Raw genomic sequence first — 242,500 nt, forward strand, 5'->3', positions numbered from 1 at the left:
GAATGCTGAGCTATAGTCAATGAACAGCATTTTTACATAGGTATTCCTCTTGTCCAGATAGGATAGGGCAGTGTGCAGTGTGATGGTGATTGCATCGTCTGTAGACCTATTGGGGCGGTAAGCAAATTGAAGTCGGTCTAGTGTGACAGGTAAGACCGAGGTGATATGATCCTTGACTAGCCTCTCAAAGCACTTCATGATGACAGAGGTGAGTGCTACGGGGCGATAGTCATTTAGTTCAGTTACCTTAGCTTTCTTAGCAACAGGAACAATGGTGGCCATCTTGAAGATTGTGAGGACAGCAGACTGGGATAGGGAGAGATTGAATATGTCCGTAAACACACCAGCCAGCTGGTGTGCGCATGCTCTGAGGAAGCGGCTAGGGATGCCATCCGGGCCGGCAGCCTTGCGAGGGTTAACACATTTAAATGTCTGTCTCACGTCGGCCACGGAGAAGGAGAGCCCACAGTCCTTGGTAGCAGGCCGCATCAGTGGCACTATATTATCCTCAAATGGGGCAAAGAAGGTGTTTAATTTTTCATGGTAGCAAGACGTCGGTGTCTGGGATGTGGCTGGTTATCCTTTTGTAGTCCATGATTGTCTGTAGACTCTGCCACATACAGTATGTCTCGTGTCTGAGCCGTTGAATTTTGACTCCACTTTCTCTCTATACTGACATTTCACTTTTTTGATTGCCTTGCAGAGGGAATAACTACACTGTTTGTATTCGGCTATATTCCCAGTCACCTCTCCATGGTTAAATGCAGTGGTTTGTGCTTTCAGTTTTGCCACCATCTATCCACGGTTTCTGGTTAGGGCAGATTTTAATAGTCACAGTAGGTACAACATCTCCCATGCACTTCCTTATAAACTCACTCACCGAATCAGTGTATATGTCAATATTATTCTCTGAGGCTATCCGGAACATGTCCCAGTCCGCGTGATCAAAACAATCTTGAAGCGTGGATTCCGATTGGTCAGACCAGCATTGAAAAGTCCTTAGCAAGGGTACATCCTGTTTGAGTTTCTGCCTATAGGATGGGAAGAGCAAAATGGAGTCGTGGTCAGATTTGCCGAAAGGAGGGGGGGGGGGGGTGGACTTGTATGCATCGCAGAAGTTAGAGTAGCAGTGATCTAGTGATTTACCAGTGTGAGTGCTACAGTCGATATGCTGATTGAATTTAGGCAGTCTTGTTCTCAAATTTGCTTTGTTAGAATCCCCAGCTACAATAAATGCAGCCTCAACATATATGGTTTTCAGTTTGCATAAAGTCCAGTTAAGATCTTTGAGGGCCGTCATGGTATCGGCTTGAGGGGGATATACACGGCTATGACAATAATGAAAGCAGAATTCCCTTGGAATATAATACGGTAGGCATTTGATTGTGAGGAATTCTAGGTCAGGTGAACAAAAGGATTTGAGGTCCTGTATGTTGTTACAATTACACAATGAGTCGTTAATCATGAAACATACACCCTTCTTCTTCCCGGAGAGATGTTTATTCCTATCGGGCTCGATGTACAAAGAATCCAGGTGGCTAGAATCAGTTAAAATGCCCTGGATGGTTTGGAAAAAGGATCCACTTCGGGAAAGTCGTATTCCTGGTCGTAGTGCTGGTAAATTGACGTTGCTCTGATATCCAATAGTTCTTCCCGGCTGTATGTAATAACAACGTAAGAAATAATACATGAAAAAAGTAAATACTGCAAGTTTCCTAAGGACTAGAAGCGAGGCAGCCCTCCCTGTCGACGCCATCTTGTAAAGATCTTCTTTAGGGTTCTTGAATGTTTTCAATTCGAGACCCAAATGAGAAATTGACTGTCCTCCCGTGACCCAAATCGACCTCCAATGACCCTAAATAACAATAAATAGTGTGTGATTATAGATGTATTCTCATAACTAAGGACTTATAGTTTAAGAAACCCTGCACATTTTAAGGTTGGCTTTGTATTCTTGACATACTTTGCACATCTATCTGACTGGCACGGGTCTGGTGTTTACCGTCCAGATGAACAGATGACAAGAGGTGTGTAAAGAGCCCCCCCCACGCCCTCAAATCGCCAAGGCATTTACTCTTACACACAACTATTTTGCCCATTCAATCTTTAGGCAGGTTGACTGGAAATCTGATGAGACATACTGAGAGCGAGAGAGAGAGAGAGAGAGAGGGAGAGAGAGAGAGAGAGAGACGAGAGAGAGAGAGAGAGAGAGAGAGAGAGAGAGAGAGGAGAGAGAGAGAGAGAGAGAGAGAGAGAGAGAGAGAGAGAGATGAGAGAGAGAGAGAGAGAGAGAGAGAGAGAGAGAGAGAGAGAGAGAGAGAGAGAGAGAGAGAGAGAGAGAGAGAGAGAGAGAGAGAGAGAGAGAGAGAGAGAGAGAGAGAGAGAGAGAGAGAGGAGAGGGGAGAGAGAGAGAGAGAGAGAGAGAGAGAGAGAGAGAGAGGAGAGAGAGAACGAGAGGAGAGAGAGAGAGAGAGACAGAGAGAGAGAGAGGAGAGAGAGAGAGAGAGAGAGAGAGCATAAGGGACATTTCATCCCCCAGTGTTTGTCTATGAGAGACCCAGTGATGTTCACCTCAGCAGGTCTCACTCTACACTGAGCTACTCCTTCCTGTCACTCACACCACAGGAAGTGATGCGTACACTCACTTGCCCCTCCTCTACCTCAGACCCCAATCATATTCTCCTTATAAGGGGCTTCTCGGAATAGGGGGCTGTGACCAGTGCAAAGACAAGACAGGAAATACTAAGGGGGAATAACATCATGACAAAGGCAATTTTGGTTTAACTCTTTATTTGTCTTTAGAAGTGATCAGTATAATACAGTTGTCTACTGCTGGGTACTTTGGGTCACACTATAAAAAAATAACCAAATCACTAACACACACAACAGAGATCTAAGTTAATTAAGAGTGGCCAAAAGAGGCAACTACTCCTTTGGTGGGGCTCATAGAGGACCACAAGGCTACACACAACAGATGGATCATACAGTACCAGTCAAAGGTTTAGACATACCTATTCATTCACTGTTTTTTCTTTATTTTTGTACTATTTTCTACATTGTAGAATAGTAGAGAAGACATCAAAACTATGAAGCAAAACATTTGGAATAATGTAGTAACCAAAAAAGTGTTAAACAAATCAAAATATATTTTAATTGTTATTTTCTTCAAAGTAGCCACCATTTGCCTTGAAGACAGCTTTGCACACTCTTGACATTCTCTCAACCAGCTTCACCTGGAATACTTTTCCAGCAGTCTTGAAGGAGTTCCCACATATGCTGAGCACTTGTTGGCTGCTTTTCCTTTACTCTGCGGTCCAACTCATCCCAAACCATCTGAATTGGGTTGAGGTCGGGTGATTGTGGTGGCCAGGGTCATCTGATGCAGCACTCCGTCACTCTCATTCTTGGTCAAATAGCCAATACACAGCCTGGAGGTGTGTTGGGTCATTGTCCTGTTGAAAACAAATGTTAGTCCTGCTTAGCGCAAACCAGATGGGATGGCGTATCGCTGCACAATGCTGCGGTGCCATGCTGATTAAGTGTGCCTTGAATTCTAACTAAATCACAGACAGTGTCACCAGCAAAGCACCCCCACACCATCTCACTTCCTCTTCCATGCTTCACGGTGGGAACCACACATGTGGAGATCATCTGTTCAGCTACTCTGCGTCTCACAAAGACACGATGGTTGTCAGACAGATTTCCACCGGTGTAATATCCAGTGCTCGTATTTCTTGGCCCAAGCAAGACTGCTTCTTATTGGTGTTGTACGAATATCTTGAAAATAAATACACAACGCAGAGGATGAGAGATCACTAGAGTACTAACGATCAATGGAAATAGTGTTTTTTTTGTAATATCAATGGGTCAGAAACATGCCAGGAATTTCAGTCCAGGACTCATGGCTACATGGCAAGTTCATTAAAAGAAGAAAATAAATTCCACAAATGAACTTTTAACGTGGAACACCTCTTAATTGAAATGCATTCCAGGTGACAATCTCATGAAGCTGGTTGAGAGAATGCTAAGAGTGTGCAAAGCTGTCATCAAGGTGAAGGGTGGCTACTTTTAAGAATCTCAAATATGAAATATATTTTTACCACGTTTCAGGAGAAGACCCAGATGCAGACAGTGTTGAAGCTCTAACCTCAGCCCTAACCCTAGTCCTAGCCGTAACACTAGCCTAACCCTAGCCTGACTGTAGATACAGCTACAAAGGTAGTCAAGTCTTTTCAGAGACAGGCGTTATTGCGAGAAGGGTAGTTGCAGTCCAGTATGGTGACTGGAGAATGGCCGAGTGGGTGTGTCGAAAGGAAAGTAGTGTGCATGTGGAAAGGAGTTAGTGTGTCAAAAGCACTCTGATATAAGTTTGACTGTTTTGATTGAGCTGTGTTTTTTTTTCTTCAGTTCCTAACCACGCAGCTACGATACATTGAGCTACCATACCGCAAGAGTTTGTACATCTGTTTTGAAGCCCATGCAAGCCCGTCTGAGTCGTATTTCTCTGTTAGTTTTATACAAATAACTGTACATTTTGAATTATAAAACTGACAATTGTTATTTTTTATTAGAAATACTGGTGATGGGTGTACTGTTGCTTCATGTATTGTACGTGTGTGCTTACTGTGACTGTCACCCTGATACTGGCTACTACAGTAGATAGCTACTACAGTAGGTAGCTTGACAAATGAGAGCAAAGGGCACTGTGTTGTTGCTGTTCATGCCCTCCCCATTGAGTAGTAGACTGTGTGTACTTTTTTATTTTACCTCTATTTAACTAGGCAAGTGAGTTAAGAACAAATTCTTATTTTCAATGACGGCCTAGGGGGTTAACTGCCTTGTTCAGGGACAGAACGACAGATTTGTACCTTGTCAGCTCGGGGATTTGATCTCGTAACCTTTCAGTTACTAGTCCAATGCTCTAACCACTAGGCTACGCTACCGCCCCATACTGTATGTATTAAGGTCACATCTAGATGGTTTTCAATATTGGTTAATGTGTATGCTGCTATCCTACTTGAAAAAAAGATAATGGGATGGTAAAAAATTGCCACGTTAGCTACCGCTGGCGACACGGCCGTGATACAGCTCCACAGTAAGAAGCACCTCGGGTAGGCAGGCAGGTCAATACAACATCGGTGCACTGGTCGCCAGCTTATCGACTCATCATTCAGCCAAATCAGCTACGCAAAACGGACTTGAGAGGCAACAAATCTGCCAAACTAGCTGATTCACTTTCCATACACCCACTCCTTTCGACACACCCACTCGCCCATACTCCTGTCGCCATATAGGGCTGCAGCTACCCATACTTGTTTTCAGCTCATGATTATAGCATGAAGATCTGTCTGGGTGTCAGAGCTACTAACCCAGGGGTTCCCAAACTTTTTTACCCGCGACTCCATTTTGATATCAAACATTTTTCGCGACCCCACCATGTAAAAAAAGTTATGTAATCAATGACCAATGGAGCTATGACAGTCTTTTACAAATCAGTCTAACAGTACTTTTGACAGTTTTCAATCTCAAGGAAATATGATTTGACGTGACTGAAATGCATCAGAAAGGTATTGGGAAGTTCAGAAGATCACCAGGCAATAATTTTGATGACGTTCGTTTTCCCCCAGTCTGAGTTAGTGTCTGGTCTTGTCCAGTCTGTTCTGTTCTGGTTTCTGAGAATTGTAGAGGGAAACAGAAGATACATACGTGTTCCTGAGAGTATTATCCTTCAGTAATGGGGTCATAATAATTTGTAGTTGAAACCATTCCAAATATAGAGCCAAATCTGTAGATAGAAAACTGAAACAGCTCTATTTAGTAGAACCCCATCTTGCGGCTGCTGAAGGTTACTGACGTAACCCCGGTTCTTTGAACCAAGCACAATTGTTTTTATTTTATTTCAGTTTTTCTTTCCCCATTTTACAGTCATGCGATCCCAAATCAGGTGACCCCTATTTTGGGAAACGCTTTACTAACCAATAATATCAGTTAATCACTGGCTCCAGCGTTGTACAGTAGTTCCTATCACCTCACAATGTGGTTGATGCACTTGTCATCTTTCTAATGTCAGCTAGAAACAAACTGCAGGAAATGGGAATTAGCTGACACCTATAGATGTCTCTTTTCACGTTTGAGTCAAACTCTGATGCCGCACTATACTGCGGTTGAAGCGACCGATCACACATAGGCATGTAATAATTACTTTTCTATTTCAGTTAACTTGAAAAGATTGTTCATTAATGTAAAAAATATTTTAGATATAGTGTAAAAATCTCCAACATATAAGAATGTTAATCATCATCTGATTACTCAGGACTTTATTAACTTCAGAGTTCACTGTTAGAAGCAGGACTGATGATACAGTAGGCTGTCCTCTTCCTTCTCTCTGCTGGTCTCAGAACAGCCAATCAGGCCGAGGGACAATCATTCCAGGCATTTAAGACAGCCAGTCCCCTGCGTCTCACTCTAATCTGACAGACAGAACGACTAGTATATAACAGTGGCAGTCGGTGCAGTTTATTTATTTTTTTAAATACATGGCCTTCTTTCTATTACAGGATATTGGATGACTGTCATTCATATTCCATTCACCCAACTAAATGTAACATTGATAGGTTTAGGCTACTTACTACATGTTACTAAAATTTTCCCTGTACCCATCATGAGGTTGCTACAACCTAGCCTATGAATGAAAGTTTACAACGTAGGTGCACAGGTCGAGAGAATTTTGAGTAGTCATGGTGACAGACAGTGACACATTCAAAACCGACTTGCACACTCTTGCCTGCATCTAGCTGATCTAGGGTGTAATCATTAGTCCAACAGTTGCAAACGAGAGTTTCTATTGGACAAATTCAGGTATGTTTATCCCTGTTTAGTTCCGTTTGCTTCCATTTAAGAATGCAATCAATACACCCCTGATCGCACGCAAACACAGTTAGCTTTCATAGCAGCCACATACAAACAGCTTGTTGTATATATAATTCCTTCTCCTATCTACACACTCTCCTCCTCTCGTCTTTTCCCTTCTCTTGTGCACAACACATCAGCTGTCTGTGACCAGGAGAAAAAAGCTTTTTGATAAGCGGTTTAGCAAAGAAATACGTCCCATATTATCGATATATGGTCCCCAGTTTTTGGCCACCTTACTATTTAGATCAATTATAATACATATCCATTTAATTTTGTTTAAAAAAGAGACACCAACCTTGTGTCCGAAGTGTTTACTAGATAGTTGACTAGTTGGCTAGCCTCCCGGTTAAAAAAACTACTTACCTGAAGTCAGCTATATTTCAGAGGTAAAAAGTTGGATATTAAATGATGTGTGGTCTGTCGTGCAGTCAAATTTTACAATATATATACACTCTGGGACACTCTGGGACACAGAGTGTCCCAGAGTGTATATATATACATTTTTTGAAAACTCTCAAAAGTTAACTTACATAAATTGCAATGAAAATCAGTGGTCAGTTAGCTAGAAGGGTGTCTTTAGTTGCAAAACTTAACGTTATTTTCCAGGCTATTTAAATGTTGATCTCCAGGTGATTTAATCGTCAAACCGCTAGAGAGTGTCCGAAGCTAGATGTCCAATGTTAGGGGAAAATTAGCTACGATAATGTAGCACAGTGTGTACAATCAATAGCAAGTAGTTTAGCTGTTACACTGGGCCCCTGTGGTAAAACATTTATTGACTGGAAGAGTTCCAGTGTTGCATAAGAAAGAAATGAATTTGTTCAAAACTGTCTTTCTCTATCTTTGAGTCAACTACTGACCACATTGTAGGCACTGCAGTACTAGCTAACTGTAGGTTATGCTTTCAGTACTAGATTAAGTCTCTGATCCTTTCATTGGTTGGACAACATGTCATTTCATGATGCAAGAGCTCTGATAGGTTGGTGGGTGTCCTCCGGAAGTTGTCGTAATTACTGTGTAAGTCTATGGAAGGGGGTGAGAACCATGAGCCTCCAATGTACCCAGAAGAGGAGAGAAGCTAGGTGTCCTCCGGCTACAACATAGTGCTGCCCTATAGAGTGCTGCTGAGACTACTGTAGAACTTCTTTGCAAAACAGTGTGTTTTAATCAATTATTTGATGACATAAAATTATATTAAATATATTCTCATCTAAAAAGGATAACTTTTTTAATGTTTCACAATTACTATTATTTTTTATTCACTGAGTAGGAAGGTCCTCCCCTTCCTCCTCCAAAGAGCCTCAACTGGTATACACATGATGGGGATCTATCTACAGAGGACAGCGACAAAACTCTGTCTGGCCATTTCTCAGTTATTTGGAGCCGACAGAGCCCGCTGTAATAGCGCAAACTTACTATTGAAACGTAGGATCATGCCTATGTATTTAAGATGGAAATATATGTTTTCCGACACTTTATTTTGCAACTGTTTTCAGTATAGTACCTGAACATGCATGAACTAGATTGGGATTGAGGTCTTAGATTAATCAAAACATTTAGCTTTTTCAGCTTTATCTCTCGCTTTTGCTCAGTCTGATGTTTGAAGACCTTTATCCATGGAGACACAGTTAATTTGGAATCCTTCATCACTGGGACCTTGGCAACTACAACAACTGCTTCAAAGTGACAATGGGACCGTCTGAGTCAGTCCAGCCAGGAGACTGTGTGCTCTGAATTGGACAATACACACTGAGACCTGTGCAGGAGAACACAGTGTTTATTGGTTCAGACATGGCTCAGGAGAATCCAGTCCAGGATAGGCAATGCTATATTATATACAATGATACAAAAATTGGAAATATGAAAGATTTTCTTCTTTCAGGTGGGGACATTCAAGCGGCGACTGAAGCAGATATGAGGATCCTTGTCCTCCTCTCCATCATAAGAACTGAAATTCTCCTCTGCTGTCTGACCATCATCTTCATCATCTACACCACCAGGAAATAGATTCATTCAATGATTCATGTTCACAAACCTTCAGCTGTTACAAACACAAATGTGGTTTACTGTCTGTTCAAATGTTTCAGTGACCGTCAGCTTAGTTGACTTTGTCAAGGTAAAATGCCCACATGTTGATGATGCAGATTCATTTGTAATACTTTTTTGATATTTCTGTTTTGACTTTCAATAAATACATGAATCTTTATTTTGTATTCAATATTGACAGAATACACAGTAGATACAGTATGATATATTAACATATTGAAACAAGACTGATGGAAAGTATTTCACAGTTATTGCTATCTGGGAGCATACACAACTTCTCTACCCTGCACTCTCCCTCTTCCACGCTCTGATTTGTTTATTGAGAAGCTCAATCATTTTCTGGCAATGGTCAGAGTCTAAAATAAAGAAAGAGAGATAGGTACTTCATCCACAATTACTAAATTACCCCAGCGAACTATATGAAGCATGAGATTTTATTGAGAATGTGAAGCAGCATAACAGAAGAAATTACTCACTTGGACTGTGGGTGAAGTGTCCATTGTACCCCTAATTTAAAAAAAAAACATATATATTTTTTGTGTATTATTATTTGCCATTCATACATGATATTATATACATTGATTACATTAATAAATGGCATTCATATATAATATATTTTGTATAAAGTATAACAAAGTCAAACTTAATCACACTACTTACCTTTTTTTGCTAAGCTCTCTCCTCCACATGAGAATGTGTGTTGCTATCAAGATACTAACGATAAGAACCAAAACAAATGTTATGTAGTTTAGCAATCTGGCTTGATTCTCTTGACGGGAAAAATACATTTAAATGGAGAGAATTTTTCAGGTTGCTGACCAGAATCCCTGAACATGAAATGTATAATAACTGTACCTACATTTGGTGCCCTGTGTGAGGAATACTTTTCATACTTTTCATAATTTGTCAAAAATAAGACATTAATTATAATCAGCTCTTACAAGGTCTAACCCTCAATGTCCAGCCTGGTTGGTTTACTTGAGTTTATTTACTGGCTAAAAAGAACCACACAACATTTAGAAATTAAAACTGGAAACATAGTTTGCTACTAAACTTTCTGTTTCTTTACATACTTTGAATCATGAGATACACACCATCTCCAAAATACTATTCATTATACCAGAATATTCCAAAACGATATGATCCAACATCAGTATGGGCAACATACCATAGGGTCAAAATAAAACTCAAATCATCCATTGCAGCTCAAAACGAGACATCTTTGCAAAATCTCCCTGGAATTGCACTTTTCATAGTAGGCTGTGACATGGGTGCAAGTCCTTGTCCCGGTGTGTTTCAGCCGTATCCAGGATAACACTGAGTCTACAGTGGAGAAGCACTCCAGAGTCACAGATCCCACTAAAGGGGCACCGATTCTGTCCGCACAGACTGAGATACAATGGGATGCATGGTACCATCTAGAACACACAGGAGAGAGGACATAGTTGGAGATCGAAATATTTGCCCATGGTGTAAATCATTCAGAGGTAAAGGGCTCATGTTTGGCTAATTGATGTAAGTGTATCAACTCACATCCCAATTTGCATAAGAGTTACAGTAAAGCCAAGTCAATAAGTTGAGTCAAGGTAGAAGACATTATCGGTTATCTTACAGTAAATAGCTACCGAAACAGAGGTGAAATGGACTAGGAAGTCTAGATATGCACATACAGCACTTACAAGTGAGATGCAGAATCACCATACAGATAATAGTGGGGTCATCTTGCAGTCCATCCCGAGTGGTTACTCTCGCCTGCCCTGAATCAAATGGACTGGTGCAGTAGGGTGATCAGTAGGCTTCTTGCCTTACAGTTACAGAGAAAGGAGCCTTTTTTCTCTGATTGGTGGGGGATACATTAAATCACACCCTTCCTGGTAGCAGTGGTGTGTAGTCATGGATGCCAAGGAAGGTCGTACAGTGTCGCTCGCTCGGATGCTTTCTCCTGTGAGGTACATTCAGCCTCTTGCAAATTGAAGGGAAATGGTGAAACACAAAGAGACGAAAGATACTTTTTAATAGTCCATTTTTTGGGGAAGCCTGGCTGAAGCCAGCTTGGATTTGTCGTCACTTTTATCAAATCCCACTGATTGTTGCGTCTTGATGTGTTATTGTCCTCCGGTTGCTAGCTAGCTAGCTAGCTAAAATTGTCCCTTTCCGAAATTATCCATGGATGGAGATAGGGATTTGGACTTGTGGTTTTACTTAATTCTCCAAACTGGCTAATAATTATAACGGCGATTCTAATCCTACCATTAATTCATGCATTGTTATGCCCCTTACCTGAGAGGATGGACGTTCAATATGTAGCTAGATGTAGAAGGCTAATGCTAACTAGCTAATGTTGCCCATGAATTGAAGTTAGGCTAACGAGCAAGCATTTAGCCAGGTAACATAAGACAACACAAAATTCAAGGGTGTACTGTATGACAGAGTGATAGACGGTTTTCACCAACATGAAAGAGAGGAGGATGGCATTGGCGATTCTTTACAAGGTTAGTCAACTCACACACACACAAACGTACACAGAAATCAGAACCACGGACAGCCACATCATATTTAATGTAGCTTACGTTGATTGGACACAATAGTTTTGGTATCTTTTAGTTGCCGCTGTATTAGACTAACTAGAGGTGATTTGATCATGTTGAAATGTTGAAGTTGAAATGGTGCTGGAATAGTGAAGGGAGCTCCTGTTTTCTGTGCAACTTGCGGTAATTCTCCGTGGTTCTAAATCAATAGCTGTTTAGTGGTCCGTAAATGTCAGAAACATTAACTTGCTTGAGCATACTGTAGGTCATGTAACTGTCTGTTACTGAACATTCAATATTTTTTGTGGACTTCACTGGACAGAGGCTGCTATGCGGTTTTGTGATAAAACAAAGGTGAGGTTGACTTTATTCTGCCACTGTGTCTTCTTCTTGTCTCGGCTTTTAGGCCTATATATCACGGTCGCAAAGCATATGAATTAACAGGCTATAGAGAAAACAATGGAATTATCACAACACATAAGTTTTAATATGGCTTGGCTTCCCCAGTGATTGTACCCACACACCGCTACTGCCTGGTAGGTGTGTAAACCGGCATTATTGTAAATCATATACATGTATATCTGTGTCCGGTATGTGGAGTCAGAGCAATTCTCATGGTCTCTCCTGAAAAATGTATTTGTATCTCAGCAACTCTAAACTTGGTTAAATAACAGTTAAATAAAAAAGCACCTCTTCTGTGATAAGAAATAGATGTGTGTTGGTGTTTCTCCATTTCTAATGGTGTGATGGAGCCTGACACACATTCAGCTAAACTGATATTCCTTTTAATCATATTGTATATTTGTATATGTGGTGGCAGAGATGTTCTTTAGACAGAGAATAGAGATGTTTGGAGTGTATAAATGAATTGTTTATTATGTTAAAAACACACAGTCATACAGCAAAAATTGTATTCTCTATCAGATGATTTCTTACAATAAAAAGCTGTAAAACGTGATGGCTATTTAATGATCATTACAGGATCATTATATACATCTAGCATACAGACAATGTTAAAATAACAGTTTCTTTGTTACATTGAAAATTCCATATTCTTTTTTGGTACTAAAAGCAGTTATATTAGGCTACTAATAGTAAAATGGTTATTCTGGTGTCTTTGTGACAGTGATGATATCTTTCACTGTTGCTGAAGGTATCTGACATCAGAGTACACTGCATCCTCTCTGCTGGTCTTCTCTCTCACTCTTCTAGAGGAGGACTTCTTCTTGGGGGTGAAACTGACAGCTGCATAGTTCAACACGTCACTGTCTTGATTCTGAGGGGGGTGGAGCCATGAGGAAAATCATTATGATGACAGCATGATCTACTATATAATGTTTCTATTCTCCTGTGGAAGAAAACACTCTACAAAAGACATGACTGTTCAGACTGTACACCCACTACAACGACCTGACAGTCAGTGGAACAGTGACAGAAGTTCCATGGAAAAATTAACAAAGATAAGTAGGCTACATCTAGTACAGTGACCTATTACTTCCAAGAAAACTTAACATAAAAAGTACAAATAAGATGACTTCTAAGCTGTAAGAAAAGTTAAATGACAGTTTCTTGTTAAAACTGAAAGCATACTATATTTATAAATGTTGACAAATTTACCTGATTGCACTGGGACGTTGGGACATCAGTCCTCCCTTCAAAGAGATTGAAATAGAGGAAGGCCAGCTATTATTTTTTATGACAATCCATCTCTATTTAACCTCATGTAGTTAATTAACCATGCTTATATGTTGGACATTTAATTGATCTTTACAGAATGTACTTTGCATAGAGATGCATGTAACATTAGATACATCAGCTATAACATTAGATACATTAGATATAAAGTAAAACCTCTGCTATCTCTGTTCTGAGTCCTGCACAGCGCCCAGACAAGTAGAAGGGTCACTATCCCCAGAACGATGTTGGAGACGACCAACGACAGAACAGTAGGACTCAGATCAAATGGAGGATGATACTCAGGAACTGTGGAAAGGGTATCAGTGAATTCATATTGTATGAGCACTTAGGAAGATCATCAAACAGTAAAGTATGGCATCAAAAGCTGATGGTGATATTGTATAGCTTGTTGAGACAAGTTAATGAGATCATTTGGAGGTAGGCTGTTTGCATGAATATACAGTGTGGTTGGGGATATTTACAGATTAAACGGGATTTACCTTGAATGTCCAGTTTGGCCCCATTCCCAAACAGTATCTCCCCACATGAGGCCACAGCACAGTAGTAAGTCCCAGCATCAGAGAGGCTGAGGTTCCTCTTGGGGAGGTTGTAGACACAGCTCTGTGTAGGAGACCCAGCCTCAGGGCTCTTCTCACACTGATCACTCCTGTATCCATGGGTGTAAATGATTGCTGGACGGGATTCTCCTGAGCCATGTCTGAACCAATAGACACTGTGTTCTCCTACACAGGTCTCAGTGTGTATTGTACAGTTCAGAGTCACAGAGTCTCCTGGCTGGACTGACTCAGACACAGGCTGCTGGAGCACAGTCATGTTTCTGGACCCTGATCCTGATAAGAAGTTCAATAAACCCATTGAATCTCTGTAGACATTTTCCAACTCAACATCTCATCTGAATAAGATAATACCTCATATTTACACTGCATAAATCTACATTTAGGTTTACAAAAACATACCTTTTACTATGAGAATGGCTCCTTTTCCAAACTCCACCTTGTTGCCATAAGAGCTTCCACAGTAGTATGTGGCTGAATCAGAGAGCTGCATGTCTGAGATCTTTAGGTGATTCTTTTCTTGGCCATTTTCCACTGAGAATCGAGGGTTATCCTTAAACTGATCGTAAAATGTTGCGTTCCCGTCAAACTTAAAGGCGGTTGAGAAGAGTTGAAGCTTATCTCCCAAGGGTTGCTTGTACCAGGAGAAATGCATGTCCATGTGGCCTTTATAGAAGCAGTGCACAATCACTGTGTCTCCAACGTTGGCTAATATGAGACCACTGTCCTGAAGTATAGATGAGGATTCAGTACCAGCTACTACATCTATTAAGAAACATGAACAATACAGTATATTTGCTGTTACATACCCAAAATACAACTTAGAATATTCAAAGTGTCTGTAAAGTATTACATGTGATATCCCAAGCATCCAAATCGAGGGCAGACATCTCATAAACAGAGAAATATAGAAGTTGGACTTACCCATCTCTACAAGAAGTGGAAATATGAGACACAGTGTGATCCTCTTTGAAGGTGTCATCCTCCTCACAACTTGTCTTGAGTGGAAAAAGTCCACCAATGTAGACAACACTTCAACAATGGAGTTGCAGTTGATTGGTCGAACTGGACCCATCATTTTTGTTGACGCCTTATTCCGTTGCGACAATCTTCTTCACATTGTCCAGAGTCACGGAGTCTCCTGGCTGGACTGAATCAGACACACACAGATTTTATTATAGGTATATTCTTATCCTTAAATATTTAGGACAAATACAGTTATAATTATTCAAGTTTGGCGTTCCTTTTTCTTAATCACTACAGCTACTGTTGTCTACATCAAGAGACTCATAGTTGTGACCTTGTTGGGAACATGCATGCAATGACACTGTCATCCACTAGGGCTTCTATCACCACACAGTCACTTCACCTCACACAAAAAAAATCTATTGAAAAACAATCTAAGATTCAGCACTTATGTAGAATCCCTTCCTATGATTTTGTTATTGAGGAGGCAGATTCCTCTAGGCCTATAGGTGATGATAATACTTCACAGTTAAAACTGTGTTGTGTTTGACTAAGAAATACAGCTCCAGGTGAAATTACATAATAAATAGCTCATTGTGTTTTTTCACAGATTTCAGTCGACTATGTATAGATAAGATGCCTCATCAAAAGAGTTGGTTTAATATTGTTACAATGGTCAACTTGAAGAGCAAGTAGTAGAGCCTAGAGTATGAGATAGCTAAGAGTTCTGAGACATCCGGCTGAAAACCACAGAGAGAGAGAAACAGAGAGAGAGAGAGAGAGAGAAGAGGGTCCTGTGTACAAAGCCAGCAGTCTCTAACAAAGTGTAGGTACATCCTCATCTTGTGTTCATTCAAGACCGCAGAGTAACTGTAAATATGTTGCTGTTTGTTTGAGGGCTTGTTAGTGGCATAAGACGGTTTAGCACTGCAAAATAAAGCTGTAATACGTAACTTTTTAGCGAACTGACCAAATTCACATAGAAATGTGAGTTATATATCTGTCATTCTCATTGACAGCAAAATTAAGAAGCGATAGATCTGTTATAAGTGCGCTATATCTATGCTTCCTGCTCTTAAAGCAACAATGTGTAACTTTTTGTGTAAACCGACCAAATTCACATAGAAATGTGAGTTATAGATGTTTAATTCTCATTGAAAGCAAGTCTAGGAGGTGGTAGATCTGTTCTATGGTCTCTATTTCTAAGCTTCCCATTCTTAAGTTTAGGTTTTGCGTCTTTTACTTTGGTTTTGTACACCAGCTTTAAACATCTCAAAATACAATATTTTGGGTTATTGAAAATATATTTCACAGGGGTACAATGATGGTACAAGATGGTACAATGATTCTCTACACTATGCATTGCTTGTTTTGTCACATAAACTGAAATTAGGTGAACTATTAGAATTTTAGCAACCAGGAAATGGCGTAGCTGTAACGGCTGTCATATTCGTTCTCCTCCTCAGATGAGGAGGAGCATGGATCGGACCAACACGCAGCGAGGTATGTAGACATAATGATTTATCAAATGAAGACGAAACACGATGAACACTTGGATAACTACAAAACAACAAACGACGTAGACCGACCTGAACATAAGAACTTACATAATCACGAAGAACGCACGAAACAGGTACAGACTAGCACAAACGATACAGTCCCGTGTGGTAGCATACACAAACACGGAAGATAATCACCCACAAACAAACAGTGAGAACAGCCTACCTTAATATGGTTCTCAATCAGAGGAAACGTCAAACACCTGCCCCTAATTGAGAACCATATCAGGCAACACATTTAACCCAACATAGAAACACATAACATAGACTACCCATCCAGCTCACGTCCTGACCAACTAAACAAAGTTAAACAAAGGAAAATAAGGTCAGGACCGTGACAGTAGCGATTTCTGCATATTGCACTTTTAAAGATGCCTGAGTTTGGCCTAAATACATACATTCAACTTCCTTTGTCTTGACTGTTTTAAATGCTTTATTCATCTTATCACAAGCAAGTCCATTTAAAATGAGTTTGGCAGATAAGCAATGCACTTAATTCAAGTAAATTAAAATTTCTTAGTTACAGTAATACAGATAATAATGTTAATAAAGTGGGAGTAGATAAAAAGAGAATTCATTGGACTGTTTCATTCATCCAGTTCTACTGTCTGATCCCAGCGTACACCACTGTCTCCATGTGACCTCTGTCTTCTAGACCTGTTCTTCTTGTTGCTCAGATTCAGAGCTACGTAATGGAGATGGTTTGCATCTTGGTCCTGTGAGAAACAATTATAATTAGGGGAGGGGGAAACAATACCATATGTTATTATTTAACATAAACATTTTCATACATATTTTTATGGTAATACAAAATAAGGAATTCTACTTACCCCTGCATCCGTAGAAGAGACTGCTGGACATGCTGTCATAGAGACGGATCCTGAAACGAAACACACCAAAGATAAAGATGCAACTCCTTCTTCCACTGCAGAAACATCTGTAGATGGTGATATTAAAGAAGAGCAGCTTCTAAAAGGGTGTCACATACCTCTGCACTGCAGACACTTTCTCTGGTTCATCTTGTACATGATGCACGCAAGGACAATGATCAGGATAAACGAGAAAGCCAATCCTACATCCAGGCAGTACACCAAGAGAAGAAGGTCTGCCCTATGGCCTGTGGACATTCAAACATTGATAGAGGACGCACAGAATAGCAAGTAAACGTAAATTCTACACAGTAGATTTGTAAAATGTATACAAAGAAGCAAGCCACATCACCTATCTTGAATGTCCAGCTTGGTCCCATTCCCAAACAGTATCTCCCCATGAGGTCACAGCACAGTAGCAAATCCCGGCATCAGAGAGGCAAAGGTTCCTAGTGGGGATATTCTGTAAATGTTTCCTGGATGGGATTCTCCTGAGCCATGTCTGAACCAATAGACACTGTGTTCTCCTGCACAGGTCTCAGTGTGTATTGTACAGTTCAAAGTCACAGAGTTTCCTGGCTGGACGGATTCAGACACAGGCTGCTGGAGCACAGACATGCTGTTGGACTCTAAATCTGAAAAGAGTGAAAATTAATATTATGGTGTGTAAATGTTTTTGTCCTGCTAGATGTATCTATTGACCATTTCTAATGTATATTTGGAATTTCATGGTTACAAAATGAAAATCGAAAATAAAGAACTAAGTTAGTTTACCTTTGACAATCAAATCTGCTCCTCCAAATGTGACTTTGCCCACTTCAATAGCAACACAGTAGTATGTAGCTGAGTCCCCTAACTGTGTCTTGGATATGGTCAGGTTAAAGCTGTCAACTCCTCTCTTCACACTCAGACATTTAGTCCCAGTGAAGTCCTTGGTAAAGTTATATAACTTACCCATTTGTTTGAGAATTAGAAATATTGTAAACAGTGACACCATCTTTGAATATAACATATTGAGTGGACAAAGTCTACCCAAGTGTACAACACTTCAACAAAGGGCTAATGGGTGATTGGTTGAACTGGACCCAATCTTCTTTCTTGACGCCTCATTCAGACGACCATGGTCTTGTGGTCTATTGCACCCTACAGAGTCACACAGTCTACTGGCTGGACTCAGACACAAGATGCTGTAGAATGCAAGTAACTGTCTTAAAGGTTTTACTTGTTTGGTGGTTTGTGGTTTTCTCACCTCTTTGGAGAACCCTGGTTCAAAATATTAGACTGTTTGTTTTCTCACCTCTCTGGAGAACCCTGGGTCAACATAGTAGTCAATTTGTTTTCTCACCTCTCTGGACATCCCTGGGTCAAAATAGTAGTCAATTTGTTTTTTCACCTCTCTGGACATCCCTGGGTCAAAATAGTAGCCTTTGCTTTCTCACCTGCGTCAAAATAGTAGGCTATTTGTTTTCTCACCTCTCTGGAGATCCCTGGGTCAAAATAGTAGGCTGTTTGTTCCCTCACACTTTTCTGGACAGCTCTGGGTCAAAATAGTAGGCTATTTGTTTTCTCAAACTTATTTGAGTTACACTTGATTTATCTTGCCTCCATTGCAGAAGACAAGCAAAACCAAGTGTTTCTAAAGTATTTGAAAGAAAATTATTATTATTATCAACAGTTACAGTACTCCAGATGACCCATAGGAGGGCTGTAATACGTTGAACATGTCTTGTCTAGTGGTTAAAAGCATTGGGCCAGTAACCAAAAGGTCGCAGGTTCAAATCTCCGAGCCGACTAAGTGAAAAATCTGTGGATGTTTCCTAGAACAAGGCGCTTAACCCTACTTGCTCCGGTAAGTTGCTCTGCATAAGAGTGTCTTCTAAATTACTAACATGTAAATGTATAAGAGTGAACAGGGGTAGAGCAGTGAGAGTGTATATGTGATTATTTATTTCACCTTTATTTAATCAGGTAGGCTAGTTGAGAACAAGTTCTCATTTACAACTGCGACCTGGCCAAGAAAATGCAAAGCACTGCGACACAAACAACAACATAGAGTTACACATGGAATAAACAAACATACAGTCAATAATACAATAGAAAAAGTATATATACAGTGAGTGCAAATGAGGTAGGATAAGGGAGGTAAGGCAATAAATAGGCCATAGTGGCGAAGTAATTAGAATATAGCAGGTGATAAACACCTACAGAATAAAACAATTCAATTGTATGTCAGTCTCATTTCCTATCATTCACAGAAACATGCATTAACTGAATTGTAATGCCTGAGAGTGCATCACTGATTGGACTGTTATACATTGAACATGCATTGTAATATAACCAATACACATGACACACTTTATCCACTCTGTATCCCTGTCTGGTTAGTGTGGTTCTCATAGGAGGCAATCTATCAGAAGGAGTATCCTCCTCTATTGGTCTCCTTACAGAAAACACTGCAGTAGTCCTAGAACACTTGTCTGATTGTGAATGCACTAGTTCTCCCATGACGTCATCTTAAAATGGCCCCTCATCCTGAGCAGATAGATATAGAATAGATGGTTCCGTATTATGACATGAGATGCTTCACTTGGAGAGTTCAATAAAGTTCATTACCAGTTCATTGTGGTTTGAAACTGATTTCAGATAACTATATGTATCCAAGTAAGTTTATAAAGAACTGGTTTGCTGTGACTGCAAGCTGTCAGTAGAAACATGAACAACAGTAACAAATGCGAAAACAACAGACTGACACCAGATAGACATCCTGCTGAAAACCACAGAGACACAGAGAGCAGGTAGGAGGGTCCTGTGTGTACAAGGCCAACAGGCCTGACCAAAGAATAGATATAGCCACGTACTTAGAGTAGACCTCAAGTATCTGTGAAATTGTTAGCTGTGTGTGGGGGGATGTGAGTGTCATGCGATCGACACGTCTAAAACTAGTTCAAGACATTCCTGACTTATTCAAAAATTGGTTAAAAAACGACACACTCTAGCACATGAGTCATTGTCTTCATCATACAGTTCACTCTACTATCGGTTTCATTTTGAGTGATTGTTGCTCCTTGTTACTAAGCTACACTTTATTATAACTATGTTGAGGTTAGTAGTAATGATCCAGGGATGATGACTGTCTGGCCTGTTTGGTGGTTGCTATTTAAATACGCTGGAAATGATTTCTAACATGTTATAGATGTGTAATAAGCATGTAATAACTATATTACCTTGTTATAGATTCTTCATAGATACACATTGTCTTTTTTGGCATTTGTTTGACTGCTATTTCGGCTAGACATGAACTGTCACAGAAAGTGAAGTTGTAAATGATACTTCATCCAATTAGGAGACATTTTGAACATTTTGACAACTACAAGTTCCTGCCAACTCTACTGTTGAGGCAGTTATGGGGACTTCCATGTACATTGCTGCTCCCTGTTGAAAGACAAATGGATTGCAGTTCTGCAAAGTGCACTAATACATATTCACATGTTGTCAATAGTTTGTGAAAACTGCTCAGTTACAATGTGAACATTGTCAAATTGGAAATCAGTCTCTCAACCATATCAATTCGGTTCAAAGTATATTTAGCTAAGAAGTACATTTTTAGTTCAGTCTTTTCTTATGGAGAGAGAGAGAGTTGGGCTCTTAGTAACATGAATGTTGGTGGTTTTGATGGTGTGTGAAAAGAGAGTGTGGTGAGGACTGACGGTCATTGCTGGGGGTTAGAGTTGAGTTTACGTGAGTGGAAAATCTATTCAGGGCAGTCAGAACACCACAGAGACCTGTGATACAGGATACAGCTAAAAGAAGACAGTTTGAGAGGCTAAAACACCAGCAATAGATACATATTTACAGTTATTATGCAACCAACCATCTTTTTTACATTGAGCATGGGCTTGATATGGTTGTTGCATGCTGAATCTGTGGGTGAAAGTGTTGTACAAATTTAAGGAAAGAGAAAAATATTAATGAAAATCAAACAATAGCTTTATATGAAAGCAGTTGAATGTTTTATTTGATCAAAATTGAACATCAGTATCAATGTAAAATTGATCTGTAAGTAATTGAAACTTAACAATTAAAAATCCACAGTCAAACATACAGTGTAGAAAACACAGAATCAATGCAAATTAATAAAGAGTAAAAGTTGACATTTCAGTCCATGTTTTGGCGTCTCACACCAGAGTACACAGTGTCTGTCTCCATGGCGCTCCTCTGTCTACCGGCCTTTGGTTTCTTGTGGACAACGTTCAGAGCGGCGTAATGGAGAGTAACAGGCTCTTGATCCTAAAAGGAATAACAAAAATAAAAATCCAAATATTTGGTATTATACTAAATATAGTGAAACAATCCTCTAATAAAATGCATATTTTCATATTTTGATTGAAGGAAAAATACATTGATTCAGCAACAGCTAAACAAGTGTGAGGTCAGATTACCTGGTTATAATGACTGGGGACTGCAGGAGCACTTGGCTGAAGTTGGGTTCCTTTTAATCAAATACAAATAATCAATATAATCATTATCATAATACAATGAAGAGCGTTTATGACCAATTCTGACCAAAACATGTCAACTAATGTAACTGTACAAACAATTGATAAGCATACTGTATCTTGCACAATAATATTGCTTACCTATGCACTTGATCATCTTGTACAAAACACAAGTAAGGACAATGATGAGGATGACACACAGACCCAATGCTACGCCAAGGCAGTACATGAACAGAAGATGGTCCTCCTTACAACCATCTGTGAAACATCAAATAGGGATAGAGACACTGAGACACTGAGGGATAAAGCTATGACAATGTTAGAGACACCAACAAGACTCGGCCTGATCTGAGAGTCATACTTTCTTCTCTCATATACAAAGATATCTGAAGATATAGAAAAACAAAGATATCTGAATGATATAGAAAAACATCGATATCTGAACGATATAGAAAAACAAAGATATCTGAACGATGTAGAAATACAAAGATATCTGAATAATATAGAAATACAAAGATATCTGAATGATATAGAAATACAAAGAAATCTGAATGATATAGAAAAACAAAGATATCTGAATGATGTAGAAATACAAAGATATCTGACTGATATAGAAATACAAAGATATCTGAATGATATATAAATACAAAGATATCTGAATGATATAGAATACCTTGCCTGCAATCTAAAGAAATTTGATTACATAGATTATTATAAAACAGAATGTCAGAAGTATCACATACGGTCAATGTCCAGCTTGGTCCCGTTCCCGAACAAAATCTCCCCACATGAGGCCAGAGCACAGTAGTAAGTCCCATCATCAGAGAGGCTGAGGTTCCTCTTAGGGAGGTTGTAGACACAGCTCTGTGGAGAAGACTCAGCCTCAGAGATCTTCTCACACTGATCACTCCTGTCTCCATGGGTGTAAATGATTCCTGGACGAGATTCTCCTGAGCCATGTCTGAACCAATAGACACTGTGTCCTCCTGCACATGTCTCAGTGTGTATTGTACAGTTCAGAGTCACAGAGTCTCCTGGATGGACTGACTCAGACACAGGCTGCTGGAGCACAGACATGTTGTTGGACTCTGAGTCTGAAGAGAGTGAGTAACTAAAGTAAGACTAAGTGGGTGAAAATCATGAAAAGCCATGTATTCATTACTAGCATTTGATGAAGCAGTTGTACTAACATACCAACATACAAGGCCACACATTTTGAAATTGAAGAAGCAAATGTTTAGTTACCTTTGACAATTAAAACAGTTCCCTCTCCAAATGTGAGCTCATAGATGGCTGAAGTAAAACAATAGTATGTAGCTGAGTCCCCTGGCTCTGTCTTGGATATGGTCAAGTTATAGCTGGAGTCTCCTCTCATCACACCCAAACGTTTGGTCTCAGTAAAGTCCTTGATAAAAATGTTGGAATAATAACTAACTTGGCCAACATAAAGAGATGATGCCATGTGAAGGGGTTTCTGTCCAAAACTCTGCTTGAACCAATCAAACCTGGTCACCGACACATTAAAACAATAGCAAGTGAGAGTCACAGTGCCTCCCAGCTCAGTAACCATCACAGGGGTTGGTTGGATTACGTTTGGTTTGGTAAAAGCACAAACTGTCAAAGCAAACAAACAAAATGTATCAAAGACAAAAACATGGATAAACCATTTCTACCCATTACAGAGAGAACATCCACTTCACTTATCATATTCAAACTACATACTACAAGTGATTAAATAAGGAACTAAATTAAAATGTCTTACACTTACCCAAGTTGATGTAAAATATAAATACTTCTCTATTCATCTTTGTAACATTAGTCCCTTCTGCACTGTATAGTCTGTGGGTCTGACAGTGGGACACTTTATATGCACCTTATATATGATGGCACTTTACGTGTACTTTTCATGCAATAGGAGGGAACACTGAAATGAGAGATATTATTGGCTGACTGCAATCTTAGAAGTGTGTCCTCTGGCTTACCATAGTCTGAGCTTCTCAGGAATTACATTTTCAAGAAGACAACATAAAGATGTTCAGTTACTCGATCAAGCCAATCAAATATATGCTTGATACAGCTGCTTCTTTTTTGAGAGAAATTAAACATATACTGAAATTATTTCTCTTTTGATGTTTGGAAAGGAAACAGTGAATGATCTTTAGTGCTGCTAATACTACCAACCCCATCCCAGCGCAGCCTAAGGGTTAAAGTAATCCATAATGTAAATATACCCACCACTCCATAAAAGATGCATTTCTAGATCTTGACTTTCATCATAAGCCTCCGCAAATAAATACTCATATTAGTTGTAACCGCAATAGCATTGAATAATATATAATATAATAATAATAAATATATATTATATATTTGTTGGTGTCACACCCTGATTAGTTTCACCTGTCTTTGTGCTTGTTCCCACCCCCCTCCTGGTGTCGCCCATCTTCCCCATTATCCCCTGTGCATTTATACCTGTGTTCTCTGTTTGTCTGTTGCCAGTTTGTCTAGTCAGGTCTTACCAGTGTTCTTTCCCCTCTTCCTGTTTTCTCAAGTTTCTGTTTCCTAGTTTCCCTGGTTCTGACCATTCTGCCTACCCTGTCCCCAAGCCTGCCTGCCGTTCTGTACCTGCCCGACTCTGACCCGATTACAAACCTCTGCCTTCCCTGACCCCGAGCCTGTCTGCCGTTCTGTACCTTTCTGACTCTGCCCTGGATTACGGACCTCTGCCTGCCCTTGATCTGTCTTTTGCCTGCCCCCTGCTTGGGTCAATACACATCTGTGATTCTGGCTGTCTGCATCTGAGTCTTATCCTGACTTTTGATAGTTGGCTTAATTTCAAACCTTTGATTGTAACCAATACTTTCATTTTTTTCATGAAGGGAAAGTTGACAACTATTGAGACACCCAATCTTTATCTGCACTTTGTCCTCTTGTTGAATGCTTTAGGGCTCTTAAACTTTTTCAGTTCGAGACCCAAATGAGAAATTGACCGTCCTCCCGGGACCCAAATCAACCTCCAAAGACTCAAAATAAGAAGACAGTGTGATTATACAGTAGATGTATTCTCATAACTCAGGACCCATAGTTTAATAAACCCTGGACAGTTTAGAGTTTGGAAAATGCTTTTAGCTTGTAGTTTGTATTCTTGACATTGTACATCTAACTGACCAGCAGGGGTCTGGTGTTTACTGTCCAGATGAAGAGAAGTATGTAAAGAGCCCCCCCCCCCCCCCCCCCCCCTGCCCTCACCCAGGCATTTACTCTTACACACACATTTTCCCCCCATACTATCTGTTGGCAGGTGGACTGAAAATCTGGCGAGACATTGAAGAGCATAAGGGACATTTCATCCGCCAGTGTTAGTCTATGAGAGACCCAGTGATGTTCCCCTCAGCAGGTCTCACTCTACACTGAGCTGCTACTTCCTGTCACTCACACCACAGGAAGTGATGCGTACTCTCACTGGCCCCTCCTACTTCAGACCCCATCATATTCTCCTTATAAGGTGCTTCTCAGAATAGGGGGCTGTGATCAGTACAAAGCCAAGACAGGAAATACTAAGGGGAGAATTACATCATAACAAAGGCAATTTTGGTTTAACTCTTTATTTGTCTTCATAAGTGATCAGTATAATACAATTCTCTACTCCTGGGTACTTTGCCCCTCGGGGTCACCCTATAAAAAAATACCAAATCACTGACACACGCAACAAAGATCTAAGTTAAGAGAGGCCAAAAGATGCAACTGCTCTTCTGCGACCATTAAACAGTTGTGTTTTTACTTCTAACTCCCCCTCTCTAACCACACCCTGTACCACTGAGATGTGTGACCTAACTTGTTGGAGAGGGCTACAGTAGCACTGTTGTACAACTCGCAAACACTACAGAGATATTTACTGATTTACATTTCAATACATTTAATATAACTACAAAGATACAATATAGCAAGATTTCAACTTTTATTCAAAGATATGGACAACTAATTTTCCTCTTCCATCCCCCTCCACTTTATCATCTTGTAGCAGCATACACTGCATGGGGGTCCAGCTACTTCTCTCTTCTCCTCTCCATCTTCCTCTTCTTGGAGGTGAGATTCAGAGCAGCATAATTCAATGCATCTGGGTCTTGGTTCTGTAGATTTGCAAACATCATGAAGTAGGCTACAATTGTAATTTTCTCAGTTTCTGAATTGCTTATATTTCAGTATTTAATGATGCAGTATTTACCTGATCATTTAGTGGTTGTCTTTGAGAATCAGGTCCCGAATATGATATAAAAGAGAGACAAGAGAACAGATTAATGGATCATTCTGTCAATGGTGTATTGGAGGCGAAGTCAGGTGCAGGAGAGCAGAGTATATTGAACAGGCGCACTTTTATTAAAGTTCCAAAAACGAGAGCACTACATAAATCAAACGCGCTCAAAAAACGGAACATAAAAGTAAAGTGCGTAAACTAACACCACATAACATGAAACAATTACACACAAAACATGATGGGAAACAGAGGGTTAAATACAAGTAGATTGATTGGGGAAATGAAAACCAGGTGTGTATGGAAACAAGACAAGACAAATGGATATATGAAAAATGTGATGTGATGGCTAGAAAGCCGGTGACGTTGATCGCCGAACGCCGCCCGAACAAGGAGAGGAGCCGACTTCGGCGGAAGTCGTGACAGTACCCCCCCTTGACACGCGGCTCCAGCGACGCGCCGACACCGGCCTCGAGGACGACCCGGAGGACGAGACGCAGGGCGATCCGGCCGGCGACGGTGAAACTCCCGCAGAAGTTCAGGATCCAAAACATCTGCAACCGGAACCCAGCACCTCTCCTCCGGTCCGTACCCCTCCCACTCCACGAGGTACTGAAGGCCCCCATCCTCGAATCCAGGATGGAACGAACAATGTACGCCAGCGCCCCGTCGATGTCCAAAGGGGCGGAGGGACCTCCCGCACCTCAGATTCCTGGAGCGGACCAGCCACCACCAGCCTGAGGAGAGACACATGGAACGAGGGGTTAATACGATAATCAGAGGGAAGCTGTAATCTATTACATACCTCGGTCACCCTCCTCAGGACTTTAAATGGCCCCACAAACCGCGGACCCAGCTTCCGGCAGGGCAAGTGGAGGGGCAGGTTACGGGTCGAGAGCCAGACCCGGTCCCCCGGTGTTCGCACTGCGGTGACGGTCCACGCTGGATTTCTGGCGACACGCGGCTCACTGGAGTTGGACACGGGCGGCCTCCCATGTCTCCTCCGCGCGCCTAAACCAGTCGTCCACCGCAGGAGTCTCGGTCTGACCCTGATGCCACGGTGCCAGAACCGGCTGGTACCCCAATACGCACTGAAAGGGGGAGAGGTTAGTGGAGGAGTGGCGAAGCGAGTTCTGTGCCATCTCGGCCCAGGGCACTAACGCTGCCCACTCCCCCGGCCGGTCCTGGCAATAGGACCGCAGAAACCTGCCCACATCCTGGTTGACTCTCTCTACCTGCCCGTTACTCTCGGGGTGAAAACCTGAGGTAAGGCTAATCGAGACCCCCAGACGTTCCATAAACGCCTTCCAAACTCTCGACGTGAACTGGGGACCCCGATCCGACACTATATCCTCAGGCACCCCGTAGTGCCGGAAGACGTGTGTAACCAGGGCCTCCGCAGTCTGTAGGGCCGTAGGGAAACCAGGCAGAGGGAGACGACAGGACTTAGAAAAACGATCCACAATGACCAGGATCGTGGTATTTCCCTGTGAGGGAGGAAGATCCGTTAGGAAATCCACTGACAGATGTGACCAAGGTCGTTGTGGAACGGGTAAGGGATGTAACTTACCTCTGGGCAGGTGTCTCGGAGCCTTACACTGGGCACACACCGAGCAGGAGGAGACATAAACCCTCACATCCTTAGCCAAAGTGGGCCACCAGTACTTCCCAGTCAAACAGCGCACCGTCCGACCGATCCCCGGATGACCAGAGGAGGGAGACGTGTGGGCCCAAGAGATCAACTGGTGACGGACAGCAGACAGAACGTACATACGCCCAACGGTACACTGGAGGGGAGCGGGCTCTGTACGCAACGCCTGCTCAATGTCCACATCCAAATCCCACACGACCGGCGCTACCAGGTAGGAGGCCGGGAGTATGGAAGTTTGATCCATGGGCCACTCCTCTGTGTCATACAGCCAGGACAGTGCGTCTGCCTTCTTATTCTGGGAAACTGGTCTGTAGGATAAGGTAAACACAAAACGGGTAAAGAACATGGCCCACCTTGCCTGACGAGGATTCAGTCTCCTCGTTGCCCGGATGTACTCCAGGTTGCGGTGGTCAGTCCAGATGAGAAAAGGGTGTTTAGCCCCCTCAAGCGAATGTCTCCACGCTTTCAACGCTTTAACCACAGCCAACAACTCCCGGTCCCCCACATCATAGTTACGCTCCGCTGGGCTGAGCTTCTTCGACAAGAAAGCACAGGGGCAGAGTTTTGGTGGCGTGCCCGAGCGCTGTGAGAGCACGGCTCCTATCCCAGCCTCGGACGCGTCCACCTCCACTATGAATGCCAAAGAGAGATCCGGATGGGCCAGCACTGGAGCCGAAGTAAACAGAGCTCTTAGTTGCCCAAAAGCACTGTCCGCCTCAGCCGACCACCGCAACATTACAGGACCCCCCTTCAGCAGTGAGGTAATGGGCGCAGCAACCTGGCCAAAACCCCGGATAAATGTCTGGTAGTAGTTGGCAAACCCTAAAAATCGCTGCACCTCCTTTACCGTGGTGGGAGTCGGCCAATTACGCATGGCTGCAATGCGGTCACTCTCCATCTCCACCCCTGATGTGGAAATGCGATACCCTAGGTAGGAGAAATGCGATACCCTAGGTAGGAGACGGCCTGCTGAAAGAACAGGCATTTCTCAGCCTTGAGTACAGGTCATGCTCCAACAGTCGTCCAAGTACATTGCGCACCAAGGACACATGCTCGGCGCGTGTAGCGGAGTAAATTAGAATGTCATCGATATACACCACTACACCCTGCCCGTGCAGGTCCCTGAAAATCTCGTCTACAAAGGATTGGAAAACTGATGGATCATTCATCAACCCGTACGGCATGACGAGGTACTCATAATGGCCTGTGATCGCCGAACGAACAAGGAAGGGAGCCGACTTCGGCGGAAGTCGTGACACATTCCATTCTAGTGAACACACTGACTCTTCTGATCAATGTCATAGGTAAAACATCCCTATTTGAAGTGTAGTTCACAGGTCATATATTATTATGAAGTGGAATTCTACCTGTGTTGTGTATGTTTGTGTCTCATTTGATCTTGAGGACCAGGATGATGATGACTATCAGTAGAACAGCAGTCACAACACCCAGGATCACAACCAGGGGAAGGAGGTACATGGTTCCATCATCATCCTCTCCTACTAGACTGATAGTTCCATTACAATGTCCTATTAGATGCCATTTTATTAAATCACTTGGTGTGTCACGTTCGTCATAAGGAGTAGACCAAGATGCAGAGTGGTATGTTTCCATCCATTATTTTGGAATAGAAAACATTAAACAACAAAACGAACAAACGAAACATGACGCTAATATAATGCTCACAGGCAACTATACATAGACAAGATCCCACAAAGTATAAAGGGGAAATGGCGGCCTAAATATGATCCCCAATCAGAGACAACAATAAATAGCTGCCTCTGATTGGGAACCATAACAGGCCAACATAGACACATAAACACCTAGATGACCCACCCTAGTCACACCCCGACCTAACCAACATAGAGAATTAAAAGCTCTCTATGGTCAGGGCGTGACATGGTGGTCCTTTAATGACAGACTAAAAACTGTTGCTTTATTGTTTCTTAATTATTCTTTTTTTTTATCTACATGAGAAAGAAATATAAACTCACTCTCTTTAGATGACTCTGGTATTTCCTCAAATCCGTTGTGCACTTTAACATCGAGATTAGTAAAAATAAAGAAGTATTTTTTCTCAAAACTATAATGATAAAAAATATGTCCAGCAATGGTTTGCCTTAGTTTCATGACTAACTCCTAACAAGGTTGATAAGCATTTTCAAATGTGTCAAAAGCCGGATAAATAGTTGAAAACTAACCTTGCATTTTTGCGTTGACAAAGAACATGTGTCAATGTGGATACAATGCACAGAAATATAGGCCACAATCAGCTATTTCCACTTTTGTGATTTTGAGAAAGATAGTGGTGTGGTTGCTGAACATTTCAAAATGGCTCCTTTGAAAACAATTGTGGCATTCAGGTGTTGAATTAAAGCTGTCCATAGACGAGATACACACAGGCTCTGATCCGTTGACTTGCTTGAACCAGGCTGTGTGTCCCACAACCGTTGTAACATTGGAGCACTGCAAGGTGATGGTCTCCCCAGTACGGACCTCCATAGTCTGAGACAGAGAAACCAAAACAGAGACCAAACCTGAAACACAGAGAACAAAGTCCTACATTAATGATTATAATCATTGATATCACATTTACATGTTAGAAATCAGGAAGAAGTGCTGGACTGAACATTCTGGTTATACTTGATGGATGCAGGAAATCTTACTCTGTCTCCATGTTAGATTTAACAGTAGCTTACTTACTCAATCCATAGAGTATTAGAGCTGGTAGGAAGGTTCTCGCCATTCTGTGTGTAAATCTATTCTGCTCTGTCTGGTTGTGAATCAGAGAACACCTCTTCATTCAGAATGAGATCAAAGGTGATTTCATTGGTAGGGGGCATGGTAGTTGGTATTGGACCACAATGTCTATTTACAGACAGCAGAATTGACAAAGACTTTTTATGTGGAGTGTGAAAACAGAAATGCAGCATATTTGTGTTGAATCTAAATGGAAATAGGTGTTTGGATTCGGTTCGATTCATATAGATCTTAAGGTGGCGACCCCATGTAGTGTCTGTCCCCTGATTTAGAAATGGGGTCACGAGAAAAAAATCTAAAATAAAATGTGCAAAATCGCTCTTGGATCATAGAACCGGGGTTATGTCAGTAACCTCCGGGAGACGCAAGTTAAACAGAGCGGTTTCTGTTCCTTCCTACAAATGTGTCTCTATCTTTTGAACGGTTTAAGTAAAAAAAACTATTATGACCCCATCCCTGAAAGATAATACACTTAAGAACACTTATGTGTTGGGGGGGGGGGACATCATCCATGATGACATTCTTTTCTACACAAAAGATCATACAAATGTATTGCCTGGTGATCTTCTGAACTTCCCAATACATTTCTAATGCATTTCAGTCACTTCAAACCATACTTCCTTCAGATTAAAAAACTGTCAAAACTACTGTGAGACTGATTTTTAACAGACTGTCACCAATTAAAAAGTAAACATTGGACTTTGATTACATCACTCTTTTTACATGGTGGGTCTCAAAAAATGTTGGATATCAAAATGGGGTTGCAGGCCAAAAAAAGTTTGGGGACAACTGATATAGGTGTTTGGGTTTAGTGGGGTTCAGATACAGTACCCGTCAAAAGTTTGGACACACCTACTCATTCAAGGGTTTTTCTTTCTTTTTTACCATTTTCTACATTGTAGAAATTACATATGTGTTATTTCATAGTTTTGATGTCTTCACTATTATTCTACAATGTAGAAAACAGAAAAAAAATAAAAACCCTTGAATGAGTAGGTGTGTCCAAACTTTTGACTGGTACTGTAGGTGTTTGGATTTGGTGGGGTTCATAGAGGACCACAAGGCTTCACCCTACAGAAGGATTATACATGTTCATGCTAACTATCCACCAGCCCTCACCCTTAAGCCCTCGCCGAACTCTAACCCTTGCCCTAACCTCAGCCCCACAGACGCTGTCCGTGTTTTGTACTTGCTTCTCGTCTCCCAGCGTCTGTCCTCGCACTGTGGTTGATGCACTTGTCACCTTTCTAATGTCAGCTAGAAACAAACTGCAGGAAATGGGAATTAGCTGACACCTATAGACGTCACTTTTCACGTTTGAGTTAAACTCTGATGCCGCACAATACTGCGGTTGAAGCGACCGATCACACATAGGCATGTAATAATTACTGTTCAATTTCAGTTAACTTGAAAAGATTGTTCATTAATGTATAAAATATTGTAGATATAGTGTAAAAATCTCCAACATATAAGAATGTTAATCATCATCTGATTATTCAGGACTTTATTAACTTCAGAGTTCACTGTTAGAAGCAGGACTGATGATACAGTAGGCTGTCCTCTTCCTTCTCTCTGCTGGTCTCAGAACAGCCCATCAGCCCTGGGGACCATCATTCCAGGCATTTAAGACAGCCAATCCCCTGCCTCTCACTCTAACAGACAGAATGACTAGTATACACCAGTGGCAGTCGGTGCCGTTTAAAGGCGGATGATAATTTTTTTAATGAACATGGCCTTCTTTCTATTACAGCATTCACATTCCATTCACCCAGCTCAATGAAACATTGATAGGTTTAGGCTACTACTTATACTCAATGTTCCCTGTACCCATCATGAGGTTGCTACAACCTAGCCTATGAAGGAAAGATTACAGCGTAGGTGCACAGGTCGAGAGAATGTTTTGTAATCAAGGTGACAGACAGTGACACATTCAAAACCGACTTGCACACTCTTGCCTGCATCCAGCTGATCCAGGGTGTAATGATTAGTCCAACAGTTGCAAACGAGACGTTTTATTGGACAAATTCAGGTATGTTTATCCCCGTTTAGTTTCGTTTGCTTCCGTTTAGGAACGTTTTCCAACAGAATAAGCGCAATCAAATAACCCCTGATCGCACGCAAACATAGTTCACTTTCATTGCAGCCACATACAAACATAGTTCACTTTCATTGCAGCCACATACAAACATAGTTCACTTTCATTGCAGCCACATACAAACACCTTGTATATATAATTATTTCTCCTTTCAACACGCTCTCCTCCTCTCACCTTTTCTCTTTGCTTGTGGACATCAGTGCACAACACATCAGCTGTCTGTGACCAGGAGAAAAAATATGTCCAAGCCAAACCTTCATATCATGACCGCTAACCGTGCACACAGCCTACATCGTTGATATCGTTGTCACCATATCATCTAACTTCATAGTCAACATAACTACTAGAACAAACACGTTAACGCGGTATAAAAATGTAGTACACTCAGCAGCAAGCAGTTTAGCTGTTACACTGGTGGGCCCAGGTGGTAAAACCTTGACTGGAAGAGTTCCCATGTTGGATAACCATAGCCAGCTAGCTAGCATAGCATCCCTTTCCGTTTGAGCCGGGTGTTTGAGTAGGCTAAACTTGCTAGCTGCATTCGATGCTAACTAGGTAAGTGAAAGTGAAAGTGAAAAAATATATACTTTGAAATATAGCTAGCTCCCTCTCTCTCTCTCTCTCTCTTTCGTTGTTGTAATTACTGTGTAAGTCTATGGAAGGCGGTGAGAACCATGAGCCTCCAAGGTTTTGTATTCAAGTCAATGTATTCAAGCTGTCCTGCAGCTACACAATAGTGCTGCCTGACAGAGTGCTGCTGAGACTACTGTAGAACTTCATTGCAAAATAGTGTGTTTTAATCAATTATTTGGTGTCATAAGGAAATATTTAATATAGTTTTATCTAAAACGGATAGCTTTTAAAAATGTTTTACAGTTATTTATTTGTTTAATTCACTGAGTAGGATGGTCCTCCCCTTCCTCTTCTAAAGAGCCTCCACATGATGGGGATCAATCTACAAAGGACAATGACAAAACTCTGTGTGGCCATCTCTCAGTTATTTGGAGCAGTTAAGAGTCAGCTGTAATTGTCACGCCCTGACCTTAGAGATCCTTTTTATGTCTCTATTTTGGTTTGGTCAGGGCGTGAGTTGGGGTGGGTATTCTATGTTCTATGTTTTGTAGTTCTATGTTTTGGCCGGGTAGGGTTCTCAATCAGGGACAGCTGTCTATCGTTGTCTCTGATTGAGAACCATACTTAGGCTGCCCTTTTTCCCACCTGTGTTTGTGGGAAGTTGACTCTGTTTAGGGCACATGGCCTTTAGCTTCACGGTTTGTTTTTGTAGTGTTTATTGTTTTGTTCGGCGTCATTTTTATTCAATAAAGGAAAATGTACGCTCACTACGCTGCACCTTGGTCCTCTTCTTTTAACGGCCGTGACAGTAATAGTGCAAACTTACTATTGACACGGAGGATAATGCCTATGTATTTAAGATTTAAATATATGTTTTCAGACACTACACTTTGTAACAATTTTCAGTATAATACCTGAACATGCATGAACTAGATTGAGATTGAGGTCTTTGATTGAAATTATTTTCGCCTCAAGGGCCTATTTATTGCATACCTCCCTACTCTTCTACATTTTCACACACTGTACATAGATTTTTCAATTTTTCTTTTATTTTGTGTTATTGATTGTACGTTTGTTTATGTGCAACTCTGTGTTGTTGTTTTTGTCGCACTGCTTTGCTTCATCTTGGCCAGGTCGCAGTTGTAAATGAGAACTTGTTCTCAACTGACCTACTGGTAAATGAAGGTGAAATAAAAATTTATTTATTTATTTAAAATTAATCAAAACATTTATATTTTTCAGCTTTGTCGCTTACTTTTGCTCAGTCTGATGTTTGAAGACCTTTTCCCCTGGAGACACAGTTAATTTGGAATCCTTCATCACTGGGGACCATGGCAACTACGACAACTGCTTCAAAGTGACAATGGGACAGTTTGAGTCAGTCCAGCCAGGAGACTGGGTGCTCTGAACTGGACAATACACACTGAGACCTGTGCAGGAGAACACAGTGTCTATTGGTTCAGACATGGCTTATAATCAGCTCTTACAAGGTCTAACCCTCAATGTCCAGCCTGGTTGGTTTACTTGAGTTGATTAATTGGCTAAAAAGAACCACACAACATTGTAACGATTGTCGTCGGGAGAAGGAGAGGAGGACCAAAGTGCAGCGTGGTACATATCCATAATACCTTTAATCAAGATGAATACACAAACAAAAATGACCAACAAACAGTTCTAACAGGTACAACAAACACTAACCAGAAAATAATCACCCACAACTCAAAGTGGGAAAACAGGCTACCTAAATATGGTTCTCAATCAGAGACAACGATAGACAGCTGCCTCTAATTGAGAACCACACACGGCCAAACACAAAGAAATAGACAACATAGAACACCAGACATAGAATGCCCACCCAAACTCACGCAGTGACCAACCAAAATAGAGACATAAAAAGGATCTCTATCGTCAGGGCGTGACAAACATTTAGACATTTAGAAATTAAAACTGGAAACACAGTTTTCTACTAAACTTTCTGTTTCTTTACATACTTTGAATCATGAGATACACACCATCTCCAAAATAGTATTCATTATACCAGAATATTCCAAAATGATATGATCCAACATCAGTATGGGCAACATTCCATAGGGTCAAATTAAAACTCAAATCATCCATTCACAGTTCAATACGAGACATCTTTTGTGAAATCTCCCTGGAATTGGACTTTTTCATTGTAGGTTGTCACTTGGTTACAAGTCCTTGTCCCGGTGTGTTTCAGCCGTATCCAGGTTAACGCTGAGTCTACAGTGGAGAAGCACTCCAGAGTCACAGATCCCCCTAAAGGGGCACCGATTCTGTCAGCACAGACTGAGATACAATGGGATGCATGGTACCATCTAGAACACACAGGACAGAGTATATAGTTGGAGAGGAATATTTGCCCATGGTGTAAATCAATCAGAAGTAAAGGGCTCATGTTTGGCTAATTGGTGTGGGTGTACAATGTATCAATTCACATCCCAATTTGCATTAGAGTTACAGTAAAGCCATGTCAATAAGTTGAGTCAAAGTAGAAGACATTATCAGTTATCTTACAGTAAATAGCTACTGAAACACAGGAGAAATGGACTAGGCAGTCTAGATATTTACATACAGTACATACAGATGAATAGTGGGTTCACCTTGCAGTCCATCCTGAGTGGTTACTCTCGCCTGTCCTGAATCAAATGGATTGGTGCAGTACTGTGATCAGTAGGCTTCTTGCCTTACAGTTACAGAGAAAGGAGCCTTTTTTCTCTGATTGGTGGGATATACATAAAATAACCCCCTCCAGGTAGCAGTGGTGTGTAGTCATGGATACCAAGGAAAGCCAGGCTTCCCCATAAAATTGACTAGTAAAATGCATCTTTCATCGCTCTGCGTTTCATAATTTTCCTTCAATTCGCAAGAGGCTGAATGTATCTCACAGGAGAAAGCAGCCATTCAGCATTGAGCTAAACTGAGCGAGCTCAACTCTGTGTGTCCCCGGTGCACCAAAATAAAGTGTCAAGGGAAGCCACCTTGGATTTGTCGTCACTTCTATCAAATCCTATTGAGAGTATACGTGACTGACAGAAAAACTTGAATTGTTACATCTCGTTGTGTTGTTGTCCTCCTGTTGCTACCTAGCCAGCTAAAATTGTAATTTTCACGAAATTAGCCATGGATGGAGATAGGGATTTGGACTTGTGGTTTAACTTAATTCTCCGTACTGGCCAATGATTATAACAGAGATTCTGATTTCAACCATTAATTCATACATTGTTGTGCCCCTGGTCTGAGAGGATGAAAGTTCAATATGTAGCTAGATGTAGAAGGCTAATGTTAACAAGCTAACGTTGCCCATGAATGGAAGTTAGGCTAACGAGCAAGCATTTAAGCCAGGTAGCACACAGTAGGACAACAAAAAATTACAGCGTGTACTGTATGACAGAGTGAAAGACCGTTTCGCCAACATGAAAGAGAGGAGGATGGCATTTCTCTACAAGTAAGGTTAGTCAACATGTTTTTCGACTTGCACAAACGCGCACTCAAACACACATACACACACACACACACACAAACCATGGACAGCCACATCATATTTAATGTAGCTTATGTTGATTGGACAAAATCGTTTTTGGTATCTTTTAGTTGTCACTGTATTAGACTAAGTAGAGGTGATTTGATCATGTTGAAATGTTGAAGTTGAAATGGTGCTGGAATAATGGAGGCAGCTCCTGTTTTCTGTGCGACTTGAGGTAACTCTCTTTGTGGACTTCACTGGACAGAGGTTGCTATCCGGTTTAGTAAAAAAAAAAAGGTGTGGTTGAATTTATTCTGCCACTGTGTCTTCTTGTTGTCTCGGCCTTTAGGCCTATATATCACGGTCGCAAAGCATATGAATTATCAGGTTATAGAGAAAACAATGCAATTATCACAACACATAGGTTGTAATATGGCTTGGCTTCCCCAGTGATTTTACCCACACACCGCTACTGCCTGGTAGGTGTGTAAACCGACACTGTACTTCTTACAAAGAGAGCATTTATTGTAAATCATATATATGTATATCTGTGTCCGGTATGTGGAATCAGACCGATTCTCATGGTCTCTCCTGAAAAATGTATTTGTATCTCAGCAACTCTAAACTTGGTTAAATAACAGTTAAATAAAAAAGCACTTCTTCTGTGATAAGAAATAGATGTGTGTTGGTGTTCCTCCATTTCTAATGGTGTGATGGAGCCTGACACATATTCAGCTAAACTGCTATTCCTTTTAATCATATTGTATATTTGTATATGTGGTGGCAGAGACGTTCTGTAGACAGAGAATAGAGATGTTCGGAGTGTATAAATGTATGGTTTATTATGTTAAAAACACACAGTCATACAGCAAAAATGTGATTCTCTATCAGAAGATTTCTGACAAACTGTCTAAAAGTTATGGCTATTTAAGACATTACAGGATTATATAAATCTAACATATAGACAATGTTAAAATTACATTTTCTTTGTTCCATTGTAACTAATTTCAGTTACTAAAAGCAGTTCTATTAAGCTACAAATAGTAACATTTCTTCTTGGTGTCTTTGTGACAGTGGTGATATCACTCACTGCTGCTGAAGGTATCTGACATCAGAGTACACTGCATCCTCTCTGCTGGTCTTCTCTCTCACTCTTCTAGAGGAGGACTTCTTCTTGGGGGTGAAACTGACAGCTGCATAGTTCAACACATCACTGTCTTGATTCTGAGGGGGGTGGAGCCATGAGAAAATACATTATGATGACAGCATGATCTACTATATAATGTTTCTATTCTCCTGTGGAAGAAAACACTCTACAAAAGACATGACTGTTCAGACTGTACACCCACTACAACGACCTGACAGTCAGTGGAACAGTGACAGAAGTTCCATGGAAAAATGAACAAAGATAAGTAGGTTACATCTAGTACAGTGACCTATTACTTCCAAGAAATGTTTATAACATAAAAAGCACAAATAAGCTGAATACTAGCTGTAAGGAAAATGTAATTGCAGTTTCTTGTAAAAACTGAAAATTGACTGTATTTATAAATGTTGACAAATTTACCTGATTTCCCTGGGACGTTGGGACATCTATCCTCCCTTCAAAGAGATTTATGACAATCAATCTCTTTTTAACCTCATGTAGTTTATTAACAATGCTTATACTTTGATTATTTAACTGACATTTCAAGAAAGTACATTGCATAGAGATGCATGAAACTTTAGATACATCAGCTATAACATTAGATACATTATATATAAAGTAATACCTCTGCTATCTCTGTTCTGAGTCTTGCACAGCGCCCAGACAAGTAGAAGGGTCACTATCCCCAAAACGATGTTGGAGACGACCAATGACAGAACAGTAGGACTCATATCAAATGGAGAATCATGCCCTGGAACTGTGGAAAGGGTATCAGTGAATTCATATTGTATTCATGAGCACTTAGGGAGATCATCAAACAGTATGTAATCAAAAGCTGATGGTGATATTGTTTAGCTTGTTGAGGCAGATGTATGGGATCGTTTTGAGGTAGGCCGTTTGCATGAATATACAGTATTGCTGTGGCAATTTACAGATGAAACGGGATTTACCTTGAATGTCCAGCTTGGTCCCATTCCCAAACAGTATCTCCCCACATGAGGTCACAGCACAGTAATAAGTGCCAGCATCAGAAAAGCTGAGGTTCCTCTTGGGGAGGTTGTAGACACAGCTCTGTGTAGGAGACCCAGCCTCAGCGCTCTTCTCACACTGATCACTCCTGTATCCATGGGTGTAAATGATTCCTGGACGGGATTCTCCTGAGCCATGTCTGAACCAATAGACACTGTGTTCTCCTGCACAGGTCTCAGTGTGTATTGTACAGTTCAGAGTCACAGAATCTCCTGGCTGGGCTGACTCAGAAGCAGGCTGCTGGAGCACAGACATGCTGTTGGACTCTGAGTCTGAAGAGAGTGAGTAACTAAAGTAAGACTAAAGTAAGGTGTATGGGTGAAAAATATTACAAGCCATGTATTCACCAGCAGCATTTGATTAAACAGTTGTACGAGCATCAACATATCAACATACAGGGCCACAAAATTTGCAATGGTGGAAAAAGTCCTCAATGTCATACTTGAGTAAAAGTAACGATACCTTAATAGAAAATGTCTCAAGTAAAAGTGAAAGTCACCTAGTAAAATAATACTTGAGTAAAAGTCTAAAAGTATCTGGTTTTAAATGTACTTAAGTACAGTTGGGGGGAAAGTACTCAAATGTCAAGTGAATGCTATACATCAAATGCCTTCTATTAAGCAAACTAGACAGCACACTCTCACACTCCAACACTCAAGACATCATTTACAAATGCAGTATTTGTGTTTAGTGAGTCCGCCATATCAGAGGCAGTAGAGATGACAATGCGTTATATTGATAAATGTATGTGTGTCAATTGGACCATATTGCTGTCCTGCCTGAGCATTCGAAATGTATGAGTACTTTTGAGTGTCAGGGAAAATTTGTGGGAGTAAAAAGTAGATATTTTCTTTAGGAATGTAGTGGGTAAAAGTCAAAGTTGTCAAAATATAAATGGTAAAGTAAAGTACAGATACCCCAAAAAACAACTTAAGTAGTACTTTGAAGTATTTATACTTAAGTACTTTACACCACTGAACATTTTGAAATTGAAGAAACAAATGTTTAGTTACCTTTGACAATTAAAACAGTTCCCTCTCCAATAGTGAGCTCATAGATGACTCTAGTGGAACAATAGTATGTAGCCGAGTCCCCTGGCTCTGCCTTGGAAATGGTCAAATTACAGGTGTAGACTCCTCTCCTCACACCCAAACGCTTGGTCTCAGTAAAGTCCTTGATAAAATTGTTGGAATAATAACTCTCTTGGCCAACATATGGTGATGACGCCATGTGAAGGGGTTTCTGTCCAACATTCTGCTTGAACCAATCAAAACTGGTCACTGACACATTTGGATGAAAGCAAGTGAGAGTCACAGTGCCTCCCAGCTCAGTAACCATCACAGGGGTTGGTTGGATTACGTTTGGTTTGGTAAAAGCACAAACTGTCAAAGCAAACAAACAAAATGGATCAAAAACAAATACATGGATAAACCATTTCTACCCATTACAGACAGAACATCCACTTCACTTATCATATTAAAACAACATACTTCAAATTATTAAAAAAGGAACTCAATTAAAACGTCTTACACTTACCCAACTTGATGTAAAATATAAATAAGTGTCTGACCATCATTTTTACATCAGTCACTTCTGCACTGCATAATGTGTGGGTCTGACAGTGGGGCACCTTATATATGATGACACTTTACATGTAGCCGTCATACAGTAGGAGGGAACAGTGAAATGAGAGATTTTATTGGCTGACTACAAACTAAGAAATGTGTCCTCTGGCTTACCATAGTTTAAAAACGTTCAAAGAAGACATTGTAAAGTAAGTCAGAGTCACTGGATTCTGCCAATCAAATATTGGATTGATACGGCTGCTTCTTTGTTTTGAGAAATTAAACCTTAACTGAAATTAGTTCACTTTTGATGTTAGGACAGGAAACAGAGAAGGGTCTCATTCCGCTTTTCTCCAGCTAGTACCTCGGGTACTACTGTGTCCAGCAGAGGTTGAACTAACACTCAATAGGAATTTACCCACCATAGCATAAAAACTGCATATCCAGCATGCTCTTAGTTTTCATCCTAGGCCCCTAGGTGGCTAATAAACACATATGTAGTTACGATTATAATATGAGTGTACCCTATCTAAAAGTGTGCCTAGATCGAATAAATAGGGAGAATACCCATGACCCAATACCCAGACCTCTCGATTAGTGAGATCTCATAACTTACCCACACTTCACTGCTTGTTGCCCAGTGGCTGTTTAGGGCACTTTTTTTGGCAAATACATGGTTTGGGTGGGTAGGAACCTACTATACCCTGAGTAAGATTCATTATCTAGCAAAGTCAGCCCACAGATATAAATAGATGGATGATGACAAGGCTTAATGGAATCAGAATTTGGTTGTGGCCAGTGGTGGAAAAAAGTACACAATTGTCATACTTGAGTAAAAGTAAAAGATACCTTAATAGAAAATGACTCAAGTAAAAGAGAAAGTCACCCAGTAAAATACTACTTGAGTAAAAGTCTAAAAGTATTTGGTTTTAAATATATTTAAGTATCAAAAGAAAATGTTATTGCTAAAATATAGTTAAGTATCAAAAGTAAAAGTATAAATAATTTCAAATTCCTTGTACTAAGCAAACCAGACAGCACCATTTTCGTGTTATTTGAATGTATGGATAGCCAGAGGCACACTCCAACACTGGGACATAATTTACAAACGAAGCATGTGTGTTTAGTGAGTCTGCCAGATCAGAGGCAGTAGGATGACCAGGGATGTTCTCTTGATAAGTGCGTGAATTGGACCATTTTCCTGTCCTGTTAAGCATTCAAAATGTAACAAGTACTTTTGGGTATCAGGGAAAATATATGGAGTGAAAAGTACCTCATTTTTTGTTGTTGTAATGTACTGAAGTAAAAGTAAAAGTTGTCAAAAATATGAGTGGTAAAGTAAAGTACAGATACCCCAGAAAAACGACTTAAGTAGTACTTTAAAGTATTTTTACTTAAATACTTCACACCACTGGTTGTGGCTCACAAACTTCTCTGAATCATGTTATCCAGAAACAAACTGTTTGTGTACTGGTTTCCTTTATTTTAATGGTGGCTAATCTGACGCAGGCTAACCCAGAACAACAGGCCCTCTGTTCTGGAATCTAATCTGTTTACTGGATAGTAAGATATGTGGTTTGGCCCCTTATGACAATTGTATCATCATCATTATCATCATCATTATATTACATATAAACATTAACTATTATTTTTTAAATTCATGAGTGCAAATCATTGTAACTTTTTATTTATAATTTGGGGATATGAAAGAGAAAATTGAAATTGTTCAAATCCCTACAGAATTTGAACTTGATGACCTGCTGTGGTTCTCATCATTGTCCACTAGAGCGCGGTCTTCTCTCATATGTCACCTTTGGATAGGTATTGCTGACAACGTCACGAAATCGATGCGCACGCTGATGGGGCAGCAGTCTGTGTGTTGTTGTGATTCTGGATGGAAAGATAGCAACAATGACAAGAAACTGACATGTGGGGAATCGTAAGTCGTTCTTTGAAGTTAGTTGCATCTTGTTCTTGATACCATGTCTTGTTTTGAGGTGTTTTGACTGGTTTCATGTCAAATATGGCAAAAATGTGCTGTAAGGATGTATTTGAGAGACAACAAGTGCTCATTGTGCACATTTATTTATGTTTTCAATAAACATTGGAGACGAAATATAGATTACACGTTGTCAACAACCTAAGCCAACTCCATCTGTTTTCCCTATAGTTTGCTGCTAAACAACCAAACCATCTAATAAAAATTCACACCTATAATCTACCCAAAATACTGATAATCTCCAATTCATAGGAGACAAAACATAAATAAAAAATAAATAAATAAACGGTTCTATGAATTTATCCCAGGAATATTATTACAGGTCTTCATGCAATTTGTAGGTTACTATTTCTAACAGTGGTTGGGTCAGGTATTTGAGGCGTGTACCTGATCCCCTACCGAACGAGAGGGAACAGGCAGGAGGCGCGCGAGATGCTCGAGAATCCTGTTCGGTCCTCTTCACTAGCTCCAGCCCCGCCTCACTACGACAACGCTGCCTGCCTGGTCCATCCGCATCTGTCACAACTGTCTGCAGCTGCTAGAGCTCCGTGGCATGCCCTCAGTTATACCGGGATTTAGGTGGAGGTTTTCACGAGAAAGATAGCTATGTCGGAGGTACGGAAATTTACCAAAAGGTTGAGTAAACCAGGAACGGCAGCGGAACTCAGGCAAAGCGTCTCCGAGGCTGTGAGGACATCGGTGATTGTGGTTAGTATGATGATGGCTAATAATATCTTCTTTGGCTAGCTAACGGTAGCCTACCTTGCTGTCCAAACCCGCTCACGAAACCATAGCCCGAGGGTCCGGTCCATTTATTCTGTTTAATCCGGAAAAGCCTATGTGTACTTTTAGTTCATAACGTTACTTGAATGTCTGAATGTCGAAAGACATTTTTTTTCACAGTTATTATCGAAGAGGCATTTCAGCGTCTCACCATTTCCTCAACGTCACCCACGGAGAAGAGCTTGCTACATTTGATTAGGATACAAGCTACCTCTTTCAATTTAAAAAGGCGTATTACGTCGTAATTAGCTGGTAATTAAGCAGTGACGGTTAGCAGAAAATGACCGTATTGAAACGGGATAATGTCCATATAAAGGAAGTATCGTATTTGCAGTATTTGTTTCTTTTCCCTGTGGATAGTGGTGTGACATTGTTCAGGCAGATCAGAAGAGAGAACACATGGTATTCCATTTCTCTTGGCGTCAGCTCCAGCGGCGGCTTTTGTGTGCTTGAGCATTGAGCAGTGCCAGTTCTGAGGTTGAATGTGCAGCTAGACTGCATGGTTTGCCTAGCTATCCCTAATTCCCTGTCGTGTAGCCTGGTCCTTTCTTTTCCCAGTACTGAATATTTGATGTTCCGGGCATGTAAAGTATCATTATTGATCCTGGTGGTCTTTGATTATAGCTAGGCCTACAGTAAGAGTTCAGTCTCCATAGAAGCATTTCCTTTTTCTTTGTTGAAAGGACAATAGTAAGTGTTGTATCATGGATCATGATTTGTGCACTGGTCGGGGTTTGTGTTACAGTTGAACTGTGTGTAGTATTGGCCTGAAACACTTTGATGATGCAGGGTATGGCTTGAGATAAATTGCATATAATGCTGAAGAGGCACTGAGATTTAAACACTGACACAGGGCTCCTTTTGGTTCTCTGTGTGTGTGTGTGTGTGTGTGTGTGTGTGTGTGTGTGTGTGTGTGTGTGTGTGTGTGTGTGTGTGTGTGTGTGTGTGTGTGTGTGTGTGTGTGTGTTTGTGTGTGTACGACCTCTAGTGTTGTTTGACCTCATGCCCTCTTGATTTGTCATCATGATAGTTCTCCCCTGTAAACTCTCCCACACTGTCAATGTCATCTGATTCGCTAGACATTTCTCTCTTTCTCATATGATGCAACCAATGCAAAATCCCAGCCAAGAAAACATTCAGTGGACTTTTGCAGACCTCTTAGGCCGGATCTTTTTATTCACAAAAATCTCCAGTCAAGTGAAGTTAATCAGGCATAGTAATCTTGTGATGAGGTTTGACGCTGACTGACGTGTGCTAGGCAACACAGGTTCCCGAAGTGTGTTGTGTCTGGTTGAGCGGATGATCCTCGGGGTAATGGTCGCCGTGGTAATGGAGAACAAGTCCTGTTTTGTGGAGGTCGCAGGGCCGGCATTCTCACATGGGGATTCCCTGGAGGCATGCTCCAACCATACTTCCTGTGTGTGTGTGTGTGTGTGTGTGTGTGTGTGTGTGTGTGTGTGTGTGTGTGTGTGTGTGTGTGTGTGTGTGTGTGTGTGTGTGTGTGTGTCACTTAAGTCAATGGGGCTGCTTGTCTTATTCTCCTTCCTGGAATGAACAGTTTTCTGCTCTTTCCATAATCCTGTATCTCTCAGTTGGTGTGTGTAGAAATGACCTTTCCTACATTCAATTGGAGGGGTAGGTATTTCCTTTATCCTGGGCTCCATTCTCTGTGATCTGAAAGCTCAATTAAAAGCCTTAACCTCGTTTCAGCTCATAAGACATTGAGACGTTTTGAATGTTAGCTGAAAGGAACATACTGTAATTGACTAGGGTCGCTTAGATCATAAGGAAGCTCCTGAAGGGTCTCAAGAGGTGTTGTTTGGATCTAGTCTAGAGGAACGATATACATGTAAGATTGTGTATTTACTCAATTCAAGTCAGGTCAAGGGTTGTGGGACATGGGAAGTCTGTGTTCTCAGTAAACACACAGACTGAAGTACTTACTGGGGTCAGGTGGAGGACATTGGAACTGTTGGTGCGTGTGTGTGTGTGTGTGTGTGTGTGTGTGTGTGTGTGTGTGTGTGTGTGTGTGTGTGTGTGTGTGTGTGTGTGTGTGTGTGTGTGTGTGTGTGTGTGTGTGTGTGTGTGTGTGTGTGTGTGTGTGTTGGTCCGTGCATGCATATGTACACATAAACGCCAGTAGTAAAGCCCATCTGCTAGAGATAGACTTCTCCTCTGTCTTTCCACTGAACTGTATAAGACGGACAGCAATCTGGAAAAGTACTTCTCTCACTAACATAATAGCCAAAGCCAGTGATGGTGTTTGGAGTGTCCGGGGCCAGATTGATCTACCGAGTTGAAAAACCGGTGTGACGTACAGTAAAGTCCCATAAAGAGATGAGAAAGTGACTATATATGGGTGAATGTAGCAGGCAGGCAGACAGGCGGCTACGCCCCAACCAGAACTAACCCCTTCTTCCTCCTTTCTTCCTCTGTGTTTCTTCTTCTCTCTTTCGTTTTCTTTCTCTCCCAGGCTGTTCTTCTCTAAAGGAGCTGAGCCAGAACTCTCTCTCTTTCTCTCCCTCTCTCTCTATATGTCCCCCTTCTCTCTCTATCTCTCCTATGACTCTCTCTCTCTCTCCCACCTTCTCTCTCTATCTCTTCGCTTTCTCTCTCTCTCCCCCTTCTCTCTCTATCTCTCCTCTCTCTCTCTCTCTCTCTCTCTGTGTAACACGATCTGTCGCAATGGAACTGTATCTTCTGGTTCTGTGGTTCCACTGCTGCCCAACCTGTTGCACATGACAGGAAGCTGCTGCTCTCCTCTGAGCTGTTAGAAGTAATGAATTAGGCAGGCAGCAGAGCCTACCTACTGTAGCTGATGATTGTGAGGCCCAGCGACTATGTTGTTTACCATGTACAGTTGAAGTCGGAAGTTTATATACACCTTAGCCAAATACATTTAAACTAAGATTTTCACAATTCCTAACATTTAATCCTAGTAAAAATTCCCTGTCTTAGGTCAGTTAGGATCACCACTTTATTTTCAGAATGTGAAATGTCAGAATAATAGTAGAGAGAATGATTTATTTCAGCTTTAATTTCTTTCATCACATTCCCAGTGGGTCAGAAGTTTACATACACTCAGTTAGTATTTGGTAGCATTGCCTTTAAATTGTTTAACTTGGGTCAAACGTTTTGGGTAGCATTCCACAAGCTTACCACGATAAGTTGGGTGAATTTTGGCCCCTTCCTCCTGACAGAGCTGGTGTAACTGAGTCAGGTTTGTTGGCCTCCTTGCTCACACACACTTTTTCAGTTCTGCCCACAAATGTTCTATATGATTGAAGTCAGGGCTTTGTGATGGCCACTCCAATACCTTGACTTTGTTGTCCTTAAGCCATTTTACCACAACTTTGGAAGTATGCTTGGGGTCATTGTCCATTTAGAAGAACCATTTGCGACCAAGCTTTAACTTCCTGACTGATGTCTTGAGATGTTGCTTCAATATATCCACATAATTTTCCTACCTCATGATGCCATCTATTTTGTGAAGTGCACCAGTCCCTCCTGCAGCAAAGCACCCCCACAACATGATGCTGCCGGTTGGGATGGTGTTCTTTGGCTTGCAAGCCTCCCCCTTTTTCCTCCAAACATAACAATGGTCATTATGGCCAAACAGTTCTATTTTTGTTTCATCAGACCAGAGGACATTTCTCTAAAAAGTACGATCTTTGTCCCCATGTGCAGTTGCAAACCGGAGTCTGGCTTTTTTATGGTGGTTTTGGAGCAGTCTTCCTTGCTGAGCGGCTTTTCAGGTTATGTTTATATAGGACTTGTTTTACTGTGGATATAAATACTTTTGTACCTGTTTTCTCCAGCATCTTCACAAGGTCCTTTGCCGTTGTTCTTGGAATGATTTTCACTTTTGCACCAAAGTACCTTAATCTCTAGGAGACAGAACGCGTCTGCTTCCTGAGTGGGATAACGGCTGTGTGGTCCCATGGTGTTTATACTTGCGAATTATTGTTTGTACAGATGAACGTGGTACCTTCAGGCGTTTAGAAATTGCTCCCAAGGATGAACCAGACTTGTGGAGGTCTACAATTTTTTTTCTGAGGTCTTGGCTGATTTCTTTTGATTTTCCCATGATGTCAAGCAAAGAGCCACTGAATTTGGACGTAGGCCTTGAAATGCATCCACAGGTACACCTCCAATTGACTCAAATGATGTCAATTAGCCTATCAGAGGCTTCTAAAGCCATGACATAATTTTCTGGAATTTTCAAGCTGTTTAAAGGCACAGTCAACTTAGTGTATGTAAACTTCTGACCCACTGAAATGGTGATACAGTGAGTTTTAAGTGAAATAATCTGTCTGTAAACAATTGTTGGAAAAATTACTTGTGTCATGTACAAAGTAGAAGTCCTAACCGACTTGCCGAAACTATAGTTTGTTAACAAGACATTTGTTGAGTGGTTGAAAAACGAGTTTTAATGACTCCAACCTAAGTGTATGTAAACTTCCGACTTCAACTGTACATGAATACACATGCGTGTGCGTGTGTGTGTGAGAGACAGAGAACAATGACTGGGGGAGGGGAGGAGTGCGAAAGAGAGGGAGAATCACTGTGCACCAGCTGAAAGGGAAATAGTTGATCTATAGTCCAGCATGTCCTCTCCCTTACACTCCCTAATTCCCTGGACAGCAGTACAGCAGACCCTCTGCGTACCAGGTGGGACACACTTACAGCTGTGCACTGAACTGTGGCAGGGTGTTTGAGCCGGGAGTCCTAGAGAGGGGCCTGGTGGTTCTCTGACATGTTAGCTGATTGTGTCTCTCTCTCTCTCCCTTGAGTCTTTTCCCAATGTCCTTGGCCACTGGTCAGTGGCCACTGCAGAACAGTCTCCTCTAGTATGGATAGAGCTCTACCACATTCTGGGCTGCATGAAACTGCCCTCAGGCCCAGGAGTCTATTACCTTACATAGAAAAGATTACATTGTGTTCAAGCGAGGCTTATCCTATGTCATATTTTCGCCTGCTTCTGCTGAGCCTTGCATTATTGTTAGAATTAATAATTATTGACTTTTCCTAGTTGCGTCTCCTTGGCTGACTTGCTTTGTCCTGGACTGATTCACATGACTTAGCCTAGCGTATGTTTGTTTTCTCTGAACATGTCTTTGCATATAGGATATGAAATCATTCACTTCTCTATGAAACTCTCAACAGGATGCAGTGATATCACACCAGAGATGTGGTGGAGCAGCCATCTTTGTTTTGTGATTGTGTTGCCTTGGGAACATGTCAGACTGAGCCACTCTCCAATGGCTGAGGAAGTTAGAACTCCTGCAATAACTTGTGCCCTGCTACGCTAATTTTCACTCACTGCAGCAAGCGACCCCCCTCTGAACTCCCTGGCGTCAAAAAAAGAAACAGTAGCTAGGAACTAAGACCCTAAGGTCAAAGGTTATAAGGCATTTCTAGAACCCTGTGCAGTGCCTAACCCGTCTGTAGAGTACTTCAGTAAGGACCATGTAACACAGTCAACCTCTGGTGTCAGAGTGTTGGACTCTAACCCCGCAAAAGGCATTCTGTTGAACTAGACTACTGTTCCGTGTGTTCACAATCCTCTCAATGTTTTGAGTGATCCTCCAGCTGCTCTAAAGGTCTCCTCCAGTCCAGCAGTCACCCTAATATTTTTCACAGCTGCCTTTCCCCTCTCTCTCTCTCTCTCTCTCTCTCTCTCTCTCTCTCTCTCTCTCTCTCTCTCTCTCTCTCTCTCTCTCTCTCTCTCTCTCTCTCTCTCTCTCTCTCTCTCTCTCTTTCTCTCTCTCTCCTCTCTCTCTCTCTCTCTCTCTCTCTCTCTCTCTGTCTCTCTCGCTCTCTCTCTCTCTCTCTCTTTTTTTCTCTCTCAATTCAGTTCAATTCAAGTCAAAGGGCTTAATCGGCATGGGAAACACATGTTTATATTGCCAAAGCAGGTGAAATAGATAATAAACAAAAGTGAAATAAACAATCAGAAATGAACAGTAAACGTTACACTCACAAAAGTTTCAAAGGAATAGAGACATTTCAAATGTCAAATTATAGCTATGTGCAGTGTTGTAACGTTGGGCAAATAGTTAAAGTCCAAAAGGGAAAGTAAATACACATAAATATGGTTTGTATTTACGATGGTGTTTGTGCTTCATTGGTTGCCCTTTTCTTGTGGCAACAGGTCACACATCTTGCTGCTTTGATGGCACACTGTGATATTTCACCTAATAGATATGGGAGTTTATTAGAATTGGATTTGTTTTCAAATTATTTGTGGGTCTGTAATCTAAACTCAGTTTCCACGTAATTGTCTGCCTACAGCGGCCTCTCTCAATAGCAAGGTTAAGCTCACTGTCTGTACATAGTCAAAGCTTTCCTTCATTTTGGGTCAGTCACAGTGGTCAGATATTCTGGTCAGGTATTCTGCCACTGTGTGCTCAATTTTGCTCAGTTTTTTGGTTAATAATTTCCAATGTGTCAAGTGATTATGTTTTTGTTTTCTGGTGATATGGTTGGGTCTAATCGTGTTGCTGTCCTGGGGTTCTGTGGGGTCTAACAGAGCCACAGGACCAGCTTGCTTAGGGGACTCTTCAATAGGTTAATCTCTCTGTAGGTGATGGCTTTGTTATGAACGGTTTGGGAATTGCTTCCTTTTATGTTGTTGTAGAATTGAACGCCTCTTTTCTGGATTCTGATAATATAATTAGCGAGTCTCTCACTTTTCATGCTCTGCAGCCGCCCTCTGAACTTTGTGTCTCTGTGATCTTTGCCCTCTAACCTCAGACATCTTTAGTTCAGGGAGAGTAGCTTCTCTCTGTCACATTGACAAATCTCTAGTCCAGCAGAGCAGAACAGATCAGGTGAGAAAAGAGCAGAGTGATGTTTTTCAGTCTCAGCTTCCAAACAACTGCCCAGACAGAGGAAAGCTGAAACACACTGTGCTTTTTCACAATTACACCATGCTGTTAGTGTGTTGTGTTACTCGCCTGGGACTCTGGTCTGTTTTGTACCCGGTCCACAGCCCCCTCTATGATACTCTGTCCCCTCTACAGATCATATTGAGGGGGAGAGATGAAACGCAGTGTGCTTTTTCACAATGACACCACCATGAGAGCTCAGGATTCAGTAGCTAGGAGGACTTTATTGGTCCGTCTTGGGCATCGTCCCAAATGCGTTTCTTTTTGTCGAGGCAAAACTTTTTGTGGAAGGTACTACTCAGCACACAGACCGTCTGGCGCACTCAACGTTGTTGATATATGTTGAGTTTCGCTCTAGGCCTATTTGGCAGGGAAACTGTGAAGCCAGCTGAATAGCCTATTGCCTGTTTCTCTTTTAGTCTTTTATTAAAGAATGTGAAACAGTGTTGTGTCTGTTTGCTGTATTTCATTAAATCATGAATAGCTGTTCTTTATATGGACTAAATAAATGTGTTCATATGGGCAGAATATTATCTATAGGCTATAGCATACCAAATGTCGATCAGTTATGAAAATGAAACATTTAATGTGGAAAAAGGCGAAAATGTGTACGTTTTAATTAACAAATAAAGTCTTTGTCACATGACTATAGAATTGGAAACATAGTGATTTTAGAGACACAAGGTAACAATAGCCCATGATTAAAGGGTTAGGCTATACTGGGTTCTCACCATCATTATTATTATTCCCATCACTCCAATTCAATCAAGTCACAATTATCAGCTTTGGTATTGACATCAGTGAGCAGGCTTTCTGAGTCAGGAGAGACACATGGGTAGCCCTACCAACGGAAAACGTCTGAAAACAAAATTGATTCTGAAATTCAGACCACAGAAATCCAATGTTTGTATACTGAACAAAAATATAAACGCAACATGCAACAATTTCAACAGTTTTATTGAGTTACAGTTCATACAAGGAAATCAGTCAATTGCCCATATGCCCACCCAATTGGGAGCCAGGCCCAGCCAATCAGAATGCGATTTACCCCACGTAGGGGCTTTATTACAGACACCTGTGTAATGATCATGCTGTTTAATCAGCTTCTTGATATGCTTTTGAACGGGGTATGGTAGTAGGTGCCAGGCGCACCGATTTGAGTGTGTCAAGAACTGCAACGCTGCTGGGTTTTTCACACTCAACAGTTTCCTGTGTGTATCAAGAATGGTCCACTACCCAAAGGAAATCACGCCAAATTGACACAACTGTGTCAACATGGGCCAGTATCCCTGTGGAACGCTTTCGACACCTTGCAGAGTCCACGCCCCGATGAATTTGGGCTGTTCTTTTGGCAAAAGGGGGTACAACTCAATATTAGGAAGGTGGTCTTAATGTTTTGTACACTCAGGCTTACTTTAGCTTACTGCTTACAAAAGAGCTAACAAATATTGTCACAATAAACAACATAGTGCTTTAAGAAAGACATGGCAAATACATATGGGAAATAAATAGCATAAATGACAAAGCAAAATGTATTCCAACGCATCCCCCTGTTTATGTGAAGGGGTGGGTGAGGGTGTGTGCCTTTGTGTTTATGTGTCTGTCTGCATTTGCATTGTCTTTTCTTGTTATCACTGATTTAGCTGATAGCTGCTTCATTGAACAAAGGTTTTTACTTGCAGTGACTGTAATTGGCCTACCTTCCTGCACTCATTGTAAGTTGCTCTGGATAAAAGCGTCTGCTAAATGACCGAAATGTAATGTAAATTTAATGTAAATGTGTGGTAGCTTGTCTGTGCGTCTCTTGGTAACTTGACTGTCTATGTTTCTCTACAGGAGCAGCCTAAGATCATCGAGCCGTTGGACTATGAGAACGTGGTGTTTCAGAGGAAAGCCCAGATCCACAGTGACCCTCACAGAGACCTGCTGCAGTGTCCTGTCGACGACATCTCGGTACACGCACACGCACACGAGACATTTGTTTAGTTTGTTCAAATTCAATGTTTTATTTGAGGATATTTATAAAAGTGACATACTCTTTCAAATATGCTCCTAGAAACACTGGATAACCAGGCCCACATTTTGTAGGGTAGCTAGCGACAGCATTGCAACATATATCCCCACAGTAGCATATCATATGAATACCAGAAAATACTGCAGGAACAGTGGTTTATTTTATACCAAGATCAGCAAATTCTGGGAGAATTGACTCAGGGAGGGCGTTCATATAGATTTCTGTTTCTACGAATAAGTGTCTTTTCCCATTATCCACCAGTTCACAGCCTTGTTCTCCCCTGCAAGGAGGGACATATTTATTAGTTCAAACCAAGCGACCCAGCCAGTCCAGTTTAACTCAGTCACTGACAGATTATTGGGACTCTTTCAAATACACATTATTCAAACACACGTGGTTCTGATCAGGAGACACAAAGCAGTAAAAGCCTAAACGACTGTTCACCCTCATCTCTTTCCAAACCCCCCCCCCCCCCCCCCCCCCCCCTCCTCTCCCTCTCTGTGTAGGAGTCTCAGATCTCTCGTCAGAGGAGGACCGTGGTTCCCTCCGTGCCCCAGAATGCAGAGAGGGACGCCAAGAGCCTGTTTGCCAAAGAGGTTCTCATTCAGTCAACACTAGTACACAACAAATAAATGCCTGTAGACAAAACTTGACAAGCCTATATCGTAATAGCAATCAATAGGAACTTCGATGCCTGACCAGAAACAAACTACTGGTTGGTCCCAATAGAGAGATGTTGACCAGTTAATATTCCCAGTTAAGAAGTTTTAGGTTGTAGTTATTATAGGAATTATAGGACTATTTCTCTCTATACCATTTGTATTTCGTATATCTTTGACTATTGGACGTTCTTATACGCACTATAGTATTGCCAGCCTAATCTCGGGAGTTGATAGGCTTGAAGTCATAAAGTGAAGAGCTGCTAGAAAGTGCTGTTTTGAATGAATGCTTGTAAGCCTGCTGCTGCCTACCACCGCTCAGTCAGACTGCTCTATCAAATATCAAATTAAAGACTTAATTATAATATAATAAACACACAGAAATATGAGCCTTAGGTCATTAATATGGTCAATTCCGGAAACTATAATTTAGAAAACAAAACTTTTATTCTTTCAGTGAAATACGGAACCGTTCCCTATTTCATTGAACGGGTGGTATCCCTAAGTCTAAATATTGCTGTAACATTGCACAACCTTCAATGCTATGTCATAATTATGTAAAATTCAGGCAAATTAATTATGGTCTTTGTTAGTAAGAAATGGTCTTCACACAGTTCGCAACGAGCCAGGAGGCCCAAACTGCTGCATATACCCTGACTCTGCATGCACAGAACGCAAGAGAAGTGACACAATTTCCCTAGTTTGTCAGGACCCGGTTACGAACTCAGGTCTCCGGTGAGAGAAACAGTCACTTAGCAAACTGAGCCACTAATAGTTGGCAGAACCCAGAAGATGAGGCAGACACAGCAGTACTTGAGACGGAAAGTACTTCAGGCAAAAATATAAATCCACAACGTCAAAAGTAATTCCAAGAGAAAAAAGGTATATCCTACAAGTCACAAGGTAAATCCACAAAAGTGGTAAGTACAGCAGGGAAAAAACAAAAGTTCACAGCATGGCTGGGGCTGGGTGCTAACATTCAAACAAAGAGCAAAGAACTGAGGAAAACTAAGGGTTTAAATACATACAAGGGAAACGAGGCACAGGTGCAAATAATAACTGGAAATAAGGGAAAACAAAAGGGTCAAAAAAGCCCAATGGGGGCATCTAGTGACCAAAACCGGAACAATCCTGGCCAAATCCTGACATAGTTCAAATAAATTAATGTTAGCAGGCAATATTAACTAAATATGCGGGTGTAAAAAATAATAATTGTGTATTGATTTTAAGAAAAGCATTGATGTTTATGGTTAGGTACACATTGGTGCAATGACAGTGCTTTTTTCACGAATGCGCTTGTTAAATCATCACCCATTTGGCGAAGTAGGCTGTGATTCGATGATAAATTAACATGCACCGCATTGATTATATGCAACGCAGGACAAGCTAGATAAACTAGTAATATCATCAACCATGTGTAGTTAACTAGTGATTATGTTAAGATTGATTGTTTTTTATAAGATAAGTTTAATGCTAGCTAGGAACTTACCCTGGCTCATTGCTGCACTCGCGTAACAAGTGGTCAGCCTGCCACGCAGTCTCCACGTGGAGTGCAATATAATTGTCCATAATTGGCATCCAAAAATGCCAATTACAGATTTTTATGAAAATTTGAAATCGGCCTTAATTAATCGGCCATGCCGGTCGACCTCTAAACTTGACATACAATGACACTTTTCTGGTATGGTGTGAACTGTGAACTCTTTATTACCCTGGTCCCCTGGTGTTGTAATGTTACTAATTGAGCTCTAATGTTGACCTGTTTGGCAGTGCATCAAGACTTACAACACGGACTGGCATGTCATCAACTACAAATATGAAGCGTACTCGGGAGATTTCCGCATGCTCCCAACGTAAGTCTAGAATAGAAAAGCTATTGACACACGCATGCTTCCAAGGTGCTATAAATCTGGAAAAGAAAAGCCATTGATAGAAAGAAACAGCATAGAAATGACCAGATTGTAGATAGGAAGCAAGGCGTAGATGTATTGACGATATAGACTAGCTGTTGATCCATTGAGGATTTATACTAGCTGTTGTTCCTTTAAGGATTTAGACTAGCTGTTGATCCATTGAGGATATAGCCTAGCTGTTGATCCATTGAGGATATAGCCTAGCTGTTGATCCATTGAGGATATAGCCTAGCTGTTGATCCGTTGAGTATTTAGACTAGCTATTGATCCATTGAGGATATAGCCTAGCTGTTGATCCATTGAGGATATAGCCTAGCTGTTGATCCGTTAAAGATATAGCCTAGCTGTTGATCCATTGAGGATATAGCCTAGCTGTTGATCCATTGAGGATATAGCCTAGCTGTTGATCCATTGAGGATATAGCCTAGCTGTTGATCCATTGAGGATTTAGACTAGCTATTGATCCATTAAGGATTTAGACTAGCTATTGATCCATTGAGGATATAGCCTAGCTGTTGATCCATTGAGGATATAGCCTAGCTGTTGATCCATTGAGGATTTAGACTAGCTGTTGATCCATTGAGGTTATAGCCTAGCTTTTGATCCATTGAGGTTATAGCCTAGCTGTTGATCCATTGAGGTTATAGCCTAGCGTTTGATCCAATGAGGATACAGCTTAGCTTTTGATCCATTGAGGATATAGCCTAGCTGTTGATCCATTGAGGATATAGCCTAGCTGTTGATCCATTGAGGATATAGCCTAGCTGTTGATCCATTGAGGATATAGCCTAGCTGTAGATCCATTGAGGATATAGTCTAGCTGTAGATCCATTGAGGATATAGCCTAGCTGTTGATCCATTGAGGATATAGCCTAGCTGTTGATCCATTGAGGATATAGCCTAGCTGTTGATCCATTGAGGATATAGCCTAGCTGTAGATCCATTGAGGATATAGCCTAGCTGTAGATCCATTGAGGATATAGCCTAGCTTTTGATCCATTGAGGATTTAGACTAGCTTTTGATACTGTACAAAGACACACTCTTGAAATGACCAGAACCAAGATACAGTAGAAAGGAGTTGATGTATTGAGTATATAGTTCTGGGTTGCTGACACACAACAACCCTCTCTCTCACACAACAACCTTCTCTCTCAGACAACAACCCTCCCTCTCACACAACAACCCTCTCTCTCAGACAACAACCTTCTCTCTCAGACAACAACCCTCCCTCTCACACAACAACCTTCTCTCTCACACAACAACCCTCTCTCTCACACAACAACCCTCTCTCTCAGACAACAACCCTCTCTCTCACACAACAACCCTCTCTCTCACACAACAACCCTCTCTCTCACACAACAACCCTCTCTCTCACACAACAACCCTCTCTCTCACACAACAACCCTCTCTCTCACACAACAACCCTCTCTCCCACACAACAACCCTCTCTCTCACACAACAACCCTCTCTCTCACACAACAACCCTCTCTCTCAGACAACAACCCTCTCTCCCACACAACAACCCTCTCTCCCACACAACAACCCTCTCTCCCACACAACAACCCTCTCTCTCACACAACAACCCTCTCTCTCAGACAACAACCCTCTCTCCCACACAACAACCCTCTCTCCCACACAACAATCCTCTCTCTCACACAACAACCCTCTCTCTCACACAACAACCTTCTCTCTCACACAACAACCCTCTCTCCCACACAACAACCCTCTCTCCCACACAACAACCCTCTCTCTCACACAACAACCCTCTCTCTCAGACAACAACCTCCTCTCTCAGACAACAACCTTCTCTCTCAGACAACAACCTTCTCTCTCAGACAACAACCTTCTCTCTCACACAACAACCCTCTCTCTCACACAACAACCCTCTCTCTCAGACAACAACCTTCTCTCTCAGACAACAACCTTCTCTCTCAGACAACAACCTTCTCTCTCAGACAACAACCTTCTCTCTCAGACAACAACCCTCTCTCTCACACAACAACCCTCTCTCTCACACAACAACCCTCTCTCTCACACAACAACCCTCTCTCTCACTCGACATGTGTTTTCACAGTAAAGGCCTGAAGATGGACAAGCTGCCGGCTCACGTGTTTGAGATCGATGAAGACGCTAAAGATGAGGTGAGTGGAATGTTAGGCCTGGGGGTGATGGACCAGTCTGTGTGTGTGTGTATGTGTGTGTGCGCACCTACGTACATGTGTGCGAGAGAGAGAGACATTGATTATCAGACGATGGTGAGTGGTCTGGTATGCTCAAGGGTCTTTTGTGTGGCCAGTTCACTCACATCCTCTAGGTCTTGTTGGCTTGGTGGTGGTCATGTTTAAAATAACATTTTGACTTTGAGCATAACATCAACACATTGCTGCATCCCCCCCCAAAGCGTTTTAGAAAAGATGCTAACAATACAATACAATGCATCAAATAACAGTAATTCAACAGAGATACCGTAGCTTACATCCAGAAATCCTAACCGCCACTGTGCCACTATGATGTGGTTTTGTGGCGGGAGAGCATTTGCAGCTGTACTCAGTAGGGTCTACAGCCACAGCCTGTTTCCAGATGTGTTTGTGCTATCTTGCCTACGCCTATGGTCATTGTCACATTAGGAGTACGCAAGACAGCACAAACAGATCTGGGACCAGGCTACTGCAGCCAGCCGGTAGCTCGCTCGCCTAATGAGCCTAAGTCCTCCTCAATCCTCTTTAGCAGTGAAACCAGAGCTGCACTTTTCTAAAAATAGTTCTCATCGACCCCTCATTGGCCTGGCCGGATGTGGATAAACTTAACATTAAAAGGGTTGTAATTGAACGATTGAAGGAAAATAAACAGCTGCCAGACATATTGCTGAGAGCACAGAGCAGACAGCAGAGGCTATCACTGAATCACTCCAGGGCTGCGGCTACAATGGAACCCTATTCCCTATATAGTGCACTACCTTTGACCAGAGCCCTATGGGTCCTGGGCCCAAATGTAGTGCACTATACAGGGAAATAGGCTGCCATTTTAGCAAAGTACTAAAGAGAGAGGGAGAAAGAGAGCAGAGCAGAGGCCATCTATCAATCCAGGCAGCACAAAAAGATGCTGGCTAATGTTACATGACTTACAATGTCCTTTACTGCTACACCCCAGACATCTTGTGTCAGAGGCAGAGAGCAGTAATAGTGTATTAAATCAAATAGTTTTGGCACATGCGCCGAATACAACCGGTGTAGACCTTACAGTGAAAGCCCTTAACCAACAATGCAGTTTTAAGAAAAATAAGGGTTAAGAAAGTATTTACTCAAATAAACTGAAGTTTTAAAAAAATACAAAAAAATGAAATACAAAAATTAAAATTAAAATGAAAAATAGAAAAATAACAAAAAATTACAGAGCAACAATAAAATAACAATAGCGAGGCTATATACAGGGGGTACCGCTACAGAGTCAATGTGCGGGGGCACCGGTTAGTTGAGGTAATTGAGGTCATATGTACATATAGGTAGATGTAAACTGACTATGCATGGATAATAAACAGAGAGTAGCAGCAGCATACAAATGTGTGGGGGGGGCAATCAAATAGTCCGGGTAGCCATTTCATTAGCTGTTCAGGAGTCTTATGGCTTGGGGGTAGAAGCTGTTAAGAAGCCTTTTGGTCCAAGACTTGGTGCTCCGGTACTGCTTGCCGTGCGGTAGCAGAGAGAACAGTCTATGACTAGGGTGGCTGGAGTCTTTGGCAATTTTTAGGGCCTTCCTCTGACACCGCCTGGTACAGAGGTCCTGGATGGCAGGAAGCTTGGCCCCATTGATGTACTGGGCCGTACGAACTTCACTCTGTAGTGCTTTGCGGTTGGAGGCCGAGCAGTTCCAACGTACCAGGCGGTGATGTAGCCAGTCAGGATGCTCTCGATGCTGCAGCTGTAGAACTTTGTGAGGATCTGAGGACCCATGCCAAAGGTTTTCAGTCTCCTGAGGGGGAATAGGTGTTGTCATGCCCTCTTCACAACTGCCTTGGTGTGTTTGGACCATGATAGTTTGTTGGAGATGTGAACACCAAGGAACTTGAAGCTCTCAACCTGCTCCACTACAGCCCCGTTGATGAGAATGGGGGTATGCTCGGTCCTCCTTTTTCTGTAGTCCACAATCATCTCCTTTGTCTTGATCACGTTGAGGGAGAGGTTGTTATCCTTGCACCACACTGCCATGTCTCTGAGCTCCTCCCTATAGGCTGTCTCATTGTTGTCGGTGATCAGGCCTGCCACGTTGTGTCGTCGGCAAACTTAATGATGGTGTTGGAGTCATGCTCGGCCATGCAATCATGGGTGAACAGGGAGTACAGGAGGGGGCTGAGCACACACCCCTGAGGGGCCCCTGTGTTGAGGATCAGCGTGGCAGATGTGTTGTTACCTACCCTTACTACCTGGGGGCGGCCCGTCAGGAAGTTCAGGATCCAGCTGCAGAGGGAGGTCTTTAGTCCCACGGTCCTTAGCTTAGTGATGAGCTTTGACGGCACTATGGTGTTGAACACTGAGCTGCAGTCAATGAATAGCATTCTCACATAGGTGTTATTTTTGTCCAGGTGGGAAAGGGCAGTGTGGAGTGCAACAGAGATTGCGTCATATGTGGATCTGTTGGGGGCGGTATGCAAATTGGAGTGGGTCTAGGGTCAGGTTGAAAATGTCAGTGAAGACACTTGCCAGTTGGTCAGCGCATGCTCAGAGTACACATCCTGGTAATCCGTCTGGCCCTGCGGCCTTGTGAATGTTGACCTGTTTAAGGGTCTTACGCGCGTCGGTTACGGAGAGGGTGATCACATAGTCATCCGGATAGCTGATGATTTCATGCATGTTTCAGTGTTGCTTGCCTTGAACCGAGCATATAAGGTATTTAGCTCGTCTGGTAGGCTCGTGTCACTGGGCAGCTCGCGGCTGTGCTTCCCTTTGTGGTCCGTAGTAGTTTTCAAGCCCTGCCACATCCCGACAAGCAGAGCCGGTGTAGTCCTGTATTGACGCTTTGCCTGTTTGATGTTTCGTCAGAGGGCATAGCAGGATTTCTTATAAGTGTCAGGGTTAGAGCCCCGCTCCTTGAAAGAGGCAGCCCTACCCTTTAGCTAAGTGCAGATGTTGCCTGTAATCCATTGCTTCTGGTTGGAGTATGTACGTACAGTCACTGTGGGGACGACGTCATCGCTGCACTTATTGATGAACCCAGTGACTGATGTGATGTACTCCTCAATGTCATCAGTAGATTGCGTCATATGTGGATCTCCTCAATGCAACAGAGATTGCGTCATATGTGGATCTGTTGGGGGTGGTATGCAAATTGGAGTGGGTCTAGATTTTCTGGGATAATGGTGTTGATGTTAGCCACTTCATGGCTACAGACGTGAGTGCTACAGGTCGGTAGTCATTTAGGCAGGTTACCTTGGTGTTCTTGGGCACATGGACTATGGTTGTCTGCTTGAAACATGTTGGTATTACAGACTCGGTCAGGGACAGGTTGAAAATGTCAGTGAAGACACTTGCCAGTTGGTCAGCGCATGCTCAGAGTACACATCCTGGTAATCCGTCTGGCCCTGCGGCCTTGTGAATGTTGACCTGTTTAAGGGTCTTACGCACGTCGGTTACGGAGAGGGTGATCACATAGTCATCCGGATAGCTGATGATCTCATGCATGTTTCAGTGTTGCTTGCCTCGAACCGAGCATATAAGGTATTTAGCTCGTCTGGTAGGCTCATGTCCCTGGGCAGCTCGCGGCTGTGCTTCCCTTTGTGGTCCGTAGTAGTTTGCAAGCCCTGCCACATCCCGACAAGCAGAGCCGGTGTAGTCCTGTATTGACGCTTTGCCTGTTTGATGTTTTGTCAGAGGGCATAGCAGGATTTCTTATAAGTGTCAGGGTTAGAGTCCCGCTCCTTGAAAGAGCCAGCCCTACGCTTTAGCTAAGTGCAGATGTTGCCTGTAATCCATTGCTTCTGGTTGGAGTATGTACGTACAGTCACTGTGGGGACAACGTCATCGATGCACTTATTGATGAACCCAGTGACTGATGTGATGTACTCCTCAATGTCATCAGTAGAATCCCAGAACATATTCCAGTCTGTGCTAGCAAAACAGTCCTGAAGCTTAGCATCTGCGTCATCTGACCACTTCCTTATTGAGCAAGTCACTGGTAATTCCTGCTTTTTGTTTTGTTTGTCAGCAGGAATCAGGATACTGTAGCTCTATATGTAGCCTACTCCTTTTATCCCAGCCTACTTTTATAACCACTGGAGAGAGAGATATATATATATAATATATATATATATTGAGGGTGGGAGGGAGGGAAACAGAGCAATGGAGAGAGAGAGGAGAGGAGTGACCATAAGAATTAATCAATGATAATGCAATCAGGGAGATTGGTGAGGAATCCCACATGAAAAATACTATAGTATACTATGGTATAAATTTCAGAGTATTCAGAGTATTTTTTCGGACTGTAGTCCTCAAAAACATTACAGTGAATACTGTAGTGTTGCGGACATGACTGTAATTTACTCTATAGGATAAATCCCATAGTAATTGTTTTCGTAGTATATACTATAGTAATTACTGTAGTGTTTTTGCAGACTGTAGTATACAGTAGTATTTACTGTAGTGTTTTTGCGGACATTACTGTAACGGCTGTCTTCCTCCTCTTCCGAGGAGGAGTAGTTGGAAGGATCGGAGGACCAATGCGCAGCGTGGTACGTGTTCATGCTCTTTAATAAAACAATCGAACACTGAAACAAAACAATAAACGACACGTGAAATAACTAACCGAAACAGTTCCGTGTGGGACACACAGACACAGAAAATAAACACCCACCCAACACAGGTGGAAAAAGGCTACCTAAGTATGATTCTCAATCAGAGACAACTAACGACACATGCCTCTGATTGAGAATCATACCAGGCCAAACGAAAAAAACAACATAGAAAAACGAACATAGATAACCCACCCAACTGACGCCCTGACCATACTAAAACAAAGAAATAACAAAAGAACTAAGGTCAGAACGTGACAATTACTGTAGTTTTACTATCTTTGATATAACAGTAGGGGTTTCTCCTGGAGGAAACCTACTTGCGGACTATTGCGTTTTTTGAGTCATTATTGTAGTAATTACTGTAGTGTTTTTGCAGCCTGTAGGATACTGCAGTATTTACTATAGTATTCTACTGTATACTACAAAATTCTAAAGTCAGAATTACACATGGCAGAGGGATACTACAGTGTGTAGTATAGTATACTACAGTTTACTAGATAATTATATAGTAAGTACAGGAGTATTCTAGAGTAAACTGGAAAAAAAATTCATGTGGGATTGATAGAGTAGAGGGGTGGATAGAGGAATGAAGGGGGTTCTCAGAGCACCACTCAGAGCAAGAGAAGGGTGGGAGTGATGTGGGAGGACAGAGAAGAGAGCTCAGCCAATTGGATTACATGACAGAACTAGAGAGAGGCGTACTTACGATCGGACGAGCGCAAAGGATAGTGCCACTTCTCAATTTGTTAACTGAGCTGTGTGTGTGTGTGTGTGTGTGTGTGTGTGTGTGTGTGTGTGTGTGTGTGTGTGTGTGTGTGTGTGTGTGTGTGTGTGTGTGTGTGTGTGTGTGTGTGTGTGTGTGTGTGTCACCAGGACTCGTCATCTCTGTGCTCTCAGAGAGGGGGTATCATGAAGCAGGGCTGGCTGCAGAAAGCCAACATCAACAGCAGCCTGTCTGTCTCCATGAGGGTGAGTCAGAACAGCTCACCCACCATCCTTGTCTACTGACTATACAGTGCATTCGGAAAGTACTCAGACCCCTTGACTTTTTCTCCAAAAATGTACGTTACAGTCTTATTCTTAAATTGATTTTTTTTTTTAAACCAATTCTCATCCATCTACATACAATACCACATAATGACAAAGGGAAAACAGGTTTTTGAAATGTTTGCACATTTATTAAAAATTAAAAACAAAAACACCTTATTTATGTAAGTATTCCAACCCTTTGTTATGAGACTTGAAATTGAGCTCAGGTGCATCCTGTTTCCATTGATCATCCTTGAGATGTTTCTACAACTTGATTGGAGTACACCTATGGTAAATTCAATTGATTGGATATTTGTGTGCTTTTTTTATTTATTTAACCTTATTTAACCTATATGGGTTTTTGTCATTGAGATAAAATCTATTTTTCAAGAGAGACCTGGTGCAACAGCAGCAGGGAGAACAAAGTTTCAGACGAAACAATTTTTATACTCTAACACAATATTGAACAAAACTATAGACACACATACAGTACAACAATTACATATTACGTAAAGAAACACAAATGTCATAACTAAATGATTTGGAAAGGCACACACCTGTCTATATAAGGTCCCACAGTTGACAGTGCATGTCAGAGCAAAAACCAAGCCATGAGGTCGGAGGAATTGTCCGTAGAGCTCAAAGACAGTGTCCGGGCACAGATCTGGGGAAGGGGACCAAAACATTTCTGCAGCATTGAAGGTCCCCAAGAACAAAGTGGCCTCCATCATTCTTAAATTAAAGACGTTTGGAACCACCCAGACTTTCTAGAGCTGGCCGCCCAGCCAAACTGAGCAATCGGGGGAGAAGGGCCTTAGTCAGGTAGGTGACCAAGAACTGTCACTCTGACAGTTCCTCTGTGGAGATGGGAGAACCTTCCAGAAGGACAATCATCTCTGCAGCGCTCCACCAATCAGGCCTTTATGGTAGAGTGGCCGGAAGACGGAAGCCACTTCTCAGTAAAAGGCACATGACAGCCCGCTTGGAGTTTGCCAAAAGGCACCTAAAGGACTCACAGACCATGAGAAACAAGATTCTCTGGTCTGATGAAACCAAGACTGAACTCTTTGGCACCATCCCTACGGTGAAGCATGGTGATGGCAGCATCATGCTGTGGGGATGTTTTTCAGCGGCAGGGACTGGGAGACTAGTCAGGATCAAGGGAAAGATGAACAGAGCAAAGATCAGAGAGATCCTTGATGAAACCTTCTCCAGAGTGATCAGGACCTCAGACTGGGGAGAAGGTTCACCTTCCAACAGGAAAACGACCCTAAGCACACAGCCAAGACAACGCAGGAGTGGCTTCGGGACAAGTCTCTGAATGTCCTTGAGTGGCCCAGCCAGAGCCCGGACTTGAACCCGATTGAACATCTCTGAAGAGACCTGAAAATAGCTGTGCACTGACGCTCCCCATCCAACCTGACAGAGCTTGAGAGGATTTGCAGAGAGGGATGAATAGTGGGAGAATCACCCCTAATACAGGTGTGCCAAGCTTGTGGCATCATACCCAAGAAGACTCAAGGCTGTAATCGCTGCCAAAAATGGTTCAAAGGGTTTGAATACTTATGTAAATGTGATATATTTTATTTGCAAAAATTTCTAAAAACTTGTCTTGCTTTGACATTATGGGGTATGAGTAAAAAAATTACAAAAAAATTACATCAATTTTAGAATAAGGCTGTAACGAAATAAAATGTGGAAAAAGTCATGGGGTCTGAAGAAATGACGTAGATCATGTACCACAAAAGCACTGTGAAGGCTTTTGTTCAGCACTAACATACCTGATTAGGGCCCTATAAAATCAGTTATATATAAATATTCAATTTTTCCCGTTTTGTTTTCCCAGGTTTCAGTTTTTGCTCTCAAAATCTTTTATTTTATTTTATTAAAAACAACACAATTGGATGTTCTAAGTACACAACAACGCTTAAACCACATCAGGAGACCACTTGAGGACTTGGAAAAATCGAATACATTTTTATTTTGGGGTGTACATAACCTTTAATTCAGGTGTGCACCAGCAAGAGACGTGTTTGCTTAGCTCTGTTTCTGATTGTAGAGTTTGCTAATCACAAATCACCAAATAATCATAATATCATTATGCAGGTAGGCTACTTTGTTGTTAACATTTGTGTTTTTGGGGAAAGCCTTTCCATCTACCATAAGACGGTTATCATTAGCATCATCGCTAAAGGCTACACAAAGTGGTAGACCAACAAACACGCACACATGGACAGGGCCATTCCCGTTGCCTCTTCAGAAATAAAGGAAAATAAGAATCAGTGATGCATTTTGTTCATGTCTTATGATAATCCGGAGCCGTTTTACAATAATCCTGATCTAATTAATTTTCGAATAAATTAAATGCATTTTTAAATATTGTTCAATTCCGTTATAATGTCTGGATTCCGTGATTCCGTCCGCGTTCTCCGCATCGCGGATTTGATAGGGCGCTACCTGACTCAGCTAATCAAAAAAGGTATCTACAACTGTGTTTGAGTTCCACAACAATACATTTGATCACCAGCCGTATCTACCTTTGTACCCACACATCCACTAGACTGTACAGCAGATGGACACTATTAGAAATAAAAGCGGCGTGGCTATTGGATGATTTTGAATTGAAACCCTTCTTCTGATTATCAGGTGTTTAAGAGGAGGTATTTCTACCTGTCCCAGCTGCCAGACGGCTCCTACATCCTCAACTCCTACAAGGATGAGAAGAACTGCAAGGACACCAAAGGATCCATCTACCTGGACTCCTGTATAGACGTCATTCAGGTGACCTGGGCCCTTATTCACAAAGAGTCTCTGAGTAGGAGTGCTGATCTAGGATCAGTCTGGTCTTTTAGATTACAATTCCTTAGATTACATGGACGGGGGAACTGATCTTAGATCAGCTACTTTGAGATGCTCATTGAATACGGTCCCTTATTTCACCTTGACTTGGAAATCATTGACGTCGTATGGTTGTTGTGAATAATACAGTACAGTATATCTTTGTATATGGTTAATGTTTGTTCCTAATGTGTCCCGGGAATAGATTGACCATTTCCTTACAGAGACACACCATCCGCTCTGGGCTTTATGGAGAGAGACAAATCTAAATATATTGTCTTGTCTGTCCTAGACGGTAGACTTTCCTCCTGCCAGCCATGGAGGGAAGTCTGTGATAATCAAATAAATCATTCTATGCTAATACAATTAATAGGTAATACATCTCTGGACTCTAAAGAGGCAGAAATGGCAGCAGCACACTCAGATTTAGGCTTTTAACACAACAGCCCACTGGGGAAAAACTGGTTGAATCATCGTTGTTTCCACGTCATTTCAACAAAGAATTCAATGTGATGATGTTGGATCGACTTGGAAAACTGATTGGATTTGCAAAAGTCATCAACGTTAGGGAATTTAGTCTTTTTTTCACCCAACTTTTAACCAAATCCAATATGGTGACTTTTTTTTGTTGATTTCACGTTGAATTCACGTTAGTTGACAACTTCCAATTGTAAACCAAACTACACGTTGAAATGACGTCTGTGTCCAGTGGGATTAGTTGCTAATAAAGATTTAGGCCTAAATCGGTACCTAGCAGCATTTTAACCAAAGACTGTTATACTAGCTGTCTAGTCTGTGTTTTATAAATGTGCAATAAGCATAAAACACAATATAGGGAATTGGCAACTCGTTCTCATTCTGAGAAATAAGGTATTGATTGAACAAAGTGGACAGGCTAACATGCTGTTCAAACAGTTGGAGACAGACAGAAGGGTGTGTTCATAACAATTCTACTGTTCTACCTCGTTATCTAGCTAGCAATTAGATCCAAGTTTGCTAAACTTGAAATGTAAATATTAGCTGTCCACTCACAAGCACGTTTGAGCATTGAGCCGAGTGTTATTAGGTGATATGCTGATCCAACCAGACTTGTTCTCTTTTTCTCCTCCCCAGCGCCCTAAGATGCGCCGTAACACCTCTGAACTTTGAGCCACAATGTTTAAATGACTCCAACCAAACGTCTATATGTTCACCCCAGGTGCCCTAAGATTGGTTGGAACTGCTTTAAGATGATGTTACTAAATGACCAACCAACCCTCTGTTCCCGCCCCCCCCCCTTCAGTGTCCTAAGATGCGCCGTAACGGCTTTGAGCTGAAGATGCAGGAGCGCTACAGCCACCTCCTGTCTGCGGACAGCGAGGCGGAGATGGAGGAGTGGGTGGTCACCCTGAAACAGGCCCTGCAGAGCAGCACTGAGGGAGGAGACAGGAGGAATGGAGGAGACAGCCTAGACTGTGCCCTGGGTGAGGATGGACTGGACACACAAACACACACACACACACACACACACACACACACACACACACACACACACACACACACACACACACTGTATGTCGTACTCTCCTAGACCTCTACAGTTCAACATCTTACAATTTTTTACAATCACTTTGGCACTAATTTCAGAACCTTGTGGTCATTTTTCAAAACTCTAGACGCACAACTCAAAACAGACATCACTTGTAACACAGGCTGTCCAATGTTCAAAACATTACATTGTGCATTCATATCTTTAAAGAAACCTTGCACTTTCAGAATCATTGGTTAAAATAACTAATTTATCATGAAATACCATAGGAACATTAATTTAGGTCACCCACACACAAGATACTGTGTGGTTGTTCGTACAATCATTAAATATTGTAGTACAAAATTGTTTCATGATGGTACTACACGTAAATACATCACTGTAAAAGGACCAGTAGAGAGAATACTACAGACACAGTGGAATCATTGAACAACATCTGAAGTGTATTGATGAATTACAATAAAATCACAACATAGGTTTCTTTGAATCAAAGCAAAAATAATGAGCTACAAAAAAGAAAAAAACAACAGTAAAACGTCAAATGCAGTATTCTTCACCTGGCTTACTGTAAAAAGCAAAACAACGGATTGATTACTGTACTTCTATATTTCCATCAACCCTGTCTTGTGGATTTGGCCACAGGTTCTCAGCCACATCGCAATGGATGTTTTCATGAGCCAAACATCTTGGGAAGAATCTTCGGGCATGGCGAATCATTGCATGCGTCATCCATAGCCTGGAGAAGGGTGGCTTGTTCGTGAAGGCGCCTATCATATTCCTTCCACCTCCATGTGGAGAAAAAATCCTCAATCGTGTTAAGGAAAGGAGATTATGGGGGTAAGTACAGGGTGGAAAATTGTGGATGGGCCTGAAACCATGCTTGCACCATTTGAGCATGGTGGAACCTGACATTATCCCACACGCCATCAGCTCTACAGACCTGATTTAGCTCATCAAGGAAAGTTACACGGAGAGCTGCATTATATGATCCAATACGATGTCTGCGTCCCACCACACCATCTTCCAATATAGCCGCACACATGGTGATGTTGTCCAGGTGCTTGGATGGTTGCCCGTTGGCCAATGAAATTCCGACCTCTCCTCCTTGTTTTGGCCAGGTTGAAGCCTGCCTCATCCAAAAAGAGGAATTGTGATGGTTTTCATCAGCATCCAGCTCCATCACCTTCTAAAAATACGTTTTGGAAAGAGAATTACTGATTACAATGATGTAGAATTTTGGGGGAATTTTTCACAACAGCCATTGTGAAACTGAACATACCTGAACATACTCAGTCCTCAGTTGCTTCACTCTGTCTGCATTTCTTTCTAAAGGCACATGGTATAGCTGTTTTAGAGACCCCTGGTGCCTTATCAGCATGCGTGCAATAGCCGGCAAACTTATGGCTTCCACATTGTTGAACATGTCGTCATTGTCCAAGATGTGCTGCCGAATTTCTGTAAGGCAAATATCATTCCTGGCCCGATCCAAATTGACCACACCCGCTCTTGTCGGTCTGTCAGAATTTTGCCTCTGCCTCCCATATTTAGCCTATTCTCAATTCTGCAGGGAAAATTACAGTAAGAACACATTTAGTCACATCACCTACTCTGTGGTACACGTTGGCATGCAATATACAGTGGTTGCCCCACTAAAAGTTTTGCGATTATGCTGCGGTACTTAGAGGTAATTTAGTACGGTACCCTGCCTCACTACTTCATTGCTCCAGACCAGCACAAGGGGGAGTTAGAGCACTGATTATGCTTTTGGGTCCTACCATGTCTCTAGCTGACAATGAATGGGCGACATAAACCTAAATAGAAACTGATAATTGTGCACGACTTCAGTATTACTTACTAAAACTGTTGTTACACTAAGGTTTGTATTACTTATTTTGTTAGGATTATTTTGTCATGTAGCCCACTCCCGACCGGTCCTGTTGTACAGCGCTTGAGTAGTGCAACAGTCTAAGACACTGCATAGGAGCGCAAGCTGTGTTGCTACAGATGCTGGTTCAATACCCGTGCTGGGCTTTTGGCTGGGCGACCCATGAGATGACTAGGTTTTTGGTTTCTCTCCCTCTAAAAACAGAAATAAATGATTCTAAATAACAAACTGGCTTTATTTACAAATTAGTAACAATGTCTCACCCCATGTTCAAGAATGGCCTTTTTATTGCTCATTTGATGTTATTTGAAAACAAAATTATCTCCAAAATATTGTTATTTTTTTTAAACAAAGCGATTATTTTTATTATTCTTATTATTTTAGAATCATTATTATTAATTTAGATATTCTCACCCCACTGGGTAGCACAGAGCAACCCTTTAAGGGCCATTGCGCTAATAATGGCGCTGACTAGGGAAACGTTCCCGCTGTTCTTAGTGCCAGTCTGCACGTTCAAACTAAAACAATGTAACTAATAATGGCATCTTTATGCTTTCGTCAATAAAATAATGAGAAAAATACTCTTTCAAAATGCCAATATTTATTTTGTTAAGGCTCCATAACGAATTACTATGAGAATAAACTGAATTACATAAATATTGGAACAAAGTTGTCTAATGAAGGTAAACAAATTGTTGCTTCCTGTAAAATACTCTTTCAAACACACACGGTCACGTTGTACAGCGCCATTATGGCTATTAGCAGGTAGCTGGACAATAGACTTGCCTAGAAGGAGGGTAGGGGGAGAATTCTATCTTCAAATGTATTTCGAAGTTAGGTTGGCTGTATCACAACCGGCCGTGATTGGTTGCAATTTCAGTTTAATCCACCAGAAAAGACAACAAATAATACCACAAAAAGTATTATGTATCACATCCGACCGTGATTGGGAGTCCCATAGGGCGGCACAATTGGCCCAGCATTTCTCCTTCTTTAAACAGAAATAAATGTTTTGGCCTTTACAAATATTATTTTGACCTTTATTCAGATTACAATCTCTCACTTTCGTTTTTTTGGAAACAAAATAACCTCCAAAATATCATTATATATTATCAAGTTGATAGTATATAGTCATATAGCAGCACCAACATAAAGCTGAGTGACTCACTCATTCATGGCTTTGGATCTAAATAAATAAGTACCAACATTCTTTCGGATAGTCTTTAATAAATAAATGTTTTGGTTATCCTGACCTGGACACCATTTACAGTATTATAATAGCCCATCATGGGCTATTAGCAGGTCAATATACAGTTGAAGTCGGAAGTTTACATACTCTTAGGTTGGAGTCATTAAAACTAATTTTTCAACGACTCCACAAATTTCTTGTTAACAAACTATAGTTTTGGCAAGTCGGTTAGGACATCTACTTTGTGCAGTCTGGTTCATCCTTGGGAGCAATTTCCAAATGCCTGAAGGTACCATGCTCATCTGTACAAACAATAGTACACAAGTATAAACACCATGGGACCACGCAGCCGTCATAACGCTCAGGAAGGAGACGCGTTCTGTCTCCTAGAGATGAACATACTTTGGTGCGAAAAGTGCAAATCAGTCTCAGAACAACAGCGAAGGACCTTGTGAAGATGCTGGAGGAAACAGCAGGAAACAAATTATGTGGATATATTGAAGCAACATCTCAAGACATCAGTCAGGAAGTTAAAGCTTGGTCGCAAATGGGTCTCCCAAATGGACAATGATCCCAAGCATACTTCCAAAGTTGTGGCAATATGGCTTTAAGGACAACAAAGTCAAGGTATTGGAGTGGCCATCACAAAGCCCTGACCTCAATTCTATCGAAAATGTGTGGGCAGAACCGAAAAAGCATGTGCGAGCAAGGAGGCCTACAAACCTAACTCAGTTACACCAGCTCTGTCAGGAGGAATGGGCCAAAATTCACCCAACTTATTGTGGGAAGCTTGTGGAAGGCTACCCGAAACGTTTGACCCAAGTTAAACAATTTAAAGGCAATGCTACTAAATACTAATTGAGTGTATGTAAACTTCTGACCCACTGGGAATGTGATGAAAGAAATTAAAGCTGAAATAAATTATTCTCTCTACTATTATTCTGACATTTCACATTCTTAAATTGAAGTGGTGATCCTAACTGACCTAAGACAGGGAATGTTTACTAGGATTAAATGTCAGGAATTGTGAAAAACTGAGTTTAAATGTATTTGGCTAAGGTGTATGTAAACTTCCGACTTCAACTGTACTTTTACCAACACCTCTCTGTATTTTGATACTTTGTGGATGGGGCCTCCCCAGTGGAGCAGCTGTCTAAGTCACCGCATCGCAATGCAAAATGCGTTGCAACAGATACCCATGCCGGCCGCCACCGGGAGACCCATGAGAAGGCTTTTGGATTTAATTTACAATCCTCCAGTCCTCTATATGTATTTATTGGTGGAGAGTCACGTCATATTTTTCGATATACTGTAGGCCTACCATAGGCGACATGAGTCTCACTAGTGTTGATTAATGTGTTGTTTAAAGTGGTGTAGGTCTTGTTTATTTAAAGAGCATATTGAAGTTAGAAGCAATAGGATTTGAAGCAATAGCCTACAACTATTTTAGCACCGTTTCGTGCTGCTCTGAGACAAGCATGGGAACTGGTCTTGATAAATCAATGAGATTTTTATTTTGACTGAATCTCTGTTTGGGTATTGGTTAGACCAATTATGGGGTGGAAATGTTATGCTCTTAGTGTAACCTTTATTTAACTAGGCAAGTCAGTTAAGAACAAATTCTTATTACAAGGATAATCCTTCCTCCCCATTGGGAAATTGAATCCCGGTCTCCCGCATGCCCGCACGACACAGGGATTCTTTAGCTAAATAGTCCTGTACTGTAGCCTACTCCCAACCGTCACGCTGTACAGCGCCATATTTTCCGTTCCATCCTAATGGAAACCCAGAGGGTTTTTAGTTTTTCTTGGAATAGAAACACCATAATATTAAGCAAATTAATTAGGCAAAATGTCTTAAAATCAGTCCCATATACTATGTTCTTACAAAAAAAGGTTTTAAATTCTCTAGTACAGCCACTTTTGAAGGTTATCAAATGCTTCTCAAAGATGCCCTCTGGTGGTCAAATTAGCACTAACTAGCATTAATGGTACCAGTGGTTGGCACTTAAATAACGTGCCATAGAATTCTGCGGCACCACGCAAGCTGTGCTGCAGTACGCTGCAACTTTTAAATAACGAACCACTGTACAGTCATTTGACGATTGAGAGTGTTTAGTGCATGCTGAAGACTTACCCGGTTCTCATTGCGGAAAGCTCTGATGATTGAGGCCTGATGGTTGATTTTCTGAGGTTTGGTTGAATCATTGTAGCTGCCTCAGTCATTGTCATGACATGATTTACGACATGGTCTACAACGATTGCTCGGATTTCATTGGACACTCTTTACTGTTGCTGCCGCTGTCTTGGTCCGTGGCCTTGTCCTCTACCACATTCCCCCACATCTCTCAAACGAGGCCCACGACCACCTCTCAGAAGGGGTGCTTGTCCCCTGCCATTTCTTTGACCACCACGTCTTCCTCCTCCCACTGCTTGACCTCTATTGTGACCTGGATCACCTGCCGGCTCCAATGTTATCGCTATGTTGTTGTAGGTGGATACCACTCATTTCACTATATATTCGTACCACAATGTGAAATCAATCATCAGTAATGAGTTGGCAGTATTGGAAAAGCAGTTACAAGGGCCTGCATACATACACTCACTGACCACTTTATTAGGTACACCTGCGTGTTAACGCAAATAGCCTGCTCCTTCGAACAGCGAATCACGTGGATGCCTGCAACTCAATATATAGAGTATACAGAGTAGAGAGCTTTAGCTGTTGTTCGACCAAACATTAGAACGGGTAAGATGCGTAATCTAAGCAACTTTGACCGTGGTATGATTGTTGGTTCCACACATGGTGGTTCCAGCATCTCAGAAACAGCTGCCCTGACTACAGTCGCTAGAGTTTACAGAGAATGGTGTGATTAACAAAACACATTCAGTGAGTGGCAGTTCTGTGGGCAAAAAACACCTTGTCAATGAGAGAGGTCAGAGGAGAATGTTCGGACTCATTCAAGCTAACAGAAAGGCTACAAATGCTCAAATAACAGCCGTTTAAAACAGTGGTGTGCAGAAGGGCATCTCTTATCGTACAACACCGTGAATAATTCAGGCTGTTGTGGCGGCAAAAGGGGGTCCTACCCAGTACTAGATAGGTGTACCTAATAAAGTGGCCGGTGAGTGTACAGTAATGTCAAATCTGAAAACATGGTCTAGAAAAGTGGTACATGGGACCATAGAAACGGTGTCTGATAAAGAATGATGATGAAATATTACAGCCATAGATAATGTAGTTGGTTCATGTTCCACGGTAATTGGTGTCAATGGATCTCGTTATCCTGAAACTTTCATGATCTAAACATGGAATATTGTTCATCAGTTTCCATAAAATGAAAACAGTTATTTATCATTTTGAGCAGTTGTATCAATTGATAGTTAGATCATTGCAATGAAATGAATAGACAGTCATCTCAGATGTAATGTGTGAATTGAATTTTGAAATGGTAGTACTTTGATGTTAAGTTGTGTCATTTTGAACAGGTGATTTTAGCTTTATGTGTATTGTATCCAAGCAATTGGAAAAAGTGTTAGTTTTGAAAAATGTGCATTTTGATCATTGGTTGTGCGTATTGTGTCTAGAGTTTTGAAAAGTGACATGAAGGTTCTGAAATTAGTGCCAAAGTGATTGTAAAAAACTTTATTTAGCTACTCCACTCCTGCCATATTTTCCAAAGAAAAGTTGCATCTGTCTTTCAACACAGTCTTCTCCTCTATGAGTTTCAAATCCCTTCCCGTAACCTGTAAACGTACACTGAAACGCCTAAATAGTCAATTACAGGATGATACACAACAGTTGGTCAGCAAGGCAGCGTTGTATTGCTAGTTTTCACAGGTCATTTTATCTGCCTCTAGAATTTAGTTCCCATTTCAAACTTCACTGGAATCAGTCACGAGTGTCCTTGCATGCATACGTGTCTGTCTGTGAGTTTTTGCGCGCATGCGTGTGTGTGTCTGCATGTTTGCCTGTGTGTACAGCCTCCGAGCAATTGACAGTTGGGGACATTCATTTTCTCATAAGGGTAAACCCTCTCTCCTCAAATGTTCCTCTAAAAACAAGTACAGTAAGTTCTCATATGCCTCTGAGATTCTGAGAGATTTGGCTAATACAGGAGAAAGCTGTGGGAGTCAGTTAGCCTGGCTGGTCGCCAGTTCCCCCTGCAGCACACTGAATGGAGTCAGACACGCAGCAGAGTTAGTAGGAAAAGCTCATTGGGACATCACTTAACATGAAAGGTGAAGAGTGTAAAATGAAGTAGAATCAGTGGTGTAAAGTACTTAAGTAAAAATAATTTTAAGTACTAATTAAGTCGTTTTTGGGGGGTATCAGTACTTTACAATTGATATTTTTTGACAACTTTTACTTTTACTCCACTACATCCCTGAAGAAAGTAATGTACTTTTTACTCCTTACATTTTCCCTGACACCCAAATGTACTCCTTACATTTTGAATGCTTAGCAGGACAGGAAAATTGTCTAATTTAAGCACTTATCAAGAGAACATCCCTGGTCATCCCTACTGCCTCTGATCTGGCAGACTCACTAAACACAAATGCTTTGTTTGTAAATTATGTCTGAGTGTTGAACTGTGACCCTGGCTATCCCTAAATTAAAATAACAAGAAAATCGTGTTGTCTGCTTTACTTAATATAAGACATTTTGAATGATTTAAACTTTTACTTTTGATACTTAAGTACATTTAAAACCAAATACTTTTTGACTTTTACTCAAGTAGTATTTTACTGGGTGACTTCTACTTTTACTTGAGTCATTTTCTTTAGGAAGTAGTAGGAAAATTGGGGTACTTTTTTCCACCACTGAGTAGAATCATCCAGTAATCATCCAAGTACACAACTCTAGGAGGATCAGATATCAAGGAAAGGGTGCTCTAATATCAGATGTCGTTATACTCATCCCAATCATACATGAGGCTCTATGGTCAGTACTCTTTTTGACTGACTCCTCTCTCGTCCAATCAGATGAGGACAGCAGCAGCCAGGGGAAAGGAGAGAGCCTATTGGAGAGTCTGGGCAGGAGCCTTCACCCTGAACTCGTCAAGGTAATGCTGTTACATGCTGACCACACCGGTCGTGTTGATTCTATTTGTGACACAGAACGTGCTGCAAGCCCTGCCTCTCCCATCTCCTCATTGGTTTTAGAAGCATATACCCACGTGCTATCTCCTCATTGGTTTTTAGAAGCATATACCCACGTGCTATCTTCTCATTGGTTTTTAGAAGCATATACCCACGTGCTATCTTCTCATTGGTTTTTAGAAGCATATACCCACGTGCTATCTTCTCATTGGTTTTTAGAAGCATATACCCACGTGCTATCTCCTCATTGGTTTTTAAAAGCATATACCCACGTGCTATCTCCACATTGGTTTTTAGAAGCATATACCCACGTGCTATCTCCTCATTGGTTTTTAGAAGCATATACCCACGTGCTATCTCCTCATTGGTTTTTAGAAGCATATACCAACGTGCTATCTCCTCATTGGTTTTTAGAAGCATATACCCACGTGCTATCTCCTCATTGGTTTTTAGAAGCATATACCCACGTGCTATCTCCTCATTGGTTTTTAGAAGCATATACCCACGTGCTATCTCCTCATTGGTTTGTAGAAGCATATACCCACGTGCTATCTCCTCATTGGTTTTTAGAAGCATATACCCACGTGCTATCTCCTCATTGGTTTTTAGAAGCATATACCCACGTGCTATCTCATCATTGGTTTTTAGAAGCATATACCCACGTGCTATCTTCTCATTGGTTTTTAGAAGCATATACCCACGTGCTATCTTCTCATTGGTTTTTAAAAGCATATACCCACGTGCTATCTTCTCAATGGTTTTTAGAAGCATATACCCACGTGCTATCTTCTCATTGGTTTTTAGAAGCATATACCCACGTGCTATCTCCTCATTGGTTTTTAAAAGCATATACCCACGTGCTATCTCCACATTGGTTTTTAGAAGCATATACCCACGTGCTATCTCCTCATTGGTTTTTAGAAGCATATACCCACGTGCTATCTCCTCATTGGTTTTTAGAAGCATATACCAACGTGCTATCTCCTCATTGGTTTTTAGAAGCATATACCCACGTGCTATCTCCTCATTGGTTTTTAGAAGCATATACCCACGTGCTATCTCCTCATTGGTTTTTAGAAGCATATACCCACGTGCTATCTCCTCATTGGTTTGTAGAAGCATATACCCACGTGCTATCTCCTCATTGGTTTTTAGAAGCATATACCCACGTGCTATCTCCTCATTGGTTTTTAGAAGCATATACCCACGTGCTATCTCCTCATTGGTTTTTAGAAGCATATACCCACGTGCTATCTCCTCATTGGTTTTTAGAAGCATATACCCACGTGCTATCTCCTCATTGGTTTGTAGAAGCATATACCCACGTGCTATCTCCTCATTGGTTTTTAGAAGCATATACCCACGTGCTATCTCCTCATTGGTTTTTAGAAGCATATACCCACGTGCTATCTCCTCATTGGTTTTTAGAAGCATATACCCACGTGCTATCTTCTCATTGGTTTTTAGAAGCATATACCCACGTGCTATCTTCTCATTGGTTTTTAAAAGCATATACCCACGTGCTATCTTCTCATTGGTTTTTAGAAGCATATACCCACGTGCTATCTCCTCATTGGTTTTTAGAAGCATATACCCACGTGCTATTTTCTCATTGGTTTTTAGAAGCATATACCCACGTGCTATCTCCTCATTGGTTTTTAGAAGCATATACCCACGTGCTATCTCCTCATTGGTTTTTAGAAGCATATACCCACGTGCTATCTCCTCATTGGTTTTTAGAAGCATATACCCACGTGCCATCTCATTGATTTTTAGAAGCATATACCCACGTGCTATCTCCTTATTGGTTTTTAGAAGCATATACCCACGTGCTATCTCCTCATTGGTTTTTAGAAGCATATACCCACGTGCTATCTCCTCATTGGTTTTTAGAAGCATATACCCACGTGCTATCTCCTCATTGGTTTTTAGAAGCATATACCCACGTGCTATCTCCTCATTGGTTTTTAGAAGCATATACCCACGTGCTATCTTCTCATTGGTTTTTAGGAACATGTGCCCATGTGGGTGATTGTTAAATGAACTGTGGTCAGTTGTGGTAATGCACCTTATTATGAAAGTTAGTTAGTTAGTTGCCAATCGCCATATGAATTTCAAAGAAGAAAAAGAAGCATGGAAGGAGGAGAGATGACTAGAAACGATTCGGTTGACTGTTTTATGTGTGGATTAATTGTCGGAGTAGAGGACCTTTTTCAGATAAAATAACAACTCAATATTTAAATCCCAGTACTTATTAGCTAGCAACAGCATGCTAGCTAGGTAAATAGGAAAATTAGCTAGCTACTGCAAGCTACTTAGCCAAATTGCCATAAATGTTTAATGCTTTTCGACCTGTCCCCAAATTAATAGAATTGGTTCAGAGTTTGTTTTGGTATTTCAACCTGCGTGTCGTGATCGCGTTTGGTGTGGGGGACAAAATCAATTTGTGCACGATGGCTTGGTTATGGTGTTACTGTTATCAACTTCAATCACACACTGCAGAGGAATCCCATATAGTAGGCCTACTGTTCGTTTTTTAAATGTTTTACTAAGCATCTGATACGTTATGTAGCCGTCTGTGCGTCCCACTCTTAGGCGTAGTGTGTATACCCCGTTGCTGATTGATTCAGCCTGGTGGATGTTGGCAGTATGTTTTTATCTGACTTGCTCTCTTCACCTCTGGCCTCATTAGCAGCAGTGCTTTATTCTAGCAGTGTGGATATTCCTCACACACACACACATGTTAATGATTCTAGCCACATGGTGGAGAGGTTTTAATAGGGTCATTCAGACAGAGCGTATCCTGTTTCGATCGGAGAGAAAGGAAAGTTTTATTCAAAAAAGGGTTCTTCGGGTGTCGCCATAAGAGAACCCTTTTTGGTTCCAAGTTGAACCCTTTTTGGTTCCAGGTATAACCATTTTGGGTTCCATGTATGGACGACAGCTGAATAACTCTTTTTAGGTTCTAGCAGATAGATTATTGATAAGCAATGTGTTTCTAGTCAGTTAGAGAAACAAAATGTCTGCGGCCCTAATGGCACCCTATTTCCTATATTGTGCACTACTTTTGCCCAGAGCCCTATGGGCCCATTGCAAAAGTAGTGCACGTTAGAGGGAACAGGGTGCCATTTGGGATGAAGCTGATGCTTATCCCATAGAGAACACCTCAACTGCTTGAAGGTGCCTATAAACCCAGAACAGCACAAGGAGAACAAAGAGAGCTGTCTGGTCTGAGATGTCCCAGTGCTCCTCTTCCTGGTTAACTCTACTGTCTCTCTCTGGAGATGGATGGATGGATTGGATGGTGTGAGAGGAGAGAGGGAGGATGGAGATCTCACTGTGACCTGAGGCTGTTCTTTGTCTGTTTTTCTCCTTTCTCTCTCTGCAGTATGCCAGGGAAACAGACCAGTTCAATAAAATGAACAGGAACGAGGGGAGACAAAAGCTTTTCTCCCTGGACCCTGAAACACAGGTTAGAACCATCTGTGTTTTACTCTATTCATCCCCAATATGTTTGTTAATGTTGTTTAAGTCTATTAGATCAGGCTTGTAGTATGCAGTGTATAGGTGTATCGATGCATGATGTACCCTGTCTGTCTGGGCAGTCCCAGGGCCTGCTGGCTCAACTGGCATCGAGTGAACCTCTCAGTTAGAGAATGTCTGTGTTTGCATATTGTATGTTTCCATGGGGATGGATGCCAGAAGCTAACCACTGTTCCCTCCTCTCTCCTTCATCTTTCTTCCTGACCTCCCTCTCCTCCCTCCTTACTTCCTCCCTCCTCCCTTTTCTCCCCTCCTTCTTCTCCCACCTCTCTCCTCCACTCTCCTTTCCCCCTCTCCCTCCATCTTTTTCCTTCCCTCCTTTCATCACCCATCCCTCCCACCTCCTCCTTTCCTCCCACCTCTTTCCCATCCTCCTCTCCTCCTCCCTCCCCCACGTCTCCTCTCACCCCTCCTCTCTCCAGAGGTTAGACTTCTCGGGTATAGAGCCTGATGTGAAGCCGTTTGAGGAGCGTTTTGGCCGGCGCATCGCCGTCAGCTGCCATGACCTCACCTTCAGCCTGCAGGGCTGTGCAAACGAGAGGGGGGACGGGGTCCTCACCAACGTAAGCTCACACACACACACACCCTATCCTCCTGCTCCAACGTAGGTCATATAGGAGTAACGTACAACAGGGCACAACAGATCCAAAAACGACATCAGAATTTGTGTTTATGTTGTATATTCAACTTATTTTCAGATCACTTTTTGATCTTTTAAGTATAAAGAATTATGGTTAGAATTTCCGGGAGTTGTGTTTTTTCCTAAAATATTGCATGTTTGAAATACCTCAAGATAGATGCCCAAATTGCTGTATAGAGACCTAAATCATTATCCACATTCAGATTCCCCGATGAAGGAAGTTAGCTTCCTGTTTGGAGTGTGAGACGAATGCAGAGCCTCTTTGGCATGAGCCAGCAGTATAGAGCACACTACTGAGTCCTACCTCTCTCCCTCCTTCAGAGTGGATTATAGTAGACATTAAACACTGTGATAAATAACTACATTCCCACTAGAGCATTTATTGGGTCTGGGGAGGGGAATAAGGGAGGTTGGCCGAGATTTATATGGAGTGACGTTGTTGCACTCAAACTCACATAGGCGTTATGGTTCCTGGAAGGAGTGGGGTCGTCATCATTCAAGCTAATATGCTTATGTCTATAGTGGAAATACACACACACACACTCTCTTTTGTTTGTACCTCGTAAACACGCACATACGCACGCTCTCTCTTCTCTCTGTTATCCAGGTGGAACCGTTCTTCATCAGCTTGGCCCTGTTTGATGTGTCTAAGAGCTGTAAGATCTCTTCTGACTTCCACGTGGACCTCAACCCTCCCTGTGTACGAGAGATGCTGACCGACACCTCTCCACTCTCCCCTACATCAGAGGGAGGAGGAGGAGGAGGGGTGAATGGAGGAGTGAATGGGGATGCAGGGATAGGGAATGGTCTTCCCGTTCTACAAAGGGTGTCTGAGTCTCTGCTGCAATACCCCACTCAGGTAGGACCATAGTGACCTTAACTGACCTATATAATATATTCTATGTGTTGTGTTTACACACACGCACACACGCAGACTAAATCGTGCTTGTGTATCTGTAGAAATTATGCATCACAGAATCCTCGGATTACAAACTAAGTCTCTCCCTTATTTGACATGATTACTTAAGATGATCAGTTGGTTAGGACAGGGATGTAAAGATGGCGAGTTTTGTTTGTAAATACTTTTTTTTTTTTTCTGATGACCCACACAAACCGGTCAGCAGGCATTAGACACCCAGAGATGAGCCACTCCCGCCGGGGATTGCAAGGCGTTGTCGTCAGCGGTGCTGCGCAACAGTGGCTGTCCTCTCGTCTTACACCCTAGTCGATACGGTGCCACAATACTGCACATCCATGCATTTACCCACAATGCAGCGTGTGTGTGTGTGAGAGAGCAGTTGACTGATACTCCTGATTTCACTGGACTACCTCTGGTGTCTGGGGGATTCTACTGGCGCTACTATGAACCAGGACATAGTCCGAATGATACAGTTGATTTCCCCTCTTTATTCAAAGCACGTTGAGATTCAGGCTCGTAAAACACACAACATAACTCCACCATCTAGTGTTACAGCAATTACTGCCATGCAACGCTGTAGGATTTTGACCAGAAAGGTTTTCGTGTTAATAATTGTTGAATATCTCAAAGCTTCAAAGTGTATCTCCTTAACCTTAACTTCTCATTATACAGTAATTGGGTAAACAAGAACAGCAGCTATGAAATGTGTTCACTTTAATCTATATGTATTCTATATAGCTAGTATTACCGTTTCAAAGGCTAACTGCAATATCAAACTGCAATATCAAAGTTGCTCTAGTAGCCCGACTCTCACTGTTTTGCTAAACAGTTTGAAGCCAGTCGACTTGAAAAGAACAGACCAGTTTCAGCATGAGGATGTGTGTTTCTCTTGGGTGCTAGCTGTAGCATGCCGTGTTAACTCCTGCAGCCGGTGTGATGTCTTTTAAGATCAAAGTGAGGCGTTACAACATCAGATCGTCCGGAGAAACCTCTAAGGTCATTAGCTAGCTAGCTTGTAATCCTGGAAGTGTAGCCAACTTCATTAGACGTATGGCCCGGTCAGTATGAACTTAAACGACTTAAACCAGACATAAAGTATGTAGAAAACGAGAATGGACAAATATATTTTTTAATAAGATCATCTTTGAGAACTAACAATCACCCCAAAATAAACGACGGTCAGGGAGAATCTAAAATTCAAAAAATTGCCGCATTTATTTTGTTATAATGCTTGAGTCACTCAGATAGCATAAGAACACGGCAAACGCCATGGAAAAATGTGTATGATTAGCTTTAAAACTGCACATTTTCTCTCGGCCCCGTTGCAAAATGTGTATAATTGTAGGAAATTAGCTTTTAAACTGCTCATTTGCTCTCACCCTCATTGCAAAATGTGTAGAATTGCAGGAAACGAGCTTTAAAACTGTAACATTTCCTCGCCGCCCAACGGCAAAACTTTAAAACAGAGAAATGTTTTCTCTGTGGACAAGAGGAGGGTTTAGAAAATGTTCGGTTGGAGACAACGCCATTCCCCACTGCCTACCGTGCTGCACCTCCCATCCCCAGACAACATGGAAACATGGCGGAGCTCTCCCTCTCTCTGGACGCAGAAAGTCCTGTGAGGTGGAATGGAAATGCTGTGTAATAAAATATCTGGACCCAGAAACAGAATGAAGAACAGAGTGGAAACAGAGAGTATCAAACAGAATAGAATCAATCAAGACATTGGTCATTCTCACTCTCGTTGACACAAAAAACAGAACTTGATTTGGGGTGGCAGGTAGCCTAGTTAGAGCGTTGGACTAGTAACCGAAAGGTTGCTGGATCGAATCCCCGAGCTGGCATGGTAAAAATCTGTCGTTCTGCCCCTGAACAAAGCAGTTAATCCACTGTTCCCTGGTAGGCCGTCATTGTAAATAAGAATTAGTTCTTAACTGACTTGCCTATTTAAATAAAGGTTTAAAAAATAGTAAGCTCTTGCCTTGTGTGAACCTAGCAATGTCTAGCTTGGCAGCTTGGCTGTCGAAACGTTGGTAATTACATTTTAGAATCTGAGCTCCTAGAGTGTGCGGCTCTCCTTTATTTTCAAGTTTTCTACTCCGCTAGCCAGCACCTCGCCTAAATAAGTATGCGTTTCTTTTTCTTCTAGATTACCTAGCAATGTCCACCAGGGCACAGAGAAATAGATCATGGCCTTCCTCTATGATTACTGTCTGATTATAGACTTGGACACCAGCAGATCACAGTGTAATTGAGGTGCTGTTTGGGTGTAGTCCATCTTTCTACTGCACAACGGAAGTCAGGGTGTGTCTCACCGGCGCTAGCAGGCTCCCCTTCATCTCCCTCAGTGCCAGCTTTATATTGTGATTTACATGGGTATCTCCCATGTAAATCTGTTTCTGGTAGCAGAATCTTTAGCTAGACCCCTGCGCGAGCAACATAATGCAACTTGTCGTCCGGATTATGTCAAAGCTGATGTGTTTTTAATGTGTTCCAAATGTCTACTAATGTGTCACGAACTCCTCTCTTACTTTGCTGCCACTCCCAGGAAGAACATGTTTCTGCATGTGTGTGTGTGTGTGTGTGTGTGTGTATGTTTGTGTGTGCGTGCATGCACGTACATGTGTGTGACGCTCTGTGTAAGAGCCACGGTTGGCTTCATCTCACTGACCCAAAAATAGTTCCAACTCTGTTTTGGGTTTCCTGTATAGCTTCAGCCACTAACAGACAGCCAACCACTTCCCAGCTGCAGGCCCCGTCCAGGAGACAGTTGATAAACTCTCCCTCATACAATGACTACGAGCTACTGTAGTCCTGACGGTAGTTTCAAACAGAAAAATCATATGAAGTTTTAAAGAAAAAAGGTGTTAAGTAAAAAAATAGATACATAAAAAAATAAAAGTAACAAATAATTAAAGAGCAGCGGTCATTAGGCCTAGCAGTCTCAAAGAGTCATTTTTCCTTCATCAGTCTTCTCCATCATTCTTCCTCATCGCTCCATTTTTCTTCTACTTCACCTTTCCTCTCTTCCTCATCTCTCCTCCAGGGTATCTTCTCGGTGACCAACCCCCATGCTGATATTTTCCTGGTGGCCAGAGTGGAGAAGGTCCTACAGAACGGCATTACACACTGTGCTGAGCCCTACATCAAGACTTCAGACATCAACAAGGTGTGTGTGTGTGTGTGTGTGTGTGTGTGTGTGTGTGTGTGTGTGTGTGTGTGTGTGTGTGTGTGTGTGTGTGTGTGTGTGTGTGTGTGTGTGTGTGTGTGTGTGTGTGTGTGTGTGTGTGTGTGTGTGCGCGCGCGCGCGTCTCCCTTCAGACATCAACAAGGTCTTCTACCACCACTGCTCTCTCTCTCATCTTAGTTACTTCTATTGCTATGAATAGATAATGTGTCAGACACAGGACATGCATAACCCCCCAAAACCACTGTTTAAAAGTTTTAGTAGAGATTGCCTGGGTTGTGTGTATTATGTCATGTTAAAGTGTCTCGTTTAACTTGTGTTAAACTGAATTGCCTCCCATGTTTTGCCTATTTTGGTCTCGTTTCCATCATGATTGTTTGAGTAGCTTTGCCGCTGTTATAAATCACGTTATTACCTTTTCAGTAACCTGTTACTGTTACATCAGACTCATTCTACATGTGTGTGTTCCCCTCCAGACAGCCCAGAAGGTGCTGAAGGCTGCCAAGCAGACGTGTCAGCGCCTGGGCCAGTACAGGATGCCCTTCGCCTGGGCTGCCAAGTAAGACACAGCTCTCATACACATCAAATGGAAAACTGTGGAATAGTTCACTGACTATTTGGGAAATAATGTTTACTGGGCCTCAGGCAGTGGGGTGATGATTTATTTGCGACCTCAGGTGTCTTCATTTGAATAGTCACCTGCATTTTACAATGTACATCCTCCTTACACGTGAACATGATCCTGTCTCTGTTGTCCCAGGCAAGTGTTTAAAGATGCCCAGGGCAGTCTGGACATGGACGGGAAGTTCTCGCCTCTCTATCGCCAGGACAGCAGCAAGATCTCCACCGATGACCTCATCAAGATGCTGGCTGATATCAGGAAGTGAGTCATCAATAAGACATGTGATGGTTGTGAGTGTACACTCTTAGAAAAAAAGGTGCTATCTAGAACCTTAAAGGGTTATTCAGCTGTCCCCATAGGAGAACCTTTTGAATAACCTGTTTTGGTTGCAGGTAGAACCGATTTGGGTTCCAAATAGAACCTTTTCTACAGAGGTTTCTACATGAAACCCAAAAGGATGTGTGTGTGTGTGTGTGTGTGTGTGTGTGTGTGTGTGTGTGTGTGTGTGTGTGTGTGTGTGTGTGTGTGTGTGTGTGTGTGTGTGTGTGTGTGTGTGTGTGTGTGTGTGTGTGTGTGTGTGTGTGTGTGCGTGTGTGTCTACCTGTAGTCAAAAAGGGTTCTCCTATGGGGACAGCCGAAGAACCCTTTTGGAACCCTTTTTTCTAAGAGTGTACAGTATAGGTGGTTTGGTGTGCTAGTTGTACTACGGACATGTTAGTCGGTGTCCTAGTGTCTGTTGGCACTGCAGGTGTACATACTTGTAGTGTTATGACTGTTTCATACACTTTCACCCCTACAGGCCAGAGAAGAGCAAGCTGCAGACTATCCCTGGACAGCTGAATGTCACCATCGAGTGTGTGCCTCCGGACTTCTCAAGTGGGTAGTTTCCCCTATTTTCCCTAGTCCGCTGTTTACATTTGACTGAATAATATTGAACGGTTGACTGACAATCGTGCCATATAACCCATTTCATTGGTTGACAGTGCCACTGACGTCCTCCACTGTTCTCCCTCAGACACGGTGACCTCGTCGTACATCCCAGTCAAGCCCTTTGAGGAGAAGTGTGAGAGGGTCTCAGTGGAGATGGAGGAGTTTCTCCCTGAGGAGGCCAAGTACAACTACCCCTTCACTGTCTACAAGAACCACCTGTATGTCTATCCCCTGCAGCTGAAATACGACAACCAGAAGACCTTCGCAAAGGTGGGTGAAAGGTGGGAGGGAGATATGTGTGCAAATAATAACAACAACAACGCAACATGTAAAGGGTCGGTCCCATGTTTCACGGGCTGATTTAAAGGCCCCAGAAATGTTCCATACACACACAAAAGCCAATTTCTCTCAAACGTTGTGCCCAAATGATGTTTTTACGTCCCTGTTAGTGAGCATTTCTCCTTTCCCAAGATAATCCATTCCACCTGACAGGTGTGGCATATCAAGAAGCTGATTAAACAGCATGCTCATTACACAGGTGCACCTTGTGCTGGGGGCAATCAAAGGCCACTCTTGTCACATAAAACAATGCCACAGATGTATCAGGTTTTGCGGGAGCGTGCAATTGGCATGCTGACCAGAGCTTTTGCCAGAGAATTTCATGTTCATTTCTCTTCCATAAGCCGCCTCCAATGTCATTTTAAAGAATTTGGCAGCATGTCCAACCGGCCTCACAACCACAGACCACGTGTAGCCACGCCATCCCAGGAACTCCACATCCAGCTTCTTCACCTGCGGGATTGTCTGAGACCAGCCACCAGGACAGCTGATGAAACTGAGGAGTATTTCTGTCTGTAATAAAGCCCTTTTGTGGGGTGAAAAATATTCTGATTGGCTTGGCCTGTCTCCCAAGTAGGGGGGAGCCCTATGGTTGCGCCCCTGCACAGTCATGTGAAATCAATAGATCAGGGCCTAATTTATTTATTTTAATTGACTAATTTCCTTGTATGAACTGTAACTCAATAAAACTGTTGAAATTGTTGCATGTTGCGTTTACATTTTTTTGTTCAGTACACATTGAGTTCAGTGGGTGATTGGGTTTACAGCTCACATTATCACTCACCGACTGTCGTCCTTCCTGGGTTGAGTTATTGTATTGACTGTCTTTTATCCTTCCAGGCAAGAAACGTAGCGGTGTGTGTACAGTTCAGAGACTCTGACGAAGAAGGCGCGGCCCCTCTAAAGGTGAGCGTTTGGATGATACTGTAACGTCTGATCGACTGAAAATGACTGGGATCCCCAGGAGTTGACAAAGTTCAAGTCACTACTACAGTGGAGTCGCGGAGGAGAGAAAAGGCCTCTTACAGAAGCTTAGCCAGTTATTACAGCTGGCAAGGGGAGATAATGAGAGCTCTCTCTCTCCTTCTTTCTCTCTCATTCTCTTTATCTCGCGCTCTCTCTCACGCTCTCTTTCTCTCTTTCTCCCTCTCTCACGCTCTCTTTCTTTCTCCCTCGCTCTCTCTTTTTCCTTCCTTCCTTCCCTCTCTCTCTCTCTCGCTCTCTCTTGTTGAGGAACATCCGCACACGTCGAATACTTGTGGGTGGAAACCTCCATTCGACGACCATGGAATAGTTTTTTCCACCAGACAGAATCCCTCACTGTTCACTGCACTCAAACAGGCTTCCACAGAACCAGTGAGAGAGATTATTTATCACACATTCTGGCTAGGAACAAAGTCTTTTCTCGGGCATAATAAAGTGTTGACAAACAGCAGGGTCGGGCCAACGTCACAGCACACCTCTCCATTTAGCGCACAGCGGAAACCAACTAGCACAGTTCCTGGACTTTACACCGGCTCTAATAGAAGGAGCGATATCCCATGTCACACTGTGCTGTAGGTTGCTGGAGCTGTATTAATTCATTACTATATTTATTTGATCATTAAAAACACAAAGAAACCGCTTCAGGTGGAGACAACATTACATAGAGTGCATTCAAAAACGACTGCATCAAGGATGAACACACTGAAGCCCAAAGGCTCATTCATTTTGGTCCTCCGAATAGTGATCGTCTGCCTCATTGAAGGTGCACTATGGTTTGCTCCATGGACTTCTATGCTTAAAATGTAGGAACAGAGATGTCTCTCAGCCCATTCTGCAGAAAAGACTGAAGATTCCAGTCGGCCCTTCTAGCCAGGGACCGGGCCTACACCCTCACTGTGTAATCATCAGACCACACTTCAGCGTGTTGTCGCCGCGGGAACAGGGTTCTGAAGGCACTGCTTTTTCCATGCTGGTACACAACCCGTAATCACATGATCTGAAACAGCGTATTCTCCACTGGAAAGAGGCCAACTATCTCTGAGACCGGGCTGGTCATTTGAGCTCTGCTCACTCTGTCCTTTCTAAGGACCACCACTCGGCATGTCCTCTCAGTTTCCTTTTGAGACAGTACTGATAGTTAGGAATGATCAAACATTCCCCTTCAGACTAAGCTGCTCATTTGAGCTCTGTCCTTTCTAAGGGCCTCCTTCACACACTCATACTTTGGTCAATTAGAAAATGACCCAAGGAATCAACATTGTAATTACTGCACTAAATGACCCCTTCTCCTCCTCCTCACTGTGTCCGCCCTGTCACGATCAATTATCTAGACCTCTGCCTGGACTAGCATTGAGTTTTACCCACAGTACCTTACCCCACAAAAGGCCTTCCCGTCCAGCCCAGGGTCAGAGGATCTATCTAGGTCAGGGCCACATCACACGCCTGGGCTTATGCAGCTCAGCCGGCCCCCTCCTCCTTCCCTCTCCTGTGGTCTCCACTTAGTTTAGTTCCGTTTAAACTCTCATTCTCCTACATACTAAATTCTCACCTCTAACTAACTTAGACTGGTGAACAAGCTCGTTTTCCCCGTCGTTCGTGGCCGTGGTTTGCTTGTGTTGCAAGTATTTGAGGTGTGATTGTACAGTTCTTTAACAGCATTTCGGTCTAATTATTTCGCATTGCCCACAGATTGCTGTCGTCTTACTCACTGACATGCCCATGCAACATCAGCAGATGAGCAGTAGATTAATAATAATGTGTGTGTGTGTGTGTGTGTGTTTCAGTGTATCTACGGAAAGCCAGGAGAGACACTCTTCACCACCAGTGCCTGTGCGGCCGTCCTCCACCACAACCAGAGCCCTGAGTTTTACAACGAGGTCAGAGAACAATTTGCGTAATAAACCTGGCCTTTTCCCTGATTTGCTATGCCACATCAATTACTCCCTGCATTTGTTACTGTTACTGTTGGAAGTCCTCAGTGGCCAAAGTCCAGTCATTAGGGCTTCGTTAATCCTATAATCTACCCCAGAGCAGGGGCTCTGGTCTGGCTCACACTGGGCTGGTCTGATACCCACCAGAGGGTGGGAGAGAGAGAGAGGTGAGATCAGGACACTGTCACAGACACAGAGACGTTGACTGGGACGGGGGCCATCTGGTCTATGGCATAAGGATTAGAACCCCACACACACCATCCAAGACCCCTTCACTGCTCTGATCTCTCTGGCGTTACTTTATCAGGGAGCCCTGTTTCAACAAGATTTTAAGGGAAAGGACCACACTATTCGTTGTGACACATAACCAAGTCATACTAGACCCCAGGTTGGAATTAGTTTCATGAAAGAAGCAAACGTTATTGGCTAGGCCCACCGTGTGTCATTTCCTCTGACACAGAGCACACGTGCAGGCAGGGTGAACATTCCACTACTCACTCTTGCTACCCCCTAGTGGTAAAGATAGGAATCGTTTTGCTTTGGCTTAGTCGTACTATTTCTGACATTGAGAAATATGTACCGTTGTATCTAGAATGATAGGTTTGTGACTCGTTCTGGGGTATTTCTATGACACTGCCAGAAGGACTTTTTAGTTTAAAATCTTGGGTCAAGTGAGATGAGAATTTTGAAAACACTAACGTCCATGTTGATCGTGTATCGATCTGTGCAGGTAAAGATTGAGCTGCCGGTCCATGTCCATGAGAAACACCACATCCTCTTTACCTTCTACCACATCAGCTGTGAGATCAGTACCAAGACCAGCACCAAGAAGAGAGAGGGAGTGGAGTCCCTGGGTAAGACTAGGGGCGGTGTGTGTGTGTGTGTGTGTGTGTGTGTGTGTGTGTGTGTGTGTGTGTGTGTGTGTGTGTGTGTGTGTGTGTGTGTGTGTGTGTGTGTGTGTGTGTGTGTGTGTGTGTGTGTGTGTGTGTGTGTGTGTGCGTGTGTGTGTGTGTCTTCCTCCATTACCTTACCTGTTCATCCCTCCCTCTGCAACAGTGGGCTACTCCTGGTCCCCCCTGTTGAAGGACGGCAGGATGCAGTCCGTAGAGCTACAGCTGCCTGTGTCTGCCACCCTGCCCCCAGGATACCTCTATGACAAGAGCCAGGACGCCAAGAAGGTACAACCCTCTGTTCAGTGGAGAACACCTGGGGTCAAGGAAGAGCTATCCCCTGCTTGTGTTCTAGTGACAAATGACTGCGATGACACTGATTTAAAACATTAAAACATTTGGCGAAAGAGTACTAAAATCACATTGTTGTATTCGTGTGTTGTCACCCTTACAGTCAGCACCCGATATAAAATGGGTAGAAAACAACAAGCCACTGTTCAAAGCGAAGACCAATGTAGCGTCAACAATATACCCCCAGGTATGTCTTCTACCTGCCGACATTGAAACAACTTGGCCAAGCTGTTGTGACAAACACGCCATCAGACAGCTGTGTCCTGTGTTTCCCTGTGTAGGATCTGCACCTCCACAAGTTCTTCCAGCACTGCCAGCTGATGAGGTCCTCCTCAGAGGGAAACCCAGCAGAACTCATCAAGTATCTGAAGGTGAGAGAGACACGCCTGCTGTGGAGTATTTTACACCGTCGTTCTGTATTGCTGTCTCTCTCTGACTTTTTCTCCCCCCTCCCTCGCTCCATTTCTCTCTTTCTCCATCTCCCTCCCTCCCTCTCGCTCTCTCAGTGCCTGCATGCCATGGAGACTAAGGTCATCATTAAGTTCCTCCCCACTGTGCTGATGCAGCTTTTTGAGGTCCTCAACACAGCAACCAAAGAGGCCACCGAAATCGCTGTCAACTCCACCCGGTGAGTCTGACCTCTGACCCTGTGACGTCATCATGGTCTGACCCCATGACATAGTGACATAGACATAGTCATGGTTTGTGAAAGTGAGTTACAACTGCTTTTTTGGGGGGGAAACGTTAATTCAATGGATATTTGCTGCGCTACGTAATTATCATAATTGTATTTTTTTACTGAACCTTTATTTAACGAAGCCAGTTAAGAGCAAATGATTATTTGCAATGCTAATGATAATGTTCTATTCCTTCAGTGTGATTATACACATCGTTTCCCGGTGCCACGAGGAGGGGCTGGAAAACTACCTGCGTTCTTTTCTCAAGGTATAACGCCAGGCATCACACACACGACAGTCACTAGTGACCAGAATCAAGCCTAGGATCAATGCCTGGTCCTTGCCTTAGCTTTGATTATTAAGATGGGTGATGCATTTTCAGTTGAAAGTAACTCTTTTTGGGGATAATGTTGTGCTTGGATCCATTTTTCAGACTATGAAAAAGTGATCATGTAACGGTTGTGTATTAACGGCTGTCTTTGTGTTGTGTTCCAAGTACGTGTTTGTGAACAACGGCCCAGTGTCTGGGAACTCTGGGACCACTCATGAGGTACTGGCCACCGCCGTCACAGCCATCCTCAAACAGACAGCGGACTTCAACACCAGCAACAAGCTGCTCAAGGTGTGTGTGTGTGTGTGTGTGTGTGTGTGTGTGTGTGTGTGTGTGTGTGTGTGTGTGTGTGTGTGTGTGTGTGTGTGTGTGTGTGTGTGTGTGTGTGTGTGTGTGTGTGTGTGTGTGTGTGTGTGTGTGTGTGTGTGTGTGTGTGATAGCTACAGCATGGCATTTCGCTGTATGCATGTGGTTTCTCTGTATATCCCAACAGCAGTGAGAGGATTAGGTATTGGATTGGGATACATATTTACTGTGTTTGTTAGTGACTGTCCTTTGAGTGGCAATGTCCTTGTTATGGATATTAATGTTGGGATAAATGGTCTCATGGAGATTTTCACTGCAAATTAGTTGAGTTGGTGAAGGTGTGTGTGTGTGTGTGTGTGTGTGTGGTGCGTGCGTGCGTGCGTGCGTGTGTTTGTGTGGTGCGTGCGTGTGTGTGTTACCGGAAATCCCCCCCATATTCTCCGTCGTGGGGATATTTCCCAGGTTCCCACAAGGACAACGGCTATTATAAGCTTCAGGGTTAGGTTAAGGGTTAGGATTACAATTAGGGTTAGGTTTAAGATTATGGTTAGGGGTTAGGGCAAATAGGATTTTGAATGGAAATAAACTTTAGTTCCCTATAAGGATAGTAAAACATATGTGTGTGTGTGTGTGTGTGTTTGTGGGCGTGCGTGGGTACTTGGAAATCCCCCAAAATCCTCCGTTGTGGGGACATTTCCCAGGTCCCCACAAGGACAACGGCTGTAATAAGCTTAGCAGTTAGGGTTAGGAGTTTAGGTTAGGTTTAGAATTAAGGTTAGGGGTTTGGACAAATAGGATTTTGAATGGAAATAAATGTTAGTTCCCCATAAGGATAGTAAAACGTGTGTGTGTGTGTGTGTGTGTGTGTGTGTGTGTGTATGTGTATGTGTGTGTGTGTGTGTGTGTGTGTGTGTGTGTGTGTGTGTGTGTGTGTGTGTGTGTGTGTGTGTGTGTGTGTGTGTGTGTGTGTGTGTGTGTGTGTGTGTGTGTGTGCGCAGCGTGCATGCTCAATCAGAAAATTGCGATTCCCATACTGACCAGCAGGTGGCACCAGCCACTTGTTCTTTGAAAGAGAATTCTCAACATTATTATGTCACCACCACTACGAATGTTTTCACAGACATTTTCAAATGCAGTTTTCTATCTATTATCATTATACCCTGGATTATTGGACACTAAGCCTATATTACAGAGCCCAGTGGTGTTTTGACATTTGTCAGACTGTTGAAATGATCTCTCTTAGTAAGTGTCCGTCCCAAATGGCACCCTGTTCCATTTATAGTGCACTAGTTTTGACCAGGGCTCTGGTCAAAAGTAGTGCACTATGTAGGGAACATGGTGGTCGAATTGGGACGCATTCTAAATGCTTCACAATTGAGGAGTAGTTCCAACGTCTTCTGTCTCTCATCCTCTTTTCTAGTATTCCTGGTTCTTCTTCGAGACCATGGCCAAGTCCATGGCCCAGTACCTGCAGGAGGGCAACAGGATCAAGGTTGGCAAATGTTCTATTCTGATGAAGGGTTTATCTTGTGTCCCACATGAAGTACGGTGTACACGCAGGCACACGCCAGCTTTCACTGGCCCTCCCTCAGGTGTGTTGTTACGAAGATTCGAGAGTTCTCTGTCTTGTACATGCCAATATTTCTCTGTCGCGTGCCAGGGCGTTTCAGTTCAGTCTCTCTTTCCTCACCGTGAAAATGTGGCAACACATTCTTCCTCATTCGACATGCGTGTGTCTCTTGTGCACACACACACCAACACTTACACGTTCCCAGAAATGACACTCCACTCCCACACAAGTATTTCTGTTCTCCTTTTTTTTCCCGGAAAGTTTTTAACCTTTAGTTGAGCTGGTGATGGGGATGCTCCTAGTCATACTCTTATCTTGCCAACAGTTTCTAAACAGTCCCAGTAACATCCAGACTATGGCCTCTACTGCAGCACCTCTAAGAGAAACTAAGGTTGCTGAAATAGAGCGCAGTAATAATACAATTGATAGAGCGTTCTCTGGCAAAGTTGAGGATGTTACAAGCTGTGCACATTTCAGAGAGTGTAACCTCTTAGCCAGCCTTCTATTGGGAAAGAAACCTGTTTCTCAATGAGTAGAAGCGCACACTTCCTATTAGGTAATATAAGATTGATATATATATGTCGTTTACTTTGGTCTCATTGAACTGAATATGTTTTACCAGATGCCCCGTGCCCAGAGGTTTCCAGACAGTTTCCACCAGGCCCTACAGTCCCTACTACTGTCCATCATGCCTCACATCACCATCCGCCATGTTGAGATTCCCGAGGAGGCCCGCTGTGTCAACCTCAGCCTGGCTGGCTTCATCAAGGTCAGGACCCCATACACTACAGGCCCCCATACATTCCCTGAACCACACAGGACAGAAATAATACCAAATACATTATCGCTGCTCGGGGGGGGGGGGATTTACTGTTAATATCACAGGAGGTTGGTGGCACCTTAATTGGGAGAGGATGGGCTCCTGGTGATGGCTGGAGCGGAATCAGTGGAATGGTGTCAAATACATCAAACACATGGTTTCCACATGCGTTCGATGCCATTTTGTTCGCTCCGCTCCAGCCGTTATTATGAGCCGTCCTCCCCTCAGCGGCCTGCTGTGGTTGATATTGAAGGTTCAGGTCGAACACCAAACTCCCTTCCGATAGCAACGGTAATGTGTGGTGAACTCCGTGTACTGCAAGTCAAGCACTGTATATGAAAGATGGTCTTGGTGTGCTTAGTTGGTTAGTCCTGGTCTTGGTTAGTCCTCCTCCTAATCTGTGGCCCCCTTCCACAGCGCTGTCTCACCTTCATGAACAGAGGCTTTGGCTTCAGCCTGGTCAACGACTACATGTGTGGCTTCACCCTTAAAGACCCCAAGGTACTGGATAATGGCAACAACCCCTCTTCTCTACCATGTCTGATTATGTATTCTTATTGCAACAGTGGAACAACAACACAGCCCTGTATACAGGCCTCTATTGACAGTACATGTGTTGTGTGTGGCACTGGTAGTCAAATATATGCTTCAGCATATTTGACTAACTGATTAAAATCAACATAACATTTTATGGAAATGTTGATGGAAATCCTCTAATCTTTTTTTATTTTCAGGATGAAAAAATAGTATCGTGTTTGTTTAATCTTGTTTTGTAACGCTGGAGTTGTTTGTTGACCGACAGGTCTTGACCGAGATGAAGTTTGACTTCCTCATGACGGTGTGTAACCACGAGCACTACATCCCGCTTAACCTGCCCATGGCTTTTGGACGCACCAAGCTGCAGAGAGTTCAGGGTAAGCTGCTCTCTCGCCATGCGCCTCTGTCCGGTCAACTCCCGACCTGCATTTGATCCCTGCCACTGCCACACACGTAATCCTGGGAGGCACAAATTAGGCCTTCCTGTTCTGCATTGCTGCTGGTTTTCCTTTGTCCTGGTCACTTAAAGGGACATTTCACCACTTTTCAACCTAATATTCATCCTCAATATTAATTGAAATGTTATTTGTCACATGTGCCGAATACAACAGGTGTAGACCTTACAGTGAAATACATACTTACAAGCCCTTAACCAACAATGCCGTTTTAAGAGAAATACCTGTTAAGTTAAAAAAATATTTAAAAATGGATAAGTAAAAAATGAGAAATAAAAGTAACAAATAATTAAAGAGCAGCGGTAAAATAACAATAGCATGGCTATATATACAGGGGGTACCGGTACGAGTTTGAAAAGTGGTGAACTTTCCCTTTAATGTATCAATTATTGTAACTGTATTGCAAAAACCAGTATACACTACGAAGACCAAAGCTGTGCTCCTATGATCTGTTACATCACCCTCACTTACAAACCACAACCCCCCCCCCCCCCCGCCGCTAATCTGCCTCATTGGTTTGGCCCACTCACCAGTTCACAAACAAGTCTATTACAGAGCAGACCATGCGGAGTCCAGCAAAAGGAGGGTTGTAAAAGGAATTCTATGACTGTTTTTCACCCCACCACAGCCATAGTGTGTTCTGATAATACTAATGCATGGTATGTTCATTTAATTTCCTAATTTTTCTCCTCCCTTTTGTTTTGTTTTGCTTGTGGTCGTTAGATTTTATTTCGTACGCAACGGAGATTTTTGGCGCAGTAGGTAGGTGATGCCTCCACAACATCAACCGACACGTTTGCAGTTTTAACGCCAACTGACACCGCACGCCACTAACCAACCCATTTCTGCTAGCCCCGTCTATCCAGGACACTCATTAATTCACTCTTCATGATTGCTAACATCCTCCATACAACCTGCTTTGGCCAATGCTTTGTAGTGGCCTGGAGTTTGTCACACTTCTTGCTGGCTTGGATCGTGGAAATCAAATAAATTTTCTTCTCTTGAATGTTTTGATTGATGATTTCAGACTTGAAAGACGAGGGGAGAGTCTTTCATGCTGCCTCTGCCTGTGGGACTACTGCATTCTTTCTCACTCTCTCTGCCTTCACTTCTTTCTCTCTCTCTGCCTTCTCTCTCTCTGCCTTCACTTCTCTCTCTCTCTCTGCCTTCTCTCTCTGCCTTCTCCTCTCTCTCTGCCTTCACTTCTTTCTCTTTTTCTTTCTCTCACTCTCTGCCTTCACTTCTCTCTCTCTGCCTTTTTCTCTCCTCTCTCTCCCTCCCTCTTTCTTTCTCTCACTCTCTCTACCTTCACTTTCTCTCACTCTCTCTCTCTTCACTTCTCTCACTCTCTGCCTTCACTTCTCTCTCTGCCTTCTCTCTCTCTCTCTCTTTCTCTCACTCTCTCTGCATTCACTTCTCTCTATCTCTGCCTTCTCTCTCTGCCTTCTCTCTCTCTGCCTTTTCTCTCTGCCTTCTCTCTCTCTCTCTTTCTTTCTCTCACTCTCTCTTTCTTTCTCTCACTCTCTCTGCCTTCACTTCTCCCTCTCTGCCTTCTTCTCTCTCTCTTTCATTCTCTCACTCTCTCTGCCTTCACTTCTCTCTCTCTCTCTCTGCCTTCTCTCTCTGCCTTTTCCTCTCTCTCTCTCGCTCTCTCTCGCTCTCTTTCTTTCTCTCTCACACTGCCTTCTCCTCTCTCTCTCTTTCTTTCTCTATTTCTGCCTTCACTTCTCTCTCTGCATTCTCCTCTCTCTCTCTGCCTTCACTTCTCTCTATATCTGCCTTCTCTCTGCCTTCTCTCTCTCTCTCTCTCTCTCTCTCTCTCTCTCTCTCTCTCTCTCTCTCTCTCTCTCTCTCTCTCTCTCTTTCTCTCTCTCTCTCTCTCTGTCTCTGTCTCTGTCTCTGTCTCTGTCTCTCTCTCTGTCTATCATTCCAAATCTCTAGTCTTGTTAGTCCTGTCTGACTGGAGTAAAGCACCATTAACAGTTCAGAGAGAAACTGAGGGGAAATCAGAAAACAACCTGTGTGGGATTATTTAAACACATTTCTTAAACACACAATATTTAATCAATAACACTCACACCTTATATTTTACTGTAGTGGAGAGATGTCTTTGGCCTAAACCCACACATATAGCCTACATCTCTAAACATGTTATATACATTTTTACATTTGATATACACAGGTAACTACCAAAATAATGGAAACACTTAAGTAAATGAGGAATACAAAGTATATAAAAAGCAGGTGCTTCCACAGAGGTGTGGTTCCTGAGTCTATCAAGCAATTAGCATCCCATCATGCTCAGGGTCATGTATAAAAATGCTGGGCAGGCCATTATTTTGGCTACCTTGGCTATGCCCCTATAGGATGACAATGCCCCTCTCCACAGGGCACGAGTGGTCACTCAATGGTTTGATGAGCATGAAAACGATGTAAACCAAATGGCATGGCCGTCTCAGTCACCAGATCTCAACCCAATTGAACACTTATGGGAGATTCTGGAGCTGCGCCTGAGACAGCGTTTTCCAACACCATCAACAAAGCACCAAATGATGGAATTTCTCTTGGAAGAATGGTGTCGCATCCCTCCAATAGAGTTCCAGACACTTGTAGAATCAATGCCAAGATGCTTTGAAGCTGCTCTGCCTCGTGGTTCATTTCTTTGGGGTTCATGCTCTCACAGGTTTTTCTCTGATTTCCCTCATTAGAGGTGGTGGTGTTTCTCTCATTTCCCTCATTGGTGGTGGTGTTTCTCTCAATTCCCTCATTAGAGGTGGTGGTGTTTGTCTGATTTCCCTCATTGGAGGTGGTAGTGTTTCTCTCATTTCCCTCATTAGAGGTGGTGGTGTTTGTCTGATTTCCCTCATTGGAGGTGGTGGTGTTTGTCTGATTTCCCTCATTGGAGGTGGTGGTGTTTGTCTGATTTCCCTCATTAGAGGTGGTGGTGTTTGTCTGATTTCCCTCATTAGAGGTGGTGGTGTTTCTCTCATTTCCCTCATTAGAGGTGGTGGTGTTTCTCTCATTTGCTTCATTAGAGGTGGTGGTGTTTCTCTCAATTCCTTCATTAGAGGTGGTGGTGTTTGTCTGATTTCCCTCATTGGAGGTGGTGGTGTTTCTCTCATTTCCCTCATTAGAAGTGGTGGTGTTTGTCTGATTTCCCTCATTGGTGGTGGTGTTTCTCTCATTTCCTGCTTTAGAGGTGGTGGTGTTTGGCTCATTTCCCTCATTAGAGGTGGTGGTGTTTCTCTCATTTCCCTCATTTCAGGTGGTGGTGTTTCTCTCATTTCCTTCATTAGAAGTGGTGGTGTTTCTCTAATTTCCTTCATTAGAAGTGGTGGTGTTTATCTCATTTCCCTCATTAGAGGTGGTGGTGTTTGTCTGATTTCCCTCATTAGAGGTGGTGGTGTTTGTCTCATTTCCCTCATTGGTGGTGGTGTTTCTCTCATTTCCCTCATTAGAAGTGGTGGTGTTTGTCTCATTTCCCTCATTGGTGGTGGTGTTTCTCTCATTTCCTTCATTAGAGGTGGTGGTGTTTGTCAGATTTCCCTCATTAGAGGTGGTGGTGTTTCTCTCATTTCCCTCATTAGAAGTGGTGGTGTTTGTCTCATTTCCCTCATTGGTGGTCGTGTTTCTCTCATTTCCCTCATTAGAAGTGGTGGTGTTTGTCTCATTTCCCTCATTGGGGGTGGTGTTTCTCTCATTTCCTTCATTAGAGGTGGTGGTGTTTGTCTGATTTCCCTCATTGGAGGTGGTAGTGTTTCTCTCATTTCCCTCATTAGAGGTGGTGGTGTTTGTCTGATTTCCCTCATTGGAGGTGGTGGTGTTTCTCTGATTTCCCTCATTGGAGGTGGTGGTGTTTCTCTCATTTCCCTCATTAGAGGTGGTGGTGTTTGTCTGATTTCCCTCATTGGAGGTGGTGGTGTTTGTCTGATTTCCCTCATTGGAGGAGGTGGTGTTTCTCTGATTTCCCTCATTGGAGGTGGTGGTGTTTCTCTCATTTCCCTCATTAGAGGTGGTGGTGTTTGTCTGATTTCCCTCATTGGAGGTGGTAGTGTTTCTCTCATTTCCCTCATTTCCCTCATTAGAGGTGGTGGTGTTTCTCTCATTTCCCTCATTGGAGGTGGTGGTGTTTGTCTGATTTCCCTCATTAGAGGTGGTGGTGTTTCTCTCATTTCCCTCATTGGAGGTGGTGGTGTTTCTCTCATTTCCCTCATTAGAGGTGGTGGTGTTTGTCTGATTTCCCTCATTAGAGGTGGTGGTGTTTCTCTCATTTCCCTCATTAGAGGTGGTGGTGTTTGTCTGATTTCCCTCATTAGAGGTGGTGGTGTTTGTCTGATTTCCCTCATTAGAGGTGGTGGTGTTTCTCTCATTTCCCTCATTGGAGGTGGTGGTGTTTGTCTGATTTCCCTCATTAGAGGTGGTGGTGTTTCTCTCATTTCCCTCATTGGAGGTGGTGGTGTTTCTCTCATTTCCCTCATTTCCCTCATTAGAGGTGGTGGTGTTTCTCTCATTTCCCTCATTGGAGGTGGTGGTGTTTGTCTGATTTCCCTCATTAGAGGTGGTGGTGTTTCTCTCATTTCCCTCATTGGAGGTGGTGGTGTTTCTCTCATTTCCTTCATTAGAGGTGGTGGTGTTTCTCTCATTTCCCTCATTTCAGGTGATGGTGTTTGTCTGATTTCCCTCATTAGAGGTGGTGGGTTTCTCTCATTTCCTTCATTAGAGATGGTGGTTTCTCTCATTTCCCTCATTAGAGGTGGTGGTGTTTCTTTTATTTCCCTCATTAGAGGTGGTGGTGTTAGTCTGATTTCCCTCATTGGAGGTGGTGATGTTTCTCTCATTTCCCTCATTGGAGATGGTGGTGTTTGTCTGATTTCCCTCATTGGAGGTGGTGGTGTTTGTCTGATTTCCCTCATTAGAGGTGGTGGTGTTTGTCTGATTTCCCTCATTAGAGGTGGTGGTGTTTCTCTCATTTCCCTCATTAGAGGTGGTGGTGTTTCTCTCATTTGCTTCATTAGAGGTGGTGGTGTTTCTCTCAATTCCTTCATTAGAGGTGGTGGTGTTTGTCTGATTTCCCTCATTGGAGGTGGTGGTGTTTCTCTCATTTCCCTCATTAGAAGTGGTGGTGTTTGTCTGATTTCCCTCATTGGTGGTGGTGTTTCTCTCATTTCCTGCTTTAGAGGTGGTGGTGTTTGGCTCATTTCCCTCATTAGAGGTGGTGGTGTTTCTCTCATTTCCCTCATTTCAGGTGGTGGTGTTTCTCTCATTTCCTTCATTAGAAGTGGTGGTGTTTCTCTAATTTCCTTCATTAGAAGTGGTGGTGTTTATCTCATTTCCCTCATTAGAGGTGGTGGTGTTTGTCTGATTTCCCTCATTAGAGGTGGTGGTGTTTGTCTCATTTCCCTCATTGGTGGTGGTGTTTCTCTCATTTCCCTCATTAGAAGTGGTGGTGTTTGTCTCATTTCCCTCATTGGTGGTGGTGTTTCTCTCATTTCCTTCATTAGAGGTGGTGGTGTTTGTCAGATTTCCCTCATTAGAGGTGGTGGTGTTTCTCTCATTTCCCTCATTAGAAGTGGTGGTGTTTGTCTCATTTCCCTCATTGGTGGTCGTGTTTCTCTCATTTCCCTCATTAGAAGTGGTGGTGTTTGTCTCATTTCCCTCATTGGGGGTGGTGTTTCTCTCATTTCCTTCATTAGAGGTGGTGGTGTTTGTCTGATTTCCCTCATTGGAGGTGGTAGTGTTTCTCTCATTTCCCTCATTAGAGGTGGTGGTGTTTGTCTGATTTCCCTCATTGGAGGTGGTGGTGTTTCTCTGATTTCCCTCATTGGAGGTGGTGGTGTTTCTCTCATTTCCCTCATTAGAGGTGGTGGTGTTTGTCTGATTTCCCTCATTGGAGGTGGTGGTGTTTGTCTGATTTCCCTCATTGGAGGAGGTGGTGTTTCTCTGATTTCCCTCATTGGAGGTGGTGGTGTTTCTCTCATTTCCCTCATTAGAGGTGGTGGTGTTTGTCTGATTTCCCTCATTGGAGGTGGTAGTGTTTCTCTCATTTCCCTCATTTCCCTCATTAGAGGTGGTGGTGTTTCTCTCATTTCCCTCATTGGAGGTGGTGGTGTTTGTCTGATTTCCCTCATTAGAGGTGGTGGTGTTTCTCTCATTTCCCTCATTGGAGGTGGTGGTGTTTCTCTCATTTCCCTCATTAGAGGTGGTGGTGTTTGTCTGATTTCCCTCATTAGAGGTGGTGGTGTTTCTCTCATTTCCCTCATTAGAGGTGGTGGTGTTTGTCTGATTTCCCTCATTAGAGGTGGTGGTGTTTGTCTGATTTCCCTCATTAGAGGTGGTGGTGTTTCTCTCATTTCCCTCATTGGAGGTGGTGGTGTTTGTCTGATTTCCCTCATTAGAGGTGGTGGTGTTTCTCTCATTTCCCTCATTGGAGGTGGTGGTGTTTCTCTCATTTCCCTCATTTCCCTCATTAGAGGTGGTGGTGTTTCTCTCATTTCCCTCATTGGAGGTGGTGGTGTTTGTCTGATTTCCCTCATTAGAGGTGGTGGTGTTTCTCTCATTTCCCTCATTGGAGGTGGTGGTGTTTCTCTCATTTCCTTCATTAGAGGTGGTGGTGTTTCTCTCATTTCCCTCATTTCAGGTGATGGTGTTTGTCTGATTTCCCTCATTAGAGGTGGTGGGTTTCTCTCATTTCCTTCATTAGAGATGGTGGTTTCTCTCATTTCCCTCATTAGAGGTGGTGGTGTTTCTTTTATTTCCCTCATTAGAGGTGGTGGTGTTAGTCTGATTTCCCTCATTGGAGGTGGTGATGTTTCTCTCATTTCCCTCATTGGAGATGGTGGTGTTTGTCTGATTTCCCTCATTAGAGGTGGTGGTGTTTCTCTCATTTCCCTCATTGGAGGTGGTGGTGTTTCTCTCATTTCCCTCATTAGAGGTGGTGGTGTTTGTCTCATTTCCCTCGTTTTAGGTGATGGTGTTTGTCTGATTTCCCTCATTAGAGGTGGTGGTGTTTCTCTCATTTTCTTCATTAGAGGTGGTGGTGTTTGTCTGATTTCCCTCATTAGAGGTGGTGGTGTTTCTCTCATTTCCCTCATTGGAGGTCGTGGTGTTTTGCATTGGAGAAAAAGGTTGCTGAGTCAGTGTGTTCAACATGTGATGTTGTCGCATTCCTCCCTGGAATTTGTCAGACACATCGTTCCATGAGTGAAACAACAGGATATCTACCATGTCACTTGAATGCTACCAGTCAGATTGAAGTCAAAGATGCACCCCTTTATATTACAGCAGGCTAGTCTGCACCTGCTGCTAGTACCCGTATGTGTTTCCTATGTAGTGCACTTCTTTTCACCGGAGCGCCCTGTTCACTATATAATGCACTGCTTTTGGCCAGGGAATAGGGTAGTTTTGGCCAGGGAATAGGGTAGGGTGTGATTTAGGGCATGACCTAACCATTTTGACCTATGACCCCAGATCAGAGCCTGGAGTCTGCGCTGACGGAGGATTACTGTAAGAACCACTTCCTGGTTGGTCTGCTGCTGAGGGAGGTGGCCGAGGCCCTGCAGGGGTCACCAGAGGTCAGACAGCTGGCCGTGGCCGTCCTGAAGAACCTGCTCATCAAACACGCCATGGACGACCGTTACACCCAGTACAAGGTAAGGAGGAGGGGACAGAAAGACCAGTACACCAATAGAATATGAGGAGGAGAGACAGACAGACCACTACAGCAATACAATATGAGGAGGAGAGACAGACAGACCAGTACACCAATAGACTATGAGGAGGAGAGACAGACAGACCACTACACCAATACAACGTGAGGAGGGGGGAGACAGACAGACTGCTACACCAGTACAAGGTGAGGAGAGGGGAGACAGACAGACTGCTACACCAGTACAAGGGGAGGAGGGGGGAGACAGTCAGACTGCTACACCAGTACAAGGTGAGGAGGGGGGAGACAGACAGACTGCTACACCAGTACAAGGTGAGGAGAGGGGAGACAGACAGACTGCTACACCAGTACAACGCGAGGAGGGGGGAGACAGACAGACTGCTACACCAGTACAAGGTGAGGAGAGGGGAGACAGACAGACTGCTACACCAGTACAAGGTGAGGAGAGGGGAGACAGACAGACTGCTACACCAGTACAAGGTGAGGAGGGGGGAGACAGACAGACTGCTACACCAGTACAAGGTGAGGAGGGGGGAGACAGACAGACTGCTACACCAGTACAAAACGAGGAGGGGGGAGACAGTCAGACTGCTACAACAGTACAAAACGAGGACGGGGGAGACAGACAGACTGCTACACCAGTACAAGGTGAGGAGGGGGGAGACAGACAGACTGCTACACCAGTACAATGTGAGGATGGGGAGACAGACAGACTGCTACACCAGTACAATGTGAGGATGGGGAGACAGACAGACTGCTACACCAGTACAAGGTGAGGAGAGGGGAGACAGACAGACTGCTACACCAGTACAATGTGAGGATGGGGAGACAGACAGACTGCTACACCAGTACAAGGTGAGGAGAGGGGAGACAGACAGACTGCTACACCAGTACAAGGTGAGGATGGGGAGACAGACAGACTGCTACACCAGTACAATGTGAGGATGGGGAGACAGACAGACTGCTACACCAGTACAATGTGAGGATGGGGAGACAGACAGACTGCTACACCAGTACAATGTGAGGATGGGGAGACAGACAGACTGCTACACCAGTACAAGGTGAGGAGAGGGGAGACAGACAGACTGCTACACCAGTACAATGTGAGGATGGGGAGACAGACAGACTGCTACACCAGTACAAGGTGAGGAGAGGGGAGACAGACAGACTGCTACACCAGTACAAGGTGAGGATGGGGAGACAGACAGACTGCTACACCAGTACAATGTGAGGATGGGGAGACAGACAGACTGCTACACCAGTACAATGTGAGGATGGGGAGACAGACAGACTGCTACACCAGTACAATGTGAGGATGGGGAGACAGACAGACTGCTACACCAGTACAAGGTGAGGAGAGGAGAGACAGTCAGACTGCTACACCAGTACAATGTGAGGATGGGGAGACAGACAGACTGCTACACCAGTACAAGGGGAGGAGGGGGGAGACAGTCAGACTGCTACACCAGTACAAGGTGAGGAGGGGGGAGACAGACAGACTGCTACACCAGTACAAGGTGAGGAGAGGGGAGACAGACAGACTGCTACACCAGTACAACGCGAGGAGGGGGGAGACAGACAGACTGCTACACCAGTACAAGGTGAGGAGAGGGGAGACAGACAGACTGCTACACCAGTACAAGGTGAGGAGAGGGGAGACAGACAGACTGCTACACCAGTACAAGGTGAGGAGGGGGGAGACAGACAGACTGCTACACCAGTACAAGGTGAGGAGGGGGGAGACAGACAGACTGCTACACCAGTACAAAACGAGGAGGGGGGAGACAGTCAGACTGCTACAACAGTACAAAACGAGGACGGGGGAGACAGACAGACTGCTACACCAGTACAAGGTGAGGAGGGGGGAGACAGACAGACTGCTACACCAGTACAATGTGAGGATGGGGAGACAGACAGACTGCTACACCAGTACAATGTGAGGATGGGGAGACAGACAGACTGCTACACCAGTACAAGGTGAGGAGAGGGGAGACAGACAGACTGCTACACCAGTACAATGTGAGGATGGGGAGACAGACAGACTGCTACACCAGTACAAGGTGAGGAGAGGGGAGACAGACAGACTGCTACACCAGTACAAGGTGAGGATGGGGAGACAGACAGACTGCTACACCAGTACAATGTGAGGATGGGGAGACAGACAGACTGCTACACCAGTACAATGTGAGGATGGGGAGACAGACAGACTGCTACACCAGTACAATGTGAGGATGGGGAGACAGACAGACTGCTACACCAGTACAAGGTGAGGAGAGGGGAGACAGACAGACTGCTACACCAGTACAATGTGAGGATGGGGAGACAGACAGACTGCTACACCAGTACAAGGTGAGGAGAGGGGAGACAGACAGACTGCTACACCAGTACAAGGTGAGGATGGGGAGACAGACAGACTGCTACACCAGTACAATGTGAGGATGGGGAGACAGACAGACTGCTACACCAGTACAAGGTGAGGATGGGGAGACAGACAGACTGCTACACCAGTACAAGGTGAGGATGGGGAGACAGACAGACTGCTACACCAGTACAATGTGAGGATGGGGAGATAGACAGACTGCTACACCAGTACAATGTGAGGATGGGGAGACAGACAGACTGCTACACCAGTACAAGGTGAGGAGAGGAGAGACAGTCAGACTGCTACACCAGTACAAGGTGAGAGAAACAGTCGTGAGTGAGTGAGTGAGTGAATGAGTGAGTGAGTGAGTGAGTGAGTGAGATGGCTCATTATAGGTAAAGAAACATCACCCTGTAACACAATGAAAGGCTATAGGCTGTTTCTAAAGGGATATTTAATAGTAAAGCAAAAAGGTGAGGGGGAGAGAGAGAAAAAAAAATCAGAAGCCTTTTTTAACCTCAAATACACGACAAGTTAAACATTTCCTGGATTGCAGCAAAGTTCTCCCGCAACCGGGTGATCAAATGAAGATCCTACATCTGTACTTTTTAATATAGGTTTATAAAGGGAAATGAACCGTGTTCATACAGCAGCGGGGGAAACAGTCCGAGTCGCTGTTGCTGTTTTGGAAAATAGAGGATAGTAAATGAATAACTAGACTACCCGTAGTTAACTCGAGTAAGGAGTGTTCACTGTTTCCACAGACCCAAGATAAGAAGAAATCGGTTATGCAAATCCACACTGTAGGATCCAAATAGTTGCCGGCAGCGGAGCATTGTATTGATAGAAAGCCTCTCTCTAATGATACAGTAGATAATAGTTATTTTGGTTGACACAGATCGTGACAGTCTCACACAGTAGTGGTGTACTGTTTGTTATGGGTCACTGTTCCATAGACCACAGAGCTCCTGTTCGCGTGCTAGCAACACACTGTGTATGCAAATGGTACAACAATAAAGATTGTTGGAAAAAGACATGAACTTGTCCCCCCCCCCCCCCCTGTATGTCAGAATCAGCAGGCCCGTATCTGTCTACTGTACCTGCCACTGCTGGAGCTGCTCTACCAGAACCTCAAACAGCTGTCTGCCCAGCATCACACCTCCAGCCCTGGCCTGGGCTTCACCGTGAGTCCCCCACCTACCTTCCACCCCCGGAGGTTCTGGTTTACTCTATCGGGTCTCATGATATATCAGTCATATATTGGCGTTTTTGAGTTTGGATGAAAATTACAAATTGAAATTGAAGTTTATTTCCTGATTTGACTGAATTGAAATAGAATGGACCCCTACCCATGTTATTGTCCTGTGCTCTTCCAGGGCTCCAGAGATGACTTGAGATCAACCGGCTTGATGGACAGCCGCAGGACCAGCACGGCCATCGATAAAGACCACGGTCAGTGTGACGTCTGTCCTCAATGTGTTAACCCCTGCCAACAGTAGGTGCAGGAAATGATTCATGAAGATAAATAGGGGACGTTCGAATTGTAATTTCCCATCAAAATGTTGCTTTGATGTTTGGGGACTGGCGGTAAAATAGGTGTTTTATTGTCCATTTGGTTAGAACGGAAATTCTCCGTCTGCCATTTTCCCAAACCCACACACCACAGGAGGCTGGTGAGGGCAGAACGTGTGGAATGGAGTAAGTAAACAAAAGGATATCGAACACATGGTTCCCATGTGTTTGATACCATTCCATCCATCCCGTCCTCCCCAATTCAGACGCCACCTGTGCAACACACACACACACTGAGAGGCATGGTGTCAACCGCGGGTTAGCGCCTCTAGATAGATATTTTGGGGGGTTAAGTGCCATGCTCAAGGCCACAACAGTAATGGTAGTCATTCTTCTGTATTTCCTGGCCTGGGACTTGAACCAGCAACCTTTCCGAATCCTTTACTGATCCACATCTTTAACCTCTTGGCTACCTAAACTACTGTTACCCCCCCTCCAAAAAAATGTATCTGAGAAGCTATGTGAACATGTGTCTTGGTACTCCCCAGGCCCAGTAGCTCAGAACGGCCACTTGGTGAGGAGGGAGGACTCCAGAGGATCTCTGTTCATGGACCCCAGCACTCCAGATAGCTCTGAGGTAAGAGACAGAGTGAGAGTGGTGGATGGGCCAATACAAATTAAAAAAAAAAAAAAAAAAAAAAAAAAAAAAAAGAGAGAGAGAGAGAGAGAATATGGCACCATATTCCCTATATAGTGCACTACTTTTGACCAGGGCACATGGGGCTCTGGTCAAAAGTAGTGTACTATGTAGGAAATAGGGTGCGATTTGGGACAGAACCGGAGGGAACGCCATAATTCAAGTTCAGTAGAGCACATCATAGCAGAACAGTCAAATTGAATATGACGTTCTACATCCTGTTCCATTAAAAAAATAAACATGATATGAACTGATAAAAGATCGTATTTGTAGTTTTTCGTTTGGGTCATTTCTCCAACACTTGCAAGCCTTTATTATTTATTGTAGCGATATACGCTGAGTATACCAAACATTAGGAACACCTTCCTGATATTGAGTTGCACCCCCCTGTTTTGCCCTCAGAACAGCCTCAATTTGTCGGGGCACGGACTCTACAAGGTGTCAAAGTGTTCCACAGGGAGGCTGGTCCTTCTTGACTCCAATGCTTCCCACAGTTGTGTCAAGTTGGCTGAATGTCCTTTGGGTGGTGGACCATTCTTGGTTCACACGGGAAATTGTTGACCGTGGAAAAACTCAGCACTGTTGCAGTTCTTGACACAAACCGGTGCGCCTGGCTTCTACTACTACACAACGTTCAAAGGCCCTTACAGTTTTGTCTTCCCCATTCACCCTTTGAATGGCACACATACACAATCCATGTCTCAATTGTCTCAAGGCTTAAAAATCCTTCTTTAACATGTCTCCTCTCCTTCATCTATACTGATTGAAGTGGATTTAACAAGTGACATCGATAAGGGATCATAGCGTTCACCTGGATTCACCAGTCTATGTCATGGAAAGAGCAGGTGTTCTTAATGTTTTGTATAATCAGTGTAGAAACCACACGTTGGATTGTGATGGAGATGAGGATTAGCAAAATTGATTACATTAATAATGTAATAAGGCATAATTTTAGTCATACTTTTTCTTACTCATATGGCAGCTTTTCCCAAACTAGGGGTTGTGACCCCATGTGGGGTCAGCTGATTTGAAAGTGGGGTCGCGAGAGAAACTCAGAATCAAACCAAAAAAATTTGCAGCTTGGTTGTAAAAAAAACAAACCGATTTCTCATTTCAAACGTGGATCTAAATTTTGAACGGTAGGAGCTCCAGTATAAGCTATTATGACCCCAATCCTGAAAGCTAAGACTCTCGGGAACACGTACAATGCTCACAAGCCGCCACAGGACTCTTTAGAATAGAGTAAACAGGACCAGGCCACAAATCAGACTGGGGGGAAAAGAACATTGTCAATGAAAGCAATGATGGTGTTATTTTCTACACAGAAGATCATATACAGTTATTGCCTGATGATCTTCTGAACTTCGGATACATTTCAGTTACTTCAAACCATACTTCCTTGAGATGAAAGTACTGTCAGACTGATTTGTAATACACTGTCATAGCCCCAAATAAAGAAGTTAACATTGGCTGATGATTATATCACCTTATTTTTACACAGTGGGGATCGCGAAATTGCATTGATATCAAAATTAGGTCACAGGCCAAAAAAAGTTTGAACCCCTGTCGTATAGTAGGACTAAGTGCCACTGCTTCAAATAATTGTCTTTCTTTTTTGGTGGTATGAATAAATGCCACTGTTTTCTTCCTCTGTGGTGTTTCTCCCCACAGCTCCACAGAAGGGGCTCTGAGGTGAGAGACAGACAAGGAGCGCATGATATCTATAAGTTTTGTTCCCTGTCAGATATTGATGTTAGGTCATTTAGATTTGTTATTCAAAAATATAACATATATATACTTTTTTAGTTGAAAGTTTATAGTTAGGATTTTATTTAACGGAGGGGAGGGACCATACGTCCATGTTTTCTTACTCTGTGTTGTCCCTACCTGCCGCTGTTTCTAATACCATGTTTTCTTCCTCTATGGTGTATTGTCCTCCAGCTCCACCGGCGGGGCTCCACTATGAGCAGCAGTACTACTCTCCCTCCCATAGGCAGACTGGGCCACTATGAGATCAAAGGACTGCTTCTGTGTTTCCTTCACATCGTCAGGACCGTCTCGGACGGTCAGTCAGCAACACAATATTAAATACATGTAGAACACATACCAAGGTTGGGGTCAATTTGATTTCAGTTCCAGCCATTTCAGAAAGTAAACCAAATTCCAATTCCAAATTTTCCTGAAGAGGAAGAGAATTGGAGAGAATTGGAATTGGAACGTCAGTGTACTTCCTGAATTGACTAGAATTTAAATGAAATTGGCCCCAACCCTGACACATAATGTATTATGTGCAATATGTTACAGTATCTCTATTGTCAGCACCACACAGTCACTTCTCTCTATTTTACTGTGTACTGTAGATCTCTACCTAAAATGGTTTGATGATGCATACCTAGATACTGAATGAATGCACAGTATATCCTATGTTGTGTATATTTTACCTATATTATAGCTATTCTATTATTAGGCCTATATTCAAACATTTTCATTGGCCTCATCTGTGGAATTTCTGACTGTTGTGCGGTTTTAGCAGACATCGGTGTGCTACTTAGTGCACTACTTTTGGCCAGGGCCTGTTCAAAAGTTGTGCACTACAAAGGCAATATGGTGTCTTTTGGGATGTAGACCTGGTCCTTGTGTAATCTTCTGGGTGTTTCTGCCTGTTGACCTGCTACAGAAGCTGTCTCAGTGTCTGTCACTCTCCTGTTGTGTCTCTGTCTCTAGACACCCTGCTGGCCTACTGGAACAAGGTCAATCCTCAGGACATCATCAACTTCCTCAGTCTACTGGAGTGAGTACAAGATCACAATAGAATAGGTTCTGTTCTAGTTAGTCTGCTGGAGTGAATCCAGAGAACATCTGTGTGGATGCAGTACTAGAATATAATAGGTTATATTATCTTGTGTGGATGCAGGACTAGAATATAATAGGTTATATTATCTTGTGTGGATGCAGTACTAGAATATAATAGGTTATATTATCTTGTGTGGATGCAGGACTAGAATATAATAGGTTATATTATCTTGTGTGGATGCAGGACTAGAATATAATAGGTTATATTATCTTGTGTGGATGCAGGACTAGAATATAATAGGTTATATTATCTTGTGTGGATGCAGGCCTAGAATATAATAGGTTATATTATCTTGTGTGGATGCAGGACTAGAATATAATAGGTTATATTATCTTGTGTGGATGCAGTACTAGAATATAATAGGTTATATTATCTTGTGTGGATGCAGGACTAGAATATAATAGGTTATATTATCTTGTGTGGATGCAGGACTAGAATATAATAGGTTATATTATCTTGTGTGGATGCAGGACTAGAATATAATAGGTTATATTATCTTGTGTGGATGCAGGCCTAGAATATAATAGGTTATATTCGCTTGTGTGGATGCAGGATTAGAATATAATAGGTTATATTCTCTTGTGTGGATGCAGGATTAGAGTCAGGAATTTAGCTAGTTAACATTAACTATTAACTAGTTAATGTCAGAATAAGGTGTGTGTGTGTGTGTGTGTGTGTGTGTGTGTGTGTGTGTGTGTGTGTGTGTGTGTGTGTGTGTGTGTGTGTGTGTGTGTGTGTGTGTGTGTGTGTGCGTGCGTGCGTGCGTGCGTGCGTGCGTGCGTGCGTGCGTGCGTGCGTGCGTGCGTGCGTGCGCACGTGTGCATAGGCAATCGTTTTTAAACACAGCCACTATGAAAAATATTCCTAGGTGGATTTGATGGAACACAAATATTTCGCTACACCCGCAATAATGTCTTCTAAATACAGTATGTGTATGCAACCAATTGAATTTGATTTGATTTGGAATTGCAGTCTTGGGAGTATTTGAACTCCACCCTGACTTTCCATAATGCTCTATTGTGTTGTTGACACATACTGAACCGGTTTTACTCCCTTGCCCTTTCATCTGGCTACTGTAACCTACAGTGTGAAAGTATTTACCCGCCCCTGCCTTTTTCCTATTTTGTTGCCTTACAACCTGGAATTAAAATAGATTTTGGGGGGGTTTGTATCATTTTATTTACACAACATGCTAACCACTTTTAAGATGTAAAATATGTTTTATTGTGAAACAAACAAGAAATAAGACAAAAAAACTGAAAACTTGAGCTTGGATAACTATTCACCCCCCCCCAAAGTCAATACTTTGTAGAGCTACCTTTTGCAGCAATTACAGCTGCAAGTCTCTTGGGGTATGTCTTTATAAGCTTGGCACATCTAGCCACTGGGATTTTTGCCCATTCTTCAAGGCAAAACTGCTCCAGATCCTTCAAGTTGGATGGGTTCCGCTGGTGTATAGTAATCTTTAAGTCATACCACAGATTCTCAATTGGATTGAGGTCTGGGCTTTGACTAGGCCATTCCAAGACATTTAAATGTTTCCCCTTAAACCACTCAAGTGTTGCTTTAGCAGTGTGCTTGGGGTCATTGTCCTGCTGGAAGTTGAACCTCCGTCCCAGTCTCAAATCTCTGGAAGACTGAAACAGGTTTCCCTCAAGAATTTCCCTGTATTCAGCGCCATCCGTCATTCCTTCAATTCTGACCAGTTTCCCAGTCCCTGCCGATGGAAAAACATCCTCACAGCATGATGCTGCCACCAGCATGCTTCACTGTGGGGATGGTGTTCTCGGGGTGATGAGAGGTGTTGGGTTTGCACCAGACATAGCATTTACCTTGATGGCCAAAAAGCTCAATTCTAGTCTCATCTGACCAGAGTACCTTCTTCCATATGTTTGGGGAGTCTTCCACATGCCTTTTGGTGAACACCAAACGTGTTTGCTTATTTTTTTCTTTAAGCAATTGCTTTTTTTCTGGCCACTCTTCCATAAAGCCCAGATCTGTGCCCATTCCTTTTTAGGAATACCTAGGATAAAGCAATCCTTCTGCCCCCCCCCCCCCCCCCCCTTAAAAGATCTGATGCACTATTGTAAAGTGGCTGTTCCACTGGATGTCATAAGGTGAATGCACCAATTTGTAAGTCGCTCTGGATAAGAGCGTCTGCTAAATGACTTAAATGTAAATGTAAATGGGTGAATGGCTTAAAGTGGTCCTATGGCCAGATACTCCAATCACCGCTGTGGAGCTTTGCAGCTCTTTCAGGGTTATCTTTGGTCTCTTTGTTGCCTGTCTGATTAATTCCCTGGTCCGTGAGTTTTGGTGGGCGGCCCTCTCTTGGCAGGTTTGTTGTGGTGCCATATTCTTAAAAAAAAAAAATGTATAATGGGTTTAATGGTGCTCCGTGGGATGTTCAAAGTTTCAGATAATTTTTTGTAACCCAACCCTGATCTGTACTTCTCCACAACTTTGCGGAGGCACAGCACACCAACATCAAAAAAAAAAGGCACAGCACACCAGCATCAAAACCTCATCCCAACTGTAAATTATGGTGGAGGGAGCATCATGGTTTGTGGCTGCTTTGCTACCTCAGGGCCTGGACAGCTTGCTATCATCGAAGGAAAAATTAATTCCCAAGTTTATCAAGACATTTTGCAGGGGAACGTTAGGCTATCTGTCCGCCAATTGAAGCTCAACAGAACTTGGGTGATACAACAGGACAACGACCTAAAACACAGAAGTAAATCAATAACAGAATGGCTTCAACAGAAGAAAATACATCTTCTGGAGTGGCCAAGTCAGAGTCCTGACCTCAACCCGATTGAGATGCTATGGCAAGAGAGCAATTCACACCAGACATCCCAAGAATAATGCTGAACTGAAACAGTTTTGAAAAGAGGAATGGTGTCACGTTCCTGACCTTATTTTCCTTTGTTTAGTCTTTATTTAGTTGGTCAGGACGTGAGCTGGGTGGGTATAGTCTATGTTCTGTGTTTCTATGTTTAGGTTTGTCATATTGGCCTGATATGGTTCTCAATCAGAGGCAGGTGTTTTACGTTGTCTCTGAATGGGAACCATATTTAGGTAGCCTGTTTTTCACTGTTGGTTTGTGGGTGATTGTTTCCTGTGTCAGTGTTTGTGCCACACGGGACTGTTTTGGTTAGATTTACTTTTGTTATTTTGTATTGTGTCTTGTTCAGTTTATTATATTAAAACCATGGACACTTACTACGCTGCGTCTTGGTCCGATCCCTGCTAAATTCCTCCTGACCGTTGTGCAGGTCTGATCAGCAACTACAGAAAACGTTTGATTGAGGTTATTGCTGCCAAAGGAGGGTCAACCAGTTATTAAATCCAAGGGTTCACAAACTTTTTCCACCCTGCACTGTGAATGTTTACACGGTGTGTTCAATAAAGACATGAAAACGTATAATTGTTTGTGTGTTATTAGTTTAAGCACACTGTGTTTGTCTATTGTTGTGACCTAGAGGAAGGTCAGATCAAATTTTATGACCAATTTATGCAGATGTCCAGGTAATTCCAAAGGGTTCACGTACTTTTTCTCGCCACTGTATAACAATCACTTATCAAGTGATTGATGTTGTTGTCCTGTTTGCATACCACTTAGTCAACTATGTGATGTACAAGACTATTATTTGCAAATAACATCTATGAGCTAAAGTGTTATTAATCCGGATCTCGTAAATCTCTTTCAGGACATGCCTGGTGCAGTTCCGTTACGTTGGAAAGAGAAACATTGGCAGGTAGGATGATGTTTGGATTACGTACAGCACTAAAAGATAGTGCTACTAAGTTTGTCCTAAACAGGTACATGGTACGGGCGTGTCTGTGTGTATTTGTAGGAGTAAGAATGCTTGGATGTCCAACCTAAGATTCCTCGCTAGTCCAATAAATTCTATTATAATTATTGTCCCCCACACAACTTTAGGCTTGGTTGTCAAAGGTTGTTATTATTTTTTTGTTATTGCTAATAAATTATTGTTAATGCATCTACACTTATCTTTAGGTGTACGTGTGTTTCTGAGTCTGGTTTATCAGGTTTAGGTTTCCTGCTAGTCCAATACATGAGTCATGACTCCCTAGTTGTTTAAGTTCAGTGGAGTGTATTGTTGTGTCTCTGTTTGTACGTCTGTTTGTGGGAGTCAAGACTAGGGCTGTTACGGTGACCGTATTGCCGCCACACTGGCGGTCACGAGTCATTAAGCCAGTCAAATGAAGTCTTCTCCAAGCTCTGATGCTGCTGACGGTCATTAATAGCCTACCAAACTTGCTAACTGCCTGGTACTCAGCACCATATTGTCCCTCTAATCACTCTGACATCAATGCAAAACACTTCATGAGAGCCCAAGAGCCCATGTAGCGCAACATTTCTATAAACCGAATCAAATGTTATGTCACATACACATGTTTAGCAGATGTTATTGCGGGTGTAGTGAAATGCTTGTGTTTCTAGCTCCAACAGTGCAGTAATATCTACAATTCACAACAATACACACAACCTAAAAGTAAAAGAATGGAATTAAGGAATATATAAATATTAGGATGAGCAATGTCGGAGTGGCATACAGTAGAATAGAATGCACTATATACATATGAGATGAGTAAAGCAAAAATATTTAAACATTATTAAAGTGACTAGTCTTCCATTATTAAAGTAGCCAGTGATTTCAAGTCTATGTATATGGGGCAGCAGCTGTCGTGGAAATATTCAGTCAGTAATATTTCTCAAATACCGGAGCCTGTGAGTTCAAATAGACTTTTATTACAATATTATAAAAGCTGAGCTGGTTCATGAAAACAACTACTTTTCCAGTCTTGGCACACACTCTTTATACAGGTTACAATCTTACGTCACACACATAGTAACTCCTCTGTATGATTCAACCACTCTGGCATTTGGCCACCATTATCCTTTTTGCCTTGCACTAATTTTAGTTTGGTTTCCCCTGTTTCGAGACAAGTGCATAATAATGGTCCATTCAAAATCAAAACAAATTTCACACATATTATTTAGTATATGTAAAGACAAGATTAAATCAAGAATAGTCGATGGGTGACAATATTGACCTATAACTTGTGAATTATATATTATCACTTGTGAATGATGCCCAGCGTAAGGCAAGAAACAATGCCTTTTTTTCTCAACTTTTTCTAATCGTAGTCACTTAAGCTGTGATACAGCTTAAGTGGACAAATAACCTAAGTTAAGCACATTAATTAAGCACATTATTCCACTTCACTCTCTCCAAATCAATCATCAAGTTTGCAGACGACATGACAGTGGTAGGCTTGATTAAAAACAACGACGCGACAGCCTACAGGGAGGAGATGAGTGTGGTGTCAGGAAAATAACCTCTCACTCAACGTCAACAAAACAAAGGATATGACATTGGACTTCAGGAAACAGCAGAGGGATCACCCCCCTATCTACATCGACGGGACAGCATTGGAGAAGGTGGAAAGTTTTATGTTCCTCTGCGTACATATCACTGACAAACTGAAATGGACCATCCACACAGACAGTGTGGTGAAGAAGGCGCAACAGCATCTCTTCAACCTCAGGAGGCTGAAGAAATTTGGCTTGTCACCTAAAACCCTCACAAACTTTTGCAGATGCACAATTGAGAGCATCCTGTCGGGCTATATCACCGCCTGGAACGGCAACTGCACCGCCCACAACCACAGGGCTCTCCAGAGGGTGGTGCGGTCTGCACAAAGCATCATCGGGGCAAACTAACTGCCCTCGAGGAGACCTACAGCACCCGATGTCACAGGAAGGCCAAAAAGATCATCAAGTACAACAACCACCCGAGCCACTGCCTGTTCACCCTGCTACCATCCAGAAGGCGAGGTCAGTACAGGTGCATCAAAGCTGGGACCGAGGGATTGAGAAATAGCTTCTATCTCAAGGCCATCAGACTGCTAAACAACAAACACTAACTCAGAGAGGCTGCTGCATACATTGAAACCAAATCACTGGACACTTTAATGAATGGATCACTAGTCACTTTAAACAACGCCACTTTAAATAATGCCATTTTAATCATGTTTACATATCTTACATTACTCATATCACATGTATATAATGTATTTTATACCATCTACTGCACCGTGCCTATGCCGCTCGGCCATCGCTCATCCATATACTTGTATGTACATATTCTCATTCACCCCTTTAGATTTATGTGTATTAGGTAGTTGTTGGGGAATGAAAAACAGACTGAAAAACAGCTTCTATCTCAAGGCCATCAGACTGTTAAACAGTCATCTCTAGCATAAAGAGGCTGCTGCCTACATACAGACTTGAAATAATTGGCCACTTTAATAAATGTAACACTGGTCACTTTAATAATGCCACTTTAATAATGTTTACATATCTTGCATTACTCATCTCATATGTATTCTATACTATCTATTGCATCTTAGTCTATGCCGCTCTGACATTGCTCATCCATATATTTATATATTTTTATTCCATTCCTTTACTTAGATTTGTGATATTAGGTATTTGTTGTGGAATTGTTAGATATTGCTGCACTGTCGGAACTAGAAGCACAAGTATTTCGCTACACTCGCAATAACATCTGCTAACCATGTGTATGTGACCAATAAAATTTGATTTGATTTGGTGTAGAGCCTAACTGGCATACATAAGCAGCGTGTAAAGTTCCAAGTTTGGGGAAGATAATTTTCACCATAAAAATGCACCTTTATAATAAAAGCATTACATGCATAATCGCATTTGCAGTCACTTTTGATAATGGTGTTTTCCTTCTAATGGAACGTTTGCGCTTATAGCCTACTGCTGTGTGCGCATTGCTGCGCTTATAATGTGAAGAAATAGCCTAATAGTTTATCAACATTTTAAGTCAAATGTTCTGATCTGTTGTGTCAGTCTCATTGTGTAAAAAAGTTTTTGTTGATGCTAGTGATTGTATTAATTTGGGATCTATCGCATCACACAACTGTCCCAGACTGCGCACAGAATAGAATAGGTCAACTTTTGCTCGTGCTTTTGCTGTTCGTTAGGCTTACTCATCTTGTTGGCTGACGAAAAGTAAATGTGGACGGTACTTCCAATATCTTTAATATGCACTTCGGAATTGGATAAGGACGAGCGCAGTTGCGTCCCTGATGTGTCTGTCTTCACTTGTAGCCTGTGAGAAAAACCTGATCACGTGATGGAGAGCCATGTGAGTGAGAGGTGCTTCGGAGCACGCAGCACTCAGGAAGAAGGGAATTATAATTATAATATTCAGCCTAAGGGCACAACGGCCACTGGCCGCAAAAGGCATGGATTATTTTAGGGGGCATTACGGCCACACAAAGGGGATGGCACCGGGAAATTCGAGGTATTATCAAGTGCTTGTCAAATTGTGAATAAGTGACTGGTGTAGTGTGTATAGCCTGCGCAAAAAAAACAAAGCAGAACTCATGCCTTTCATGCGACTTTTTGCAAATCATCATTAGAGTCGCATTATGCATTTATTAAAAGTCAACACATATAGCCCAACGTTTGTAGAATAACTAAAGTTACATTAATAACTGTAAATTAAGCATATAAGAGTACCTATTTCTTTGTTAACCGCTCAACACAGAATAACCGCATGTGCGCACTCCCTCAGATCGTTTAGAGAAAATATCCTTTCTTTTATTCAGCTATGTTCAATTGTATTCTTCATACTATAAAATAATGCCATGGACTTCTATGCAAATCTTGTCTCCTAAATGAACTAGTGTAGCCCACAGCCATATGGCATAGCCAGATGAGGACCTAACACAAGGACAACTCAAAGTATATTATTCTGTTCTTCTGAAATAGACTACATTTTCTTTATATACCGCCACAGCCCTAGTCAAGACACCTGGGTGTTCCCTGCCAATATATTATATCATAGTCATTGTCTCTCTCCACCCATCTTATAGTAATGTGTGTGTGTGCGCGTGTGTGTGTGCGTGCGTGCGTGTCGGCGGCGTGTGTGTATAGGAGTCAGGATGCCTGGGTGTCCAAGCTGTTCTCTTCAGACAGGAAGTCCCAGACCATGCCTGTGATGCGCTGCAGAGCCGGCCTAATGCAGAGCAGGCTTCAGCAGTTCAGCACCATGGATACCTCTCTCACACTCAACATAGGTAAATGAGTATGATGCTATCCCTTCCCAATTCCCTCTCTCAAACTGTAAGTTTGCACATACAGTTGAAGTCGGACGTTTACATACACTTAGGTTGGAGTCATTAAAACTTGTTTTTTCAACCACTCCACAAATTTCTTGTTAACAAACTGTAGTTCTAGCAAGTCAGTTAGGACATCTACTTTGTGCGTGACACAAGACATTTTTCCAACAATTGTTTACAGACAGATTATTTCAGTTATAATTCACAGTATCACAATTCCAGTGGGTCAGAAGTTTAAATGCACTAAGTTGACTGTGCCTTTTAAACAGCTTGGAAAATCCCAGAAAATTATGTCATGGCTTTAGAAGCTTCTGATAGGCTAATTGACATCATTTGAGTCATTTGGAGGTGTACCTGTGGATGTATTTCAAGGCCTACCTTCAAACGCAGTGACTCTTTGCTTGACATCATGCTTGACATCATGGGAAAATCAAAAGAAAACAGCTAAGACCACAGAAAATAAATTGTAGACCACAAGTCTGGTTCATCCTTGGGAGCAATTTCCAAACGCCTGAAGGTACCACGTTCATCTGTATAAACAATAGTATGCAAATATAAACACCATGGAACCACACCGCCGTCATACCGCTCAGGAAGGTGACGCGTTCTGTCTCCTAGAGATTAAGGTACTTTGGTGCGAAAAGTGCAAATCAATCCCAGAACAACAGCAAAGGACCTTGTGAAGATGCTGGAGGAAACAGGTACAAAAGTATCTATATCCACAGTAAAACAAGTCCTATATCGACGTAACCTGAAAGGCCGCTCAACAAGGAAGAAGCCACTGCTCCAAAACCCCCATAAAAAAGCCAGACTCCGGTTTGCAACTGCACATGGGGACAAAGATTGTCCTTTTTGGAGATGAAACAAAAACAGAACTGTTCGCCATAATGGCCATCGTTATGTTTGGAGAAAAAGGGGGGGCCTTGCAAGCCGAAGAACACCATCCCAACCGTGAAGCACGGGGGTGGCAGCATCATGTTGTGGGGGTGCTTTGCTGCAAGAGGGACTGGTGCACTTCACAAATAGATGGCATCATGAGGCAGGAAATTATGTGGATATATTGAAGCAACATCTCAAGACGTCAGTCAGGAAGTTAAAGCTTGGTCACAAATGTGTCTTCCAAATGTACAATTATCCCAAGCATATTTCCAAAATTGTGGCGAAATGGCTTAAGGACAACAAAGTCAAGGTATTGGAGTGGCCATCACAAAGCCCTGACCTCAATCCTATAGAAAAGGAGGCCTATACCAACCTGACTCAGTTACACCAGCTCTGTCAGGAGAAATGGGCCAAAATTCACCCAATGTTTTGTGGGAAGCTTGTGGAAGGCTACCAGAAACGTTTGACACAAGTAAAACAATTTAAAGGCAATGCTACCAAATACTAATTGAGTGTATGTAAACTTCTGACCCACTGGGAATGTGATAAAAGCTGAAATAAATCATTATCTCTACTATTATTCTGACATATCACCTTCTTAAAATACAGTGGTGATCCTAACTGACCTAAAACAGGTAATTTTTACTAGGATTAAACATCAAGAATTGTGAAAAGCTGAGTTTAAATGTATTTGGCTAAGGTGTATGTAAACTTCCAACTTCAACTGTATACTGTACTTACTTCTTAAACCATAATATAGGCTTGCAAAGTAGCCATTGAATATGGTGATTCTCCTTTAAACTTGCCATCCACCAGCTTTTCAAGCTTAATAATGTCAAAATACGTTCGGTACTTACCAAAGAATGGAGTTTCGCTAAGCAACTATCGTCATTACTGCCTTTCCACCTGGTATGTACTTCCATAAAAGGTCTAAATAAAAAGTTACATGCAGCTGAAAAAATGCCTGTCTGGAAAGAATTTAAAATTAAAATAAAAATGTTGTAGGTGTGAATTAGCCAACTCTTCTGCACGTCCAGCAATACACTAAATAAAGCCTATCTAGAAATATACAATAACTGTAAAAACATACCCTATATTGTCTACTGAATCTATTATATATTATTGCATTTTGTGTAACGCAGGTGAAACAACAGATTGATATGACATTCATACAGTGTTGTAGGTGATCAAATCAATGACCTTTCCTGCTGCTGGATCAGCCGACCTGTGCGTGGCAGTAATGAATGATTTTATTGGAGGTGCAGAAGAGGTGGAGTTGGTGCATGCACACTTGCAAAAAAAAAAAAGACTGCTTCTTTCCAGACAAGGCATTTTTCCGGTTGCATGTGACTTTTTATTTAGACCTTTGTTGGAACTACATACCGAGCGAAAACAGCAGTAATGACGATAGTTGCTGAGCAGAATTAATTGGTAAGTATGGCAAGTTGAATGGCTGCTTCCATGGCTTAAAGGAGAATTGCCATATTCAACGTCTCCTGTAAGCCCAGATTGTGGTTCACTCGCTGCTATAGCTTGACTATGAGCCCTCCAAAACATATACTATAGATTTACATAATATCATTCAGTTACATAATGATATTCACTATACACTGTCTTCTCTTACACTCTTATTTAGGTGCTACTCTGATATACAATTCACTGTCCCAATTTTGATACTGAGCCATCCCAATATTCCACTGTAGTATATGGCCTGTAGATGTCCTCTGACTCTCTCTCTCTCTCCTTCCTGGTGTGTGGTCCCAGGGGCTGGTCCCTCGGAGGCAGAGGTCCACCACCAGGCTGTGTTGGAGGGTAATATCTCTACTGAGGCCTGCCTCAGTGTACTGGACGTCCTCTCACACTTCACTCAGTGCTTCAAGGTCAGTAATAGACCTCTTTATTGACTACATGACCTGACCAAAAACAATTCCAAGCCCTAGTTATGGACTACTTCAAATTCAAATGATGTTGCATCAGATCATGTGAATGATTTTTTTGGTATTTGAAAACTATATAGATTTTTTTGTGTGGATCCATTGATTGACTGATTGATTGTCCTCAGAACCAGCTGCTGGACAGCGACGGCCAAAATCCCCTGATGAAGAAGGTTTTTGACATCTATCTGAACTTTCTGAAAGTCGGCCAATCAGAGGCTGCCCTCAAACACGTCTTCGCCTCCCTCCGGGCTTTCATCAACAAGGTGGGAACAAAAAGACTCATAACTTTAAAGGCTGGAGATAACAAAAGTAATCAGGTGATTTATAGATGGAAAATAGGCCCAGGTGCTCAAATTGCAGTCTCATTGATTACGGATTAAATATGGATTTTTGCTATGGCTTATTAAATGCTTGTTTTAATGTACTTCATTACTACATACAATGTATACTATATATAAACACTGAATATTGATATTATTACCAAAATACTGCTTGCCTCGTAACGTTGGTATTTTGTTGTTGTCAGTTCCCAGCGGCGTTGTTCAAGGGCCGCGTGACTCTGTGTGCGGCTCTGTGCTACGAGGTTCTGAAGTGCTGTGTGTCTAAGATGGGTCTGATGCGGGCCGAGGCCTCCGCTCTGCTCTACCTGCTGATGAGGAACAACTATGAGTACACCAAGAGGAAGACCTTCCTACGCACTCACCTACAGGTCAGATACAACATCCCCCTGAACGGCAAGGAACTGCCAACTGTCATCGATTGTTTAGTCAACTGCACAATGCAATGCTGATTCTGTTATTGTATCATCAGCAGTCCATCACTGTTATGATTATGTAATCAAAACACTTCAACTAAACACTATCCCCAAGGTCATTAGTCCTCGCTGTGCAGTTTCAGCTATTAATCATTAATCATAACTCCCCTCACACAGATATATTTAATGTTCACACAAACATAAACAGTTACTATGAACAGTTAGTAGGAAAGGCTATAGAACAGCTGGAAACTGAACTCAATGCAGATTTGACATCACAGTACTTAGATTGCTTTGATAATCTGACCAAAGAATGTGAATTAAATACAGACCGCCTGTTTAGTTTCCTAACCTCCACTAACAATCGGTTAAGTGTCAGAGACCTACTCCATGCTTTCACAAAGTGTCACGGGACTCATATCTACCACATCATCCATGGTGAAGTTAGTCACTGATTCCAATTTCCATCCCATAACGCATCCATTTGATGGAGGGGTTGTGTTCACATCTGTTCCCCTTTCCACTCTTCCTATTTCCTGGTCCAGATCATCATCGCGGTGAGCCAGCTGATCTCAGACGTGGCGCTGACTGGCAGCTCCCGCTTCCAGGAGTCCCTCTCCATCATCAACAACTTTGCCAACAGCGACAAAGCAATGAAGGTAACAGTTAGGAAAAGCTTGGCATGTGTATTTGTTGTAGGTGGTTATGACTTAAGTTTAGCTCCCAGGGTTACGGAATTGCTAGGCTTTATCTCGTAAGGCCGACATGGTCTTGAGTCTCCATCATCAACAACAGCGACAACAGTCACGAAAACTTTAAGGTAACCCTACAATAGAATATTATAATATGTAAGCAGAGGTCCGCTTTAGACCCTTTCTAACTACCAAACCTGTGTGCAAATATAGTTTGTTTTCCTTCGGACTGTGGTGAGTCGGACTGTGGTGACTCGGACTGTGGTGACTCGGACTGTGGGGGGTTTCATTCCCTTGGGTCTGTCCTTTGCCCAGTAGATACTGTACCTCTTCCATCTTCATTCAACAACTAGTTCTCCAACAGTGACAAAGCAGCTGTGGGATGAAGCTAACCTAGTATAGAGTACAGACAGTCCTGCTGTAGGCAGCGTCAGAACCACAGAGACAGTGTGGGACTCCCATAATGAGGTTCAAAGGTGTGTCAATGAGACAGATATACTGCACTGTCTGTGGTTCTTTCATGAGTCATACTGCAGTTTGTTTATCTTCTTGGGTTGTTCCTCTGTCAAATATTAACTTTATTGTTGACTTGGAAAGAGAGATTTCAACATAAGATGTGTACATGATCGAAGTCTTGCTGCAGTCGGTAATATGTTGAAATGCATATCTGTCTGAGTTGTTTAAGACTCGTGTTAACTCCCAGAGCTAGCCTAATGCATAGGCTTTAGCTCATTGGGCTAATGCAGTCTTGAGTCAAATCAAATTGTATTTGTCACATACACAGGGTTAGCAGATGTTAATGTGAGTGTAGCGAAATGCTTGTGCTTCTAGTTCCGACAATGCAGTAATAACCAATGAGTAATCTAACCTAACAATTTCACAACAACTACCTTATACACACAAGTGTAAAGGGATGGAGAATATGTACATAAAAATATATGAATGAGTGATGGTACAGAACAGCATAGGCAAGATGCAGTAGATGGTATAGTGTACAGTATATACATATGAGATGAGTAATGTAGGGTATGTAAACATTTTATTAAGTGGCATTGTTTAAAGTGGCTAGTGATATGTTTTTTACATCAATTTTTCCATTATTAAAGTGGCTGGAGTTGAGTCAGTATGTTGGCAGCAGCCACTCAATGTTACTGGTGGCTGTTTAACAGTCTGATGGCCTTGAGATAGAAGCTGTTTTTCAGTCTCTCGGTCCCCGCTTTGATGCACCTGTACTGACCTCGCCTTCTGGATGATAGTGGGGTGAACAGGCAGTGGCTCGGGTGGCTCTTTATGGCCTTCCTGTGACATCGGGTGGTGTAGGTGTCCTGGAGGGCAGGTAGTCGAGGGAAGGTAGTCGAGCAGATAACCATGATTGGATGCCTTGTGATTTTGCCTGTGACTACACTTTAGTCTCACTGGATGAGAGCACCTGCTAAATGACTCCGATGCAAATGCACTATGAAGAATGGGAACTGTGTTCTGGATTGTACCCTTTTTTCAATTTTCGCCTAAAATGACATACCCAAATCTAACTGCCTGTAGCTCAGGCCCTGAAGCAAGGATATGCATATTCTTGATACCATTTGAATGGAAACACTTTGAAGTTTGTGAAAATGTGAAATTAATGTTGGAGATAATAACATATTAGATCTGGTAAAAGATAATGCAAACAAAAAAACAGCATCCCGGAGTCGCCTGTTCACTGTTGACGTTGGTGTTTTGCGGGTACTATTTAATGAAGCTGACAGTTGAGGATTTGTGAGGGGTCCTCAACTGGGATGCTGGCCTTCTAGGCAGAGTTGCAAAGAAAAAGCCATATCTCAGACTGGCCAATAAAAAGAAAAGATTAAGATCGGCAAAAGAACACAGACACTGGACAGAAGAACTCTGCCTAGAAGGCCAGCATCCTGGAGTCGCCTCTTCACTGTTGACGTTGAGACTGGTGTTTTGCGGGTACTATTTAATGAAGCTGCCAGTTGAGGACTTGTGAGGCGTCTGTTTCTCAAACTAGACACTCTAATGTACTTGTCCTCTTGCTCAGTTGTGCACCGGGGCCTCCCACTCCTCTTTCTATTCTGGTTAGAGCCAGTTTGCGCAGTTCTGTGAAGGGAGTAGTGCACAGCGTTGCACCAGATCTTCAGTTTCTTGGCAATTTCTCACATGGAATAGCCTTCATTTCTCAGAATAAGAATAGACCGACGAGTTTCAGAAGAAAGTGCTTTGTTTCTGGCCATTTTGAGCCTGTAATCGAAACCCACAAATGATGATGCTCCAGATTCTCAACTAGTCTAAAGAAGGCCAGTTTTATTGCTTCTTTAATCAGAACAACAGTTTTCAGCTGTGCTAGCATAATTGCAAAAGTGTTTTCTAATGATCAATAGCCTTTTAAAGTTATAAACTTGGATCAACTAACACAACGTGCCATTGGAACACAGAAGTGATGGTTGCTGATAGTGGGCCTCTGTATGCCTATGTAGATATTCCATCAAAAATCTGCCGTTTCCAGCTACAATACTCATTTACAACATTAACAATGTGTACACTGTATTTCTGATCAATTTGATGTTATTTTAATTAATGGACAAAATAATTTTTATTTTCTTTCAAAAACAAGGACATTTCTAAGTGATCCCAAACTTTTGAACGGTAGTGTATATAAATACATTTTTTATATATATATATGTTCCTTTATTATTTCCCACAAACCCTACCACCCCTCCTCTAATTGGAGTAAACTATTTAACAACCACACCTCTAATTGGAGTAAACTATTTAACAACCACACTTAGGCTTCTACTTCCAGCTTATACATACTATATACATTTTACGGATATAGTTATATTTTGTTTTTAGTCCTATTTAGTTCTGTTTGCCATATATTTTCAACTGTGCTATTTCATAGAGGTTCTGAACCTATGTACATTTTACAAACACAATATATTTTATAATTATCTTGTTGTTATTAGACCCACCCTTCAGCTCCATTCAACCCCTCCCATATTTCTCTTAACACCATCCATATTGGATTTCTATTTGCCATATATTTTTCATCTGTGCTTTGATGCATCACAAAAGTACTGAACCTTTCTATTCTCATAGTTTCTACAGATTGTAAATTAAAGATAAACATTTTTGCTAAAAGTATTATTATATTATTGATCGATTGACTATGACTTTTCAAATTTAATTACATTTTAACCTTTATTTAACTAGGCAAGTCAGTGAAGAACAAATTCTTATTTTCAATGACTGCCTAGGAACAGTGGGTTAACTGCCATGTTCAGGGGCAGAACGACAGATTTTTACCTTGTCAGCTCGGGGATTCGATCTTGCAACCTTCCGGTTACTAGTCCAACGCTCTAACCACTAGGCTACCTGCCACCCTAAATCACCCAGTATTGCTATCTTCAGTGTTAGCTCCAGGTAAATGTTGCAATTCTTCAGCCATTCCTGGACCTGTAACCAAAAACAAGCTACATATGGAAAGTATCAATATAAATGATCTAATGACTCTGCCTCCTCGCAGAAAAATCTGCAGAGCTGGGAAGGTTGTATCCCCCATATATATAACATTCTATTGATTGCAAGAATTTTGTATAATCATTTAAATTGAAAAATTCAAAGTTTTAAATCCAGCGTTGTTTTGCGTGTCAATTCATAATCCATGTGCCATGGAATCGTTACATCGAAAATATCTTCCCAACTATTTTGCAATCTACAGTATATGGCACAGCTGTAAATGTTTTGGTCCTTAAATGAATCTGGTATATATTTTTATTTATCACAATTTTCTTTAACCAATTTTGGTCTTTAATGCAGGGCCGACAGACAACTTCCTTACTTTTCCCCCCTTCCACTTGCCTCTTCCATTTTTGCGGCAATGCTGCAATTAGTTGGTTGTCATTTTGGGTAGAGCAGACATTTCCATATATTTTTGTTAGCTGCATGTGTGACATAACTCTGGCCCATTTTTATTTTGCCCTGTTTATCAAAAGTGTTGGAAAAACTTGTCAATAATCGACTGACTGGCTTTCTTGATGTCTATAGTATTCTCTCTGGTATGCAATCTGGTTTCCGCTCAGGTTATGGATGTGTCACTGCAACCTTAATGGTCCTAAATTATGTTATCATTGCCCTTGATTCTAAGCAATGTTGTTCTGCTATTTTTATTGACATGGCCAAAGCTTTTGAAACGGTAGACCATTCCATTCTAGTGGGCTGGCTAAGGAGTATTGGTATCTCTGAGGGGTCTTTGGCCTGGTTTGCTAACTACCTCTCAAAGAGTGCATTGTATAGTCAGAAAATCTGCTGTCTCAGCCAATGCCTGTCACCAAGTGAGTGACAGGCAGAGCTTGAGGTAGTCACGTCATACAAGTACTTGGGAGTATGGCTAGACGGTGCACTGTCCTCTCAGCACATAAAGCTGCAGGCTAAAGTTAAATCTAGGTTTCCTCTATTGTAATCGCTCCTCTTTCACCCCAGCTGCCAAACTAACCCTGATTCAGATGACCATCCTAACCGTGCTAGAATACAGAAACATAATTATAGATCAGCAAGTAAGGGTGCTCTCGAGCAGCTAGATGTTCTTTACCATTCGGCCATCAGATTTGCCAACAATGCTCCTAAGAGAACACATCACTGCACTCTACACTCCTCTGTAAACTGTTCATCTCTGTATACCTGTCGCAAGACCCACTGCCTCACTCCCGCCTATCTGAGACATCTACTGCAGCCCTCATCCTCCACATACAACACCCATTCTGCCTGTCACATTCTGTTATAGGTCCCCAAAGCTTCGCTGCAGCTAGTGACTGGAACGAGCTGCAACAAACACTCAAACTGGACAGTTTTATCTCAATCTCTTTGTTCAAAGACTCAATCATGGACAGTCTTACTGACAGTTGTGGCTGCTTTGCGTGATGTATTATTGTCTCTACCTTCTTGCGCTTTGTGCTGTTGTCTGTGCCCAATAATGTTTGTACCATGTTTTGTGCTGCTACCATGTTGTGTTGCTACCATCTTGTTGTCATGTTGTGCTGCTACCATGCTGTGTTGTCATGTGTTGCTGCCTTGCTATGTTGTTGTCTTAGGTCTCTATGTAGTGTTGTCTCTCTTGTTGTGATGTGTCCTATCTCTCTTGTTGTTTTGTCCTATATTTATGTTATTTATTATTTTTTTATATATATATTTTCTTTGTATTTAAATGTTACATTTTTTTTAATTAATTTGTGAATTTATTTATTTATTTATTTTAAATCCCAGCCCCCGTCCCAGCTGGAGGTCTTTTGCCTTTTGGTAGGCCGTCATTGTAAATAAGAATTTGTTCTTAACTGACTTGCCTAGTTAAATAAAGGTTAAATAAATGTTTTAAAACATTTTAAACTCCACCAGTCCTATTTATGATATAATTTACAAAGATTATACCTTTTTTTAAATGTTATCAAAAAATAACATTTTTTTATCAACTAGTATAGTTGAGTTTAAACCACAATATTTGTTGTATTATTTGTTCTTTCTTTTCTGGTGGATTAAACTGAAATTGCGCCTCTATGGCTTTGCTATAGTTTTCCTATTCTGTTCCCCCTTTTATTGGAGTGTCAGAAAGTATGGATGCCATTTCATGGGTGGTTATTTCTAGGCCTCTCTCGATGGTGTCTATAGTGTTTAGATTTCCTCACTCATGGCTCTAACACACGCCCTCTATTAACAATTTTTCAAAGTAATGATACTTGTCAGGCAACGTAGACCTTGTATTACAACCAATACTGAAGCGTCTGCCAATTTACTACTGGAGAATACGGGAGACCTAATGTCTTATACCAGTGTCACGCTTCAAATATCCCTGTTGGTGACAACACACATTACCAAAATTATTCACAGTTGCCTTCCTATTTCCACATATGTCACGGTTCCCCACCCCAATAGGGCATAAACCAACCTCTCTCCTTATTGCTACTACTAATACACACAAATCATGTTCAAACAAGGTTAGAGTATCATGCTGCTTTTATAACCATGAATGTGGCTCTCCTCCAGAACTTATAGTTAACCTTCTATCACCATCCACATCCCCTCCTGTTATCCTTCTCAACCCAATTGAGATGGTTTGGGATGAGTTGGAGTGCAGAGTGAAGGAAAAGCAGCCAACAAGTGCTCAGCATATGAGGGAACTCCTTCAAGACTGTTAAAAAAGCATTCCTCGTGAAGCTGGTTGAGAGAATGCCAAGATTGTGCAACGCTGCCTCAAGGCAAAGGGTGGCTAATTTGAAGAATCTAAAATACATTTTAACACTTTTTTGGTTACTACATGATTCCATATGTGTTATTTCATAGTTTTTATGTCTTCACTATTATTCTACAATGTAGAAATTTGTAAAATAAAGAAAAACCCTTGAACCAGTCCAAACTTTTGACTGGTACTGTAAATATATGTGGGAACACATTCGATTGGAGAACCATCTAATGAGTAAACATTTAGTTCATCTGAAACATTCTTACGAGAGTTTAAAAACAACATCTATTTCATTTTTGCCCGTAATAAGCACAAGTTTTAAATCAGCAAGGGATTCCTACATACCTATAAAATCTGACTGTAGTTTTGACACAGCCAGATCAACAGTCGGGACAATAGCATACATACTGTATTCCTGCAACTACCTCCCCCTAACAAGCAACGTTTTAAAAACTTCTTAGGGCTGCACTCCCGTTAACGGGATCGATATGACAACAGCCAGTGAAAGTGCAGGGCGCCAAATTCAAACAACAGAAATCTCATAATTAAAATTCCTCAAGCATACAAGTATTTCACACCATTTTAAAGATACACTTCTTGTTAATCCCACCACAGTGTCCGATTTCAAAAAGGCTTTACAGCGAAAGCACCACAAGCGATTATGTTAGGTCACCGCAAAATCACAGAAAAACACAGCCATTTTTCCAGCCAAAGACAGGAGTCACAAAAGGCATAAATAGAGATAAAATGTATCACTAACCTTTGATGATCTTCATCAGATGACACTCATAGCACTTCATGTTACACAATACATATATGTTTTGTTCGATAAAGTTCATATTTATATCCAAAAACCTCAGTTTGGCGCCATGTTCAGAAATGTCTCCAAAATATCCAGAGAAATTGCAGAGAGCCACCATCAAATAACAGAAATACTCATCATAAACTCTGATGAAAGATTAAAGATAAACTTGTTCTTAATGCAACCTCTGTGTCAGATTTCAAAAAAGCTTTACGGCAAAAGCACCATATTCAATCATCTGAGAACAGCGTTCAGCCACAAAAGCAAAGCATACAGTTACCCGCCAAATTGTGGAGTCAACAAAAGTCATAAATAGCATTATAAATCTTCACTTACCTTTGCTGATCTTCGTCGGAATGCACTCCCAGGACTCCCACTTCCACAAGAAATGTTCGTTTTGTTCGGTAATGTCCATCATTTATGTCCAAATAGTTACTTTTGTTAGCGCGTTTGGTAAACAAAGCCAAAGTCAGGAAGCGTGTTCACTAAAAGCAGACGAAATGTCAAAAAGTTCCGTAACAGTCAGTAGAAACATGACAAACGATATATTGAATCAATCTTTAGGATGTTTTTAACATAAATCTTCAATAATGTTCCAACCAGAGAATTCCATTGTCTTCAGAAGTGCGATGGAACAGAGCTCGCTCTCACATGAACGAGCATGGTCAGCTCATGTTCAGGTCATGGCAGACCTTACTCAATCCCCTCTCCTTCGGCCCCACTTCACAGTAGAAGCATCAGACAAGGTTCTAAAGACTGTTGACATCTAGTGGAAGCCGTAAAGTGCAAACTGACCCATATCCCACTGTGTATTCGATAGGCAATGAGTTGAAAACCTACAAACCTCAGATTTCCCACTTCCTGGTTGGATTTTTTTCTCAGGTTTTTGCCTGCCATATGAGTTCTGTTATACTCACAGACATCATTCAAACAGTTTTAGAAACGTCAGAGTGTTTTCTATCCAATACTAATAATAATATGCATATATTAGCAACTGGGACTGAGGAGCAGGCAGTTTACACTGGGCACCTTTTTAAATTTCACTTGCTTCACTCTGTCTGTGTGTGTCCAGTCGACAGCGTTCGCTGGGGAGGTGAAGGGACTGACCAAGCGTATCCGGACAGTGCTGATGGCCACAGCCCAGATGAGGGAGCATGAGAAGGACCCGGAGATGTTGCTGGACCTGCAGTACAGCCTGGCACGCTCCTACGCCTCCACCCCCGAGCTACGACGCACCTGGCTGGACAGCATGGCCCGGGCACACATCAAGAATGGAGATCTCTCAGAGGTACAGTCAGTGATGTATAGAAATATGTATGACTATCTGTATGTGAATATGTATGTCTATGGGTACTGTACTACACGCTCTCAAACACCTTTGACCTTTTACCCAAGTAATGTTGTACAATATATAAACAATATATGTGCACTGAGTGTATAAAGCATTAAGAACACCTGCTCTTTCAATGACATTTCAACGACTGACCAGGTGAATACAGGTGAAAGCTATGATCCCTTATTGATGTCACCTGTTACATCCACTTCAATCAGTGTAGATGAAGGGGAGGAGACAAGTTAAAGAAGGATTTTAAGCCTTGAGACAATTGAGACATGGATTGTGTATGTGTGCCATTCAGAGGGTGAATGGGCGATAACAGATGTAAGTGCCTTTGAACAGGGTATGGTAGTAGGTGCCAGGGGCACCGGTTTGTGTCAAGAACTGCAACGCTGCTGGGTTTTTCACACTGTCGTGGAAATTCAGTACTGAGAGCGACTTGGTCATTTCGTTAAAGAATCATCTTTATTTAATATTGATGAATTATTGCAATAATGAAACCGTTGAACCCACACTCTGAAGTGTGTTGCCGACTGCTTAACTGATAATGAAAAAACTGATGTTATATAGGACCTAAAAATGCTTAGTCAGACTGGTTCCAACTCCCATAAGCCACCTTGGTTATATACACAGGATGGTGTTTTACCCCCAACCCGGCTTAGTTTCCCAGATGTCAGGAAGATGAGACAATGAGGCATTGTTCTAAACTCTTCCAGGCTATCTCTATCACGGGTCACACACACCATATCTTGTCTATGAAATGCTAACTTTAGGTTTTTATCACCAAGCCATTGTCAGCTCAAGCTATCCCTAGCAAAACCCATTTCCTTGACCATAAGCCTAGACTAACTGCAGAAAGCTAGAGTGGAAAGATGGCACCGGAGCAGAAGGCAGACGTTTTACGTGCCCCCAACCGATTGTGTTGTTGTGTTCATTTATCTGCGTTGTTTGTAACTTATTTTTTTTACTAATTTTGTACATAATGTTGCCGCTACCATCTCTTATGACCGAAAATAACTTCTAGACATCAGGACTGCGATTACTCACCACGGACTAGCAGAATCCTTTTTCTTCTTTCACGACTCTGACGAGCCCGATGCGGAGGATATACGGCTACCTCGAGACAGGCACCGACCCCCGTGATCTGTGAGAAGAGGAGGCAGAGAAAGAGAGGCCGGAGAGAGGGCTGCCTTCTGAGAATTCGAAGGCGATCGAATAAACCCCCACTTCCCTCAATTCTGCTAGCAAACGTGCAATCTTTGGACAATAAAATCGACGAGTTACGGGGAAGATTAAACTATCAATGGGACATTAAAAACTGTAACATCTTATGCTTCACTGAGTCGTGGCTGAACAACAACAATATCAACATACAGTTGACTGGTTATACAATGTACCGACAGGATAGAATGGCGGCGTCTGGTAAGACAAGGGGCGGCGGACTATGTATTTTTGTAAAGAACAGCTGGTGCACTATATCTAAGGAAGTCTTGAGCTATTGCTTGCCTAAGGTTGAGTATATCATGATAAGCTGTAGATCACACTACCTACTGAGAGATTTCTCATCTGTATTATTCGTAGCTGTTTACATACCACCTTAGGCAGAGGTTGGCACTAAGATAGCATTGAAAGAACTGTATTCCTCCATAAGCAAACAAGAAAACGCTCACCCAGAGGCAGCGCTCCTAGTAGCCGGGGACTTTAATGCAGGGGAACTTAAATCAGTTTTACCAAATTTCTTCAGCATGTTAAATGTGCAACCAGAGGGGAAAGAACCCTGGACCACCTATACTCCACACAGAGAAGCATACAAAGCTCTCCTTCGCCCTCCATTTGGCAAATCTGACCATAATTGAAATCAAATCTAATTTTATTGGTCACATACACATGGTTGGCAGATGTTAATACGAGTGTAGCGAAATGCTTGTGCTTCTAGTTCCAACAGTGCAATAATATCTAACAAGTAATCTAACAATTCCCAACAGCTACCTAATACACACAAATCTAACAAGTAATCTAACAATTCCCCAACAACTACCTAATACACACAAATCTAAAGGGGTGAAATATGTACATTTAAGTATATGGATGAGCGATGGCGGCATAGTAGATGGTATAAAATACAGTATATACATGTGATATGAGTAATGTATATACACATTATTAAAGTGCCATTGTTTAAAGTGACTAGTGATCCATTTATTAAAGTGTCCAGTGATTTGGTTTCAATGTATGCAGCAGCCTCTCTGAGTTAGTGATTTCTGTTTAGCAGTCTGATGGCCTTGAGATAGAAGCTGTTTCTCAATCTCTCGGTCCCAGCTTTGATGTACCTGTACTGACCTTGCCTTCTGGATGATAGCGGTGTGAACAGGCAGTGGCTCGGGTGGTTGTTGTCCTTGATGATCTTTTTGGCCTTACTGTGACATCGGATGCTGCAGGTGTCCTAGATGGCCGTTAGTTTGCCCCCGGTGATGCGTTGTGCAGACTGCACCACCCTCTGGAGAGCCTTGCAGTTGAGGGCGGTGCAGTTGCCGTACCAGGCTGTGATACAGCCCGACAGGATGCTCTTGATTGTGCATCTGTAAAAGTTTGTGAGGGTTTTGGGTGACAAGCCAAATTTCTTCAGCCTCCTGAGGTTGAAGAAGCGCTATTGCACCTTCTTCACCACACTGTCTGTGTGTGTGGACCATTTCAGTTTGTGTACGCCCAGGAACTTAAAACTTTCCACCTTCTCCACTACTGTCCCGTCGATGTGTATAGGGGGGTGATCCCTCTGCTGTTTTCTGAAGTCCACATTCATCTCCTTTGTTTTGTTGACGTTGAGTAAGAGGTTGTTTTCCTGACACCTCACTCCGAGTGCCCCCACCTCCTCCCTGTAGGCCGTGGATGGGAGGGTGATCTCTCTGCTGTTTCCTGAAGTCCACATTCATCTCCTTTGTTTTGTTGACGTTGAGTGAGAGGTTGTTTTCCTGACACCCCACTCCGAGTGCCCCCACCTCCTCCCTGTAGGCTGTCTCGTCATTGTTGGTGATCAAGCCCACTACTGTTGTGTCGTCTGCAAACTTGATGATTGAGTTGGAGGCGTGCATGGCCACGCAGTCATGGGTGAACAGGGAGTACAGGAGTGTGCTGAGCACACATCCTTGTGGTGCCCCAGTGTTGAGGGTCAGCGGAGATGTTGTTTGCTATCTTCACCACCTGGGGGCGGCCCATAAAGTCCAGGACCCAGTTGCACAGGGAGGTGTTGAGACCCAGGGCCTCCAGCTTGATGATGAGCTTCGAGGGTACTATGGTGTTGAATAATGAGCTGCAGTCAATGAACAGCATTCTTACATAGGTATTATTTTTGTCCAGATGGGATAGGGCAGTGTGCAGTGTGCAGTGTGATGGCGATTGTGTCATCTGTGGACCTATTGGGCCGGTATGCAAACTGAAGTGGGTCGAGGGTGTCCGGTAAGGTGGCGGTGATATGATCCTTGACGAGCCTCTCTAAGCACTTCATGATGACAGAAGTGAGTGCTACAGGGCGGTAATCATTTAGTTCAGTTATCTTTGCCTTCTTGGGTACAGGAACAATGGTAGCCATCCAAGTATATGGGGACAACAGACTGGGATAGGGAGCGATTAAATATGTCCGGAAACACACCAGCCAGCCGGTCTGCACATGCTCTGAAGACGCGACTAGGGATGCCGTCTGGGCCAGCAGCCTTGCGAGGGTTAACATGTTTAAATGTTTTACTCACGTCGGCCACTGAGAAGGAGAGGGGGGCGCAGTCTTTGTTAGCGAGCCGTGAGACGTGGCTGTTTTTGTAGTCCGTGATTTCCTGTAGACCCTGCCACATACGTCTCGTGTCTGAGCCGTTTAATTGCGACTCCACCCTGTACCGGCATTTCGCTTGATTGATTGCCTTGCGGAGGCAATAACTACACTGTTTATATTCAGCCATATCACCAGACCTCTTACCATGGTTAAATGCGGTGGATTGCGCTTTCAGGTTTTCGCGAATGCCGCCATCCATCCACGGTTTCTGTATTAAAAAAAAGATTTTAACCTTTATTTAACCAGGAAAATCTCATTGAGACCCAGAGTCTCTTTTTCAAAGGAGACCTGGCCAAGAAGGCAGCAACAATCAATACATTACATAGTTAAAACATACAACAATACAATACAACAACATGATCCAGCCTATCAGAGTCTCCAATCAATATTTTAAATTCATTCAGTGACACTAACATATCTAGATGAAGCATGGATTGTAGACTATTCCATGCATCTGGTGCACAAGAAGAGAAGGCAGTCTTGCCTAATACTGGGAATGTCCTGGGGACTTTAAGTAGCAACCACGTAGCAGACCGGGTATGGTAACTGCTTGTGGTGAAGGAGACCAGATTACAGAGGTAAATAGGGAGTTTGCCCAAAAGGGTTTGTAGAGGAACACAAACAAATGTATTTTTCTGCGCATATAAAGTGAGGTCCAACCTACCATTTGGTACAATGTGCAATTGTGGGTGAGTGACTTGGCATTTGTAATAAAGCGCAAGGATGCATGTTAGAGTCCAATCTCTGTAAGACAGAGGAGGTTACATGCATATACAAGTCACCATAATCAATTTGGTTAGGGTAGGTTTTAATAGTCACAGTGGGTACGACATCTCCAATGCACTTATTTATTAACGCACTCACCGAGTCAGCGTATAGATCAATGTCGTTCTCGGAGGTTGACCGGAACATATTCCAGTCCGCGTGATCGAAACAATCTTGGAGCGTGGCTTCCGATTGGTCAGACCAGCGTTGAATGGTTCTCGTCACTGGTACATCCTGTTTGAGTTTCTGCCTATAAGCCGGGACGAGCAAGATGGCGTCGTGGTCAGATTTCCCGAAGAGAGGGCGTGGGAGGGCTTTGTATGCATCGCGGAAGTTAGAGAAGCAGTGGTCGAGCGTATTAGCCCTACGTGTCGTGCAATCAATATGCTGATAAAATTTAGGTAACATTGATCTCAAATTAGCTTTGTTAAAATCCCCAGCTACAATAAATGCAGCCTCCGGGTATATAGTTTCCAGTTTACATAGTCCAGTGAAGTTCCTTGAGGGTCGTCTTGGTGTTCGCTTGAGGGGGGGGGGGGGGGGTGTACACAGCTGTGACTATAACTGACAAGAAGTATCTTGGTAGGTAGAATGGCCGACATTTGATTGTAAGGAATTCCAGGTCAGGTGAGCAGAATGACTTGAGTTCCTGTGTGTTGTTATGATCACACCATTAGTTGTTAATCATAAAGCATACACCCCCGCCCTTCCTCTTCCTAGAGAGGTGATTATCTCTTTCGGCACGATGCATGGAGAAGCCCGGTCACTGGACCGATTCCGAGAACATATCCCGAGAGAGCCATGTTTATGTGATACAGAGAATGTTACAATCTCTGATGTCTTTCTGGAAGGCAACCCTTGCTCGAATTTCGTCTACCTTGTTGTCAAGAGACGACATTGGCGAGTAGTATGCTCGGGAGCGGTGAGCGATGTGCCCGTTTACGAAGCCTGACCAGAAGACCGCTCCGTCTGCCCCTTCTGCGTCACTGTTGTTTTCGGTCAGCTGAAAAGATTAGAACCATTGTCCTGGGTGGTGGTCTGAAGAGAGGATCTGCTTCGGGAAAGTCGTATTCTTGGTCGTAATGTTGGTAAGTTGACGTTGCTCTTATATCCAATAGTTCTTCCCGGCTGTATGTAATAAGACTTAAGATTTCCTGGGGTAACAATGTAAGAAATAATACATTTAAAAAATGAAATACTGCATAGTTTCCTAAGAACAAGAAGCGAGGTGACCTTCTCTGTCGGTGCCATTTTACCATCCTCCTGATTCCTGCTTACAAGCAAAAATTAAAGCAGGAAGCACCAGTGACTAGATCAATAAAAAAGTGGTCGGGAACGTCAAGGAGAAAGGGGGCCCATATTCACGCAAAAACAAGAGAGAGAGAGATAATAAACATGGTTTTGGCCAATAATGCTATCAGGCTCAGAGAACTACAAGCCAACATTATCGGTGACCATGCCATTTTCAATAATGTCCATCAGGTCTCTCAGTCAACACTGGCACACATCCTGAAAAGACATCAGGTTCAAATAGTAGTAGTGACAAAAAGCAGAAATAGAGATAAAATGAATCACTAACCTTTGATGATCTTCATCAGATGACACTCATAGGACATCATGTTACACAATACAATTATGTTTTGTGCGATAATGTGCATATTTGTATCCACAAATCTCGGTTTACATTGGTGCCATGTTCAGAAATGCCTCCAAAATATCCGGAGAAATTGCAGAGCCACGTCAAATAACAGAAATACTCATCATAAACTTTGATGAAAGATACATGTTTTACATATAATTAAAGATACACTTGTTCTTAATGCAACCGCTGTGTCAGATTTCAAAAAAACTTTACGGAAAAAGCACACCATGCAATAATCTGAGACGGAGCTCAGAACAAGAGTCAAATTAGCCGCCATGTTGGAGTCAACAGAAACCAGAAATAACATTATAAACATTCACTTACCTTTGATGATCTTCATCAGAATGCGCTCCCAGGAATCCCAGTTCCACAATAATTGTTTATTTTGTTCGATAATGTCCATCATTTATGTCCAAATTCCTTCTTGTTGTTCTAGCGTTCAGTACACTTTCCAAACTCACGACGAATGAACGCGCATGGTCAGCGCATGTTCAGGTCATGGTAGACCTTACTCAATCCCCTCTCATTCGGCCCCACTTCACAGTAGAAGCATCAGACAAGGTTCTAAAGACTATTGACATCTAATGGAAGCCTTGGGAAGTGCAACATTACCAAAATCCCACTATCTTCAATAGGAGCTGAGTTGAAAATCGACCAACCTCAGATTTCCCACTTCCTGGTTGGATTTTTTCTCAGGTTTTTGCCTGCCATATGAGTTCTGTTATACTCACAGACATCATTCAAACAGTTTTAGAAACTTCAGACTGTTTTCTATCCAAAACTACTAATAATGTGCATATTCTAGCTTTTATGGCTGAGGAGCAGGCCGTTTACTCTGGGCACGCTTTTCATCCGGACGTGAAAATACTGCCCCCTACCCCAAAGAAGTTAGCACAGGCTTAGGAGATCTTATACATTTTGTTCTATGAGATAATATCATTCAGTTAACATGACCTTTATTAGTTATGAAGCCTTTATATACTTTATGTGCCTTTTTGTATTACATAATTGCTTAAAAGTTTATAAAAATGTACTTTAGCTGATTGTCACGTTCCTGACCTATTTATGTTAGTTTTTGTGTGTTAGTTGGTCAGGACGTGAGGTTGGGTGGGCATTCTATGTTATCTGTTTCTATGTTGGTTTTGGTTTGCCTGGTATGGCTCTTGATTAGAGGCAGGTGGTTTGCGTTTGCCTCTAATTAAGAGTCATATTTAGGTAGGGCATTCTCACTGTTTGTTTGTGGGTGATTGTCTCCTATGTCTGTATGTATGTTCGTACCACATGGGACTGTAGCGTTTGTTTGTTTCGTTTCGTTTCGATGTCGTCCGTTTCCTGTACGTAAGTTTATGTTTAGTTATGTAAGTTTATGTTCAGGTTTCGTTCAACGTCGTTTTCTTGTTTTGTAGTTTGAAAGTGTTTTGTTTCGTTTCGTGTTGCCATCATCGTTGTTAAATAAAGATGGCTTATTTCCCAAAGCCTGCGTTTTGGTCTGAGGATCCTTCTCTCCTCACCTCATCCGAGGATGAGGAGAGCGTCACCCGTTACAGAATCACCCACCAACACGCTAAGACCAAGCGGCAAGGGAAAACGAAACGGAGTAAGGGACAGGAGAGAAAGGAGCAATGGACATGGGACGATGTTTTGGATGGAAAGGGTGTCTACACATGGGAGGAGATCCTAGCTGGTAGAGATCGCCTCCCATGGGAACAGCTGGAGGCACTGAGGAGAGCGGAGGCTACCAGAGAGAGGAACCGGAGCTATGAGGGAACGCGTCTGGCACGGAAGCCGAAAAAGCCCGTAAGTAATTCCCAAAAATTTCTTGGGGGGGGGCTAGGAGGTGGTGGGCCAAGGGCAGGTAGGAGACCTGCGCCCACTTCCCAGGCTTACCGTGGAGAGCGGGAGTACGGGCAGGCGCCGTGTTACGCAGTAGAGCGCACGGTGTCTCCTGTACGAGTGCATAGCCCAGTGCGGGTTATTCCACCTCCCCGCACTGGTAGGGCTAGATTGAGTATTGAGCCAGGTGTCATGAGGCCGGCTCAACGCGTCTGGTCTCCAGTGCGTCTCCTCGGGCCGGCATACATGGCACCTGCCTTACGCATGGTTTCCCCGGTTCGCCTACATAGGCCGGTGCGGGTTATTCCACCTCCCCGCACTGGTCGGGCAACCGGGAGTATTCAACCAGGTAAGGTTGGGCAAGCTCAATGCTCAAGAGTGCCAGTACGCCTCCACGGTCCGGTATTTCCGGCACCACCTCCCCGCCCCAGCCTAGTACCTACAGTGTCTACACTACGCACTAGGCTACCAGTGCGTATCCTGAGCCCTGTTCCTCCTCCACGCACTCTCCCTGTAGTGCGTGTATCTAGCCCGGTGCCTCCAGTTCCGGCCCCACGCACTAAGCTACCAGTGCGTCTCCAGAGCCCTGTACACACTGTATATTCTCCCCCTACTAATCCTGATGTGCTTGTCCTCAGCCCGGCGTCACCAGTGCCGGTACCACGCATCAGGGATAGAGTAGGCTTTGAGAATACAGTGTGCCCTGTTCCTGCTCCCCGCACTAGTAGGAAGGTGCTTGTAATTAGCACGGTGCCTCCAGTTCTGGCACCACGCACCAGGTCTACAGTGCGCCATATCCGGCCAGAGCCATCCGTCTCCCCAGCGCCATCTGAGCCATCCGTCTCCCCAGCGCCATCTGAGCCATCCGTCTCCCCAGCGCCATCTGAGCCATCCGTCTCCCCAGCGCCATCTGAGCCATCCGTCTCCCCAGCGCCGTCTGAGCCATCCGTCTGCCAGGAGCCTGCAAAGCCGCCCGTCTGCCATGAGCCTGCAAAGCCGCCCGTCTGCCATGAGCCTACAGAGCCGTCCGCCAGACAGGAGCCGCTAGAGCCATCAGCCAGACAGGAGCCGCTAGAGCCGTCAGCCAGACAGGATCTGCCAGAGCCGCCAACCAGACAGGATCTGCCAGAGCCGCCAACCAGACAGGATCTGCCAGAGCCGCCAACCAGACAGGATCTGCCAGAGCCGCCAACCAGACAGGATCTGCCAGAGCCGCCAGCGAGCCATGAGCAGCCAGAGCCGCCAGCGAGCCATGAGCAGCCAGAGCCGTCAGAGCGCCATGAGCAGCCAGAGCCGTCAGATCGCCATGAGCAGCCAGAGCCGTCAGAGCGCCATGAGCAGCCAGAGCCGTCAGAGCGCCATGAGCAGCCAGAGCCGTCAGCCTGCCATGAGCGTCGAGAGCCGTCAGCCTGCCATGAGCGTCGAGAGCCGTCAGCCTGCCATGAGCGTCGAGAGCCGTCAGCCTGCCATGAGCGTCGAGAGCCGTCAGCCTGCCATGAGCGTCGAGAGCCGTCAGCCTGCCATGAGCGTCGAGAGCCGTCAGCCTGCCATGAGCGTCGAGAGCCGTCAGCCAGCCATGAGCATCGAGATTCGTCAGTCAGCCATGAGCTGTCCTTCAGCCTGAAAAGGCTGGATACCCAGAACTGCCCATCAGTCCAGAGCTGTCTCTCTGTCCGGAGCTGCCTTTCAGTCCGGAGTTGCCCCTCTATCCTAATCTCCCTCTCTATCTTCATCTATCTCTATATTCTTATCTATCCCTCTTTCTTGATTTATCTCTCTGTCCCGGTGTTGTCCCTATTAGATATGTTGTTAAGGGAATTTTGTGGGGGTCAAAAGAGGGTGGACATTCTTGGAGGGAGGAAGTTAGGATGGATTATGGTGGGGTGGGAACCGCGCCCCGAGCCTGAACCACCACCGTGGTTAGATGCCCACCCAGACCCTCCCCTAGACTTTGTGCTGGTGCGTCCGGAGTTCGCACCTTGTGGGGGGGGTACTGTCACGTTCCTGACCTATTTATGTTAGTTTTTGTGTGTTAGTTGGTCAGGACGTGAGGTTGGGTGGGCATTCTATGTTATCTGTTTCTATGTTGGTTTTGGTTTGCCTGGTATGGCTCTTGATTAGAGGCAGGTGGTTTGCGTTTGCCTCTAATTAAGAGTCATATTTAGGTAGGGCATTCTCACTGTTTGTTTGTGGGTGATTGTCTCCTATGTCTGTATGTATGTTCGTACCACATGGGACTGTAGCGTTTGTTTGTTTCGTTTCGTTTCGATGTCGTCCGTTTCCTGTACGTAAGTTTATGTTTAGTTATGTAAGTTTATGTTCAGGTTTCGTTCAACGTCGTTTTCTTGTTTTGTAGTTTGAAAGTGTTTTGTTTCGTTTCGTGTTGCCATCATCGTTGTTAAATAAAGATGGCTTATTTCCCAAAGCCTGCGTTTTGGTCTGAGGATCCTTCTCTCCTCACCTCATCCGAGGATGAGGAGAGCGTCACCCGTTACACTGATGTAGATTATCTCATAGACCAAAGCGTATAAGATCTCCTAAGCCTGTGTTTACCACAGACTTTATTTTCAGCGTTTATCCAAAAACCCTACAAAAATTCCATTCATTTTCCCCGTAGGCTTTGTCCAACAACCCATGGAGGAGTTAGTGCCTACAAAAAAATTACTATTGCTCTCTATATGTAATCTTTGGTAGAGACCTGATAGAGAGACCGATTTTAAGTGGCAATCAGCTTTGAATCAGCTTTGACATTGTTTTGCGAACAGTAATTAACAGTTTCAACATTTCTACATGTCTTGTCGCATTATTCAAGTGTGTTAACTTCTGCAGCATGAGTTGGGCGCTAACATGATGCAGCCCAAACACCCAGTACATGTTAAGTGGAGCAGTCACGGTGCTTTTGCACTATAAGGGGGACATCAGCTGTGATGATAGACAGAGTTGATCCGTGAGACACATTTGACAGAAGTACCGAAAGTAACAGAAATTCTAGTACTGAACCGTTTTTCATTTTCTAGTATCTAAAGAGTACAGAAGTTATACCGTGCAACACTAAACACAATACAGATATCTGACTCTGGGTCAGTACAAAGTCCACACTATCCTGCAGGGCATTGGGGCATGAGCCAACTCTTTTTCTAGGACAGTGCTCAGGGGACGAGGTGGCTGAGTGGTTACTGCACTTACTGTACTGTATGTCACTTTGCATAAAAGCTTTTGCTAAGCATATATTTGTAAGTTGTAACTGTGCTGTATGGTGAGGTGGTTTGTATAATGCCTTTTATTTGCAGCCCTGAGGAACTATTGACATTGCGTTCATCCATCAGGGAGCCTGTGCTCTCTCACTCTCTCTCTCTCTGTCTGTGTCTGTTTGTGGCTTCTTCATACACTGAGTACTTAAGCAGTTAGTGTAAACCAAGACTCATACTGCTGTGGCTGTGTGCCAGTGTCTGACTGTCAATATTGGTTTAGAATTTAGTTTCAAATAAACATAGCTAAGATGGTGACCTCACATGACTATTCCCTATATAGTGCACTACTTTTGACCAGGGCCATAGTCAAGAGTAGTGCACTAGCTACTGTATATAGAGAATAGGGTGCCTGTTGATCACAACCGATATGACTAAAGGATTCAACATGCTCAGGAAATAACACTTTATTGTAACATATATAATTGTATCAGTGGAAAATACTTAGGAAATACAGTATGCTTGAGTTGACGCCAATGACTTACATCATGTGGCAGTTAGAACTGAATATCCCAGCACTCTACTTGAACTTTGTCTTTTTAAGTTTGTGTGCTGTGCAGAAGGAATCTGATATGTACAGTATGTAAATGTCTGTAACAAAGCGTTCCAACCACAGACTTTTAGGGCAGGGAATTGCCAAGGACCTCACCCTACAATATTATCATGATACTTAGGTGCTGATGCGGTATGCGGTATGTATTGTGATTCTTACAATTGTATTGAGATTCCGTACTGCAATTTTATTGCGATTTGATGTTCCACACATATTGCTCACTATATGTCTGCTACAGAGGGACAAGAGGGAGTCATGGAAAAAATTTTGTTTTGATCAGTCATGGAAATAAAAGTGCTGAAAACCTGTTCACTATTAAGAAGAAGATGGAGAACAAGCTATAGGATGAAAAATACCGGCGTTTTGGCAAAGGTACAGCCGACTAGTGCTAAATAACGCTACCTACAGTAGCATTTCAAATATAAAATAAAATTGCACAGAGGGGGGAGGGGTGTTGGAGTATCCAGGAATTCTCCCAAGTGTTTGTCAGAGTCTAGGAAAGTAATGGTTTTCTGGAACTTGGTCTAAAAACCTCTAGGTTTAGAACCGCTGTAGCCAGACAGTGAATTTGGTCTAAAAACCTCTGGGTTTAGAACCGCTGTAGCCAGACAGTGAATTTGGTCTAAAAACCTCTAGCTTTAGAACCGCTGTAGCCAGACAGTGAATTTGGTCTAAAAACCTCTGGGTTTAGAACCGCTGTAGCCAGACAGTGAATTTGGTCTAAAAACCTCTGGGTTTAGAACCGCTGTAGCCAGACAGTGAATTTGGTCTAAAAACCTCTAGGTTTAGAACCGCTGTAGCCAGACAGTGAATTTGGTCTAAAAAGCTCTAGGTTTAGAACCGCTGTAGCCAGACAGTGAATTTGGTCTAAAAACCTCTGGGTTTAGAACCGCTGTAGCCAGACAGTGAATTTGGTCTAAAAAACCTCTAGGTTTAGAACCGCTGTAGCCAGACAGTGAATTTGGTCTTTAAACCTCTGGGTTTAGAACCGCTGTAGCCAGACAGTGAATTTGGTCTAAAAACCTCTGGGTTTAGAACCGCTGTAGCCAGACAGTGAATTTGGTCTAAAAACCTCTGGGTTTAGAACCGCTGTAGCCAGACAGTGAATTTGGTCTAAAAACCTCTAGCTTTAGAACCGCTGTAGCCAGACAGTGAATTTGGTCTAAAAACCTCTGGGTTTAGAACCGCTGTAGCCAGACAGTGAATTTGGTCTAAAAACCTCTGGGTTTAGAACCGCTGTAGCCAGACAGTGAATTTGGTCTAAAAAACCTCTAGGTTTAGAACCGCTGTAGCCAGACAGTGAATTTGGTCTTTAAACCTCTGGGTTTAGAACCGCTGTAGCCAGACAGTGAATTTGGTCTTTAAACCTCTAGGTTTAGAACCGCTGTAGCCAGACAGTGAATTTGGTCTAAAAAACCTCTAGGTTTAGAACCGCTGTAGCCAGACAGTGAATTTGGTCTTTAAACCTCTGGGTTTAGAACCGCTGTAGCCAGACAGTGAATTTGGTCTTTAAACCTCTAGGTTTAGAACCGCTGTAGCCAGACAGTGAATTTGGTCTAAAAACCTCTAGGTTTAGAACCGCTGTAGCCAGACAGTGAATTTGGTCTAAAAACCTCTAGGTTTAGAACCGCTGTAGCCAGACAGTGAATTTGGTCTAAAAACCTCTGGGTTTAGAACCGCTGTAGCCAGACAGTGAATTTGGTCTAAAAACCTCTGGGTTTAGAACCGCTGTAGCCAGACAGTGAATTTGGTCTAAAAACCTCTGGGTTTAGAACCGCTGTAGCCAGACAGTGAATTTGGTCTTTAAACCTCTAGCTTTAGAACCGCTGTAGCCAGACAGTGAATTTGGTCTTTAAACCTCTAGGTTTAGAACCGCTGTAGCCAGACAGTGAATTTGGTCTAAAAACCTCTAGGTTTAGAACCGCTGTAGCCAGACAGTGAACTTTGTCTTAAAGCCTCTAGGTTTAGAACCGCTGTAGCCAGATAGTGAACTTGGTCTAAAAACCTCTGGGTTTAGAACCGCTGTAGCCAGACAGTGAACTTTGTCTTAAAGCCTCTCTTGTCAGGCAGGTTCATGGTTAAGGCCAAGTATTCCTCCTTCTCGATGACAACACGTCATGAAACAGGTTGTGTGTGTGTGTTTGCATTCTCCTGTGTTTACATATGGGTGTGGGTAAAGTTGTACTCTAGGGTTTTGCCTGTGTCAGTTGAGTGCCTAACCCCAGTAACCACTGTTTTGTGTGTCTCCACAGGCTGCTATGTGTTACATCCATGTTGCTGCGTTGGTGGCAGAATACCTCAACAGGAAAAGTAAGACTGTCTTTCCCCACCTCCCATTTACGCAACTCGTTTCACTCCACTTGTGTAACACTTTACAGTGTTGTTACATTATTGTCACTTTACATTGTCTTTTTACATTATTATTAGAGGTATTACTTTTGTTAAAACTTTTAATTAAATTTGTATAAATAAATAAATAATCAACAGTATGTTGGCATTCTGTTTACTCCACAATGGACTAAAGCCGTGGCACCTGTTTTAGCCTATTATAAGATCTTAATTTTGTCCAGCCAGGATACTTTGTACTTAACAAACCTGTCCCCAATGTTCCCTCTAATTTGTTTCCGCATTGAGAAAATTTCAGGTCCGCTGGTGCGCAAACTTGAACGTTGTGAATATTCTGTGCAACTTCTCGTCGCACGTTTACTGTGAACACTGAGGCTGTACCCGCATGTTCATTGTAGGCCTACATTCCATGAGACTTAAAATAAAAATAAAAAAAATAAACATGCAGGGCTTGACATTAACCTGTTTATCCACTTGTCCTTCAGACAAGGAGGTGACTGAAAATGTTGTGTTGTTTGATGGAAGAAACCACTTTACAAAATACAATTTATTTTTATTGCCATACCATTATTACAGAGAATCTGACAAATATGCTATGCTCTGCCTGTTGACTACTTAGCTCATTCAAGCCTGTCTCAAAATACAACACTGCCCCATTATGACATAAAAAAGCTCTTTACTTGACTCACTTTTCAAAGATGGCTAGAAATGTACACATTTTGTGTTCTTGTATGAAGCAACCACTCCCTCATTGCTGACTAGAAATTAGCTATAACTGGGCTAATAACTCGCTAACTAGCAAAGAATATGAACAAATGTGCACACGTGGCTACATGCAGCTCTCACTTTGATCTCAAAACAAGTGTGTCTACACGCTTATACTGTAGCCTAGACACAGTCCAGTTCAAAGTGAATTGCACAGATCCATATATGGCAATGGCTATTTGCATATAGGTCTACTGCAGCTCTGATTGGTTATGGCGCACCGATCTGTGAATGTTGCATAGTTCGTTTTTGTTCTGTATATTACACAGTAGAGTGACAAGTTGATAGTGTTAACTAAAGGGGAAAACTGTAGAAAGTTGAGTGGAGTTAATCTCGTGCTTCTCGGCGCAGGCTCATATTTATTCTGTGTGGCAGTCCGAGGGGAGCTGTCTAGCTAATTTCCAAACAAAGCGAGACAACATTGAACTGATGCATGATATCACAGCATGAAAAACAACATCTTATCTTTCAGTCTGCCCAGCAACAGGTCCGAAATAAATCCACACATTTAACTGAATCATAATCACAGCGTCTACAGTGTCATTGCTATTCTTGTTCATGATTTAATACATGCTCCATATATTTACTGGAAATCATTTAATACATCAACCACTGACACCATAATAAAGAACGTCACTTGGAGCAGCAACACAGTCTGAGAATGCCTCTCCTAAATAATGTGCTGGGCCTCGTCTCATGTTGGCTGAAGTGCTGTCTACTCCCCTCCTACACCCAATATTGGGTGAAAGAATGATGTACATATATAGGGACTGGAGGTCTGTATTTTGTTGCTATTGTTATTGTTGTTTTTCTTTCAGAGATGTTCCCCAGTGGCCTGGCAGCCTTCAAGAGGATCACTCTGAACATCGAGGAGGAGGCCGCCATGAAGGAAGACACAGGAATGCAGGACGTCTACTACACAGAGGTGTGTGTGTGTGTGTGTGTGTGTGTGTGTGTGTGTGTGTGTGTGTGTGTGTGTGTGTGTGTGTGTGTGTGTGTGTGTGTGTGTGTGTGTGTGTGTGTGTGTGTGTGTGTGTGTGTGTGTGTGTGCGCACGTTTGTGATGATATAATGACAATCTTATCTTCATACTGATATAACCACATCGTTAACGGTAGTCAGCAAAATGACGTTGCGCGAGCAGCTCCACAGATAATGCGCAATATGCAAGACTTTGCTCTCACAGTCACGCACAGTATCTGTACATGCGCACGGTTTCGTTTCACGCTCTTACAACACGGTAGTCATGGGATCAGAAGGAGAGGAGAAGTTTAGCCTCTGGCTCCAACGCTCTTAGATAGTGCGGACAGTAACCCACTATGCTGTTTACTTTGTGCATCTACTTCATATTGCTGACTCTACCTTTAATTGACTGTAAATAGAAGGCTCTGGTGGTCGATATAGCATGTTGATTCATCTCTGGTTCAACAGCTGTTGATTTTGGCTTGGCCTGACTGTATCTCCTGATCTGGTCCCAGATCTGTTTGTGCTATCTTGCCAACTCCTATGGTCATTCTAATGATTGTGTATGAGCTCATGTTTTATTATTCTCTTTCAATATTAGAACCGCCGTATTTAGCCTATTTTGTTTACCTTGCCTTCAGAAATTATTCCTATGCCTTGACTTTTTGACTTTTTGTTGTGTTACAGCCTAAATGTAAAATAGATTAAATTGAGATGTTGTATCACTGGCCTACACACAATACCCCTTAATGTCAGTGGAATTATATTTTTGGAAATGTTTACAAATTAATAAGAAATGAAAAGGTGAAATGTTTTCAGTTAGTAAGTATTCAACCCCTTTGTTATGGCAAGCGTAAATACATTCAGGAGTAAAAATGTGCTTAACAAGTCACAAGTTGCATGGACTCACTCTGTGCAATAATAGTGTTTAACATGATTTTTTAGTAGCACTCTTCATATTTTCAAGCATGGTGGTGGCTGCATCATGTTATGGGTATGCTTGTCATCGACAAGAGTTAGGGAGTTTTTAATGATAAAAATAAACTAAATAGAGCTAAGCACAGGCAAAATCCTAGAGGAAAACCTGGTTCAGTCTGCTTTCCAACAGACACTGGGAGACAAATTCACCTTTCAGCAGGACAATAACCTAAAACTCAAGGCCAAATATACACTGGAGTTGCTTACCAAGACGGCATTGAATGTTCCTGAGTGGCCTAGTTACAGTTTTGACTTAAATCGGCTTCAAAATCAATGGAAAGGGTTGAACATGTCTCTCTAGCAATGATCAACTTGACAGAGCTTGAAGAATGTTTTAAAGAATAATGTGAAAATATTATACAATCCAGGTGTGCAAAGCTCTTATAGACTTACCCAGAAATACTCACAGCTGTAATTGCTGCCATTAGTGATTCTAACATGTATTGACTCAAGGGTGTAAATACTTATGTAAATTAGATATTACTGTATTTATTTTTCAATCAATTTGCTAAAATTTCTAAAAACATGTTTTCACTTTGTCATAATGTGGTATTGTGTTTAGATTGGTAAGAATTTATGTAATCTATTTTGAATTCAGGCTGTAACACAACAAAATGTAGAATAAGTCTTTCTGAAGGCAATGTACACCAATATAGCAGGCTCTAGCTTGTAATCCGCTGATGCCTATTGATGTTGGCTTGGCCCTGGCTGTTTTCACTGACTGTGTTTCCTGGTCTGCCCTACAGGAGGTCTTAGTGGAGCGTCTAGAGCTGTGTGTAGAGGCGCTGTGGAAGGCAGAGAGATACGAGCTGATTACACACATCGCCAAGCTCATTATCCCTGTCTACGAGAAACGCCACGAGTTCCAGGTACGAGCCAAACAAACACACACAACCATACACACATAAACAAGACTGAAATGTAAATGTAATCATCAAGAACAATGTTTACGCAGTGTCTTTGTAAACTGGAAGCAGCTGTGAGAGGAGTCTATCTGGCTGAATTAGTTGTAGCAGTAGAAGTTTTTAAAATACCCAAAACCATTCTGTGATACAATGCAGTTGTCCGTGGGAAAAGGGCTACTTTGTGAATCCCACAATAAGGATTCTATTGTCAGATTGAGACAATTACATTAAAGGGCACAGACAATATTGACTACTTCCTGTTTGTCTCTGTGAAGCTTTCCACTACTCTGTCCCTTGTGTTTATACAGCATAAATAAGCTCAGCCAGTCAGTTTATGGAATAAGTCCTCAAACTAAAATACTGTCCATGAGAAGTTTACCCTAATCATGTTCCACTCGCCATCTTCTCATGCTAGGACTGTCTTCTCTTTGGCTCTGGCTTTGTTTTTTAAGTAGGGCACTACTTTTGACCAAAGCCTCTATAGGCCCTGGTCAAAAGTAGTGCACTACATAGGGAACAAGGGGCCATTTGGAATGCTGACTGTGTTGTGTCTGTTGCCAGTGGCACATTCCTTTGGCCGATTTCTGTTCTCTCTCTCGCTCTGAGGAGTGAGACACAGATTTTGTTTTAATAGGGTGGTACATAAGCCTCCTGCTGATTTACTGTAAATGTCATGCAGTGTCATAGTTCCCGAAAATATCACACACACACACACACTCATACGCACTCATACACACACAGGGTTGCAAAGGGAGGGTACATTACTGGAAACCAATGTTTCCTCTAAGCTGCGCGATTGCGCAGACAGCGCAGCTCCCCGGGGTAGTTGCACAGAGTGCAGAAGAAATATCAGCCCAGGAAGAAAGGAGTTTTCCCTGTAAGTTAACACTATCAATATTTCTCATTACTGTGGCAATTGTGATCTAATCAATGTGATATTAGCCACTTTCAATGCAACATAACAAAACAAACTTTTTGTTATGGGCAGAACGCATCGGAGTAGGATTCTATTCGCATGACTAAGCCCGTATTCTACACAGACCGGTGTGGCATAACCAATCAGAGCTGCAGTAGGCCTATATGCAAATAGATAATTGCCATATATGGATCTGTGCCATTTACTTTGAACTGGACAGTGTTTACAGCAGTGGTCATGAGTAGATGCGCTTGTTTTGAGAAAAAGCAAGAGCTGCATGTAAGCAAGAGCTGCATGTAGCCACGTGTGCACATTTTGTTCATGTCCTTTGCTAGTTAGTGAGTTATTAGCTCTGTTATAGATCATTTGTAGTCGGTAATAGGGGAATGACTGCTTCCTACGAGCATAAAACGTGGGTACAGCCTCAGTGTTCACAGTAAACGCGACATTCAAGTTTGCTCTCAGCAGACCTGACATTTGCTCAGTGCTGTAAAGAATTAGATGGAATATTGCTGTAAACTTTCAAAGTTTACCAGTAAATTACACAAATATTGGTATCTTTCAAGGATTTTATGTAATCTAATTATTGTTATAATTTTTTTTTTTCGTGGTATCCAAATCGCTAGTAATTACTATCTTGTCTCATCGCTACAACTCCCGTACGGGCTCGGGAGAGACGAAGGTCGAAAGCCATGCGTCCTCCGAAGCACAAACCAACCAAGCCGCACTGCTTCTTAACACAGCGAGCCTCCAACCCGGAAGCCAGCCGCACCAATGTGTCGGAGGAAACACCGTGTACCTGGCCCCCTTGGTTAGCGCGCACTGCGACCGGCCCGCCACAGGAGTTGCTGGAGCGCGATGAGACAAGGATATCCCTACCGGTCAAACCCTCCCTAACCCGGACGACGCTATGCCAATTGTGCGTCGCCCCACGGACCTCCCGGTCGCGGCCGGCTGCGACAGAGCCTGGGCGCGAACCCAGAGACTCTGATGGCGCAGCTAGACCACTGCGCCACCCGGGAGGCCCCATGTAATCTATTTTAATACATTTATTGACCGTTTTGGGTACTTCAGGTAGCCTAGTGGTTAGTGTTAGGGCACTCTGTTCACAATGTTGATATCAGCAAACCACTTGCCCACACGACGCCATACACGGGCGGGGTCTGTGGTTGTGAGGCCGGTTGGACGTACTGCCAAATTCTCTAAAACGACGTTGGGGAAATGAACATTAAATTATCTGGCAACAGCTCTGGTGGACATTCCTGCTGTCAGCATGCCAATGGCACACTCCATCAAAATGAGAAATGCTCACTAACAGGGATGTAATCAAATTTGAGCACAACATTTGAGAGAAATAAGGATTTTGTGCATATGGAAAATTTCAGGGATCTTTTATTTCAGCTCATGAAATATGGGACCAACACTTTATATATTTATTTATTGTGTTTAAATTATTATTCAGTGTATATGAAATAATACAAAATTGAATGACAAAGCTGTAAAATATTATCCTAAATATAAACCATCGACTTAGTGAATACCTTTGGTGTTTAATATCCGTGTTTAATATCAGGGAAATATATTTAAATTTTTCTTAAATCCTTATTTATTTATTTACTATGTCCAAATGTATTTGTTGTCAATGTTTCAGCGCCAAACTGGTGGCAGTTGTGAAAACTCAATAGTTGCAGAGTTAATTTAAAATAATGCCATTGTTGATGAATGCTTTTTTTTAAATTAATTATGCTATTTTCTCTTGAACCATATGGTCTATCTACTAGAAAGTCATGGACAACATGGACACAGATATAAAAAAATTATAAAAAATATATATGAATAAATGTTTTAAAAGTTATTCAGGTATAAATGACCAAAGTGACGATATATATTTTATGTTAATTACAGGAGATTCCAGTAACTTAAGTAAATTACCGGTAACTTTTCAACCGTACACGCACACACATACATACACTCAACAATGACGTGCACACTAATGAGTAAGTACACCCAAACACACATACAAACACACACACACACACTAATACCCAGTTCTGTGTATGTTTCCTTCAGAAACTGAGCCGTCTGTATGACACGCTGCACAGAGCCTACAATAAGATCCTGGAGGTGATGCATACAGGCCGGAGACTACTGGGGACCTACTTCAGAGTGGCCTTCTACGGGCAGGTGGGTTCGGCATACGGACAAAAGATGAAAGACACAAGTTCACCTTGTGTTTACCTCCCTTTCTCTTTTTACAGCTGCGAAACACACTTATTCTGGTTCAGACAGAGAGAACACTGGGGATGAACTGTAGTCGTTGGCTCCTTTCCGATATCCACACTAGCATACCACTTCTAAGTAAACAATGGATTGGGCATTAACCGGTATGCTAGTGTGGACATCGGATTATAAGCAAATCATTGTTTAGTATGCTGGCTCAACCAATGGTTCTTCTCTGTCAGGGATGGAGTGCCCAATTACTTGGGGAACTCGTCACAGTAAAAAGAGACCATGTGTTTTTGTTGTATGTTTTTTAGGTGTTATCTTCCTCTCTCTCTTCTAGTTTTTGGGGGAGAAAAGAAACTATTTCTATCAATTACGGAAGAAATAACAACAATAGTGCTGGTCTGTCATGTTGTTGGTATTTGAGGTATCATTGAGGTACCTGTGGTCATCTTTTAACCATATCTGATATCAGTCCATATCCAGTGCATGTGAACCCTAAAATGTGGTGTTCTCTCTTGGTAACTTCCCTACCTGACAGATGGAGATTAGATGAAGGTGGAATTACACCAATCCCTTAGAGGCTAGTGGCCTCTGAGGAGGATGGTTGTGACAGGGCTTAAACGGCGGGGAAAAAACACCTAGAAGTCTTAGATTAGGGTTTCACTTCTCTTTTCAGATATATAAGGGATGATGTGTATCTGAGTCTATATGTGATGTTTTGTATTTTGAGTTGTTTGGCGATTCCTAAAGCCCAATGAGTGTCTCAGGTACTTTACAGTAGCACAAAAAGGACAACCTTGTTTCAAATAGATGGATGTTAGAAAATTATGAATTTGTGTTTAATTGTAATGTTTTCTGATGCTGTATAGTACATTAAAAAAAAGCCAATAAAGATATTGTTAAAAATGTATATATTATACATTTTGAGAAAAGCACAGCTGTAAAGCCATATTACAACATATTCCAGGAAATATCACTCACAGCATCATACATTTGTTACATAATGCATTGCTTGCTGTTTGGGGTTTTAGGCTGGGTTTCTGTACAGCACTTTGTGACATCAGCTGATGAAAGAAGGGCTTTATAAATACATTTGACTTGATTTGTATTTATTGCACATTTGAGAGACTAGTTGAATTATGACTGAATATTTTCCTCCTGAGTAGGCTGCAGCTGTTGTTGTTTTCCCTGCTTAGTAATGCAACATAGCCAGCATGAACACCCCACCGCCTCCAATGGCTACTTTGTGTTGTTGACAGGGCTACTTCGAGGAGGAGGACGGTAAGGAGTATGTGTACAAGGAGCCCAAACTCACTGGCCTATCAGAGATCTCTCAGCGCCTTCTAGGGCTCTACGGGGACAAGTTTGGAACGGAAAGCGTCAAGATCATCCAAGACTCCAACAAGGTAGTAACTGAGTCAAGTAAATTGAGTCAAGTAAATAGTGTCCCAAATGGCACCATATTCCCTATTTAGTACACTACTTTTGACCAGAGTCCTATGGGCCCTGGTCAAAAGTAGTCTACTATATAGGGCATAGGCTGCCATTTGGGACACTACCTACAGGTTCCTAAAAGGGGTAAATAGTGCAAACAAATAGTTTGCTTCCTTTATTGGAGTTGGAAACACCCTGCAGTCGGTTCTATCTAACAAGCCCAACCATACCAATCTCCAACAGGTCAACCCCAAAGACCTAGACACCAAGTTCGCCTACATCCAGGTCACCTTCGTCAAGCCTTACTTTGACGAGAAGGACTGTCCAGAGAAGAAGACGGACTTTGAGAAGTGCCACAACATCAACCGCTTTGTGTTCGAAACGCCGTACACGCTGACGGGGAAAAAACATGGTGGGGTGGAGGAGCAATGCAAGAGGAGGAGCATACTCACAAGTTAGTTAGCTTCACAACCTCTTTTTACAGCCTCTTTAAAACCATTTTAAAGAATGAGTTAGCTTTGAAACTTCATTACAACCGACATAGTTAAAACCAGTTAGCTTAAAAACTACTTAACCTCTTTTACAACAAAGAAAACGCTTACAAATAGTTAGTTAGCTTTACAACCTCTTCAAATAAAATGTTATTTGTCTATGTATATGGGGCAGCAGCCTCTAAGGTGCAGGGTTACGTAACCGGGTGGAAGCCACCTAGTAAAACCATTATTAACACACCTACAAAAACCTTATTTCAACAAGTTTGTTTGCTTTACAACATTTTTACGACCTCTCTATGACCAAAACCTCCATATTTGAACCTTGTTTAGACAAACAGAATACCACTGTTTGTGTGTTGCACTGGAGACAAAGAAGTATACAAGCTTTTTAATTAAAACCTTCATCCACTGTGCACACAGCTTGTTTAATTTCTTATTAGATGAGCTACACTAACATCTAAACTATTTGAGAATTACTGCAAGTTCAGAAACCCACTGACTTCATACCACAACTTTTTAAAGCACTAGGCTAGAGACAAGAAATGATGGTGACATCGGTTCCACATTACCCTTAAAGGAAAACTCCACTCAAAAACTATATTTTGATATTTTTTTCATTAGTCCATAGTTTCTTTTGTCCATTTTGCATCATCATGATGATGTGGCCGGTGACACTTTGTTTGCTTCTTGAAAGTTTTGGGGTTTTTTTTACCCCTTTTTCTCCCCAATTTCATGGTATCCAATTGGTAGTTACATTCTTGTCCCATCGCTGCAACTCCCGTACAGACTCAGGAGAGGCGAAGGTCAAGAGCCGTGCGTCCTCCGAAACACAACCCAGCCAAGCCCCACTGCTTCTTGACACAGTGCCCGCTTAACCCGGAAGCCAGCCGAACTAATGTGTCGGAGGAAACACAGTGCACCTGGCAACTGTGTCAGCGTGCACTGCGCCTGGCCCGCCACAGGAGTTGCTAGTGTGCGATGGGACAAGAACATCCCTGCCGGCCAAACCCTCCCCTAACCCGGACGACGCTGGACCAATTGTGTGCCGCCCCATGGGTCTCCCGGTCGCGGCCGGCTGCGACAGCGCCTGGACTCGATATCTTGAAAACTTGACTGCTGTGATGCAAAACATTTTGGGACTGTATCAACAGAGGACTAATGAATAAAATACCAAAGTAGAGTTTTTCAGTGGCTTTTTCCTTTAACAGTAGTAAACATCATTCCTTAGAATTGACAGAGAACGTTTACAGCTAACCACTGGCTAATTCCGCTTATGAGGGTACCAGCATTACAATACATTTGATAACTGAAGCGCTATAGGGCCATTTAAATGGCTTATATCCACTGCAATTGTTTTATCACATGATGATATAGACATTTTGATTGACCATTGTCATTAGCCATTTCATGATTACCCCACTGTCATAACTGACATTAAACAACAGCTGGCCTGCCTGTCTCAAATATCTGTCAACATTTCAACCCACAGACCTGACACACAGGATGTTACAAATAGACCAAATGCAGTAAAAGCATTATCATGTGTGGTTTGTTTGTTTAGTGATGTTGACTCAATGTTGTTGTGTTAAAATTGTGGTACAAGATGACCTGTTTGTATATTTGACCCAGGGCTGCCAGTTAGTAGACTCTAGCTTCCTAAAAGTGTGAGAGTTTCTCAGAAAACCAAGAGAAGGTGAAAGTTGTGTGAAAAATGACTCCAGAATAAAGAAGATACCTGGGAACTGAGCTATTTGCTCCCCTCCGAGCTGCCAACACAATCCCATACAAGGAGAATAAAGGAAACACTAATGGGAAACATAACCCAGTGTTATCATAATGAATTAACTTTATCGTGTGTTTATATGAGAACTGACTGTGTGTGGTGAGTCTCCTGGGCAGCGACCAACACGCTGCCCTTTGCGAAGAATAAATCTGTTTGTGCTCTTGCCAACGCCATTGCCGTCGTTTTCAAGCCAAGTTCTTAAGAGAGCAGGAACAGACTGGCCCCCAGGCTAGAGAAATGATCTAAACATTTGCGATAATAGGTTATGTTATAAAGGGTGCGAATATGCTGAATGATGTGTATTTCTCCTGTCCAGCGGCCAACACGGTTCCGTACGTGAAGAAGCGTGTGGAGGTGTTGGGGGAGAAGCAGGTAGAGCTGAAGCCTGTGGACGTGGCCATCGACGAGATGCAGGCGCGCACCGCCGAGCTGACCAAACTCTGCTCCTCCCAGGAGGTGGACATGATCCAGCTGCAGCTCAAACTGCAGGGCTGTGTCTCTGTACAGGTAGACGAGACCTTACTGTAGCCACATCACTGTTCGTTTAGTATTTCATTAGGATCCCCATTAGCTGCTGCCAAGGCAGCCGCTACACTCCTTGGGGTCCAAAGAGGAAGCAGCTAGTGCATGCAGGGAACACCACATACTAGCATCAAACCTTAACACTACAGCTTAACACCACAGCAAACTGCAGGGCTGTGTCCCTGAACACGTAGGTGTTATTTCTAACCGCTATCAGATCATTGCGCATTCATGCAGGTAGTCATGTTTTCATGCCAGAACTTGTCAGAACTTCATGCCAGAACTTGATTTTAGGGTTTGGTCCTCTCTTGTGTTACTCCGTTCATTGTGTGTATGTTGGTCACGCTAGTCCAGGGCTGCCCAACCCTGCTCCTGGAGAGCTGCCGTCCTGCAGGTTTTCTCTCCAATCCTAAACTAGCACACCTGATTCTAATAATTAGCTGGTTGATAAGTTGAATGAGGTTAGTTACAACTGGGGTTGGATTGAAAACCTACAGGATGGTAGCTCTCCAGGAACAGGGTCGGGGTTAAAACCTACAGGAGGGTAGCTCTGCAGAAACAGGGTCGGGGTTAAAACCTACAGGAGGGTAGCTCTGCAGGAACAGGGTCGGGGTTAAAACCTACAGGAGGGTAGCTCTGCAGGAACAGGGTCGGGGTTAAAACCTACAGGAGGGTAGCTCCCCAGGAACAGGGCCGGGGTTTAAACCTACAGGAGGGTAGCTCTGCAGGAACAGGGTCGGGGTTAAAACCTACAGGAGGGTAGCTCTGCAGGAACAGGGTCGGGGTTAAAACCTACAGGAGGGTAGCTCTGCAGGAACAGGGTCGGGGTTAAAACCTACAGGAGGGTAGCTCTCCAGGAACAGGGTCGGGGTTAAAACCTACAGGAGGGTAGCTCTGCAGGAACAGGGTCGGGGTTAAAACCTACAGGAGGGTAGCTCCCCAGGAACAGGGCCGGGGTTTAAACCTACAGGAGGGTAGCTCTGCAGGAACAGGGTCGGGGTTAAAACCTACAGGAGGGTAGCTCCCCAGGAACAGGGTCAGGGTTTAAACCTACAGGAGGGTAGCCAATGATGTTATCGTTGTGCTACGTGTTGATCTAGACGCCATTGGCAGCATAGTGGTCACCCAGCACTACCTGAGAGGGAAGCTGAATACCCAAGATATTCATTACTCTTAAAGATTGTTACTCATTCCCTTGTCTTGTGTGCCACAGGTTAACGCTGGTCCTATGGCGTACGCCAGAGCCTTTCTGGACGACTCCAAAACCAGCAAGTGCAACAATAAGAAAGCCATGGAGCTCAAGGAGATATTCAGGTATGTGTAGACTACCCAACCGACAACGCACTACCTTGCCAAGATATCAGCTACTCCGCAAAGCTCACACTCAACAAGTTGTGGAGCAAATCATTGAATATGTCATCCCCTTAATGGATAACTAGTATTGATATTTGATGAAGTATGACTTGCTGAACACCACCCTCTGTCCCCATGTAACTGTGTGTGTGTGTGTGTGTGTGTGTGTGTGTGTGTGTGTGTGTGTGTGTGTGTGTGTGTGTGTGTGTGTGTGTGTGTGTGTGTGTGTGTGTGTGTGTGTGTGTGTGTGTGTGTGTGTGTGTGTGTGTGTGTGTGTGTGTGTGTGTGTGTCTGTACTGTCTACACAGGAGGTTTGTGGAAGCCTGCAGCATGGCGCTGGACATCAACGAGCGTCTGATCAAGGAGGACCAGTTTGAGTACCACGAGGGCCTGAAGGGCAACTTCAAAGACATGGTGAAGGAGCTGTCAGACATCATCCATGAACAGGTGACATGGGGGGAGGGGAGGAGCTGTCAGACATCATCCATGAACAGGTGACATGGGGGGAGGGGGAGGAGCTGTTGGACATCATCCATGAACAGGTGACATGGGGGGAGGGGGAGGAGCTGTCAGACATCATCCATGAACAGGTGACATGGGGGGAGGGGGAGGAGCTGTTGGACATCATCCATGAACAGGTGACATGGGGGGAGGGGAGGAGCTGTCAGACATCATCCATGAACAGGTGACATGGGGGGGAGGGGGAGGAGCTGTTGGACATCAACCATGAACAGGTGACATGGGGGGAGGGGAGGAGCTGTCAGACATCATCCATGAACAGGTGACATGGGGGGAGGGGGAGGAGCTGTTGGACATCATCCATGAACAGGTGACATGGGGGGAGGGGAGGAGCTGTCAGACATCATCCATGAACAGGTGACATGGGGGGAGGGGGAGGAGCTGTCGGACATCATCCATGAACAGGTGACATGGGGGGAGGGGAGGAGCTGTCAGACATCATCCATGAACAGGTGACATTGGGGAGGGGGAGGAGCTGCCAGACATCCATGAACAGGTGACATGGGGGGAGGGGGAGGAGCTGCCAGACATCCATGAACAGGTGACATGGGGGACTCCCCATAATCATAGCCCCTGTCAGCCTTACAAACACATACAGATGCACATAAGATGACAAACAGAAATTCTTTATTTTGGGCTCTGGCTCTCATAATATTCCTGACCACACTCCTAGGCTCTCATCCCTCTATTTCTCTCAAGCAAATACCAGAAAACCCTTTGTCATTTAGCAGACACTCTTACCCAGAGCAATTTACAAGAGAAATTAGGGTTAAGTGCCTTGCTCAAGGGAACATCGACAGATTTTTGTAACCTAGACTGCTCAGGGGACCAGCAACCTGTCGGTTACAGGCCCAACGCTCTTAACCGCTAGACTACCTGCCGCAATAATGGTCCTCTTTGACCAAGGTCATATCTCATGACCTGAATCTATTTTTCTCTCACATCTCTTTCTCCTGACTGTATTTTGGTAGCAAATTAAAAGTGTTTTTGTGTCTTAATGTTTTCTTGACTTTTCTGTCCATAGCACTAACTTGTCCCTTTCTTCTTTCTATGCTGCCCCTTACTGCGCCTTAGATTTAAGAAATGCCAGGTAATGTGACACCCTCTGTGGAGTTATGTTGCATTTTTATTTTTACTTGGAACATACACTGGTCATCAACTCCTTAACCTCCCTTTACTCAGTCAGTGAGTAAAGCTGTTTGTGGGTTGATATTCACTGGGTGTACAAAACATTAGGAACACCTACTCTTTCCATGACATAGACTGACCAGGTGAATCCAGGTGAAAGCTATGATCCCTTATTGATGTCTCTTGTTAAATCCACTTCAATAAGTGTAGATGATGGAGAGGAGGCCAGATACAGAAGGATTTTTAAGCCTTGAGACAGTTTAGACATGGATTGGTTTTTGACGCTCAACAGTTTCCTGTTTGTATCAAGAATGGTCCACCACCCAAAGAACATCCAGCCAACTTGACAGAACTGTGGGAAGCATTGAAGTCAACATGTACCAGCATCCCTGTGGAATGCTTTCGACACCATGTAGGGAAAAGGGGGGTGCAACTCAATATTAGGAAGGTGTTCTTAATGTTTTGTACACTCAGTGTATGTGGCAACGGTGTGTCTGTCTGGGTGTGTCCGCATCAAACCTCCAATCACTCCAGGTGGCTTTACAAACGCTCAATGTATTTGAACGCAGGTCTGTGTCCCCATGCTGTTCTGGCAAGACGCCCTGGGCTCCATTTTGACAGCAATAACGTGTGGATTTGTCATTTCTTTTCAAAAACTCCATTATATGCGTGTATCCCTGTGACGCATGTATTGCTATCACATGACTGGTTGACCAATGATGGAAATGATGTATGATGTTTTATCTGACTCTGTCATCCTAGATCTTCCAGGAGGATATGATGCGTTCACTGCTCCAGAACTCCTTACACGTATTCCGTGCCATCAGTGGGACGTCTACAGACCTGGGCTAAAGTGACCGTAACACAGAGTAGAGCTACCCCCCCCCCCCCCCCACACACACACACACACACACACACACACACACACACCCTCTGCTAGTTGGATGCAAACTGGACTTGTCGACTCCCTCGCTCCACACCACAAACTGGAAACCTGTTTATAATGTACTTTGGGATTAGCACAGTTCAGTATGACTTGTCATATTGGCCTTGCTATTCCCATTTGCCTTCTCAAACTTCCTGAATAGTGTTACGTAACTGAGCTCACCAAGATGTCTGATACGACAGCCGAGGTATTCTGATATCTTGGCCCATCTGTGTGCTAGCAGTATTTGGAGAATGTATTATGTACTACCGATATTACGAGATTTATCAAATGTCAGGTCTTGCTGTTGAGTCATGTATTAGGTGACATTGCACTTTTTTCTCTTCAACTACAAGATTCTTGAATGACTTGTATTCTTTAAAGGCGAGGGGGAGATGTTATTTTGTAATGTTTTATTTGTTTAAATTCTGGACTGTTGCAACTCAAAGCTCTATGCAGATTGACTTAACCTCTCCAATCAAAGGCAGTGTTGACCATTCAAATAGAAATGGTTTCTATGGTGTTAACACTTTACACTGCAGATATTAGCCTACCTACCTTCTAAAGAGATAAGTCACGTATGGTATGTGCATCATCTGGGTGTGTTCAGTAGGGATGGAACGTTTTGAAACAGGGCGGTACTACTACCTGAATTTGTCCAATAAAAACACGGATTATTGTGTTACGTTGCAAACCATTTGGCTACGGTGTGCCCTGCTGAACACGACCCAGGTAAAGGCTGCCTTTTGTCCATAATCAATGCAAAGCTGTTATTTGCCTTGCACACTTCATTAAATGGTTGCTTCAGAGAGCAAATGCATTACACTTAAGTGCTGGGAGTCTATTCTGCAATGGTCTAAGGTGGCTTATATTGCTGATGTTTAAGGAACAAACAAACAGTAACCCATCGGTTGTCTGTATTAGTCTATAAGAAAGATGTACAGTAAGGTTTAATGCAGTATACTCTATGATGTCAAATTGTCCGTCACTCTGTAATAACCCAATGCTCAGACAGTTTCTTCAGTTGTTGAACTTTATGTTCTGACATGGGGTGTGTTCTTTGACATTAAGTCAATGATGATTGATTAGCCTGGTCCCAGATCTGTTGGTGCTGTCTTGCCAACTCATAGGCTGCGTTTACACAGGCAGTGTAATTATTATCTGATTGGTCAAAAGACCAATTTTTGTGGGACCAGGCTGTTGATTTTGATTGATGTCTCTATCACAGGGGTATTCAAATCTTACCTTACAAGGTCCGGAGTACTACTGGTTTTCTGTTCTACCTGATCATTCATTGCACCCACCTGGTATCCCAGGTCTAAATCAATCCCTGATTAGAGGGGAACAATGGGGAAAAAGCAGTGGAACTGACTTTGAGGTTCAGATTTGAATTTGAGGGATCTATCAGCTGGCTGGACCTATTGATCTACTAGTCCCTACATATCTCCTCAGAAAAGTCTCCTGTCCTATTTCAAGTAATAATACAACTCCAACACATGCTGATTGTACAGTATTTCACAAGTGCTACACTGAAATGAGCAGATAGATGATAATAATATGCAGATGTATATAATATGTTTTGCTGTAAAAGAAGAAAGGTGCGTGCGTGTAGCTACATATTTATGTTTGTGCTGTTTCTGGACCAATGGTTGCATTGGTTTGAGAATAGTCTTATTTCTCTGATTGTGTCTGATTTTGATTTGCCATTGTAATTACACGGTATCTAAGTGCAGATGCTTGTTCAACATATCTTTGTTAAGCCATTTTTTCAATAAAAATGTTTTTGCTAAAAAGTTTGTTGTATTAACTTTATTCATTTAGTTATTATTCACTTTATTATTATGATGTTCAAGCCGACACAATACTCATAAGCAGGAGGAGGTGTATTATAGGGGGTGTTATCAAATGAAGAAAACGAATGACTGACACTGCCAAAATGATAAGGATATCCTACTCTGTACTGTCGTAACTTTGAGCTATTGCTCCATACAAACTCCGCCCTATTTGCCAGTCCGATGCGCGACAGAATCCCTCGCTGTCACACGAAATGGAATCATAGACCGTATGAATGTATTGAATACTCACTCGCGGGTGAAAATCCGGTGTTTGCTTTTGTTTATATTGATCTGAACGTGAGGCACTTCCATTTGTTCGCTCTGTTTGGGAGACAACTGCTCGACAATTCGTGTTTTACCTTTGGAATTCCGGGCGATTTTGAGGAGGCGCAGTCCGCCAGAAATTACGCACCAGACAACATGATTTTTAAACATTTGGAATTTCTCTTGGTTCTACGATACTTTATTAATTTGGTCGCACTAGAGGTTGCAGCTGGGAAAGGTAGTGCTATTGTATTTACTTTACATTACCTTTAGTGGTCATATGACACCAGTTGTTTCGTCATTTTCAGTTGGCATGACTTTAGGAAAGCTAGGATTTCCTGGCCATTTCCCGAAACCGACGTCAGAATGAGAAGTTTAGATAATGAGAAAAGTATCTATTTAAAATACATGTAGGATTCCCTTGTAACTTTTGCCTACATTAAAACGTGTATTAATTTGACATTGACTTACTATGATTATTATTTATGTAGTCTTGTTGTGTGGCCTTGTTACTTTGCCCCGGTGAGTCATATTGTTCAGAAATTGTAACTAGGACCTACACCAAACAGATTTGTGGATCAGACATAGCAAAGATGATATATATATAGCATATATAGCAGTTGGTCATCACATTACCATACAAAGTAGTTTACACTGCTCGTCTCTTGTCACCTCTTCAGCTCTCCCTGAGCCGCTCAACCTGTCATTGACGTGGGAGTCTGAATTCCGTATAAAGCTGTCGTGGAACGCACCAAAAAAATTAGATCCATCTTGCAAGGTGAACTACACGATCACTGAAACGATCGGAGAGGTGAGTCGAATGCACTCATGCCCATGAAAAGGAAAATTAAACAAAAGTACATTTGGAATTGATTTATAATACAAACAGTTTTTTATGCACAGAATGAATTGCAAGACGTAGCCTATTCATGCATATCAAGAGATCATAAACTATTATAAAATCATCTGTTACAAAGTTATATTATTCAATAATAATACACATCATATTAAATACCTAACACTAATACTTTGTAGAATGTGAAATGACAGTGATTCAACATTTTTTTCACAGAAGAAGCCCGTGTTAACGTTAACTTCCAACTGGTTTAAAGAGTATCATGTCACTACGAATGATGCAGTGAATTACACAGTGAAAACAAACCCCAAAAACTGTACAGGCAGAACCATAAGCAAACCTGTCAGCATCTCTAAACCTAAACCCACAGGTAGGTAACAATTACTGTGAGGTGAATCCTAACTTCCAACCCTAACTTCGAATTTTCACTTAGTCTCCCATTGATATCAATGCATGACTAAGGGTGCGTTTACTCTGGGCGTTTGTAAATTCAGAGCGTTGTCAGATTGTCCCTTTGTAAATTCAGAGCATTTCGCTCTCGGAGCGTTCAGGGCGCATACTGGACGCTCTGGCCGAGGAGTAGGGTTGATCCAAGTGTTCTGACTAGCTTGCTAGCTACTTCCAGACACAAATGAGAGAACGCCCCACTCCGACCATTTTACTTGACCTAGAAGATGCGGTTAATCTGTTTTCATGTTATCCAGAGCGTTGGTGACTGTAACTGTGCTACTGGCAACAATTTAATTACATTATTTTGCCGACATTTACTGACACCGATCATATTCAACAGGTGTTGTGTGCTCTGTAATACTCAGATGAGAGTGCTCTGAAATCGATGTAGATAGCCAAGAGTGAATTCACAAACGCACCCTAAGTGAAAATCTTAACCAAAGTGGAAGTTAAAATTTGCCCCTATATGAATTGGGACTTGTGAACTCCTGAACTTTATCCAATGTGTCTACTGTAATACAAACATTGTGTTGAAATTAATATTGTTTTTCATGTTTGAAATGCCCTTGTTTTTATTTGTACTTTATATATACCTATCCAAAGTATTGAACAAAGGGTTTTAAGCATACAGCAAATAAAACAATGACCTTAAAGCTGAACACAATTCCCAGTGAAGTGTTACCATAGAGAATAGAAAAGTTTCTTAATGTTAACATGCTTCATTGCAGATTGGCTTTTATTGTCATGAGTCTTGCCCTGGAGGCAAAACTGAGCGGTTTCCACTAGGTGGGCCAGCTGAAAACAAAAATTTGCTTTTTGGTCTTAAATTAAGGTTAGGGTTAGGCATTAGGGTTAGCAGTGTGGTTATGGTTAAAATCAGATTTTATGACTTTGTGGCTGTGCCAGCTAGTGACCACCCTGCAGAGCTGCCTCCAGTACATGCGTCATCTCAATAAATACCAACCTGCTTTTTTATCAGAACAATATTTAGATCTGCATCAGTCTTTGTCAGATACTGTTTTTGTGATCTAGACTCATGGCAATGTTTTCTCTCTCTCTCTCTCTCTCTCTCTCTCTCTCTCTCTCTCTCTCTCTCTCTCTCTCTCTCTCTCTCTCTCTCTCTCTCTCTCTCTCTCTCTTATATATATTTATATATATATATATTTATATATAACAGAGTTGGTGAAGAACTTCCAGTGTTCCCTCTACTCCTCTAAGGCCATGAACTGCAGCTGGCTTCCAGCCAATCAGGCCTCAGACCTCCAGCTCTACTATAGGTGAGAACTATTTTTAAATGAATCAGGGCTCTCCCCAAAGAATGGAAGAGAGGCGATATGGCACCTTGTGTACTGGCTGTGCCACTATGTCAGAAATTAATAATATATATATTGTATTTTTTACTTTATTTGTTATCATATAAGGCAATTTTTTTCCTATAGATTGCAGGAAACGCCAGTTACAGCTGTTTTAAAAAATTGAATATTTGTGGCAATTGAGCTGTGTCGGCTGAGCTGTGTCGGCTGAGCAGTGACAGATTGTCATCCCTTATGTTTCAGGTACCTTGGTCTCTCCCACATAGCAGCATGCAGTGAGTACCAGTACAGAGATGGTCAGAGGACAGGATGTCACCTGAGAGGATCCTTCCTTCAATATGACGTCTACTTCAAGGTCAATGGGACTCTCGATGGCTTATCTGTACGGAATAACTTCCTGGTGATTCCTAGATATCATGGTGAGAATAACTCCATACCACATTTTTTAACAGTTAAAAACAAATGTTTACGATATCCTCGTGGTATGATCTGAAAAACGTTCAAACAAATTTAACTCAGGAGGTAAACATAGCCGCGAGGGGGAGGGTTAGTTGAAAAAAATCCCCTTTATAGCAAAGCATTTGCAGGTTAACAACAAAATACAATTCCTAATGTGATGAGTAGCCAAGATTCGGGACAAGATTCGTTAACAGTAGTCGCTAGTACAGCCTAAGTTAATTTAACTCATGACTGTTTGCTAAACATAATTAACCATTGTGAATAGAACTCACATTTCTTTGTAGGTTACTGCATAACAACGGGTGTGTGAGAGGGAGAGAGAGAAAACAAGAGGGGTGTTGTAATTAAATTAGTAAACACAAGATTGTGCGTATTAAAACGGTTTCAGGTCCATGGACAGCTATTTCGAGACATTGCGGAGAAAAGTGCTCAAGTGCCACTTGCTGGGCCGTGCCCAGCACTGTGTTGCTTGGTGGGCTAGTAAGCCTAAATGTTTAACATTAGCAGGAGCAGGCCTGGGAGCCGAGGGTGAGAGAATGCCATGTTTCTAATTTAATATTGTTTTCATTCACCCCCCCCCCCCCCCCCCCTTTGCAATCAGAACAGCATCAATTCGTTGGGCATAGAATCTACAAGGTGTCAAAAGCGTTCCACAGGGATGCTGGCACATGTGGACTCCAATGTTTCCCACAGTTGTGTCAAGATGGCTGGATGTCTTTTGGATGGTGGACCATTCTTGATACACACAGGAAACTGTTCAGTGTGAAAAACCCAGCAGCGTTGCAGTTCTTGACACAAACCGGCGCACCTGGTACCTACTATCATACCCCGTTCAAAGGCACTTTAATATTTTGTCTCACCCATTCACCTTCTGAATGGCACACATACACAATCCATGTCTCAAGGCTTAAAAATCCTTTTTTAACCTTTAACCTGTCTCCTCCCCTTCATCTACACTGATTGAAGGGGATTTAACAAGTGACATCAATAAGAGATCATAACTTTCACCTGGATTCACCTGGTCAGTCTGTCATTGAAAGAGCAGGTGTTCTTAATGTTTTGTAAGCTCAGTGTATATTTTAATATCCCATGTATTTCCTTCCTCTATCCCCAATTTCATCGTGGGAAAACATAGTTTGGAAAGTAAATGCCTGTTGCTGTAAAGAGAAGACAATGAAAATACTCTAATCTGTCTTTTAATTAGCAAAATTCGCAATTTGAGCGAACAGTAAACAAACGTATTGGCACCAGCTGAGAGCATCAGTCATATCCCCGTTGAGTGTGCGTCACTTTCATTGGGTCAGTGCCACTTGAAACTTTATTTTTGGACAATAATTCCCTCCTTCAGGTTAGATGGACTTCATAATGTACAATTTGTGTCTCCCCTGTTCATAGGCCAGATTAGATGGTTGCAGACAAGGTGTTTTTTATTGATCTGTTTGTCAGAGTCAGCAGTAGCCTATACTACCCTGTCATTGTTGTCATATTAAAAACATAAAATATAGTAGAATTGCATTAAACATATCCTGTAGCCTAGGCCTACTCTACACGCTCAGCCATGCATTGAACACTGCAGTCTTTTTTTGTGAACAGTGATTCAATTATATTATTAGCCTAAATTGTGACTATCCAATCAACTTATCACCTTAGGAATAGTAGGCAATCTTGCATAAGTCTGCAAATGCGATGATAGATGCATGGAATGCTTTATTATAAGGGAGAATTTTAATGGTGAAAATTAACTTCCCCAAACTGGAAACACACTCTATGGGAGAGGGGAGACGGACCGAGAGAGAGAGAGACCTGACTTAACTCAGAGTAAACTGTTTATCGTACAGCAGAGCGCGTCTAACTCCAAACCCCCACAACTGAATAGATCAGAGCCTATCATGAGCGTACCGCTTACAAAAGCTGAGAGCTCTCCATGCAGAATGGGGCCCATGTTTTTCTCTCTCCCCTACCCCAGTCCCATTATCATTAACTGCAAGAATTTGTATTAGTTGCAAAAAAATATAGAAATATTTATTTTTTGCAACAATTCAAATTCTTGCAGTTTTACCATCTCACCAGCCTATGGAGGTAAATTCCAATTGAACAACCAATGACTCATTCCATGATACTACTAAACTCTCAAGTATGCAATATTGTTGATATTACCAATACTCTCATTTATCTAATGTTATACTGTATGTCTGATTCTCTTCAGTCAAGGCCCCGGCCCCTAAGGTGAAGATCACAGAGGAAGGTAGGAATCTCATCCTGAGCTGGGACCCTCCGTACATAGGCGCTGACCACTGCTGGAATTACATCTTTACCTACAGCAAGTGTCAACTGCTCGTGGATGTGCGTATATTTTCATTTACATTTATGTCTCCCTTTATTTATCCAGGAAAACTAGTTCATAACAAATTCATATTTACATTGACAACCTGGCAAGTGCATTTTTTTGTCCGTTTTTATGCTTCCCAGAAGAGTGTTTTCTATTGTTTCATATTTCATTTCAACTAGTTAATTATGGGTTGCACCTACGTCACTCGGTTGCGCTGTTGTTATACAGGTTAGTCTCACTGATATAAATACATTTTGATGATTTATCAACAGATAATGAGACCTAAGACAGAATGTGTCAGATGAGGGGTTGGGCGTTCTGCTATTGTTAACATGAGACAGGCCACTTATGTGAATTGCACCAATAGAAATACAGCTTTAGTCACTGGACAATGTTTACATTGTTTTTACAGACCTACTGAATGTGTTAGGATGAGTGGGCATTGGACATCTGCTGTTTGTTTGTGTGTCTGTGTGTCAGTCAAATAGTACACTCTTAGAAAAAAAGGTTCCAAAAGGGTTCTATGGCTGTCCCCATAGGAGAACCCTTTTTGGTTCCAGGTAGAACTCCTTTTGGTATCCATGTAGAACCCTCTGTGGAAAGGGTTTTACATGGAACCCAAAAGAGTTCTACCTGGTTACCAAAAAGGGTTCTTCAAAGGTCTCTCCTATGGGGACAGCCGAAGAACCCTTTTAGGTTCTAGATAAGACTTTTTTTTCTAAGAGTGTACCACTATTTGAGTTCCACTCATGGTTCTGTGTATGTTTCTTCCAGAGTAAGGAAATACAATCGAATAGTGTGACGGTTTCATATGACCAGACATGCCAGTACAGAGTCAAGCTTAAAGCAGTCTATACGGAATTGTGTGGGAAGGGAGGCAGCGACTGGAGCGAAGAGGAAATCTATGGTACTTTCTCCTCTTTCTTTCTCTACATTCTCTCCCTCTTTCAGAACACAGACAGTGATGTCCTGTAATTGTGTTACCAATTGAAATAGTTGAAACTTTCCCCTTCAAATAGAATAAAACGTATATAATATACCCGTAGTCTATAGTCTGTATAATAGTATATGTCGTTTAAACAGACTTGTGTATTGAATGTTGGCTAAATGTAACAGACTTGTCAAGATTAGAATTAGATCGGGTCACTGATATTTTTGCTTGTATTCTTTTCAGGTGTGGATGATTGGTCGACGACTGTGTTTGATGTCGTCATTCCAGCTGTAGTCTTCTTATTCCTCATCCTTTTAATTAGTTGTTTTATGAAGTAAGTAAACATACTGTGTGTGTGTGTGTGTGTGTGTGTGTGTGTGTGTGTGTGTGTGTGTGTGTGTGTGTGTGTGTGTGTTTGTGTTTAGATTGATTAAATGTCTTAATAGACAGAAGATATCTAGCAAATGTGTTTCCACTTAATTAATTGCCATTTTGGTGTTTAGGGTTTAAATGTTGGGCTAATTCTTTTGTGGTTCTTTTCCAGGCACAGAGAGAAGCTTTTCCCCGCAATTCCACATCCCTCACTGATTTTCAAGGACATGCTGAACGGCAATAAGGAACTGAAGGTTAGAACAGCAACATCCTCTGGTCTCTTTCATTATTAGTAGTGGTCTAACAGCAAGGGGCTGTTGTTGAACTTCACTTACCGGAAATGTTAACATCAGTGTATGCAGTAGATACTAAACTTCCTCTTACAGTACTTCTCACCAGGCACATACTGGTTGAATCAACGTTGTTTCCATGTCCTGTCAATGAAATTACGTTGAACCAACATGGAATAGATGTTGGCCGTAGTCATCATCCTTACCCACACATTCTCAGACACACCCACACCCCACACACACATTCTCAGACCTAAACACACACTAAGCCACTCCAACTTTTTCTCTCTGTGTTCCAGAGCTCCATAGGCAATCTCTATGTCCCGGTTGAGGAGGAGGTGGAATGTAAGATCAGCCTAGAGAAAGACTATACTCTTCCCATGATGCAGCCTGAACACTGAGAGACTACACACTGACGCAGTAGTGATTACTACTGTACAGACAGATACAACTACAACCTGACCCGGTATGACCTGGGAGCCAAGTGACTTCAGTGTCATTGACCGGCCCTCAAAGTAAGCTATCTTAAGGTGGACCCTAACTGTACTGCTGAAGAGTGTCAGGAGTTGGAGCTCCACAGTCGATGGACGACCTTAACAAGTGGGATACAGACTGGGAGTATGTGGACTATGGACTATGGAGACGCCTTTTCCTTTGTTTGTCCTGGAACTGTCAGGACTTATCGACTCACTGACTTCTGTATTGTTCTGGATTGCGTGCGTGTGTGTGCGTGTGTGTGTGTGTGTGTGTGCCTGCGTGTGTAGGCAGATACTAAGTACTGTTCTCACGTACCCCTTGCAACCCAAGGCTTGGGGTCTTAGGTCAAATGTCAGAGGTTATCAGAAAGCCAGTGCAGGAAACGAGGAGGGGCTGGACTCCTAAACCTCACTCCCCGACCAAATAGAACATTGGTGGGCAGTGCCCGAAGAGATGGGCAGGCAGCACCACAGTCTTTATCTGACTGATCAACCCTGTTGATCATGTAATGATTTAGGGGACAAAGAGGTACTTGAAGCTGTGACCCTCTGTGAAATGAGTGCACTACCTGTGCCATAAAAGGCCAGACCTCTAAGCAGGGACTTTAGGGCATTGACATACAGGTAGGTGTGTCCCAAATGACTCCCTATTCATTACACGTATAGTGTGTTACTTTTGTCCAGGGCCAATAGGGCTCTGGTCAAAAGTAGTGCACTATGTAGGGAACAGAGTGCCATTTGGGACGCAGATTGCCTATCAAGGGCTATGTGCTGCTAATGTGAGCTAGATTGTTATGACTCTATTGTTATCAACCTGCATTGCTATTCAAAAGGATAACTTCCCTGTACGTAATAGCTATGTGTAAATAGGTTGTGCAGGTGTATCTATAGTATGTACAAATGTTGGTGAAGTATATATTTTGAGTTTTGTGTTTCAAGGAAATGTTTTGTGCAACACGTATTTTTATTATTTTTTGTTAAAGAAAATTAGCATGCTGTCTTATGGAACCTTATTCTTCTGCATGAATGATTAATTGATATCACCACACACACACTCACTCATTGAGTATCATTCACATCACACCTCCATACATGCAGAGACTCTTCCTTGATAAGATCGCCAAGTCCTTTTTAACAACCTGGAATGAGAAACAGACTTTGTAGAGGACCTGCTGAACACCTTAAACCTGTTATCTGGTCTGTTCTGAACTAGAGATGAGTGTAACATGCTCGCAGATGAACCAATGGGCATGTCAAGCAAGGCCTTGTGTACCTGCTAATCTATGATGAGAATCAATCCAGAGTGTAGGCGTTGAGAGAATAAATCCATCAACAAATAACTGAATCATGTGAGTGAAACCTCCCTTTCTATTTTCAGAGAGGGATTTCTTCCTGGAACATGTTCTTGTTCCATTCCTTAGACATATAGTCAGTGTGATATCAATCAATCAAATGTAAAGGAAGCCCATTTTACATCAGCAGTCGTCAACAAAATGCTTACAAGATACCCAGTGTAAGCAATGCAGAGGCAGAAGCACAGAGGCTGATATGATGGGAGAAATTTGAAAGGGTGTAGCTGTATTTGGAATTGAATTGAGAAATCCCGAAACTGATGCTGTGATGAAATCCTCCCTCAAACTGAGTGAGTGATGTCATGACGTTGGGTTGGGGGTAGTCAAAGACACGACAGTGACGTGTCGAGGCTTGATACTCTTGATTCAAATAGTGATATCTTAAGAGAATGTGTGCTATGAAAAACAGGTAAACACTAAAGGAAGTCAAATAGGTGAATTGAGACATTAAGCCCCGATTTGAAAGCAGCATACCCGTGTGTTTTATTCCTGTGTGTTCTTGCCTGCAAGTTTGATACATTGCTATCTTACAATTATAATACTATAATTTTTACTATACACTGCTTACATTTCATCCACATGTTAGATTGGCTGTCTCCAATCTCGCTACTGTGGACCTCACAAAATTGTCTTTATTGGCAGTCAGTCTGAGTTGATGTTGGATTTCTGGATCTCACTCCCATTCATTCCTTCCTGGCAGAGTCCACATAAACCAGCTGTAGTGGTCACACACACACACACATAGACGCACACACACAGACACAGACACACACACACTCATATACTGCTTATCATTTGATGTTGGAGCATGTCAGTAAGTAACAGTACTACAATATGTGAGAAATGATCATGTTTATAAAACACGGTGTCAGAGAACTGTATAATCACTAGCCTCTCTCACTTGCACATCTACATGAACACACATTGTACACCCTGTTAGCACACAGACTGACTCATGAAGTCTTCCTGTCTCCCACTATAAGACTGCACTGTTCTGGGAAAAAGGAAGCAGGCCTGTGAGTCATAGATATGTTAGCCAAGCCTCATGCCAGTATGTCAATCTCACACTGTTGCCAAATAGTGTGTGGGCCTAATTCATGTGTTATAAAGTCCTTATGTAGATATTCTTCAACTACTACTAGCATATTCCGTGTCCAAGTTTTCATTGGGTGGTAATAAGTCATGCATCATTAATTGATCCAAGTATCCTTGATTTATACAGACGATCCAATTGAAATCGGTCAAATCTATTTCATGTGAGAGGCCTGTTCATATCTGATGTGATGACATCCCATTGCATTCGAAAGGAATAGCATCCCATTATCCCAACAGAAATGTGAACTAAAAATAGAATATACTCACAGACTTACATTGTTCTGTCTGCCTATTCCAGTAAGCGATCTTCTTAACTGCTGTGAGTGATGTGTAATCATTGTTTTTGATTTCCTCAAGAATTTCATCTCATCCTTCAGTCGTGTAACAGAAACTTTGTACCGCGCTCGCACTATGTTTCCTGGTACATTTTCAAAAACAACATCGGCACGAACACGGGCCTGTCGGAGCAAGAACTGAAAAATGCAGATCACAATCCTCTACATCAGGTATTCCCAAACGGGGGTACGCGCAATGCTGTCGGGGGTACGCCAAATAAAAATTTGATTCACATTTAAAAAAAACAAAAGATACAATTTTTTGTAAAAATACAAGTCTTCACATTTTCAAGCTGTCCATTTATATTTTCCAACGGGGCTATACATTTGGGTGAGGTTTTTTGTCACAAAAAAATATAATTTTTGTATAAATTAAAATCTTCACATTTTCAAACAGTCCATTTATATTTTCCAATGGGGCTATACCTTTGGGGATTTTTGTCGCCTGAGTAACCTCCTTTCACTGCCAAAAATTGAATTAAACCATCTAACGTTAGTCTACCTGTCAAATACAGGTAGACTAGTGAAGTAATTAACATCCAATCACATTACCCTTTACTCTCTCGCGGGAATCCGGTTTCTCGAAAATTGATAAATGGTTAAATAAAAGTAAGGCCCGCGTCCATAGAGACACATACCAGCTCTACTGGCAGTACTGCTACTACCAGCAGGACTACACCTGCACCTGTCGATGACACAAGTTGTTCTGCTTCCACGAGCACATCCAATGCTAGCATCAGTAATTCTACATGTGTTGTTAGCCCAGCTAGCATGGACACTGACAGTTGTGAATCTGATGCAGCCGAAGAGCTACTGCCCCCTTACCCGGGAAAGCACCGAACAACAGACAGGGACGTTGGACCATCAAAGAGGCGTAAATATGATGAGAACTACATTGATTTGGGGTTCACTTATATTGGGAGTAGTGCTTTTCCTCAGCCACAGTGTGTTACATGAGCAAAAGTATAATCTCACAACTCGATGAAACCTTCACTCTTGCGCAGACATTTAGAAACAAAACATGCCAATTTTAAAAATAAGCCACGGGAGTTTTTTGAGCGAGAATTCAAATCAAAATCAAATGTATTTATAAAGCCCTTCTTACATCAGCTGATATATCAAAGTGCTGTACAGAAACCCAGCCTAAAACCCCAAACAGCAAGCAATGCAGGTGTAGAAGCACGGTGGCTAGGAAAAACTCCCCAGAAAGGCCAAAACCTAGGAAGAAACCAAGAGAGGAACCAGGCTATGAGGGGTAGCCAGTCCTCTTCTGGCTGTGCCGGGTGGAGATTATAACAGAATAAGGCCAAGATGTTCAAATGTTCATAAATGACCAGCATGGTCAAATAATAGTAATCACAGTGAACAGGTCAGGGTTCCATAGCCGCAAATTAAGAGACTTTTGAGTAGTAAGACATGTATAAAAGCAACAGATGCCATTAATAAGAAGGGGCTGGAAGAGTCTTATATGGTGAGCTACCGAGTGGCTAAGACAGGCAAGCCCCATACTATTGTGGATGACATAATTATTCCTGCTGCCACTGATATGGCTTGGACAATGCTGGGGGAAAAGGCCAAAAAAAACTATACAGACAATGCCTTCATCAAACAACGCTGCTTCATGGCGCATCATTGACATAGCAGGATATGTTTTGAAACAATTACTGCTTCGCATACAAGCCAATGAATTCTATGCGTTACAGCTGGATGAGTGAACAGACGTGGCGGGCCTGGCACAGCTCCTGGTATATGTCTGTTACGTTTATGGGGGGTCAATTAAGGAAGACATCCTCTTCTGCAAGCCACTGGAAACCAAGACAACAGGAGATTATATTTTTAAAGTACTGGACAGCTTTGTGACATCAAATGGACTTTGGTGGTTAAGATGTGTTGGTATCTGTACTGATGGTGCAAAAGCCATGACAGGGAGACATAGTGGAGTGGTTACATACGTGTAAGCAGTTGCTCTCGACGCCACTTGGGTACATTGCAGCATCCACCGAGAGGCTCTTGCTGCCAAAGGAATGCCTGACAGCTTGAAATACGTTTTGGACACTACAGTGAAAATGGTTAACTTTGTTAAAGCAAGGCCCCTGAACTCTTGTGTATTTTCTGCACTATGCAATGATATGGGCAGCAATCTTGTAACGCTTTTACAACATACAGAAGTGCGCTGGTTATCAAGGGGCAAAGTATTGACACGTTTTTTTTAAATTGAGAGACAAGCTTAACGTTTTCTTTATTGACCATAGTTTTCACTTGTCTGACCGCTTGCATGATGACGAGTTTCTCACATGACTGGCCTATCTGGGTGTACCTATGTGAGTGGATTCTCAGCCCTCACTAGCATGAAAACTAAATACAGACACAGACTGTGTGGAAAATGATTTAAGACTGAGACTCTCTCCAATACAACCCAACATTGCAGAGTTATGTGCATCCTTTCAAGCACACGCTTCTCATTAACCTGTGATAAGTTTTTCACAATTTTCGATGAACAAATAACGTTTTATATGTAAGATGGCTAAATAAATAGCAAAATTATTGATTATTATTATTTGTGCCCTGGTCCTATAAGAGCTCTTTGTCACTTCCCACGATCCGGGTTGTGACAAAAACTCACACTCATTCTTATGTTTAATAAATGTATCGTATAGTGTGTGTGGCAGGCTTACAATGATGTCAAAAAACAACATTTGAGAGTGCGCTGACCCTGGTGCTAGAGGGGGTACGCAGCTGGAGGTTGAATGTTTGAAGGGGTACGGGACTATATAAAGTTTGGGAACCACTGCTCTACGTGACTCACCTACTGAAGGAAACTCTTAACAACAGCCAAAACAACAGTACCCCAAAGGTACACTGAGTGTACAAAACATTAGGAACACCTTCCTAATATTGAGTTGCACCCCCTTTTGCCCTCAGAACAGCCTCAATTCGTCGAGGCATGGACTCTACATGGTGTTGAAAGCTTTTCCACAGGGATGCTGGCCCATGTTGATGTCAATGCTTCCCACAGTTGTGTCAAGTTACCTGGATGTCCTTTGGGTGGTGGACCGTTCTTGATACACAAGGGAAACTGTTGAGCGTGAAAAACCCAGCAGCGTTGCAGTTCTTGACACACTCCAACCGGTGCGCCTAGCACCTACTACCATACCACATTCAAAGGCACTTAAATATTTTGTCTTGCCAATTCAGCCTCTGAACAGTGGTGTAAAGTGCTTAAGTAAAAATACTTTAAAGTACTACATAAGTGTTTTTTGGGGGGGAAGAGATTTTCGATGTACCGATTCCCTGGCACATGGTTTATGAACTGGTAAACAAAACAACACTTGATGCAACACTTTGAGTTTTTCAATTGAAATGATTACACAAAATTCTTGCCACCAACAGAATGCTATATGGGGCAAACAACAATCTCACCTCTATAAATTTTGCTGCGAAGAGACAGAATCACTAGATCATTTATTCTGGTATTGCCCCTATATAGCTTGTTTCTGGTCACGGTAAAAAAGGAATGGTAAAAAAATCACAACATTCACTTAAAATGAACCGTACAATTAGCAATGTTGGGCAATTTGGAAAGCCATAGTCAGTCAATACATAATATAATAATATTTGTAGGATAGGTTTCATCGTTTGATACTATACGATTAGAAAGGTACAAAAATGTCTAAAACATCACAGCACATTTGAAAAAGATATAGCATATGGAAACCAAACACGGGTGGTCAATGGCGATAGGGAAGATGGGCTGAGAATGGCTGAGGGGTGGGATTAAAGAGTTTATGTTTGGTAATGTATTATTATTATGTGATTGCTTTATATAAAAGTATGCAAAATGTGTATGTATAATGTCTACTGTATGTAAAATGTATGTACAGTATATGTAGCAGAAAAGATATGTGTCATCTGAAGAGGGGGGGTGGTGGATGGGTTCATATTTGTTTATATACAGTTGAAGTCGGAAGTTTACACACACCTTAGCCAAATACATTTAAACTCAGTTTTCACAATTCCTGACATTTAATCCTTGTGAAAAAAAAAATGTCAGTCAGGATCACCACTTTATTTTAAGAATGTTAAATGTCAGAATAATAGTAGAGAGAATGACTTATTTCAGCTTTAATTTCTTTCACCACATTCCCAGTGGGTCAGAAGTTTGCATACACTCAATTAGTATTTGGTAGCATTGCCTTTAAATTCTTTAACTTGGGTAAAACGTTTCAGGTAGCCTTCCACAAGCTTCCCACAATAAGTTGGGTGGATTTTGGCCCATTCCTCCTGACAGAGCTGGTGTAACTGAGTCAGGTTTGTAGGCCTCCTTGCTTGAACATGCTTTTTCAGTTCTGCCCACAACTTTGGAAGTATGCTTGGGGTCATTGTTCATTTGGAAGACCCATTTGCGACCAAGCTTTAACTTCCTGACTGATGTCTTGAGATGTTGCTTCAACATATCCACATAATTTTCCTGGCTCATGATGCCATCTATTTTGTGAAGTGCACCAGTCCCTCTTGCAGCAAAGCACCCCCACAACATGATGCTGTCACCCCCGTGCTTCACGGTTGGGATGGTGTTCTTCGGCTTGCAAGCCTCCCCCTACTTTCTTTGGTTCCGTCCAGCCCCTTTTCCCCATATTACCGTGTGACGGAATAAATTCCTTGTAAACGGTACCACTCTATCTGCCTTTGTCATCCTTACTCGCACCTACAGTCCATACCTCTTTCACTTCACGGAGATTTGAGTTGTAGCAGGGTGTTGCGTTCCCTCTTCATAGAGGCGTGCGCAACACAGCAGCACTTGTAGTCTGGCACTGAATTATATTTATTTTAAGTTTTGCTGGGCAAATTTAAGGTCAAATTATTTTCCACAGACATATACAGTACATTTACATAAAATACCAAACCAACCAACAAACCCATCACCCAGACTAAGGCTCTGTCCCAAATCGCACTATATATTAAAGTTTTAAGTTAATGGAATTGTAAGGACTGTCGTTCTCCTCATCCTCGGACGAGGAGAGGAGAGAAGGATCATCAGACCAAAATGCAGCATTAGGGAAATAAGCCATCTCTTTATTTGTAACGACGATGGCAACACGAAAAACAAAACACTTTCAAAAATACAAAACAAGAAAACGACGTAGACGAAACCTAAACATAAACTTACATAACTCAACGTAACACTTACGGACAGGAAACAGACTACATCAAAATAAACGAACGAACAACCGAACAGTCCCGTATGGTGCAAAACATAACACAGATACGGAAGACAATCACCCACAAACAAACAGTGAGAACACCCTACCTAAATATGACTCTTAATTAGAGGAGAACGCAAAACACCTGCCTCTAATTAAGAGCCATACCAGGCAACCAAAACCAACATAGAAACAGAAAACATAGACTGCCCACCCAAAACACACGCCCTGACCATAAACACATACAAAAACAACATAAAACAGGTCAGGACCGTTACAGGAATTGACTTGGGTGTAAATCTCTCTCTCCTATAACAGAGATGGTGATGAACTTCCTGTGTTCCCTCTACTCCTCTAAGGCCATGAACTGCAGCTGGCTCCCAGCCAATCAGGCCTCAGAAGACCACCAGCTCTACTACGGGTGAAAACTATTCTATTTCCTGCTCCTCCACCACTCAAGGGCCAATACAAGGCTATTTGTGGATGAGTGTTCATATTAAACAAGATATAAATTGTGAAGAGAGTCTTCTGTTGGCAGTTTTTTCTGTTGTTCTATGGCCCTTAGTTGTATCTGACTTTGTGGCCTGACCAAGAAAAACGTGGCCCTATTTAAAGGCTATAACCATGACCCAGAGTTTTTCCTGATTAAGTCGTGTGTGAAATATTAAGAACTATAACTATGACAACAGCTATACAATGTCAGTCCTCTCGTTTCTGATGTTTCAGGTACAATGATAAATCATTGAGTACTGTGACTAAGGTATCAATATGCAGTGAGTATCTGTATAGTGCTAGTCAGAGGACAGGATGCCACCTGAAAAAAGACTTCTGAAACCCACCTTAGTGGTGGGTCCTAAAGACCATAGTAGCAATAGAACTCTGACCAGGAGGACTGTTGTGTTTTAACCCTTGGCCTACAATGGTCGCGCCCTGAGGAAATCTAATTAACATAACCCAAAATTCCCCATAAAAATGTGTCTGTTAAGGCTAGAGATATGTGTATTATTGAAAAAAAATATTATTGAAAGCTGAGACTCTCATAAAAACGATGAGACTCCCACAAACACAAGACTCACAAGACTCTTCTGAAGGTCCCCTGTACCAGTTTTAAAAAATTATGGAAGTATATATAGAGATAGTTTAGTGCCTAAAAGGGGTGCGTCACTTGAGTGGGTTGAGTCTCTGACGTGATCTTTCTGTCCGGGTTGGCGCCCCCCTATGATTCGTGCCGCGGGGGAGATCTTCGTGGGCTATACTCTGCCTTGTCTCAGGGTAGTAAGTTGGTGGTTGAAGATATCCCTCTAGGGGTGTGGGGGCTGTGCTTTGGCAAAGTGAGTGGGGTTATATCCTGCCTGGTTGGCCCTGTCCGGGGGTATAGTCGGACGGGGCCACAGTGTCTCCCGACCCCTCCTGTCTCAGCCTCCAGTAATTATGCTGCAATAGTTTGTGTCGGGGGGCTAGGGTCATTCTGTTATATCTGGAGTATTTCTCCTGTCTTATCTGGTGTCCTGTGTGAATTTAAGTATGCTGCCTCTAATTCTCTCTTTCTTCTCCTAGGGACCTGAGCCCTAGGACCATGTCTCAGGACTACCTGGCCTGATGACTCCTTGCTGTCCCCAGTCCACCTTGTTGTGCTGCTGCTCCAGTTTCAACTGTTCTGCCTGCGACTATGGAACTCTGACCTGTTCACCGGACCTGCTACCTTGTCCCGGACCTGCTGTTTTCCACTCTCTCTCTCTACCGCACCTGCTGTCTCTAACTCTGAATGATTGGCTATGAAAAGCCAACTGACATTTACTCCTGAGGTGCTGACCTGTTGCACCCTCTACAACCACTGTGATTATTATTATTTGACCCTGCTCGTCATCTATGAAAGTTTGAACATCTTGGCCATGTACTGTTATTATCTCCACCTGGCACAGCCAGAAGAGGACTGGCCACCCCTCAGAGCATGGTTCCTCTCTAGGTTTCTTCCTAGGTTCCTGGCTTTCTAGGGAGTTTTTCCTAGCCACCATGCTTCTACATCTGCATTGCTTGCTGTTTGGGGTTTTAGGCTGGGTTTCTATATAGCACTTTGTGACATCGGCTGATGTAAAAAGGGATTTATAAATACATTTGATTGATTAAAATAAAGGGATAACTACATGTAAAAAAAAAAAAAATACAGTTTCCTGATCTTCAGAACAAACTTCCTTTACATTTTTTTGTTTTACTATCTGTTGTTCCACGTCGTGAATCTGTTATTCAATGCATTTCTATTGGCTGACAGCAGTAACGCTAAATTCAATCATACCTGATACAATGTTGTCAATCATCATAATCTATCCAGTATGGAACCTTATGAAAAAGAATGTCCAATTGGGATGTTATGATGCAACCGCGGTGCAATGTAGCTGGGGCTACTTAAGATTCTGGTACAGACGCTGAGTGCTGTCGATGCTGTCCACTTGTGCATTCATTTCCACCCATCCGTGCATGGTGTGATGGTTGATAAAAATGTGAACGAATTACGCAAAAATAATGATAAAGTAACAGAAGATTACAGACAGTTTACTTGATTGAGCGTGTTTTATTCTGCGCGGATTCATCAAAATAATAAAATCCCTGTTAGTATTTCGTTTACAGAAAAGTAGGATGATATAACGACGCAAACTATATCTACCATTCCACAGTTATTTGGCTATTGCCTTTCAAGCTCCTTATTGCACAACGCCTTTTATTAAAGCCTAAATGAAATGCATGTTGACCGCATCGCCATTTTGGCTCTGGAGAGAAGCTCGAGTGTGCGAATTCCATTGAAGAGACCACGTACAGCGCCCTCTACTGCTCTTTTTCATAGAGCCAAAATGTCTAAGAAGAGTGGTCCTGATGCTGCAGGGATGCTGAAACCGTCGACATAGAAGGATGTGAGTATCTAAACGGTGCCGGAATCATATTTATTGGCGCAGTCTCTGTGGCGCAATGGAATAGCGCGCTGGACTTCTAATCCAGAGGCTCCGGGTTCGAGTCCCGGCAGAGATGGGTCACCTCTGGGTGCCAAATGGCAGACCTGCGGATTTTTTATTACAGAAATGGTATGATGTAATTAATGCTGTCCAGTAATAAACTGCAGCCACCTTTTCATTCAATGCATCCTTCTAAATGTTCTGAATATAACACTGCACTTCACTACATCTCTACACCCCATGATATTTAGGCTATACTTGTATTTATCACATAGCCTAACCATAATAATAATTTATAATATCAAATAAAAAAAGATTTATTACAAAAAAAAGATTTACGTGATAGAATAGCATATTCGACCACTTATTGAGCAATACAATATCAAGGTAATTATAAAACAGAAATTCTTGCTAGGCCTTTATTATTAAAAAAATTCAGGCTAGGCTACAATAGACAGATGTATTTCACCGCACAAACAATCCATTCCAATATAGTTTTTCTCAAGTAGTTCCTCTGAGTAATGGCTGAAAATGAATCACTTATTTAGTAAAAATACATCAATGCCAGTCTAGTGAATAGGCTATACATGCAATAACGGTCCAACAGCAGAACAATTTAATGATGACAATACCTGGAATCCTAATTATAGTGGCTATATGTTTCAGCGAATACATTTGGGTAACGTAATGTGTTGTTTCTACGAGGTGCATCCTTGTGTAGGTATTTGAATAGTTTATCCAGTTGTTTGGAAGTAATTATTGAGTCAGTCCACTTGAGGGCGCTCCAACACCGCGTTGTAGCCTAGGCTGATGCAAAGACGAGAGAGATGGATATGAGAGCAGCCTACAGCCCACTATACAGGCGCAATGGGGACATTGAAAACTACATGTATGTATAGCCTATGTATCTGGCTATAATAGGCTATATAGCCTCTACTTCATCATTACTTTGAGAGAAAGAAACATACTTCTGGGGCAGAACTTGGTTTTGCCACGCGGAATGTTTGCAGAATGATTCAACTAAATCAGCACTCCATTACCATGACATGTCATTAGATCTGTAACCTATGACTCAATCTCTCTTAAATAGACAAACACAGAGATAATGGCAAAAATCCAACAAACATTATGGACAAATTCGTGTAGTTTTTCTCTGGTGACAAAAACATGAAAATATAATAGAGGTATCACTATCATCTACTGCGAGATTCAGACTAGAAAGAGGAGGGGTGTGTGCTGTGGTGCTGACGTACGTGAGAGGAGAGAGCGAGAGAGAAAGGAATGCGCCGCTAATGAGAAAACGGACCGTCGCCGAGCACGCAAGAGCAGACGGCAAAAAGGAGAGAGGAGGAAAAAACGGATAAATGATCTAAACCGTAAAAAAAAGAGTAGAAAGGGGTGGTGGATAACGACGAAAATCGTCACATATATTCACTGGAAGGATTACAATTGCCCGATAGTGGTGAATAAAATCCAACGGGGTTTTTTGATGCTGTCCTCACGGAGAATTGAGCTAACGGGCTTGCTGGTCTTCTGAACGATGCATAGGCTTCTGCTCCTGAGTTTGGCGTTGAGTTTTCACCGTGGTAAGATAAGGGTTTCCCCTGTTACCTTCCCTAATAAACGACACACTGTTTCATGTTGTCGAACAATACCGAGGCTTGTTAAACTTGATGAGGGGGAAAGTTGCTCTAGATTCGTTTCAGTTGTGTGCTTGTGTGTGTGTGTGTGCGCGCGCGTGTGTGTTTATGTGAGAGAGCGATAGAAGTAGATGCTCTTTTCTGCGTGTATGGCCTCGAGTTTGTCATTATATGCGGGGCAGTGTGAATGGTAGGCTATTCCACAGTGTGTGTGTGTCTAACATGATCATGGCCTGATTGGTGCGAAAACCTAGTATCCACCATATGACCTTAGTCCTGTGCATACAATAGCCTATTGCCTTTTTCAAATAGGATGTTAGGCAGAAATGACGTGATTCGAATGACAGTGCACGTCTAAAATGATTGACCAAAGGTGCTTGATATTGGAATTTGGGAACGGCTTGTGTCAACCATTCAAACGTTGCTTGCCATTTTTTATTGGTGCCTGAGATAGAAATGTAGCCTAATAACACGCACGCACACATGCACGCGCGCACACACCAAGGCCATTGTAGACGGTCTCCAGCTTGCCATGCGTAGCTGCCGCTGTAGCCTGCTCTGCTCGTGCGCGTGACACAAAGATTGGAATGGGGACTTTTTTTCGCCATGTATTTCATTTCGAATCGAGGTATGGCCAGCATAGCTTCAAGTATAATACCCCCAATGTCATCTAGATGACATATCTTTAATACATGCGCATTGACAGGTATAATAGCATATTGTTATAACGTAGTTGCTAGGAGACATGTGCTCAAGGGGAACGTGATTTCTTAGGCTACCTGTTAGATTACAGCATCTTCCTTGTGCTCGCGCAAGGCACAAGGCAACCCTCCCTTTTCATTGTCTACCTTGTTGTGCGTGACAGTCAGAGAGTGCGTGTACTGTGAATGTGCGGGCACGCGCAGGTACTGACCAGCCTAGCACTTTATCGTAGGTAAGGGGCGTGTTTGTAAGGTCTATATAGGATGATGTCATCCATGTAGCCTATGTCTCTTTTTAGATCACTATAGGCTAGCGCAACTCTTTTGTCCTTTACTCAACGTCCATACACAGTATTAGTATACTAGTATAACTATACACTGAATGCTAAATGTTAGTATTGTATCACCTTTTCACTGCCTAATCCTGTAAAACAACTGACAGATGGCCTATAGGGTGGCAGCTATAAACAGTAATCGTTATGAATAGTCATTACACACTACAAAACATACTAATACATCTCATTCACACATGGAACGAAGCTGAAGCATGCACTCACTCACTCACTCACTCACTCACTCACTCACTCACTCACTCACTCACTCACTCACTCACTCACACACACACTAAATACAATGGAACCCCTTCAACCCAAAACAACATGCAAATTCTTGTTGTTTTTCTGCAGGTAGCCCTCCTCGGCTCCCTGACAGCAGTTTTCTTTCTCGTAAATCCATCAGTGCACATGAGTGGTTCTGCGACAAGCTACACACACACACACACACACACACACACACACACACACACACACACACACACACACGTGTTAGTTACGTGGCTGTAAACTATGTGTCACACACTGTGCTCATTATGGCAATGGTACAATGTCACAATTTTATCATTCATGTGTAGGCTATACTCTTCCAGCTGCCTGTCCAAAACACTGCTATCAAAACACTTGAAGATCAAAACTATTCTACATTTCTAGTTTTCTTAACAGGCACTTCATATGGTATGAGATGTAAATGTATGTCCTGTTTCCCATTCGACTGCAAAGACTCTTTATAATCCCTGAAAATGCAATTGTTGTTAGTAGCCTACACCTGGTAATCTTGCGACATTGCAACTTGGTGTTGCTAATGTACCTACCTAGACTGCTATAACAAAGGCCTCAGTGCAGGTGCAACATTTGTCGGCCTCTGTCCTTAAGGAACAATGCCACAACTACTTAATGTATACACTAGACTGGCATTGTTTTGTCGTTTCTGAATTTCAGATATTTAAGTATCACCAACTGCTGTCCACACATAGGAAACAGAGACGAATACTGCATTGAATGGATAAGATAGTAAAAGTGAATATGGATAATATGGTTTGAAAGGGAATGATGAGGTTATGTACCCCAATTAATTGGATAGGTGGAGGGAGGATGAGGTCATGATTAACGTTTTGCCAAAAAATGGGTGTATCAGAAACAAGGGAGGGTTTCGTCAGACACACACACACACACACACACACACACACACACTACCGACCAAAGAACCCAACCCAGTCTCATGAGCTCCATGTTCTATTTCAACGTTGTTTTGTAAATATTGCTCAAAAAAACATTTAAATGGAACATGTAGCTCATGAGACTGTGTAGTTTAGTGTCACATGTGGATCTATTCATAATGTGGATGTATTAATGAGATATTTTACTATACTCACAATTCCATAATGTAATCAAGCAATACTTAGCATTTTTTTTCACATTAGTTATGGCTATGCTACAGTGTAACGTTCAATGTCAACACAATGTGACTTGACGCTTTAAAACTAATTTTGACACATATTGTAATGAACACGAGGGGAGGCAGAGAGCTGGATTCAAGCGCAGGGCGCAGCAGGTGTTTATGGCAAAGGACCACAGGAGGAAGGAGGTAGCTGGGTCCAGGGGCAGGCAGAAGGTCATACACAGGGGGTCCAAAAGGGCAACAGTACAGGCAGGGAAAAGGCTAGTAACGTAGTCCGGGAGATCAGGCAATAGGTAGATATTGAGAAATCCGATAGGCTAAAGTACAGGCAGGGAATAGGCAAAAGGCATCATTAGTGATGGGGTGCAAAGAACTGAACTAAATAGTGTGTGATAATGACCTCCAGGTGCGTGAACAGGTGATTAGAATTCAGGTGATTAGGATCTGGAGAGTGAGCTGCGTTCAGGGGATCTAGGTGTTTGAGAGTGTGAGCTGGAAAGTGGGGTGGAAAGTGAGCTGCGTTCGGGGGATCTAGGTGTTTGAGAGTGTGAGTTGGAAGCAGACGTTACACATAATAGTAGGGCTGTCCTATTGTTTATTGTAAAGGTACAAAAACAGACTATGAAACTTGCTAGAAAACTACAAATTAGATTACGCTTATTGAGGCTCATTGTTTATCATGTATAGTATAATCTATGAAATAATCAAAACTTATGTGTGTAATAAATCATATTACATTATAGCCTTATGTAGCAGCTCAAAATGACAGCAAGCCGTCCAGGCCTATAGCAATAGACGTTAAAGACTCTACTAAAGCTATTTGACTGGGCTAACCAATGGAGTTTTTAAAACCACAAAGCGAGAGAGAAGGGGAAAGAGAGAGGGAGAGAAAGAGAAAGAGGGCGAGAGAAAGAAAGAGAGAGAGGGAAAGAGAGAGAGAGAGAGAGAAAGAGAGAGAGAGAGAGAGAGAGGAATAGAAGAGAGAGAGAGAGATGGAGCGAAAGAGCAATTTTGGGGTGGGGGAGGGGTGGTAAAAAGTTGTGTTTGGGGGGGGTTGTGGCAATAGTGGGGAGGGTTGTCTGGTGGGCAGGTGGGTGAAGTCGAGGGGGCCCAGATCAAGACCGATTAGAGTTTTTATTCGGGGGGTGGTTGTAGTGGGGGATGAAAAGAAAGAAAGCGGGGGAGAGAGAGAGGCAGGGATAGGGAGGGAGAGGGAGGAGGAGGGGTTGGGACCAGGGGGAGAGAAAGGGATGATTACTCAAGCCTGACTGGCTGCTCTGTAGGGACAGTTGGCCACACACACACACACACACACACACACACACACACACACACACACACACACACACACACACACACACACACACACACACACACACACACACACACACACACACACACCTCAGTGACATAGAATATGGAAGAGAGAGTTCAAAGTATAATTTTTTAACCCACATCTGAGGCCTCTCTCTCCTTCCCTGAGCTCTGGGGCCTTGGAAGATGCCTCTGCACATGCCTTGGCTTAGACTAGAATTAATTGGCATTAATCACTGTTGAAACTTCTCTTCTTCTCCCTCTTTTTTTCAGTTTTATTTTTCTCCCTCCCTCAGTTTTTCTCTTTCCCTTCTCTCTGTCCCTCCATTTATCCTCCTTCTTTCTGCTAGCTAAGCTCAATTCTCCCCCCTCTCTCTCTCTAATAAGTTCCAGATGTGGTTCTTGCATTCCTTTAGTCAGTGGAAAGGAGAGGAGAAAAAAGGAGAGGGGGAGGGGTCAGAAGAAGAAGCACATGAATTAAAAGGGCACATGATGAAGGAAGAGTACAGCCACCCTGTACACACACACAGACCTGCAACCGCATACATATACACACACACACACACACACACACACACACACACACACACACACACACACACACACACACACACACACACACACACACATACACACATACACACATACACACACACACACACACACACACATGATGGGATTCACTACTGTCGTTGGGCTGTGTTCTTCTCCCTCAAAAGTTTTGGGACATTCCCCCTCCCCCTCTTCGCCCACTGTCCCCTTCTCCTCCACCCTTCTTCCCTCCATCCCCTATCCCTCTATTCCACCCTCCTCCCCCTGTAGGAATGTGGCCGCCGGGTGATGATGTCATTTGATTTCTCGCTCTCGGAGTTTCTCCTCAAGAAGGGTAGGGAGATTTGTGTCGCTCCATCCGTCTCTCTCTCCCTACGATAACAACATTACAGCTAGCCATCTAACTAAGCGTACAGTTATGGCCCTGGTCTACACTGCTAGCCATACAGCCATTTAGCCTGCAGTAAAAATGGGAAAATATTTAGTTAACGGGTTCAACATTTTTTTTTTTTTACCCTAATAGTTTTTTTTAATGTTGGTTGGAAGGATATGGCTACATGCAGCTCATTTACATCAATTCCATAGTGGTGTAAGTTGAGCCTTTTTTTACATTCAGCATCACTCTGTCAAGGGAAATACAGTATTCTTTCTAACAAAGACATCTACATATATTTCAGGATGTTGTGCGTCCCTGTAAATAATCAGAATTCATGTGAACATTACAGTTTTGAAAATACAGCTTGTCCCAAAAAAGTGGTCTCTTGGTACGTTGAGCCGGCGGGACAGGGTAAATTAAGCCGCCTACGATTTTTTTTCTGTACAGAATTAAATATTACCACTGCCTTTTTAAAAACCATGTCTATCTTTACTTCCCAAACACAGTTCAAAACAGTCACAGTCACTTATTTGGAAATCACTGTGGTGAATTATTGATTCATAACGATATTGATTTTGCTAGCTAATTCAGAGTACGAAACAAAATATCCCTAGATCGAGGACCTAGGTCACTACAAAACTCCACTTTGATAATTCTGTATAGCGTAGCCCTTGATCAGGGTTAGAAGCGGCCTGACATTGTTAGTCGATGGTAGTCACCCTTGGTTACCTTTAAAGTATTCTTTGTCATTCATTTGCATGCTCGTTTCAGAAAGGACGGGCTGGATTATTTTGAAGAGGGGAGTTGTGAAAAGCCCAGCATATTCATGTCGTCTCATAATGTGTCAGACACTTTGACCATGAATTATCATATTACCCTGCACTGCTCCAAGGGGTTGTCATGGCCACTGTGTGTCTATCATTGTGTCAGTGGTCCTCACTGGCTGTAGCCATGGTAACAATGTCTGTAATGGTGGTTCAATACAAATAAAGCACTTGAGATGTGAAATATGTGAGATTAGCCCAAGAGAAGAGGACAAAGAGAAAACGCACACATACACACAGAGCGACAAACGGACAGACAGACAGAGGGAGAAAGAGAGAGCGTATAAATTATTCTCTTCCCTTCATTTCCAAATAAATATGTTTCTATAGCAACCATTTTACCAGGGGCTGTAATGATAGAGGGAGTGAGAAATAAAGAGCGGGAACAAGGAAAATACATAAGAGAGGAGAGGTGGAGAGGTAGAGACGGAACATGTAAAGAGATAGAGGTAGAGCAATGGGAGGGAGGGCGTGATTATTTCTGAGTATGTGCCACTTGACAGACAAAGGAAAGAAAGGAATGGAACCGGGGGTACATGGTGACAAAGGGACAGGGAAAGGGGGGGAGTACGCGAGGGTACATGGTGACAAAGGGACAGGGAAAGGGGGGGAGCACACAAGGGTAAATGGTGACAAAGGGACAGGGAAGGGGGGGGGAGCACGCGAGGGTACATGGTGACAAAGGGACAAGGAAAGGGGGGAGCACGCGAGGGTACATGGTGACAAAATGACAAGGAAAGGGGGGAGCACGCGAGGGTACATGGTGACAAAGGGACAGGGAAGGGGGGGGAGGGGGGGAAGCACGCGAGGGTACATGGTGACAAATGGGCAGGGAAAGGGGGGGAAGCACGCGAGGGTACATGTTGACAAAGGGACGGGGAAAGGGGGGGGCACGCGAGGGTACATGGTGACAAAGGGACAAGGAAAGGGGGGAGCACGCAAGGGTACATGGTGACAAAGGGGACAGGGAAGGGGGGGGGGGGGAGCACGCGAGGGTACATGGTGACAAATGGACAGGGAAAGAGAGGGAAGGAACCGGGGGTACATGGTGACAAAGAGACAGAGAAAGGGGGGAAAGGAACCGAGGGTACATGGGGACAAAGGGGGGAAAAGAACCAAGGGTACATGGTGACAAAGAGACAGGGAAAGAGAGGGAAGGAACCGGGGGTACATGGTGACAAAGAGAGAGAGAAAGAGAGGGAAGGAACCGGGGGTACATGGTGACAAAGAGAGAGAGAAAGAGAGGGAAGGAACCGGGGGTACATGGTGACAAAGAGACAGAGAAAAGGGGGAAAGGAACCGAGGGTACATGGTGACAAAGGGGGGAAAGGAACCAAGGGTACATGGGGACAAAGGGACAGGGAAAGAGAGGGGTCTAGGAGTATTGTCAAGGGGAGGATAGAGAGGGAAGATGACAGAGGAGGGGAAAAATGGGCTCAATGCATCAGACAAAGAAAGGAGTTTCCCCTCTTTCTCTTTCTCCTTTTCTTCCCCCTGTTCCTTCTCCACCTCTAGCCAGTCACCTTCATTTGTTGAAGGGCAACATGGTCCCTTTTTCCCTCCCTCTATCTTTATGCCATATAACAGTATTGCCATGGTGATACTCTGTAGGTTATACCCAGTCTAGTCTACCATACTGGCATGCGGTTATTGGCAGTTAGACTCAGGTGGTGTCGGGCAGCAACAGTGGCACTCCTGACTTTGTCATTGTGCCCTTACCCGTAAACCGATCCTCATCTTCATTGCAGTTTTGTCATCCATCCATCTCCTTGTTTTGCCATTTCGGTATTTCAGATATTTAAGTATCACCAACCGCTGTCCACACATAGGAAACAGAGACAAATACCACATTGAATAGATAAGATAGTAAAAGTGAATATGGATAATATGGTCTGAAAGGGAATAGAGAGAGCGAGAAAGAGACAGTGAGATGGACAATTAATTGGATAGGTGGAGGGAGGATGAGGTCATGATTAACGATTTGCAGAAAATGGTTGTATCAGAAACAAGGGAGGGTTTCGACAGACATACACACACACCCTCATGCATGCACACACACATACACAAAAACACTTTTTTTGGGCAGTTACTTTAGACGTCAGCTGTTGCTATGGTGACGCAAGTCTGTGATCCAACGACAGAGCAGGATTGGCTAAACTGGAGAGAGGAAGAGAGGGGGAGAGAGGGACTGAGGGAGAGCGGGACTGAGAGGGAGAGAGGGACTGAGAGGCAGAGGGACTGAGAGGGAGAGCGGGACTGAGAGGGAGAGGGAGAGCGGGACTGAGAGGCAGAGGGACTGAGAGGGAGAGCGGGACTGAGACGGAGAGCGGGATTGAGAGGGAGAGGGACTGAGAGGGAGAGCGGGACTGAGAGGGAGAGCGGGACAGAGGGAAAGAGGGAGGAATACAGGGATAGATAGGCAGATAGAGATCATTAGATTGATTGACAGATCCATACAAATGTGATTTTATCAAATGTTATTGCTTGAACAGGATTAATAGCATGCACTCAATTAATTCAGGCACATCCGACAAAGCCCTGACGTCATGGCATCATGTTGTAGCCTTTTGTTTGCTTGGGAGACAGGAAAACTTTGAATTCCCCAAAAAAGATTTTTAGGTTGATCGCGTACGTGTGGTGAGATAGGTAGGGGCAGAACATCCTATCTAGGAATTAAAGGCGCATGTATTTTGTCTCGATGGTGTTCTTATTAGCACGGGGGCTGGGATTAGGCCTACTGTGATAGAAGACAAAGCACCACATTTCGCACAGAGCGAAGGCAAATCTGTAACATGTTATGTTGTTGTTAAGATTATGGGATTGTGAGGCACAAGAGGTGTTAATTGTAGGTCTCCGTGCTATTTGGCTGTGTGGTCGGGCTTTGGTGTGTCAAGTGTGGCTATGTTGACAGCAGGGCTTGGTTTATCTTAGTGTCTGTGTGGATAGAGTTTGGTGACCATGATGTCTCTATCCGGCCACATCATCACCAGCCAATGTGGTCAATGTTTTGTTTGACCGTGTGTGTCCTATTTCTATGTGGTCACCGGTCAGGGTTTGACTGTGTGTGTGTGTGTGTGTGTGTGAAGACATGGTATAGGATGTTGTCATCTGTCTGTGTGGCAAAGGTTTGGCCATATATGTATTTGCGCGTGTGTGCGATTGTGCGCGTGTGTGTTCATGCGTGCGTCTTTGTTTCATTAGGGCTCTGCGTGTGTGTGTGTGTGTGTGTGTGTGTGTGTGTGTGTGTGTGTGTGTGTGTGTGTGTGTGTGTGTGTGTGTGTGTGTGTGTGTGTGTGTGTGTGTGCGCACTTGGTCAGGGTACTTTGTGACCATGTCTTTGTGCGGTCAGGGTACTCGGAGTCTCTCGATGGCATCTGGGGATCACTGACTCAAGGAAATCAGGACACTCTAAATTTGTCACTGCAGCATAACCCACATAATAAAAAAATACATGAGCTTCCTCTCTTTCTCTCTCTCTCTTTCTCTACTCTCTTTGTCTAGCTTTTTCACGTGTTTTCTCCTGCTCAGACACTCACATTTTGAAGAATGATATGAGCAAGTAGTATGGAAATACACAGAGAAGAGGCCTACAAAAAGACCATACAGATTTGGGCGAGGATCTGTATTTTTTGTTGTTGTACAACTAATGTAAGCATTATCCGGGAAGCTGCTGTGTGCTCTCCTTGTCAAGCTATTGAAATAGCCTGACATCCCTGTTGTCCCAGTGTGTAGTCTGCATTCCCACTGTGGATCTTGTTTGTGGTTTTAAATGACCGTGAAGGGAATGCCTTGTCCAGTGGTGTTTTTGGTAGCGAGAGTGATGCCTTGCCTGCTCTGGGGCTGTTTGGTCCTTAGTTGTTGTTGGAACATAGCATTACGGCCTCATCTCAGTGGTCAGAGGAGGTTAACAGTAGAGGTCGACCAATTATGATTTTTCAACGCCGATACCGATATCGATTATTGGAGGGCCAAAAAAAGCCGATTTCGTTTAAATCGGCCGATTTTTATTTATTTATTTGTAATAATGACAATTACAACAATACTGAATGAACACTTATTTTAACTTAATATAATACATCAATAAAATCAATTTAGCCTCTTACTTTTGGAGAAGAAAGTAAAAGTGCAATATGTGCCATGTAAAAAAGCTAACGTTTAAGTTCCTTGCTCAGAACATGAGAACATATGAAAGCTGGTTGTTCCTTTTAACATGAGTCTTCAATATTCCCAGGTAAGAAGTTTTAGGTTGTAGTTATTACAGGAATTATAGGACTATTTCTCTCTATACGATTTGTATTTCATATACCTTTGACTATTGGATGTTCTTATAGGCACTTTAGTATTGCCAGCGTAATAGTATAGCTTCTATCCCTCTCCTCGCCTCTACCTGGGCTCGAACCAGGAACACATCGACAACAGCCACCCTCGAAGCAGCGTTACCCATGCAGAGCAAGGAGAACAACTACTCCAAGTCTCAGAGCGAGTGACGTTTGAAACGCTATTAGCGCGCACCCCGCTCACTAGCTAGCCATTTCACATTGGTTACACCAGCCTAATCTCGAGAGTTGATAGGCTTGAAGTCATAAACAGCGCAATGCTTGAAGCATTGCGAAGAGCTGCTGGCAAAACGCACGAAAGTGCTGTTTGAATGAATGATTACGAGCCTGCTGGTGCCTACCATCGCTCAGTCAGACTGCTCTATCAAATCATAGACTTAATTATAACATAATAACACACAGAAATACGAGCCTTAGGTCATTAATATGGTCGAATTCGGAAACTATCATCTCAAAAACAAAACGTTTATTCTTTCAGTGAAATACGGAACCGTTCCGTATTTTATCTAACGGGTGGCATCCATAAGTCTAAATATTCCTGTTACATTGCACAGGCGGCCCAAACTGTTGCATATACTCTGACTCTGCGTGCAATGAACGCAAGAGAAGTGACACAATTTCACCTGGTTAATATTGCCTGCTAACCTGGATTTCTTTTAGCTCAATATGCAGGTTTAAAAATATATACTTCTGTGTATTGATTTTAAGAAAGACATTGATGTTTATGGTTAGGTACACGTTGGAGCAACGACAGTCCTTTTCCGCGAATGTGCACCGCATCGATTATATGCAACGCAGGACACGCTAGATAAACTAGTAATATCATCAACCATGTATAGTTATAACTAGTGATTAGGATTGATTGATTGTTTTTTATAAGATAAGTTCACTGCTAGCTAGCAACTTACCTTGGCTTCTTACTGCATTCGCGTAACAGGCGGGCTCCTCGTGAGGCAGGTGGTTAGAGCGTTGGACTAGTTAACCATAAGGTTGCGAGATTGAATCCCTGAGCTGACAAGGTAAAAATCTGTCGTTCTGCCCCTGAACAAGGCAGTTAACCCACCGTTCCTAGGCCGTCATTGAAAATAAGAATGTGTTCTTAACTGACTTGCCTAGTTAAATAAAGGTGTAATAATATTTTTTTTAAATAAAATAAAATCGGCGTCCAAAATTACCGAAATCCAATTGTTATGAAAACTTGAAATCGGCCCTAATTAATCGGCCATTCCGATTAATCGGTCGACCTCTAGTTAACAGATTAGATAGCGTATCTAGTGAGCTACGTTGATTTTATCTGACTGGGTAGGAGCCCTAATTTAGAAGTCTTCGTGGTCATCGCACAGCTTATATTTGGACTAATGGTGGATCACATTGATATTGTCACTTTGGGAGCGGTATTTTCTTTAACGTGGTGTGCCACAGGGCTCAATTCTAGGACCACTGATCTTTTCTATTTTCTGTGATTGACTTGTAGTAGGCCTATGCTAGATATACAAATGCAGATAGTATCTATCTACATTATGTTTTATGTTCTCTTTGGAAAAATGTACGTTCTGTTTCTGTCTAAAGGCTTTTCTATTATTGACTGGGACATTATTTATACATGGCTGTGTTTTTCATGATATCAGGCATATTGTAGGCTACCTCCTTAAATCACACAAATTCAGTCAGGTTGGGGGGGTTAGAGTATGTCCACACGTGAGAAAGAGAAAGATAGGGAGGGAGTTAGAGAGAGAGACTTGGGGTTGTGGGGGGGGGGGGGGGGAGCAGGCATATGCCAGTTGTTAAGAAAGTGAGAGAGATGGGGACCTACAGAGGAAAGCTGGAGGGTTCAGAGAGAGAGAGGGAGGAGAAGTAAGAGAGAGAGGGAACGGGTGAGAGAGAGAGAGAGAAATAGCCAAGCTAGAGGGCTGATATTTAATATGATAAATGGGTTGTGACAGTGTGGCTCTAAACCCCCTCCAACCACTAGAGAAGGAGGACGACCACGGAAATAGACAACAGTATGGCTGGGCCTACCGAGTGGCGCAGCATCTAAAGCACTGGATCGCAGTGCCTGAGGCGCCACTACAGACCCGGGTTCGTTCCCAGGCTGTGTCACAACCGGCCATTACCGCGAGTCCCATAGGGCGGCGCACGATTGGCCCAGCGTTAGGCGAGGTTTTGGCCGCGAGGGGCTTGACTTGGCTCATCGCGACTCCTTGTGGGGGGCCGGGTGCCTGCAAGCTGACTTCGGTCGTCAGTTGAACAGTGTTTCCTCCGACACATTGGTGCAGCTGGCTTCCGGGTTAAGTGGGCAGGTGTTAAGGAGCGCGGTTTGGCGGGTCATGTTTCGGATGACGCATGACTCGACCTTCGCCTCTCCCGAGCCCGTTGGGGAGTTGGAGCGATGAGACAAGATCGTAATTGGATTGCATTTGGATATCACAAAATTGGGGAGAAAAAGGGGGTAAAGTACAAAAAAAATTAATTAAATTGAAAGCAGTACGGGAAAAGGACATATAGAACATGATGTGTGTATACAGTACATTCAGAGAGAGCGAGAGTGAGAGGGTGAGAAGGGAAGAGAGAGAAACAGCACCAAAAAGTGAGACATAAGTGCGACCTCATAAGTGCGACCTCATAAGTGCGACCTCATTATTACATTTTTTAAGAAGAAAGCGGTATAAAAACATTTCATATACAACATATTTATACATGTATAACAGCTATCCACGTTCAGAGAGCGAGAGAGAGAGAAACAACACAAATAAATGGGAGAAATGCGACTTTAATTGTCATTCTTTCATTGTTTACTAGGACACGTAGCAACAACATTATAGTGTAGACAAGAGAAAGAAAACAAATCCAACTTGAATTCCCTCATCGTTTAACGGCCTTCGTCTTGATGAGCTGCTTATTTACTGTGTGTTGTGTACTGTGGAACAAAAGCTTTTTCATATTGGACAAGCAGTCACAACACTTCGTCAGATGAATACGGCGCGGTTTTATACTGCAGAAAGAACTGTGGTGGCTCTCAACTGAGAGCTGGAACAGCCCTGTAGAGTAGAGACAATGACATGTACTGTAGTTAGACGCGAGATAGAGAGAGAGATGGAAGAGAAGACAAAGATAGAAAGAGAGGTTTAAGAAAAGGGAAGCCATGAGGGACTGGGAGACGGGGGTAAGACCCAGTGGGTTATATCTTAAGGGTGTGATCTCCCTCTCCTCTCCTCTCCTCTCCTCTCCTCTCCTCTCCTCTCCTTCCTTTCCTCTCCTCTCCTCTCCTCTCCTCCTGACTCACAACCTCTCTCTCTCCCTCCATTGTTCAATTATTTTTCTCACTTTTCCCTCAATCCCTTTCCATCTTTCTTTATCTTAATGCACTCCCTCAACATCTCCAACGTGTTATCTTCGTCTTCTGTTGAAGGAGAAAGAGATACGATATCAAACACACCATCTGAAATTGTAGATCATTGTAGATTAAGAAGAATTTAGCTTGTAGGCTGTCTCATCTTACCACAAAAACTCCAATGAGTGAAATGCTCCTCTGGCTTCTACAGTTTATGTATTAATTCTCAGTTTGTGTATCTTGACGCTGTATGTATGTACTGTAGCAACAACACAGCTGTGTATGTAACATTAACACATGATGTTTGTAACCATGTTTATGCACTCTTCTCTCTCTCTCTCTCTCCCCCTCCCTCCTTCTCTTACCCCAGTGTGGACAGCGCGTTTCTCCCAGGAGCCAGCGGACCAGTCGGTTGTGCGGGGCCAGAGGGTGATTCTGTCCTGTGTTGTGTTTAACTACTCAGGCATTGTGCAGTGGACCAAGGATGGACTGGCCCTGGGCATCGGAGAGGACCTCAGGGGTGAGACTAGTACAACTCTAACACCGCCCAAGTCAAAACAAACCCAAAGCCCAACACATGAAACCCAGTCTAGTTGCCTTCCTGAAAAAGCCTCTATGTCTGTCTCCCTGTGTCTGTCTCTCTGTTTGTCTCTCTGTGTTTGTCTCTCTGTGTGTGTCTCTCTGTGTCTGTCTCTCTGTTTGTCTCTCTGTGTCTGTTTCTCTGTGTCTGTCTCTCTGTGTCTGTCTCTCTGTGTCTGTCTCTCTGTGTCTGTCTCTCTGTGTCTGTTTCTCTGTGTCTGTTTCTCTGTGTCTGTCTCTCTGTGTCTGTCTCTCTGTGTCTGTCTCTTTGTGTCTGTCTCTCTGTGTTTGTCTCTCTGTGTCTGTTTCTCTGTGTCTGTTTCTCTGTGTCGGTCTCTCTGTGTCGGTCTCTCTGTGTCGGTTTCACTGTGTCTGTCTCTGTGTATGTCTCTCTGTGTTTGTCTCTCTGTGTTTGTTTCTCTGTGTCTGTTTCTCTGTGTCGGTCTCTCTGTGTCGGTCTCTGTGTCGGTTTCACTGTGTCTGTCTCTCTGTGTATGTCTCTCTGTGTTTGTCTCTGTGTCTGTCTCTCTGTGTCTGTCTCTCTGTGTTTGTCTCTCTGTCTCTGTCTCTCTGTGTCTGTCTCTCTGTGTTTGTCTCTCTGTGTCTGTCTCTCTGTGTTTGTTTCTGTGTTTGTCTCTGTGTCTGTCTCTCTGTGTATGTCTCTCTGTGTTTGTCTCTGTGTTTGTCTCTGTGTCTGTCTCTCTGTGTCTGTCTCTCTGTGTATGTCTCTCTGTGTTTGTCTCTCTGTGTTTGTTTCTCTGTGTCTGTTTCTCTGTGTCGGTCTCTCTGTGTCGGTCTCTCTGTGTCGGTTTCACTGTGTCTGTCTCTCTGTGTATGTCTCTCTGTGTTTGTCTCTGTGTCTGTCTCTCTGTGTCTGTCTCTCTGTGTTTGTCTCTCTGTGTCTGTCTCTCTGTGTTTGTCTCTGTGTTTGTCTCTGTGTCTGTCTCTCTGTGTTTGTCTCTGTGTCTGTCTCTCTGTGTATGTCTCTCTGTGTTTGTCTCTGTGTTTGTCTCTGTGTCGGTTTCACTGTGTCTGTCTCTCTGTGTATGTCTCTCTGTGTTTGTCTCTGTGTTTGTCTCTGTGTCTGTCTCTCATTGTTTGTCTCTCTGTGTCTGTCTCTTTCGTTCTCTCTATGTCTTTCAATCTCAGGCTCTCAATTCAATTCAAAGGGTTTTATTGGCATGGGAAACATATGTTCACGTTGCCAAAGCAAGTGAAATAGATAATAAAATAAACAATCAAAAAGTGAACAGTAAACATTACCCAAAAGTTTCAAATGAATAGAGACATTTCAAATGTCATAATATGGCTATGCACAGTGTTGTAACGATGTGCAAATAGTTAAAGTACAAAGGGGAAATAAATAAGTATAAATATGGGTTGTATTTACAATGGTGTTTGTTCTTCACCGGTTGCCCTTTTCTTGTGGAGATATGTCACACATCTTGCTGCTGTGATGCACACTGTGGTATTTCACCCAATAGATATGGGAGTTTATCAAAATTGGATTTGTTTTTGAATTCTTTGTGGGTCTGTGTAATCTGAGGGAAATATGTGTCTCTAATATGGTCATACATTTGGCAGGAGGTTAGGAAGTGCAGCTCAGTTTCCATCTCATTTTGTGGGCAGTGTGCACATAGCCTGTCTTCTCTTGAGAGCCAGGTCTGCCTACGGTGGCCTTTCTCAATAGCAAGGCTATGCTCACTGAGTCTGTACATAGTCTAAGCGTTCCTTAATTTTGGGACAGTCACGGTGGTCAGGTATTCTGCCACTGTGTACTCTCTGTTTAGGGCCAAATAGCATTCCAGTTTGCTCAGTTTTTTGGTTAATTCTTTTTGATGTGTCAAGTAATTATTTTTTTGTTTTCTGGTGATTTGGTTGGGTCTAATCGTGTTGCTGTTCTGGGGCTCTGTGTGGTCTGTTTGTGTTTGTGAACAAAGCCCCAGGACCAGCTTGCCTAGGGTTAATCTCTTAGGTTTATCTCTATGTACAGTAGGTGACGACTTTGTTATGGAAGGTTTTGGAATCTCTTCCTTTTAGGTGGTTGTAGAATCGAATGGCTCTTTTCTGGATTTTGATAATTAGCGGGTGTCGACCTAATTCTGCTCTGCATGCATTCTTTGATGTGCACAGAGGATGTTTTTGCAGAATTCTGCATGCTGATTTAAAATGTTGTGTTTGTCCCATTTTGTGGATTCTTGGTTGGTGAGCGGACCCCAGACCTCACAACCATAAAGGGCAACGGGTTCTATAACTGATTCAAGTATTTTTTTGCCAGATCCTAATTGGGATGTCGAATTTTATGTTCCTTTTGATGGCAAAGAAGGCCCTTCTTGCCTTGTCTCTCAGATCGTTCACAGCTTTGTGGAAGTTACCTGTGGTGCTGATGTTTAGGCCGAGGTATGTATCGTTTTTTGTGTGCTCTAGGGCAACAGTGTCTAGATGGAATTTGTATTTGTGGTCCTGGCACTCTCTCTCTCTCCATCTATCCATCTCTCTATACCTATACCTCTGTATTATACACATGGACTACTCATGGTGTGATTTTGGTAACGTACAAGAACTCAAGTCCTTTTGTTCACATAACCTAGAACTACCTCACAATCAAATGTCGACCCCATTACCTCCCTAGAGAACTTTCTTTGGTTAACGTCACAGCTGTGTATATTCCACCTCAAGACGATACCCCGATGGCTCTCAGGGAACTACACTGGACCTTGTGCAAATTGGAAATTGCCTATCCTGATGCTGTATTTATTATAGCTTGGGACTCAAGCAAATCTAAGGGAAACGCTACCGAAGTTCTATCAACACATCGCCTGCAGTACTCACACTTCAAAAACTCTCGACCATTGTTACTCTCCCTCCCGGGATAGCTACAAGGCCCTCTCCCGCCCTTCCTTCGGAAGGTCATCATTAAGCTTGGGGGCCTGGGTCTGAACCCCGTCCTGTGCAACTGAGTCCTGGACGTCCTGTTGGGCCACCCCCATGTGGTGAAAGTAGGCAACAACACCTCCACTACGCTGATCCTGAACACAGGGGCCCCACAAGGGTATGTGCTCAGCCCACTCCTGTACTCCCTGTTTACCTATGACTGTGTGGCCACGCACGCCTCCAACTCAATCATCAAGTTTGCAGACGACACAAAAGTGGTAGGCCTGATTACCAAAAACGATGAGACAGCCTACAGGGAGCAGGTGAGGGCCCTGGCAGAGTGGTACCAGAAAAATAACCTCCCCCTCAACGTCAACAAAACGAAGGAGCTGATCGTGGACTTCAGGAAACAGCAGAGGAAGCACCCCCCTATCCACATCAACAGGGCCGCAGTGGAGAAGGTGAAAAGCTTGAAGTTCCTCGGCGTACACATCACTGACAATCTGAAATGGTCCACCCACACAGACAGTGTGGTGAAGAAGGCGGAACAGCGCCTCTTCAACCTCCAGAGGTTGCACCATTGAGAGCATCTTGTCGGGCTGTATCACCACCTGATATGGAAACTGCACCACCTGCAAACGCAGGGCTCTTCAGAGGGTGGTGAGGTCAGTCAAAGGTCACTCTAAAATGTGCAGTTTTGTCACACAACACAATGCCACAGATGTCTCAAGTTTTGAGGGAGCGTGGAATTGGCATGCTGACTGCAGGAATGTCCACCAGAGCGTTTGCCAGATAATGTAATGTTCATTTCTCTACCATAAGCCGCCTCCAACGTCATTTTAGAGAATTCGGCAGTACATCCAACCGGCCTCACAACTGCAGACCATGTGTACCACGCCAGCCCAGGACCTCTACATCCGGCTTCTTCACCTCCTGGATTGTCTGAGACCAGCCACCCGGACAGCTGATGAAACAGGATAATTTCTGTATTAAAGCCCTTTTGTGGCTGTGCCTGGCTCCCCAGTGGGTGGACCTGGCTCCCAAGTGGGTGGACCTGGCTCCCAAGCGGGTGGGCCTATGCCCTCCCAGGCCCACCCACGGCTGCGCCCCTGCCCAGTCATGTGAAATCGCATGAATTTATTTTAATTGACTGATTTTCTTAAATGAACTGTAACTCAGTAAAATTGTTGAAATTGTTGCATGTTGCATTTATATTTTCGTTCAGTGTATATATACTGTATATTTATAATCCGGACCCTGACATTGCTTGCCTTAATATTTCTATATTTCTTAATTCCATTTAGATTTTACTTTTAGATTCGTGTGCATTGTTGTGAATGTTAGATACTACTGCACTGTTGGAGCTAGGAACACAAGTATTTCACAAGCACATCTGCTAAATATGTGTATGCGACCAATAACATTTTATGTTATGATTTAATATTCTCTCTCTCCTACTTGTACAATAAAGGCTTGTTATTCTATCTTTCATGCCACACTTCTGCCCTCTTTCCTCTCTCTCTTTCTTTGCAGCCTTCTCTCCCTGCTTCATTGCCTGTTCCTCCCTCTCTCTCCCTCTCTCCTCTGTTCATGCTCAACTCCTCTATCATTCTTCATTCTCCCTCCCTCTCCCCCCCTCTCTGCCGCTCTCTTCCTCTCCTTCACACTCTCCTTCTCTTTCTTTGCCTCTACTCTCTCTCAAACCCTCTCTCATTCTTTCTCTCCCTCCCTCCCTTCCTCTGCTGCTTTCTCCCCTCGTCCCGTTCGTCTGTCCCCTCACCATTCCTCTCTCTCGCTCTCTCTCTCTCCGTCTCTTTTAATCACATTGTTACTGTAATGGTTCAGTGCTTCAAGCCAAAGCTTTTAAATAGAAACATGTGAATGAACACTGGTTCCCTTATACACACGCTCCCTCTCCCTGCCTCTCTCCCTCGCTCTCTCGCCCTCACCCTGCCTCTCCCTCGCTCCCTCTCTCTCCCTCTCCCTGCTTCGCTCCCTCGCTCCTTCTCCATTTTAGTCATTTAGCAGACCCTCTTACCCTTGCTCTCTCTCCCTCTCCCTTTATCTCTCCCTCGCTCCCTTTCATACGCTTTCGCTCATTTGACATTTGACATGCTAATACACGCATAGACAACGCACAGACACACATGCAATGCCACGTACAAGGACACACAAGGTTAGGGAGGGCAAGCTAATTTGAAGCATACAGTACATGCTACAGTGACAGACAGATTCAGATGGAATTTATGTATAGGACAGAGGACATGAAATCTGCACCAGCATTTCTGTCCGTTTGGAGTCCTCTAAAACGTCGTTGTCAGAAATGCATGCATTTCTTCCCTGGCTGGAGTCAGAGAGCATGGCTGCCACCTACTGGGGAGAATGTATGGCACCACTGGAACTGTGAAAGACAGCGAGAGAGAGCGAGTGAGAAAGAGAGAGCGACGGACAGAGAGAGAGATGTGAATGTGTGCATGGTTGTGTGCATTTGCATAAGGGATTACGCACAGGTGTTTTTGGCCTGCTAGCATTACATTCAATACATTCCAAACGAGCATTTCCCTCCCATTTGTCATTCAACCAGCCTCCACTGGTTGTCCCTACATGTCTGACTCTCTCTCCCTTCCCCTCCAGCCTGGCCGAGGTACCGTGTGATGCGGGTGCAGGAGCTGGGCCAGTATAACCTGGAGATCATCTCAGCTGAGCTGTCTGATGACTCCCTGTACGAGTGTCAGGCCCCAGACGCTGCGCTACGTTCTAGAAGAGCCAAACTCACTGTCCTCAGTAAGATACAGCAAATGTGTGTGTGTGTGTGTGTGTGTACATGTATGCGTGTGTGTGTGTGCGCATAACCCCCCCTGTCCTGTGTCCAGTCCCTCCAGATGACCCAGTGATCGACGGGGCCCCTGAGGTGCTGTTGAATGCAGGCGACCACTATAACCTGAGTTGTGTGGCCCGTGGGGCCAAGCCCCCTGCCATGATAGAGTGGCAAAAAGACGGGCTCCCCGTAGACGGAGCAGTCAGCACCACCGTGAGTCAATTAAAAATGCATCTACACATACATGCACCTAGTATTACAACACAGACACAGACACACACTCAATCATGTTTTACCTATACTCTTTCTCATCCTATTGGCTGTCTTGTCTTCCTTCTTCTTCTCTCTTCTCTCTCCATCAGGAGGTGCTCCCAGACAGGAAGAGGGTGACGACCCACAGCTTCCTGCCCATCCACCCAGTGGACACAGACACAGGGAGGAACTACAGCTGTGTGGCCAGCAACCTGGCTATCCCCACTGGGAAACACACCACCGTCACCCTGAACGTACACCGTAAGTCACCCTCAACGTACACCGTAAGTCACCCTCAACGTACAACGCAGCGACTTGTTCATAACCGTCCCTTTAGCTTTACATATACTCACTATTTACTGTACGACTGAATATCTGAGCTTATTTAAGGACAACAGTGTCTAGTGACAACCAGGAAGTACACTTAGATCACTGCCCAGGAACCTTGAGGGGGTTCTCTATTTTTCCGTCGGCTCTCTCTGCTCCCCCCTTCTCTTTATAATTTGCTTATTCGCTGATGTATCGGAGTGACTTAGAGATTCCCTGCCCTCTCCCCCAGACCCCCCCATGGTGACCCTGTCCATCGAGCCTCGCTCCGTCTTAGAGGGGGACAGAGTCACCTTCACCTGCGCCGCCTCCGCCAACCCTCCTATCATGGGATACATGTATGTACTGTGTACCTCTGTCGACCTCTATAGATCTGTTAATCTTTCTGTCTATCTACATGTCCATCTGTCTCTCTAGCCGTGCATTAGTCTAGCTTGGATAGTTGTATTTATCTGGGTTTCATGTGTTTTCCGTTGTGAGCAAGGGTTTGGCCAATGCGGGAATCAAACCCACAACTCTGGCAGTACATGTTTATTCAGACATTCGCATGTGTTCTTTCTCAGGTGGGCTAAGGGTGGAGTGATCCTGCAGGGGGCCAGAGAGAGTGTGTTCACCACCAAGGCGGACCACTCCTTCTTCACAGAGCCTGTGTCCTGCTCAGTGTTCAACGCTGTGGGTAAAACCAACGTCAGCATCCTAGTCGATGTACACTGTGAGTCTCTGAACCTCCATGGCTGGCAAATACTCTGTCAGGGGTGGAAGTAATGTGGTACGGTCCGGTACGGCGTCCCGGTAAAATAAATAGTGGGGGTACGCCGTATCGGTAAAACATGAGCCTATTACTAATTCAAACAACATTTCAAGAAAACTGTAGATTAGTACACCATTATTTATCATTAGGCCACCGCATGTCAGAGGCATGAAAAATGAGCGAATGGACTTGAAAGTGGTTGGTATAGCCTTCGCTCCAAAATGCGATGTGGTTCGACGAGAACACTGACGTTTTGCCAAGGCAGAGATGAATGGCCGACACCGAGACGCGGGCGGACAGCAGTGGATGCATAAATTCTGGATGAATGACAATTGCCAAAATGTCATTACTCTTTGTGGTGTTTAACGTAAAAAAGATGTCTCTTTCCATTCACCACTGTTTGAAGACTGGAAATATGTTGCGAGTGGATGAACTTGCACGGGTAGCCTACTAAAGGAGCCCTTTGAAGTGATCATTTGACAATCAGATGAAAACATCATGACTGGTTGTGTTTATGCCACAACAAAAGGTAATACATTTTGAAAGTTACATGACAAACCTTTATGACTAGGCCCACAGAGATCCTATTGAATTAATAGGGATTCTATATGCAATTCCATGATTAAGCGCGTGCATACACAGGTTGTCTTTACCGTTAAGAAATGAAATCTACTTTCACCCGACTCAATCTCAATCTCCCCTCATACTGTACCCCTATCTCCTAAACCTAATCATCTATACCCTCTCTCTCTTGAGCTCTCGATTTTTCTCTGTAGCAAGTCGGTTTTGTATTGTATTTGAATTTGTTATCTTAGTTGGTTAAGTAAAGGCAAATGTTCTCTCTCTCTTTCCAGTTGGTCCTATCCTGGTAGTAGAGCCTAGGCCAGTGACCGTGGACATAGACTCTGATGTCACTCTGAACTGCAAATGGGCTGGCAACCCTCCTCTCACCCTCACCTGGACCAAGAAGGGCTCCAACATGGTGAGAACCAGCTCGCTCTCTAACTCCTCCACTCTCCTCCTTTTTCTCCCCAATTTTGTGATCTTAAATTGCGATCTTGTCTCATCGCTGCAACTCCTCAACGGGCTTGGGAGAGGCAAAGGTCAAGTCATGCGTCCTCCGAAACATGACCTGCCAAACCGTGCTCCTAACACCTGCCCGCTTAACCCAGAAGCCAGACGTACCAATGTGTCAGAGAAACACTGTTCAACTGCTGATTGAGGTCAGCCTGCAGGTGCGCAGCCTCCCACAAGGAGTCGCTAGAGCGCGATGAGCCAAGTAAACCCCCCCTGCCACACTATGGGACTCTCGGTCATGGCCGGTTGTGACACAGCCTGGGATCGAACACGGGTCTGTAGGGTCTGGCTTAGGCCGCTGCGCCCCACTTTCCACCTTTCTTTTGCTGTATCTGTATCTTCTTTTGCTGTCTGTATCTTTATAGTCTCCCTCTCTCTTCTATCCCTTTGTCTCTCTATTATTTATGCTCCCGTGTTCTGTTCATCTCTCTCTTTCTCTTGGCTTTTTCCTGATTCCCACCGCTTCCCTCCTCCATCTGTCTTTCTCACTTCTTCACTTTTCTGTCTCTATATTATTCTAATTTCAATTCCTTCAGTGTCCATTTCTCTCTCCCATCCTAATCCCTTTCTATCTTTTTATAGTCCCCCTCTCTATTTTATCCCGTCCTTCTTCACCTCTGCCTGTTTTTTGCGCAGGTTGACGTTTATTGTCATGAATCTTGTCTTGGAGGCAGAACTGAGTGATTTCCGCAAATTGGGCTAGCTGCAAAGTAAACAAATTCTATATTGTAAAATTCATGGGGGAAAAACAGTTCCCGCTCAGCCCAGTCAAAACTGTTCGCTGCTCTGGCACCCCAATGGTGGAACAAACTCCCTCACGACGCCAGGTCAGCGGAGTCAATCACCACCTTCCGGAGACACCTGAAACCCCACCTCTTTAAGGAATACCTAGGATAGGATAAAGTAATCCTTCTAACCCCCCCCCCCCCCCCCTTAAAAGAATTAGATGCACTATTGTAAAGTGGTTGTTCCACTGGATATCATAAGGTGAATGCACCAATTTGTAAGTCGCTCTGGATAAGAGCGTCTGCTAAATGACTTAAATGACTGTCTAGGATCAGCGTGGCGCTAGCGGCACACCCCCCCCCCCCCCCACTGAAAAACCAGTGCCGCGAAATTCAAAAAAAATATTTTTTTTAAATATTTAACTTTCACACATTAAAGTCCAATACAGCTAATGAAAGACACAGATCTTGTGAATCCAGTCAACATTTCCGATTTTTAAAATGTTTTACAGGGAAGACACAATATGTAAAGATGTACATCTATTACCTAAAAACACATTAGCATAATCCACCATCTTTTATTTGTCCACCAACACCAGTAGCCATCACCAATTCGGCTAAACTAAGATATTTATAGCCCCTAACCAACAAAAAAACTCATTAGATGACAGTCTGATAACATATTTATGGTATGGGATAGGTTTTGTTAGAAAAAAGTGCATATTTCAGGTAGATGGCATAGTTTACAATTGCACCCACCATCACAAATGGACTAGAATAATTACAATGAGCAACGTGTTTACCTAACTACTAATCATCAAACATTTCGTAAAAATACACAGCATACACGAATCGAAAGACACAGATCCTGTGAATACAGACAATATTTCAGATTTTCTAAGTGTCTTACAGCGAAAACACAATAAATCGTTATATTAGCTTAGCACATAGCAATTAGCAGCCCAGCATTGATTCTAGCCAAAGTGAGCGATAAAAGTCAACATCGCCAAAAGATATTAATTTTTTCACTAACCTTCTCAGAATTCTTCCGATGACACTCCTGTAACATCACATTACAACATGCATATACAGTTTGATCGAAAATGTTTATATTTAGCCACCAAAATCATGGTTAGACAATGTGAAATGTAGACAGGCTGGTCAGAAAATGTCCTTGCGCCACTTAGACAGTGATCTACTCTTATACATAAATACTCATAAACGTGACTAAAAAATATAGGGTGGACAGGGATTGATAGACAATTTAATTCTTAATACAATTGCGTTATTACATTTTTTAATTTATCCTTACTTTTCAATACAGTTTGCGCCAAGCGAAGCTACGTCAAAAAACATGGCGTCCTAAGCCACTAAAATGTTTAGACAGAAACACGATTTATCATAATAAAAATGTCCTACCTTGAGCTGTTCTTCCATCAGTATCTTGGGCAAAGGATCCTTTCTTGGGAGAAATCGTCTTTTGGTGGAAAGCTGTCCTCTTGCCATGTGGAAATGTCAACTGCGTTCGGGATGAACTGAAAAGCGTGCCCAACTTTTCACATCGTTGCAAAAATAAATGTCCCAAAATCGCACTAAACGGATATAAATTGCTATAAAACGCTTTAAATTAACTACCTTATGATGTTTTTAACTCCTATAACGAGTGAAAAGATGACCGGAGAAATATAACAGGCTAAACTAACGCTTGGAACAGGTGCGCGCCGGGGTCCTCTAGGCTCATGACGCAGCTCCCAAAGAATGACTAGCTTCAGGGTTTTTTGATTTGTAGGGCCTGTGAACGCGCAATCGACCCCGTTGGAATCGTCATCACGTAAAGGCATCCAGGGGAAGACGTAAGAAGTGTCCGTATAGTCATAGCAACGACAGTGCCCTTTTAAATGACTTCAGAAGAGTGGCCAACATTTCTCAAATCTGACTCCATGTCAGGGAAATTGCTGTAGAATGGGCTCTGTTCCACTTAGAGACAAAATTTCAACTCCTATAGAAACTATAGACTGTTTTCTATCCAATAATAATAATAATATGCATATTGTACGATCAAGGATTTTGTGGGAAGCCGTTTAAAAAATTAGCCACATTAGCATAAATAGTCTAAACAGCGCCCCCATCCCCAACAGGTTAAATGTAAAAATGCGCTTTTTGGTTTTGCTTTAAAGTTAAAGTTAGGCTAGCCTCGTCCCGAAACAGGCTTCCCTTAAACGGGGAGACTGGGGAAGTTCCATGGAGGAAATCAGCTAAAGCGGTGTCGAAAACCCGGTGTAAATCACTGAAGCCGCGCAACACGCCATACCAATCCAATGCCTTGTTTGGGCGGAGCTCCAAAGGTGCTCTCCAGATTAGCGCCGTAGAGGCGACAGCGCGTGAGGACAAAACATTTAAACAAACAAACACAACATTTTAGAACGTTTGCAGCACTCTGGTTTTCACAGCATTTCAATGTTATTTCGAGATGAGCTAAAGCTGCAGCAAAAGGGGAGAAATTGTCTACAATACTGACCATATCAATATTTTTTATTTTGACGTTTCTGAAGTGATATTTGTCTGTAAAGGCTAGCATAAGGGACAAGACGTAGCTAGCCACAATGAGGTTCTTTTTTTGGAAAAGTCAGCTAACCTTGTAAGCTACCTAGATATAACTAACTTCTCTGACGATTATAAAGCCAACAAAATGTTCATAAAAACAACATATTATTGACCTAAAAGGTTAGCCCAGTCGCTAGTTTATGCAGGGTCAGTGTTACATAGAGCAACCATGTACCGTCTATCTATGGGGAAAACTGCAATCAATTTGCAAGCAACATTGCTAAAATGAAAAATAAAATGCCCTCATACTGTAGGTCTATGGCTGCACTGGTGATGCCTGCCATGTGATAAGCTGCCAAATGGATTCACATAGCTGATACACTGAGAGATAGACAATCAAATAAAACAGATTGGAGCTCTTTCAACTAGACAAAAAGGAAATGTTCATTTGAGTAGGCAACACAGAAACAGAGAGACATTAGAGACAGAACTCCTCTGTATTGCAGGATTTTGATAATATGATTCACCTTTTACTGCAGTGGGCTAAATCAGGGTCACACAGAGGGATTCTGGGTAGTCTTAAACAAATCTACTTTGAAACAAAAGTATACACCTCACACACATGGTTATGGGCTTTTAAAAAAGGAGACACCTGTGTCATGTCAGATATAGAGTTGAAATCTATTACGTTGAGTTTGCATCCCAATATTCCACTTGTTATACTGTACATCACAGAAGACTGAAATATAACAAAACTGATTTCTGTTGTTTAAAGACTTATTTCATTTGATTAATTGTGAAATTATTACAAATATTAATATCATTCCACCCATGAGGTCAAAGAGGGCACTTTGGTTAATTGACTGCAGGAAAGGGCAACTTAACATTGACACTAGTTAATTCAGAAAATGTTGTTTAACAATTAAAACAAGTTTAAACACTTCACTTCAAAGAATCAACACTTCAACATGTACAAATAAGATAACTCGTATGTAAAGATTAGGCATCTTAGTCTAAACAACAATAGACAATTGAGTAGTAACAAGTATTTTATAATTACTAAAGCATGATTTCAGGTGAACACCAAAACACCATTCCACCTATGGATACCTTGCTCCACTGATCCTTGATCTACTGGGTGAGCAGACTTCTATTCCAGCCCAGAATCAGGTGGGTTATTGCTGGGCTGTAACAGAACCCTGCTCACCCAGCAGACCTCCGGCAGGGTTGGCTTGCTCCAATTGTAATAGGTTTATACATTGTGTGTGATGTTTAACTGTATTTTTGAATACAACATTTTCCAACATAGGTAGGCTTACACATACAGTGCCTTTTGAAAGTATTCAGACTTTGACTTTTTCCACATGTTGTTACATTACAGCCTTATTGTAAAATAGATTTTTTTTTTAACTCAGGAATCTACACACAATACCCCATAATGACAAAGCAAAAACAGGTTTTTATACATTTTTGCAAATGTATAAAAAATTAATGAACAGAAATAGCTTATTTACATCATTATTCAGATCCTTTGCTGTGAGATTGAAATTGAACTCAGGTGCATCCTGTTTCCATTGATCATCCTTGAGATGTTTGAACAACTTGATTGGAGTCCACCTGTGGGAAATTCAATTGATTGGACATGATTTGGAAAGGCACACACCCATCTATATAATGCCCCACAGTTGACAGTGCACGTCAGAGCAAAGACCAAGCCATGAGGTTGAAGGAATTGTCCGTAGAGCTCCAAGACAGGATTGTGTCGAGTCACAGATCTGAGAAAGGGTACCAAAAAATGTCTACGGCATTGAAGGTCCCCAAGAACACAGTGGCCTCCATCATTCTTAAATGGAAGAAGTTTGAAACGACCAAGACTATTCCTAGAGCTGGCCGCACAGCCAAACATGAATCGATGGTCAATCTGACACAGCTCTAGAGTTCCTCTGTGGAGATGGGAGAACCTTCCAGGAGGACAACCATCTCTGCAGCACTCCACCAATCAGGCCTTTATGGTAGTGGCCAGATAGAAGCCACTCCTTAGTAAAATGCACATGACAGCCTGCTTGCAGTTTGCCAAAAGGCACCTGAAGGACACCAGACCATGAGAAACAAGATTCTCTGGTGTGATGAAACCTAGATTGAACTTTTTGGCCTGAATGCCAAGCGTCACGTTTGGAGGAAACCTGGCACCATCCCTACGGTGAAGCATGGTGGTGGCAACATCATGCTGTGGGGATGTTTTTCAGCAGCAAGGACTGGGAGACTAGTCAGGATCGATGGCAAAGATAAATGGAGCAAAGTACAGAGAGATCCTTGATGAAAACCTGCTCCAGAGTGCTCAGGACCTCAGACTGGGGTGAAGGTTCACCTTCCAACAGGACAACGACCCTAAGCACACAGCCAAGATATCGCAGGAGTGGCTTTGGGACAAGTCTCTGAATGTCCTTGAGTGGCCCAGCCAGATCCCAAACTTGAACCCGATCGAACATCTCTGGAGATCTGCAGAGAAGAATAGAAGAAACTCCCCAAAATACAGGTGTGCCAAGCTTGTAGCGTCATACCCAAGAGGACTTGATGCTATAATCGCTGCCAAAGGTGCTTAAACAAAGTACTGAGTTAAGGGTCTGAATACTTATGTACATGTGATATTTCATTTTGTTAAAAAAAAATTTTTTTGCAAAAATCCCAACCTGTTTTTCCTTTGTCATTGCAGGGTATTGTGTGTAGATTGAGGTAAAAAATAAATAAAAAAATCATCAATTTTAGAATAAGGCTGTAACAAAATGTTGAACAAGTCAAGGGGTGTAGGCATGTAGGATATACCCTTAGTCTCTTAGGAGTTTCATTGGGATCTTTCTCTTCATCTACAAACAGGCTTTCAAAGCTTCCTGAGGATAGTAAACATCACAAAGAAACAGGATTCATGATACTCAAATTTGACAGCACTAAATATTATGTTGCTATTATCTCCCTGTCCTCAAAGTTTAACCCTCTGGGGACTGGAACCGGAGAATCTTTTCACAATGTCCTCTCATAAAGTGACCTGCCCTTTCCAGTAGCCTACACTCTCCCTTTAATGACAGCTGGAGCTGCAATTTCACCCTCTTCCGTGGCTGTTATCTACAAATGCATTTGGATTTTTAATTTAGAATAATTACATCAAGATTGCTAATTATAGGAAGTTAGCTAGCTGATGACATTGAATTCACTAAACTTAACAGTGTGTAACGTTAGCTAGCAAGCAGCTCAGTTGAGTTGGCCTAGTGTAGCTAGCTAGCTAATATGTTTTTCTTTTACATTTTTTTATTTTTATTTACATACTTGAATAGGTTCTGGCACTGCCTCCGTTTCTGGGGTCCTTACAAAAACAAAATAATTATATTTTCAGTGGTAGTAAAGCGCGGCCAGCAGCCATGTGGATGAATGGAAACAACGAAAAATCTGTCACCAGAGCGGTTTAGAACGTGCTGTGAGTGACGTTTAACTTTACCAGAATAGTCCAATTTCAATAAATATAAATCACACACTGTCAGCCGCACTTGATAACTTGAAAACTAGCACTTAAAGCTAGCATGGGCAACAACAACCACTACCCGGACGGAACACAGTGACGCACATAACACACAGCACCCCTTCTATGGGCGTGTGGGGGGGAAGATTCTTGAAAAGTAACATCCAATCAAAAAGTGTTTGCAATACAAAATTCTCCAGACCTCCAAGGGGGGGTGTGACAACAATGTGATTTTGTAGGTATGGTAACACAAGATTAGGGTTAGGTATTAAGGTTAGCAGTAAAGTTAGGGTTAGGTTTGACTTTGTGGCTGTGCCAGCTAGTAACCACTCTGCAGAGCTGCCTCCAGTACGTGAGTCATCCCAATAAATGCCAACCTGCGTTTTTATCTCTCATTTCTTCTTTCTCAAGTCTTCCTCTTTTATTATATTTTGCCCCTGAAGGAAAGTAGAATGATGTCAGGCCACATCATCGCACTCCCCTTTTCTTTTGTTAATCTCTTTCTCTCTGCTTGTCCCTGATTCCCTCTCTCTCTCCATCCCTTACAGGTCCTTAGTAATAACAACCAGCTGTTCCTGAAGTCAGTGAGCCAGGCGGACGCTGGGCAGTACGTGTGTAAGGCTATCGTCCCCAGGATCGGAGTGGGAGAGACAGAGGTCACTCTCACTGTCAACGGTACGTAACACCAAAGGTCATACACAACAGTACCCTTTCTGAAAAAAGGGTTCCACATGGAACCCAAAAGGTTTCTTCAAAGGGTTCAAAGAACCGTTTTAGGTTCTAGATATAAACTTTTTTTCTAAGAGTCTAGATAATAAGTACTATTAAGCAATAAGGCCAGAGAGGGGTGTGGTATATGGCCAATATACCACGGCTAAGGGCTGTTCTTATGCACAACGCAACACGGAGCGCCTGGACACCGCCCTTAGCCGTGGTATATTTGGCCATATACCACAAACCCCCGAGGTGCCTTTTTGCCATTATTAACTGGTTACCAATGTAATTAGACCAGTAAAAATAAGTGTTTTGTCATATCTGTTGTCTGATATACCACAGCTGACAACCAATCAGCATTCAGGGGCTCAAACCACCCAGTTTGTAATATGGAATATCCACTTCCTCACACTTTCTCTCTCGTTCTCTCTCTTTCTATCCAGGTCCCCCCATCATCTCCAGTGAGCCTGTTCAGTATGCAGTGAGGGGGGAGAGAGGAGAAGTCAAGTGCTACATCGCCAGCACACCTCCACCGGACAAGATTGTAAGTGGACAGTGGATACTGTAGAAACTCTACTGCAAGCTTCTACATGACCACATTACCACCTATACATTATCGTCATCATGAGACTGACATAGTCAACACTCTAGCAGCTTTTATGTCTTGTGACGGCCATCAAAATCTTTCGTAATTGTCCTGAGATCCACCATGTAAACAAACCCAATGTTTCTAGTTGGGGACACTTCTATCGCCTTCACTCCACTTGTCTCTCTGGTCCGGATGCACTCAGACAGTGGCTGTGTCTGAAATGGTACCCTAGTCCCTACATAGTGTACCATATGGGCCCTGGTCAAAAGTAGTGCACGGTATAGGGAATAGGATGCCATTTTGGATGCAGTCAGTGTGTAGTTGTTCTCGTCCTCCTCTCCTCTCTAAACCTCGTGAGTTTAATTCTCTCTGACGCACCGGGGTGCGTCTCTAATGCAGGGACAGGAAAATAGTTATAAAATATGAAGGACAGGAACGGCAGGAACAGTTGTCCCTGCAAATTCTTCTGCCAGAGTTTCTCGTTTCTCAGAATGAATGGTAGATTACGGGGAACATGTGGCCTTATGCAATTTCAAATAGTCGCTCATACTTCAGTGTGAATAATAGCTTTTAGTGGCTTGGAAGTTGAGGAAGTGTGTAAGATTCTTACCAATTCTAAAACCACTACATGTAACTCTAAAGTCCACGAACAGAGCGATATAGCTGCTTGGAACAGTTGCTGCTGGTAGTGTGTGAATCTCATAATGTGGGCGTTGTAAGTGTGTGTGAATGTTTTGGAATGTATGTGCTTGTTTGTTTACTTTAGTGTGTGTGTGTCTTTGTGTATACTGTACAAATGTGTACACAGTGGCAGAACTTGCCATCGTTTTGTTTAATAATACATAATATCTCTGTTATCTTGCCTTCTTCTTCTTTGACTTTTAATAATACATAATATCTCTGTTATCTTGCCTTCTTCTTCTTTGACTTGAGGTCCTCATCCGATGTGCGCTATTTAGAGGCTTTGACCATCTCTGGTTGTGACAAACGGAGCGGATTCTTTTTTCTTCCTCTGAATTTTGCTCCAGCTTTTGAACTGTTAGGTCTATAAGCTATTATGACCCCATTCCTGAAAGCTTAGACTCTGTTTCCCTCTACGACACTCACAAGCCGCGCAGGCCATGTTAGAAGGGACTGTGACAAAACCCCAATTGAAAACAATGCATGTGTTTTTTTCTACACACACAATTTATTACTTGAGGAACTTTCCAATATCTTTCTGATCCATTTCACTCACTTTGTGATGCCAATTAAAATTGTTACACATTTCCCATGTTTAAGTAATTTGACATATTTTCTTAATAGCTTCATGAACATAGAAACTTGATTGCAGTTTGTATCTGTGCTAGATTGGTTAAAAAGGCCATACAATAACTAAATGTATTGGTATTTTCCCGAAGACAATGTCAGATATAGATATTGGCCCAGAATTGCCACATCAGTGCATCCCTAACTAACTAAAACCAGATATAAAGTATGTAGAAATTATAATGGACCTATGGCTTATATTGATTTAAAAAACTGCCCTTTTTTCTGGCCCGCTAATTGCTTTTGATGAACAAATCGTTCTGGAAAAAAATCTGTACGGCTCCGTTTAATTTTGAAACCCCGATGTGGCCCTCAAGACAAAATTATTGCCCACCCCTGTTCTACATGGTGATGCAAAGACCTTTACTATTGAAGGGTATTTCAAGTCTTTTCAGTTCGCCTTTTCATTCTGCTTCGTTCACCTAAAAGAGCCGGCTCCGAACAGCTCTTCGTTCAGTAGCCATGATTTTGTTTAATAGACATGGGGGGGGGCTCGAGGGGGCCTATATCTGGGGCCTCCAAATCACTAAGTCCACCCCTGTGTGTATATTCCTCCATATGTGCATATGCACATCTATGCTTATATGTGTTTGTACATAATGCATGTGTGTGTCAGAGCACATGCAGTATAGTATATGTGTGTGTGTTAATGTGCGCCTGCTTGCCTGCCTGTGTTTCAGGTGTGGGCATGGAAGGAGAACGTATGGGAGAAGGAGAAGGGGACTCTGTTGGAGAGGTACACGGTGGAGCAGAGTAAACCTCTGTCTGAGGGAGGGGCTGTCCTCTCCACCCTCACCATCAACAACGTCATGGAGGCTGACTTCTTGTCCACCTACAACTGTACCGCCTGGAACTCCTTCGGACCCGGGACCATGATCATCACCCTGGAAGAGACCGGTATGCCCAGAGACGAACAACAACAACAACAACAACACCGTTATATTCAGCAGCATTATATTCATACTCGTAACGTGATGTGACCAGACATCCCTCCTCAAAAACAACAACAACAATAACCAGCATATATTCATGCCTGCTCTATTATAATGTTTTAGCTGAATCGACATATTGTATAAACAGCTAACTGAACCCTATTGCATTGACCTCTCTCCCTCTTTTCCTTCTTCTCTCTCTCTCTATTTCTCTCTCTCTCTCTATTTCTCTCTCTGTTTCTCTCTGTCTCTCCTCCCTCTCAATCTCTCTCTCACGGTCTCTCTCCTCCTCTATCTATCTTCCCTCTCTCTCTCTCTGTTCCCACTCTCAGAGGAGGTACCAGTGGGTATAATAGCAGGAGGGACTGTTGGCTGCACCATCCTGCTATTCCTGTGTTTACTAGTCCTGGTGCTCATCTTCTACCGACAGCGCAAAGGCAGTAAGTGATAACTCCATCTAGGAAATATAAAACGTATACACCTGTAAAATACAGTAGCAAACATATAAAAGACCTGTAAAATACAGTAGCAATCACATACATCTGTAAAATACAGTAGCAATCACATACAACACCTGTAAAATACAGTAGCAATCACATACATCTGTAAAATACAGTAGCAAACACATACATATGTAAAATACAGTAGAAAGCACATACAACACCTGTAAAATACAGTAGCAAACACATACAACACCTGTAAAATACAGTAGCAAACACAAACACCTGTAAAATACAGTAGCAAAAGCATACACCTGTAAAATACAGTAGCAAACATACAAAACCTGCAAAATACAGTAGCAAACACATACAAATTCATATTTCAGATACCAATGCATTGAAAACATCATACAGTATACACCTGAACTTCCTCAGAATGCAATATATTATTCACATGTTTACACTTGCATACATATACTTAAACATATAAAGTACATAAACATACTGTATCTAAATCAATATACCCTGACATATATCCAGCAGTATTCAACTGTGTGCTGTGCTGTTTTGCATTTATGGATACATTAAAATGCACATATACATACTCATTTATACACATACTGTACATACATCACTATACCCTGACATACGTATATCCAGCAGTATTCAACTGTGTGCTGTGCTGTCGTGTTGTGCTTCCAGGTCGTCGTGGGGTCACGCTGGGTAAGCCAGACATCAAGGTAGAGACAATAAACAAGGAGACCCACAGTCTGGAGGAGGACTCCGGCAGCGTTTCTACGGCATCACGCATGGTCAAGGCCATGTACTCGGTGAGTCGCCATCACAACGCTACAGCAGGTTGCCTTGAACTTTGCTTCCTTTGGTTTATGTTACCCAAGTTTCCCTTCAGGCGATCACTAAAGTTTTTTTCAATAATTCCAACGTCGCCTCAACTCTGAAGCTATTACCTTACAACTAACCACTTAACAGAAATGCAACAAAAAAACATTTCTGTCATATCAACTTTTGCTGTTCTATCTTTTCAATCACAATACTCAGAATTTTTAACACTTAAAGATGACCCTTTTCAACTTAAAATACGATCTGTCACTTTCTCTTCCTTCCCTCTTCTTTTTTTTTTTATTATTCGGTCCCCCACTTATGTTGGATTCCTCCCCTCCTTTGTTGTTTTTTCATTGTTTGATGGTTTAGATTCTGCCCTCTTCTGTGTCCTTTTCTCCCTCCTCTCAGCCCTTTAAAGACGATATAGAACTCAAGCAGGACCTGCGTAGCGATACGCTAGACACTCGCCAGGAGTACGACCTGAAGGTGAGATTATTTTACACACATACAGTGCCTTCAGAAAGTATTCATACACCTTGACGTAATCCACATTTTGTTGTGTTACAGCCTGAATTCAAAATGAATTCAATTAAAAAAAGTTCGCTTTTTTAAAACATTTTTGCAAGTTTCTTGAAAATGAAATACAACATCCCTGAGTGAGTACTTTGTAGAAGCACATTTGGCGGCGATTACAGCTTTGAGTCATCTTGGGTAGGTCTGTATCAGCTTTGCACATCTGGATTTGGATCTCCCATTCTTCTGTGCAGATTTTTATCAAGCTCTGTTAAGTTAGATGGGGAGCAGCAGTGAACAGCAATCTTCAAGTTTTTCCACAGATTTTCAATGGGATTCAAGTCTGGGCTTAGGCTGGGCCACTCAATGACTTTTAAATTCTTGTTCTGAAGCCATTCAAGCGTTGCTTTGGCTATATGCTTGGGGTTATTGTCCTGTTGGAACATAAATCTTCATCCCAGTCTAAGGTCATTTGCACTCTGAAGCAGGTTCTCATTAAGGATTTGCCTGTATTTGGCTCCATTCATTGTTCCCTCTATCCTTACCAGTCTCTCAGTCCCTGCTGCTGAAAAGCATCCCCATAGCATGATGCTGCCACCACCATGCTTCACAGTAGGGATGGTGTAAGAAGGGTGATGAGCTGTTTTCTCCAGACACAGCGCTTCGCATTCAGGTCAAAGAGTTACATTTTTGTCTCATCAGACCACAGAATCTCATGCTTTATGCTCTCAAGAGTCTCACGTGCCTTTTTGCAAACTCCAAGTGTGCTGTCATGTGCTTTTTTTTCAGGAGTGGCTTCCGTCTGGCCACTCTCCCATAAAGCCCAGATTGGTGAAATGCTGTAGAGACTGTTGTCCTTCTGGCAGGTTCTCCCATTTCATCCAAGGAACTCTGTAGTTCTGTCAGAGTGGTCATTGGATTCTTGGTCACCTCCATACTTCTATATTTTTTCAATTTCCTAATGATGGAGATGACATGCTCTTGGAAACTTTAAACACTCTAGAAATTGTTTTATAGGGCCTCCTGAGTGGCGCAGTGGTCTAAGGCACTTCATCGCAGTTTCTAGCTGTACCACTAGAGATCCTGGTTCGACTCCAGGCTCTGTCGCAGCCGGCCGTGACCGGGAGACCCATGGGGCAGCGCACAATTGGCCCAGCGTCGTCCGAGTTAGGGGAGGGTTTGGCCGGCAGGGATGTCCTTGTCCAATCCCGCTCTAGCGACTCCTGTGGCGGGCCGGGCGCTGTGCACGCTGACCAGGTCACCAGGTGTACGGTCTTTCCTCTGACACATTGGTGTGGTTGGCTTCCAGGTTAAGTGGGCATTGTGTCAAGAAGCAGTGCGGCTTGGTTTGGTCGTGTCTCGGAGGACGCATGGCTCTTGACCTTCTTCTCTCACGAGTCCTTGTGGGAGTTGCAGCTAAGACGCAAGACTGTTAATGTCAATTGGATACCACGAAATTGGGGAGAAAAAGGGGTTCAAAAAAAGTTACAAAAATTACAAATAAATGAAATTGTTTTATACCGTTCCCCAGATATATGCCTCATCACAGTTCTATTGCGAAGATTTACAGACAGTATAGTTTCTGCTCTGACATGCAACTGTGATATCTTATATAGGCAGGTGTGTTTCTTTAAAAATCAGATCCAAACAATTAAATTGACAACAGGTGGACTCCATTCAAGTTGTAGCGACATCTCAATGATGATCAAAGGAAATTGGATGCACCTAAGCTCAATTTAGAGTGTCATAGCAAAGGGGTGTGAATAATTACGTAAATTAGATATTTCTGTATTTAATTTTCAATAAATTTGCAAACATTTCTAAAAACATGTTTTCAGTGTGTAGATGGGTGACAAAAACTATATTTAATCAATTTTGAATTCAGACTGTAGCACAACAAATTGTGGAATAAGTCAAGGGATAGGAATACTTTCTGAAGGAACTGTACATACACACACACACATGTACACACACAAACACACACACACACACACCTGAGTGACAATATGTTTTCTAATCTTGCTCTCTCCAGGACCCCACCAACGGCTACTACAACGTGCGAGCCTCCACCCTTGATGAGGGTCGCCCCGCCTCCCGCTCCATGCACTACTCTGACTACCGTCCCTCCAACACCCCAGGGGGAGCTGCTTCTGTCAGCAGCAGTGCTGGAGGATCAGGGGCCACGGCCAGTGGAGGAGGCCCTCCAGGCCCAGGGCCCCTCTCCACCCCCGGTCGCCCCAGTTGCTACGACCCCCGGCCCCCTTCCAGACTCTCCCACAACAGCTACGCCCAGTTCAACACCTTCACCCGGGCTGGGCAGAGCCAGCAGCCCCCTCCCAACCCCCCGCCGCAGACCAGCGACTTCCCTGGGGACTGCAGCCTGTTGGACTCCCCTCAGCTGGCCTACGACAACTACGGCTATCCCTCTCACCCCTATACCCCCTACCGCATGGGCTTTGCCCCGCCCAGTCTGGCTCCATTGGAAACCGGGCCTTCCTATGAGATGTACGGGGTGGGGTCGGGGGTGGGGCCTGTGCCAGGGGTGGGGCCTGGTGTGGGGGTGGGGCCGGGGGCGACTCCATTAGTGTCAGAGACTGGACTGGGGAAGTATGGAAGCTCCACCCGCTTCTCCTATACCTCGCAGCACTCTGACTACGGCCACAGAGGACACACACAGAGGATGCAGACACATGTGTGAGATGGATAGCTGACATGGTCACATAGACGGTGAGGGTGCATTCTCATACACACTGTCACTCAGACGCACACAGAGGCCGCACACACACGCATTCACATTCTCAAACATACGCAGATATACTGTACACATGTGAGCATACACACGCAGATATACACACACACACACACAGACACACACACAGAGGAGTTAGAATTTCCCCATGAGACAGGGAGGGTGTGAGAAAGAGAGAGTCCAGATCAGTGGATAACGAGTGAATTCCTGGTAATCTATAGAATTCCCATACTCCCAGTGTTCAAATCTTTGCTCTGAAAGAGCAGAAAGCGAAAGTCCAATCAAGACCAGAGAAGACGGGACTAGAGAGAACAAAAGATCTTTAGATGTTAATTATCGAAATAAATAGCATATGTGCTATGAATTTAGATTGTAATGAATGACGAGAGTGAGCGTTACAGGCAATTTATTCCATATTCGATTGCCAAATATTACAGTAAGGCATATCATGGAGAAATTGACCGTCAAATATGGTACTCGTTCGTTGGGCGGGAGAAACCTCAACCAGTGGAGGGTCATGACTGGCCGCCATTTTGTTTTAGCTGGTTGTTGTTTTATACAGTGATTTTAGAGCACATATATCCCACATTGCTCCACTTCATTGGCGCCATTGGTGCTGGTTAGTGGGGTCATCGTACGTTTTGCACTGCATTACAAACAGTCTTCATTGCTTAGAAATCCATCATCTACATATATCTGTATTATATGAGTCTGTTTTTATTTGCACACCAACAAACTAGAGCTTTCTATTCTATTTTTTAACATTTTACAGAATTATTTTGGTCATATTTCTGTGAAGGAAGTGTCTGTGGACCAAGATGTTCAAACTTGAGAGTGTTTAGTCTTTGTTTGGGTGATATTCACCTCAACAAACAAAGAGAAACATGAAGAAGTATTTGAGTACCTGTTTTTGTCAGCCATGATGACTGGCAAGATTCAGGAAGGGGAGGGTATACAAGAACCTTTTTACCAAGTGTCCATGTTTGCTCTTTATTTGATGTAAATCTGGGGTTACAAGCATTTAAATGCAGTAGATACCATGGAGGAAGTCCTTCTATGGGAAGATGTTGTGTTCAGGCCTTGAGGCAGTCCGGGCATATGGAACTACACTATAAGCCTGCTAGCCTGGCATTCAAACAGAATTTTTTACGTTTCACCATTTATATGAACTACATATTTTATATGGTGAAACATAGCGGATTCAGCTTGGATCCAGGCTATAAACCTTAGCTTGGTGCCCCCTGCTGAAATAGAGAGAGGTGACGTGGTAGCCTGGTCGCAGATCTGGTTGTGCTGTCTTGCCCACTCCTACGGTCATTGTCACGCTTGTGAACAAACAGCACCTGGGACCAGGCTAGTGAGATGGTGTGTATAAGAGTGGCCTTAGGGAACATGCGGTAATGCTTTCATCATTCATTCCTCCTCACACACAATCAGCCATGAGGGCCAGAGGAGAATGTGTATGGAGAGGTTCAATGAAGGTTTGTCTACAGTATTGATATACGGATAGCGGAGTGTGAATGTTTGTGCGTGAAAGAGAGAGTGTGTGTATGCACATCTATTTGTACAGTGTTTGTATAGATGTGTGAATGGCTGTGTGTGTGTGTGTGTGTGTGTGTGTGTGTATGTATGTAATGCATACACATACAGTACTCTACCTGCGTGTGAACGTGACTATTGTATGCATGTCAGTGTGTACAGTATGTGTGTGTGCATGTCTGTATGTGTTCATGTGTGCGAGTGTGTTTCAGTAATATGTCCATATCATTTCTCTTCACGATCCTGTTCCAATACTTTTATACCTCTGGTAGGACTGTATCCTGTATTATTGTGTCTTTGAATTTAGAAATACAATGTTTATCTTATTGTACTGTTCTACGTAGCAGGAAAAAAAACTGTTCAAAAGATGTACAACAGAAAGTGATCAAATTTTCATTTTTTAATTTCATTATCTCCAATATTTTTTAAAAATGGTATGTAATTATTTTTCCACAGTATAACAGAAATAAAAAGCACTGTTTTTTATAAAATAAATCATGTCATGTGATGCTTTCGGGGGAATGGGATAACTACCAGTTAGGAGAATTCAGTTTATTTTGTGTTTTCCCCCACAATCTGTCATGTCTGCTCCCACTCTACCTCCCTGGCGCTCTCCAGCCTAACAAGCATTACGCACACCTGCTTCCCTCGTCACGCACATCAGCGATTCGTTGGACTCACCTGGACTCAATCACCTATGTTAGTACCTCCCCTATATCTGTCTGTTCCCCCGCTCTGTTCCCCGCTTCAGCATTAATTGTCGTTTGTCTTTGTATTAACCAGTTCTGACGCTGTTCCCTGTCTGTGCAAAATTAAATGTTCACTCTCCGTACCTTCTTCTCTACCCCAGCGTTGATTCTTACAGAATGCAAAGCATCGGGGAGTGCTGGCTTTTCGGTTGGTGGTGACGTCGGGTCCGGGGGGCGCCGCCGATGGAACGGGGTTGCCTCAGCTTGCTTGTCGAGCTTCTACGCCCTAGCTGGCTCAAGAGATTTCCTTGCCCCGGTTGGCTCGGCAGGCGCCCATCCCATGTCAGGCCTCAACCGGATCGTCAGGTTTTTACGCCTCAGCCGGATCATCAGGCTCCCACTTCTCAGCCGGCTCTCCAGGCTCCCACGTCCCACAGGGATCATCAGGCTTCACGCCTCACCTGAATCGTCAGGCTTCGACGCCTCAGCCGGTTTGCCAGGCTCGCACGCCTCTGCCGGTTCGTCTGGCTTGAACGCCCCAGTCAGCGGGTCCAGAGCCCGCTCTCCCTCCCTGGCGCTCGAGGGCTCCAGGTTGCCCAGCATTACGCACTTCTGCCACCGTCATTACGCACACCTGCTTCCCTTGTCACGCGCATCAGAGCTTCATTGGACTCACCTGGACTCAATCACCTATGTTAGTACCTCCCCTATATCTGTCTGTTCCCCACTACAGCATTAATTGTCCTTTGTCGTTGTGTTACCCGGTTCTGATGCTGTTCCTGTCCTGTTCCATGTCTGTGCAAAATTAAATGTTCAACTCTCTGTACCTGCTTCTCTACTCCAGCGTCGGTTCTTACACAATCAACATATTATTACCTACAACCCAACTTAATGTAAAATAAATAAATACATTGAAACATATTTAATTACGGCTAACGATTAAAGAGTGACTGCCCCTTAAAACCAACGAATCCCTTTGAAAACAGCAAATGCGGCATCGATAGCAGTCAGAGAATACTGTTCATTGACTACAGCTCAGCGTTCAACACCATAGCGCCCACAAAGCTCATCACTAAGCTAAGGACCCTTTGACTAAACACCTCCCTCTGCAACTGGATCCTGGACTTCCTGACGGGCCGCCCCTAGGTGGTAAGGGTAGGCAACAACACATCTGCCATGCTGATCCTCAACACTGGGGCCCCTCGGGGGTGCGTGCTTAGTCCCCTCCTGTACTCCCTGTTCACCCACAACGGCGTGACCAAGCACGACTCAAACACCATCAGTAAGTTTGCTGACGACACAAGTGGTAGGCCTGATCACCAACAACGATGAGACAACCTTTAGGGAGGAGGTCAGAGACCTGTCAATGTGGTGCCAGGACAACAACCTCTCCCTCAATGTGAGCAAGAAAAAGTAGCTGATCGTGGACTACAGGAAAAGGAGGGCTGAACAGGCCCCCATTAATATTGACGGGGCTGTAGTGGAGAGTGGAGACTTCCAAGTACCTTGGTGTCCACATCACCAACAAACTATCATGGTCCAAGCACACCAAGATAAAGACGGCACCACAACACCTTTTACCCCTCAGGAGACTAAAGATTTGGCATGGGTCCAAGATTTCTGCCATCCAGGACCTATTTACTAGGCTGTGTAAGAGGAAGGACCAAATAATTGTCAAAGACTCCAGTCACCCAAGTCATACGCTTCGAACACACCAACAGCGTCATTGCGCAAAATAGTATGCAGCATCATCTGGATATATATGCAACAAAAGTTCTACACATTGGCTATTATTTTTAATGAGCTCTGCCCCCAAACAAGACCAAATTTTGTTGGTCCAGACTGCACCAAATCTAAACCAATCATAGATGTCTTTATTTCACACGTTTGGACATCAAAGTAGAGCACAGTAGAGCTCAGTAGAGTACAGCACAGAACCATAGAGTAGAGTTCAGTACAGTACAGAGTTCAGTACAGCAGATACAGTAAAGTAGAGCATAGTTCTGTACAGTAGAGTATAGTTCAGTACTGAACTCTACAGGACTGTACTGTATTGTCCTGAACTATACTCTATACTTTTCTTTACTATACTTTTCTTTACTGCACCCCCTGTACTGTGCTGTGCTGTACTGTATTGCACTGTGCTGTCCAAACTGGTGAACCCAACTGTGGTTTGTGAGTACTATGATTTCCCATTGTAGCCAATTCAATTGCAGAAATTCCATTACTAATTTTTGGGGAATTCCGTTACCAATTTGGTAGTTTTAGTCACTTAATAATTTAAACAACATTTATATCAGTAAAAACATTAGAACTAATTGATAGGTCTACCTTTACTTGTTACTTATGTGACATTTCTTTATCCTACCTCCTAATTAGGGAGAAAAATTTGAAAATATCTTAAAGATACTGTATGTGGGGTTTTGGTAACGGAATTTCAAGGCACATTGCAATGTTTCTTAAACTTACAGAAGGCAATTAGTTTTCTACAAATTAATAATTGATATGTTGGATTCATGTCTGCATCTCAACCAAAAATCGAAATTCATGAAAAGGACTAAATCAAATCAAACTTTAAATGCCCTTAAATAAAGTTTGATTTAGTCCTATTACTTAACTTAGTTTTTTGGTTGAGATGGAGACGTGAATCCTTGAATCCCTAGGGCCTAGGCCTATATGTATTGTCTAGTTTTAGTTGAATCCTGGGTTGAATTGAAACAATAGCTGTTGATGACTTTGCAAATGTTATATAAGCCTAAATAGTATCATTGATTTATATAAGATTCATAAAGTATGGTTACATTTCATTTGCTCTGTTAAACTTACTCTTTGATATGACTTCGATAGCAACAGTGAATCTATTTAATTTTTAAGAGGAGGATTCCCTAATAATTCTCACGATAGCACATTGACAAATATCTAAGAGAAGCAGGCCTGGTTCGGTTATAACCCTGGATGGGAGACCAAAGGAAAGCTGTAGATAGATACATTCTCAACCTACTGTTTTTTTCTGATAGTGGCTATAACATTGAAGATCTGACATTGTCTCAAAGGTACAAATTCAACATATTTTATACAAGGTTAGTTAATGTACAAAATTGGTTACCATGATGACATAATCCTGTGGTTGAAATGTCACCCTCAAACCAACAGTTCACTCTCACGATTTTGCAAATCCAATGTATTTTAAAAATAGATTTCACGTCAAAATACTTTGACAAATTATGTTGAAACAATGTTGATTCAACCAGTTCTTGCCCAGTGGGAAGTACCCTTGTGACACCTCTTCCGTTGTTGCCAGAGTTACCTCGACTCCTATGAAAAGGACACTACCTGTAAACACCACCTCATAAGATTGCCTGCTGCAGTTGTTTGAGAGATGTCCAGTTTGCAGCCGAACATGCAGCTTGAGAAGACCAGCAAGGGGGCCCTCATCAGCATCATGCAGACATGCCCTCACTGTGAGCATTCATATGAATGGAACTGTCAGCCACTTGTTGGAAAGTATCCGGCCAGCAACCTTAGCCTGTCAGCGGCAACAGCTTTCACAGGCTCATCAGTTGTATAAATACAGAAGGTAACCCACTTCATTACTTTGATATATTTGATAACCCAATTGTGAAAAATAATTGATGTGACCTGACATTATTTGTTGCTTATTTTCTACTTCTTAGATGCATATAATGTTCAGGGCATAACGTGTGTGTGTGACCGACCGACCAGTGTCTTTGATGAGGGGCCAGGAGCTGATTTACACTGCTATGCCTATCAATGGGGCTCTGGCAAAGACCTTGCCTCACCTCTTGCCTGCTCACCAACGGTCATTGATGGGGAGAACAGAATTAGGTAGGTTTAGTCTGACCTGTTCAAATTTCAACATAATAACAGTTTGTGTATCAGATATCACCTATTCTAACTGCCAATGCTAATAACAGTGACTATGTGTTATGACAGCCGGCGGGGAGAGGGGAGGGGAAGTGGTGATTGAGGGGAGATATCTGGCAGTCTGTTGGCTCCACCCCCGGCCCTTATATGGACTTCCTGCCCCAACGAGGCAAGACTGGAACTCATTAAGCCAGGGAGGGTTTGAGGATAAAAGGGGGAAGCAGCCTGCACAGCAGGGCAGAGTAGGAGAGAACCAAGTGTGATATGAAGCGTGGGAGAAGAGAGCACATGATCTGGGATTTTACGTGTTGTGCCCTAGACTGTTGTACTAACCCCCTTGTGTACTGGATTGGCTGAGAACCAAAGTGTGAGGATTACCCCTGGGAAAAGGAACGGACAAAGAGAATGAATTGTGGGCTGTGGTGATTGGTGAATTTCCCCTTCTTTCCCTGTGTAAAAAAAATCCCTACAAAACTTCCCATAAGCATTCTATTTGTGCTACTAGTTAGTGCCTGTTTTGTTATTGAACTTGGTGACGTGGGAACAATGAATGGAGACAGCAGATGGAGACTAGCAAGATAATGGGATGAAGTCCAGACTGACAGACAGGCTTGTTGCTGATGTCTCTGAATGGAGAGAGACCTGGCACTAGGCATTAACATTTTACTGGACACAACTTTTACTTGTATTGTCTTTTTATTATTGAATGGTGTCAGACAATATGGGGAGGGAGAAGCCCTGTGTGTTTTACACCAAGATCAGGGAACTCCTATTGTATACGGGACACCACACAGGAAGGAATGACCCCTCTGACAAGTTTGCCAATGTAGGTCCATTACCACCAGAAGAAATGTCGATAGGCACAGTATCTGTATCGGCTGGGAACGACAGTGAAAGGAGCACATTGTTATATTAGCAGAACACTGATTCTATGGTATTATGTGAAGGGTTGTTTATTTTACATGGACCTACATTTAAAATATCTACATAAATTCAGCACTTGCATTCTCATATTACTCTGTAGGCTACTGACCTATTCATAGCTTCCTCTGGCTTCTCATCTCACCATACATCTCCCTGTAGTTATTGAACTCAATCTGCAGGAGTTGTTTGTTATGATTGCCTGGGTGGAAATGGCTGTGGGCAAGGTTCTGACAGATGGGTGTGTCTTGGTGGTGGCAAGGACACACCCACATCAAACCACACCCCCAAGTCAAGGCTTTGGTCATGGCCGGCAGCAATTCTGGAGGAGCAAGCCAAATAACTATATTATATAAGTGTGAAAAAGCACTATACTATTATTGGGCAACAGTCACGTGGGTATTTCCACTGCATTTAGTATTTCTACTGTTACTATATAGGCTACTATCCCACTACTACAAAGACAATCACTACTTCTACAATACACTAGTCTACATTTAACACTAGCAATTTTTACGTCTTCCACTACCGTAAAAATAATTTTTGAACAGCAAGTCACACAATTTTTCCATATAGCACCAACTCAACTTCCATTATACTTCAGTGTGATAGGTGGCAGTACCATCATTCTGTCAACTTTGCTTCCCAAACCAAAAAATAAAACATTTTAACAGAGTGGTCAAGGAGCAAAGGGTTGTAACTGCGGTGGAGATCATGATGCCTTGGAATGCCTGATCAGGGTGAAAAAAATGGAGGTCACCAAAATCAGGGCAGCTCAGTCTGTCTCCTATGCGGAGGCAGTCAAAATGGTATGAAAGTCTGATGGTAGTGAATACTGGTAGAATTACACTGCAACATACACCGCAGCCTGCGTATCAACAGGACTCAGAAATTCTTCAGGTGAAGAAAGTGGACTTTGTTGCTTTAATAGCAATGGTGGTAAATGGCACTGTGCACATTGAAAAAAAGTCAAGAAAGGTTGATATCATTGTTTCTGCAGTTGAACTATTTTTGGGATTAAAAGACAGCTAACATCTGAGGAGCTACATGGAGTACTTTTCCGTGTGGTCGCACCCTTTCAGGCCTCTGAACCTGAGTGGGTTTTTTAGGTTTCGAATGACTGAAGGAGCTGGAATATATATTATTTATTTATTTTACATTCTTTTGTCGTTTTTGTGGATTATTAATGTAAATGTTCTCTTCCCAGTGGAATTTACTTTTCTTTTGTGAATTTTTTCACCCCCGTCCAGTTGGTGGCGATAATACACTTTTTAGCATGTAGTTCGCCCTAAACCCCAAAGAAGAAGAAATCCTTACGTCACCGGGTGCAGAGCGACTTTGACTGCCAAGATGGCGGGGACAATGTTGAGGTCGCTTAGCAAACTCGGACGTCCTTCAACAAAATTGATTAGAAATAGTAGTTTGGTTAGCCCTGCTTGCACTGTCCAGCAAAACAGGTGAGATTCTCATAGTTCGATAAGCGTAATTATAGTTTAACCGATCAATAATGTCCAAATAGGTCGTTTAGGGATCAAAAACGGTCACATAACAGCTAGCATTAGCTAACTAACAAAATGCACTGCTCATCTACAGCAGGGATTTGGGCTTGTCGTTCACTTACCTGACACGACACACATCATCACGCTTATGTTGTCAGAAGGAACTGTTGCATAATTGCTGTAACATTAAAACAGCTGTTAGTTGGCAACCCGGCTAACGTTAGTAGCTAGGTTACTTGAATCGAATCAGGTGGATTTTGACATCATTGCAGCACATTCGATTCATGGACAGCTTGTCATCTTGCGAAAAAAACTTGTACAATGAGTGGAATGTTAGCACAAAATAGGTCTAGAATCCAGGCTAACTAGCCACCTTATTGTAGTTAACTAGGCTCAATAACAACACGTTTTACATAACGTGTTACGAGTGTTTACACAACCTGATGCCATTTACTGTATTGAGGTCAACAACACCGGTTGTACACCTCTCACACATTCATATGAATCACTTCAGGGTCAAACATAACGTGTTAGACAGTAACTTGGAACAGTTCAGCCTTACCGATCCATTTGTGCCTTGACAAGTTACTATGGACCATTACCAACAGTTGGATAATGCTTGATATCGAGGCCTGCTTTATACACAAACATTTCATTTGGTGAATCTGTTTAATCCTACCGTTTTACTTGTGTGAAATGTGATTAGTGACCATGTCGTCAGTCTGTCTTGGCTGACCTAGAGCAGATTACTGCCCTACCCTGGACTCTAGTCTACTTATATTAGGAGTTTACTTGGCACATGTTATCAAAAAGGTTAAATAAGGGGTGCTTATGTTTGTCCTGTTTCACACATGTACAAGTGTATAACCTGTATAAGTGTGTGTGGTGTGAAATGTTTTTTTGTTTGTTGCATATCCCACTCCCCCTGAGACGTGCTCTGAGAAAGCATTAGTTTACCTCACAAAACTGTGTAGGTCAAACCAGTGGTTTTCAAACCTTCTCCAAGACGTTTCACAATTTTGTAGTCCTGAACTATCTCACCTGATTCAGGTAGTCCAGGGCGCTTGATGATCAGTTCAGATACATGGAACAGCTGGGGGTCCCCGAGGAGAGGTTTGAAACCTCCTGGGTTAAACACTTAGTCAACAACATCCACACACTGCCTTAGTACCATTGATGCAGCATGGTTGCTTGTTATTCTCTCTTTCCAGGCAGAAACAGTGGCAGCCAGATGTGGAGTGGACGGAGCACTATGCTGGGGCGGTGATGTACCCCAGCGCCATCACTGAGAAATGGATCCCCCCACCATGGAATGGTACGCCCCAATGTTGTGTGCTGTCTTCATCTATAGGCCTACTAGTTATTAATGATGTGCATGAGTAATTGAGTACTCAAATTTTATTCTGTTATATTACATCATCTTTTTTTTACTATAAAATAGGAGTCTTGACTGTGATAAGGGCTCTGGAAATAAGGGTGTCTTTTCTGCAAAATTAACAAACAAGGCTATGCCATTGCACAGCCATAGGCTTCTACAAGCAAGCGCCACATTAGTCAGCTTACTTCCTTTTTGATTGTGTTCCACGATAAAATATAACCAGTTAATTTTACAGTTTCAACAAATGTATCTTAAATGGCACTTGTTTTTTTATTGACTAAATATATGAGGCAACTTAGCAGTTAGGATGTGTTATCCGTAATGGTTATGATAAATTAGGCACTGTTTCTCACTGTTGGCATGTGGCAAAATGTTGGCAAAATGCGCACATTTTTTTCCCACTGCCGCCCTTGTTCTAAAAATAGCTTTTTTTCATTCGGGTACTCAGTCAAAGGTCAAATCCCTAGTTGTTACTTAGGCCCAAGTCCAAAGTTGGGTATAATGATTGAAGTTCCATATGTGGGAGTTGCATTTTATTGCCTGCTACTCCATCGACCCTGATTGGCCACAACGTGGTTGTCAGTGGTTTCTAAACTCATTCTGTGACTTTATCACTTTATTATAGATTTAGAATCATTCCACATCATACTATGTGACTTTATCATAGTCATTCTACATTCAACTTTATCTAAACTCGTATGCATGAATTCCGAACCAACTAGCCTGTCCAACCTCTTTCTTTTTTCTATGTTGAACCCTGACGAAGGCCAAGAGACGAAATGCGTTGGTTTTACTTTTAACAAAAAAGTAGCTTTTCTTATCAACTTTAACTGCCAAATCTCCTCTCTCCTCCCTCCCTCAGATAAGGATGCTCCTATGGAGAAGGAGGTGTCTAACCTGACCATTAACTTTGGCCCCCAGCACCCCGCAGCCCATGGCGTGCTGCGTCTGGTGCTGGAGCTCAGCGGGGAGTCAGTGAAGAAGTGTGATCCCCACGTGGGCCTGCTGCACCGCGGCACAGAAAAACTCATTGAGTACAAGACCTACCTGCAGGTATGTAGCACACCTAGAGACAGTAAGGTATGTAAGAAGACAAAAATCCTGCCAGAATAGTTCAGCCGTCAGCTAGGATAGCATATTGGCTGTAAGTTACTAGCGTAAGTGTCCTGGCTAAGATGCTTGTAATGTACAAGCTCGTGTTTAGGCTCTTCTACAACGGGCATGTTTTTGTTTGATGAAATGCATTGACCAGTCTTCCTGTGTTTTGCTATAGGCGCTGCCTTACTTTGACAGGTTGGACTACGTGTCCATGATGTGTAACGAGCAGGCCTACTCTCTGGCCGTGGAGAAGCTGCTCAACATCCAGGCCCCACCCCGCGCACAGTGGATCAGAGGTGAGACTAGGAGCTACTAGATGACCTTGCCAGAAAGGACAAACTAACCAATACCTCAAACTGATGAGCAAACCAACTTACATAAGCTTTTTTCCCCCTGAATTGTCGGTTCAGAGATAAGGGTACAGTTTGGGTTAACAAGTGAAATTTGTGGTTAAGGTGGTGCACCTCTTTCCTCTACCAGCAAAACAGTAACAAGCGTGAGAATCATAACCTTCTTAGGTCATCTGGCCCCATTTACCCCTTCATACACAGTCACTAGGGGGCAGTAGTTAGCTACATGGAGTTCAACAGTCAACATGGATATACAGTTGAAGTCGGAAGTTTACATACACTTAGGTTGGTTTCATTAAAACATGTTTTTCAGGTACTCCACACGTCTTGTTAACAAACTATAGTTTTGGCAAGTCGGTTAGGACATCTACTTTGTGCATGACACAAGACATTTTTCCAACAATTGTTTACAGACAGATTATTTCACTTATAATTCACTGTATCACAATTCCAGTGGGTCAGAAGTTTACATGCACTAAGTTGACTGTGCCTTTAAACAGCTTGGAAAATCCCAGAAAATGATGGCTTTGGAAGCTTCTGATAGGCTAATTGACATAATTTGAGTCAATTGGAAGTGTACCTGTGGATGTATTTCAAGGTCTACCTTCAAACTCTGTGCCTTTTTGTTTGACATCATGGGAAAATCAAAAGAAATCAGCCAAGACCTCAGAAAAAAAGAAGTTGTAGACCTCCACAAGTCTGGTTCATCCTTGGGAGCAATTTCTAAACGCCTGAAGGTACCACGTTCATCTGTACAAACAGTAGTACGCAAGTATAAACACCATGGGACCACGCAGCCGTCATACCGAACAGGAAGGAGACGCGTTCTGTCTCCTAGAGATGAACATACTTTGGTGCGAAAGGTGCTAATCAATCCAAGAACATCAGCAAAGGACCATGTGAAGATGCTGGAGGAAACAGGTACAAAAGTATCTATATCCACAGTAAAACGAGTCCTATATTGACATAATCTGAAAGGCTGCTCAGCAAGGAAGAAGCCACTGCTCAAAAACCGCCGTTAAAAAAAAGCCAGACTATGGTTTGCAGCTGCACATGGGGACAAAGATCGTACTTTCTGGAGAAATGTCCTCTGGTCTGATGAAACAAAAATAGAACTGTTTGGCCATAATGACCATCATTATGGTTGGAAGAAAAAGGGGGATGCTTGCAGCTGAAGAACACCATCCCAACCGTGAAGCATGGGGGTGGCAGCATCATGTTGTGGGGGTGCTTTGCTGCAGGAGGGAATGGTGCACTTCACAAAATAGATGGCACCATGAGAAGGAAAAGTATGTGGATATATTGAAGCAACATCTCAAGACATCAGTCTGGAAGTTAAAGCTTGGTCGCAAATGGGTCTTCCAAATAGACAATGACTCCAAGCATACTTCCAAAGTTGTGGCAAAATGGCTTAAGGACAACAAAGTCAAGGTATTGGAGTCGCCATCACAAAGCCCTGACCTCAATCCTATAAAAAATTTGTGGGCAGAACTGAAAAGGCGTGTGCAAGCAAGGAGGCCTACAAACCTGACTCAGTTACATCAGCTCTGTCAGGAGGAATGGGCCAAAATTCATCCAACTTATTGTGGGAAGCTTGTGGAAGGCTAAACGAAACATTTGACCCAAGTTAAAGAATTTAAAGGCAATGCTACCAAATACTAATTGAGTATGTAAACTTCTGACCCACTGGGAATGTGATGAAAGAAATAAAAGCTGAAATTAATCATTCTCTCTACTATTATTCTGACATTTCACGTTCTTAAATTGAAGTGGTGATCCTAACTGACCTAAGACAGGAAATGTTTACAATGGTTACATTTCAGGAATTGTGAAAAACTGAGTTTAAATGTATTTGGCCAAGGTGTATGTAAAATTCTGACTTCAACTGTACAGAGGGACTGGGGCCTGTTAAACAATCTCCACACAGGCAGAAGATGGACAACAGTGGTGAATCAAGTAAGTATGACTTTTCAGGGTGTACTTCTGTTTTACAGTTCTTTTCGGAGAGCTGACTCGCATCCTGAACCACATCATGGCCATCACCACCCATGCCCTGGACATCGGAGCCATGACCCCCTTCTTCTGGATGTTCGAGGAGAGAGAGAAGGTGAGAATGGAAACAGAATTTAGGATCTCGGGCCGTATCAAGCACAACAGAGTAGGAGTGATGATCTAGAATCAGGCACTCTGAGATGCTTTATGAACGGGTCCTAATCTTCCTCCCTTTTGCTGAAGTAGCAATTTTTGGAAGTCCTTTTTCTTATTCGTATATTAACTAATTTAATATCACCAGGCAGGCCAAAACTCCATCTCACCCAAACAGGATGGAATTTCAGGCAGTCTTTTCAAACGGCTCTTACACTAAAAGTATATTATCGTAATTTTCACAATTTCCCAGTATTATTCCAAACTCAGTGTGTAAATATATGTAAAACACTGGAAACCTGTTTTTTTGATAGTACTGGACCTTTCATGGTGTCTTGTCTTTATCCTTCTCCTAGATGTTTGAGTTCTATGAGCGTGTCTCAGGGGCCAGGATGCATGCAGCCTACGTCAGACCTGGAGGAGTACACCAGGTGAGGGCTGCCTGGGAACTAAGTCTTATGGGGTTTCTCCTGGGTGACATATCCCCTAGGTCCAGATCTAGGATCAGCATCCTCTCCCCAATCCTAACCTTCACCATTAGGGGGGGGGGGGGGGGGTTGGTCGCAAAACTGACCCAAGATCAGTCTAGGGGCAACTTCACCCTACAGCTATGTATGCGATGGAATGGTCGCTATAAAGATAAGATGCTTGTGTTATCTGCTTGTCCCAGGACATGCCACTGGGACTAATGGATGATATCTACGAGTGGTGCAAGAACTTCTCCATCAGAATAGATGAGGTGGAGGAGATGTTGACCAACAACCGTATCTGGAAGAACCGCACTGTGGACATCGGGGTTGTGTCTGCAGAGGACGCACTCAACTATGGCTTCAGGTGAGACGCACTCACTCACACACTCTCTCTCAAACTGTTGAGAAGCTAATGAAAGATGTAAACACCCCCCTCTGCTTGTCTGTCAGTGGTGTGATGCTGAGGGGTTCAGGCATCAAGTGGGACCTGAGGAAGTCTCAGCCCTACGACAAGTATGACGAGGTGGAGTTTGACGTTCCCATCGGCAGCAAGGGAGACTGCTACGACAGGTGAGAAGAACGCCTACTGTCTTCTCTCTCTTTTACTTAGTATTGCCTTTGTGTAGATGAGAGATTTTGTCTGTTTTACCTTCATATATCTTATTGATTGTTTTTGATTGAATCCTCTACATGATCTGTTTTGGCGTTGTCGGCGGCTGGTCTAGTGGTAGTGCTGCCACACACGGACCACATGCCCCTGGAGGGCAGCGGTTAAATCCCCCGTTCTGCCACCACTCACCCCCCCCCCCCCCCCCCATCTACTTATCTAGCTGTATCTGTCAATACAACTTTTAAAATACCTTCACAATATACATGTTTACATCTTGTTTCCCTCCCTTCGTCCTCTCCTCTTTGGTGTTGGTCAGGTACCTGTGCAGGGTGGAGGAGATGAGGCAGAGTCTCAGGATCATGATCGAGGCCCTCAACAAGATGCCAGCGGGAGAGATCAAAGTGGACGATGCCAAGGTGGCCCCGCCCAAGAGATCTGAGATGAAGGTGAGAGAACGACTGAATATTTTTATTTGAGATCATTGAGGACAGCGGGGTGCACGTTTTTAGCCCTAGCGCTAAACGCACCGGATTGAACTAATCAAACGGCTTGATGAGTTAATTAGTTGAATCAGGTGTATGAGTGCACCTTTTTTGGGTGCTCGGGACCAGGATGGAGAAACACACAGGGCATTTAGATCATCTTCGCTTTTGTCTGCCTTACCCTGTAGTTAAACACAAGCCCTGGTTACGGTGGAGTGTTTCACGTCGAGTCTATATAAGCATCAGTTGTAATGGTGGTTAATGTTCCCATGTTAGATGTCCATGGAGTCTCTGATCCATCACTTTAAGCTGTACACAGAGGGTTACCAGGTGCCCCCCGGATCCACATACACAGCTGTAGAAGCACCCAAGGTAAGCTCTCCCCTTTCTTCAGACGTGCATGGATAGAAGGGATTTGAGCCTTTCTGTTTAAAAATAAATTGAACCTCAAATACTTTGAGGCTATTCTATATGAGCAGTTTACCGTTTTTAATGGTGAGATTCTCCTCCAACTGATCCATTTTTTAGGTCATAGGATGCAATTAGATATAAAACAATTCCATGTCATTTATTACATTGATTTGACAGCCAGAGGTATTCTGTAAATGTGCCAGATTCAGCTAGCTGGTTAAAAATCGAATCTGTAGTCCCTGGATATAGGTGTGTTAAAACACTGAATATAATATGCTGTAGGTGCTGCTGTTGTGTAATGTGATCTCCTCTCCTGTCTCTTCCAGGGAAAGTTTGGTGGGAATGTGTTGGGTAGGAATATTAATGTGTAATATTGTTATTTTGCAGGGAGAGTTTGGTGTGTATCTGGTATCTGACGGCTCCAGCAGGCCCTACCGCTGCAAAATCAAAGCTCCAGGATTCGCTCACTTGGTACGAGGAGTTCAAACTACCACAACACAGACAGAATTCACACCATGAATTATTTAATGCAGTTGTTATAAATTATTCAATGTGTGAAACAGCTTCTTCCTCAAGGCTACTTATAGTTCATTAAGGACATTTATAAACCAGTATAATAGCATTTGTAAAAGAACACAAACCCAACCCTGCCTTCCCCTCTCTGTCTGTGTTGTAACATGTTTGTTCTTGGGACATTAACACACCAGATCGTCCCACACTGTTTTGGTTTCTGTATCAAATCACTTTATTTAAAGTGCATTGCACAAACGTGTCGCAACACAGATTTTATAAGAAAAGAGCTATGTGTGATGCTTCTTTCGGTTTATAGTTGATTGATGGTTTTGCGACGTTGTCTTCCCCAGGCCGCCCTGGATATGATGGCTAAAGGACACATGCTGGCTGACGTAGTGGCCATTATTGGTAAGAAATGTTTCTACTGGGTCATGTTCAGTAGGACACACCGTAGCAAAATGTTTTGTGACGGTTAACACAAATCTGTGTTCTAATTGTATTAGTACCTCTGTTTCACAAACAATTCTCCCTGCTGAACACGACCCTTATGTTATCAGTCAACCATTGAATATCAGAATCCTTAGCAATGCAATTCATGTACACTGAACAAAAGTATAAACGCAACATTTTCAAAGGTTTTACAAAGGAGTTAAGTTCATATCAGGAAATCAGTTAATTTTAAATACATTTGTTAGGTGCTAATCTATGGATTTCACATGACAGGGAATACAGATATACATGTTGATCACAGAGACCTTTAAAAAAAAAAAAAGCTATGAGCGTGGATCAGAAAACCAGTCAGTGTCTGGTTTGACCACCATTTGCCTCATCTCCTTAGCGTAGAGTTGATCAGGCTGTTGATTGTGGCCTGTGGGATGTGGTGTCACTCTTCAATGGTTGTGCGAAGTTGCTGGATATTGGTGGGAACTGGAACACGTTGTCCTGGGCTGGCGTAGTTAGATGTGGTTGTGAGGCTGGTTGGACGTACTGCTAAATTCTCTAAAATTAGGTTGGAGGTGGCTTATGGTAGAGAAATGAACCTACAATTATCTGGCGACAGCTCTGGTGGATATTCCTGCAGTCAGCATACCAATTGCACACTCCCTCAAAACATGAGACATATGTGGCCTTGTGTTGTGTGACAAAACTGCACATTTTAGTGGCCTTTTATTGTCCCCAGCACAAGATGCACCTGTGTAATGATCATGCTGTTTAATCAGCCTCTCGATATTCCACATCTGTCAGGTGGATTATCTTGGCAAAGGAGAGATGCTCACTAACAGGGATGTAAACAAATTTGTGCACATTTGAGAGAAATATGCTTTTTGTGCATATGGAACATTTTTGGCGTCTTTTATTTCAGCTCATGAAACATGGGACCAACACTTTACATGTTGCATTTATATTTTTGTTCAGTGTAGTTCCTGTTCAATGTATGGTTGAGGTTTTTTTTCTTTTCTTTTTTTCTTGACAGGCACCCAGGACATTGTGTTTGGAGAAGTTGACCGCTAAGTTAAAACACTTGACTGTTGAACGATGACACCCATGGTTCCACTCTGAAGAGGATTTCTCAGCGCTGTCTTTACTACCTTGTTTGTCTCTCATTCACTGTACTGAGATTTTGACAGATGGGCCAACTCATAATCATTGATGTATAATGCTGTAAGCCTAATAAATATTTTATCTCTGATCGGTCAAATAGTGTGATTTCACTTATCAGTGTCTTTGTAGTTAAGAAACATACAGTAAGACCTTCAGGGAAGTCATAGCTCAATGTTATTTCCGTTTTCAAAACACCATGTTGCACAAACCAACATGTGGTAAAGATAGAGTAAGTCGACAGAAACCGAAGCATTTCTAGGTCTTTCAGTCTGTCCTTCCTCCAACGCTGTCTGCAGGCCCACAGTCAGGGGAGTGGTCTGATCATAAAAAAATGGACTGAGCTCGACCACAACTTCCCCCCTGCTGCTCTACCCTGGCTTTCTTTGTAACACTGCGTCATCACCACACTAAACCAACCTACTCGTCAGCCCTGCTCAACCTATATGCTGGTTACTGACTGAGCAGTCCGACACCCGGTAAAAAGAGCTTGTCGCCGCTGTCTACTGTTGCGGTGTGTCCTGTTGGATCCTTGTTGCTGTGACAATGGGAGGCAGATTCCAGGTTCTTTCAGCTCTTCCTTTGTGGTTGAGCTTTGGCAGCGCTGGTGAGTCCAGAGTTTGATAAGTACAAACCTCTTGATGTTTGGTTGTGGACCTGTGCTATGAAAGTGTTATTTATTTGTGGGATTAACATGAGTTTAACCTTTTGATTAGTATAATTCCAGCTAAATTTGGTCTCCCACTGGAGGAAATATTTTAAAGTAAATTATAAAATATCATGGTGAGTCCCATGGTTGAGATCAGGGCTCATGTCCACAAAGCATTTCAGAGTAGTGCTGATCTAGGATCGGACCATATTATCTTATTCATTATGATCTACAAGGCAAAACGGATCCTAGATCAGCACTCCTACTCTGAGATGCTTTGTAGAAACGGGCCCAGATCTCAGGGAGTCCAGCAATTAACATAGTTTGAGTTACAAATGCCGGTACATCACGTTCAAATCTTTTTACTGAAGACTGACATAAGTCCGTCAGTGAAAATATTTGAATGTGATGTACTGGTATTTGGAACTAGTCTAATATTATTTTGGTCATATTATGAATTATCAACCATTTAGTTGATAGAAACCCTGTAGCGACGCATTTAAAATAATTGTTGAAGTGGGCATCATAATTTCTCCTTCCTGAAAAAATGAAGTAAATCATAGCTTTTCCTGTCTGTATATGGTTTTGCTTATGACTGTTTTAACCTGGTTTTAGAAATTGATTTATCATTACAACCAAACGGAGTTTGGAGCAAAAAAAATATTGTATATTGGTGTAGTATAGGTGATTCTGATTCACAGATATGAGGAAAGGAAACCAAAAGAGATCATAGAAAAATCAACCACATCACCCTAGTCCTGCCTCACACTTGCACACACACACACCAAACTGATAATAAAGATAAAATAATCACATTTTCCATGTGAAAACTGAGAGACACTCAATTTGAAGATATGCCTACTTGTCAGTACAGAATGACATTAACCAAGATCATTTTTGACATGTTGTGGATAGGAGTAGGTAGGTACTGTACCAGCCAAATGGGTAAGGAAAGATGACCGTGGATCTATTTGACATACTGATTACTGGTGGTCACTTGCGATAACTGATATTGTCTGGTTGTTTTTACCTACCTTAGTTACATGCACTGCAAGTCGCTCTGAATAAGAGAATCTGCTAAATGACTAAATTGGTGGTCAAACCTCAGAGGACCATCCTGTAAATAGCAGTTCTTCTCCTCTGTCCTCAGCGGCCCTGGTTGAGCCTCAGATCTGCTACATCCTGGACGCCATCTTGTTTCTATACGGTATCATCCTTACCGTGCTATACTGCAGGATCAAGGTACAGCTGCCTTGCCTTCTACATTCTAGAAATAGTTGTATACCCTTTCCCCAGATACTGTATATGCCTCATCACAATTATATTGTGGAGATCTACAGACAGTTAGTTCATTGGACGTCATTGTATAGTTTCTTATCTGACATGCACTGCCAACTGTAGGACCTTATGTAGACAGGTGTGTTTCTATCTGAATCATGTCCAAACAGTTGAATTATCCTAAAGTGGACTCCAAGTTGTAGTGACACCTCAAGGATGATCAAAGGAAATTGGATGCACCTGAGCTCCATTTGGAGTGTCATAGCAAAGGAGTGTGAATATTTATGTAAATGAGATTTCTGTATTTAATTTTCAATAAATTAGCTAAACAATTCCAAAAAAGGTTTTCACTGTCCTTATGATGTATTGTGTGTACAGTAGATGGGTGAGAGAAACATCTATTGGATCCATTTTGAATTCAGGCTGCGACAACAAAATATGGAATAAGTCCAGGGGTATGAATACCTTCTGAAGGCACTGTAGATCTGAAAGATATGGATAGGTATAAACACTGATCTAAAAAACAATGTTCTCTGCAGTATGACTATGGGTATATAAACTATGGTAGTAGCTCCACCTTGTCCTCTGGAAGGTTAGGTGGAATTTTCACCGTATTGCTTATACTTATCCAACCCATCCAAACGTTTCAGATCTACACAAATGCCTATAACAGCTTGGGGTTGATTCAGTTTAATCTGTCTGTCTGTCTTACCTCTATTTTTCAACACTCAGTATTTCACACAGATGGCTCCGGTGACTGGGACTGGGAGAGCAAAGCCAGTGGTGAGAAAGCCACAGTAACATGATCAACACTGTTAAACCCTATTAAACAAGCCCCTATGGCAACCAGATACATGAAACGAGCCCCTGCAGTTGCCCCGGGATCAAATCAATGTAATGTGAGATATGCTCCAAACCATTTTCTAGTCCTGTACAACAAACACAACTACAGCTTTACAGTCGGTTGGGGGCAGGGAGGGATTTCCTGACAAACGTTTAACATGAAACCTAATAGCTTAATTTTCACACGCTTTCTACAAAAAAATATGCCACACCTGTACTCACACAAGCGCATCCTGTTTCAAGATGTTTAATGAATAGTGATTTAGACATTTTCCTCAGTGTTTGTGTTTTGTAATGGTGTTTCTCTTTCACTCTGACACAGAATGCAGAGGAGAGCATCTATACGGTGAGTTGGTGATGGTGATCTTAGTTGATGTGTGGAATTTCAATTGTAGATCCTTGCTTAATTATATTTTTTCTCGTTATCTCTTTCTCTCTCTCCTATCTCAGGGATTGACTCCTCACACTGCAGACACCTACCAGACCATCGGTCAGAAGAAAGGACTGCACTAGTCGAGGATGAGTTGAAGAAAGAGAAAGTTTGAGTCTTTCCATTTGTTAAATCACTTTTGTCTTTCCAGGTATTTCCCATGCATATTATGTATTTTATTTAACATAGCTTTTGAGCGAAAATGTAACGTTTTTTAAAAAACATTTATCTGCAATTCATATGTGAAAGCCTCCTTTGTATGTTGTGGTATGTGTCTCGAAAGAGAGAGAAACGTGAGAAGAGCAAAAGAGGGAAGAAGTTGAGCAGTGGGTAAAAATGTATTTACGATTGTTTTGACAGTAGCTAGGTTTGCATTCAATTTGCGACAGATTTTCATGTAAATATTATAAAATCTGCATCAAATAATATGCGCATTTTCCCACCAGATATGTTTTACTGGTTTTATGAGGATACAATCCTGTGCGTGATGACGTAGTGCACGTAAAAATATATTTTACGGTTAAATTCCCATGTACCGAATGAAAAATACAATTTTTATCGCATTTTCGACTCTACTGATAATTAGTCACAAAAACTGTTGCATTGAATAGCAAATGTACCGGAGTTGGTCTTGGCACATGCGCTCTAGCCAACACCTAGGTGCGGGTAGGCTACCTATTATGAGATCATTATGAATAAGAGCGATATTATTTGTATTGGTGAAACCTAATCATCGTTCGTCATCTCACCGGCATAAGCCCCTCGATGTTAATTGTATAGGAGCAAGCAAGCATTCACCACCCTGTGAAGTTCATTATTTATTTCATCTGTAGCCAAATAAACTGCATGCTTTCCCTAGTCGGAGTGGGAGAACCACACAACATATAATTTCGTGACTCCCAAATTTACTTCGATATGATGGTTATTATATCAATATTTGGGGGGGGGGGGGGGAATCCCGGCACAACACCGGCATTTCATGTTTCAATAGCCCGGTCGTGACTTTTTTCATGCGGCAGGTAATTAATCTGCATGAAATGGTTGGATGGAAAACTTGTTTGTGCAGCCTGTCTTCTTTGTATGATACTTATACGGAGGTATTTTAGATCTAGCTCGAGATTGATCTTTTTGGTATTTTCAAAACGAAGGTCTCAAATATGTTTTATATAGGTTCATATACCGTTTTATCAAATCATGTACAGTTTTTAACTATTGATATTGGTGTTCTGGGTATATTTTTGGTATTTTCAAAGTTTATATGGTGCTTTTATAATACACTCTAATAAAATATCAAAACTGATGGGTCTGTGGTAGGGTAATTTGATATTTTCTTTCACACAGTTGATGCATTTAGCTCACGCTATTTCAGAGGCTGATTTCCGTTTCACCGAAGCCATGGCAACTGATCATGGCCCCCGGCCACACACTGTCCGACTCACATCCTCTTTGTGGCCACAGCAAAGTTTCTGTCGTGTGTGTCTGTGTGCGCGGTCTTGTCCGTTCAGCCTCTCTAGGTGAGACAAATGTCTTTGCCTATACCCATGCGAAACTAGAACAGTCACAGTAAGTAAAATAACAATGAATATAAGTCTAAAATATGTATTTTACAGACTTTGAAGTTAGGTTAATTGTAGGTTCTTAATGAAAGTTGAAAATATGTATTTTCCGGACGTTTAAAAATACGTATTTTCTGGATGTTGAAATCAGGTTCATTTTCGGTACTAAATGAAACATGAAAATACATCTTATTGAAGAGTGAAGTAGGGTACAATGCAGTACATTATACTCTACTGAACTATACTTTTCTTTACTGTACTCTGCTGTCATCTACTGTGCTGTCCAAACTTGTGAAACAGATGTCGATGATTGGTTCAGATTTGTCCCGGTTCATGGATGTTGAAATCAAGGCCGGTCTGGAATTGAAGGATACAAAACTTGAAACTACTGATTATCATAACAATTTAGCCCACTGGGTGAAACTCCTAGACAGCAGTTGTGAGTAGCCTGATTTTCCATTCAATACTGTCTTTTTTTTTTTACCTGTCTTGTTTTTAGGATATCACGTTTGTTAACATGCCATATTCACATCAAAGCGCTTTTTAAAAACTTTGATTCGGCGCCATTTAGGTTAGGCTATTTGATCAGAGAAACGTGCATAACGTAAAACGTGTCTCGTGACATTGTCAAAATTTCACCTCCACTCCAGTCTGTAGGCTACAGAAAATGCCATATACTCTTTCTAACGTAGGATATATGCTACATGATTTATGTTAGACCATTTTTTGCCGAAAGTTGGTGGAGCGCCACAGCTGGTCACCTCCAACAGCACCCTGGAGAGGCGTGCTCTGCTTGGACAAGCAAAATATTTATAAGTGGGCACTGCTTATCATTGGCGGCATCAGCGCTCACATTCCACTGGGTAAGAGACATTTGTATTATTTTTGGGCAGAATTATGCAAGGCTTTATCTGTTGTTGGAGGTACGTCTTGGTCAGTTTAGCTCGGAAAATGCAGCCCTCGTCAATCTGCGGTTGTAGACGGCCGCCTTCTGCTAGTGGGGTTTGACCAGAGCCAGTGCCTCTTGACAACGCTTCGCTCCAATGCTTAGCTTCGTTGGAAATTTGCAGAGCTCAACGTTTTCTACAGCTCAGATAGCAGGGTTCTCGCTGCTCACCTTTATTGAGAACACCTTGACTGCCTGCGTCACTGCTTGGTATGGAAACTGCTTGGCATCTGACCATAAGGTGCTACAGAGGGTAGTGCATATGGCCCAGCTCCCTGCCACCCAGGACCTCTTGTTTTAAATATACTTAATTACCAAAAGTAAATGGAATTGCTAAAATTAAGTATCAAAAGCACCATCAATGTTTTATTGACGATTGCCAGGGGCACACTACAACACTCAGACATAATTTGCGAACAAAGCATTTGTGTTTAGTTAGTCTGTCAGATCAGGGGCAGTAAGGAAGACCAGGGATGTTCTCTTGATAAGTGTGTAAATTGGATAATTTTCGTGTCAACAGGTAACAAGTACTTTTGGGTGTCAGGGAAAATGTATAGAGTAAAAAGTACATTTATTTTCTTTAGGAATGTAGTGAAGTAAAAGTTGGCAAAAATAGTAAAGTACAGATACTCCAAAAAACGTTAAGTTGTGCTTTAAATAATTTTTTACTTAAGTACTTTACATCACTGCGCAGGCAAGCAGTACCGGAGAGCCATGTCTGGGACCAAAAGTCTCCTGAACAACTTCAACCCTTCAACCCCCACTTGATTAACTGTTGAACAGTTAATGAAATGGCTACCCGGACTATTTGCATTGAACCCCTTTTTTATGCACTGACTGTATTGCAGCGGCTCTATGCACACAACACACACACGCTCACACACAACACACACACGCTCACACACACGCACAACACACAACACACACACACACAACAAACACACGCTCACACACAACACATACACGCTCACACACACACATAGACACATTTTCACAATCTTCACATATGCTGCTACTCTGTTTATTATCTATCCTGATTGCCTAGTTACTTTTACCACTACCTACATGTACATATTATCTCAACTACCTTGTACTCCTGCACATTGACTCTGTACCGGTACTCCTTGTATATAGTCTCGTTATTGTAATTTTATTGTTACCTTTTCCTTTTTAATTTTTTTGCAAATGTTTCATACTTTTTGTCTCTGCATTGTTGGGAAAGGGCTCGTAAGTAAGCATATCACGGTAAAGTCTACCCCTGTTGTATTATGTTTATGTGCCATTTTTTCAAAAATGTTTAATTGTTGGTGAAAACCCAACATAATGGGCGGAACCGCCCTGTGTGTGTCCATCTGTCCCATAGACATCAAAACCAGGGTCTGTCCTTGCACATTTACAGAGAACCAATGGGTACCTAATGTAACCCAAGGCAGCAGGCATAAAAGAAACATACTGGTCTTGAGGAGAAGAAGGTTCTCTACTGCACTGTTCAAC

The 242,500-nt window shown here is 42.7% G+C and overlaps 7 protein-coding genes, 1 non-coding gene and 1 gene segment (V, D, J or C); 6 read left to right on the forward strand and 3 right to left on the reverse strand.

The window, feature by feature from the left end:
- Positions 1–12,423: 12,423 nt before the first annotated feature.
- LOC129865675 (uncharacterized) lies at positions 12,424–14,745 on the reverse strand. Its single transcript, XM_055938624.1, has 6 exons — positions 14,663–14,745; positions 14,141–14,503; positions 13,664–14,014; positions 13,338–13,469; positions 13,104–13,138; positions 12,424–12,762 (listed from the first exon to the last, which is right to left on the reverse strand). Exons 1-6 carry the CDS (start codon positions 14,718–14,720, stop codon positions 12,625–12,627), a joined length of 1,077 nt encoding a protein of 358 aa, XP_055794599.1. The 5' UTR covers positions 14,721–14,745; the 3' UTR covers positions 12,424–12,624.
- Positions 14,746–21,224: 6,479 nt separating this feature from the next.
- Positions 21,225–23,466, reverse strand: LOC129865676 (uncharacterized). The gene is made up of 6 exons (XM_055938625.1): positions 23,397–23,466; positions 22,874–23,242; positions 22,372–22,722; positions 21,770–21,886; positions 21,572–21,621; positions 21,225–21,419 (listed from the first exon to the last, which is right to left on the reverse strand). Exons 1-6 carry the CDS (start codon positions 23,431–23,433, stop codon positions 21,288–21,290), a joined length of 1,056 nt encoding a protein of 351 aa, XP_055794600.1. The 5' UTR covers positions 23,434–23,466; the 3' UTR covers positions 21,225–21,287.
- Positions 23,467–37,529: 14,063 nt separating this feature from the next.
- On the reverse strand, positions 37,530–38,874 carry LOC129864721 (Ig kappa chain V-VI region NQ6-8.3.1-like). The segment is given in 2 exon segments: positions 37,530–37,636; positions 38,541–38,874. Coding segments are annotated over 2 exon segments (441 nt in total).
- A 3,735-nt stretch (positions 38,875–42,609) lies between these two features.
- On the forward strand, positions 42,610–160,650 carry LOC129865677 (dedicator of cytokinesis protein 11-like). 7 transcript variants are annotated; one of them, XM_055938630.1, is made up of 57 exons: positions 42,610–42,891; positions 51,693–51,809; positions 52,377–52,466; positions 54,300–54,382; positions 56,518–56,584; positions 62,101–62,196; positions 64,903–65,037; positions 66,377–66,557; positions 74,682–74,761; positions 78,187–78,270; positions 78,764–78,904; positions 79,589–79,840; positions 82,947–83,069; positions 83,564–83,646; positions 83,848–83,970; positions 84,509–84,585; positions 84,725–84,909; positions 85,819–85,884; positions 87,747–87,839; positions 88,624–88,747; positions 88,950–89,071; positions 89,238–89,321; positions 89,416–89,505; positions 89,641–89,762; positions 90,010–90,079; positions 90,308–90,433; positions 91,869–91,940; positions 92,641–92,787; positions 93,256–93,339; positions 93,641–93,752; positions 94,554–94,592; positions 101,298–101,479; positions 104,929–105,042; positions 105,235–105,310; positions 105,479–105,556; positions 105,919–106,007; positions 107,739–107,759; positions 108,009–108,132; positions 108,792–108,858; positions 112,632–112,679; positions 116,924–117,066; positions 119,752–119,867; positions 120,050–120,187; positions 120,451–120,633; positions 121,224–121,337; positions 129,477–129,692; positions 143,854–143,911; positions 145,531–145,637; positions 147,399–147,521; positions 150,544–150,657; positions 151,959–152,105; positions 152,377–152,587; positions 154,727–154,917; positions 156,146–156,246; positions 156,594–156,732; positions 157,879–157,894; positions 158,695–158,781. In XM_055938630.1, exons 1-56 carry the CDS (start codon positions 42,790–42,792, stop codon positions 157,882–157,884), a joined length of 6,276 nt encoding a protein of 2,091 aa, XP_055794605.1. In that variant the 5' UTR covers positions 42,610–42,789; the 3' UTR covers positions 157,885–157,894; positions 158,695–158,781. The 7 variants fall into 7 exon arrangements, with proteins under 7 accessions (XP_055794605.1, XP_055794601.1, XP_055794602.1 ...); XM_055938626.1 differs by lacking the exon at positions 157,879–157,894 and having other exon boundaries at positions 158,695–160,650; XM_055938627.1 differs by lacking the exons at positions 107,739–107,759; positions 157,879–157,894 and having other exon boundaries at positions 158,695–160,650.
- Positions 160,651–160,849: 199 nt separating this feature from the next.
- LOC129865679 (interleukin-13 receptor subunit alpha-1-like) lies at positions 160,850–169,430 on the forward strand. 2 transcript variants are annotated; one of them, XM_055938633.1, is made up of 10 exons: positions 160,850–161,194; positions 161,637–161,767; positions 162,029–162,182; positions 163,440–163,539; positions 163,819–163,994; positions 166,241–166,377; positions 167,138–167,270; positions 167,538–167,628; positions 167,839–167,920; positions 168,256–169,430. In XM_055938633.1, exons 1-10 carry the CDS (start codon positions 160,873–160,875, stop codon positions 168,355–168,357), a joined length of 1,428 nt encoding a protein of 475 aa, XP_055794608.1. In that variant the 5' UTR covers positions 160,850–160,872; the 3' UTR covers positions 168,358–169,430. The 2 variants fall into 2 exon arrangements, with proteins under 2 accessions (XP_055794608.1, XP_055794609.1); XM_055938634.1 differs by having other exon boundaries at positions 162,032–162,182.
- Positions 169,431–179,362: 9,932 nt separating this feature from the next.
- Positions 179,363–179,436, forward strand: trnar-ucu (transfer RNA arginine (anticodon UCU)). The gene has a single exon. It is a non-coding gene; the product is annotated as a tRNA-Arg (tRNA).
- Positions 179,437–180,628: 1,192 nt separating this feature from the next.
- LOC129865680 (kin of IRRE-like protein 1) lies at positions 180,629–219,749 on the forward strand. 2 transcript variants are annotated; one of them, XM_055938635.1, is made up of 15 exons: positions 180,629–180,946; positions 194,540–194,689; positions 200,257–200,406; positions 200,496–200,653; positions 200,803–200,953; positions 201,252–201,357; positions 201,583–201,731; positions 202,625–202,752; positions 210,176–210,302; positions 210,785–210,885; positions 212,919–213,135; positions 213,503–213,610; positions 214,313–214,440; positions 214,823–214,939; positions 216,999–219,749. In XM_055938635.1, the coding sequence occupies exons 1-15, from the start codon at positions 180,901–180,903 to the stop codon at positions 217,662–217,664; spliced, it is 2,502 nt and encodes an 833-aa protein (XP_055794610.1). In that variant the 5' UTR covers positions 180,629–180,900; the 3' UTR covers positions 217,665–219,749. The 2 variants fall into 2 exon arrangements, with proteins under 2 accessions (XP_055794610.1, XP_055794611.1); XM_055938636.1 differs by having other exon boundaries at positions 214,862–214,939.
- A 6,317-nt stretch (positions 219,750–226,066) lies between these two features.
- Positions 226,067–235,395, forward strand: ndufs2 (NADH:ubiquinone oxidoreductase core subunit S2). The gene is made up of 13 exons (XM_055938637.1): positions 226,067–226,206; positions 227,460–227,563; positions 228,489–228,679; positions 228,900–229,020; positions 231,069–231,181; positions 231,576–231,650; positions 231,890–232,053; positions 232,140–232,259; positions 232,616–232,745; positions 233,058–233,153; positions 233,580–233,663; positions 234,056–234,113; positions 235,180–235,395. The coding sequence occupies exons 1-13, from the start codon at positions 226,100–226,102 to the stop codon at positions 235,215–235,217; spliced, it is 1,401 nt and encodes a 466-aa protein (XP_055794612.1). The 5' UTR covers positions 226,067–226,099; the 3' UTR covers positions 235,218–235,395.
- Positions 235,396–235,623: 228 nt separating this feature from the next.
- Positions 235,624–239,804, forward strand: LOC129865682 (high affinity immunoglobulin epsilon receptor subunit gamma-like). 2 transcript variants are annotated; one of them, XM_055938639.1, is made up of 5 exons: positions 235,624–235,911; positions 237,104–237,195; positions 237,976–238,014; positions 238,397–238,420; positions 238,525–239,804. In XM_055938639.1, exons 1-5 carry the CDS (start codon positions 235,851–235,853, stop codon positions 238,585–238,587), a joined length of 279 nt encoding a protein of 92 aa, XP_055794614.1. In that variant the 5' UTR covers positions 235,624–235,850; the 3' UTR covers positions 238,588–239,804. The 2 variants fall into 2 exon arrangements, with proteins under 2 accessions (XP_055794614.1, XP_055794613.1); XM_055938638.1 differs by having other exon boundaries at positions 235,634–235,911; positions 237,964–238,014.
- Positions 239,805–242,500: the final 2,696 nt, after the last annotated feature.

Source organism: Salvelinus fontinalis, chromosome 11 (genome assembly GCF_029448725.1).
Source record: "Salvelinus fontinalis isolate EN_2023a chromosome 11, ASM2944872v1, whole genome shotgun sequence".
Classification (NCBI taxonomy): Eukaryota; Metazoa; Chordata; class Actinopteri; order Salmoniformes; family Salmonidae; genus Salvelinus; species Salvelinus fontinalis.

Excerpts from the sequence above, each read along its gene's own strand:
- LOC129865675 (XM_055938624.1), bottom strand. The coding sequence starts at position 14,720 with ATGACACCTTCAAAGAGGATCACACTGTGTCTCATATTTCCACTTCTT. Across the intron at positions 13,139-13,337 it reads TCAGAACAGAGATAGCAGAG|GGAGGACTGATGTCCCAACG; the intron begins GTTTTACTTTAT and ends ATCTCTTTGAAG. Across the intron at positions 12,763-13,103 it reads CAACGTCCCAGTGCAATCAG|AATCAAGACAGTGACGTGTT; the intron begins GTAAATTTGTCA and ends CACCCCCCTCAG.
- LOC129865676 (XM_055938625.1), bottom strand. The coding sequence starts at position 23,433 with ATGAATAGAGAAGTATTTATATTTTACATCAACTTGG. Across the intron at positions 22,723-22,873 it reads AACTGTTTTAATTGTCAAAG|ACTCAGAGTCCAACAACATG; the intron begins GTAACTAAACAT and ends CACTCTCTTCAG. Across the intron at positions 21,420-21,571 it reads TCCCCAGTCATTATAACCAG|GATCAAGAGCCTGTTACTCT; the intron begins GTAATCTGACCT and ends TATTCCTTTTAG.
- LOC129865677 (XM_055938626.1), top strand. The coding sequence starts at position 42,790 with ATGTCGGAGGTACGGAAATTTACCAAAAGGTTGAGTAAACCAGGAACG. Across the intron at positions 152,106-152,376 it reads TCATCCAAGACTCCAACAAG|GTCAACCCCAAAGACCTAGA; the intron begins GTAGTAACTGAG and ends AATCTCCAACAG. Across the intron at positions 156,733-158,694 it reads CAGACATCATCCATGAACAG|ATCTTCCAGGAGGATATGAT; the intron begins GTGACATGGGGG and ends CTGTCATCCTAG.
- LOC129865679 (XM_055938633.1), top strand. The coding sequence starts at position 160,873 with ATGCGCGACAGAATCCCTCGCTGTCACACGAAATGGAATCATAGACCG. Across the intron at positions 161,195-161,636 it reads AGAGGTTGCAGCTGGGAAAG|CTCTCCCTGAGCCGCTCAAC; the intron begins GTAGTGCTATTG and ends TCACCTCTTCAG. Across the intron at positions 163,540-163,818 it reads GACCTCCAGCTCTACTATAG|GTACCTTGGTCTCTCCCACA; the intron begins GTGAGAACTATT and ends CTTATGTTTCAG.
- LOC129865680 (XM_055938635.1), top strand. The coding sequence starts at position 180,901 with ATGCATAGGCTTCTGCTCCTGAGTTTGGCGTTGAGTTTTCACCGTG. Across the intron at positions 194,690-200,256 it reads CATCGGAGAGGACCTCAGGG|CCTGGCCGAGGTACCGTGTG; the intron begins GTGAGACTAGTA and ends CTTCCCCTCCAG. Across the intron at positions 210,303-210,784 it reads GGTCACTCTCACTGTCAACG|GTCCCCCCATCATCTCCAGT; the intron begins GTACGTAACACC and ends CTTTCTATCCAG.
- ndufs2 (XM_055938637.1), top strand. The coding sequence starts at position 226,100 with ATGGCGGGGACAATGTTGAGGTCGCTTAGCAAACTCGGACGTCCTTCA. Across the intron at positions 229,021-231,068 it reads CCGCGCACAGTGGATCAGAG|TTCTTTTCGGAGAGCTGACT; the intron begins GTGAGACTAGGA and ends TCTGTTTTACAG. Across the intron at positions 233,154-233,579 it reads CAGCTGTAGAAGCACCCAAG|GGAGAGTTTGGTGTGTATCT; the intron begins GTAAGCTCTCCC and ends GTTATTTTGCAG.
- LOC129865682 (XM_055938638.1), top strand. The coding sequence starts at position 235,851 with ATGGGAGGCAGATTCCAGGTTCTTTCAGCTCTTCCTTTGTGGTTGAGC. Across the intron at positions 235,912-237,103 it reads GTTGAGCTTTGGCAGCGCTG|CGGCCCTGGTTGAGCCTCAG; the intron begins GTGAGTCCAGAG and ends CTCTGTCCTCAG. Across the intron at positions 238,015-238,396 it reads CTGGGAGAGCAAAGCCAGTG|AATGCAGAGGAGAGCATCTA; the intron begins GTGAGAAAGCCA and ends ACTCTGACACAG.